General features: G+C 48.5%; 23 protein-coding genes and 4 long non-coding RNA genes across 60 annotated transcripts; 12 read left to right on the plus strand and 15 right to left on the minus strand.

The window, feature by feature from the left end:
• Positions 1-7119: 7119 nt before the first annotated feature.
• On the minus strand, positions 7120-12967 carry LOC115247883 (uncharacterized). Of its 3 annotated transcripts, none has more exons than XR_003886949.1 (4): positions 12451-12967; positions 11458-11487; positions 11264-11378; positions 7120-11178 (listed from the first exon to the last, which is right to left on the minus strand). It is a non-coding gene; the product is annotated as an uncharacterized lncRNA (long non-coding RNA). The 3 variants fall into 3 exon arrangements; XR_003886948.1 differs by having other exon boundaries at positions 7120-7513; positions 11099-11178; positions 11264-11487; XR_003886947.1 differs by having other exon boundaries at positions 11264-11487.
• A 9304-nt stretch (positions 12968-22271) lies between these two features.
• Positions 22272-27515, minus strand: LOC101072071 (WW domain-containing adapter protein with coiled-coil-like). 4 transcript variants are annotated; one of them, XM_011616678.2, is made up of 13 exons: positions 27184-27515; positions 26735-26768; positions 26281-26470; positions 25751-25842; positions 25344-25453; positions 25142-25239; positions 24785-25060; positions 24558-24674; positions 24257-24396; positions 24079-24170; positions 23820-24006; positions 23233-23360; positions 22272-23146 (listed from the first exon to the last, which is right to left on the minus strand). In XM_011616678.2, the coding sequence occupies exons 1-13, from the start codon at positions 27222-27224 to the stop codon at positions 23077-23079; spliced, it is 1575 nt and encodes a 524-aa protein (XP_011614980.1). In that variant the 5' UTR covers positions 27225-27515; the 3' UTR covers positions 22272-23076. The 4 variants fall into 4 exon arrangements, with proteins under 4 accessions (XP_011614980.1, XP_011614981.1, XP_011614982.1 ...); XM_011616679.2 differs by having other exon boundaries at positions 23820-24003; positions 27184-27514; XM_011616680.2 differs by lacking the exon at positions 24558-24674.
• A 700-nt stretch (positions 27516-28215) lies between these two features.
• LOC101072285 (MAGUK p55 subfamily member 7-like) lies at positions 28216-41131 on the plus strand. Of its 2 annotated transcripts, XM_029830766.1 has the most exons (19): positions 28216-28471; positions 28860-28902; positions 29165-29272; positions 29501-29578; positions 30402-30482; positions 31700-31834; positions 33082-33163; positions 33243-33328; positions 33443-33520; positions 34014-34210; positions 34290-34348; positions 34471-34482; positions 34788-34841; positions 36485-36658; positions 38824-38904; positions 38981-39074; positions 39141-39249; positions 39790-39933; positions 40455-41131. In XM_029830766.1, the coding sequence occupies exons 3-19, from the start codon at positions 29180-29182 to the stop codon at positions 40683-40685; spliced, it is 1788 nt and encodes a 595-aa protein (XP_029686626.1). In that variant the 5' UTR covers positions 28216-28471; positions 28860-28902; positions 29165-29179; the 3' UTR covers positions 40686-41131. The 2 variants fall into 2 exon arrangements, with proteins under 2 accessions (XP_029686626.1, XP_029686627.1); XM_029830767.1 differs by lacking the exon at positions 34471-34482 and having other exon boundaries at positions 28217-28471.
• On the minus strand, positions 35073-35773 carry LOC115247885 (uncharacterized). The gene is made up of 2 exons (XR_003886951.1): positions 35651-35773; positions 35073-35493 (listed from the first exon to the last, which is right to left on the minus strand). It is a non-coding gene; the product is annotated as an uncharacterized lncRNA (long non-coding RNA).
• A 2902-nt stretch (positions 41132-44033) lies between the features above and the next one.
• Positions 44034-49925, plus strand: LOC101072508 (homeobox protein Mohawk-like). The gene is made up of 6 exons (XM_011616717.2): positions 44034-44307; positions 44481-44640; positions 44735-44888; positions 45121-45453; positions 48949-48982; positions 49177-49925. Exons 1-6 carry the CDS (start codon positions 44111-44113, stop codon positions 49541-49543), a joined length of 1245 nt encoding a protein of 414 aa, XP_011615019.2. The 5' UTR covers positions 44034-44110; the 3' UTR covers positions 49544-49925.
• A 354-nt stretch (positions 49926-50279) lies between these two features.
• Positions 50280-53920, minus strand: LOC101072736 (ras-related protein Rab-18). The gene is made up of 7 exons (XM_003975864.3): positions 53716-53920; positions 53377-53432; positions 53217-53278; positions 52395-52467; positions 52154-52272; positions 52011-52077; positions 50280-51490 (listed from the first exon to the last, which is right to left on the minus strand). The coding sequence occupies exons 1-7, from the start codon at positions 53781-53783 to the stop codon at positions 51318-51320; spliced, it is 618 nt and encodes a 205-aa protein (XP_003975913.1). The 5' UTR covers positions 53784-53920; the 3' UTR covers positions 50280-51317.
• Positions 53921-54603: 683 nt separating this feature from the next.
• ptchd3b (patched domain containing 3b) lies at positions 54604-57325 on the plus strand. Its single transcript, XM_003975865.3, has 4 exons — positions 54604-55308; positions 55378-55499; positions 55577-55722; positions 55791-57325. Exons 1-4 carry the CDS (start codon positions 54604-54606, stop codon positions 57323-57325), a joined length of 2508 nt encoding a protein of 835 aa, XP_003975914.2.
• A 45-nt stretch (positions 57326-57370) lies between these two features.
• Positions 57371-62852, minus strand: yme1l1b (YME1-like 1b). Of its 3 annotated transcripts, none has more exons than XM_011616681.2 (18): positions 62655-62852; positions 62150-62281; positions 61898-62075; positions 61692-61811; positions 61437-61546; positions 61143-61293; positions 60982-61065; positions 60546-60698; positions 60306-60458; positions 59932-60064; positions 59665-59727; positions 59449-59561; positions 59204-59359; positions 58970-59121; positions 58756-58882; positions 58613-58686; positions 58450-58536; positions 57371-58312 (listed from the first exon to the last, which is right to left on the minus strand). In XM_011616681.2, exons 1-18 carry the CDS (start codon positions 62679-62681, stop codon positions 58169-58171), a joined length of 2157 nt encoding a protein of 718 aa, XP_011614983.2. In that variant the 5' UTR covers positions 62682-62852; the 3' UTR covers positions 57371-58168. The 3 variants fall into 3 exon arrangements, with proteins under 3 accessions (XP_011614983.2, XP_003975897.3, XP_011614984.2); XM_003975848.3 differs by having other exon boundaries at positions 60546-60719; XM_011616682.2 differs by having other exon boundaries at positions 58169-58312; positions 60546-60719; positions 61692-61787.
• Positions 62853-63051: 199 nt separating this feature from the next.
• On the minus strand, positions 63052-67768 carry LOC105418160 (acyl-CoA-binding domain-containing protein 5-B-like). 3 transcript variants are annotated; one of them, XM_011616683.2, is made up of 14 exons: positions 67608-67768; positions 67299-67417; positions 66854-66977; positions 66548-66620; positions 66101-66245; positions 65954-65992; positions 65515-65715; positions 64846-65061; positions 64673-64767; positions 64340-64526; positions 64068-64264; positions 63909-63956; positions 63704-63819; positions 63052-63616 (listed from the first exon to the last, which is right to left on the minus strand). In XM_011616683.2, exons 2-14 carry the CDS (start codon positions 67393-67395, stop codon positions 63607-63609), a joined length of 1548 nt encoding a protein of 515 aa, XP_011614985.2. In that variant the 5' UTR covers positions 67396-67417; positions 67608-67768; the 3' UTR covers positions 63052-63606. The 3 variants fall into 3 exon arrangements, with proteins under 3 accessions (XP_011614985.2, XP_029686637.1, XP_011614987.2); XM_029830777.1 differs by lacking the exon at positions 65515-65715; XM_011616685.2 differs by lacking the exons at positions 65515-65715; positions 65954-65992.
• A 793-nt stretch (positions 67769-68561) lies between these two features.
• LOC101069559 (abl interactor 1-like) lies at positions 68562-79396 on the plus strand. 5 transcript variants are annotated; one of them, XM_029830774.1, is made up of 11 exons: positions 68576-68838; positions 71616-71783; positions 73479-73655; positions 74876-74890; positions 75179-75282; positions 75368-75508; positions 75672-75772; positions 75842-76057; positions 76760-76846; positions 77688-77873; positions 77946-79396. In XM_029830774.1, exons 1-11 carry the CDS (start codon positions 68722-68724, stop codon positions 78119-78121), a joined length of 1488 nt encoding a protein of 495 aa, XP_029686634.1. In that variant the 5' UTR covers positions 68576-68721; the 3' UTR covers positions 78122-79396. The 5 variants fall into 5 exon arrangements, with proteins under 5 accessions (XP_029686633.1, XP_029686635.1, XP_011614988.1 ...); XM_029830773.1 differs by having other exon boundaries at positions 68562-68838; positions 75672-76057; XM_029830775.1 differs by lacking the exon at positions 76760-76846 and having other exon boundaries at positions 68563-68838; positions 75672-76057.
• On the minus strand, positions 78866-85439 carry LOC101073178 (amyloid beta A4 precursor protein-binding family B member 1-interacting protein-like). Its single transcript, XM_011616689.2, has 13 exons — positions 85311-85439; positions 83751-83818; positions 82912-82993; positions 82072-82250; positions 81930-82001; positions 81702-81861; positions 81289-81410; positions 81146-81220; positions 80930-81073; positions 80446-80556; positions 80020-80118; positions 79853-79937; positions 78866-79767 (listed from the first exon to the last, which is right to left on the minus strand). The coding sequence occupies exons 2-13, from the start codon at positions 83808-83810 to the stop codon at positions 79679-79681; spliced, it is 1278 nt and encodes a 425-aa protein (XP_011614991.2). The 5' UTR covers positions 83811-83818; positions 85311-85439; the 3' UTR covers positions 78866-79678.
• Positions 85440-85915: 476 nt separating this feature from the next.
• On the plus strand, positions 85916-90276 carry LOC115247881 (uncharacterized). The gene is made up of 6 exons (XM_029830748.1): positions 85916-86857; positions 86931-87136; positions 87344-87514; positions 87597-87746; positions 87823-87889; positions 87991-90276. Exons 1-6 carry the CDS (start codon positions 86209-86211, stop codon positions 89559-89561), a joined length of 2814 nt encoding a protein of 937 aa, XP_029686608.1. The 5' UTR covers positions 85916-86208; the 3' UTR covers positions 89562-90276.
• A 1131-nt stretch (positions 90277-91407) lies between these two features.
• On the minus strand, positions 91408-94950 carry LOC101070095 (annexin A13-like). Its single transcript, XM_003975852.3, has 11 exons — positions 94791-94950; positions 94344-94419; positions 93846-93940; positions 93571-93741; positions 93467-93500; positions 93310-93389; positions 92912-92980; positions 92733-92834; positions 92583-92658; positions 92351-92463; positions 91408-92194 (listed from the first exon to the last, which is right to left on the minus strand). Exons 1-11 carry the CDS (start codon positions 94803-94805, stop codon positions 92075-92077), a joined length of 951 nt encoding a protein of 316 aa, XP_003975901.2. The 5' UTR covers positions 94806-94950; the 3' UTR covers positions 91408-92074.
• Positions 94951-95507: 557 nt separating this feature from the next.
• gpr158b (G protein-coupled receptor 158b) lies at positions 95508-124989 on the minus strand. Its single transcript, XM_011616718.2, has 13 exons — positions 124136-124989; positions 120680-120785; positions 112944-113046; positions 111791-112002; positions 111154-111222; positions 108984-109093; positions 107784-108022; positions 103035-103173; positions 100321-100426; positions 99249-99395; positions 98680-98923; positions 98047-98597; positions 95508-97932 (listed from the first exon to the last, which is right to left on the minus strand). Exons 1-13 carry the CDS (start codon positions 124987-124989, stop codon positions 96988-96990), a joined length of 3825 nt encoding a protein of 1274 aa, XP_011615020.2. The 3' UTR covers positions 95508-96987.
• A 2842-nt stretch (positions 124990-127831) lies between these two features.
• dis3l2 (DIS3 like 3'-5' exoribonuclease 2) lies at positions 127832-134646 on the plus strand. 3 transcript variants are annotated; one of them, XM_011616694.2, is made up of 21 exons: positions 127832-128028; positions 128482-129223; positions 129298-129416; positions 129614-129667; positions 129771-129872; positions 129958-130135; positions 130252-130319; positions 130443-130672; positions 130745-130918; positions 131040-131119; positions 131215-131327; positions 131456-131563; positions 131641-131874; positions 131974-132053; positions 132136-132319; positions 132436-132522; positions 132619-132766; positions 132847-132977; positions 133063-133167; positions 133278-133382; positions 133494-134646. In XM_011616694.2, the coding sequence occupies exons 2-21, from the start codon at positions 128500-128502 to the stop codon at positions 133593-133595; spliced, it is 3126 nt and encodes a 1041-aa protein (XP_011614996.2). In that variant the 5' UTR covers positions 127832-128028; positions 128482-128499; the 3' UTR covers positions 133596-134646. The 3 variants fall into 3 exon arrangements, with proteins under 3 accessions (XP_011614996.2, XP_011614994.2, XP_011614995.2); XM_011616692.2 differs by having other exon boundaries at positions 127833-128028; positions 129955-130135; XM_011616693.2 differs by having other exon boundaries at positions 127833-127985; positions 129955-130135.
• A 97-nt stretch (positions 134647-134743) lies between these two features.
• On the plus strand, positions 134744-147608 carry LOC101073864 (unconventional myosin-VIIa-like). Of its 3 annotated transcripts, none has more exons than XM_029830733.1 (49): positions 134744-135415; positions 135520-135621; positions 135702-135854; positions 135922-135990; positions 136081-136196; positions 136260-136387; positions 136456-136598; positions 136737-136850; positions 136930-137080; positions 137168-137244; positions 137310-137429; positions 137607-137749; positions 137833-138043; positions 138134-138269; positions 138339-138505; positions 138676-138816; positions 139196-139354; positions 139486-139578; positions 139684-139778; positions 139871-139946; positions 140025-140126; positions 140216-140332; positions 140412-140540; positions 140612-140818; positions 140885-141040; positions 141121-141189; positions 141261-141385; positions 141476-141602; positions 141731-141850; positions 141980-142153; positions 142308-142535; positions 142823-142990; positions 143069-143174; positions 143256-143385; positions 143457-143620; positions 143695-143876; positions 144508-144617; positions 144711-144847; positions 145047-145197; positions 145424-145579; positions 145675-145780; positions 145898-146011; positions 146145-146232; positions 146305-146411; positions 146487-146672; positions 146752-146868; positions 146949-147032; positions 147117-147236; positions 147331-147608. In XM_029830733.1, the coding sequence occupies exons 1-49, from the start codon at positions 135404-135406 to the stop codon at positions 147439-147441; spliced, it is 6297 nt and encodes a 2098-aa protein (XP_029686593.1). In that variant the 5' UTR covers positions 134744-135403; the 3' UTR covers positions 147442-147608. The 3 variants fall into 3 exon arrangements, with proteins under 3 accessions (XP_029686593.1, XP_029686594.1, XP_029686595.1); XM_029830734.1 differs by having other exon boundaries at positions 143256-143379; positions 143454-143620; XM_029830735.1 differs by having other exon boundaries at positions 143256-143379.
• Positions 147609-149089: 1481 nt separating this feature from the next.
• Positions 149090-157955, plus strand: LOC101074086 (serine/threonine-protein kinase tousled-like 1-B). 3 transcript variants are annotated; one of them, XM_003975870.3, is made up of 22 exons: positions 149090-149534; positions 151008-151129; positions 151689-151757; positions 151945-151983; positions 152075-152150; positions 152235-152278; positions 152345-152434; positions 152519-152599; positions 152675-152767; positions 152859-152969; positions 153382-153518; positions 153619-153810; positions 153883-153949; positions 154057-154154; positions 154229-154310; positions 154390-154481; positions 154557-154646; positions 155222-155391; positions 155491-155626; positions 155711-155822; positions 155905-156012; positions 156354-157955. In XM_003975870.3, the coding sequence occupies exons 1-22, from the start codon at positions 149408-149410 to the stop codon at positions 156501-156503; spliced, it is 2286 nt and encodes a 761-aa protein (XP_003975919.2). In that variant the 5' UTR covers positions 149090-149407; the 3' UTR covers positions 156504-157955. The 3 variants fall into 3 exon arrangements, with proteins under 3 accessions (XP_003975919.2, XP_011614997.1, XP_029686625.1); XM_011616695.2 differs by having other exon boundaries at positions 152351-152434; XM_029830765.1 differs by having other exon boundaries at positions 149090-149326.
• A 618-nt stretch (positions 157956-158573) lies between these two features.
• LOC101074307 (Golgi reassembly-stacking protein 2-like) lies at positions 158574-162282 on the minus strand. Its single transcript, XM_011616696.2, has 10 exons — positions 162098-162282; positions 161482-161562; positions 161199-161402; positions 161022-161108; positions 160806-160936; positions 160481-160613; positions 160231-160354; positions 160059-160166; positions 159873-159977; positions 158574-159792 (listed from the first exon to the last, which is right to left on the minus strand). The coding sequence occupies exons 1-10, from the start codon at positions 162158-162160 to the stop codon at positions 159518-159520; spliced, it is 1311 nt and encodes a 436-aa protein (XP_011614998.2). The 5' UTR covers positions 162161-162282; the 3' UTR covers positions 158574-159517.
• Positions 162283-163014: 732 nt separating this feature from the next.
• On the minus strand, positions 163015-174430 carry LOC101070322 (glutamate decarboxylase 1-like). 2 transcript variants are annotated; one of them, XM_003975853.3, is made up of 17 exons: positions 174132-174429; positions 173282-173398; positions 171696-171752; positions 170629-170766; positions 169931-170173; positions 169182-169272; positions 166490-166602; positions 166271-166386; positions 166013-166092; positions 165884-165938; positions 165695-165811; positions 165560-165624; positions 165398-165476; positions 165176-165325; positions 164985-165092; positions 164810-164899; positions 163015-164719 (listed from the first exon to the last, which is right to left on the minus strand). In XM_003975853.3, the coding sequence occupies exons 2-17, from the start codon at positions 173355-173357 to the stop codon at positions 164546-164548; spliced, it is 1752 nt and encodes a 583-aa protein (XP_003975902.1). In that variant the 5' UTR covers positions 173358-173398; positions 174132-174429; the 3' UTR covers positions 163015-164545. The 2 variants fall into 2 exon arrangements, with proteins under 2 accessions (XP_003975902.1, XP_029687283.1); XM_029831423.1 differs by lacking the exon at positions 171696-171752 and having other exon boundaries at positions 174132-174430.
• Positions 174431-175492: 1062 nt separating this feature from the next.
• LOC115248029 (uncharacterized) lies at positions 175493-175824 on the minus strand. The gene is made up of 2 exons (XR_003887056.1): positions 175677-175824; positions 175493-175543 (listed from the first exon to the last, which is right to left on the minus strand). It is a non-coding gene; the product is annotated as an uncharacterized lncRNA (long non-coding RNA).
• Positions 175825-185544: 9720 nt separating this feature from the next.
• On the plus strand, positions 185545-189787 carry LOC101070555 (kidney mitochondrial carrier protein 1). Its single transcript, XM_003975854.3, has 9 exons — positions 185545-185761; positions 185866-186013; positions 186125-186219; positions 186343-186428; positions 187663-187758; positions 187847-187971; positions 188159-188282; positions 188373-188453; positions 188771-189787. Exons 1-9 carry the CDS (start codon positions 185698-185700, stop codon positions 188810-188812), a joined length of 861 nt encoding a protein of 286 aa, XP_003975903.1. The 5' UTR covers positions 185545-185697; the 3' UTR covers positions 188813-189787.
• Positions 189788-194662: 4875 nt separating this feature from the next.
• Positions 194663-203234, minus strand: LOC115247859 (uncharacterized). The gene is made up of 3 exons (XR_003886917.1): positions 203051-203234; positions 202831-202958; positions 194663-194770 (listed from the first exon to the last, which is right to left on the minus strand). It is a non-coding gene; the product is annotated as an uncharacterized lncRNA (long non-coding RNA).
• Positions 200995-208067, plus strand: LOC101070938 (endothelin receptor type B). 3 transcript variants are annotated; one of them, XM_029830554.1, is made up of 9 exons: positions 200995-201060; positions 201443-201746; positions 201988-202449; positions 203152-203264; positions 203474-203678; positions 203899-204048; positions 204151-204284; positions 204363-204471; positions 205112-205683. In XM_029830554.1, the coding sequence occupies exons 3-9, from the start codon at positions 202036-202038 to the stop codon at positions 205244-205246; spliced, it is 1260 nt and encodes a 419-aa protein (XP_029686414.1). In that variant the 5' UTR covers positions 200995-201060; positions 201443-201746; positions 201988-202035; the 3' UTR covers positions 205247-205683. The 3 variants fall into 3 exon arrangements, 2 of the variants coding, with proteins under 2 accessions (XP_029686414.1, XP_029686415.1); XR_003886916.1 differs by lacking the exon at positions 200995-201060 and adding an exon at positions 207675-208067 and having other exon boundaries at positions 201323-201746; positions 205112-205315; XM_029830555.1 differs by lacking the exon at positions 200995-201060 and having other exon boundaries at positions 201322-201746; positions 201850-202449.
• Positions 208068-208824: 757 nt separating this feature from the next.
• LOC101074529 (ETS-related transcription factor Elf-1-like) lies at positions 208825-216085 on the plus strand. Of its 10 annotated transcripts, XM_011616700.2 has the most exons (9): positions 208825-209062; positions 211121-211210; positions 211330-211422; positions 211502-211628; positions 212706-212813; positions 212992-213147; positions 213240-213314; positions 213758-213953; positions 214027-216085. In XM_011616700.2, exons 3-9 carry the CDS (start codon positions 211363-211365, stop codon positions 214607-214609), a joined length of 1305 nt encoding a protein of 434 aa, XP_011615002.1. In that variant the 5' UTR covers positions 208825-209062; positions 211121-211210; positions 211330-211362; the 3' UTR covers positions 214610-216085. The 10 variants fall into 10 exon arrangements, with proteins under 10 accessions (XP_011615002.1, XP_011615000.1, XP_011615001.1 ...); XM_011616698.2 differs by having other exon boundaries at positions 208826-209062; positions 211121-211422; XM_011616699.2 differs by lacking the exon at positions 211121-211210 and having other exon boundaries at positions 208826-209062.
• A 415-nt stretch (positions 216086-216500) lies between these two features.
• Positions 216501-230351, plus strand: sugt1 (SGT1 homolog, MIS12 kinetochore complex assembly cochaperone). Of its 2 annotated transcripts, none has more exons than XM_011616701.2 (13): positions 216501-216649; positions 216733-216781; positions 217234-217324; positions 217740-217809; positions 217987-218057; positions 218657-218710; positions 219667-219695; positions 219900-219925; positions 220114-220210; positions 221394-221501; positions 227953-228043; positions 228802-228974; positions 229783-230351. In XM_011616701.2, exons 1-13 carry the CDS (start codon positions 216636-216638, stop codon positions 229882-229884), a joined length of 975 nt encoding a protein of 324 aa, XP_011615003.1. In that variant the 5' UTR covers positions 216501-216635; the 3' UTR covers positions 229885-230351. The 2 variants fall into 2 exon arrangements, with proteins under 2 accessions (XP_011615003.1, XP_011615004.1); XM_011616702.2 differs by having other exon boundaries at positions 216502-216649; positions 219903-219925.
• Positions 230352-231277: 926 nt separating this feature from the next.
• Positions 231278-236601, minus strand: cnmd (chondromodulin). The gene is made up of 7 exons (XM_003975857.3): positions 236465-236601; positions 236244-236384; positions 235287-235427; positions 234768-234881; positions 233159-233309; positions 232705-232811; positions 231278-231923 (listed from the first exon to the last, which is right to left on the minus strand). The coding sequence occupies exons 1-7, from the start codon at positions 236537-236539 to the stop codon at positions 231699-231701; spliced, it is 954 nt and encodes a 317-aa protein (XP_003975906.1). The 5' UTR covers positions 236540-236601; the 3' UTR covers positions 231278-231698.
• Positions 236602-237661: 1060 nt separating this feature from the next.
• Positions 237662-241752, minus strand: LOC101074971 (protocadherin-8). The gene is made up of 3 exons (XM_029831513.1): positions 238929-241752; positions 238567-238792; positions 237662-238476 (listed from the first exon to the last, which is right to left on the minus strand). The coding sequence occupies exons 1-3, from the start codon at positions 241374-241376 to the stop codon at positions 238124-238126; spliced, it is 3027 nt and encodes a 1008-aa protein (XP_029687373.1). The 5' UTR covers positions 241377-241752; the 3' UTR covers positions 237662-238123.
• Positions 241753-247508: the final 5756 nt, after the last annotated feature.

The following is a 247508-nucleotide window of genomic DNA, read 5'->3' on the forward strand; positions in this document are numbered from 1 at the left end:
ACCGTTGGCATTAGCTCTCCTGCAGAGACAGAAATGTTGTTTTATAGTGCATCCATAAAATAGAGGTTTTTTTTTTGACAGTATCACAGCTGGTGGGAATGTGAACAGAACATCTGTCCACAACTGTTACGGGTCACACATGCTCGCAATAATCACACAGATTCATTTAAAGAAAATAGAAAGAAAAACAGGACGGCCAGTTTTAAATTAAGGCAGGATTATGTGGGGTTTTTTTTTTTACGTGTGTATTTTGGGTGATAAGCCGGTCAAACACAGCGTTTCTGTTAGACCCACATCAGACCAAACATCTGGAGGAGGCTTTATCTGCCGATTACACCTATTTACTGCCACCAGACTGCAGGCAGCTGAGCGTTCCCTGGTGCAGGAAACGTGCTATGAATGCCAGATCGTTCCGCCTTTGCATTACCTTGGCTGGGGGGGGGCAGACACACCTCCAGAGGTGAGCAGCAGATGGTGGTCCAGACTGTCACCGCCAACTCATCTTCATCTGATCAAATTCATCTGGTAATTTGATCATCCGGTAACATCCCACACATGCATCTCCATTGCTTTATCGTATATTATCGAGGTAGATGTTTGCAGGAGATCTCAGATTCTGTGGGAGTTCATGGAGGATGATCCCTGAGCCTGTAGAGGAAAAAGCTCCATGGGAAAACAGATGGTATTCCATTCTTCATTAATCGCTGATGGGGCTGAAGAGGCAGAGGCCCTCCTTCTGTCTCCATCCACCATCCTTTTCCCTTTTCATATCTTTTCCTTTCATACGCCTCACTCCATCTTCATCAGCCGTGCCGTTTCCTGCAGTGGTCCCGCCTCTTTCGACTTCCTTTATCCCTTTCCCACAATTCATCTTCACATTCGAGGAGAACACCTGAGCCTTGCAGAACAATGAGCTCACTGTTCCCGTCCCTCTCACACCGTCCATAACCAGCGCCACGTTTTTGACAGCTCATCAGGCGTACGCGACCAGCAGCCCATCAACTAATGAATGCTGTCAACATTTGTCACTGGAGAGTAATATCATCTACAAGGGTCACCACGGTGACCTCTGTGATCGAGTTAGGCTAATTTACGATGGATCCTTGTATGACATGATAATATGGTAATATAAATACTGATTATCAAATGCTTGGGAACTGGGATTATTGTTTATGGAGTTTTGCTATCGTTAGCTAAAAGAAGTTAGCCTTATTGCGTCATTGAACTGGATGAACTGCATGAAGGTGAGTTCAGTGCTGGTCTAACTCGGGTTTGCTGTTGCTGTTTTCCTTCCCAGTTAATAGTCTCAAAGTCTTCCTCAGCAATGACAGCATTGGATGTTGTAGGAATAATGGTGCAACCGTATTGACCATCATCAAACCACTCTTCAGTCACTCTTCCAGCAGCTCCTCTTTTGACCCTTGGCTGCAACAAAGACAGGTCTCCAGTATGCACCAGTGCCAGCTGTGTGATGGATTGAGACGGGGCTTTGAAGGGGCCTCTGAAACCGACCTCTTTCATCATCGGACATCATTAGATTTGAAGAGAGCTTGGAAACTGCTGCTCGTTGTGCGTACAAGTGGCTAACGTGGCAGTGATGGTGCCGGGGAGGGCAGAAGCTGACTTCTTCCACAGACTCAGGAGTGTCACCCTCGCATGCACATTAACCTTATTTCCGTGGACCAATCGGTCCTCAGTGGTTTGATTTGCTGATTATTTTTCATGCATGTTTTTCTATCTAAAGTTTTATTATTATAACCATTCAGCAGAAAATGAGGAAAATGTGGACCGTGGGGTCACAGATTTCCTCATGACCCCATAATGTATTCATTAGCTACTGTCATGTTCCCTGTATGCTGACACTGGGTGGCGGGAATGCGCGATGTTCCATTATTCCAAGGTCTTCCCGGGGTGACTGAGAGTTAATTAAGAAAAACAAATGGTTAATTTTATGGTCTGTTTACCCCTGAAATGTAGAAATGTTGATGAGTGAGCATTTGCACGAAATGTTTTTGATTAGTGTTTTGTTTCGGGGTCCGGTGAAAATATTGCGCAAGTTAATTTTAATAAAATCCAACAACATGCTCATAAAATTGAAATCTGGGTTGTACGCTGGTCTATCTTATTTTACTCGTCAGTCTCCTGGCGCTGATTTCAGCAGACCCAGGGGGGCTGGAGAAGATGGGAAAAGAGTCCTTCCATTGTGTCCTGGGTCATCGAACCAGCCGCTTTAACGCTTGACCATTATTAGGCATTAGATCATAGCCTGACCAGTGAACTGGGAGCGCTTTCACGTGCGCTACATCAGTGTATGAAAAAAAGGAAATTAAACTGATATTTAGTTCTCAATAATCTTCTTTGTATGATAAATTCTTTTTAACAATTTATTTCCCGTTCAGCGAACCAAATGATTGCTATTATCGCGTCAGCCCCATTATTATCAACAACCCCCCGTTGCCTTCAGGGCTCCGAAAACGAAACTTTAGATGAAGAAAAGTCTGGCAATCAGTCGAGTGCGCGCGCCGTTCTCTGATGCCATGTGTACAGATGTGTCAGACAGCCATCTGCAGGTGTCAGATTCTGAAAGGTTGAAAAGACTTTTCAAGTGAAAAGCAGCACCTTTTGTGAGCGACGTGCACTCACAACGTGGGGTGTTTTTCAGAAAAAAGTTAATTGAATGGCACAAATGCATGTTTTTGACTCTGGGAGCCATTTACAGTTCCACATAAATGTGCCTCTCCATAGTAATTCCCTCTGAATTACTGACAGGCGAATGACTACATCCTTCAGAGGAGACAGACCCATTATATACTGTATTTAATGTTGTGATTACCACTAACCACTCAAGTAAAGGCCATTTACAGAGAGACTTATCATTTCCCTCCGTCTACTGACACAAATTACACAAGTTGTTACTGGCATTTCTGTCAAAAAAAAATCTGTTTATAAATTGGCTGGATGAATTCATTGTCTCATCTTAAGTGACGTGACAGGTACCAATAAGACAGATGATTGAAGAGAATCCAAGCTTTGACAGGATCTGATCAGGCTTTTTAGAGCCAAGATGATCGATGTCAGGGGTCTGCAATCTGGGGCTTACGTGCCGTTACTGGTACGCCAAAGCGTTTATGGGTGGCCGGTGATTGGAAGGCAAAGTTGATCAATTTTCATCAGTAACTGTATAAATATGATACAAAAATAGCTGACACTTAAATATAGTATGCCATAAACCATAATGACAATTTAACTTCTTCCACATGTAAATATTTAGCACACGCCAGTGACATTTACCGGGAAGCAGAAATAAACCAGTTTAAACATCATTGTGGCGTGACTGTATGCAGATAAGGCCTCGGTAGGATGGTACCCTGTCAAACAACCTTTTCTCTGAAGTCCACAGCAGGACTGGAAAAGGACGCTGAGTGACCGGAGCACTAATGAATGAATGCTTTCACCACGTACTCGCTGTAAATAAATGGACGCACGCTCCTGTCCAGACAGAGCTACCAGATGAACTCTGCAGCTGCTCACGCATTACGAGCCCTTTATTTATTTTTTTTAACCTTTTTCTAAATAAATACAAGAAAGACATGGCTTGAGAGAGGAATACAGCAGGGAAATCAATGTACCGGCTCTGAGGGCCAGAGAAAGAGGAAGCTGAGAGCTTTGTAAGTGGGAGAGAGAACGCTTGTCATTTTCAGACATTTAATTAATTTCCCAGGTCTCCGAGGCTGGAGACATGGGTAGAGATAGAGAGAAACCAGCTGAAAGAGGGAGGGAAAAGTGCTCTGGCAAGTTTGTTTGGTGCTGCATCCCTGTTGCTCAGCTTAGAAAAATCCAAACCTTTAAATGGAGAAATAGTGAACAGGAAGCCGTGAGTGATAAATAAGCAGCTTGATTCACCTAAGGGATAATTCTGTCTTTAGTTATAACAAAAATGAAGGTAAATAGGAAGATAAAAATGCTTTGGAAAATTCTTGGGCTTGTTGAGACTCAGCTGTACCTTTTCCGGAAAAATTGAAGCGCTGATTTTTAGCGTGACTAACCATTCAAGCCATCGTGGGCTGAGAGTGGGGGACCACGAGGGTGCTGAGAGCCTTCAGGAACTCCAGTTTGACACTCCAATGTGCAAAAGAACATTCTGACACAGATGTTCCTGCGTGAGATGGGCTGATGGATAATTGGGCTCTATGCCATCACATTCTCCATATAGTCAGCTGCTGCATTATAAGAGCTATGCTAATGCCCATAGTACCACTGTTGCCTGAGACCACTTGCTCAGGGGTCAGGCTGTAGGTCTCCACCAAGAGACAGAGACAAGACATAAATAAACCTGAACTGAATCAACAAACTGGTGGGCGAAGGTCCCGGGCTGATCGCTGATGGTCCTCAGAAAGCAAGATGTTAATCAAAGTGAAGCTCGGACTCCAAAGAGCAAACACCAGGGAAGAGTTTTATTACAATCCAAGGTCAAACAAAGACTAATCAATCCTAAAGCCCAGGCAGCATAATGCAAATGGCACAGAGGGGGGTCCGAAACTCAAAAGGTCCAAAAACCCCAGAATAAGAGCAAAAATCGTTGCGTGAGTGGAGATGGGAGAGGGAAGAGACAATTAGACACAGGTGGGGTGATTAAATGTGGTCGAGAGAGGTAGGGGAGAGGAGAGCGAGCACACTGGGAGAAAGTAACAGAGAGGCGGGGGGGGGCATGAGTAAAATTTACAGATACTGACACAAGTGTGCTAATTAATAAATGTGTCGTGTGGTTGCACCTTCACAGAGATCTACATTTACGATATGGATTCATGATTTAAATGAATTCCACCTCACACATCAAAACTGCATAATCTTGTCAAGGGGAACATTGTTCTTTTACATGCGGCCTCCTTCCTCCTCCTCAAAGTCAGAGTTACGACCAAGTCTGACGTGCTGGTTTCCCTGTTCCCATCTTGCGGGGATAATCCAGTTTCATGGAGCCCCCCCTTCCCGATCCTCCTCCTCCTGCAGGCTGAATGACTTCCTTTGTTAGGAAGGCTTGGAAACGGGGCGCAAATAAAACACCGTTCCTCCATTGTGTTACCCTGCGGCGGAGGGTGAATGCCTGCGGAGATGAAATATGGAGCTGTCAGGCGGAGGCAGGAGGCGGCAGAGAGGGGACACGGTGACCCATCCAGCGGGCGCGCCACAGACGCGGATCCGGACCGCCGTTTTCATTACACGTGTCCAACCCAGTCTGAATAAATCAGCGCACCCATCACTGTAACTGGAGCGGGATCACCAGGATCCCCACTGAGAGACCTGAGGGCGGCGGCGCGTTTGAATTGTGAAGTAAACTGTGGGTAATGAAGTGCCAAACCAGTTACCGCCGATTACGAGTGAACCGGAGTTGAAACTGTCCATTATGCACTGTGAATATACTGTGGATGCGCAGTACAATGTGTCCTCGCACTCAACTTTCTCCTGTCAACCGAGATATCCCGGCATGACAGTCTTCAGGGGGTGGAGAACGCCTGAAGATGCAGGGGAGGGAATGAGTTTTCACAGCAGCGGGGGGAAGGGGGGTTATTACACATATATTTGGACTTTTGGGAACGGATCCTGCTTTGTTACAGCTGATCAAAAACTGGAGATTAGGTGTTGAGGTTCATCTGGAGATGGATATCTTTTACTTTGAATGTAACGGCCGGGGGGGGGGGATAGGGGCTCCTTTGAAAAACAAGGGAACTAAATTCTCATTACTCTAAATAAGATGAAAAAAAGCCTCTCTTGAGGGTTCCCTGTATGGGTTTCTTCCTGTTAAAAGGCAGTGGGTATTCTGTACAACGTCTGTGCGTTTTGATATTTTTCCGACATTCTTAATGAACGTGGACCCGTCGGACGGTCGTTAAAGCTCAGTTTTAACGAGACTCCGGGATTCAAACGTAGGACAGAGTCCATTTTTATTTAGGAATGAGCGGTTTAAAGCACACCTCTGTGCCCTGTAAGAGATTTAAACTGATGCTGGGGCACTTTAAGTGCGCTTAATTCATCATGCGATCACAGTAATGGCTAAATCGACGTGTGGAACCACTGACATCAGGTAATGAAAGTCTTCTCCAGTGCAGCCAACGCAGGGACTATATAATCCACATAATCTCACCCTGGACCTGCCAGTCAATGCTAACACAACTGTGTATGTGAGCGTGTGCGCCCGTGTCTGGGTGGTGGAACCGCCTATGATATAATGTGAGTATCTGCCAACAAACCCACACTCCTCTGCTGGTTGAATGAATGGCGGAGGATGCCGAATTTCCTAAATCTGAACAGTAGGAAGCGAGACAGCGGAGTTCTGCAGCGACTCATAAAGTGTTGGTGGACGGTGCGCGATTGTGTCAAACGCTCATAAAAAATGCCCGCGCGCGAGAGTGTCTGGGCGAGGGGTAGTAGGTGGAGGGGGCACGCTGCGGCCAGGCGATAACCGCGATGAATGGCCCCGCCGCGCATCTAATGAAGCATTAGTGACAGGCGGCGAGAGGCCACGGTGCGGCTGATGCGCCCACTTCACATTTTTCATCTGGCGATAAAGACAGAGTCGACGGGGCAGGGAGCCGCACGGAGGAGGGGCTTTGGCAGGCTCTCATCTTCAGGGGTCAAAATTCCCGCGGCAGCGAGAGCGCAAAAAAGCGGGCAAAATTTCGACGTCTCATTTGTTACGTTCATTAGCGCAGAGCGCTCGCTGAATATGCAACATCTACTATTTCAGTGCACCAGCAGGGCTGTTATTAATTATTATTACCCACATATTTATATAGTGCCCCCCCCCCCCCTCAACACGCAGGTTTGTAGTTCCATCTTTGTAAGGACTTTCACACACATGAAACATTCACCAACTGCTTCCCCGAACTTTAATCACAACCCAGTTCTGACCTAGAATTTGAAGCCAAAGCTAACCCTCAAACTGAGCTCTGAAGTTGTAAGAACTCATGTAAAGGTCCTCACAGTGAAGAATGTCCTCATTCTGTAGGTGAAATGCAAAGTCTTGTCCCCACGAGAATGGGTGTACCCCCCCCCCCCCCCACACACACACACACACACACACATGCCAGTAATCCAGGCCAGTAACATTTTAACATGGCTGACTTTATTTCACCGGGATCATTTACTCCTTGGCGCCGCTGTTTTCCAGGGAAGCCTGGATTTAGTAGCACATTGAAGCAGAGGACATGGACAATGTTAAAGGGAGTCGACATCTTAACGACACAACTGCACAAGTTGGGCAACATAAGAGAAACTTCTGCAACATTAGCATCCTCACTGATCAATAAGCATCTTCTGATTTTCCACCCGAGCACAACAACGGCATGAAAATCACATCGGCGTACTTACAGTCCTTCATCGAACCTCTTTCAGACTGCGGCTTTAACAGAGGACTTCCAATTCCGATGGACGCTGGAACTTTGACTTGAACATTTTGGATTCATGACCAATGGACAAGAGGGAAAATGGATTTGTGCATGTTTCCGCAATGAATTATCTTCATTATCCCAAGAGACAGAAACACAATAAAAGAGTGAATTAGTGCTTTCAGGATTTGCTTTCCTCAACTAGATCTCAAATGACCACCACCAATAATAATAATAATAATAATAATGAAGGAATACACGTTCCATCTGATAGCAGAGATGAAAGTGTGTTTGCCATTTATTCCGTTTTCGCTCTGATCAGAATTGCTCTCAGTGTGAAACACTCAACCGACTCAGTTGAATAACAATAAAAAAAAAAGTTTCTTCTTTTGTAAAAACCTCCGCCAGTTGGACCAAATTAAGGAGTCACTTCGAGTATAATTGCCGATTTTCTGAACGTGCGGGGAAATTGCTTTTCACGGGATAGAGACATGCTGGAGGACACCTGTTGCTTCCAGGTGCCCCCTGAAAGGCTCCGAACCCCCCCGCAGGGACGTGGACACTGCAGGGATCAGCAGCATGCTGATCATAAGCATTAAAGGCAGATCCGTCTCTGCTGTTTAGTGCCTGAGTGAATCATTTCCTGTTTTGTTCTTCATTATTCCGAAGCAGCGTCGTGAACAATGGGGCTGGTATTCTCCTCTAAATTATGCCATTGTAGTTCCCCCAGCTGCTGCTTTTGCCGCCTTTATTCGTTTATCCACACTGCCGTTTATTCATTATTATGGTTGTTTGCAGTCTTTTGTTTTTGTCCTTTGTCTGTGTGTTTCTTTCTTTTCATGCCGCCCCCCCAACACACACACACACACTCTTCCTTGTTTGGTATTAATTTGTCTTTGTTTGGAGAATTAGAAAGAGGCGTTGGGAATGGTTCATTCCGAATTATCCCCATCTCTGTGATCTCCCACAGTATTATTAGCGCAGCTCGCTACTAAAATCCACACAAACGCTGCAATGGTGAACTGTTACGCGTCCAGTTTTCACATGTCGTCAAAGCATTTGCAGTTTTCCTCTGTCTGGAAATCGACATGGATCCAGTGGCGCTGCACAGCGGGGTGCATCTAAGAGTCGTGCACAAGATTGACAGGCAGAGATTCAGTTGCCGTTTGCTCCCATTGCCTTTAGGAACAGCAACAACAGGCCCTTTGGGGCAGACAAATTGTTTTTGCTTTCATGTTTCCCGTTTCTGATCCAAGATATCGAAGGTTCACACGTCCTTTTACTGATCTGCACTGATGTCTGAGGGAATTTTTCTGACCCTTGTAGGTCTTTTTACCATTTAAAGTGTAGCAAAGTGGGGAACTTTTAACTCACATGCTACTCAAGCCAAAAACAATAGAAGAAAAAGCTTTTTTTTCCCAGAAAAAAGGCAAAAAGCTAATGTTGAAAAGGATATACTAAGTTCAAACTTCCACAGAAGCTTTTATGTTTTATTCAGCATCTGAAACCCCCTGGCTGGCAGTGTTGAGCGTAGTTGTAGGAATATCTGATGAGACTTTTTATAAACTAAGATTACAGAAGTGCAGCAGTGACAGTGCTGTGATTAATGGCTGTGCCAGAGGTAAACACAAGCACTGTGAGGGGAATAAGAAACCATGTGCTTCATGTTTAAGGAGAGGAAAGTATGAGAGGAAAATGAGGATCTTTATGCAGAAGATCACCTAACCTCTGTCTTCCAGTCTGGATAAACTCTGTCTCCCACTATAACCAGTCTGTTTAACCTCTCTCTCCCAGTAAAACCTGAGGTTAAACACTCTTTCTATAAGGGAAGGGAGTTTAACCCACTCCCAGTTGTCTCCCCAGCTTCTTCATAGTCTGCCTTTCACCATAACCAGTGTGATTAAATTCTCTCTCCCAGTAAAACCAGTCTGTTTAACAGCTCCCTGTTTTACATCTGACCCCCACTGTGACCAGCCTCTATGACCTCGACCTCCCACTGTCTCGCACGTTCAGCCTCTGCCTCCCAGTAGAACCAGTATGTGTGGGATCCATCAACACCATCCACTCACTGGAGTATCTCCAATCCAGGGTGGGGGTATGTGGACTGGTCACTGGACCGGTCCTCTGGAGGCGGGTTAGCAATTCAGATCACGATGCGTCATTCATCCTCTGGCTCGAGGGCTAATTTAGCCCAAGAATCACATTTTCTGCCCATGTCAAGCCGGTGCATCCTTCCGTCCTCCCCGCTCGACTCTGACGCGCTTTGAAATATGTGAGGTTGGTGCAACCATAACCGAGGGTCCTGACAGTCCGAACACCGGCAGCGCTTTAAAGTGCAGATGGGGCCGTAATCGACGTGCAGAGGGAGCTCGTTATTTTGTGTCTCTGCGGGACGCCTGCTAGGCTCAAGGTTGCTATACAAGGCAGCTCCTCCTCTCGCTCGGCTATCGTGAGCTAGTTCTGTGAGGACTGGAGTCGAAGTTGGGGGAGTGGAGGAGACGCGACCAAACAGGAAGTAAATGAGGCGCAGTGAGATGTGACAAAACACAGGGAACCGCACTACACCGAAGCCAGAACGCTAGAATAAACCTTTTGGCAAACAATACCGACAACTCAGTGGACAAAAGACAGGTGCCTATGTGTTGAAGACTACCCAACATCTGAGACTACTCACTCTCCCGTCTCAGTGTTGCCCAAGGCTGGGTGGTCCAGGGTCAGGCTCTTCGTGTCCTTTCCTTTGCCCCACGTTTACTTAGAAATTGTCTTTGCTTTAGTTTGAAGCTCAGACTATGCTCTGGGTCCTCCCGGAGGACCTTCAAACCCCACAGAGAGGTGTCAGTCCGCCCAGCGCTGCGTGAAACAAAGCGCACAGTGTGGGGGTGTCGGACAACCGTCGAGTGAAATGAAAGTTGGTTTCTGCATGCAGAGGGACGCCTCGCAGCGCCCGTAAGAATGTGCGTCCTTGGAGGATGGAAGGGGATGTTGGTGGCATCACCTGCATCCCAAACACCTCTGCGGGAGTCTGACAGGTGATGCACGAGATAAATGGCGGCCTTTTACTCTCAGAGCAAGTCACTGAAGTCCGCCGTGATTGGTGGAGAGATTCAAAGTCGCGCACTTCTTTCACTTCAAAGGTTGAGATGAAGCCGGGGGCAGAAAATCGATTCTAAACTGTTAACTTTGAACAAATGTGCTGCTCTAAAAGTGAGTTCCAGCTTTGGAACTCATTGTGATATATCTCGTTTCTACAACTCTTTCAGCTGTCGGACCCTCCAATCATCACCTCATACTACCATCATCTACAGAGACCTCCGCGTTCACGTGCTCAGGGTGCACGTTCCTTTGTTCACAATCCCCATGTGCTTCGAACCCAAAATTGCTTGTAGGTACGGACTCGGGGGTGAGCGATAGATTTGTCAGCAGGCATTAGCCCCGTGATGGACATGCGACCCGTCCGGGGAGCTCATTTTGCTTCACGCCTGCTGTGTGTTTCACCTTCACCTTTTTTTCCCCAAGGAGAAATACAGCGTTGGAGAAACGGCACCATACGGAATTCTGCTCTATAAGATATTCAGCATTATTCAACGCGGGGGATAAAGAAAGACTAAAAAAAGAAGAAGAAAATAAGAGACGAAGACTGTAAATGTGCATAAATGTCAGGTTATTGGAGCCTTTTCAAGTGCTGCCACACATTTTCTTTTGGATTGAGGTCTGACCTTTGATAGTCCCTCCAGAACAGCCGCCTTGTTCTTTTAATGGCCTCTGTCTGGTCTTCTCTGTTGGTTCAGATCACTGACTTGTTCAAAAATAGAGTCATTTCCGTCACAGACTGACTCACATTGTTCTGCCTTATTGTCAAGATGTTCTCGCGTTAATTTTACCTTTCACAAGACTTCCTGGAGCTTCTGCAGAGAGGAAACGCACGTATTGCTGGGCTCCCTAACCAGCCTCCTTGGTCCACAGTCCTTCAGGTTGCGAGGACATTCTGACCTGCACCTTTTTTGGAACAGAGCATTTTGGTGGGATTCAGGATGATGAGAGGCAGGTGGAGGAGAAAGCTTAGCCGAGAAGGTACCTGTCCTTCAAGAATCAGACAAATCCTCAGCTACAAAGACAGAAAAGTGGACCAGTTGTAAACGGCGTAAAACAACTGTGCCTCGTGGGAAAATGGAGACGTGATCTTCAAACAAGCAGCACCTGAATTTCGGGGTCTCTGAATTTACAGATGATCGATACAGTTCTTGACAGAGAAATAACATCAGGGAGTGCCCCCCCCCCCCCCCCCCCGCTCAGAATATGACGCTGAAGGAACGCTGAGAACATCCTGACTTTTCAATAAGTCCGTATAGAGAAATCACAGGCTGGTTATTTTTGAAGGATATCGGGAGGGTGAGAGAAATCACTCTCACCTTCAGGGAAAACGCACAAGGATGCTGCAGATCATTTTAAGGTCAGTTGATAGAAGGTCTTACAAATCAATGCGTGGTACTTGAATTTCCCCTGGGCCGTGTGTGGGGGGGGGGGTGCTCGTCAAATAACTAACAACCACGGGGTCCAAATGAGAGCCGCAGAACTACTGAGAGAAAATGAGAAGCTCCTGCGCGCCGGCGTCTGACAGCGAAGGCGAATGAGACGTCCACACGCCAAACGCGGGTTGAAAGGAGTTGATTTCAAACCCTCCGGCCGCCGCGGAACATTTACTTTGTGAAAATCGGTGTCCAATTTGTACGTTTGTGCTGAAAGCTGCGAGTGCCCACAGTTCAGTCCCGAGTATGTTATTCTCCATTTCCTCATCGTCCACCTGCTCCAGTTGACTGACTCCTTCATTCTCGCCCTTTGCCCCCTCTCCCCCCACCCCCACATCTTGTCCGGTCCGGACAAATGAAAGCCCATCACGGAGATATCAAGATAAACATAAAAGTAGTCTGAGGTTGACAAGAAAATAAGATTCATCCATCAAACGGTGCGCTTGCTTATCCAGCGTGTCAGAGGAAACCCAGGGGTGCTGACCGCCTCCCGCCTCCCTTTCACACTGACTCTCTGCCTCTTTTTGAGCGCACTCACTCACCCATCTTAATTTTTCATTGTATCACCATGTTGTTATCTGATTGACCCTCTCCGGGGCCAGTTCTGGCGGGGCGCAGACATTCCATGGTCAGACTTTAACATGTACGACGTGAACTCATCTGCCCGGTCGCACATTAATAACTCCATAAGTTTCCTATCATGCATCAGGATTCTGGGGAGAGAAGAGAGAAGGACATGTCGAGCAGAGGATGACCAATCTTCCATTTCCTGTTCGCAGAACTAGCTAAAAGCGTTGGTTGACAAGGGGGTGGAGTCAGTAATGCTGGGATTGAGAAGTTCCCAGAAACTGGTCCTCTCCAAAATTCCAGAAATTCCACTTCTTTCGCTCTGGATGGCAAGAAATCTGCAATTCCCCGTGCTGCCCTGCGGGACACCGCCGTTGAGCTCAGCTGCAGAATCTCAAGCCACTCGACGTGAAGTGGCAATTAGAAACGGAGCTGTATCCATGGTGATGTCACCTTGAAGTTTAATTTTAATTTTCAAGTGTCCAATCCAAGGATTTCCTGCACCTAACAGATGGATGAGACTAAAACACCATGAGCGCCCTCTACTGGCTGGCTGCACCGAAGGCTTAACCCGGAATAAGAACAATGGTTCCGAGATCCAATCAGGAGATTCGATTAGAGGCGCTGACTGATTAGTTCTGGGTCTCAGCAGCATCTCCGCTTTCATGGAGATGGCAAAGGTGAAATAGAGGAAATCTTTATTAATGCCAGCAGCAGCAACAGCAGTAAACACACATGACAAGAAGCAAATAAGCAGATAAAATATTAGTGGAGGAGGAGCCTGATTTGTTTTTGAACCTGCTCGCACGCTCGGCGCCATTAATCTGCAATCAGGAAGAAGCAGCTCTATAGGAGAAAATCATGGGGGGGCAGGGGTGTCCAGACCCGCCTGATCCTGGAAAGTCATACAATTGTATAGTAGTCCTATAATATAATATAATAATTAGACGCAACCCAGGAAGGTCATATTATTGTGACCACCCTCCCCCCCTTCAATTGCCTCACAATGGTTTGCTCTGAGCTGGTGCCGCTGGTGCCATAGAAGGGTGAACGTTCTCTGGGTTTTACACACAATAATGTCAAATGTGACAGTTATAAGAAGGGTTGGATTCAAAAACAACAGACACAACGGCTGAAACAGAAGCTGAACGGCGGCGTCACTCCCTATTCTCCTGTCACACGTTAAGAAGCGCCATCATTTGCTTTGTTGTCTTTGATGTGCCTTCAAAGGCAAACGCCTCATCCAGTCCAATCATTTTCTAACTCCTCCCTCACACATAAATGAACTACTGAGGATCCGTGAAAGAAAAGACAACAGTCCAACTTTCCACGCTTCAATACCGATCCATTATATCCATTATAAGAGCGAGTTTGCTGTTCATTAAATGAGGATGACTTCAGCCCAAACGCCTCACATTTAGTCCTTATGTCCTCAGCAGTCAATACTTCATTACGAGGAAGTGTTAGAGTCACCGGTACGATAAAGCGAACATTACACTTTCTCGAGGCTGCGCTGAGGAAGCTCCCGCGACCACAAGAGTTAGAAAAATCCTCCAATTATCTGCAAACTGCACCTTTACCCAAGTCTAACTGCTCGCTGGCGTCGGCTCGATTCTCCCTCAGCGAATTGCTTTGCTAATTAACCTCCCGCGTGAAGCAGGTGAGCATCTGTGAAGTATACTGTTTACAGTAGGCGCGCTTTGAGCTCACGTTATCATGTCGCCGTATATGCACAGGCTGCGCTAACATCATTAATGTATGTACCTTCTGTACCCACCAAAGTGACTCAGCAGATAAGCGGCTGCGCGAGGACGTTTGGCCGTCTGGAGATAAGAGCGCACCGAGGCTGAAATGCACCCTGGGTTATCAGGCGGCTGCAAGTTTCCAAACACGTGCAGATCACTGAAGTGAAAGAAAACGTACGTCCAGACCCAGTCCTCGAGGGCCAGAATCCAGCCGGGGTGTTCTGTCCTACCGGGCTGAAAATGCATTCAGTGGGATAGAAAACCCGGCTGGATTGTGGCCCTCGAGGACTGGGTTTGGACACGCCTGACCGTACACGTTCCACGAACGCGGGCGGTGCCGCAGCGGTCGGCGCCTTGACATTCGACTGAAGGTGCAAAGGAAATAACTAGTTTCCTCCGACTGGGGCTGAAGCCGCGGCGATTCCACTCTTATTTTCCAGGGATTCCTGATTTTCCTCTCTTCTGCTGACTCGGCGAAGCACGTGGGGGGGGGGGGGGGGGGGGGCGAGGGGGGGGGGGGAGGGGGGTGCAACCAAAGGTTGCTGATGTAACCGGGCAGCTTAAGGTTACAAATCCTGTGACGGATGCGTCAGGATAATGAGCCCAAATAAAGAGGGGAGAGCGATGATGCTGTTAACATTGTGACTCTTTGGCAGAGGACAAAAGGATCCTGATACCCGCAGGGGTGGGGTGGGGGGGTTTCTTGGCAGGGATTTGCCCTGACCTTTTGACCTCTTATCTGTACTCTAAAGAGCTCCTCTTGTCTGCGAACACGTGGACACGCACACCTGAACCCTCGAACACGCGCATCTGGCTCCGCAAACCCGCCCTGCTAATGAAAGTGCCTTTCAGATGAGGCTAATCCTGCTACCTGTCATGGGAGGATAACAACCTGTGTTTTTCCGGGGGGGGGGGGGGCAGGCGAGGGGCGGGGGGAATAATCCCAAAACCACAGGAAGCACCCACAGCTCCATTCATCACTGCCAGGCCGCTGCTTACCGGACATTATTAGAGGAAGCGTTCGACCTTCCGTCCAGAACCAGAACTCCTACCCGTCCCCACGTGTCATGTGATCCGAACGTACCTGTCCGTGGTTCTGTGGCGGCCAGGAAAAAGGTCGCCTGTCTGTTGTTGTCAGGAAAGCTTGTGGTTTGTTTCTGGGAGTTTTGCTGATCAAAGGAAGCAGTTTTACTCGCTTTTTTAATAAATTTCTGGATAATTGAGACAGAAGCTGCTCTTCTCCGTGAGGGAGCCGTGACACGAGCATCTTCTCACAATAATTCATTATATTCGCCTAATTAGGTGGGGGAGGTGTCGGAGGGAGCCGGTAGACAAGAAAAGCTCTCCAGAAGATGGCGGAAGACACAGAATGAGTCAGTTCTCCGGGTAACTAATCCAAGTTCATCCTGAGGGATAGTGATTAATGTAGCCGATAGACCTATTATAACAGTCATGAGCCGCTTCCCGGGTGGATCTTAGTCTTCTTAAAGTATGGACACAACTTTTGTTGACTGGGGTTGTTTTCCAGAGGCAGCACGGACAGGATTAGGGCCTAATGAGGACCTGCAGGGACACACGGGGGGACGTGCTTAATTTATTCTGCAGCACAGCCGCACAGCTGAGGGTCTCTCATCCAGGCGGCGAGTGAGGAATTTAGTGTCCGTGAGAGGATACGAGGAGCACCCGTTTGTTTCTGGCCATGAGCAGGAGGGATCTGAGGCCCGTCAGGGCTCTCCTGCTCCTTCTGACCTCCTTCATCTTCTCATGGATTTGTTCAGCTCGTCCCAGCAGTCGCCTCCGCCTGCGTGCTGCTGCTCTCCTTATTTTGAGTTGCTGACTCGAAGTCCGGCCGAAGATGCTCTTCAAGAAGAGTTCCAGGGAACCTGAAAAGGCCCGCCCCCTACCAGGTAGAGCGTTGGGGGCTGGAAAGGTTTTTCCTTGGGGATTTCTAGTAGAAAAGTATCAAAAAAGCAAAATAAAAACCCCAGATACGTCATAAAAAAGGGGCTTTTCACTGGTTCTGGCCCTTTGATCTGAGAACCACGTGCAGCCGAGGGGTCCGACACGTGTTCCCAGGGACGGACCTCCAGGACCAGACTCACAACAGCCTCCTGTCAGTGTTGGTTTTAGCTTTTCTTGCCTTCAGATTCAAATTTTGATGTGTTTTCCTCAGAAACACAGAAGGAAAGCGGGCTGTGATTGATGGCTGGCCCAGATTCACGGCGGCGCTCCGGGTCCGTGTGTCAGCGCCGCTGATGTGTTGTTCACCTTATTAAAGGCGGAAAGAAAAGTCCCGTTCAGCTGTTTCCTGACAGCTGCGTTATCCCTCTTCAGCTCTGCCGGCGAAGGTGATCTAGTGGACGACGGAGAGTAAAGGGAGAATAGGAGCAGAACGGAGGTAAACACACTCTTTATTCTCTCTTTTTTCCCTCCTCTGTGGTTCCCGGCTGCTGAGGGATCGCTAGAATTTAAATTCTGCCTCTTTAACAATACAAAACTTTATTTGTACTCCAGCACATTACTGCAACAAAGCCCTTGTGCTTTTGTGTCCAATCTTTCCGAGCAATTTCAGCCGATGAAAGCGGCCCACAACGGCGGCGTTGGCGCTGTAGAGGGCGCAGCATCATCCAGCTCCAAGGGCGTCAGCGGAGCGGCTGTTTTCAGCTGATTCCGATGGATAACAAAGCTCCCATTATAATGTCGCCTAAGAATTCCCCTTCCCGGTGGAAGGTTTAAGTGTCTCAGCTTCTTTTTTTTCTCCCGTGTTCTCACAGTTTCTGTCAATTTAAACTAATAAGTAAAATGCAAATGTCAAAATCAGCAGGGAATTTTTGCTCACGGCATCGGTTCAAAAATGGTTCAACCCTAATCTTAATTCCAATCTTGTGATTTGGTCTCTGAACTCCAGGTTTTCCTGACACGCCGTCGTCAGTCAATCAAAACACATAAAGCAGGTTTGATGAAAACGGGGCGTAAAGCGACCTTTTTTTACGTTTGGCCGTTTTTCACTTGTAAAATCCCGTTAATCACGTCAAGCTGCGCTCGGGCTAAAACACACACGGAACATTTGGGAGCGCTGGTCAGACTTAAATCACCTGGACGTTTGCTGGAAATGAAATTAGCCGACCGTCGGAGGAAATCTGACTGCTCAGCATGTTCCACAGCTGGCTGGTATTTATTTACGTCCAGACGTAAAGGCAGATAGAAAATCCATGCTCGACGTTCAGGCGTTCCTGAAAAGTCCAAACTGGAGCCTGATTACCAATAAATAGAGCTTCTAAAGATGTACTCATGTGTGTCCTCCATATTAGTATGCCTTTGACATGCCTCCTCAGAAATGACTGCAGTCTATAAATCATGTTTAAATCCCTGACCCAATGCACGTAAAGTGGTTGAGTTTTCCAGGTTCCTTTTACATGGACCTGTGAAGGGACTTCCTACCATCCTGAATTATAGTATACAACAGGATACAGGAGTCGGGAATACGAGAACTTTCACCCTGGACCTGAAGTTCCTCATTCCACGTTAGCAGAGACAGTTAGCTCTGTGGAACCATCAGAGAGGGAATTAGTCCAACAATGTTGGACTCTCCAGCTCCCAGTTTTGGTTCTGGTTCTGGAGGCAGACACCATCGTGAGTGTGAGGATCTCTTGATGTCCCATTCAGCGTTCCCTCATCCCTGACCAGTCTGGGAGTTATAATTGGTGACACAGCAAATCTACGGCCGTCACAACCATTTTCCAGCTGTTCAAACTTCTCTGAACGCATCCAAGCGACTTGAAGCCTAAATATTGCGCCGTTCCCTCCCGAAACAACAGTTTTTCCGAGCAATCATCCCCGGAGCAAAGTGGCCCGTGTTCTCAGGAGGCCAATCAGCGCCGTCTGCCTGGATTTCACAGTTGTTTTATGTTATTAAGCAGGAACATTTAAAGTCCAACAGCGGTGAGTCTCATCAGCTGAGGGCTTTTTAAAACACTTAAATCCACAGTCAGCGGGACTCTAATTTCCCCTTTTGGCCTCTGAATCTGTCAGCGGTTATTGGAAAATGATTTCCAATTCTAATCCGGCATTTGTGGCACGACGTTTGGAGGTTACATGAGAGCGAAGCTCTGGGAATTGTTTGAAACAAAACAGACAAACAAGAAATCCTTCCAAAGGTGCGTGGAGGTGCAGATAAAGGCACAGCTGATACGCAGCGTTCGTTGGTTTGGTTGTTATCTCGCTCGAGGCCTCAGAAGCAGCTGTAGCTCGTTCAACAGCCGTTGGCCCACACGCACGGCGCAGGACACGCTAAGCTAACAGGTTAATCCACTCCACAGCTGAACAGCGTGCACGGACCAGAGAGGCACGTGGATGATGAGAGCGAGCGGTGGCTTAAAGATGATCCAGAAATCTGGCTTCAGACCAGCTGGTTGACAACGACGGAGAAGCGGCGAAATAATCCGATGCTTGATTGGAGACCAGGAGGAGGAGCGAGAGTTTCTCTTTGGTGCTAAAGATGTCTTTTTGCATGACTTTAATTTGAAAAATAGGAGGTTTTAGACCACAAAAAAGTTTAGAAAAAGGTGAAGAACAACAGATCTGGAAGTGCTTGTTTGCCATAAGGAGCTAAAGTGCACTCAATTACTGTTTCCTTAAAAAAAAGAATGCCCCTCTGGTTTTGTGCACCCATAATAATAATAATAATAATAATAATAATAATAATAATAATAATAATAATGATGATGCCATGTCACGTTTCTCCACTAACCACTCAAGGTTGCAATGCATGCTGGGAGATCACTCTCCCGCACTGAGCGAGATGCTGGAACCTGTCATTCAGAAGCAGAACAACAGCTCACATCCGGCCGAGTGCATTAAAGTTTTACTGCCCTCTTCCATCCCCTGACACGGCCCGGTCCAGGCGCGGCCGGACCGAAGCAGCCCGGGAGGAGCTCATTATGGGCCCCGAACAGGGGGCCTGACCACTGACGAACAGCACTCCCCTGTGGTGGACGCGCACTGGTACAGCGTCTGACGGCCATAATGAGCCTGAACTGGCTGCAGTCTCTCCCCTTAATTATGTGTGTGTGAGTGTGTGTGTGTGTGAGTGTGTGTGTGTGTGTGTGTGTGTGTGTGTCCCCATAAACCGACAGCTTTACGTCAGGACACATTGGTTTGACTGACAGCTAAATAAATGTCATGCGCATGGACTCGGCTTCAGGTCCTAATAGAGCCATATCTATTCTGTTATTTCTTTAGTTACAGGTGGGCTGTCGGCCTGTCTGAATAACCTCCATGAGATGTGCTGCACTCACGGGAATAACCCATTTTTGTTATTTACACTGTGCGATTGGATGCATAATTGTTCACGGAGACAGTTTCCAGAAGTCCCCGGGGCTGGAAAACAGATTAGTCTGGAGAAATAAATAAATGCGAATTTTAAAAAATAAATAAATAAATAAATAAAAAGAAAAGAAAACAGGAAGCCAATTGAAGCTGAGGAAGCATTTGTTATCATTTCTGAGGTGCTTCGCTGCCACGGAGACGAGGAGAGAATAGTGGATGAGACGCGGAAAAAATGAGACTCCGAGTGGTTTATGCGTCAGGTAATGTTGGAGAAAATGTGCTCGGATGACAATGGCGCCAATTACTGCAGCTCCTGTGTAATTGTGATCTTAAGACGAACCCAGACTTCTGCTTTAATGGCTGTTAAATGTTACCGCAAATGTCAAAAACCACTGCGGGAAGTGCAGCTTCTCAGGGCCCCATCAAAGCAACAAGCGACGCCGATATTTCCCTTTATTCTTTTTAACGACTGCAGTGTTTAATGACCCTGTTTATTTATTTATTTTTGAAGGGGGGGGGGGGGGGGACAATAAAAGCTGCGTGAGGAGCTCATTTACAAGAGGCGCTGCTGAAAGTGACACAAAAACAGGCCGCTGACAGCAAAACAACAACCTAAACAGCCTTTAACGGAGAGCAGGGACGCAACACTTGGAGGACAGGTGGAACACAAGCTGGAGACAACCTGGAGACAAGCTGGGGACAAGCTGGGGACAAGCTGGGGACCCTGAGACAACAAAAGTTGTGCTGGAAAAAGGGCCGTTAGCACGGGGTTAAAGGTCAATGTAGCAGAGGCCAACTCTAAACTGGGTTGAACTGAAGTCAGAAAGCTGTCTTGGGTGTCTTCAGGTTGTCCACCTCATGGTTAAGGGGAGCTCTGCTCATCGTCCAACGGTCCAAACTGGCACCACGAGTGCTCGACAGTTAGCACTGGTGGGGGAGCGGGGACCTTGTAGAGGCACCCTTTCTCCACGCACCATCCATGGAAACGGCTTTTTAAAGGTTTGGTCGACGGCCAGAGCTGTCTTAGCAAACGCCCTTCGAGCGCTACGCGTCCCCCCCGTCCCCCCCGTCCCGCCTCTCAATAAGAGACTAAAGGACGTCTCGCTAATCCGCCAGAAGTTGCACAAAGTCAACAAGTTTCCCTCCATTTTGAGGAGAGAGCAGTCGCTTTGGGGGGACAGTGGGGAGTCAGTGGACAGGTGAGGAAGGAGACAAGGACAAAGGGGAAAGTGAGGTTGGAACAAAGACAGGGGGGGGGGGGGGGTGAGTAGAAGCTGGTTGACTCCTATTAATGGCAGCCATAAATAAACACAGACAAATACAGCAGGTGATCAACACACTTAACTGTGTCCCCCAAGGACGCGTCCTGTCCCCACAGGACACGTCTCTGGCACTGGTGACTGATGGGCAGCTACTGAGCAGACGTGACACAGGTCCCCAGTGGAGCCCGGAGCAGGCGGGAGTAGATGAAGATGACCTTTGACCTGCAGCGTATTAAGCCAACAGCCGGCGATCGAAGGCGGGACTGATGGGACGTATCGACCCGGAGCCGCGTGCAGAGATGCTGGTAAGGTGGCGGGGATCAAACCAATGCTGTAGCGTGGGAAGTCGATGGCGGCGTCTCAGGGTTCCTGGAAACGGCTCCGGGGTCACGTTTCCTGAATTCTTTTTTAGGGTGTCGAACAATCCCGTCTCCCAGAACCATCAGAAGGAAGCAGCAGATGGGAATAATATGGCTAAATGCACCAAGACTGCGTCCTCTCCCGCCTGCTCGCCGTCCCCCGGACGTCAGCGCTGATCAGGACAAATGGAGCGGCTCCAGCAGACGCTGGCGTGGCCTCTGCACGTAAAGCTGCTGATGCGTCGCCTCGGGCAGAAAACAACTGTGCTGCGACGGAATGTTGGTGAACGAGGAGGAAAATCGGAATCCACTCGGGCCCTGGTGCCAGATTAGGAGGGAGATGACCCTTTAATGATCCGGAAGGCCTTGGATTCAACAACGGTTTCAGATTTTGGGCTGATTATTCCACATTACGCACTGGAAAATTCAGATTTTAGGGCTTTTGCGGGGAGATAACAAGTTGTCCCTCCTGGATTGTTGTGGTTCTGTTTTGTTGGCTTGTTTCCTTTATTAGGGCATCATATTTAGAGGCGTGTGGCTGTTTCATGTCACATAAAACTCAGGTGTGCTTTAAAGACTTTCCAAGCGGGTGTCTTTCACCCAAGGTCCACGTCAGGCAGGTCTTTCATGTCCCAGAAGGTCCTTTATCCTTCTGGATCTATGACCCAGGCCCTCAACGACCCGTCTACTCACGCTTTCAGGTCTTTAATGGACACAAGATTTTTTTCCTTTCTGTAGAACCGCATACCTGCTCTCTGCTGCCACCGTGTGGCCAGACAAGCGTACTGCATCCGATTTGTTCCAACCCGCCACCGTGGAGCCTGGGGGGGGGGGGAGGGTGGAGACTGATCGGACATTGTCCAGAGCTGCCACCCGAACCCGAGTCCACTTGTTTTGCAGGTGCTTCATGCATTATTCACCTATTTCCCCACAAAGCCTCCAACAGACGAGCGATTAAAAGTCATGGAAAAGATGTGGTACATTTTATTTATTTTTTATATTTTGAAGGATACAAAGTCCCCGACCCCAAAGCCCACCCCACCCACCCCAAACATGAACGTGTGACGGGGAACAGCTGTGTGTGACTGACGTTGCTCTGTGGGTTCAGAAGTGTGAGATTGTGACGTTACTGTGACGTTCTTCTAAAAACAAACTAATCCGGCTCGTCGGAGCAGAAGGAAATGTTGGAATCTTGGTTTATTTTTAAAAATATATGTGTCTTTCATCTTTCTGTCAAAGTCTTTGATATTTTCTGATTGGAGGAAACAGTGATGTTCAACAATAATTTAACTTTACACGACTGTAAATTCGGTTTTTCCACCTCGCTAAGATGCACACTGGGAATGGAACGCCCCCCCATCGTGGGAGGGAACACAAACTTCACCATTATAAAAAAAGAAAGACAGCAAAACAGAAAGTCGCCTCCTGCAGCCAAACAGGGTCTGAAAATGTCGAGGTTGGTTTTTTTTTTGTCTGGAGTGTTGATGCGTCTAGCCTGAAGTCCTGCGGACCAGAGGGACCATTAACGGTGGGTGGGGGGGGGGGCAGCTTCAGAAGACAGAGGATTAAAAATAGCAACATCAACGCATCAAACTGTGGATCTGAGTCCATGTGAAAAGCCTGGAGGGGTTAAAAAAAACAAAACAACTGCTGATCTTTCGACGCCATCGTTCACAAAAGAACCACACCAGAAACGACCCCGAGGGCGGCGGCGGCGTGCCCGGTGCTGCCTCGGGTCTTTGTCCACTGCCTAAAGTGTCTAACTGTGAGAAAGTTCAATGAAAAAGCAAATTTTAATCATAAAAAGGAAGGGGGGGGGGGGGGGGGGGGGGGCAAAAGACGGGTTGTCCGGACGGAGGAGCGCCTTCGGGCTGGTGTCCGATCCTGAACGGGTCCAGTCCAGACGCTCACACCATGTAGGAGTTCTGGTTCTTCAGCTTGTCCAGCTCTTTGCTCTGCTGCCTCAGAAACAGGATTCTGGATACATATTAAAAAAAATAATGTAAAAATAGGGGGTGGGGGAGTTTTCACGGCTCTCTGAGTGGATCCGGCGCCGGCCTCACCTCTGTTCCCGCAGCGTGGCCTGGATTTCGCACACTCTGACCAGCGAGCGGAGGTTCTTCATCTCAGTGCAGATCTCAGACATGTACAAGCTGCCCATGTTGTGGAAGTCCTCGTTGGTCCGGGCCGCCTGGCGGTGAGAGAGGAGCCGCTTTAGAGCCTGACCTGACCACGCCACCGTGGACCGCCTCCTTCCGTTTGGATGCAAACCGTCCCGCTGCGGCGCTGCTTTGTTTCCACCTTAAATTATTCAACGCACCCGTGCGTACGTGGCTCTACATCTCCTGAGATGCTGTCGGCCAGCTCGACTCGGGCGGATGCGGGAAGGAGGTTATTCGAGACTTTTATGTTCAAAGCTGGAACGTTTTCCAGCACCACACCACTCACATGGAACTCCGAAAGCTTTTAGCCACAGAATACATTCCTCTAGCTAAAGGAGGAGCTATTAAAGTGTGCCGATAGAGGCCAAAACAAGCAGGAAGACGGGAAACGTCAGGAAACTGGGTGGAGACCACTTTAAAGATGTTGTTTCTCCAGTCAGGTAAAGAGCAACAGCAGAAGGGAGCAAGACAAGAGGCAGCAACCGTACCTGTTTCTCAGTGGTCTCTGAAGGCCACCCTTGGATGTGCCTGACCAGGTTCTCATCGAAGTGAGCTGCCAGTGTCGGGGTGAAGGAGCTGGGGGCGTCGGCCTGGGGTTGGCCGGAGCTACTGGAGGGCAGGTGGGGCAACACAGCCCCGGATGTGTTTGAGCCTGAGCACGGGATCTCCTGGCTGCTGGAGACAGACACCGGGGGGTTAGTAAAGACCACACGGACTGAGATTTGAGGGGTTTGGGAAGTCCTCGACCTTCTCTGCTGGATCGTTCTGGGGTCCTCTGGGTGCTTCTCTGCCGTCTGAGACACAGAAGCCGACCTCTGTTTGACTGAAGACGCGCCGCTCTGCAGAGGCGAAGACAACAACAACTGAACCATAAACACAAACGCAGACGTGACAAAACCCGGCGACGACGCTCCCGCCTCCTCACCCTTGTCTGTGCGGACGCCGCGCTGCCAGGGTGGATGGACTTCTGGCTGCTCTGCGGCGTACCGTTGCGCGGCGAGACATACGGCCGCGGCGATGATGCGTCCGACGTCAGAGAGACGGGCGACTGGTTGGAGTGCTGGGCTGAAATAGGGAGACAGCGTTAGGCTGCGATCTGCGGGGTTCCTGCTCCTGCTTTTAGTGATAACAAGCGCCAAAAATAAGCACGTGGAAGCTGGAGTCCACCGTAAAACGCACACAGGATCCTTAGAAAGGAACAGGAAGTTGAGTTTTGACCGCTGTACCTTGGTTGGAGTGCTGAGCAGCGGACAGCAGAGCAGTGATGTTGAAAGCGGGTCCGGCAGCCAGCAGCTTATGAAGCACAGACCGCAAGGAAGCTTGGGTGACAGCAGCTGCCAAGACTGGAGGGGGGGTCAGAGGAAACGTGCACACACGCGGAGGTGAGTGAGCGACAACACACGACAGGAAACGCATAATTTCTTAGCAACGGTCCACCGGCCGGAGCCCCCACCTTCGTTGAGCTTGGCCACGTCCATGGTGCCGTTGTTCATCTGCAGGGTGGCCTTTAATGCTGGGAGCAGCTGGTGCAGCAGGGCGGGGTCCTGCAGCAGGGTCGGAGAGGGCGACTGCACAGGCTGGGGCCCGTGCATCAAAGAGGAGGAGGAGGAGGAGGAGGAGGAGGACAGGGCGGAGGAGGCCGGACCTGGAGCGGCGTTCAAGCTCTGAGAGGACGAGGACGAGGCGGAATGGCTGGAGTTGGATGCTGTAGACGGATCCCCTGAAGTCTCTGCAGAGATGAAGAGGACGAGGGACGGAGGCGTTAGCGACCTTTCGGGGGGCGTCGTTCTGAGACGTGCGCCATATTTACTGGACGGGGCTTTGTCCTGCAAGGCCTCTTGTCTGTAGTCCATGTCCCGGGGGAAGCTGTTCCCCGCCACCTTGACTGAATCTTTCTGTCTTTGCTCCCTGCAGCAGATGAAGCAGAAAGCAGCCGTGACTCCGAGCCCGCCGTGATCCTGAAGCCATTAAACAAGGATGAAAAGCTCTCTTTGACATTTAAATGTGCTTGCCTCTCCAACAGGTCTTTGGGCTTCTCCCACTGGGAGACCTCGGTTCTACAGTTGTAGTAGTACTTCTTCCCAGAGGAGCTGATGTGTTCTGTCCAGTCATCAGCCGGGTCCTGGTGAGGACACACGCAACAGAGGCATCAGAGACCCTGTTTTATATCCCTCGCTGCCTCACCATAACGCCGTTTCTGCCCCATTGGCCTAAACAGCAGCACATCTTGATGCATTTTTAATCCTAATTCAACGTCAACAAGACTTTTCTCTGGACAAATGTTGGTTGTTGGTTTGCTAGTGTTGTCTGATAAATCATTCTTAAGTCGCAGCCAGTCTGATTTTATCTCAAGAACAACCCAGAAAATCTGAATGACACAAAGAAAAAGCAGCGGCTCATTAGGAGACTCTGGTCCTACCCTCTCTGCGGGCTTGCTCTGAGCGGCATGCAAGTCCGAGCCATGGTGGGAGCTGTTGTTGTGACAGTTCTCCTGAGGCGAGTCGTTGGTCCCTGCAACAAAGAAACCGTTTACACCCAAAAAATACTGACTCACTTCAGCAGCGTCTCGGGGCCCGGCTCCCTCCACTCTCTGCTTTTGCTCTGTTCCTCAAGCTCAGCCCCCCCAGTGGGCAGCAAACATTAACGGGAGATTAAACATAGTACGTTACCACCTGACGGCGGAGGACAACCGCTCGCAGGCTTACAGATGCAGGCAGATTTAGAGGAGATGCTCCTTAAAATAGATCCCACTGTGACTTTAGGTGTTTATCCCTGAATAGAATGACTCTATGCCCTCCATTTCCAGCCCTGCTTCTTCATGCAAACTATGCTGGGATTTGGAAAATAACCAAAAGTACAGAACTATAGTATGCAAAACCCTGCTGACCACAGTATGCTGTATGATTTCATCACTAACAGGAAATGGTCAAGCACGCGATCTCAGCCTACCGTTTTTCCCTCTGACGGCATGAGGGAGTTTAGCCTTGCCGTGTCCGGCGCCGTCTCCGTGTCTGCTGCCAGGACTTTCATCTGAGCGTCGCTGCATCTTGTAAGGAGGTGTGGGGTCTGATGGACCATCTCGCACCTTGTCGTAGCGGTGAAGGTTGCTAGACTGGCTCTTTGGCTGATATTTATGGGCCTAGATCAAAGTAATATAGTCAAGATCAAAGTTATATAGTCAGATTTGCTGCAGAGTACATAAAGGTTTAAGGGCACCTATTAACTTTATTTGTACCACGGAATCATCGGCTTTTCTGCAGCACATATGGAGCCTTGATATGGAACCACTGGCTTGTCAATGATTTACAGACTGACCAATAAAAGTAATAGTTTGTGTGATAGTGATGGGCGATTACACTGGTAGAATAAGGATGACAGGTCAATTCAAATAAAAATATTATACCTGATAGGACTGCGAATCCCTTCTGTCGGTACACCTGTGGAGACAAACCCAAGAGACGATTGAATTACGTTGTTTTACAAAAAATAATTCTGGTGGCTAATGGTTAATTAGCAATCGCTAGCTTAAACCAAACCTCAATCCGTATATTTTAAAAAAAAACCTCAAAGAAATGCATAGTGTAGTAATGATACCTTCATTATTCAAAACGCGTTGTTAACGAGTTGGAGGTTTGTTTTAATTTAGCCTTCTGGCGACGGAAAACGTTAAATATCTAAAAAAAAAAAAAAAAAAAAAAAAAATTAACTGGTGGCAACTGAAGTGCTAGCTAGCTAGTAGCATACAGGGGAAGCGAATTCTTCAGAAGCCATCTGTACAACCAAACGTCAAATAAAATTATTAAATGATATCTTATCGAATGTTACTGCTATTAACACATGCGGCTGGTTTACCCATCGCTGACTCTTGTTGGTTTCCTTGCATACATCACCATCAAGGCTGTGGTGATGTATGTGCGGGATGTGTGTGCGAACCGTGGCCTTCTGTCTCTGCTTTTACACTTCTCTTTTCTTCAGCTTTCGGGGAATCTAGACTTCGTCCGTCCGGCAAAATACACGCCTACACGCTGAACACAAAGTTCCAGCACTGCATAGCGGGCGGTCGTGACCAAAAACCACCCTCAGCGCATCATTTGACATGTACATTCGGTAAACGTTTGGTTAAGCCGACGTTGACTCTGCCGAGAGCACCGGGGAGGAAACGAAGGAGTCGGCTCGGTAATGTTTAGTTAGAAAATCTGCTTCCTGTTTGGCTTTTCAAAATAAACCACCGAGTTGCAAATATCAAAACTTGACAAAAAAACGAGCACTGTAACGAGCAACGATGACAAATCTTTCAATAAAAAATACTGGATATACATTGTACAGGCAGTACAAGGCAGTAGTAATACAAGACTACATAACATAGACTACATAACATAGATGGTTACTTTTTGGCCTTGATCCTATGCTCAAGGGTTCTCCAGGATCCTTCACACGACGGATTAAATCATCTGTTCCTCGGCCATTTCCTGAAAATCTTCACCATGACCATATTTCAATATTTGTGTGGTATATCTAATAAAAAGATGAAGGGACAATGTGCAAAGCGATGTCGAGCGCTAACGGAACAATGTAGTGCTTTTATTTTGAATTTTGTTTTGAATTTCCGGAGTTAGCCTAGCCGTCTGAGATAACGTGACGCAGCTGAAAAGGAAGTAAGGAACCATTAGTTCTCCAGGCCGCATCTCATTGGCTGGATATTTTTAGGACCCGCCCACGCTGCGCTGTGTATCTGGGTCGACTCGATAATCAATATTTTATTGATCATACTGATAAATTGGCCATCCTAGAGGTTAGAATGATGCCAAACGGCCACGGTGCAGGCCTATTCTGCTTTGTCAAATCCCTTTTGACCTCACGTTTTGCTATTAAAAGTGTGACCTCAGAAAAAAATGTGGTGACCCAACTTTTCAAAAACCAAAATGAAAATAGGTCCACCGATTTACCAGAAGTGGAGCTGACCAACTTTACTACATTGTATTATTGATTACCCTCATGCTTGATTTAGGTCAGACGCATTGAGCAGCTCAGAAACCCTCTGCAATCATTTGCAGTCAGGCCATTCGAGCACTGGCATAACAAGAGGACGCTGATATTCCCAAAATTTGGATATTCAGTGATACTGAATGGGCAATCTTGGGTGAGTCAAGCTTCAGTTTTGCAAGTTTGCTTATTGCTTCTAATTTAAATGTCAGGAAACATTTTAGTCTACACTGAGCTGTTTCAATTCAAAACTAAAAAACGTTTGTTACAACAAAGTGTGTTAAATTGCATCGTTTCACAGGTACTGAGGCCTATAATATGGTAAAATATTCATATTATGGGGGAAAAAACACAATTAATTGGCATGCAGTCATCTCACTTGAACGTGAGGGGGCAGTATTGGGCCGCGCGTTTTTGTGTTTCGCGTCATTTAATCCTCCATCCACCATCTGGGATGATGTAAACAAATACATGTTGGAACAGATAACCAAACATGATTTCTGGATATACCAAAGGCTTCAATGTAATTTTTTAATTATTTCCAGAGTGAGGAGAACAGAAGACGGAGTTGCGTCCAAAGCGTAGCAGGTTGGCCCGTTGTTTTTTTCCCTTCTGCACCTCTTATATCATCCCCTGATATTAAAACACTCACATCAGTGGAAAATGAAGCGCTGGTGCCATAACAGTGAAAACTTTAAAGGCTTTTCCATGCGGTATCTTTGTCATCACGCCCTCTATTTAACCTTCGAACCCTCGCTTAGAGTTCTTGACCTGTTCCTCATAACCTTTGAAGAGGGACTGTGTAACAGGTGTTGATGGAGTGTTATTAGGTGTGTCTGTGTGTGTGTAGCTGCTGTCCTCCATCATGTCGAGGAAGGAGAGTCAAATGGACAGAGAGGAGGACTACAGGTTCCTCCACAGCGTGCTGATGGAGAAGAAGCTCCATCTGCTCTTCAAGGTGACGACTCTGAGCTCCACATCTGCTCTTTTTTCTCTCCCACTAATATCAGCGTAGGAAATAATTGCGCCATCATCCGCTCGGGTTTAACTGGAAACTACTCCGACGGCAGCTACTACTCGTGTTCAAATGTTCTGGCTCGTCCCAGGCTGTTCCATAAATGATGTTTTACGATCGTGAGTTTATTAGAAGTTGCAGAAAACCTCTGTTCTGATGCTGTGCTGACAGATCCACGAGTGCCTGAGGCGTTTCGAGAAGCGGGGCCTCCTCCCGGCCCGGGAGCACGCGGCGGGCCTGGCCTCGGACGTGAGTGACCCCGTCGGAGGGCGGAGGATCCGTTGCACCGCTCCGGCCGCTTCCTCTGATAAGGAGAGGACTTCCTCGCGCCAGAGCGATGCGCATTCTTTCCGACTCTCAGAACCCTTTCGAAGCTCAGATGTTTGAAAGCAGTGAGGTCATCGAGGACGGCCCGTGTGGCCAGAACCGCTGCTAAAATCATTGTCCGCGCACCAGCCAGAGTTTCAGCATTTGTTTGTTTCCAGCGCTGTTCCTCTGCGCCTGTGGCACCACGGCGCTCCGGTCCTCGTGCCTCCTCCTGACTTTATCTTTGCATTTTCTGTGTGGTTTCCCAGTTTCCTGTTTCTGCTGTATCCCCTCCATGTTTCCATACCGTCTATCTCCCCCCCATATTCTATATTCTCTCCCACGTACTGCTCTCCTTCCCCTCACTCCCTTCGCCTCAGATTCACTTCGACAGCCTCTCCCCGCCTCCCCCCGCCTGGGTTAAATCACCAGGGCCCGCTGGTAGGGCCAAACCAGGGGCCTGTTTCCCCTCAGAGAGGCTTCTGTTTGCTCACAGTGGAAACTAATGAACCTCCACCGCGCTGCTTCGACATCTTGAAGCAGTCATTACCGCGGTTCGCTCGACGTGACGAGTGTCAGCGCTGCTCCGTTCCACAATCGCATAGTAGCCTCACACATTCAAGACCCCATTGTTAACGACAATTAAACAAAGAGAACATGGGCTAATTAGTTAGCATCGAGCTCCGTCCAAAGACAAACGCTGAATTTTCAAATATTTATTTCAACATTATACCTCTAAATGGGTCCCGTTTTCTCTCTCTCCCAGTTAGCCGAGGAGCTGACGCACCGATACTGGAGGGAGGAAGCCAGAGAACTAGCTGCCCTGATTTCTAAACCTCACTTTAAGGTGAATGATACTTCAACTTTGCACATTTTTGGACAATAAACTCAACGGATACTTTTTTTTTAACAATTCGGTTCAAGTTCTAACATCATAAGAGTCCCAAATACAGAAAATGAATGTAGACATTTGGAATTTTCTGCCCTTGACAATGATTTTGGTAGCCACCTAGCCTAGCGCCAACATTTGTAATGGAAACTTTTCGTCCAGCTTCCGGGCGCCGTTTTCCTTGATTATTCTTTGATCATCGTGAAGATTTCGAACACCTCACCTTGCACATCTGTCCTGCGGAGACGTGATGATGCTGCCGCTTATCTCATACAAAACTGATCGTGACACGCCTGTAAACATATTACACGCTGACCGTGGGTTCGATTTTTGTTCAAAAACACACACAAACACATACTTACGCAGATTAACAGCTAACATATGCACGCGTGTAGTCACCAAACGGAGCATTTCTTTCCCTCGTGTAACCACAATTTAACACGCTGATCCCGGGACAGTCGTGTTTCCTCTGTCTGGTCGCACGGACCGACAGACCGACCCACGTGTAGATGTTATTGACGTTGACTTCGGCGCGTCAGTCTGCTTAAAGCTGCTGACATCTGCGGACCGCACCTATCGACCCCCAGTTTGTGTTTATTAGCGCTCTCGTGTGTGGAGGCCCAGATTTCAATGCATGTTTCATACACACACACACACACACACGCACGCACACACACACAGAGAGAGAGCTGAAACGCCAGCAGAAAGCTACCAGCCCTGTTTGAACCGTTGTAATGACCCGTTTGTTCTTGGCTCCAGAGCAGCAGCTCACACATACTCAACACGGCCTGGCTGCAGTAACAACCTGCAAATTAGCGCTTGTGCTTTGAAAACGAACCTCCGACACGTCGGTCAGACGCTGGCGGGCTGCTAGCCGAGCAGCCGCCGAGGGACGTCTGGGCTGGCTGACGGGTGGATGAGTGGATGAGCAGACGCTCCCCCCGTCGCTTCATGAAGGAGCCGCTTGTGCGTGGGCTTGTTTATCCAGAAAACACGAACCTTCTGGGCACGACGGTCATGTCAGGTTACCGTCCAACGCTGGAAATGTGATGACATTTGCGTGTGTGAGGTCCAGCGCGCACGAGCAGAGTTCACTGGGTCATGGTGTGAGATGCAGGCTTGATACAGAGTCGTGTGTGTGGTGACCTGAACCTGACTTCCGGTCTCCATTCCAGGGTTTCCTGTCCGTGCACGACGCCGTGGCTCAGCGGGACTTTGAGCCCGCCTTACCGCCTGTGCCCGACCGCGTCCTGGAGGAGGAGGACGACTCCTTCAAACTCGTCAGCCTGGTCAAAACCAAAGAGCCGCTGGTCCGTAAACATGTGAAACGGGATTTATGTCTCTGTCGGTTTGCTGCATCAGTTCTTGGAAAGGCAGGCGGCCGCGGTTGCCAGAACTTAAGAACATTGATACCGCTTTCAAAGAATGCGATCAATCTTCTTATCTAAGCCCTGGCGAGAGAGCCAATCATCCCAATCGCCTCCCGGGGAAGGGGGTGGTGGGGAGGGGGCTCCTCTCGGGAAGAGAGACTCGAAGAGGATTTTCATGGACGCTCCCAAATTTCTCCAGTTTTCCGAATTATCGCACGTCGATCAGAGGAGCTAAGCTGTGACAGTCGAGACGGAGCCACTCTGGTGATCCGGACTGTTTTTGTTGTAAGGGTGTGGCCCCGTCCCGGCCTGGATCATCTCCCGCTCCGGATATTTGTCTTCAACTTCACTCTTTGTCTTTTTGTGCGCCTGCACGTGTTGAATCCGCCGTCCGCTCGAACAGTTCCCTAACCTCCCCTCCGGTTTTAACGCCGTTCACCTTTGATCTCTGCCGGTTTCCTTAACCCGCCGGGATAATCTGCAGAACTCCACTTTGTTCCGAGCCGTCGTTGCATCTGGAAAGTTCCTGGATTGAGTGACACTTGATCGAAAGTACAAAAGTGCACATACCTTCGCTAATGACACAAAATCCTCTAAATTTGTCCGAGGAAAGATTCATTTTATACATATACCGTAGATCAGATTCTCCATAAACATACAGATTAACGAACGCTTGTCCGGGTTCCACCTTTCCATTCTGGTCCGTAGCACCATGTTCAATATTCCCTCGCACAAAATTCCATTGAATGTTTCGGCCCTGGTTTCTTAGGAACTCTTACAAGTCAGAGAAACAGTCTGTTAAAAGACAAACTCCACACCGCGGCGTGTTTGTGTGTTTGTCCGTAATATGGAACACACTTTTGTATCCAGCCCAAAACCGGATGATCAATCCAGGACCTTACAGATTTCCAGACGGCGGGTTTCACCCACGGAGGAGCCGATAAGATTCGATTCTCTCCACGTAAAAGCATCTGTTGAACATCATGTAGATTTAGATAACCTTCTCCAGTGTGTGTGTGTGTGTGTGTGTGTGTGTGTGTGTGTGTGTGTGTGTGTGTGTGTTGCTTGAAAGCAGCTGGTCAGAAGGTCTCCTCTGAACAACCTCTGCTGGAGTAAAGCAGCTCTGGAGGAACACGATGCGTTCGCTGTCCGTGTTTGACCTCTTTATGTCCATTTGAATCCTTCAGGGGGCGACAATAAAGAGGGATAAATCCACCGGGGCCATCGTGGTGGCGAGGATCATGAGAGGAGGGCCGGCAGATAAAAGCGGTGAGCCCAGAAATGAGACTGATAGAATGACTTGATCATATTTACAGAAGCATGATGGGGGCTTTCTGACATTTGAAAGGTCTGATCCACGAAGGGGACGAGCTGAGGGAGGTGAACGGAGTCTCGCTGGAGCACAGGAAACCAAAGGAAATCCCGTCTCTTCTGGTTCGTCTCACCTCAGCTGATAACGCTCCCCGACCCCAACGAGAGTTGCAATTTAAAGGGATATCTTGAAGCTAGCGTCATCCGAATAACGAATTTGTGTTTGTTCCTGCGCAGGCTCGTTCTCAGAATGAAGTCAGGTTCACCATCGTCCCCGCCTTCTCCAAGGAGGAAATGCCGCCAAATGAGCCAAAGGTAGCGACGCCGAGCAGCCCGGTTGAGTGAAAACAGGTCACATCGGTGTCGTGTGTGTTGTATTCGCCGTTGCCGCGGTTACAGCAGCGCGTCCAGACAGTCAAGGACAGGACGCGCACCATCTTCGCAAACCTCTTCCAGATTTTTCTTGCTGTTTTAATTGGCAACGCTCGGTTTGTTGTCTCCAAGTTTACTCCCGGGCCGAACTCGGGCTTTACACAGGAAAAGCCTCATCCGCCGCAAGCCTCCACGTGAACCGTGCACGCCACTTGCATTGGATTTCAACGCTGGAAGCCGTCTGACTGAGGGAGTATTCGAAGGGGATTAAGGCAAATCGTCGTCTATGATCGTGGTCAATGCTAAAAAAATGACCCCATCACATGTGAAGAAGGACCAGATGTCCGTTGCTGGGATACGGAGAAGGCGAAGAGTGGAGCAACAGACCAAACACACGGCACTTTTTCCTTTGTTACCGGCTGTTTCCTCTCCTCAGCTGTTCGTCCGGGCGCTCTTCGACTACGACCCCGGCCAGGATCCCGCCGTCCCCTGCAAGGAAGCGGCCGTGGCCTTCAGGTGGGGCGACGTCCTCCAGATTGTCAGCGCGGAGGACGAGGCCTGGTGGCAGGCCTGTCACCAGAGAGACGGCCACAGCCGCGCGGGGCTCGTCCCCTCGACGCAGCTTCACCAGAGGTGGGCGACTCCGACCTCAACGCGGCGCCTCGGAACGTTTGCGAGGAATCACCGAGGCTTTTGTTTCTGTCTGGAACAGGAGAGTTGCGCTGCAGCGACCCAAAGCCCTCTTCAAGCCTCGCAGAGTCGAACCGCCAGGTGACGCGTCCTAACAGAAGCTTTTCACTGCTTTTCGGAGGTGGACAGGTCAGCTTTTAGGGCGGCGGCCAGCGTCCGCCGTTGCACTCATGTCTCTTTTGTTTTCTCCACATGCGCCACAGATGAGATGGAAGGTACACACACATCGTTGCACTGTCTTTGTGAGGACATTTAGAGACCCAACACACTCTCAAGCCCCTAACCCTGACTATCATGACCAAACACTTAAACCTAACCCTGACCCTGGCCCTGACCCTGGCCCTGACCCTGGCCCTGACCCTGACCCGGACCCTGACCCTGACCCGGACCCTGACCCTGACCCTGATCCAAACCCACTTCTAACCTCAACTTTAAAACCTGATCAAGCCTGATCAAGAACACTCAAACACACATTTACATTGTCAAAAGTTTCATCACGTTTTCTCTTTTTTCCATCCAGTTTGTCCAGTTGTGGAGGACGTGGACTATGGAGCTATCACTGGGATCCACATCGGTGAGACTCTTTCCACTGAAATCCCACTGATACAGGAAAAGGGATGCAGCAATGCAACAGAGTGGAATAAGCACAATCAAACAGCTTTTTTAACCCCTACCTTCCGGCCAAAGCGTCCTTTAGCAAAAGCCACAATTCAGAATTATTGATTTTACGCTGATTAGTTCTTAATTAGCTTGTTAAATCACACACAAGCTAAATTAAAAGTGAATGAACTTGACATTAGAATCATTTCCACTTTGGAAAATGTATTTAACATTAAAGTATGGAGGGAAGAAATGATCCGTTCTGTACAAACCGGTTCGGAAGACCACGCGGCTTTGTGGTTTGGAGATTTGTAGCTGTGGACCGGAGCAGCTAATGTGGTTTTTAGCTTCCGCAATTACTCCGTTTGTCCTGATCTCACTGACTGGATCTCATGCACTTGACATGTTTGTGAAATAGAGCGACACAGGATGTTATAAGCATACATGCTGACTTAAAAAAATCATCCTTTTTTTGTGCATATAAGGCAAAGTGATTAGCTCGGCCATATGCATTTAATAATCCCTCGGTTCCTTCTTATCTGGGGACGGCCTCCACCTGAGGACGTGGCTCAAGACCTGTGTTTCCTTTCTGCCTGGATTATGAATCCTCATAGATGCCGGACGACCTAATGCACAGCAATCAGAGGAGAGGGAGAGGAAATGGAAACACCGGAGGATCCGTAGTGAAAAAGGAAAAACATGGCTGCCGAGGGATTCAAGTACTAATGCGCTGATCGGTCACCGTGACGGAGACACGCAGCCAATAAAAGTGCATATTTTTACCTTAATTGACAAAACGTTGGGATGTTTCTTACTGAGACTGAAACAGAAGAAGAAAATATTAGGAGTCAACTAATAGTTACATTTTCCTGCAAAGGAAACGTACAGATGTGCTTACAGAGTGAAATTACAGCTAACGTCAAATAAATCCTGCCACCTTCGGTTTACATCACGAGAACGAGTCCAGCCCGCAGAGCCGGGCCAGACCGCAGATGTATGGCAGGCGCTGGCTGCCGGGCAGCCCACGAGCAAAGCGTGACGGACGGTGTTGTCGTCTCCCGACTGCTGTTCGGAGTCTGGGTGGCAGCTGGCAGCGCTCGTGGTTTCGCAAATTGGGTTTTGCTTTTCTGTTTTGCTTCGCTCTCTTACTGTGGCTAATTCTTTTTATGGCCACCGGTGCTAAGGGAAGCACCTTTAAATGGAACCTGGCTGTGGTTAAAACAAAAATGAAAAAGTTTAATAATAATATTCCTAAAGAACGCTCGCATAATGTCACGAAATTTCAAAGAATTAGCATCTAAAGAGCTCCAACGATTAGTGTTAAACAAAGATTGATGTGACGCTAAGCTAATACATGAAAATTCTGCCAAAAAACAAAGAAATTGATGGATCAAAAATGGTAATACCATAATAACTAAACAACTGCACACTCATTTAGAAACAAGGCTTAGTTGGGACCGACGATGGCACCTTTTGGGACTATTTGGTTTTTTTCCCCGCGCTGAACGGCGGCTAGCATGAACACAAACAGGACGCGGGGGTGACTGCAACAACTTGTTTACATTGATTTGGAGTTTTCAGCCACACACCTGACCGATCCTTCTGTCTCACACCCAGCCGGTTTACGACGGAGCTTCCGACTCGGGAGGAAGAGCAGCTGGGTCAGGGAGGCGGCGCGAGCCAAGAGGTGGAGCACGGGGGTAAATGGCTCAAATCCTCCCCCAACCTACAGAGAGGTGATCCCCTATCGGAGGGACCCCGAGGACGGGCACCGTCTGGTCGTTCTGGTCGGTGGGTATGAGCAAAAGAAACAGTGTGGGTGGAAACATCTGTGTAAAGTGTCTTGAAGACCGTCCGTCACACCCGCGGGAACGCCGGCGAGGGCCTTCTTAACACCACGTTACCCTGGATCGCCCCTCGGATTAAAGATGGAACAGGAGGGACCCAGGCAGGAGGGATGAATAATAGATGAAGGAAGAGAATCGGATCGAGCGGATCGAGAGCATGATCCTTCTCAATGTCAGCCAAGTATTTTATCATCAAACTAGAACAGCTAAGACAGCCTGGATTTAGATTTAGATGTCTTTAATTGAGTCAGAGCTTACCTTGACTCCGGTTTGCTACTTTTTTTTTCAAGCTCTCCATCGAGCAGAGATCATCATTAGGAATCTATAGCTTATTGGCAATGAGGTTTATATATGGAAAATCCTCCATCGCTAAACTGGAACCAGCTGTGTCAAATTTGGCCTCGCTGGAAATATATACAGCATTTTGTTTGTACTGTGTGTGTACTTTAAATGAAATAATAGACCTCTGTGCCTTTAGGAAAGGTTGTGGGCCCGCCAGGCCCCTCTGAGCCCTACAGATCCTGCAGTTCTTGAAAAAAATCAAAACAGGTCAGGGGAGAAAATCCGCCCAGTCTGATGAGACTCTGCTCCAGTTGTCCTGCGAAAGACATCAGCGGCGTACGAGCGCAGACTCTATAAACCTGATATTTGGTAATGTATTGAGCTCATGCAACACTGTGATGGAAAAGGCAGGTATGTCAGGAATCCGACTGTCAGGGTTCAGACGGAGCTCATTTAGCATCTGATGCAACGCCGAACCGCAGAGAGCAGCTCAGAGAATCCCAGATGCTACAGTGTGTGTGCGTGTGTGTGTGTGTGCGTGCGTGCGTGTTCATGCAGGGTCCTGACGTCTTTTACTCTCTGTGTGGGGTCAAACAATCTATTTTTTACTCATTTTCATCATATTGGGGAAACAATCCAGCTCTGCCCTCCGGTCTTGCCGTCAAGCCGCCCACCAATCAGAGGTTTCTTGGCCCAATCAGGGCCTCTCCTTTCGTCGACAACATGAAGTTAAATAAAAACATTCACGGCAACTTCCAGAGCAGCTATCGATAACTTTAAAAGCGAAGTAGGTGGAGTCCCAACGAATGGCTGTTTTTACTATTCTAGTCAGTTCAGCTTTATTCATAAAGCATCTGTTACACCAAGATTGATAGAAACTCAGAACCCGACCCCCAGAGGGAGCATGCGTGGCAGATAGAACCTCTTTGAACGGGAAGAATCCTCCAGCTGGACCAGGTGCTGCTAGGGACCCTCCCGTCATCGACTGTTCCACCGTTACGGTCCGATGATGGAAGAGTTCCCGATCGGCTGGTTCTGTTGTCAGCTACACAACAATTCCTGACCGAGCATTTCGACCACGTTTCCGCTAAATCGCAGAGTTCTGGTTCATTATGGTTTGGAACTGCGCGTGTTCCGTTTCCGCATGTGAGAGGGAGGCAGATAGCTGCGCTGCCAACATAATTACTGTGACAGCGTAGCAACGCGACAGCGTGTAGCGGTTGAGCTGGGCATTAAATTTAGTCTCTCACAAGCTGAAACCGCCTGCAACGACCAGTAAACGTTCCAAACTGGATCCAGGCGTCGCGCTCGGTGGAAACGCTCCTTTTTTTTGAGAAGTGGAAAAATAGTTAGAAGCCGAGAACTGTTGACCTCACGTGATCACAGTGATTTTTTGGGCCCCTCGACGCTAATGGCTAAGGTGAAGTTTAAGGCAACGCTTAGACATACGTTGTTAATGGAGGTCAATGCAAAGGCCTTGTGAGGGGGTGTTTCCTCTTCCGACATTAATGACACGTTTAGACTTGAATCTATGGAATTACCAGAGGGCACGGGAGCATTTACTGTCCTACAGAGAGCTACAGGGATGGAGAAAAAGAGCGGTGCCGTGTGGAGAATCATTTCCAAATCAGTATGAAATCAGAGCTCCGTCTGTCCGATTCTCTCATGCTTCCTCCCTTCTGCTCTGATGATGGAGACAGATGTGTCACCAGCTCGCTAACCTCGCTGGAGCTATTTGATCATGAGCAAAACATGAACGCACATACTGACACGGTTTGGAATGAGTTGCCCGCACGCTGAACATGGCCTATTGTACTTTATCCCAAGGGCCCGACGGCGTTGGCGTTAATGAGCTGAAGAGGAGGCTTCTAATATCCGATCCTGACCGCTATGGCGTCACCGTACCGTGTAAGACACATGTGCATTTACTTCCTGCGAGCTCGGCGGTTTCTGATCTCTTTTAAAGCCCCCTCTGTCCTTTCAGACACCACCAGAGAGAAGAGGAAGCAGGAGAGCGAAGGGGTGGATTACCATTTTTTCTCAGTGCACGCGTTTGAAGAGTACATCCTCAGTAATAGGTACGGCGCGCACCAGTATCCACCAGTTCTGCCGATTTATCATTTCATACCATCTGTTTTTAAAAGGTTTATAGAATATGGGCGATACGACGGGCACTACTACGGAACGAGCGTGGACTCCGTGCGCACGGTGATGGCCGAGGGCAAGGTGTGCCTCCTGGACGTGCACCCGAGTGTAAGCGAACAAATCGAATAAATATCTTTCGTCAAATTAATTGATCGTCCACAAGACTCTGTGAGGTTATTCTTCGCCTGCTCTTCTGAACTTTAAACCGAAGCGTTAGTGTCCGAAGACGTGCCAGCCCGACACAAACAAGCAATAAAGACCAGTCGCCATCTAGTGGTCTTGGACATACACAACGATCTTTTTCCTGTAATACCTGTTGGCTAATTTCTATGCAAAGGTCTCAATCCACGTAAAAAAAAAGAACGGAACAGCGAACAGAAGTAAGAATTTCAACTCAAGCCATTTAGTTGCGAAGCATTTACACAGACAAGCAAAAAAAAATTCTCAAACCAAGAATAGTCCAGTCCCCGCTTAACTTCTTTTCGACAAAAACCTCATTCGCTGGCAGCGTTTGTAATTTAATTTGACGTGTATTTTAAGAACGGACTCAAACTCCCCAAAAGCTTGATTGATCCAAGTTGGCTAAAATTCTTCTCAACTCTATTTTTTGCCTTTGTGAAAGTCACTCAGCCTACTCCCCTTCCGCAGAAAATAAAGCGCGTGTACTCGCTGGAGTTCATGCCGTACGTGGTGTTCGTGAAGCCGCCGCGCATCGAGGAGCTGCGGCTGACCAGACGGAGGGCAAAGTTCATCTGCGACGAGGAGGACAAGAGCGCAGTCAGGACCTTCTCAGTGAGACACTCAGAGCATGTTAGCGACACGTGTGAAGGTGTGAGGTGCTTGTTCCATGTCGTGTCCTGTCTTCCACGTGGTTGACCTGGGACTTTTTTACAAGACAAGGGGAGTTCCAGGGCTGCCGGTGGGGCGGCTGATGTTCCCAATAGAACCCACGGGTGGGACCTGTTGTCCAAAAGTTGACATTTGAGGTAATAAAAAGAAGAAAAGGGGCGGTGTGTGAGAAACAGCGGGTCGCTTTTATCACGCCCATCTGGCCTGTCCATCACTGTTTGACCTACCTGCCCATGTTGCCCTTATTAAAACCAGTGAGGTCACACATCTGCGTCCCAGTCCAGCTGCAGTGTGTTCAGCACCACAACAGGCTTACAGCACCCTTGTTGCTCCTCACTTTCTTCTTTAAGCTGCTCTTTTGTTGGGTTTCAAACAGGTTCTTGGTTTAATTCCCTACAGCAGTGAAATAAAAGAGGAACTCTATGAAAACTCATTTTAACCCTCCTGGTATGTTCTCCTGGCAGGAGGAGGACTTCGAGAACATGATCGATCTGGCTGAAACCATGGAGAACCTGTGTGGGCACCTGTTCGACAAGGTGATCGTCAATGGAGACGTCACGGCGGCGTTCAGAGAGCTGAAGGCCGACCTCCAGAGGGTCGACCAAGCCGAGGTCCAGTGGATCCCGGAAGAGTGGGTCTGTCCGCCCCCCACAAACGCCCGCAGTAGCTGCGGACAGCTGGGCGGCTGGATCTGAACCCAAGAGCTGCAGCTTTGCTTTCTGTCAGACTTTCAGTTTTCCTGTTGGCGTTTGGCAGAAATAACAACTCTCAAGACGGAGATCTGGGGGAGTGGGGGCACGCCAGAGTGCGGCCGAGTGTAATCCTCCCCTGCCAAGTTACAAACATCAGCATGGAATCGTTCTGACAGCTGCTGCATTTCAATTAACCGTAATGTACACCAGAGAAACATTATTAGGCCAAGTCAGGCAGACATCAGACTGCACAAAAACAGACCCGCCATCAAGATAACTGTCGATTTCAGCCAACATTTAGTAGCTAAGCTACCGGTTCAGTTGTCCTGGGAGCAGCTACACCTCCAGCAGTGTGATTTCTCACTCAACTAAAGTCATCATTTACGCCCAAGTTGGTGGAATCGTGCCTCCAAAGGGTGGAATATCCCATTCTGGTGAAAAGGGGGACTACCAAACACCACCACAAACCGTGGGTAGAAAACTGCCCAGACAAGAAAATCTTGTTTAAAACGATCCAATTTAGAACTTTGGTCTGTAAATTAAAAAGAAAAACAGGCGGCCCACCCCTACAGAAGTAGGAAAACCTGTTTTAACTCTCAATCCCCGACTCTTTCCTCATAGAAACCTATTTGTTGATAAGTAAAGGTTTGAATTTGTGCATTTTTTAATCCTCCTACGCGCCGACTCCCCCGTCACGCCCCATTTAACCGTGACAGGAAGTTTGTGTAGCGCAAATGTGTTGAGACAATTAAAAAACAATCGACATTAGTGACGCTCCATTAAGGAATACTCGTATTTGATCGCAGACTCCGCTCCTCTTCCTCTCTCCCCTCCTGTCCACGGCCACATTCCTTGACTTTCCCGCAGTTTCCTTCCGCCTATGCGGATGCTGTGCTCAATTTGGTGTGACGGGGTGTTAATGTGTCCATCATGTCATGTTTTGGGAGGAAGAATGTTGGGCGAGAGGGGGGCACTAATGGCTTTCTGGAGACTTTGCAGAGAGAGTTATGAGGGCATAAAAGCGTGAAGAGCCAACGAGGCTGCTGGGTAAAGCTGCGAGGATGAGGAGCACGCCATTTGCTTCATATTTAACTTTGGCAGGATCGCCTTCTGTGTCAAACACCCCCTCGTATGTCGGGCGGACGGCGGCACGGATGAGTGAGGATGCGCTCATCGGCCTGTTTACATACTTCTTGATTACCAAAACACTCAAACCACGCTGCCAGAGCGCCGTAGCACTTCTTCCAGGCCCCCAGCCAAACCCCAGCCAAAATGTGGCCGTATAATTTCATCACGCCGCTGACAGTCTGCAGGCGCCCCTCTGAGATCACCACGGTGTCATTTAAGACCCCGCAGCGATCCAATGAAAACCCGCCGCCTCGCGTTCGGCGGCGGCGCCCACTTCAAACGCCGCGCGGGGAGATGATGTCAAGTTTTCTTGGTTAATTTGTCTCAATCGTGTAAGTGACTTCTCAGACTGAGCAAAAATAAACAAAGCTGATCTCAAATAATATTCATACTTGTGTTCGAGCAGCAGAAATGGGGGGGGGGGGGGGGGGTCCTATGGTTGTAATGTAAAATACTCTAAAGCGAAGACTATTCTAGTCACACCATTAGCCATTTAGACTCATTGGGACAGGTCAGGTCCAATAAAACTTTTTAAACCTCCACTTTCATATTTTGTCTCTCCAGACATGATAATGCTCATGCAGAACTTCACAATATGTGTCTAACCTTCTAGCATACACTCAAAAAAAACCTAAAACTGAAGAAGAAAGGTGATTATAACAACGGTTTTGTCAAATTATTCAGTAGAAACAAATGAAAGAATGAATTTTTCACTTGTGAGAGCCTCACACAGATGTGTCCTGAAACTATCCAAACAGTAGAGAGATATATGTCCTTCTGCGGCGGCTTTACTGGTCTCCTGGCTAGCATGCGTAGGTGTGTTGTAGCTAATATCAACACCGGAGCCGCGGCAGCAAATGGCCTGTGGTAGCATGTAGCAATCTCCGACTGTTGTTGAGGAATGTAAAGCAGGAATTTACTGCACCTAACGGAGACGCTTCTGCTCCATGTGCTTTTCAGCTCTGTGGCTTCGGACTCCGCTGCCCTGCCAGTGCCGCCCCGTTACGAGCGGGGGCGAGAATTATGAAGTCCTTTAATACGTTTAGCACCTGAACAAGTGCAACCCGGATCAAAGCCGTGACCTTCAAAAAGATCCACGGAAGAGCAGGAAAAAAAACTGCTGAAAGGTTATTAAATGACCAGCAGGTGGTGGACTCATCACGGCGGATCGACCTTACGTAAGAAAGATTGCGGTCGACAGCTTAAAACCGAATATTGCGTATTTGCAGAGCAGGACCTCTGTTGACATGATGTTGCGTCGCGTTACCAGTGTCAAGAAACCCACAGGTCAGCATGATGAGCCATTAAGGCTAAAGCTAACGTCAGCATTAGCTGCCCACTGCAGGTCACATGACTCGGGATCTTCTGCAACCTTCAGCTCCAAACTGCCCCAGAGGCCGTCGTACGTAGAAGCTAAGCGGACCGAGAATAGACGAGGGTGGACGTGGTGCACAGAAAGATGACATTGTTTGCAACAGAATGGCAATTATCTCATTTCTGCATGTTGCTTTTAGCGTGCACCTTCAGTGGTCCCCGCAGATGGTTTCGTTTACCCTCGGCAGCACGTTTAATCGGTTCAGATTGGGTCTATTTTAGTTTTAGATGCAGTGAGGTTAAACAGACGAAAGGCTGTTTTGTATTTATAGCCGATCGGTGGTATGGACAGGCTGCAACATCTGCATAAACACAATTATTGTTGGTTTGGACTTAAAGACTTGGTGGCTCAACGCCGGGTCGTCACAGAGCAAAACATAGACCGTAACATGATTTCCATAACTTGTGCAGCGTTGTAACACTTATCCCTGCAGGATTTCTGCTTGTAGTTGAGGAAAACATCTGTAAAGAGCGGAGTTTTGTCATCTTTACGACTCTTTCCACCGTCTGAGGGTTCTGCTGGCTCATGCCACCCGTGCAATTAGCCTCATAAATTACTCTAATAAAACATAAAGGATTCGTATAGCTTCTACAAAAACACCAGGACTGGCTGTATCAACACCAGACAAAAACACGGTGGATGTAATGACCCCTCTCGCTGGTGTGGTGTTCTTGCTCTGAGTCCATCCAGACGTGCGATTGGCCGATTCAGGAGCCAATGAGCAGCGAAGGAGCAGGTTATTTGAACTCTCCTCGCAGAGAGCGGCTTAAACCAGAAAACATCCTCTGACTCCTCAAACATCTCGCTCCTAAGGCTTTTACATCTTCATCAGCAGAAGAGGAGGAGGAGGAGGAGCGCGGCACATTACTTCTGCAACATCTGGAATGGGAACCAGCTGCTTTGATTCCCATCTGGAGGGCTACTGATGCACCTGTGTTTGACTATAGACGGAGCTGCTGCCATGAGTTCTGACACGCAGATTTGTTTGGGGAACGGCGGGCGAGCCGAGCCGGACTGTGGAGATTTACCTCGGAGCGGTTTAGCGGACAGGGAGGACGCGGAGCTGCTGCGCTGCCGGGACGCGACAGAAATCAGCGCTCCTTTTAAATTCAGGAGATACGGGTATGCCTTTTTTTTAAATACTCTGAGCTCTGGATGCAGGTGCAACTTAAAAGAATATACTTACTTTCTGAAATCTGAAAGAAATAATCAGGGATCATCTGTCAAGTGTGGTAGTTTAGGAGGAAGGAGGGGGGGTCCTCATCAATCTATCAGTCACCCTTTGCTCCATCCAGGCCTCGTCTGGGTGGCGTCAAAGTCCGCCACAAGAGACAGGTGCTGCAGGACATGGCCCGGCCACTCAAACACTGGCTGTACAAACACCGGGACAACCCCTACCCCACCAAGACGGAGAAGGTCCTCCTGGCTCTGGGCTCGCACATGACGCTCGTCCAGGTAAGTGACGACCTGGACGCGCTTGGGTGGACCTCTCTGCTTGACCCGCTTGATGACGGCTCAAGTTGTCTGAGAATTCGGTGCCTCTGTGCAGGTTTCTAACTGGTTCGCCAACGCCCGGCGGCGGCTGAAGAACACGGTGAGGCAGCCGGACCTGAGCTGGGCCCTGAGGATCAAACTGTACAACAAATACATCCAGGGGAACGCCGAGCGGCTGAGCGTGTGCAGTGACGACACAGACTCAGACGGTAGGGTCTTACTGGCAATCTAACCTCTCGGGCAGTGAAGCTCGGTCGGGTGGCCCTCAAACCCCCCCCATGACCTCCGGCCAAGCAGATAACACTGATATTACCCCTCTGTTGTCACTTTTTGTGACGCACAGGCTGATGGGAACATTTTGTTACCGTCGTCGGTGCCACAAACACGTTTTTTAGTTGACTGAATCTGCCCTAAATCACGGTGCAATTTCCTGTGTGGCAGAGGAAGAGTGTCCCGTCCAGGAGGCCATCGGCCAGTCAGATTTTGCCAGGTCATCTCACAAAAGCGTCCTGCAGAAGAAGGACAGCGTTCTTGCCATGGCCGACTCGGGCAACAGCGACGACGCCGCGTCGCCGCCCTCCAAGTACAAGAGCAGCCTGCTGAACCGATACCTGAATGACACGTTGCGACACATGATAGCGGCCGAGGCCTCGCCCTCAGCCTCGGCCCGGAAGAGGAGGAGCCACTCGGAATCTTTCAGCTCCGGCGAGGACCGAGACGTCGTGTCCCCAGCGTCGTCCTACGAAACTGAGGCCAATTTTGTCTACCAGATGGGTAAGAGGTGTCTTTTTGTGGCTTGGTTTGTCCTGGATGAGGAAAAGTGACACTTTTCCAAGGCTCTTAAAGCTCAGTTAAAGAAAAGCATGGCTGACAGAATCCTCTTGGCTCCTCAGAGATCCAGAACACATTTTTATCCTTCTCCTTAAAAGTCAGGAGCTCCGAGAGACTCAGTAATAAAGTTAAAGCTAAATCGGAATAAGGCCCAACACCCTGTAGGCCGCGTCCCTCAAAGCCACTCAAGAAACGAGCCAAAGCCTTTACAATCTAATAAAGACTCTCGCAGATGCTGAAATCCCTCATTTTAAAACTGGATGCCGTTCACGCTGGCCGCCGCTCCGCGCTTTTCCACACACTTCCATGTGCCATTCATTCCGCTATGGTTTCTCACCCCTGGAAATGTCCAGCTTGGTCTCAAGGACAATTACAGAATGTCTGAGACTTTATTCTTCCCGAGGTGAGAGGTGGAAACCTCGGTCGAAGAGGCCGTCAGAGCCGCCACTCAGCCTCGACACAACGCAGAGCCCAAAAATCCTCCCGGTGGTCATCTCGCCGGGCCGTGAGACAACCCAGACCCGGGGCGCTAACATCCATTTGACTTTTCCCCGGCATCGATTGGGAGAGCTGCCTTAACTTTTGGCAGCCAGTTTTTCCCCCAAGTGACACTCAGCCGCTCAGCATCGATCTAAATCTACATCACATTCCGACAGCTCCGAGGAGTCTGTAGCAATTTCAGGCGATGGCGTTCGTCACACGTCTCGCGGTGAAATCCAAACGCGCGCTAACTTCCGTTACATCATTTCGCAGCCGCTCTCCTGGCAGCCGTCAAACCTGGTTTCTGTCTACAGCCATTAAAAGATCGGCTTTTTTTATCCTGCCAGAGAAATGTGCTTTAACTCGGCACAAGTACAATTCCTAATGTCAGTGAGGTGTGAAGCGCCAAAAGGGTGATAAAACAAAGAAGCTGACAGCAAAGTGGAACAAATATAGCGCAAGTCAACAACACAAACGACTATTTATTCAAAATAAAACATATATATTCTTCCTTCTTCTTTTTACTGTCTTAGTACTAACATGTTTTTGATTGCATATTTATTTCAATGTTTATGTAAATATCAAGATGGGTCCCCCTCCATGCTGTATGCTAGCATGTATGCTAGTCTCTACAGTAGCCCAGAATCTAAAGCTTTAATTCTTAAAATCTCTATCGCCTCCACTAAGGATTCCTTTTTTTGGATTTTATTCAAGAGTTAGACCACAGGATTGATCCCATTTCTGCATTTAGATATGAAGCTAATGTAAGCTAATGTGCACGTAGAGAGTTTGACAAAAGTGCTACTTTATAGACTCCCTCTTAACTGAAAAATCAAATAATTGAAATTGATGTTATCTTGTTTTTCCTGGTTTTGGATGAGGTTATTTTTGGCTGAATTATCTTTTTCTTCTTCTGATTCTTGTTCAGGTCATGCTAATCTAATAATCAAAGTTATTCTGAAAATGAGATATTTTTTAAATATTTGAACTGGCTGGAAACATTAGTGTGGGCTAGCGGTCATTTTAAGCGTATTTGCAACTCTGTTCACAGTTCCCGTGTGGCAGAGAAGTGGAACGTGATGGTGCCAGAATCTGGACAGGCCGTAATATCATTAACGCGTTTATACTCAACCCAGGAGATGACTAAAACTTTCACCAAATTTCAGCTAACGCACTTATAAACAACGCTACTTGAAACACATTCAACATGTCAGGCTGTAAAAACAGGACTTTTACGTTTGTGCTGTTATTATTTACAGTCGGCTTAGCTGATCTAAATTCTACAACACCTCAGTTTCACCTTAAAGAGCCAAGACAGCCGTAAATAACGTAACCAAGGCAACAAAATGTAGCTACACTTTACATTTGAAAACACACAGGAATGCTGCTCCTTTTCAAACAAATCCACACTGAGGAAATAATTCCGAGTCGACCATTTTCCAGTAAGCGGCAATCTCTGGATCATTTGTGCGGGAAAACCTCCAAGACGTGTTAGCTCACGCAGACATTATTTCATCAGACAAGTTGCATAAAACTACATCTATTATAAAAAGCTCAAATTTTTTTACACTACTTCTAGGGTTTTAAGATATTTATCTTTATTGTTAGTCACCAAATGTATGAAAAACATAAGGAAAAAGCTGTACCGAGTACCATTTCCAACGCATCCTGATTCATTATTTAAAGTATTTGAATGTTTAAAGCCCCGCCCACAAACTTCCACACTTTAGGAAAACAAAATATTTTTAGAATTTATGAGGAGGGTAGAACTAAAGAATAATCTCAAAATTTCCATAATCTCAATTCATGGGGTTTTTTTTAGAATTTTTGGGACTATAAAAATGTACCTTTAAACAGTAATTAACATGATACAGGCCATTTTTTGACAACAATTATTTGCTTAGAAACTTCCATCAAAACAAAAAAAGGCCATAAAAAGCTACTTCTAAACATGCTTGTGCCAATATAATAAATCTCTATTGCTTATGCTAAACGGAAGCTACAAGCTGATTTGTTGGTATTAACTTTAGCATTCAACAATCATGAAAATCTAACAGATTTGTGGTGTGACCTAAAAGCCGACTGCGTTGTTGCTTCCACCCAGAAGTGAAAAAATAAAAACGGCCTGTCCATCAATACAACACCCGAGGCCTTTCATTAGCTAACCGGGCTAAAGCTAAAGACAGAAATGCTCGGGGACATTCGGTAGCGAGCAAAGCGCAAAACCCAAAGATTTATTGTCGGTAAGTAGTTGCTCTTGGCGCCGCCCGCGAGCAGACGCTGGAGACGGCCCCTTAGCATTGAAAGATTTCGAGTCGTGCCTCCAATTTCCTCCGAAGAAAGATGGAGCGGCGAAAACAGGGCAATATTCTCAAACAGAGAATGGAAAATATGTTGGACAAATCATGCGCTCTCGTGCACGGGCCGCCAACAGAAGTCAAACGCGCTGTAATATCTCCCCCGGGTGGGGGTGGGGGGAGGGGGGGCTAGCGCCGGCTGCTAAGTCCATTGACATCGTGACATCACGATCAATCCTTCTCCCTTCAAGAATTAAATTCGGAGACTCTTAAACGACACATCGAGGACTAAACACCAACGGCAGTCGGTCCCAAATACATGTTGCAGATATCAGATCCAACTCCCACTCCAAAGGGGGGGAGGGGGGGGGGGTCAGGCCATTGAACTCCCACCGAGCCGAACATTTCTGGTCCTGCAAAACGCATCCAGACAAAGGCTAACATTTCTATCGGGAGGCCCAGACACCCTGGAAGCGCCCACGACCCGCAGACCCCTGTAAACCCTCACGCACACACGCTAGGAATTAATCCAAATCGCTCCCACATGCTCATAAATCCCAGCATCGGTTTATTAATATGAATATTGCGTTTGCGGCTGCGCTGCCGTCACGTAAACAGATTCCTGGCACGCCGTGGTGAGTCTTTGTCTTTTCTCTTGCAGACACAACAGACTATACTTCAATTCGATGTGACAGGTAATTCGCAGCCTTCACTCACATCAGCTGTTTGCACTTTGCAGCTTCTCCTCCCCCTCCACCTCCACTTGGAGGCTGCCGTGGAAACATTAGCTCCATCTGCTTAGTTTTGAGCCTGCGCCGAGGGGCGATGTCTGCTTTAGATTTTAAAAACGCCGCCCCGGCGCATGATGGGTCGTCTGTGTTGTCCACAGGGAGCGGCAGCAGCCGAGACGGGTCCACCAGGGCTGGAGGGAGATCCACGCTGCCGTCGCTCTGACCAACCTGGCCCAGGGGCAGAGCTGCACGCCGGAGCAGAGCGGCATGGTCCGGCCCGGCGCCGCCGCCGCCGGCCAGAGGCACACCAGGGAGCCGCTGGCGCTCAGCAGGAGGGCTTTGATCAACAGGATGTGTGTGACAGGACCTACCTGTGCTCTGAGGCAGAGCTGCACCGTGAGGCCCGCTCTGGCCAGCAGAATCATCCAGAAGTCCTCTCACATCTCCGAGGTCCAGACTGTTAACGTGGCCCTGGCCGGGGGGGTCTCGGCGCCCGGCATCCGGGCCGAGCTCATCCTTCCTTAGCCTACAGGACTTCCAGATGCCCGACAGTCTTGGAATTGTACAATTATAATTTTATTTTTTTGTTTGTTTGTTTAACCTTTATTAACCAAGAGCCTCCAAGGGCAGAGATCCAAGGACGAAGCACCACGGGGGGGGGGGGGGGGGACTCAAACCCACAACCTTCAGACTGTGACGCAACAGTAGCGAACTTTTGCATGGCATTAGCACGCGGGACCTCTGGCCCGTAGACAGTTTCTGTTTCGACGTATTATTGCCCGTTGTTGCAGTAAGTTACTCGACCTCCCCTGAGACGCGGATTATCCCCCGGGGGAAAAGTCCCACAGCAGCTATATGAATAAAACCAAATGTGAAACCAGGAGATCGATCGTTTGCTTTGACCCGAGCGGAAAGATGCGGAGCTGCGCTTGAAATTTGGGGTTGAGGGTGCCGGAAGGTCCCAGCTAAGATTGGATCAGTGCTAACAGCGCGTTCTGCTGCCCTCTACTGGCCGGAAAATGGTTTCAACAAGTCCAAGGAGGTTTCTTGACCAACTGTTTAATATAATTTAATTAAAAAAAATGGAACTGATGGCATAATGACGTGACATTTGCCTGTAGAACTAAATAAAAACAAATTTCTTTTTTTTTTAAATGTGAATATTGTCACCACCAGGCCGTTAAACAGCCTTTTTAGGTCCAGAAACATCCCGACGAGCATCTCGTTCGCTCTCGGGAACATTCAGACACTTGTTATCAGGTTACTCTGGGACAGTTTTTAATAAAACCCACATGGTTACCAGGACTTTTTCTTTTTTCCACTTTGAGTTCCCGTTCAGCCTTTTGACATTTTGAGCAAATGATGCTTTCAGCAGACGTCAGCGTCACGGAAAAGACGGCCCCTCTCCCTTTTCCACTGTGAACCTGCTTCTGATTAAGTGAACTCACACACGGGACGGACACTAAATGGAACAACGCTGTCGGACGTGCACGTCCTTTATTTCAGTATGAGATGACAGAGGCGGCGAGCGTGGCAAACGCCATGCGGCGCCGGGCTGGCGTTGGTTTATATGACTCAAACAGACGACACGAGGGAGAAGCACGGGCATCCGGAGAGGTCAGAACAGGTTTACATACAGAAAATAGGTCCGACAGTCAGACGTGACACAAGATTAATACTTTCGCTACATCAAGGTCATACAATCACATGACCGTCACGAAAACCAGTAAAAGCGCCGTTTTTTTGTAGTTTTTCTAACCTCTAAATAGCGTAAATATTGCCGTCATGGTCCAGATCTGACAGAGAAGAAAGATGGAGCCCTAAATTTAGTCTTTTTAAAGTGGAAAATAAAGGAAAGGTTTGAAGCGTCAGGAGCAGGGAGGCCTGGTGGGATGGCGTAGATGTGGTGTTCACATGATGGCGCCGGCCAACGTTCCACATGATGAGAAATGGAGCCGGTAAACATGCTCGGTTTGAGGTTTTGGATTGGAACTTTGCAGCCGCTTGTGCTGATTATAATACATGATTTGGAGTCATATCTGGCCAGAGTCATGTGACGCTATCGCCGCCTCCCTCTCTAAAACACTTCTGGGCGTTCCTCTTGTCCGAGCAGAGCGGTGGCGAGTGGCAGGTGAGTTGTGAAGGAGGTGTGCAAACAAAGCAAAGTCTGGGCGGAGCAGCAGAACCATCCCGACGGGCTCTTCTCCTCAGAGCTCCGGTCCGGTCCCGCCGCTCCCTCTTTCGCCGTGGTCCTTTCCATTCCTGGCCCGGGGTTACTTCTGTCAGGTTGCTGGGAGTCTCAGGGTATGGAGCAGTAACCGCCGCAGGCACGGCCGCCGCCCTGCTGCTGCTCGCCCAGCTGGAGCCTCTGGCCCGTGTTGTCGCTCTCCCACAGTCCCGGGGTCTGGAGGATCTTCTCCACCAGCTCCTCAAAGGCACATTGGACGCCGTCTTTGGTCTTTGCGCTGGCCTCTGAACGAAATCAGGCGGATTGGTGGATTTAAAATTTAAAAAAAAAGGGAAGGTTGAGGTGTTCACAGTTCCTCAAAGACACGAGGGGACGTCCCACAGAGCAGAGACGTCCTCACGTCTGATTAAACCCACATCTTTTTCTTGGATCCCCCGTCCCCTCTCAAAGCCGCTTAATTAAAACGGTTTTAAAATGGAAACTCCACAGGAACGTTAACCTAATTTCCCAGACGGGCAGATGTGAATCAGGAACACGTGCGGACGAGGATCCGGTAAAACGGAGCGCCGCCAGATTTTAATCATAACGCAGCTGCGTCTTCCATCGCGGCTCCAAAGCCAAAAACAGTCAACGTAAACAAGGCAACAAACCCGAACCGAGCGCCCGGTGCGCCGAGGGACGTCTCGGCTGCTTCCAGCCCCACAATTAGAGCTCCGACATCTGAAGGAAACGTGGTAGCAGCTCCGCGTTCCATTTGATGGCTGCGTGACTCTAAATGAGCATGTCTGATTCGACTATACGTACCAATAAAAAGCATCGAGTGTTTCCTGGCAAACTTCAGCCCCTCGTTTCTGTCCACTTCACGGTCATCCTGAAAGCAGAAGCAGACGTCCCGGGGTTCAGAACCTCCAAAAACACAGAGCGAGCGTCGTTCCGGGGGCTCGAACCTTGTCGATTTTGTTCCCCACGAGCATTTTCACGAGGTCCATCCGAGTGGTGTAGGTCTCCAGCTCGTTCAGCCAGTTCTCCAGCTTCACAAAAGTGTCGCGCCTGGAGACGTCGTACACTGTCGGCACAAACAGAAGCGTTCGCGCGCGCGTGTACGAGCGTGGTGAACAGAAATCGGGCTCTGCGTGTGGAGCCAAATGCGTGGTGGCGGTGTTTTCGCTGCACGGCGTCAATATTTACCCAGAATGACGCCCTGGGCGCCACGGTAGTAGCTGGGCGTCAGGGTGCGAAATCTTTCCTGCCCCGCCGTGTCCTGCGCAGGCAAATGTATTGGGATCAAGAACGATACGCAGGGAGAACGATACGCACGGAGAACGATACGCACGGTTGCCCGTATGGGCCTCGCAACAGGCCTGGCCGGGTCGTGCTTATGGACTTTGTTTGTCATCGGGATTATGCAGAAGATTAGCAGTGATGATAAGTTTTTTCCAGAGTTTCAGAGCTTGGCCCAGCGTAGGAGTTATTAAATGCTGGAGTCAAACTGGATCCCATAACTGGACCCAGGAATCTTTTATTGAGAAATGTCACTCCGTGATTTGCAATGAGACCTGACAAGCGGCAGAGCGAGCCATATCTGCGCCGCACGTCCACCCAGGCGAACGCCCCGCCAGCGTCAGATTTGTTCATATTTCTGATAGCTCACAGTCAGAAGACATTAAAAGATAAAAATGACCATTACCAGATCTCCAACCACTGTTGATATCAATATATAAAAGGATTACATTTAGACAATCAAGAGTTCAGCCTGAGGGGAAGATACTCTCCAGATACCGATACTACAAATAAGGATCATGAGGAAAGTCATTAAAAAATAAAAAGCAAGGTTGAGAGCAATAAATTCAAATAAGAATGCTGGTGTGTCTGCATTTCTTTAAATATATTAAATTATTAAAAACACGCAACAGTTTGCAACTGCGCAATGTCGCCACCATGTGGAGAAAAGCGAACAGCTCCTCGTGTTTTTCATGCGTGAAAATGGCGTGAAAATGGCTTTAGTCTTACCCAAATGGCGAGCTTGGCTCTGTTACCATCGATTGCAAGTGTCTTTACTTTGAAATCCACACCTGGAACAGAATAAAAGATGGCAGAACAGTTATTTCATCTTAAAGTTTTATTTTCAGCCTGTACTATAGTTGGATAAATAAAAATGCTTTTGTGAGACCTATTGTGGCTGCCAGCTCTGGATCGAAAGTGTCGTCTGTGAACCTCAGCAGGAGACTGGAGAAGGAAGGAAATATGATATAGAAAAAAGGAGGAGATACAGAACAAAAGGCTGTTTTAAGCCTTCAGCCATAACCGCAACAACAAGTCTAGTGGTGACAAACAAGCATTGAAACCATTCCATAACTCCAATAAAGTTTAGGTCAATAATTTTAATCCCTTTAAACATGTTGTCAGCTTTTTGACATTAATTTAGCGTCTGTTTCCACAGCTGTCGAAACAGCAAAACATGTTTACATTAACAGGCTAGCTGCGTAGCTGGCTAAAACCGAGGACAAACCTGGACTTCCCGACTCCGCTTTCACCAATTATCAACAACTTGAGAGTCGTCAGCACGTCTTCGTCCATATTCCTCCCGTGGGATGTCTGACTCGAACCCGAAGACGCTTTTATCGACAAGTCTTCCTAGTTTTTTCGGCTACAGACGGCTAGCGAGTCAATGACAGTTGGTTTCTCAGACCACTTCCGATCACGTGGCTCGTGACGTCGCCGGGCGTGAATATTTAAATAGCGGAGCTCAAGTCGGGATGGGACACAATAAAATAACATCGTAATATTAATACCATTTGGCTGCTACTTTAACCTGTTATGTATTTAATTTGAATATATACACTTTCTAGCGTATAGAAAAAAGATTGCGGATGCAAAAGGATGCATTGATTGCTGTCCAAAGGTTAATAGCCATCCATTTATTTTAAAACTCTTAGGTAGGTTTAGTTGGATATTTTATTCTTCACGTACACATTCTTTATTCTTTCCCTGTAAGACAAAGATTCTTTCTCTTCTGTAACGTTATTGGAGCTCAGAGAAAAGTGTACATAGAGCTATTGTGAGGGGGCAGGTAGAACATGTGAATGGGCCAAACATCACATTATAATGCATCTTTGTTCTGCGTCTCTGCTTCTCCTCCACCCCAGGGAAGACGCTAAATTTTAACATTAACTGAACCGTGAAGAGGAATTACCAGAGGGTGCTGAGCACCGGGCCGTGCTCCACCTTTCCTCCTTTTCACCAGAACTTTCTACGGTTCATTACACGCAGGCCGAACCCTGTTATTATGCTAAAGTCCTCAAACTGAATAAATGGAGCCGCCGGTGGCGACTCACAGCTCATTTCTGAGGAACTTCTGGCTGAAGTGAGGACTTTATGAGATTAAACTGGAGCTATCATGGTCAGATTAGGCTCAGACTGCCTGGAGAAGCGCCTACGTCTTTGCTTTGAGGTGATGGGCCATTTGGTGGGGTCTCATCCCTGGTGGTTCCTGGTCGCCCCGCTTCTCCTCTCTACAGGTCTGGGGTCCGGCTTCTATTTCCTTGAGGACAGACTGGCCAATGACATTGAGGAGCAGTTCACGCCAGTGGACGGCCAAGCCAAGGAGGAGAGAAGATACATCCGTGAGACGTTTCCAGGGAATGAGTCCCTGTTTTCCCGTCTGCGGCTCAGCACAAGTGGGACTTATGGGACCCTCATAGCTACAAGTGAGGGGGGTGTTCTGACTGCGGAGGCTCTCCAGAACATCGCTGAGTTGGACTCTGAAGTCCGGAGTATGGTGGTTCACCACGGCAACCAGTCGTTTGCATACGAGGACCTCTGCGCAGGAGCGCTGGGATCCTGCGCTCCCAACGACATCCTGGACGTCACCGTTGGCAACAGGGTCAATCTGACGTTCCCGTGGTTTCACTCTGAGAACGGGAGCTTTCCTTTACATGGAAGTCTGGGAGGTGTGGAGCTGTGCAGGAACCGCTCAGCTGTGCTGAGCTCCAGAGCCATTCAGCTTTTTTATTACCTACGTCAGGACGAGGGAGCCAAAACCGACCTGTGGCTGCAGGGTTTCCTTCACCTGGTCTCGAACGCGTCGACCGCCTCCCTTCAGGTATGAAGCACCTCGAGTTTTAAGTTTGATGATTTTCCTTTCTCCTTTTCTATCTGTCCGTCTGTCCAGGTGTCATACTCCACATCCAGGTCCATGCAGTGGGAATTTCAGAAAACTCCGGGATCTGTGATCCGCCTGTTCTCCGCTGCCTACGCCATTGCCATCACCTTTTCCATAATATCCTGCTGGAGGTTACGCAAGCATCTGCCCCACCTGTTTTTCTTTACGTGTGCCGAGATGTTTGCTGATGTGCCACCTTCCCCCCCAGGTTGGATAACGTGAGGACGAAGGTGTGGGTGGCTCTCTGTGGTGTCCTCTCCACAGCTCTGGCCGTCCTGAGCGGCTTCGGCACGCTGCTGTTGCTGGATCAACCTTTCGTGATGACAGCCGCCTCCTGCCCATTTATGATTTTAGGTAAGAACGTTCCTCCTTGCAGGTCCAGGACCTCTTCGGAAATCCTCCAAACCTCTCTCTTTGTGAAGGTGTTGGCCTGGACGACATGTTCATCCTGATCGCCTGCTGGAGGAGGACCCGTGTCCTGGACAGCGTTCCCGACCGCCTGGCCGGCACCTATGGCGACGCTGGCGTCTCCATCTCCATCACGACCCTGACCAATGCCCTGGCTCTCTTTGTGGGCTACAGCTCACCCTTCGGTTCAGTCCGGTCCTTCTGCCTCTACGCCGGGGTTTCCGTTTGCTTCTGTTATCTGTACAGCGTCACCTTCCTGGGGGCGTGCATGGCGTTGAACGGACGCAGGGAAGCTAAGGACCAGCACTGGTTCACCTGTGGGAAAGTCCCAGAAGATTTGCCCCCAAAGACAAGCAAGATCTCCAGCATCTGCTGCCTCGCGGGGCAACCCAATGGCATCATGGAGGAGGAGGAGCCCGAGGCCATGTCGCACGTCTTCGAGAAGTTCTACGGGCCATTTCTGACCCACAAATGGGTCAAAGTGTGCGTCCTCCTCGTTTATGCAGGCTATCTAGCCGTTAGCATCTACGGATGCCTCATCCTAAAGGAAGGACTTGACACCAAGCACCTGGCTCTGGATGACTCCTATATCATCGATTACTTTGAAGATCAAAGACAACACTTCAGCGATTACGGCCTTAACGTGATGGTGGCGGTAAAGCAGCCGCTGCGTTACTGGGACCAGCCCGAGCGGGAGCGTCTGCGTTCCTGCATGTCCGAATTTGAAAGTTTGACCTTCGTCAGCGGAACTCTGGCCTGGTTTCTTTCTTTCCAACGATACGCAAAGACAAATGACCTCAATCTCACTTCTCGTGCCGCTTTCCACACACACCTGTCGCGCTTCCTGGAAGTCGACTCCATCTTCAAACTGGACCTCAACCTCTCTGCGGGCGGTCAGATTCAGGCCTCGCGGTTCTTCATTCAAACGCTCCAGAAGATTCCAAAGGAGGAGGTGATGGTGAAACTCAGACAGACGGCTGCGGAGTGTCCGGTTCCGCTCCTGGTCTTCCACCCAGCCTTCATCTACTTCGACCAGTACACTGTCGTCAGGGCCAAGACGGTCCAGACGGTCCTGGTGGCTGCGGTGGCCATGTTGGTGGTCTCGCTCGCCCTCATGCCCAGTCCTCTGTGCCCCGTGTGGGTGGCCTTCTCGGTCTGTTCGGTGATAGTTGGCGTGACGGGCTTCATGGCGCTCTGGGGCGTGAACCTGGACTCCATCTCTATGATCAACCTGGTCATGTGCACCGGCTTTTCCGTAGACTTTTCAGCGCACGTTTCCTACGCCTTTGTGTCCAGCAGCAAGACCGACGTCAACAAGAAAGCCACTGACGCCTTGGCCCGCTTGGGCTACCCCATACTGCAGGGGGCGCTGTCCACCATCTTAGGGGTGGTGCTGCTCAGCCTGTCTGGGAGCTACATCTTCAGGACGTTCTTCAAGGTCATCTTCTTGGTGATTACATCGGGGCTGATCCATGGTTTAGTCTTCATCCCAGTTATTTTGACGCTACTGGCGGCTTGTTCTGCCAAAGCTAGCAGTGACGATGGTTGACGCCGCGTCGGCGTTTTAGATTTCAGTCAAAAACCACACCGGAAATAAGTCTTTGAGTTTATTGTGTCTGCCCGTGACATTTTAAAAATTGTACTGTTTTTTCCTGCACTGATTTTATGTCTGCAAGGACAACCTGACTACAACACAAGATTTTCAATAAACCACACAACATACATATACGGTGGATTTGTCACATGCTCGTTGAGGCTGCGCGTCTCTGATCTCTGTACACAGGAAATAAAATATTTTACATGGACATTTGTACACTCCCCAAAATGTTGAGACCCTTTACATAAGTTCTATCTTAGAGAGAACTTTTACATTTACAGTACATTCCCATAAAGGCCACCTTCAAATATAAGTAACGCAGATAGAAATGGCGTTTGGGGGTGGGGAGGGAATTTTGGGGGGGAATTCGGGGACATTCTAGAATTGCGTCAGGTGCAGAGAACAGACCTCAGACCTGTCATGGCGACACACAAGTGTAGCCTGGAAGATGTGAATATACACGGAGAAAATGGAATAATGTTGCGATGATGTCATGTTTGTGGAAAATAAGCTTGCCAAAATTTTACCCTTAAACAAACAAATAATAGATGATGGGTCAGGTTTGAGCTGCAAATATAACATTCAAGCTATTCTGATAAAGTGACCTGAGCAACATAAACATGGAACGTGTACTTAAATTAAAAACCAAAGGAATTACATCTCATATGTAACACAAAGAGGATGAATTGGGGAGTAAAACACGAAAGAGACACCACGACCACTGATTTCATCCCTCGTTCTATCACCCCTGAGCACGTCAACGCGGACCCTTCCCCTCGCCACCGCCGTGTGGGCTCATCTCGTCTCCAGCGACTTTCCCTCCAGGACCAGCTGGATCTCTTTGGCATCCAGAGTTTCATACAAGAGCAGCGCTTCGGCCAGTTTTTTGTGCTCTTTGGCGTGAGACTTCAGCAGCGATTTGGCACGTTCGTACGAGTCCTGGACGCAGAAAAAAACAAACAAAACCCTCAAATAAGACAAGAGGAAGAAGCTAAAAATAGAACATGGAGGAGATTCTTGTCCAAACGCTATTGATGTTCACTACAGAGTGGAAAACCCCCAATAACCTGACCCACCTTCAGCAGAACTCTGACCTCCTGCTCCACAGCTGCCTGCGTCTCCGGGCTCTGAGCCGTCAGGTCGGTATAGGTCATCACACCCAACTGGAAGACAGGAGGAGCAACACTTATGAGATCAGGTTACAGGTGCTAGAGTCAGCCTTTTATTCAGATTACCAACCTTTTCGCACATTCCAAATTGGGTTACCATCAATTTAGCGATCTTTGTGGCGCTGTCGAAGTCGCTCGACGCGCCTGGAGGGCGAGAAAATAGTCAGTCGACCGAGCGATCCACAATAAAATAAGGGATACGTTGCACTATACCAGTCGTGATGTTCTCAGGGCCAAATATGATCTCCTCCGCCACACGGCCTCCCATGCTGACGTCCATCTGAGCCAGCAGCTGAGAGCGGGTCTCGCTCCAGCGGTCGTTCTCTGGCAGCATGGACACCTGAGAGGACACAAACAGGTATTTTTTAAGAAAAAGCGCTCCAAGTTTTGCAGTGAAAGGTGAGTTTTCAGGTTTTTGTGTCCTCACATGTCCCAAACTGGGGCCTCGGGGCATGATGGTGGCCTTGTTGATGGGCATGGCGTCTTTGGTGTAGTACGCCACGATGGCATGGCCCGACTCGTGGTACGCCGTGATGCGCTTGTTCCTGATGTCTATTTCTGCGCTCCTTCTCTCAGGGCCTTCGGGCAGAGGAGTGCGGCAGATATCAGAAATATCCAAATATCAGAAATGTGACAACAGGAAAGCGTCGCCAACACTCACCCATCAGGATTTTGTCTTTGGCGAACTCCAGCTCTTTCATGGAGACCATGTCTTTCCCGTCGACTGCAGCCTTCAGGGCGGCCTGGTTGACCAGATTTTCCAGGTCAGCACCAGAGAAGCCAACGGTGCCTCGGGCGATCACGTTGGCTTCAATAGCTGCCGAGAAAAGACAAAACAGTTTGTCTCAGGCGATGATGTCATGTTGCCCAGTGTCAAGCAGCAACGAGATTCTTAGTAAAACACACCTGGATCCACTTTAATCTTCTTTAAATACCAGTTAAGGATCTCGGTGCGTCCCTTCACATCAGGTTTGGGGACAGTTACCTGCATGTCAAACCTTCCTGGGCGGATCAGAGCACTAGAAAAGACCAGCAAGGGTTTATAATGAGAACTGGCATCTGCTGTTTAATCCTGTTGACTGTTAAAAAAATATATACTTTTGAAATGTAATGGTAACATACTTATCCAAAGCCTCTGGAAAATTGGTTGCTCCAATAATGATCACACCCTCGTTTGGTTTGAACCTAAACCAAAAAGGCAAACGCAAGTCATTTTCTCATTCCAACACACCAAGTTCCAGCTGTCTGATTCTATTCTGCATTTATTCTGTAGCCCAAAGCTCCAGCTTTTTATTAATGTGGTGGGAAAAAAAGGTGATTTGTCAGACATTTAGCAGTTTAGCCAATTGTCTCAATGTAGTGATTCTTCCCTGGCTTTGAGTTAATTACCCATCCATCTCTGCAAGCAGTTGGTTGATTGTCTGTCGGGAGTAAGGGTGCATGGGAGACTCGATCCTTTTCCCGCCCACGCTGTCCAGCTCATCAATGAATATCACACAAGGGGCGTTGCCTTTGGCCTCTCCTAGAAAAAAGACAATAAGTCAGTAAAACCAATACTCTTTATAACAAATCTACTAAAACACAATAATTAAGGGGGTAAAGGAGGATTTCAAAAGAATGTATAAAGAAAGGAATAAATGTTGGAGAAGTGGGAAGTATATGGGAAGCGTGCGGTTCCACATTTTGACCACTAGAGGGCGGATTTGTCGTTGATTAAAAGAAAGAGAGAGATAAAATTTGATAAAGTTTGGAAGAAATCTCACTGAAAAGGTTCCTGATGCGGCTAGCCCCAACTCCAACAAACATTTCATCAAACTCTGACCCAGAGGCGTAGTAAAAGGGCACGTCCGCCTCTCCTGCCACAGCTCTGGCAAGAAGGGTCTTTCCGGTCCCTGGGGGGCCAACCAAGAGGACGCCTAAAGACAGAGAACAGCGGAGAGGATGAAGAAGAATGGCGACCCTAAGCGATATCCATGCAGTCTCAGAAAGCGTGGCACTTTCACCTTTTGGCAGCTTTCCTCCCAGGACTGTGAACTTCTGTGGGTTCTTCAGGAACTCCACCACCTCCTGCAGCTCATTCTTAGCCTCCTCTACACCTTTGACGTGTTCGAAGGTGACGTTTTTCATTTGCACGGGATCCACCGCCGAGTCCAGGCCTGATGTGGTTCGGAACCGCACTATTCAAAACGGTTAGATTAAAGCTCGAAATCACACTACACGGCATGATTAAAGCACGCTCATGCATGCTGCCCGTTTGACATCACTGATCACACACATTAGTGGCTTAATAGAGAGTTAGGCATTTCTTTTCTTCTCTCCGACAGATAACTGGCAGTAAGTGTGCAGGATGATGCAGATCCATAAATGCAGCAGCGTATATCGTTGGGAACATGCCAGTATGCCATCACGCAGTGACGTTTTAGACGAAAGAGCCATTACCCGATATGAATGGGGTCTTGGAGAGGCCGTAGAGCCCAACAAGAAACAGCACCAGCAGGATGAGACGAGTCCTCCTCAGAGATTCTGCACATTTGTAGAGGGATGATGTCAGTGGAAGTCAGGGGATAAAAGATCGTGTAGTGCTCAGTGCTAAACCTTGCCTTGCGTGCGCTGCCTAAAGCCTTGAGCTCTGAGGAAACCCTCGGTAAAGCCCCTTTTGAAAGCATCCTGCTCCCCATTTGGTATGTTCTTACTCTTCAGCAGGCTGTCCAGACTTTCACTGTAAAGCCCCTTGTCACGTGTCAGGAAGCCCTGTGGCACGGGGGGGGCAGTCAAATTCATCAAATCAATGCATCACGTTTCAAAGTATCTTTATTCTTCTTACTTATTTAATGCACTAATACTGTGTGCTAGATTAAATATCTGATGGAAATCTTCCTTTGCAAATAACTCACCTTCATGAAAGATGGCGTGAACCTTTCAGACTCTGGGGAACCTTCAAAGGCTGACTGCACCCGCCTGGGTTTACTCCTCAAGGTTTTAAAGCCTCTGCTCTGGACCCACACTGGAAACGTACAGTGTTGAAATTTTATTTTGAAATGTATGACAACACTGACAATTAAAGTGAATTTAAACTCTTTATTAAGGTATGATTTCAAGTTATTAAACTTGATTAGATGCTACTTTATCAGCTAAAATAATAGCTTTACCTGGTGAGTGCAGGTCTGTCTTGAATGCCTCAAGAGGTGAATGATGCTGCCCAGAGAAAAACTGGGCTGACATGGGCATTGACCCACAGAGGAAGCCTGGGAACAGGGGACGTGGCATAGCTGTGAATATACAGGGTTCACACGATGCACTCACAGAAAACTCTATTTAAGTGTTGTTAACTTCTATAATAACAGTTCTGGCTCACCATGCTTATTACAGAAAAATGAGTGTGTTGACATATGAGAGGTCCTCCACACTGTCTGTCCACCCAAAGGAAATGGAGTGTGCTGAGGACTCCAGCATGGCAACAAATGGTTCACCAACTCATCCAGCTGCCGCTCTCCCAGTTCTGACAATCCAAGGTCACGCAGGCTGAGTTTGGGCTGCACGTAATATGTTGTTATAATCACGTAACATTCAACTACTGAGGAAGTGCAATTCTACAAAGACAAAGTACCTCTGTGCGGCTCAGTTCTGATTCTGGGGCAAGGTTTTTCTGTTTTCTTGAAGAGAAGGTGGTCGTGCCGCAGCCCACTGAGCTCTTCACAGAGTGGAGAACATTGATGAGGTGGCTCAGGGGTACAGTCACCTGCAAGAACAAATAATCCCACTGGCTCAGGTGACATCGGCAATTTCAATACCAACTCACAATTATAAATGCAACCTTTGGAACAAGACCATTTTAGGTCAATATATTCCTCAAATTCAGATTTATACTGTAACTAAAAAAGGTGGGTTAAAGAGAACAACAGCTATCTGAATCTGCTCCAAACAAAAGCATTGACAATAGAAATTAAACTAATATATCCACCATGTGCAATAAACGTAGAGTTAATCTAGTAGTCGAATAATCAAACACGATGGAAAGTCACAGACATCTGCTAAACTAAGGTTAACGTTGCCCGCTATCACCAGCAATAACAACTATGCTAGTGTTAGCTTGTTTTTCCGCTTTCTTTTACCTGAGGTTGAACGGACAAAGAAAACATTTTATATTATCTCTGGATGAAAAGAAACTTGAAGACAAAACAGCTTGACGACTGCTCGCATCAGTTTGAGGTCCGCAATGAGTGTCGTTTACTTTCTATTTAGCAATCATAACGCATTAGTGCGCTAACTGCTAACGTTTACGTTAGCATGACAGGTGGAAGAAACCGGATGTGTCGGTGGACGTATTGTGTAACACACATTTGTATTCGTATCAAAATCTGAAGGTTCTGCATACGAAGGTTCCGCCTTAACCACCTTTTAATCAAACTATTCACCTATTTGTAGGAATAGAACACGTGCAGATTCATTTTTCCATATCATTTTAAAATTCATGACATTTCATAGTGTATGGACAATAAATACAGAATATTATGTTTTCTCAGTACTGTATTATGTTTATTATAAATCAACATCATTTATATAGTCAATAGCATTGACATTTGCATATTTGCAAGCATAACAGATTGAGATTGTTCTTCCCTTGTGTTTGATTGTTGGTCTTTTTCCACCCCATGCAGTAAATTGACTAAAATAATTCTATAAGTAAATTAGCACTTGTTATCTTGTCCCTTGAACCACTTGTTACAAAACAGATAGATGTGTCATCTTTATACAAGAAAATAAAGATAAATTAAACCATACACAAGAATACGATAGTAGTTGTTTCAAATATATAAATAATGTATAATTATAATAAATAATATTATTACACTTACATTCTAAATACATAAATAGTTCCATTAAGTTAAAATGCTATGTTTACTCCAGAAATTAAATTTTTCTGACTAATATTTCTAGTAATATTATTTTTTCTGACTAATATTTCTACATCTCACATATGATTTGTTACACACATCTTTCAAAAACTCATGAAGCAACAAAGAGCAACAATATCATCCTTCATTGAAGCCGCTGTCAAAACATTCATATTTTCCTGTGAGCAAAAAAGAACAAAAAGGTTTTAAAGGTTGAAAACTAAAATTAAATTACAGACAGGTTCACTTTTGATACACTTTCTCACCTACGCTTGTGTTTTAAGTAAACGTGGACACCCCAGTGGGTTATCAGTGGCCAGAGTGTATATAACACAACTGTAAGCGGGCAGAAGTCAAAAGGCCACCAGGATGGTCTTGGGAGCTGTGGAAATAGACAAAAGAGATCAGGTTTTGGATAATCCGAATCCTAAAAAAGAAATAAATCTAATTCTGTGAGGCTTGAAAAGTGACCTTTTTTTCTAAGGGTAATGAGTTCTCCTGCCTCAAAGAAGATCTTGACTGGGAAAAAATAAAGCAGTTTTTTTACTCAGCAGCCTAATGTAGATTTTAAAGTTGGAGGATGGTGCATCTCTACATGGATAAGGCAGCTATAACATGGCTGCTACTCACCCGTGATGATGTACGTGCCTCTAGAGCGTGCAACCTATGTACCACATTGGTCATGTCCCACTGCAGCCTCATCAGAGCTGCAGCTATTTGCTCATTGACATTTGCCCCAGCAGCACGGCTGCTCTGCGACACACTGCAGGGGGCATCTACGCCGGCGCACAGCCCAGAACTACAGGTCGCCCTCGATGCCTGAGAAGCTGACAAGAAATCTTGATGTCGGCATCTGCGAGATACAACTTTGGCATCAATAAGAGAGGACCGCTGCGGCTCACCTCGTCCTCGGCTTGACAGGGAGCTGTGAAGTTGACGCGCATTCATCCCATCTTTAAAGAAGGAATCTGCCACGATCACTTGACTCTCTCCTCTATTTCTGCCACTGCTGCTGTCAAACCAAAGATCCGTCTGTCTGACTGAGTCAGCTCGTGATCCAGGTGGCAGAATTTTTGATGAAGACCTCCCCTTAGGAGGACGACAGTAACTATAATTAATGAACAGCAGTTAACAAACAGTTAAAACCTTAAGTCCCCCCCCCCCAGACACACACACACACACACACACACACACACACATCTTTATATTTATGTGGTTTGCACACAGCACCATACCTCTTCTACAGCCAGATGCTCCATTGAATCGCAGAATTCCTCATTATCGGAGTCTGTGGATCGTTGATTCTTGTGAAGGATTGGGTCAAGATGTTCTGAACAGTGAAAACACAAATAAATCTTTTGCAAATAGCGTATTTACGGCCTGACTAAACTGTCATGTGCAACCTTACCACACACGTGACCGTTAAAGAGCGTATAGGTGTTGCCCTGCCTACTGCGCTCCATGGAATAAGCCAGTTCGTCTTCCTCCATCTCTGTGTTGAGAGAGCTGTGGGTCCCGTTGGTGAGGGAGGACACGCTGGCCTCCACGCTGCTGCTAGAGCCACGGGTGTCAGCCCGCCACCTGGTGTCGTCCACCATCAGCAGACTCTGGTCTGGCGTCCACACTGAGACCATATCGAAAACAGAAAACTACACACCTGTTTTTAAAGTGGCATTTCTCCAACCCTACGTGCATACAGATATAGTTTATGTACATTCGTATTAACAAAATCAGGACTTATGTTTTCCGTGGATGCTTTGTAGTCCTTTTATGTTACAAGTAGACCAGGACAAAAGGAGGGGGGATGTATTTTTAGTTGAGCACCAATTTGGCTCAAGCGTGAGTATTTATAGCAGTAGCAGAGTTGGTTGTTACTGATTCTAAATATACTACAGTGCATGTGTTTGAAGTAATTGTGTCAAAAAGAGTGGTTTTGATGTTTTTGGATGCTTCGGCGGCGCTCAGCAGGGACAGCACAAGCCAGGAGCAACACTGGAGCGCTAGCGGCAGCCTTCCTTCACTTTAAATGAAGATACTGGTTTGTGGACACCTCATATGGCCCAGATACAGATAGTACCTTTCCAATCCTCGTCCTTGTCCTCCGTATTGTCTTCTTCATCTCCCATCTCCTCTTCCTCACTTTTCCAATCACTACATTCCTCTTTCCTCACAAGTTCACTAGCCTCTTTGCTGGACTCCTCGCTACTCGAGCCATGAACACTGCCTTCTTTGTCATGCTCTTGCACGTTTTGTATATCGTCCCACAGATCCCCATAGCCTGAACAGTGAAGAGACACTCTTCATTAACTCCTCATTTAGTCGTAATCAACCAGCAATGAAATGTCAGTGAAAGAGAAAGGAAGCCACACGGTTATCTACTCACTACAACTATCACAAAAAAACTGTCTACAGCACAGACACACCAGGTTCTATAGGTCAGATTTATATACAGCACATGGTAATAAGCCATTAGCAAACATTAATCTGCCTCAAATAACAATCTCAGCTTGACTTGCCTTCCATCATCGGTTTGTGCTTTTGGTTCTCCTGCTCATCTAATGACAAAAGTCACATGACAAACAAGCTCAGTAGCAGTAACAAACGATGTCTGAGAGATCAACAGCAGCGCCGCGTCCCACACCGATACTCAAAACGTGGATTACCTCCATGTTGCTCAAAGGGCCTCGAGAAGGATCTGCTGTTCACGTCGTTTTCTTCATCATCAAAGGTGTCTACCTCCATAAAGAAGTTGTCCAGCTTCTGCACGAGATCGGACACTTCGTCGGAGATGGGGATGGTCTCCAAGATCTGACAAATAAGTGTTAAAATTTATAAAAACGCTGGCAGGAACGTCCTTGTGTCACTGCCAGACGTGTAAATTAAAGGCTTGAAAAGATTCCAGCGACAAAACCAATACAAGGGAAGGATACTTCATCTTTAACGTCACATAATAATGTCCCCACGATGTAATGAAATGTGGAATAACCAGTATTAAAAATGAACATATTCAGTTTAGTCTGTGTAAAAGGCACAAGTGTGAATTATTGATGACAGAGGCTGATTATTATTATGAATAGTGCCTCTATTCATCCTTCGTTGAAAAGACTTACCAGCTGGATATCCTGGATGTAATTGTTCATGGCTTCCACTTTTGTCATGTTTCCCAAAGAGCTCCACGCATCCCTGGCAACAAAGACTTAGTTCAACACGCAAACACTGAACAAGAACGTGGACACTGGCTAACTGACTCTCTCCATAATTAATCTATTCAGTGTGACTGCAGGACTATAAACAGTTTCACGATTTAAATGGGGATTTATTCAAATAAATCAGATATTTGGAACAGCGCACTTATGCCCTATATGTTAATTTTTCAAAACGCTTAATGTTTTTCAAAATAGAAAAAAGGAAGTTACCATTTAACTTTGCCGCGAGAGTCCCAGAAGCTGCTGGGCCTCGGGATGTTGCAGGGCCCCTGAGTGGCTTGCATGTGGTAAGCATAGAACCTCAACAACATGTCATCAGATGGCTGGAAAGGGCCTGAAATAACACAACACAACAGATTAAAATCAGAGATGGGAGTGCATACAAGCCACGTTCGGACTGCTTGCAAATGGGAGTAAAACCATGAAATAATCTCCCGCACGTAGCCTATGAAATGACTGATTCAGTTAATCATGTCTGATCCTGTACAACAGACTTATCAAGGTAGCTCTAAAACGCTCTGCATGTAGGTCAGGTCACCTGGAGCATTGATTACACACCAGCAGACACAGAATTATAACACTTGTATGATTTAACACCTCAGCCCAGTTACATCCGTTCAGAGAATAGACCGCAGCAGCAGAGATAAGTTATCACCTTCTTCAGGCAAACTCCAGATCACTTTAACTGCAGCATCAAATTTCGCCTCCAGGTTATTTTCCTCCTCTACCTGCGCCATGCTGAACCCCAACATGGATGGCAAGGTGTCCTCACGCCTTCAACATAAACATCAGATAATGCACAGTTAATTGAGATTTTAAAAAAGTGCAACCTCGGCATGCAGATTATTTCCTTTTCTAACATTTTCATAGAAATTAGCTAACACGCCCTGTTAGCTAAGGATTATCAGACATCATTATCTAACGACAATAATTTACTGCTGTACCTGGTTGATTATAAACGTACCATAAAGTTAATGATCGCCGTTCAAATAATTAATTCATTATCCCGACGTCGGTGTGCATTATGCCGCAGAAAGCCAATCTTGACTCCGGTCAACGATGAGCCTTCTTGGTTTTATAATCCTTCTGGGAAATGTAGTTCTTATTTAGAGAACCACTGGCCAGAACTCTTGCTGATTCCTTCATTTCCCACAATCCTTCTCGGAGCGGATTCTAAACATAGATGGATTGTGGGAAATGTAGTGTCCTTTTAGCTTGTAATATTCGTATCAGCGCGTACACCAAGCTAATTATTTGTTCATTTAATTTATTAAAAAGTGACACCCTCCAATTATTCTAATCTGCATTTACATCTCGAATAAATTTCAAGCATCCATATAGGTGTTATTCAAATGTAATGAATACATGATTTTTGCAAACATTTTTTAAGATGAAACATTTTCAGACGGTTTACAAAAGTAAATATTCGTAACACGGTTATCTCTCATGAAAACTATCATAAAACTGGTGTATTTCAACATCAGTGAAGCTATATTTTTTGTGCAGGTATTCCAGTTCTTCACAATCCGGGGGGGGGGGGGGGGGGGGGGGGGATTCGTACTGGTCCATATTTTATTTTTCCCAAAAAGATAATGAATCAAAAGGCCCCGGGATATCGCGGAGACAAACAACATGGGGGCTCCGATGGGTAAAAGGGAACCGTCTTGCTATAATATAATGATACGTGATATATTTAACCATAATTTGACACAAATTTGTGAAAAAAAAAGAAAAAAAAAAAAATCAAAGTAAAAGTAAAAGTAAAAGAAAAAACAATTATATTGACGAGAACTGCAGAAATAATAACGGTAAGGGGGGGGGATTCTTATCTCAACGTGGGACTCTACGTCATCCACGCTGAACGCTGATTGGTTGGCGGCTCTTCTACCCCCGCGGCTCAGCCAATCACAGGGCGCCTTTTCTTACGCAGGAGCGCCTCGTCACGGGCCGTAGTGAATCGGAGGCCTGCGGCCTGACAAAGCCAGGCGGGGGAGCCCCTCTCTCAGCGACACGGCGCAGCATCACCGCCTCGCCTCACGGAGAAGGACGGAGAGGAGAGCAATGCGAAGGGATGTAAGATGGCAGAGCTACAAATGCTACTAGAGGAGGAGATCCCTGCCGGCAAAAGAGCCCTCGTGGAGAGCTACCAGAACCTGTCCCGGGTGGCCGAATACTGTGAAAACAATTATGTCCAGGTAGGCGATGCTGGCCGCCCGTTAAAAATCCGGATTTCTGGCGTCTCTCTTCGGTGTTTTAGCAGAAGTGGGTGAAACCACGGCGACAGGAAACGCTGGTCACGAACGAAAGGCTCCCCTAACCGCCGCCTGCCCGAGCCGGTACTTTCCTTCCCCGGTATGGCGGTTTAGTGGCCGGGTTCGGAGCCCGTCTTCGTTGGCTGGATCCGGCCGCTCGGCTCGGTTTCCGCCGGGCTTTACAGGCTCTTCTCGCCGTGTGGTGATCCGCTGGGGGGGCTTTCAGAGGGTGTGTCGTGGTTGCGACCGAGAGCTTTCTCAATTTAATAGTCCACTTTTACGGCATATTTAGACATTTACGACCCGTTTTCGTGTTATTTAAGTGGAAAAGACTCCGCGCATTCGACCGATACAGCCTTTTAAATGCCATGTTTAGGTGCCTGTATAATAGGAAGCCTATTCTACTTGGCTAAATCTCTAAATTGCCTTATCTTATATGATTGTAAATAATCACAACACGCTTCTAAATCTTCAATACATGTGTTATAAGACAGCGTTTTTTCTTTTTAAAAAAAAAAATCAATCAGAAATGTTTTATTCTTATATCTGTGATATGGCATATATGTCTCAGGCTGGGATGCTGCATCTTGTTCTGCTGGGAGCAGATTATGCCCGTGCATCCTTCTCACACGCTCATTTATTCAGCTTTTTTCGCGTGTGTGAGTGCAGAGTCTGCATCCCTGTTTGCACACACGGGCTGAATTTTAAAAGGCTGCCAGGATAAGTACTCGTAAAGCCGTCACAGCGCCGTCTGCAGCCGCAAAACACCCGAGAGCTGCGGCTGGGTTCCTTCACAAGTTCTGCTTTTGTCAGATTGCTGCTAAACAAGGAGACGGATGGATGGATTTTGTGGTCGGAGCCAAGGCCCTCCGGCTCAATCTCCATGGTAACTCCAGCCATACACCTGGTCAGGGGGGTGCATTGAGATTTAAATCTATACTGCCTTTTCGCTGATTCGTTTCCTGACATTATTCCTCCGTGACAGAGATTTTAAGCCAAATGAACGCGTTAGAGGTCACTTCTTTGAGCTCCCCGTTGAAGAATGACAGGATTAAAGGCATCTGTCTGTCTGCATCATCCTGCCGCCACAGCCGTCTAACACTTCACGCAACCATGTTGCATTGTAAGGAATCAAGAGTCACACAAAGTTCGGGTGGTTCACCTCATTTTTTTAGGACTCATTTATGTTGTTTGGATCCATTTTCAGACCTTTCCATGTTCAAATAGCCCTACTTGAGATCAAAGCTGGTTTGTGGATGGTTAACGGAGCTCTCCACCACCCACCGCTCTGCAGGAATGAGTGGCGAGGTGTGAGATGAAGGAGAATTTACCTAAAAATTCCCTTATGTGGACCCCCCCTCCCTCCCACGTGCTTCCACGACCAGCTCACATGCTTCTCCTCTGACTCACGGCTGTTTCACGTATGACTCATGGAATTCCACTGTTTGACCTGGGCATTAGTACGATGAAGAAAAGGCACTTTTAGTCACCTCTGTGCCCAATGAATCATCAAAAGCATTAAAAACATAGTTTGTGAGCTTGAGCTCTGCAATAGTAACACAAGGGAAGAGTGTTTATTCGCTATAATGACACTAATATTGAGCATTATGGAAAGTGTGTGTAACGTTCACAGCTCTGTAGTGTGTGAGGTCATCTGGCGGGTGGGGGGGTGTTCTCGTGTACTGGGAACGGCGCTGGTCATGCAATCGGACAACAGCAGGAAGGAAGTATGTGTGTTAGCGCTCGCTTGCACTCCCAAGGAGAAGCAGTCTGTCGCTGCCAGAGCTGCCCGCTTCTGCCAGAGACTCGGGAGTCGCTGCCTCGCAGAGCAGGATTTATGGCTCAACTAATATCCTCCGTCCTTTCATTGTATCTTGAGTTTAAATCGCCAGTTTGATCACAGTATTAACCTGGGTTACATTTGACTGGCTCCATAATCCACCCTTTCTTTTGTACTTCCCTTTTTCCCTTCGTACTGCTTTTGATTGGCTTCAGTGTGACTTAATATTCTGTGAGGGTGTTGAATTAAAGCTGTGTCATTGGCCTGCAAGGTGATCGTCACCCATCGCACATCTGCCCATAATGGTGCTGCAGCTGTTGTGCGAGGTTCTAACAGATGGATATTTGTGTTTCTGATGGAACTGTGACCTCTTCAAATGAAGCCAGGTTTAATTGAATTGATCATTTTGTGCCGGGTATCCAGTCCATCTGGGGGGCATTCAGACACTCGTGGTGCTTTATAGCTCCCAATAATGTGTTTAATATGAAATTTGGAACTGTAATGTTCCAAGTGTTTGCCTCATGACCACAATGCCGCTGCTTCCTTTCCCAGTTAAAAATATGTCCTTCAGTCCCTTTGCTATTTACAGGCACTTAGAAGCAGATGGTTCATGCTGCCAGGAGATTTGGTATCCTGTGAAACATCTTGGCATTCCTTCATTCCTGCTCGCTGGGCTCAGCTCCCACGATGCACCTGTTCCATGTTTTCCCTTTTGAGTTGTCTTGAAGGGTTACTGTTGTCTTTCCTGGCTTCTTTGCATCCTCTCAGTTATTCCTCACGATCCCTCTGTTGAGCTGAAATGCTCGTTTCTTTCCCTCGTTTGTGACCTTTTCAAAAGAAATATTAATTCAATGAAAGAGGAAAAAGTCGCGCGCATGACTGAGGGCAACAATGAGGCTGCTGCCTTTCTCCAACTGGCCTGTCCTTCTGTTCCGTTTAGGCTCAAGACAAGAAGAAAGCCCTGGAGGAGACCAAGGCCTACACCACCCAGTCTCTGGCCAGTGTAGCCTATCAGATCAACGCCTTAGCTAACAATGTGCTGCAGCTGCTGGACATTCAGGCCTCACAGCTACGACGGATGGAGTCCTCCATCAACCACATCTCCCAGGTACCTTCCTCAGCCTTTCCTCTACTGACTTTTCCTATTAAACACGGCAGAACCATTTGGGGAGCTGACGTCCAGGCTGGAACGGACGTAGAGTGTATGGCACGGTTATATCAAACTGTCACAGCCCTTCTCTGTTCTCTCCTGCTTCATCAGCAGTCCTCTGCAATGTGGCCACCCTGCCTGTCAGCCGGCGACCGTCACCCCCGTGGCCCTCCCTCTGTGCTTCATTAAACCTGTCAGGGATGAAGTGAAATCCTGACGCCAGCTCTTTTGTCCCTTCACATTTTCCAGCGCTGGCTGTGTCGCACAGGCTGCTGGATGGAGAAGAGCTAGGTGCAGTCCAGCGAAAGAGTCCCTTTATAGATCCCTTTTATAGTCCCTGCTCGGATACAATGGTCATTTTGGCTCACAGGACCACGATGATGGGAATATCTCTATGCAAAACCAGGCAGAGCTTCAGTTTCTGTCAGATTTCTCTGGAGAATAGCTTGACTTGATGCAAATGAACTCTCCCCGCCTCATTTTTCAGTTGTAACGTGCCTGGCTATTATTAAAATAACCATATTAATTAAATATATTCCACTGAATCATTGATGAAGGAAATCAACATCACATTTGCTGGAGTCATAAAGTGTAGTGCAGACTGGGTAATTGTCCCCCTGCCTTCTCCCTTCAACCAGAGGGCTGTAAATGTGCAGAGCGTCTGCCAAAGCACAGGTTTATTAAGCCCAAACTACTGATGCGGCGGTGACATTTGTTCTCAGGAGCAGAGCAGAGGTTGACCAGGCAGCCAGATGTTTATTAGAATAAAGAGATTACATGAGACTGTGAGGCTGGCAGGAAGCGCAGGCAGAGCTCTCACCCAGGATGAAGTAAGTTATTACCACAAGAGGTTTCACAAAATTACCTCACATAGAGAACTTTGTTGTTAGCAACAGGCGGAAATACGGAAATGGCGCCCGTACCCCTCCCGGCGTTGGCGTGTTCTGCTGCTCGATGGCTTTTAAATGTCTCAATTAATGGTACATATTTAAATCCAGACAATGGAATTCTGGATTCTGGAGCCCGTCTCACTTTCTCCTCTCTGCATCCTGCTTCATCCGTATCAGTGGCAGGAAATGGGCCGGCCCCGTCTTTATTCTTCCCCTCTGAGGTTGGGTGTGTCGATTCAGTTTCCTTCTCTGTAAAAAGAATCTAAACAGACACGGAGGGAGATGAACAACGGGAAGGTTGAACTCAGAGCCCTTGTCGCAGTGTCACGGGGGTCAAAGGTCAGGACGTGTCAGTAAATAAAGAAGGAATCATTATTTCTTGTAAGAGGGGCCATGCAAACCCGCATCTCTGTGTTCTTCCTTCATCCCCTTATCTGTCATTAATAATTGCCCTCCCCGCTGAGGGACAGGGAGGGTAATGGCAGGAAGTGAAGGAGGTCACTGCCATTTCCAGTATGGTCCCGATGCGTTGGCTCACTGGGGCACCTCACCAAGCTGCCCCCAGGGTGTAGGCCAGTGGGGCAGAAATCACTGCCACTCTGATCAGCCAGTAAGAACTGGGAATCAACTGTTCAGCTGTTTCTAATCCCGTCTTTACCCGGTGACCACTGGGACAGGCTTCAACACGTCCCAGTCCTAATGCAGCATAACTGGTAATTAACGCTGAATTCCAGGTTCTTAACCCGCCTTTGTCCTCACGCAGACGGTGGATATCCATAAAGAGAAGGTGGCGCGTCGAGAGATCGGCATCCTGACCACGAACAAGAACACCTCCCGCACCCACAAGATCATCGCCCCCGGCAACATGGAGCGGCCCGTGCGCTACATCCGCAAACCCATCGACTACACGCTGTTGGATGATGTGGGCCACGGTGTCAAAGTAAGAAAGCCTTCGAGGCTTGATGACCTAAGTTTATCTATGTCACATGTTCTATTGAAGTGCAGGTGAATATTCTTCTGCCCATTTTCCTGTCCATCATCTCCTCTGCCCTCTTTTCTTCCCCCTCTCTGAGAGTCTTCTGTGTCCCACAGTTGTGTGGATCAATAGTCGCCGTCACACATTTTCAGCGTTTGCTCGCGGCAGCCTCTTCATCCCCGTCTGTCTCTGCTCAGATAGCGGACGGCCGTTGGTTTCCAAACATCCGCCGATTCATATTGAAAAGCTCGCACTTCCTTCCCTGCGAGCTGGCTCGCGCTGAGGCTGACTTGGCACGGCCCGCTATGCAAATCGGCCTAGCAGATCATTTTTTCCTCATTGCAAAAATTGTGCCGGAAACGCTGCTGTTTCATCTATCGTAGCTGCTAGCTTAAAAGATATCTATTTTTCCGACCTGCTTTTATTTAATAATGATATAGCTCATTGTTTCTGTTGTCTGGGTAAAGCCTCCCAGTTCAATCTGAACAGAACATGACAAAAACCTTTGAGGAAATTACAATATAAATATCATCTTCATCATGTTCATGCTGCTGTATTAATATTGAGCTCAGCCTGAATCAGACAGATTTGCGTATTTCAGGGTTGTGCAGGTTGACCGTTGTTTGCAGGCCTCCCAGTCTGGACTCATTCACAGAGTTTCCTGGCATTCAGGCTGTTGCCAGGGTGAAATAGCTCCAGCCACTCCAGTTGTCTCGCCGATTTACGACCTTGTTGTGCTTTATTTCGCGGCGCGGCAGTTAAAACGCCGCCTGTAGCTCAGACACATCTCATTATTTCTGCCGTGCGTCTCACCGTTCAGATGATTTTCTCTTAGATTTCAGTCTAACACACGTCGAGACGGCGATAACACACTCATAAACCCTCCCTGCTCGGTTTGCTGGAAAGGAACTGGTTGATTTTTTTTTTTATTCCACCTGAAGACGAGTTTAATAATCGAGATTAAGACTATTTAATAAGCAAACTTTTAACTTTGTTGCTGTATTATAGTGAACTTTTTTTGTGTGCTACTTCTTCCCTTTATGATGCTGCGGGCTTGATAACGTGTGTCACACTAATGATGAGCGTGTTTCATGCTATTTCACATGTTCTGTCTCCTTTTAACTGTTTTGCACCATTGAGCACATCTGGTTTTCTGTCTCTCCTCTCTGCTTGCTTGCACTCAGTGGCTTAAGGCCAAGGTAAGAGATGGATGTCTTTCTCCTTTTTCATTCACCACAAACATTTTTTTTACTAGTAGTCAAATCTGAATTTGGAGTTTTGTCTTTGATTCAGCTTTTTCAAAGTAAATATTTAGTAATGAGCTGGCCTGAACCTTCAATATGCTGTTGGTTGCTCACATGTATCAGACATTCTTTCAAATATTTATGTTTTTCCAGCCACCTGGACTATTTTAAGAGTATTTGTGGTATGGTACATAGTGCGTTATATAACAATTAATAATAATTGCATCGCTTGTGTCACACTAGCAACATGGAAACAACACAGCAGGGCGGGGAGGGACGATTTCCAGGACCAACCCACCCACACAGAAGCCCCCAAGCCCCCCCATGGCTGGACGTGGCACTCTTGGGTGAGCTATCTTTTTTAAAAATCCCTATTTTCTGTCCTGTAAGCAGAGTGTTGATAAATTGCCTCATGTTGCCTTTGGCGTGCAGGCGGAACACCCCCTACAAGACCCTGGAGCCGGTGAAACCTCCGGTGGTGCCCAACGACTACATGACCAGCCCGGGCAGACTGGGTGGCCAGCACAGCCCCGCACGCACGGCCTCGCTAAACCAGCGGCCCAGGACACACAGGTGGGACCAGTTAAACGCAGACACGCGTGGTTTTAACATTCTGCTAGCGAAGGTGTTGCCGTGGTGACGAGACCGGTGATATGTGAGAGTGCCAGACTGCCGTGTACGTGATTATCGGTCTTCCTCATCCTCTAATGACGGGTTTCTCTCCATCTCTCGACAGCGGCAGCAGCGGGGGCAGCGGTGGACGGGAGAACAGCGGGGGCAGTGCAGTCGGCGTCCCTCTGGCCGTCCCCACCCCATCCCCACCCAGCATGGGGCAAGGTGAGTCTCGGGCATGTCTCCCAATCAGGAGCCCGAGCCGAGGTGTAAGACCCTCTTCCTCCTCTGCAGTGGCGACCTCCTCAGCCTCAGTGCCTCAGGGTCCTGGCCTGGGCCCCATCCCCATGTCCCAGTTTGGCACCATATCCCGACAGATCTCCCGCCACAGCTCCTCCAGCGCCTCCTCAGCCTCCATGGTCTCGGCCACCGGCACGTACCGCCGCGCGCCCTCCGTCTCTTCCCAGCAGCCCCACATCAACGGCGGCCCTGCTTACACGCAGAATTCAGGTTTATTCATCATTAATAAATGTTTAACAAAGGCCGCGATGGTCATATTAAAGCAGACGAGGGGTGTAAATGCAATTTAGAAGTGAAATTATTGTGCATTGGTTCCCCTTTGAAAGTGGAGATCCAAACGCTACAGATCAGCTTCATCACTCTGAAGTATTGAAGCACCGAGCTGGCATTTAAACTGCAGCGTGACGTTTCCAGCCTGGCCTCCGTTACACGTGATTAAACAGTCAGACGCGTGAGATCGCGTCTGTGAGCGAAGGCGGTCGCTGAGGGCGTCACCGAGCTCCAGCCCGCCGTCGCCAGGTGGAGGCTTAACCTGCAGCTGCTTTGATCTGAGAGGGCACATCTCCGCCGTCACCGCTCTCTCCTCTCGGGTTTGTAGCGTTGCTTTGCAGCTCTTTCACTGGTGCAAATCTGCTTTCATCAGATGCTGATGAGGCGGCTTCTCAGCCCCAGTTCAGAAAAAAAAAAAAAAAGCGCCACAAAAGCGCACTGATTGCAGCGGCGTGAAAGAGTTGCTCTGCATTGCTTCCTGCAGTGGTTCGCTCACTCACAAGCTCTCTAATCCTCAATTATCTCCTCCGTTAAATCCCGTGGCCCTTCTCTGCTCATCGCCTTTCTCTTCCTGTCCACCGCCTCCGTCTTTCTCTGTCCTCCTGTCTGCTTTGTCTGCTGCTCTGGGTGTTGCCGCTCCAGTGTCTGTGGCTCCTCCGCCTCCTCCAGTGGTCCAGCTGACCCCACAGATTCCTCTGACAGGCTTTGTGGCCAGAATGCAGGAGAGCAGTAAGTACAAAACCCTGCGCTTCTACTGCAGATACACATCCTGAGCGCCACTCACGTGCGCACCTGCTGTTTCGCCACAAAACCCAGACACAAAATCTCTCCTTCAGCAGACATTTGATCACTAAATTTGATCCAATATGCCAGTTGGATATCACTCGTGAGAGGCGCACGTTTAAACTTCAAATTCCAGTGGAGCCCACACACTTCAGAGGTCCGTCTGTTACCATGGAAACAGATGGCTGCGAGCACGCGCGTCTCACGTGGTTTGTGGCAGAGAGAAAATGTGACCTGACACCCTGACCCAGCTGTCTGGAGAAATGCAGCTGTGTAGTAACACTCGCCACACAACCACACGTACAGTGATACAGTCGTTACCTGCCTCTCTCTGAGGACACGCCCTCTGGCGTGCAGGAAGTGACACATTTCACGCGTTCAGCGCTGGTATTTCGGATATTGATCAGTCATAGTGACGCATTCTAAAAAGGTCACAGCACAGAAAGCACTGATAATAAATCAAAGCTGTTTTTTTCTTGCTGTGACAACTCATAACTGCTCCAACAAGACTGATTCGTGTAAAATGTTGCGCATTTTATAGATTATTACTTTAATGGCGACTAGGAGGGTGTTTCCTTGAAGAGCATGACCCAACACTGCCCCCTAGTGCCCCGCAGCTCCATCGCAGCTTGTGTTATAAAATGATCTTTTTTCCAATATAATGGTCTTTACTTATTTACACGTTCAAGCAGGGCTGACGTGATCAACAATTAGTCCATTGGGATCTATTTTCCCTCCATACTTATCAATCTGTCGATGATTCTGAGTGCTGAATGTCTGTTTCCAGTCACAGACAGCCCTGCTCCACCTCCACCGCCTCCTCCAGAGGACCTCAGCGTGTTCGAAGAGCCCTCCCCTCCACCTCCACCGCCGCCCGTAGACTACGAGGAAGAGGAGGCCGCGGTCGTTCACTACAACGACCCCTACGCCGACGGAGACCCCCAATGGGCGCCCAAGGTTTATTTAGAGAAAGGTCGGTGTGGACGCGGTGAAACCTCCCCTTCTCTTTGTTGTCCTATCGTAACCCCGGTGCTCTTCCCTCCAGTTGTTGCCATCTACGACTACAGCAAGGACAAGGAGGACGAACTGTCCTTCATGGAAGGGGCCATCATCTACATCATCAAGAAGAACGATGACGGCTGGTTCGAAGGCGTCTGCAACGGCGTCACGGGACTCTTCCCAGGAAACTATGTTGAGTCCATCATGCACTATGCTGACTAAAAAAAAAAGTGAAACCCAAAGCAGCGCTGCAGAGGTCAAATCAGATGTACAGATTCACGCGGAGCTCCTGTTTGATTGAAGTGCCATGGTGATTTCTTTGGTTTTCCGTGGGAGGTTGAGCTTGCACAGTTTTGCTGTGTTAGAAAAACAAAACAAACGAGAGAAAAAATCGCACAAAAAACGAAGCTGGAGGTTCTGCGGGTTTATGCTGTGGACTGAAAGGACGAGGGAAGGCCTGTTTCCTGCCGCAAATAATCCGATCGGCTCAAAAGATCAAATAATCTGATTAATACAGTGTTACCAGTCAGCAGGAGAGGCTCCGCCCCCTTTGCTTTACCACAACAAACCACCACGACCTGCCATCCCCACGCCAACAAAAAAAACGTACCTTTTTAAATTAAAAGGACAAATAGACAAGTGCATTAGGACATGAGTGAATGTTCAACGCTGTTGACGTCCAGATCAGGAGTTTGCTCTGTCGGTGCAGATGCTGTTTGTACAGACACACACAAAAAAAAGTTCCCTTTCTCTTCTCTAACTTGTATATAACCTGTAAACGTGAGAAACTGCCAGTAACGTTCGGTCAGTCGTCGTGTTTCGCCTGTGCGTTCCCATCATCCGTCAGTGGAGGTGACGCCCCCCTTTTTTCTTTCATTTTTACTTGAATATTACCTTTTATGAACCGCTCACGGTGCCATTTTTAGCCCAGCGTGGACAAAAGCGGCGCCATTATTTGACTTTTTTTTTTGTGGTGTTGCTCAGTCGTGTTCGACCCCGGGTGCCCCGGAGCGCAGAAAGGACCCGCCCGCCTGTTTGAGCGTCGCTGCACTGGATCTTTACGTCGGTGCTCGTTAACCGTAATCACCAACCCAAACGACCTCAGAGCTGGAGCCCCCTGCTCCAGAACACCCCTCGGATCTGATTGTACCCGCTTCAGACTGCCTCCTCTCGCAGAGCGGTTGTCGGTGCCAGTCCCTCTGCCAGCAACAACGTCTGTAACTAAAGAACAACCTTTATTTTGAAAAGCAAAGGGCCTTCCTGGCGTTGGCAGGGAACGCGTCTGAACATCTTTACAGCGACCCGTTCGCCACCACATTCTCGATTGTACTTTTCCATCATGAAGTCACTTTTTTCTACCTAACACACGTTTCTAACTTTGTAACCGCGACTCGTTTCGTGGCGTCGGAAGCCGCTGAGGAAGCTGGCAGTTTGTGCGTGAAGGATTAATTTATGCTTTTGTTCTCATGAAATCATTAAAGGACCACTGGCGTGTGTGTGTGTCTGTGTGTGAGCGTGTGTGTGTGTGTGTGTCTTTTTAATGTTTACCACCTAATGCATTTCAGGGCATCACAGGTCAAAGCACCTTTATTCAATGTGTGTTTTCTCTTAATAATGAAATGTGGTGGGTGGGGGGGGTCTGTCGGTCCATATTTCTGTACATATGTGTTTCATTGAATTTTATGTACAGTCTTTTTGTAATAAACAGCTCGTTGAAACCTCCGAAATGTGGTTTTTATAAATGTGTTAAGGTGATAGGAGAGAACAAGAGGCTTTGTCTCAAACTGCTGCAGATCTGGGAGGAGGAGGAGGAATGAAGTCCGGCGGAGGCTCGTCCGGGAAGTCTTCGAGGTCACAGGAGGCCCTTTCTGCCAGAACAACCATTAAAATGAAAATTTTTACCCACATGTGTTTAATCTTCAGCCTCTGCGACCATTTTAGGTGCAGTCTGACCTCTGTGGGTCTCCGTTTGGGCTGTCTGCGGGGGGGACGCTCTCTTCACAGCCGCCTGGTAGCTCTTATAGAGGACAGCCTCGTACTGTCGGAGGGGACAGATGCTGGGTTTTACAGGTTTAAACACTTTTATAGGTTGAAATGAAAGTGTGGTTATGGCATCTGACCTTTGCTATCCTGATGGAGGTGGTCCAGAGCACCAGGGTGTCCTCATCATCACAGCACAGGAACTTGATGTAGTTAGACTCTTTCTGGATGCAGGGATGCTGGAAAAGCAGGGACGCACCCATCACCATTATCCGCTGTACGCGCATGCAGTACAAGGGTTCTCCAGCAGATGGCGACAAACACCCGTGATTCCATTCACAACGTTTTGGAATATTTTCAGTGTTCAGTCTGGCTGAACAGCTCTCAGTTAGCAGCACACTCTAAAAAAACTAAATCTGTACTAAAATATTAATTATTATCCTGTCATGGAGCCTGGGGTCATGAATCCCACCCCTGCCATGTTGCATGTTCAGCAGCTAACCGGTGTCAAAGAGGGAAAGGTGGGACGGGTGGGGTCAAAGGTCAGCCGCGCTTCTCAAGCATACCTTCAGGATGAAGCAGAAGTCGGTGGGCGCTCTGTACTTCTGTTTGTAGTTTTTGGCGTTGTAGACGTCCAGCTTGTCAAAGTGGACGAAGCAGGAGAGGTTAGCAGAGCACTGCAGGACAGACAGGTGGGAAAACAGGGCTGATGAGACGCCTCCCCAGAGCCGCGAGGCCTTCCCACAGCTGGTTTCCGTTCCCGTCCGCACACCAGCCGACCTGACGTCCACCGTTGCCCTTTCCTCTAAGTCTCAGGAGTCAGTCTCCCATCTCTCAGAGACGCGTTATTACATGCATGTCGACCGCTGCTGCTCTCAGCTGCAACAAATTATCCCTCGCTGACGCAAGCGGCATGAAATTCGAACCTCAACGTCATAATCTGGTGCCGACAGACGTTTCTCGTGGTTCTCGTAAATTAGCAACATTGTATTTGCGTATGCAAAGCTGTGACGCGGCGTTTACGCAGACGATGTTGTGTTTTTCACAGACCTTTGTCTTTCCTTTGGGGACGTAGTAGAGGCCTGAGGCCCGGAGCAGGAAGTAGCGAGGTCTCCACACTTTCTTGTCCTCTTGTTTTAGGTACAGGATGCCCTCGAGGTCGGGAACGATGACAGCTGGGCCCTCGAAATGCTCCTGGTTCGAAGGTTTTAAAGGTTATCGAATGTAGGAGAACGCAGGAGAGAAAAGGTCACCTGACTCTCTGACCTTGACCAGGAGTTGCTTGGCTTTCTGGTTGAATCCACACAAACACGATTTCTCCTTCTCCCACATGTAAAATGACTTCAGGAGGAGGAAAAACTCAGTTCAGGTGACCCGTCTCGCACTGATTTAAGAGAAAAGCTGCTCACCTGAGGGTTTCTGAACATCTCATACTTCTGAGGTGCGCACAGAAAATAGATGCGGTTGTTGCTATGGCGACCCCACATGGACAGCAGCTCCACTAAGCATTCGTGGTCCTCAAAGATCCTCTCTGAAACGATGAGGAACAGACCTTCTGCACATGTCCTTCAGCTCATCCAGTCCTCCAAAGATCTGCCACCTCCCCAGTAACCACTGGGACAAAATTCAGGAACCCCCCCCCCCCACACACACACACACAAACACACACACACACACACCCCACCCCTGTCTGAGCAGGACTCTGATTTTAGTCCAACAACATGGAGGAGTTGACGGCTTTCAAAACATATGCTTCATGATTTAATGTGTGTGTGTGTGTGTGTGTGTGTGTGTGTGTGTGTGTGTGTGTGTGTGACCCCACCCGTCTGCAGGTCAGAGTTGGTCTCAATCAGGCTCCAGTCGATGCTGCGGTCACAGTGCGTCTTCTCAAACAGCCTGTCCAGAACCTCCCCGACCACCTGCCTCTCGTCCACCATCAGCGCCATGTAGCTGCCGTCAGTCATCAGGACCTTTATGACCAACTGCGCGAGGAAGCAAGGTCACGACCTCCGAGCGCTGTAGCAGCAGGGGGAAATAAAACGGATCTTACCTTCCGCACTTTAGCTTCTGCTAGCTTCCGCAGGGCCAGCCTAATTTTGGCCGCTTTTATCTGGGCTTCGCTCTGGAGGCAGAAAACAGGGATGTTGGCGCCGTTGCGCAACGTTAACATGTTTTTATGGTCTGTGAATTACCATCGGCCCTTTTCCAGAGGACTTTGCCGTGTTTGACGGGCAGAGGGAGGCCGCCGCCTGACATTCCTGAGCCGCCGCCGTACTGGGTTTGTCTGCGTTGCTGCTTTTGATTGATTCTGCTCCGAGATCGGCCACCAGTGCGTCGAGATCCTGATCCTCCAGCTCATTAAGAGACTCCGCTGAGGAGATAATGGAGCGGCTGTGAGCCCGGCAGCCTTGTAAATGTCAGCGATTAAAGCCGGCTGCCGACAGGGAAGGTCTGTTTGAGCTCAACGCCGAGTTGCTCCCAGCTTCAGGGCTGGGTTGGGGGTACCAGTCAGTACGAGGTTTAACCGCCAGCTGCTGCAGGAGACCGCCAGATGTTTGTCATGGCGCTACAAGCATCAACAACGAGAGGACGAGCGAGACAAACAGCTTGTGTGGTTTGTAAATGAGAGTTTAATGGATATGCTAGCAGTTAGCGCTGATGATCATCACTGGAATATTTCTCCTCTTGTTTGCAGAAGCCCTCTGTGCCAGGTTTTATGCTAAGCTAATTGCCTGGCTAACGAATTAACAATCATCACTTCTTTTTGGAGTCGATTTAATGGCTGCTTTCTCTCCAAACTGCTTGTCTCCAGTTGGAGGTGGCGGCGACCTTCTGGCACATCATCAAAGGTTCCCTCCTCGTCAACCAGCCTCGTCTCTCTTTCATCTCCTGGAAGCCGCCCCATGTTGCCCCCAGACACGCCCACGCCCACGCCCACGCCCACGCCCACGCCCACGCCCACGCCCACGCCCACGCCACCCCCCAACCCCCTCCTCCTCCTCCACGGAGGCCGGAGGTCTGGAGGCTCTTACCGTTTAAGTCAGTGAAGCTGGCGGAGAGGCTCGTCTGCGAGCGGGGACCCTGGTTCGGTTCCTCCCCTCTTGCCATCAGGTTCTGGGACCAGGTCACATGACAACTGTTAGCAAACTGACATCAGTGTGTCTTGAGAAGATGAACGGTCTCGCTGGTGATTGGAGACGCAGACGACACAGATGTCATAACAGGGGTTGTTTGTGGTTTCGGATTCCACTTGTAATCAAAGAGCGGCGCCGTGATTTACGGCACATGTGCCCTGCAACCGCTCCGAGCTGCGTTTTAATTGGTTCACACGCCTGTTCTATAGGGTTGATTTATTCTCCGGTTTAGTCGACTCTCTCTCCAAGGCTGGACAGTAATAGATCACAGATTTCACAGGCAAAGGCAACCAATCACCTCTCAGGTCATTAAGACAAAGAAAGCAGAAAAGAAAATCATTTGTCAAAATACTGCGTCGGTCTTCGGGAGAATCTCAACTGCAACCTTTTAACCCCCTGTAATGTCTAATAAAGCACAGACCACTGGCTGATGCAAAGGTTGTTGGTTAAATCCCTGGATAAGATGCTAAAAAGCTACTTGGTAAGGGCTCATTGGTGCACACGGCCTCCTACGCTGTTACCTGTGCAATAGTTCCCCATTAATGCCACAGTAACATCAAGTAATGATGCTAATGCTAAATTTAGATTGAAGATATTCCAACATTATGCTTTCGCTCATTAAGGGTTGGGGTCAGGATGGGGTCACGCTAAGGTTTGGGCCCCGTAATCCTCATGGTCTATGGTCTGTTTGCAGTTTTCCTCATGATTCACAGGCACTGGCGTTGAGCTCCACTCACCTGGGAGAGACCGTCCATGTCTCTGACCAGCTGATTGAACATGGCCTCGATGTCGTCCATCTGAAAATCTGAAGCAACAGCAGTCAAACAGTCAGACGGCGTGATGGCGTCCAGGCGTGCCGCAGCCTACCCCGAAAAAGGTTTTGTTCGGGATTACACAAACCGTTTCTAATAGGCCGCAGCTCATTTGTCTTACTTTAACAACAAACCCCATTAAATGATGGCGTCCGACCTTGTGAGGAATCGGAGCCGGTTGCGCTTTGTTCGCTCCAATTATCCGAGATTCAAAAGCAAACAGCAAAGTTTTTCATATGGAAAAGCTGACAGACAGTCTGGGTTCGCTCACGCGGAGGAGGCCCAGCGCCAGCCTCAGCGTGGAAAACATACACCTCGCATATGGAGCGGCAAACATCGGCCTGTCGCCAGCGCTTTGAGATGGCGGCTATGAGATTAGCGGAGGAAAACCGCAGTGGCGTGCCTGGAAATCAGAGACACACTGACACAGGAGGGCGGATGCTGAGGTGTTGCTGGTGCTAAGAGGTTCAGAGTGTCTCAGATTTTATGTCTTCTCTGTGTATCTTCAAGGCTAACCATCAGAAATGCTCTGCTGCCTTTGGCAGCCAGGTGCTAATGAGCCCAAGCACGTCAACATTTAACAGAATTTTTCTAGCCGTTAATAGCGGTGGAAATGGTCCAGTTGTAAAAGTTGTAAAACTACAACGCTGAGCTGAAAGTCAATAAAGCTACGATAGGGAACATTAGCATCAGATGCTATCCCGCAAACCCGCGGTTCCCAAATGCAGCTATGAGTTCAGTGCGAAGTCCCGCCGAGACACAGCAAGAGCTGGATGTGTTACGTTAGAATAGATCCAAACATTTAGCGGCAGGCTAAATATTTGGCTAGCCTGGCCGACATCTGTTTAGCTTTGTTTAATTTCACGCTGACGGATCCCGAAAGCTGCAGCTCAGAGGCCCGTGCGTCTTCTGTGCCCTATATGGCCGCAAGCATGTGCTGTTTAAAGCCCTCAGAAGCTCTCTGTAGCATTTGGCCCACTCTCGCTAACACACACACACACACACACACACACACACGCAGGTCTGATGTACAGTTTACATGCTCGCTTGTGCTGCTCAGCCTCACTCTGTTTACCCCCCCGACAGTAAACAGAACCTTCATTAAACTGTGATGAGGTCAAACGGGAAACTGCGGCAGGCTGAGTATTGTTTCCATATGAAAGTGAAATTTCTGCACCAAGAAAGTGAACTTCACCTTTACGGTCTCACGCATGCGGAAGCTCGGCTTCTTTTTCAGCAGCTTCTTTTCACCTTGTAAATGACCCGTTTAGCAGTGGGATCCCAGCATCTGAAGCTCCCGATAGACCGGAGCGCGTGGTGGCGGACAGGGAGGGAGGGAGGTGGGCCCCAGGGGCCACAGCTCGGCCCCCTCTAATTTGGGTCTCTTTCTTTGCAACAGCTCCACAACACTTCTGATCCGACATGTGAAATCTAATCACACGCTTCTTTTAAAGAGTATTTTAGCCAGTGTAAAGGGAGTCTCACCTGTTTCGCACCCTCACACGTCAGAGGCGATCAAGACGAGCCCGTCTCCGTGTCGCAGGGCCACCGCGCGAATTCTGATGCAAAAAGGAAGTAGGTTTAGGCGTCCTGGTGCTGGGGGAAGGCTTATACGGGCATATCTTGTCTCAGGCGGCAGATTCAAAGATTCAAGACAGCACGCTAACACCTTCAAACTGTATCCTGCAGAAGTTTGATAATATATATTAATATGAAGCAGATTAAATACCTTTGATTACCTTTGAAGGGCCCTGAAAATAACAAGAGGACAAATGTTAGAGGGTTTTAAAAAAAAAAGTGGGCTAAAGATCTAATCTGGCTCTAATCTGGGCCCTGCAAGTGGAACTGAAGGCGGTTTTGTAGAGGCTTTGATGCTATTTCAATCTGTGAACGTTGTTCCGTTAAACCAACACATGATGTGATGATGTGATATGTGAACCTTAAGAACTTAAATCCGGACGTGCAGTTGCTCCACTCAGGGAATTGCGCTCAATAGAGCAGACCCCCCCCCCCAACAGCCCCACTGGAGTGAGACTAAGAACAACAGAGTTCGTCCAAATATCTACCACATGCACCGTTTGGATGAATTGGGGTGACTCGGCAGAGTGGTATGTCCGGGAAAGCTACGGGTTAATTTAAGACCGGGAGCGACGCCTGTTGCCAATTAGAAGCAGCAGCACATGTGGGCTGGATGCAGCAGGAAGGGGGCGACAGGGGCAGAGACCACTGGAGACGAGTTACACGTCTGTGGAATCACTCATTCGAGACCCACCGGGGGTTGCGCGAGGCTGTTTATGAGTCGAGGAGATGATCTAATCAGAGAGAAGGGCCGCGCGAGAAGGACCACGGCGGATAAACGCTGATTGTTTCCTTATTTACCAGGATGGAATTTGTCTTTATTTTGTTTCTACTCGGTGCGACATTTATGCAGAGCGAGGAAGCCGTGTTTGAAAACTGTCGGGGGCCGCGCTGCTTCTCCGACCCAGACTGGAGTGGACCGTGCGTCGGAGCGCACTGCCAGGGGCGCACGGAGGCGGCGGCTGCGGCGTCCAGGCTGCACTTTCCCAACCCTGCACAGCCCAGGCCGGCGCAGGTCTACCCATCATTCCAACAGGATGCTCACTTCGGTCATTACCAGGGCCAGAGCGCGCCTTTGGCACCGTACGCCGTCATCCAGACGCAGCAGGCGGTTATGGAGGGCAGGAGGACCAACCCAAGGACCATCACGGCGGATGTGGTCCATCCTGCCTGCGTTGGTGCCACCTGTCTCCCCGCCGACTCCCGCCAACAGACGGGTGATGATACAGCAACGCGGGGGTGCAAAGGGATGGGCTGCAAGCTGCCCGGCAGAATGCGCCACAAGCCGAAGCCGTGCGTCGGAGACGGCTGCGGCGCGCACGCAGAAGAGGGCGGCAGAGGAGCCGCGGCACCGGTTCACGTCAGAGACAGAGCGGCGCAGTTCTTGGATGAGTTCGCGGACTTTGGTTCCGAGCGCGGTGCGTGGATACAGCTGACATGTGACATGAAACCAGGTCAGTAGCAAATTCAAATTCAGATTCAAAAAATGGGGATTTGGGAATTCACGTCGACCGTTTTTGTCTCCAGGAGCCAACGACGTCCCGTCAGAGGACGCGCTTGTGCTACAGCTGCAGCTCTCCAAGGACCAGAAGAAGCTGGTGGAGGCCCTGAAGAGCCAGCAGGAGGAGGTCCGGGAGCTGCAGAGGCTCCTCGGCGAGCAGCAGGGGACGCTGGTCCGCCAGCAGAGCGAGATCCTGGAGCAGCAGAGGAGGATGTTTGAACAGATGGAGGAAGTAAGACGGGCGTGATTGATGATGCGATGGATGGACGAATATAGACCCACATGCTATTGGCAAATGAATAAAGGAACCCGGAATAATCACAACGCGGCGAATAAAAAACAGCTTTCTACTTTTGAGGATTGAATCTCTTGATCTTTGCGTGGACAGAGCATCCAGAAGATCCTTCCATATCCCGCCTGTTTGTTCCTCTGCTTCCAGGTTAAATCTTATTACAACATAGTGATGGAAACCGTCAAACAAACGGCGTTCCAGAACATCCAGGGGGATCTGGGCGGCCACGCGGACACGCTCAGCGTGAAGGACGGAGCCGGAAAAGCCCAGCAGGCCCTGACGCTGCACAAGGTGGACATGGAGGCCAGCGTGATGGAGGTGAGCTCCCGTTTATTTGCTTCTCCGAGGGCCAAACGCCGGAGGAATTCTGTACTCTGTTTGAATCCCCCGACGTCTCCAGGTGGGTCGCTCGACGGGCTGCGGGAGTTGCCGCGGCGACGAGTACTGCGGCTTCAGCAGCGGTCACCCTCGCTGCGAGAAGTGCACCATCTGCCCTCCGGGCTTCTTCATGGTGGCCCAGTGTTCGGCGCACGCAGACAGGATCTGTCAGGTCAGCAGCGCCACCTTTAGCGCGGAGGGAACGGTCACGGGTTCGCGACCTCCTAACCCCCGATTCCTCGTTGCAGGACAGAGATGAATGCCTGGAGATTCCTGATCTCTGCAAGGCTCCGCAGAAATGTCTCAACACTCCAGGTGGGAATCCTGCAGCAACAACGCCGGTCCGGCTTTTTCCCCTGTACGTTGTTGACCCAGTCTTGTGCACCCCCCCCCCCCCCCCCCCCCCCCCCCTCCAGGTGGATTCAGATGTCCCGGCATGACGGAGCGGGACGCCTTCTCTGGCACGTGCGGCCACGGCTACTTCTTCAACTCGGCCATGGACGAGTGTCAGGCCTGTAACGACTGTGACGGGGAGACCCTGGTCTCAGCCTGCACCTTCACCACCGACACCATCTGCTCCGGTTCCGTCGCCGCCTCCGCCGCCGGCGAGGCCGCCTTGTCTCTGTCCTGGGCCGGAGAGGTGAGCCTACCCGGCGCCAAAGGCCACAACCTGGCTCACTTCTCCCACAGCGCGCAGCTCCACGTCAACGGAAGAGGCGACGGCGGGCTGGTGGCGCTGGAGAGCGGGCGGCTGGTGCTGCGGCAGCACGGCCTGGTGTGGCTGGACGAGAACCTGTCGGTGACCCACGGCTGCCGCAGCTTCGTCCAGGTGTGCCTGCGCGTCAACAACACGGACGGCTCCGGAGGCCGCGACCTGAGCGGCGTCAGGGTGGAGCAGCAGGACGCCAGGTCGCTGCAGAGCGCCAGCGTGAGCGGGGTCGCGGAGGTCGCCCCCGGTAACACGATCGCCCTTTTAATCCGAAGCGCCAGCCAGCACTGCAACGAGAGCAGCGAGGGCGTCCAGCTGTACGACCACGCCGCCGCCTCGCTCAGCCTCCTCTGGCTCTCCCACGACACCGGGGCCGTCGCCATGACAGCGCAGGCCACGTTGTCGGCGCACTACCACACCAGCTACCGGCCGGCGTTCCGCACCACCCACACCTCCGACCCGTACGTCGTGGGGCTGACCCACGACGGCCGGGGGATCCGCTTCGCCGAGAGCGGCAGCGTTCGGTTCGTGTTCCAGCAGGCGCTGTACGCCATGGGCCACGCCTGCGTGAGCGAGGGGTTCCAGGTGCTGGCCTACCTGAACCACAACGGAACGGGCGTGGAACTGGGCCGCTCCTTCAGACCGGGCGTCCACTACCGGGACACGTCGTTGTCTCTCTCCGGAGCGGCCGCGGTCACGCCCGGGGACACGCTGGCCTTGGAGATCCTCTCGCCGCCTCAGTGCAACGTGCGCTTCTTTGGCGACGAGACGGGCATCAGCACCCTCAGCTTGGTCTGGGTCCCCGCGGCTCTTTCCTCTTCCCTCTCCGCCTCTGTTTCCAACGCCAGCCTTCCCTCCGGAGCGGTCCGAAACAAACCTCTCTTCTTCCGTCAGACCAGCGCCCGCGTGACCCAGGTGGATCTGCAAGGGAGGGGGCGGGATTTCGTGTTCAGAGAGAGCGGCACGGCCAGCGTGGCTCTGGATCTTAAACTCATCCACTCCTGCAACCTGCTCAAGGTGACTCTGCTGAGGCGGAGCGACCCGGAGAGGTCAGGAGGAGGCCGGGAGGCCGAGGGGGCGCGGCCCGTCCCCCTGGCCCAGCAGGTCGGAGGTCAGATGCCTGACGGCAGCCATTATGCCGGGGTGAGCCTGCGAGCATCCTTCCAGGTTCACAACGGGACGGCGGTGTTCTTCGCGCTGGACTGTGTCCGTGGGCGGGTCAACCAGATCAGCCATCAATCAGGAAGTGGAGTGTCGATCCTCTGGGTGGCTGCTTGATGCCACAAAGTTTATCTTACCGTTTCTTTCTGTCTTTTACGAATATACTCACAAGGATGACGGGTATGAAATAAATTTTTCAGGATGATTTGGAAACAAAACCATCTGATTCTCCACATGGCCACGATGTAAAGTGTTCATTTGACCCATATTCCATCACTCTGAGGTGGGGTCAGCGGATATGCACTACACCGCCACTAGGGGGAGTTTGCGGGGTTTTTTGCCTCTGGGGATCGAACGTTCATCTCCATAAACAATCGGTAGGTAAAAGTTGTTGGATTTTAAAAAGGTTTCAGTTTGAATTTTGTTCACCTTGGAGCATTGTTGATTTACTCCCCACGACAGCCAGAAAACGTAAGCTAACACCTTCTGTGAAAACTGACATTTTAAAAAAAATGGTGCTTTTGAGTCGTGACTACATTAAATGTAAAGTCATTAGTTCTGAAACATCAGTCACGTTTTTAATGCAACAAGTTCAGTTTACTTGATTGAACATTCTTTGCTTTTTTAATTTAAATATGTCACTTCCTGTCTCCTCTTATCAGCTGGTGCTGTTTATTATTTGTTTTAAAAGCATGTTTTATCCTATCTGCCTTGTTAAACATGATAATACAGTGCATGTTCAAAAACACTCTAAAAGTTTGAATTTTCAAGATTTACGTGCATTACTGAGGACCTGTCATATTAAACATGACGCCTAGTCTTACTTTAAAAGTAATAAAGTGAATATTTGACGTTTTCTATTGAATCAAATTAAAAGAGTCCTGATTTTCTTGCTTTGCTGGTGGGTGGGAGACCCGGTTAATTATAACGCAGATTAATTGTGTCACTTCCCTCCGACCGAGTCCCGTATGGAAGTTCGGGATTGTGCAGCCTGCAGAGACGGATCAGCTCGTGTGTGTTCATCCTCTGGTCGAACGTGGCGGCTGAATTTAACAGAAACTGCCGGGTGCTTCCAATTAACCAAGTGTCTCATCGGTTATTCTAAACATTTGAATTTAAAGTGACCTTTTGACCTTTGTTTTTACATCCTCTAAGTTTCAAACGACCTCCAGGTCTGGTTTGAGCCGCAGATTTCCCGTAGATCGCGACCTTGAGCGTTCACGCTTCAGACTCTTGTGTCACAGGCAACGTTCAGCCACCCCCCGGTCCGAACTGAACCAAAGACCAGAACCCGAGTTTTCAAACAAACAGGAAAATTGAACCCACATCCTCGCTGATAAATGTTTAGGAGGCCTGTAGGGTCCAGATCCCAACGCCACCAGTTGCCCAACATTCGCTAATAGATCGCAGATGTGGTGAAAGACAACAAAGACAGGCAGAGATGCCGTTTGTTTTACGGGGTTTTGCAACTTCTAAAACAATTTCAGCCCCGCGTAGCAAGAAAAAGAAAGAAATCTGAGTGAAATGGCACAGAATTGAATCTAATATTTAGGGAGATGTTGTGCATTAAATGAGGTTTCCTGGTTCTGTTTGGGCCACACAGATGGGCTGCATGTGGCACACAGATATCCTCTGAAGGTAGCATGAATATATGAAACGCACACACGCTGTAAAGCTCCACACTGTAACAGCTGTAACCTGCAGGCGTGGGAGGAGGACAAAGGTGAAGAATAAAGGTTGAGTCGATCGCAGCTCCGCTGCATCTGGAAGCAGTTCTCCTTTGCTTTGAACTCTCTCTCTCGCTCTGTGGTTTGCTTTAAAGTCATCCTGTGACTTCCAAGTGTCCCTGTGTGGTGAAATAAATCAACACACACGCACACACACGCATACTTTCCGCTGCTCGGTTCAGTCTCGTTAGCGGTGTAATTCTGCCCTCTATCGGCCACAATTATAACTACAAGTATTTTGATTGAAGCATTAATATTCTTTATTTTTTTGACTTGTCACATTTGAATGATTACAATACCTCCGTGATATATTTTAATACATTTATTTGTATACATAATTTGTATATTAAGGTGACTGAGATGACTCAGTTGAGATAGAGACAGTTTAATATCAGTGATCAGAGTTTTATACTTCTGTCAAGTAAGAAGGGGATTATTTACTAGATGTAAACTCAAACACTGAGTGAAAGCAGCAGCAGAGTTGTCTTTAAAAAAAAAAAAGACGATAAAAACATTAAAAATCCCGTGTGACATTTTGGGATGAGAATACAAAAACCCAAGAGAAAGTTTTGGATTTGACGCCCGTGCAGCGACATCGGAGGTCAAGCGTGATCATTCGGCACTTGCGTGTTGACTGTTTTGGACATCGGGCGGTTGCATCGCTCGATCGCCACGGAAGGCATCACAGAGGCGAGTTCGTGACTTAAGATGGTGATGATCACGGGCTCGAGAAGCCCGGTAGATAAAAACCAACCCTGTTCAGGAAACAAAAATCCCTTATTAACTGTGGTTAAAAGCATTGGTGTGATGCTCGGGTGTTTTTGGTCCTGTTAATGGTAAAATTGACAGTGAAGCTGGTTAGAAAGTTTGAAGAAGAGGAAGGACGTCTGCAGGGGGAGTCGATCAGTGCAGAATCTCAATCAGGAGGCGCTTGAAGTCTCCGCCGCACTCCGAGTCCAGCGCGTCCTTCAGGGTGACGTCGTATTTCTCCAGATACATGTCCTTTATGGTGTCCAGGTCGATCTGCGGGTTCACGGCACATTGGTTACATCACGTTGGTTACATCACAAAACTCCAAACCAAGCTGGGAGGGCACGTGATCTGCCCAAAGGTAAAGGACTACCGCCCCCTGGCGGTGGATTGGTATAAACCCCACTGCTGAGCAAAAGGTTCTCTCACCTCAGAGCGGCCAACAATGATGCGAATGAGCGTGTCCTCATCTGTGCCCGCTCCCTTCATGGCGGCATTGAGGCGTCGGGCAAAATACAGCTGAGGGTTCTTGGCACACCTGACTATAGACCCCCCCCCCACACACACACACACACACACACACACACACACACACACAGAGGTCGTTACTACAGGAACAGATGTTTCATTTCACGGGGTGTTCACCCTCCCGTCGGCCCACCCAGCGTAACGTAGCAGTCCTTCAGCGTCCCCGTGGCCTCGGCGTCGATGGTGTCCAGAATGTCTGTTCCTGAAAGCTGCGAGGACAGCAGAGCGTTAACGAAACCATGTCAGCAGACAGGGGAAGCGCCCGGCTCAGGGGTGCCCGTACCGCCTCGTAGGCTTTGAAGGTGGCCTGAAGCTGCAGGTAGTTCCTGTGAGTCAGGATGTGGGTGAAGGTCGACTCGTCCGTGCCGAATCTGCCTTCTCCAGCCTGGAGAAGGAGAAGCACGAGGTCAGAATACATCCGTGACTGAGGTGGGAGCACAGACAGGGAGCACCCGAACGCACCTCGAACAAAGAAGAGGCGTCCTGCTCAGCTAAATCATCATCCACCTCGTAGCCCTCGTCTCTGCCCGCCTGCAGCAAGAGAGGGACGAGAAGAAGGACAGGAGGCACCCGGAGGGAGCGAGGGTGACGTTTGGGAGAGGAGGAAGGGTGAAACACGTGGAATAATCTCAGGAATTCAACAGGAAATAAAGACGTCTTATTGGTTTCTTTCTGCTGGGAAGGAAGACGGAGGGGAAGCAGCAGAGGGCGGGAATGTTGGAACGAGGGGACGGAGGGGCGCCGCACAATGCCGCGGTGTGTGGCGAGCGTCTCAGTGGGACGAACAATCCGCCGAGTGTCCCTAAATTCCCTCCCTGCTTTGTGTAATTCAGATGGAGCGCAGGAGGAGGAGGGCTCACCTGCAGGAGGGCCATCAGCAGGTTCCTCACGTCCCCGCTGGTGTCGTCCTCGATGTCCGCCTCCAGGCCCCTCTCGTGCACTGCGAGGGAGCATCGGGAGTTGGAGAATTCTGCCACTTTCCCTCAGCGAAATGAATAACGACTGAGGAGGACTCACCCTGAGCGTACGCCTCCTTGTAGCTCACGACGTCCTGCCACAGAGACACAGGAGACTCAGACACACACCTCCTCTCCTGAAAACACCAGTTATCCTCATCACACCTCGTTGTTGGCCGTGCACAGGATCTCCACCAGCACGGCCTCGTCCGTGCCGGCGCCCTTCATGGCCTTCCGCAGCTCTTTGGCGAAGTAGACGTGAGGCGGGTCCAACATGGCCATGATGGCGTTCTCAAAACTACCAGTCAGCTCCTTCTTCAGGACCTCCTCCATCTCCTGAGCACACACACACACTCAATGGACGCACAATAGACACACAGGTGTGTGGAAGGCCCCGTGTGTGTGTGTGTGTGTGTGTGTGTGTGTGTGTGTGTACTCACATCGTCATACTTTTCAAAGTAGGCCTGTTTGATCTCCACCCGCTGAGCTGCGGAGCGGTTGGCCAGGATCTGGATGATGGCTTCTTCGTCCGTGCCTTCACAATAAACAAAGACAAACAAACTCCCGAAAATCAATGAAATATGTTGACAGGAACAATTAAATTCCCAACTGACCTCAAGTGACGATTAGAAAACCAGACTTTTACATGTGACTGATTTGGACCAGAACCGGCACGAGCTGGTCAGTCTGTGGCACTCCTTTGGTCCTTTCATGTTTTATTTTGAAGGTTTTTTTTTTTTTTTTATCAACTTCCTGCCTTTTTTGTTTGTTCAAGTCACCTGTTACTATGGTTATGGTTTTGTTAACTCTTATGCTTTCAGCTATTTTTTTTACCTTTCATTTTCTGGAAGATTCATGATTTCCTTTAATCCCAATAAATCCGAATGAATGAACGTGCATGTAGAAATAGAACAGATCCGGTACAATGACGCACTTACCTAAGCCTTTACAGGCTTTTCTGATCGCTTTGATATCAGCAGTGACATCAAAGTCCTCACAGGGGACGATGGTCGGCTAAAAGAATCAGAATAATAGCGTTAAAACCGCTGACATGTCGCATCGCGTGAGTAAAACTTTCCAGGCCGCGGCTGCAGCGTCCTGCAGGAAAAGGGCGCAGCTCTGCAGCCTCGCTGAGTCATGGGGCAGCATCAGATCCCATCAGATCCCATCAGATCCCTCCAGCCTCCAGGACCGTCGGCTGATCCCACCGACCAGCTTATTCTCTATTTATTCCTACACAATGACTTAACTTTTCAATGCCCTTCTCATTTTGTTACAGTTGATTCGTCACTTTGGACGTGACGTCACGCGTCAAATTCTCTTGTTTTTACCCTCGTTGAGTTTCAATAAGCGCCAGAAGTTGCAGGAAAATCTGGATTTCTTACCTGAACGTTGCCCATGATTCTTCCAAACCGCACTTTGGTACCGAGACGGGAGAGATCAGGAGCTGCGTGGTGCTGCTGCGCTGCGGTGCTCGATCTGGGGAAGCGGTCGTTGATGCGGGGACGCAGCCCTGTCCGGTGCCGCAGGGCTGACGTCACTGCCGTTATTGAGTTTTTTTATTTCCAGGATGGGGTTGGGTCCTCACTGATGCTGGGAGGAACCGGTAAACAAGTTCGCAGCATCTGTATTTGGGTTTCTGGAGGTCTGAATTTGAGGTCAAAAGAGACGCCGACCTCCTGAAAACTTTCTTCTATGTCACTTTAGCACATCTTTTTATTAATACTTTAATTATAATACATATCTGTTTATTAGCACTGCGTTTAGGATCACTCTCTTGGACATTAAAACCACTCGGACCCTTCATAACCGTCAAGCGGAATCACTGTCGCCAGTATTGATTGACATCAAAAGTTTAAAAAAAAAAAAAATCCTGATAAAGGTTATAAAATAAAAACGACTCGTTGTGACGTCACCCGTCGTGTTGGTTTAACGTCCACCAGGGGGCAGTGTTGCGCCGATAATGGAAATTCATTCATTCATTCATTCTATGGTTAACAGTTTGGTTGTATATGGTTGTAAATCGATTTCTGAATCCATCTCTTGCCTCCTGAGGGTTGAGGACGTTTTCATTGCAATTCAGAAACACACGAAAACCTCAATCTGGCTTTATAGAAAGACTTTATCCATATTTGAGAACAGGTTATTCACTGCATTTTACATGCAACACAATATGTATGTACAATATAAATACTCCAAAGTGCACGTTACAGCATTCTGTAACTCTCAGGAGGAACACGTACGTAGAATTACAGGCATAAAATACATGTGGGCAAGTCACAACATCGTATTTCAAACCGCCTAAAATCACCAGTTGTTGGACTTTAATGTGAAAGTCACAGCAGTGGGTCATTTTGAGTCATCAAACTTCCCACAATTTCTTTTTTTTTTTGGGACATTTAACTGGCGAGACAGATTGTGTAGGGTTATAGTTTAAGACGCTCCATAAACACATGACAGCACAAGTCGTCTTTTAACCTTTTTAAGCCTTCTGGTGAACGTTAGTGCATCGCTGCAGCTCTTTTTGTCGTCATGCGCGCACAACAAGACGCATGTGTGTTTGAATGGTTTCGGCCTGGACAGGAAAGAGGCCGTTGACGTCAGTGTGGTGTTAAAACGGTCATTCCTCGTTGGCTGGGAAACGTTTAGGACATGCATAGTTGTGCCTGAAGGCGTGAGAAGGTTTGGCGGGGGGAAAAAAACATTCGCGTCATCCATCGTGACCTTGGTTTTGGGTTGTTTTGTTTCCAGCATGTGTAAATATTACAGTCAACAGAAGCAATTTCCACCATCGTGTTGCACCAGTAAACACTTGAGGGATTATCGGACAATTAGCAGAACTGACAATTGGCATTTTTTATAATGTACAGATACAATTTGTCTCATATTGAATATAAGATGAGTTGGACTCATTCGCTCCCCCGTGATGCACCAGTTCAACTGGTTTTGGACAAGAGGTTTGGTCTGTTTGACATCTTTGGTCCTTGTCGCCTCCAAAAAGTCCGATATAGTTCATCTCCGTGACAAACAGGGAAACATTCATCGATAATTAAGTATTTATGTCATTTCTGGGGGGGGGGGATGATTGTCTTATCTGCTGGTAAGTGATTAGTTCTCCAATTATGTCAGTGTTGTAGCACAAACACAGCGTACGGTCACGCTTGAAGGTTTCAGTCAGACCAAAGTTTATCTTTTTATAACGTGAAAAGTTAAGTGTTTCGGAAATAGTTGTAATCTCTACTCCCACCACCAGGGGGCAGGACCTTGCGCTCATTCCTGTCGCAGCGACGGTTGGCGTCGGTGTTTTTTAGATCCCGTAACTGTTAGCATCATATACAGGGTCATTAAATGGATGTAAACGTCCAAGCGGGACCGTAACGTCAACAAACGTGAAAGCAAGTGCACCAAAAATTCATGTAAGGTGGCTTCAAGGTTGCGTTCAATCCAAGAAATAACGTCAGGATTGCATCAATGCAAAGCCAAAGTGCATTTCCTGGTCTGGCGGGGCTCGCCGCCCGGGGAAGAACCGTGGGGTCGTCTGTGCGTGGGTAGAAAACGAGAGTGCGGCGGCGGCGGCAGACATCACGCCCTCTCCCCGGAGCCCTGCTCCTGAAAGTCCCAGGGACAAACATCGGCCACCACAGCGGGTTTGTAACTGCTGCTCAGGGAGCTCTCTCTCTTCTTCTCTGGTGTTTTTCTGATCGGGGCCACGTTGCCGTGTGAGGGTTCAGCGTCTCTGGAGTAAACCTCTGACCTCCTGATCTCCGTCGCCTCAGAGTCTCTCGTGGAGCTCCTCCGCCGCTCAGAAACCAGCCCGCTGCACTCCGAAGACTGGCTGACCCGCCTCCTCTCCGACGGCGGCTTGCTGGAGGAGCTCCGCCTCTCCCGGGTCTTCTCCTTCGATTTCTCCCTCTCGGATTTGTGGTTGGAGGAGCAGGAGCCTTTCCGTTTCTTCCTGTGCGTGCTGGGGCTTTTGCAGGTCTTCTCTTGTTTGGGAGAGGGCGGGCTGGCGTAGTCCCAGGGGCAGATCTCCACCATCAGTGATGGAGGCTGTAACAGGCTGCCCGTGGACTTGGAGTGGTCCGAGTGGAGCGCCTTGGGTTTGCCATCGGTGGGCGTGACGCTCTTCTTACGCCTGATCCTGTCGGGGGAGATGGAATCGGAATCTCGTCCCAGCATGGGCTGCTCGTCAAACTCCCAGGGACAGACGTCTGGTTTAAGAGGGAGGGGCGACCTGGGCGGCCGAGATTTCCGCTCCTCCCTGTCTCCTTTGTCTCTGGAGCGCCGCCTGCTGGAAGGGGACGGGCCTGCTTTCTGCCTCATCTGGGACCGGTTGCCCTTGGAGATCCCAGAGCTGCCGCTCCCTCGCCGGCTGCTGCCGGTTTCCCCGGGAGCGATGGAGACGTGTTTCTGCGCCTTGACTTCCGTGGGAGTCTGAGGTTCCTCCAGCTCCCAGGGACAAACCTCGGACACGTCGTAGAGGTTCCTGCCCGTCTCTGAGCAAATGGACGGCTGGCTGCCGCTTACCTGATGGAGCAAACGTCAAAGTTAGCATCGAGGAGACAAAGTGACGGATCAATACTGGCTCAATTCCGTCATGTCGTCTGGACATCAGGCCTCGGTTCTCCGTTCTTCTGTTACCTGCTGCTTCATGATGCCCATCTTCAGTGGCGTCTTGGAGTACTCCACCGACTGGCTGATGCTCATCTTCGGGTAATGCTCAGGCGTCTCGTCCACCTCCGACAGCGTCTTCTCCTCCTGTCCCTTCAGACCTTTTTTACTGGCGTCCTCCACACTTTGGGTCTTGCTGGTCAGGCCGGGCATCTTCTCCTTGGCGCTCGCGATGACACTCAGGGACTTCTGCATGATGGAGGTCCGCAGCTGGACCGGCTTCTTCTCGTGCGTTAGGTTGTGAGCGCTGGCAGATTTCCAGAACAGAGGGAGGGACTCGGTGGACTCGGCGGATTCCAACCTCGGGGGGGTGGCTGCTGGTTCCGGCTGCTTTTTGGTGTGCTTCCGCCCAATCAGGGAACCCAGCAGAGATCCCTCCGCCCCGCTGACCCCAGCAACTGGAGCCGTTTTCTCTCCAATGTGGCCCCCACCTTCTTCATCTGGGTCGCAAACGTGGTCAAAACTGAGGGACTTCTTCAAGCCTGCCAGTTTGTTCTTCAGGGAATCCTCTCGGAGTTTGCCTGCATTGAGATAAAGTTCAATAAAGCCAGAAGCCTCCACAACAACACTTCCAGAACTTCCACCGGGACAGAAAGATCTCACCCTGGTGGCCCGATTCAAACGGGTTCCTCCTCAGGGTGCTGCGGTTGCTGCCGTGCTCGCTGCCGTCCTCTCGGCTGCACTGCCGGTGGATGTGCATGTTCTCCGGGATCTCCGTGATCCGTTTCATCAGGGAGCGGCCCAGGCCTTTCTTGGAGTTGCGCTTTTTGTGGAGGTGAGGGTTGTTGGCCAGCATCTTCTTGCATTTGTAGACCTCCAACTGGGCGTAGAGCTTCTTCAACTCATCCTGTGGAAACCCAGGAACAGATTTTAATATTTTACAGTCATCTTCCGGAACAAACAGCCTCGTTTTCTCTTCCTTCCTATGTTGGACATCCCACCGTCCCTCAGATTATGGGAAAAACTGGTCCGATTGCAACAACAACCGTTCAACATCATCAACAACAACAGCTTTCTGAAGCTTCTCCTTCCGGTCTATCATGTTCATTCTGCATCTCCTCCTCTGGACCATCACCTATGTCCTGCAGGTGAGCGACCGTTGCCAGAAGATCCTGTTTTCACATCAGAACCTACAGCTGTTTATTCATTTTTTTTTAAATAGAATGACGTACACGTATGTCCTCAGGATCCAAACTGTGCTCGCTCCAGGCCGAGGTGATGCTGTTGTTGAGGTAGGAGCCAGATCTTCCCATATCCAGCTCCTCCTCATAAGCCTCAGTGGCGATATCATCCCTGGCCTGTGTTCCCTTGGACAGGAACTAATAAAAAGGGAGAGAGAGACGTTAAAGATGGCATCAGAGAGGCAGCTGGGAGGGGAAAAGATGGAAAATTTCAAATATAGCTCCTTATTCTGGCCTGAAGGACGCCTGTGATTACATTCAGCCTATAACAGAACAAATATGGCGGCAGCTTGGTGGTGAATCATGCCTCCGTTTTTAGACAAATTAAATCGTTTTCTAACCCTCATCTGGATCATCGCTGCCCAGCTTAATATCTTTTTAAGGGATTTGGAGCGACATTTCCTTCAGGTGCGTGTAGCTAATTTATTCAGCTGGGTTTATAGAATTAGTGCCTCCTAAATCCTGGAATCTAATGACTCACAAATGGACGTTATATTAAAAAGATCTGAAATCATCCTGTGTTTGGCACGATGTCAGCAGTGTGTTTTCAACATCCTCCCTTTGTGTGTAATTATCTCCCGACGTGCACGTTCGGGGTGGATAATTAGGGGAGAAGTGAGGAACAGAGAGGACTGATGGTGTAGAAAACTCCTCATGGGGCAGGAGGATTACAGTAAATGTTCTCCATCAGATTTGAGGAAGCGCCTTAGGACGCCCGCGGGGCTGCTCTGCCAGATTATAATAAACATTAACGCTCAATTTTCAAAGAGGTTCAGGTGATTTAAGGCCCTGATAAATACAGGGGGGAAGGGGCGGGGCCAATTAAAAACAGGTGGAAGACATTAGGTGAGAGTTGCAGGTGAGGGAGGGGCAACTAATCACAAATTAAACACAAAAACTACATTTACATGACTAGGATCAGCTTTACCAGCATTAATTAGCTCAAAAATGTGTAATTAATGAACAATTTGTCATGTGTTAGTATCATCCAGACGATATTTGTTTTTGTACACGGAAATTTGATGAACTCTTCACACATTCCATAAACGGCCGAGGACGTCACCTTTGGGACGAGCAGCAGGCAGAGGGTCACGGTCACGGTCAGATGAGTGTGAGCGAAGAACAACACGAGCATCCAGTCGGGGTGCAGCCCCGGCACCAAGGAGAACCTGCGGAGAAGCAGCACAGAGGCGATGATCCGTCTCTGTGGATACGGAACCCGGACTGGAACTCATCGGATTCAGCCGCCGGCAGCGGGAGGTCGACAGCTCAACATCCACCCACCTCCCAGCCTGTCACCGTCCTCAGCCCGTCCAGCTCCTGGATCGTCCTCACACACCTCCACAAAGGCTGCTGCTCTTCACCCTGCCACCCTCCAACTCTTCCCAGTCTTTCATCCGCCACCATCATCCCGAGACCCCCCCCTTCCCCCCCAGTAAGCCTTTTCAAAATTACCCATTTCATCCCATTCATTAGTCAACCCAACCGATTGTTTATTTATGTAACGGCGCACAGAAAAGCTTTATTCTTACACTAAATACTTTATTGTTCGGTGTTTGATTCGTCGCTCATGGCGGATTCTGACACAGTAGCATGAAACAACACGTGTTTATGTATTCACAGTTCACTTATTAAAAAGATTTGGCTTTAATACAACGCAGGGCGGACGTTTTCTCCCTCCCTCCTCTTGTCTCCCTTCGCCTCGATTCCCCCAATGACTTTCACCTGCGTCTAATTGTCTCCTCCCTCCTGATGTATTTAAACCCCCCCTCCCCCATCCCGTCTGTACCAGCCTGTCTTGTGCGTCAGAGTTCTGCTGGTCTTCTTCCTTCTGTTCCAGATTATTGACCCATTTTTATGTTACCTGGCTTCCTTTAAACTCATAATGTTATCGTGCAGGTAAACCCTGCAGGCCTCCCTTTGTTTCCTCCCTTCTCCTTCTTTTCGGGTGCCAGCAACCTAAAAATGCCTCCATTTCAGCTGAGATCTCGCTCGGCTGCAGAGTCAAACACCATGACGGATAAATCAGTGTAATTATTAGACAGCAGGAGGCTGGGGATTATGTTTTGTATCAAGCCTGTGATGCATCCTGTCTGCCAGAGGGAGAAAGCAGACCAATAACTAACACAGAGATGCCCAGAACGAAGGTCGGCCATTTTTATGTGTGTTTTAATCGCCGCCACGCGCCGGTCCTGCTTTATCTCTGGACGGCAGCAGCTAACTGCCTCAGTCAGCTCCCCGAAAGGACAGGTTTTATTCCCCAGCTGGAGAGAGAGGCCAGATTTATAACAGTTTCACACCTGTGCACCTGCATTTTTCTGTTCAATAGATTAGTGGAACATTTCTACACAGCAGACCTGAAGATAAGTGGTGGGGAAAACTGTTTTATCACCAACAGGTTTTTCTGGTTTCATATTTTCCAACCGAAGGCTCCGGCGAGCGCAGGATATAGGTTTCCGTCCCACTTCACGAAGACGGGAAATAACCATTATTTTAGAACTGTTACAGAACTTAAAATGTACCTACGTGATTCTATTGATTCGGCGACTCGGGGATGTTTGAACCACACAAACCTGTTGTGTAACCGCCTAAAAATACCCACAGAAATGTGGAAACATTAGCACAAATTTAAGCACCGCTTTCACCCACTCCTGAGTGAAAGTGTGGAAAAGATACAAATGTCATTTCCAAAGGCTATTTCTGACAATAAGCCCATCAAATATATGAGGAAAATGAAGTGTCTTCAAATCTGATTTTAATAAGTATAATGGGGTATCATCTGCATATATACAGTATTTTCTGAATTGAACCATTAAATCTGTAACATATACATGGCAATAATTATATTTAAAAAAAATTAAATGTTGATTTAAATGTGTTTTACATGACTTGAGGTAGGGATCTACCTGATACTAAAGAGACCTTACTTTCATAAATGGAAATTTATCATTGTTAATTCTAAATTTACATCAATCGCAATCGTTTGCTTTTGAAGAGTAAAAACCGAAACTTGAAAATGTCTAAATTAACCAGAAACCGTAGGATGGAGCTGGTGTGGGCGGATATTCAGCTTTGTTTTTTATGATTTTTTTGTTTTCATTTAGAGGTGTACCACAGGGGATCTGAACCAAAAGTGACGCTAATGGGAATGCTAATTGCCAATTGTCCTTTAAGAGAGAAACGGAGCATCTCAGTCAGCCTAGCAACAACAACAACAGATAAAAAAAGCCAACCAATCTGCTGAGGATTTCTTTATATGATTGAATTGAATGCATAAATCTCCATCTGTGACAGATCCAGAGAGACAGAGACGATAACAAAGCGCAGATGGCTCATACCGAGCTCTGGTTCTGAGCTGCGTGAGTGTTCCTGCCTGTAGAAGCCATTTGTTTATTCACCTCTATTCAGACCCGCTCACCCAGGCACACAATTGACACCATTCATTTCTCAGATGGAGGCGGAAAACTCTCAGCCTTTCATCCGACACTTGTTGTGCCCACTCTCCGTGCTAAGTACCTCTGATTATTTTGGAACAACAGCTCGTACTGGAGGAAGACGTCTACAGAATAACCCCTCTTCTTCTGCTGTTTTTCTTCATTATTGTCAGAAGAGAGAAGAAGAGAAAGATACTCCGAAGCTGTACAGTTGGATCCGATTTATCTTTGTAGCAGCTTAACATCTGGTTGTTTGTCTCTGTCATTGTATAAAAATCCCCCCCACCATTTAGCCTTTTGCATCTCAGCGCTAGCTTGCACGTGTTTCTTCTGCTCCTCTCACCTGATGATGTGGAAGGTGGCCGAGATCAGCAGCTCGTTGTAGATGGCCGCGGCCATGTAACGCGGCTCGTGGAAAGCAGAGGGCACGGTGCGGACGGCGTAGCACAGGTACACCCCCCACAGCAGGAAGAGGAACTCCGCTGAGGGACACAAGAGACCAGGCAGGTTAACGGCTGCTTGTTGTGGATGTTTCTGGGATGTTGGAGGAATCCGGAGGCCGCGCAGCCTCCGCGGAGCTGGAAATGACTGGCGATGCATTCAGGGGTCAGCGAGACGCGTTTGTTGTTGATGTTTTCTCTAATTCATCAAAGGGAGTTTCCAACATTCGCCCGAGCTGAGAGCCCGATGTGTATTCGGTCCTTGCTCCAGTTGCATCTTAAATAATAGAATCATCATGGACCCGGCATCGAGTCTTCACAGCAACTCTGTCGTTTTTGAAATAAAAACAACCGGAGCGGCCGCACTCACTTCCTGTTGTCATCTAATCCAAACAGAGACACCGAGACAGAGAGAAACTGACATCTTTCTTTAGATTGAGGGCAGCCGCGGCTGCAGAGAACATCGAAAGCACAAATTAACCTTATTCCACTGAAGGCAACATGATGCACGACGTGCAACCAAAGGAAGAGATTTAGGATGTTTGCATATGGAAAAGGAGCTTCCTGGGCTATGAGGCTGTGAAGCTTGTCCCCCCTGATTACGGCCATTAATATCCACGATTAGGCCCAGTCTATAAATCACCGCTAATTACACGGTGCTCAATACCGATGCGGAGAACTGCTGGCAAAAGATAACGATTCCGGCAAATGCAGATGAATGTTTTCATGGATTGATGATAAAAAAAGGTTGAACTTTTCTCTCCGCACCAAGTGGAATCAGCAGCAATCAGGGTGAAAGATGCTTTTCACTATGGTCACAACACACATTCAACAGCAGGGATGGATCTAAACTCCCCCCCCCACCCCCCACCCCCCACTCCCCCTTCCTGCATTGTTACGCTGCTTCACACTTCGCACACTTTTCCCTCTCTTCTCCCTCCTTCATTCTCCAGCCATCCGTCTGTCCCGACACTCTCAGAGATCCATGCCCCCCCCCCCCACGGCTGTCACACTGTGTCTGAGTGACGTGCACGTCACCACCGCACACATCCAGAGTCGGTCATTACGAAGCTGCTGACACGAAGTCTGAGTACTTGGAGGGCAGCACCTGGAACTTCTTCCCAAGCCTCAGCGCTTCCTCTTACAATCTTGGGATTCACGCCGAAGGGACGACAGTATATTTAAAATATTTATATTTCTGAAGGATGCAGATATTGCAAGCACATAATGGTATTAATGCAGCCCGTCTTCGTCCTGCCGGGTCTGACATGCTGCTAAAAGTGCAACGTGACTGCGCTGCACAGAAAAATAAGAGTTTTTCTAGACTTTCCCAGTACAAAGGGCGCCAATAATGAGGTGCGGCGTCGCCCCCGGCGGGAAAAGAGCGATGTCCTGCAAACAGCAGACAAGTTCAGACAGCACGTATGATAAACAAAGCGTCTCCCGTCTGGGTGATTTACTGCAACGGTGGATTCTTTTTCACCGCAGACGCTGTCATGGGCTGAAAGGGGCCCCGAGAGACGGCTGACATTGCTCAGTGGTCAGCATAGCGATTGCAGTGCTTTAGACACTGCAACGTCGATGCATCTGGAGTCCCCCCCATAGGGCCCCTTGCTACTGTAGATGTTGCTGCCTAGTGGCTATGAAGGGGCCCCCAGAAATGGCTCGTATTGATCCAGTAACGACACAACCTGAAACCCCCACAGGCACCAATTTGACATCACATTAACAGCTTAGTTAAACAGCAGCAAACAACAATGATCTCATCTTCCTTCAATTCTCGAACCGACTGCCACCTGCTGGCCGTATACGGTATAACACGTTGAGGTGCAACGACAACATTGGAAAATGCTGCTGTTGCTAAGAGAAGAAGAAGAAGCAGCATATCTGTATAGATGGATGAGACGTACATGGCTGCGGACACACGACCACAGAAGCACTTCAGACCTGCTCCTGACACCCGGGTTCGCTCCGACCTCCAGCAAACGTGTGGCGAATTAAAAGATCTCAGAGTTCGTACTGGTCGCGGGCCGCGCTGCCATCCTCCGTTCTGAGAAAACCGTCTGAGGAAAAATCAGATAAATCTGTTTGCGTCTGTAGCCGGCGCTGCCTGAAGGCCAGAGCGCTCTGTAAACACGCATTTGACAGCACTTTAGCGTCCTCAGTGACGCAGGCTGCATCTGTCGGCGCTCTGGCCTTGTTGGAGTCCCATTACAGCATTTATCACGTTTTACTGCCCCACAGGAGGCGCCGATCTCAGCCGGACCTGCTTCCTGCTGGGTGTTTACAGGACGGCCGCACCACCCATCATCCATCCATCCATGCATCCATCCATCCATCATCCATCCATCCATCCATCATCCATCCATGCATCCATCCATCTATCCATCCATCCATCCATCCATCATCCATCTATCCATCCATCCATCCATCCATCATCCATCCATCCATCCATCCATCCATCCATCCATCCATCCATCATCCATCCATGCATCCATCCATCCATCTATCCATCCATCCATCCATCCATCATCCATCCATCCATCCATCCATCATCCATCCATCATCCATCCATGCATCCATCCATCCATCCATCATCCATCCATGCATCCATCCATCTATCCATCCATCCATCCATCATCCATCCATCCATCCATCTATCCATCCATCCATCCATCATCCATCCATCCATCTATCCATCCATCCATCCATCCATCATCCATCCACCATCCATCCATGCATCCATCATCCACCCATGCATCCATCCATCCATCATCCACCCATCCATCCATCCATCATCCATCCATCATCCATCCATGCATCCATCCATCATCCATCCATCCATCCATCCATCATCCATCCATCCATCCATCCATCTATCCATCCATCCATCCATCCATCCATCAATGCATCCATCAATGCATCCATCCATCCATCCATCCATCCATCCATCCATCTATCCATCCATCCATCCATCCATCATCCATCCATGCATCCATCCATCTATCCATCCATCCATCCATCATCCATCCATGCATCCATCCATCTATCCATCCATCCATCATCCATCCATCCATCCATCCATCATCCATCCATCATCCATCCATCTATCCATCCATCCATCCATCATCCATCCATCCATCTATCCATCCATCCATCCATCCATCCATCCATCATCCATCCATCCATCCATCCATCCATCCATCATCCATCCATGCATCCATCCATCCATGCATCATCCATCCATGCATCCATCCATCCATCCATCATCCATCCATGCATCCATCCATCCATCTATCCATCCATCCATCCATCATCCATCCATCATCCATCCATCCATCATCCATCCATGCATCCATCCATCCATGCATCATCCATCCATCATCCATCCATGCATCCATCCATCCATGCATCATCCATCCATGCATCCATCCATCCATGCATCATCCATCCATGCATCATCCATCCATCCATCCATCCATCCATCCATCCATCATCCATCCATCCATCCATCCATCCATCCATCCATCATCCATCCATGCATCCATCCATCCATGCATCATCCATCCATGCATCCATCCATCCATCCATCATCCATCCATGCATCCATCCATCCATCTATCCATCCATCCATCCATCATCCATCCATCATCCATCCATCCATCATCCATCCATGCATCCATCCATGCATCCATCCATGCATCATCCATCCATCATCCATCCATGCATCCATCCATCCATGCATCATCCATCCATGCATCATCCATCCATGCATCCATCCATCCATGCATCATCCATCCATGCATCCATCCATCCATGCATCATCCATCCATCATTGCTGGTGTGAGTCCTGCCCTTAGTGAGCGGCGCTCTGAAGTTTTGGCATCTTTTATAACAGGCATAAATGGAGGCTGACCTTTGCAAATGACACTCAATCATCTGTCAGAGTGTGTGTGTGTGTGTGTGTGTGTGTGTGCAGAGGGTTGGAACGGCGTGAAGAGCATGAAGAGGATGAGGAAGGTCTGTTGATACTTCTGGTAAAAATGGATATTTAAGTGCCGACTCTGGCTCAGCAGGACGGTGGAGTCTCTGCTATATTTTTGATACCTCGTGTTCTCTTTCATCCTATAATTTGAATCAGCAGCAGTTTATTTTTAATGCATAAAAACGCTGGTTGGGTTCTGCCGCTGGTCTGTTGAGTGCGGTTGAGATCAGCTCTCCAGGTGAAGGTGTTCAAATTGCTGTTCTCTTGTGGTTTGAGGCGGCCGCCACTTGTCAGACCTCAGCAGCGAATGCACCCGAGCGCTGGAGCTGTGCAGCAACGTAGATTTGCGTAACTCACAAGGAGAAGTTGGCGAGCTGGCAGTGACGCCGCCGTTAGCGAACGTGTAAACAGCAGTCTGGAATTAAGCAGTTTCCAATACAGTCGTTTGAAAGTTCTGAATGTAGCGGCCGAAGCAAACAGCCCGGTGCCTCTCGTGGTAAATACGGTTTTTCAACGCGCTTCTGCCCACGGCGTTTTCCCAAAATAACGCCTCTAAACTGAGCTAAATCCTTAGCTCTGCCCGAGCGCCGCAGATCGAAGCAGAAGCCAGAAAAGCTGCTTAAGGAACAGAGCGACCGGGCCCAAAACGTTGCTGTTTGTCACGTACCGACGGCCATCATGTAGTCCCATCGGTCCAGCAGGCACACGCTGAACTGCAGCCCCTCCGGCGTGAGTCCTGCTGTGATCAGGGCTCGACTCAGCTCGGGGTTCTGGCACACAGCCGAGGTCCACGCCACCAAGAACCACAAGACGACCAGCAGGATGACCAGAAGCAGCCTCAGAACCCTCCAGCTGGTCATATAAGGGGTCCTCTGTGCGGTGCGGGACAGGAACACCTTCAGCACCCTGGGGAGAGGAGACTGATTAGCATCAGGCAGCATCATCTAAACTTCTCCTCCTGTGGACTCATATCAGCATTGGTAGCAATTTGGATCAGAATCACAACAAATGAAGAGAAATGTGCCGATCCGACTGCAGGCGAGGAGAGAAAAACAGGCCGGAGGTTCGTGGAAACACATTCATTCCCCGTTTCTATCATCTCAGCGCCGTTCCGTCTCTCCTCCCGACTACACTGTGACAAATCCATCACAATGCCGTCGCATTGGCCCAGACCAGCCAATGAGAGCTCAGCCTCGGGGAGCGCTCCGCGACCGGCAGCCTCGGGGGGAAATTGAATCAGTAATTTTGCCAGAGGAACAATGTGAGAGGCCTTTGACCTCTCTCTACCATCTCAGCAGCACTTGGTGAGAGCAGGAAGTGAGAGTGAGAGAGTGTGTGTGTGTGTGTGTGTGTGTATAGATGCAATCTGATGTGAAATTCAAATGTCCAGACTCTTTGTCTCCTCACCTTCACCACATATTGCACACCAAACTACTCGTTCTACTAGCAAACAGGGGCCATGATTTTGAAATGGGGCTATTTTGCTGGGACTGTTAATACATGGTTTTAAGGGGTTAATACATGGTTTTAAGCGGGCTGTAAAGGTTAAGGTTAGAGGATTAGTTGGGATGATTAGGGTTAGGTAGGCGGCTGGTTAGTGTACATACTGTACCTGTACATTTGCAACCCCAGAAAGATAGAAATGTGAGTATGAGTGTGTGCGTGTGTGCTGAATTATTGAACGTGAGAAAGGTTAACTCATACTGGAAGTTAATATCCAGAGCAGCCGAGGGAGGCGAGGGGAGGAGGAGAGATGAGCAAATAAGAGGAAACAGGGATGTGAGGAGGCATTGGGGGAGGATGATAACTCCATAAAACCCAGGAAATGTCAGGTTTGGCTCCCGTGATGCGTTTGGTCCGACGGTACCTGTAGAGCTTGAGGACGACGGTGCCGTACATGATGGCGAAGCCCAGCAGGCGGACCCACCTCAGCAGGACACAGCGGAACACGCTGGGATGGAAGTACAGGATCACCACCTTTTTAAAAACAGACATTTATCAGATCGTCATGTTTAACGGTTTTATTTCATTTGGAAATACAAACGCGGAGTCCCAAAACAACATTTTTAGGAACTTTCAGCTGCGATTCTGGTCCATCCCAGGTTTAAATAACATGTCCCCCAGTGACTCCCAGTGGTTTTAACATGCTCTTCCATTTGCTCTCTGAAGCCGAACCCCCCGTGTGGATTGACGCTGGATCAGCTTCAGTTGCTCCACAGCGGCAAAGAGGAAACCGTGTGTGTAATTAATGGATTATTGATGAAGCGTAAACACGTCCCTCTGGAGGGCAGAGCGTAACATATCCCCACTCCGTGCACCTCCACATCACACTACAGATCCCACTAATTAAGATAAAACATCGGGGAAAAACTACAACACCTTCGCTCCTGGGGAGAGGCGGAACATCTGTAGCAACCAGCCAAGAAGGACGCGCTAAAGCTAACAGATTCGCTAACGCTAACAGTAACAAATAAAGAGTTAATACTGGATTCATCTGTTTCTTAGATGGTGTAAAGATGGGGACATGAATTAGAGCTGCAGCTCGGAATAGGAGAAATGAGTCTTCCCTGATGGTTTCTCTCTCCTTATCCCTGCCCATGTATGTTTACGTGCACGCTCATCCATTTCTTTGGCTCCGCAGATGTAAAAGTGATTTCATGGGATTAGCTCGAGCCGTCCCTCCCTCGTGCATGCCGTCCGTGCGCTCCCGTCTGCACGTAGCACATCTGATACACGTTGCTGCCCTGACGGGAGCATCCCCGCCCTGTCATCTTAATCTCCCCGTTGCTCGAGCAGCCTTCCAGCCTTCCGGCTCGAAAACAAAAGATCACCTCCACGCGTTCCATCTAGGCCACGCCGTTTCTTACACCCACGTGCACGAATGCAGAAATGCAAATCCATGCACGGGATCCGACGGCACACGTCTAAAAGCCGCCTCAAACGCAGGGCTGATCCGCCATGCGTGGACTTCAGGCAAAATAAGGAGCCGCACTTTGGCATCACCCAGAAGAGAAGGTGGTCCCTCTTGGTTAAATCGGGCCTCCCATGCCTCCTCCATCAATTAATCATCACATGTATTTTTAAAACAACTTGTGCTAGAACTTGATGGACTGTTTAAAAATGCAACGAGCGCGGCAGCTGCTCGGAGCTGGGCCGAGGACGCCCGCCATGGCGGGAGGAACCCGGGACGGAGGAAGGAAGGGGAACCGGAGGCTCGGAGAAGCGGCGCAACGGCCACAGCATAAGGAGAGGTCAAGCTCGAAGACGAGAGGATGGCGGCGTATTTCTGGGGGCACAGACTTTTACTCTGAATGTGGGCGGGGCGCGAAAGAACGAGGAAACAGAGAACTGAGCGTGGTCACCAACTCTCCTCTACTCCTTCGGATCGACACACTTTTCCTTTCTTTTCCTTCCAAAATGGCGTCCGGCCATCTCCGGCGTCCTGCTGTCGGCCAGGCTGCGCTGTGCTCAGACGGAGCGAATCCCCCCCTGTTCCTTTCTCCCCGCTCGGGTTTCTTCCATCTATTTCCCAGCGCGAGACTTCTGACGAGGCGCTCCGGGCGCACCGCGGGCCACGTGCACGTGTGTAAATACAGTCAACACTGGCCCCTGCTCACTAGAGAGAGGCTAGCAAAGGCGCGAGCACAGAGGGATCAGCTTCCCTCTAGCTATCTAATCCCCACAGATGATCGGACGGCGTCTCCAACAGGAACTAGCCGCAGAGGCAGGAAGTAGCATTGACATGCTAATCTTTTTAGGGGGATGTTTTGAGGAGTAATCATCCTTTGTAGTCTTGTTTAGGATTTCTGTTGAGGCTAATTATGACACTGTTCACCTCTTTGATTAACGCAGGGATTCACTCTGGATTCTGTCCGGATTTAAAGGGAATTGAATTTGAAATGGATGGATCGTGTGGCCAACCGCTAAATTTGATGTTCAGGTGTTGCGTAACTCTGCCCAAGGGCGGTCCGTAGACGGCGGCGGATGACTGCGGTTGTCATGGCACCTGTTGGGATTCTACGAGAGCGAAAACTTACTGGGAAGTACAGCAGCAGAGCTCCGAACAAGATGGTTTCCAGCAGAACCAGACCAGACGTGCGGACGCTCTGCAGACGAAAAGCACGAGAAGAAATTAAGAGCAAACAACGGCGGAGTTTATCGCAGGAGGCCTCAAAGCCATCGCGTTAGCAGCGCTAAAGCCAGAATTCAGTTCATCTGCCTGAAAAGTCCTGATTTATTAACTTTATTTGACTTTATTAAGCTCGGTCGGAAGTGTCTGAAGTTCCTTTTCGTGGCTCTTCACCTGGTGGAACTCACCTTCAGAGTCATATTCTCTGGCTGTGTTGAAGACAGCGGGGTAACTTAGCAACAGAGAGGTTGAAAACATGGAGATAAGAGCAGGGAGATATTAAGAATAATCACCAAACATAAGTTTTGCCTCCTCAGGTGGCTTCTCTGGGGCAGCTAATTAAAGGAGAACCCCTTTAATACTTAATATTACGGAGCTTCTTGCTGATCTTCGGCTGTGATTTAACTTATTTTCTGTGATCGACTGGAACCGGAGCGGCTAATCGCTCCAGTTCCCACAGTGAACTCCTGGAAACGGGAAAGTTCTGAAGGATCCCCGTCGGCTCTAATCTGAGATGGATGGGTTCCAGGCCCCCCCTCCCTCACCTTGTTCCTCCTGAAGTGGTACACCGCCACCATGCTGGCCAGGTCCAGCACCATGCACAGACCCTGGGAGGACGCCACGGCCATCCGCAGGGCGCTGTCTTCCTGCACCGTGCACGGCGTGTCGTCCCGGCAGAAGGGGCAGCCCTGGCGGCACGGCAGGCACTTCGTGGCCAGGTCCGAGGCTTCTTCTCTACTGGGGCCCTGCTCCTTACCTGGAGACATCACAGAGGGTTATGACAGCGAGGGGGGGGCGGAACGGCGCCATCCGTCACTCCGGGGCTGTTACTGCGATGATGTCATCAGCACGCAGCGACGCCGGGCGCTGTGGGTCACAGCTGCCCACGATGGGATGGGTGAGATGTGTCGGCAGAGGTGGGATATTCATCTTTCCGCTGCCGGTCGCCATCGGCGGCGTCCTCCTTCTCTTCCATTGTTTTAGCAGGTTGCTAGGTAACAGCGCTCGCCGCCTGAGCGGCGCTGAGGAACAGGCGGAGCCACCTGTAACCCATTCTGAGCTGGTTATTGAGTTATGAAATCTCGGCACGCCGTCCCCGCGGGGATACGGAGCGACCTCCACCGACGCCGCGTCGTTATCGCCGGCGCCGCGGCGCCATCCGTCAGGGTGTCAGAGTCTAAATCGGAGGCAGCGAGGAGGAGGAGGGGGAGGGATTAAGGCCGGATTTGAAAAATCTCAGGGGTGAAGAGAGAAATGATTAATGTTGTCGATACCGTATGTGTTCGTCTCGCGCCCGTGTAACCAAATGCACCAGCGGGGGCGCTCGTTCCCGCTCCGAGAGATGAATCCGGAATATTAAAGCACAAATCGAAAGGTCAAACCGGCAACAGAGGAGAGGAAAATATTCCCTTTCTTCACACTCAAGCATAAATATTCCCTTTTTTCCCCCAAGTTCTTTTCACCAACTTGTGTTCTTTGTTCAACTAAAGCTCTCAAGAGTCCCACGGGTCCCGCGGTACGGATGCCGTTTCCACGGAAACACCAGCCAGGAGCATCTGACTGAGGTTTCATAACCTCTGGAGCCCCGGGAAACCCATTCAAATACGCCCGGAACGTTTCAAACAAAAAGAAACGCGTCTGTCAGCTGAGAGGGAAAGAATAAAAAATCAGCTTTGACGGGATATTTCTGAAACTTACTTTTATAGCCGTTGAGCGCCACCCGGCTGGGATGGAAGAAGCCTTTCCTGCACTGGCACTTGTACTTGTCCAACACGAATCCGTGGCCGCCGATGGGGGTGCACTGGAAGGAGGAAACTACGTTTTAGTGTTCATCCAAATCTCGCCTGGCGTCAGCCGACGTGTCACAAGTGGTTTTTGTGTTTCCACCGCTGACTAATGACATTATACGGTGTCGGCTAATGAACTTGTTTAAATCGCTCCCCTCCATCCGTGCGTTTCCGCACCAGTCGGCCCACTTACAAACTGGGAAACGCCAGGGGAAATCACGGGGCTTCGCCGAGTAACAAGCAAAACTAATTAATATCTAAATAAAGACTTAAGGGTTGTTTGCAGAGTTAAAGCCTGTCTGCATAACACTGTCTTGTGCTTATGACTGTGGGAGCTCCACAGGCTTACCCACCATCTGGAGGGGGGGGGGGGGGGGACGCCAGCACTGGTGAGGATACTTGTGAATGTCCCACTGCTAAAATAAAGCCATAAATATAACATGTACGTTCATACATTGTTCAGTAGGTTGCATGCTAGCAGTACAAACAGAGTCTTTCCTCCGGGACAGAAGCTACATTTGCGCCTCACAAACCAGTGACGGTTCCTGGTGAATTCTCTGGTTTATTAGACAGGAATATTTCAAGTTTGGAGTTTTTTTTCCCCATGGGATCCATGAGAGGAGTGGTGTTAGTGTGGCGCTCTCTGAGCCAAAAGGCGGTTAGCATAGCAGCGAGAAGAAAGTAAAACAGCTTGTCTGGCTGAGTTAAAAAAAAAAAAAATCTACAATCAGCACCTCTGCGTTATTATAACTCATTATGTTTAGATATCAAAGAAACGGGTTTTGTTTTGCTGGTACAAGCATGTTTTCAACTTCCAGACATTAGGCTAAGCTGTCTCCTCAGATACCGGAGCTACTTTAATGCTTTTTAGACAAATCCCATGTTTTATTTTTATGAATAGGCAATTAGCTTAGCATCAAGAGAAAACTCTCTTCTAATCTTTGGCATTAGGCCTATTAATGCCTCTATTCCTGAACTATAACATGTTTATTATAATGATTAGAACACATTATTATTACTATTGCAAACGGCTAAATTGTATTCTCATTAACAATTAACGCAGCGTGGTTTGATTATTGTTTTAAAGATGGCAGCATCCTGCAAACTGCAGCTACATCAGCGGAGAAAAGCTCTTTGGCGTGATAAACACGGCCACACGTACGTTGTTTCTCAAAGCTGAGGAACGGCCCCAATCCTCTAAACTGAGGATTGAGCCATGGCGGGAGGAACGTCTGAGCAAATGCTTGACAGAGTAAACAGATAACGGTAAATCACGGCGCCAGCGGCGGCTCGGCAGTTAAGACGCGCCGGTCCCCGTCTTCTGAAGACGGATGTGGGCTTGGAACCGCTGAGATTTCACCCTGCTTGTTATTTTCTGAGAGTTTTTATTGACTGGCGGAGGTTTGAAGTTCCAAACGCTGCATATCAGCTGTGCATTTCCTGCTTCTTGTTCATTTTGCACGAAAAAACAAACAAAAGCGGCTTTCCCCCCCCTTTTAAAAGGAGGTTAGACGTCAAAATTCCCCCAATGACGTCAACCTCGACCAGAGAGGCGACTTTAGTGGCGCAACCATTAGCAGAAACAAAGGATAAAGGCAATATTTGCAATATTCATGCAACTCAAATATCCTCATAAACGTCCCCCCCCCCTTCCCCCCCCCCATGGAGAATCATGAATAGAGACCAGAAGAGCGAAAACAACAACTGCCGGATTTTGGCTTTTCTTTTTCTGAGGGAACCGCATTGACGCCAGGAATCAGCCAGTAAGATGAAAACCATCCGCCGCTTTCAGCTCCACCTGTTTTTTTTCTGTTCTTTTTCCATCACGCGCAAATAAACGCGGGCCAGAATGAAGGAGCAGGTGGTGCGGCCTCCCCAAAGACGCCCAAAACAGTTGGCCCCCCCACTGAAGACAGACAGACAGACAGACAGACAGACAGACAGACAGACAGACAGACAGACAGACAGACACCATTAAACGCGACCACATTTGACCTAAATGATCCAAAGAGGCTCCTTTGACAGGTGCCGTTTTAAAGCTAATGAGGGCGTCGAGTTGAGCCTCCCTCGATTCAGCTAATAAGGCTCTCGGAACCATTCGTAGGCGTAACGCTGAAAACGTTCCCCGAATGGCAAAAAACAAACAAACCCCGATGTCAAAACACACAATCAGCAAGGAAGCAGGCGCCGTTTATCCCTCCGTGGGCAGGAAAAGGGCCATTTGACACGTCCCACTTTGATGGAGCACCCTGGTGAAAGTGTGACAGAGTTTTAAAATTGGCTTAACTTTTTTTTAAGCATTGGAACCTGCTCAACCCCCCCTCTCCCCCCCCAAACACGTCCAACCAGAGTTAAACAGGCCAAGTCGATGCTGTAATGGTCTCTAAATTCGCTGAGCCTGGGAGCGAGTTTCTGGTGAAACAGCCCGTCTGTGGCGCCTGGTTCTGTTTTCTCGCTGTGCCGCTTGTTAATAAAAAAAAAACTGTGAACACGACACCGAGATGGGAGCTGGCGAGAGCAAAAGTGGGGAGGAGGGAGCATGTGTGTATGTGGGGGGGGGGACTCGGTGTCCCTCGGAGATCTATAAATACACTAAAAGCATTAAAGCCTAAAAGCATCACAATCACTTTGTCCCGTGGGCAGAAAATCTGTCTGCTGCAGTTTCATGCAGTTTTAATGGGGGGGGGGGGGTCACCCTGGACACGACCCTGAAACCCTAAAACTCACCAGCACGTCGCCCCCGGAAACGGAGACGACGGCTGTGCGAAATGAGACATTCTCCAGGACGCCAAAGGCTGCAGAGGCGCCTCCTAATTGGCTGTGGCGAAACAGGGGTCTCGCCCGGCATGGCTGAGACTTATGAGATGAACCCTCATCTTTTCCAAAACAGGCATCTGGGCGGGTGCTCCCCAGCCCCCCCCCTCACTCAATTAGGACCCCACTGCTGCCGCCGACTTGACAGGCTCTTGCGTTTCTGCGTGGCAGCCGCCGGGCTGCAGGCGGCAGATTAGGGAAGCTTTTCTTTTTCCTGTCGAGGATGAATCTTCTCTGGCGAGCGTCTCTCCTCCTCCATCACTCCTCCTCCTCCTCCTCCTGGTGTCGCTTCCTCTCTTTCCACCACGGCCTGTGCTAAGCTAGGAGGGGGGTTCTCAGGGTGGGTACGTGTCCGTACTTGCCTGCTCGCATACTTGCCCAAGTTCTGGTTCAGGCTCAATAAGCTCCAGGTGCCTGGATGCGTCCTGTACGCGCTCCGCCCATTCAATTGTGCATCAGACATGAGGTCTGGACCGCTAGGTATCCCACAATGCATTTCAGCTCGGTGAGAGACAGCAGGGAACACCTCTTCTTACCCCACATTGGACTCTTTCCTCGCGTTTTTAAAATGAAAGGAAGTCCTCAAAGGTGCTGGCTCTGCCGGCTGCAGCGCCGGTTCACCGTGTCTCAGAACATGTCACTCCATTTTTAGCTGTAGAGCTCCGAAGTCCCCGAGGACGGACGGAAAGCCTCCGGCAGAACAAAACATGGAGCGCTGAAGGGAAACAGCCTGCAGAGCAGGTTCTCTTCTGTCTCCACTGCCCCTGGACCCTTAAAAATCTCCTTAGGATGAAGAAGAATTCCCAGATCCAGCTTTTATTTTCTTAAAAATCTGCACCGGTGGGTCTGAACTGCTCTCATCTTACCGTAAAGGCACCTTAAAGTCTAAATACCTTCCAAACCAAACCAAAAATCATTCTGATTATCGTTCCTCCGTGTCAGGTTGATGCTCTCAGAAGGAATTCTGCTCAACAACCTGGAATGTTTGGGACGTGGACGCGGAAGGGCGACGCCACAAAGGTGTGAAGGGTTCATTACCCCTGCGTCTAACGTGGCCTCGTCGGCTCCAACAAGTCTTTTTTAAGGCAGGAAAGCTGCAAGCGCGAGCTCCTGCGGCGCCGCTTAAAGCCTTTTCTCTCAGTTTCAGGTTGCCAGGCGGCGTCTGGAGTGAAGATTTCAAGTGTTTGCGGGGGTGACAAAAAAAAACGGGTTTAAAAAAGAGAGCTAAAGACAGCAGGATGGAAAAAGAAAGACTTGGAGGGTTTTAAGAAAGGGAGAGAAAGTGGCCTGATTTTGGAGGAGTGTGAATAGCCATGGAAACGGTGGAAACGGGAGCAGCGGAGGCCCGTCGCCGACGGAGACGAGCGACTGCAGCCGTCTCTGGCTGTCGCAGCGCTTCACACCCGCCCTCGATCTGCTTTTGAGGCTCGTTTTTCAGGGAGGACGGGAAAAAAAAACACGGATGTGTGGATGCAAACAGGCGCCCAGGAGTTTCCAAGTCAAGATGGAAATCGCACGCAGCGTTTGTGCTTCCTCGAGTCCTTGTGTAATTATATAAGCAGCGCTTTCTTATGTAAGATGTTTCCCCCATGACTGACTGTCCATAATGCATGAAATCTTCTATTTGGCTGACAATGACACGTCCTATCTTCCTCCACAGCCTGAGCAGAGCGGGAAGAAAAAGAAAAAGAGGAAGAGGAGTAGGATGCTAAGGAGGCAGCAGCTAAATCCACTCTGGGTTGTTTGTACTCTTCATTAGAGATGTTTTTAACACAAGACCAGCAGAAAATGACTGATTTACATTCCAACTGGAAATGGGAAAACTGTAAAGACGCCGCACGTTTTCGCTTTGATCCGGTCATCAAAGCGAAAAAGCCCGCTTTGTTCTTCCATTTGACAGGATCCAGACGCTCTGGAGTCGGTTCTGCTTCTGCCGAATTGTGTCGAACCGATTTATTTGAAGGGACAGTTTAGACTGTTGGTCCTTCAAACTGCTGCTCCATCACGCAGCAGGAAGCTCCTTCACGATTACTTGAGGCGGCTACATTAATGTTAATAATTGATTATATCGATCCTGTCGTGAGCGTGCATCATCGTCTGCTGCTGCTGCTGCTGCTGCGGGTTATTAATTATCAGCAGCGTAGAACAAACGATGCGGTCTCTCTTCGTGCCACCTCCCAACATTTCCCGTCACCTCGTTTCTTAGCAGGAGAAACTCCAAATTCAGCCAGATGGTTGGCGTCTGACTCCAGCTGGTAGCGGCTCCCCTGAATATGAAAATAAATAGCATCACTAAAGGATGGATGGCAAACGGCGCCACGGTGCCAAAGCGGGGCCGGTGAAATGATCCCGGGGGGCTGCCATCTTGGAACGGTGAGATCCCCAGAGGAACTCTGCAGCCCCAGGAGGCCTCAGCCGACTCTCAACCGCTGTTTAATACTAAAATGACCGTTTAGGTGCGTTTTAAGGGCTTGAAAACACAAAAGCCCGTTTGTCGGGCTCCCTTTCGGGGGCCCTTTCTGTACGTCCGCTTTGTTGTGTCTCCGCTCGTTTGGGTCTCGTTACAATCTCCACTTTGAGGCGCGCCGCGCCCGCCGTGACCAATCGTCTGGTTTCGCCGCCTTCACATCAAACGTGAACAATCTGTTCAACATTAGGCGGAATAATGAAAGAAGGAGGAAGCTGCGGGGTGCTGACATAAAGCTCCAAACTGAATGGAGATCGGAGCGGCAGTAATAAGGGGCCGCTGCGTGAGTGCTCTGCCCGGAACCACCATCCTCCATCACATTACCGCGGGCCGGCGCTTTATTGTCATTTCTTTTGGAGACGCAGCCTCGGGCCGCGTTTGCACGAGATGGAAAAGGCAATGAGCCTCACGTTGGCTTTCCACAGTCCATTTCCCGCAAAAAATGTATTTAGCGGGATTTAGACATAAACTTTTAATGAGGACTTTGAGACGACGGCGAAGCTTTTGGCCACCGGGCCGAAAGGTTCGACAAGGAAAGGGCGGAAGGTCGGGAATAACCAGGAGAAGAAGGGAAGAAACCGCGCCTGAGGGTTTTAAAGGCGCCTTTGGCAGGAATGTTCCAAGGGATCTCGGAATTCTGACATTCCTGCTGCACCTCAACACATTCTTCCAGGTCAGAGGTCAGGAGAGCAGGTTCGGCGTTCTCCGGTGCGTAGGAATGAAACGTCTCAGCGGCCGTGGATGCCATTAAATCCTCCGCTGTTAGAAACCCGGGAGGTCGATACTTTCAACAGGGCTAAATTATAGCTGACGTTCCAGACGTTAACGTCCGCGATGTTTTCTAAATCTTAATCCGCCGCCTGCGGCCCAGACACGTCAAGAGAACGGGAGACGAATGACACCGCCGGTGGAAGACTGGCGTGATTCCTTCCCTCCTGGACAATTAAGGGAGAAAAAAACTGTGACGATTCATAATGTTCTTGGACAGACGGATCGGAGCGGCCCGGAGCGCTGAAATAATCAGCGATCAAAGAAATGAACGGGAGGCAAATGGCAGGTTAATCAGGCCTTGTGCTGATAAATGTCCAATATGGACACCTCCTGGGGGGACAAAGACAAAGAGTATTGTCAATTATTCACTCTCTCTCTCTCTCCCTCTCTCTCACCTTCTCCCCCCTCTCTCTCCCTCTCTCTCTCTCCCTCTCTCCCCCCTCCCCCCCTCTCTCTCCCTCTCTCCCCCCCTCTCCCTCTCTCTCCCCCCCCCTCTCTCTCTCCCCCCTCTCTCTCCCTCTCTCTCTCCCTCTCCCCCCCTCTCCCTCTCTCTCCCTCTCCCCCCCTCTCTCCCTCTCTCCTCCTCTCTCTCTCTCCTCTCTCTCTCCTCTCTCTCTCCCTCTCCCTCTCCCCCCTCTCTCTCTCCCTCTCTCCTCCTCTCTCTCTCTCTCTCCCTCTCTCTCTCTCTCTCCCTATCTCTCACCTTCTCCCCCCCTCTCCCCCCCCTCTCTCTCCCCCTCTCTCTCCCTCTCTCCCCCCTCCCCCTCTCTCTCCCTCTCCCTCTCCCCCCTCTCTCTCCCTCTCTCCTCCTCTCTCTCTCTCTCTCCCTCTCTCTCTCCCTCTCTCTCTCCCTATCTCTCACCTTCTCCCCCTCTCTCTCCCTCTCTCTCTCTCTCCCCCCCTCTCTTTCCCCCCTCTCTCTCTCCCTCTCCCCCCCTCTCTCCCTCTCCCCCCTCTCTCTCCCCTCTCCCCCTCTCTCTCTCCCTCTCTCCTCCTCTCTCTCTCCTCTCCTCTCTCTCTCTCTCTCCCTATCTCTCACCTTCTCCCCCCTCTCTCTCCCTCTCTCTCCCCCTCTCTCTCTCTCTCTCCCTCTCCCCCCTCTCTCCCCACCTCTCTCTCCCCCCCTCTCTCTCCCTCTCTCCCCCCCTCTCTCTCCCCCCTCTCTCTCTCCCTCCCCCCTCTCTCTCCCTCTCTCACCACAATCCATTACACTACATGTATTATACATATCATATGGCCGAGAACACGTGCGGACGCAGACTTCCTGCACAGAGATGGGTAAGAACACACGCTTTAAAACACACAGCACACACGTATGCACGGCGCCCTCCTCCCCCACAATCATCACGGCACGCCATCCTCTGCAGAGACAATCACACGCCTGTTTGATTTAGAGCAGCATTTCAGATTTCAGAACCTTTTTTTTTTTTTGGCAAAATCACAATGCGAGCGCGGACGCCAACGGCAACTTTTGCCGGGCGACCTATTTTCGTCATGGCGGCGTGATTAAAGCGCAAGCTCAGGTGTAAAAACAACTTCTGTTGCATTGTGGGAAGTCTGTCTTCCACTGAATGTGCAGAAACCCGCCGGCTCACCTCCATACTGGTGAGATTACAGCGATGAGTCCCAGCAAACCAGCCACTGGTGGAGCACTGGTCGATGTCGACGTCCTGCAGGTTCACATCCACGCGAATGACACCGCTGCAAAAGACAGAGAAGAAGACGGATTTAAATAAGCAATGGATGAGCCGAGGGGTTTAATCATTCATCTTCTGTCTAAAGCACTTAGCTCAGGGGCGGCAGGGGGGTAAAACAACGGAGGAGAATCGGTGAGAGAAGATATACATTCAGTTCAAATAATACATCAAATACGCTGTCGCAAATCAGACGGTGCAGGAAAGTGCGGAGGAGAGGGGCAAAGGTTGGAGAAGAAAATCGAAATGGAACAGAGGGAGCGATGCTCTGAGTAACTAAGGTCAAGGGAAAAGCAGAAATCGGGCGGAGGAACAGATGAAAAGCAGAGTGAAGGGAGATAACTGGCAAGAGAAACAGGGTCAGTTTCGAAAGCACATCTACAACTATCGGATGTAATTATCATTACTTCAAGCATCTTTTATTGCTTCACCATTACTTTATGCGCACATGGACCGTATATGTACTGTACATTTAATAATGTGGTAAAATCCTCAGCAGAATAAACTGTGACGTGAACTGTGGGGCAAAACTTCAATTGTTGGGTAATAATCTATAAAAATCTCCATTGGGGGGGGGGGGGGCTCAGATTTGCTGCAACAAGGACCCTCACTCTTGGAAGGAAGTCTGCTTTTAAGTCCTTGAACTGTAGCCAGGCAGCCATTATCCAGTTAGTTCAGTTAGCTGACTGGATGAGGCTGTAGAGGCAATTACAAGGAGGAGCTTTCAAGCCTGGAGGACCCATGAGGACCCACCAGAACCATCCGAGCGCCAGTCCATCACACGCCACACACCTCAAGGTCATTTAGTCTCAAATCAACCGCATGTGCATGTTGGGGGGGGGGGGGGGGGGGGGGGAGACCTGTTCAGGGTGTGGGGGAGACTCTAAAGAGGAATTAGCAACAGAAAAAATGTCTAGAAAGAAAAGTTGTGGATGGAATATTAGAATATAAATGGATTTCCAGTAGGTGGTGGAGGGTTGGGCTCCTGAGCGCCTCTCTGGTCTTATGAACCTTTGATTATTGAGTTGTTGCTCTGAATAAATTGGACAGCTCTAACGTTAAAGTTCTAACGTTGCCATGTGTGCTGCTGTCTAATGAAGCAACGGCGCAGAACAAGGAAATAACCTTTAAGGGTTCCTACAGACAACACAACGTGAAATTTAAATGCAAAAACTGGGGGGATAAAAGGTAAGAAGTGTGTGTTGTCAGCTCCTAGCCAGAAACCTGCCTGCAGGACCGGGTTGGAGGTGGAAGTGAAGCAGAGAGCTGCTGGTCTGAGCAGCTGGTAGCCATCAGAGTGTGTGGTCAAACACTGTTCGCCGACGTGACGGCAATACAGAAGAAACAGCTGGAGACTCTAAATAGTGGAGTGGCTGTGAGGTCCGAGGACTTCGGGCGGTGTCAGTGGCGGCTTGTCTGAGGCCAGAGTAGATCACCTCCCCCCCAGCATCGGCGTGTATGCAACACTGTCCTGAGCTAAAGGCTCTTTTCGAAATGAGCTACAAGGAAGCTGTAATAGACTCATCTGCAGATGCAGCTTTGATTGTTTTCCGCCCCGCCGGGAGGCAGCTCCCACTCCTCCCCTGCTTTGATCCGCAAGTAAGCAGTGAAATCCGCAAGTTAAATATTTTCACATCTGGTCTAAACTGACAGGAAGAAGGCAAACAGAGCCGAGGACCGTTGGAGACAGACGAAGGCGCGGTGCGGCTGACTCCATCATCCATACTAGATTATGCATTTCTGACCAGAGTCAAGCAACTTTCTATTTTTAGACTCATCTCTGCGACGGAACGAAGGAACCATAAAAGTTGCAGAGTGCAAGTCATGTTAGAAGAAGCAGAGCGAGCAAGAAAATGGCATGCCAACACTACTGGTCTCTGGGCACCTGTCTGAATGACTCCGGTTACAGAAGAGGAAGGACTGGAGCTGGAATATCCCAGCATGTATGGAGCCTAAGGTCTGCTCATCCATACACACCTGCTCTGTCAGCAGGAGACACAACCAGCTCTGGTTTAAACACACTTTTACAATCAGGACAGATTCCGAACGCTGATCCCTGATACTCAAATCCTTGGTTCCTGGAACCACAACTGCGATAATAAGATACTCTTGATGACCTTTTCCACCTCCATCACAGCAACAAAGCAAAGAAAAAGATCTGAGACACTGAGAAAGAGCTGATAAAGACACAGATGTGGACACGTCTGTGTCCCTATTTCCGGTAAAGAATGAATTCCTCTACTGAAACTTTACGTGCACAGATATTTTAAGGGACAGGCACGAGCGGGTCCACCTTCCCTTCCTGTCGATGGTTCTCAATGGGTGCTGCCTTATGCATTTCTTAGTTTGGGACACAAACAGAGAGTCCAAGAGACGCTGCAGCATTGAAACTGCAACTCAAACGTGTCTGTGGAGTTAAAATCACGCAAGGAAATATTGTAGCGAGGTCGGATGCAGAAGGATCCGCGACCTCCTGCCGAAGCTTCAATCTTAAGCACGACTCCCACGTTCAGTGAGCAGCGTGAATTCTTCCAGGCGGTCGTATGTAAATGGGAGCGTGTGGATGCCAGTCGGGGTCGAGGGCGTGACACCGAGGCGCTCTTTCGGTTTGTTCCGAATGAGTTAAGTGGGTGAAACACGGATGGATGGGAAGGCTTAGTGCACCTGTGAGTGGTTTTTCATCCCGCTTTGTGCGGTTTCATTGTTTATTTATGATTTAATTGATCTGTTCCAGGCACTCTTGGATGGCCGCCTTGAAATATGAGATGCTTTGGCAATTCTCTGCACCTCTGTGCCTGCATCCACAAGCCACAGTCGTCACACACGCACATAAATGCGAACATTAGACGTTGCGGCACAGCTGTGCTGTGACAGGTGAGCATAGGAAATGAGCGAGAGCAGCCTTCAGTGTGTCTGTGAGCTCCTCTGCCATCTGCCTCCTGCATCAAGGCTGCGGTTGTTTAGGGATTAACATTGCAGTTTCAAAGCCTTCCGTCAGAAGGTTGTCTGGTTGTTCTCCTTGACTGTGGTTTAATAAGATTGTTTCACTCAGACCCGTTTCCCACCACAGGATTTGTGCATTTCCTTCACCTTTATCTCCTTGAGTTGCAGAGCTTTGTATGCACCTCCAGACAAAACCCACCACGCTTACATTCAACACATGCTTTATGATTTTTGTCCACTAAATTCTTTATTTTTGGCGCTTTAACCCCTGACTGGCTATTTTACCTTTAAATCTTTAACCTCATTTTTCTCTCGGACTTTACATTTTTCTCTCGTGAGTGTTATTTGAATTTGTCTCTCCATGTCCAGGAATACATTTCCATCAAACTAAACATGCAGTTGGTTTCATCTCACCGGAACTTTGGTGCCGAGTTGCTCGTCAGTCCGTAGAATCCCGCCGACAGCGTGAGCAGCCAGTGGGGCACAAACGCGCCGTTCTCGCACTCCAAATACGGCGCCGACCACTTGATCTGGGTTTTGTCGAGCAGGTACCCTCCGAGCTTGGCGCCGTCTCCATCGGGGACTTTTCTGTGCACGTGTGGTCTCCTTCCGTCCCTAAAGTCATTAAACCAGTCGGACTCCGGGCTTCTGTTCTTCAGGTGCTGCTGCGCAGATCTGGACAGGTCCTGCAACACGACCTCTTCCTCGTTTCTGGTCGCCTGCAGGAAGATGTGCGGGCCGGGCGTCGTCGCATCGGTGTGAAAAGTCACCACCGCCCTGTGGATCTTAGGATCCCCCTCCAGAATACTCTGGACCAAGGCGTAGTACCAGTGGATGTCCCTCTGCAGGCTGTGCTCCCGCGACCTGTTGGCCTGCAGAATGGTGTTCAGGAAGTTTGTGGCGTGCGCTAAAGTGTCCAGGATGCTGTGTAAGGAGTAGTGCGAGGCGACGTGCAGGCCGCCGCGGAGGCTCCTCAGCTCGTACCTGCGCGAACAGTTCACCTGGCTGAGCGCCGATGAGTCCCCGGTGTGCAAGAAAGCGGTCACCACCCTCGGCAGATCCTCCTCGATCTTGTGCGCCACCACGGTGCGCTCGGTGGCCGCTCCCGGGTAATAAGTCGGGTGGTGATGTGGGTCCCTGTTGATATTCTGGGTGCTGAAAACTGGATTCTTCTCGTCACGATCGCTATCCGACCACTCCACGTAACCATAATTGGATCCCCAAACAAGCGCCGTTTGTAAGAGCAGCGGGACGACCAGCAGAGCCATGCTGTTCCTCGTCACGAACGCGAAGAAGAAACCGTGGACGCCTGGTGAAGAGTGGTGAGCATAACTAAACCCCGTCTGGGATTAGGATCACTTCAGAATATCCCCATTTCACGGAGACGATCCACGCTGCTCCTCCTCTGCATCTTCTCAGCATCCTCATCTGCAGAGACGCCGAACTCAGTCAGCAAACACCCAGAATCCTCGGGCTGGGAGCCATCCACGTGAAGTGACGTTCACTGGGTGGAACCGACTTGAGAAGAAAAACCAAATGTCTCTGAAGTTCCGGTAAAATCCTGGCAGACCACCTGAGGTGTCGCCCACCGGTGTGTGGCTGTTTCTCTCCGCTGGCGGTGGGCGGAGCGTGGGAAAGACCGGAGCTGTCCGGTGCTGAAAGTGGAGCCGGAGGAGGAGAGGCGACAGCGATGATGGTGATGGTGATGATGAGGAGGACGATCAGTGACGATGGTGGAGAAGCAGCAGACGGCCAATTAGAATCGATCTAAAATTAGACCAGAATGGAACAATGTCAACGAGGCCAACTGTCTACTACATGTGTCTGCAATGTTGCGCTTTTACAAACCAGTTGCAAAGTTTCACTGCTTAGATATATTTTGGGATTAGATTTTAAGTCTAGGATTCAAAACTGTGCATTTAGTTGTTTTTTTTATCCAGTCTTTAGAAATATTAAGAAGAAGATTTAGCTCCATCCACCTATCCAGGTCTACTCTCCACACTCTGACCTGCTGATGTCACTCCAGAAACCCCGGGTAGCCCTGAAAACACCACAGTATACAAACACCACACAGGCAGTCAGAACTGGGATTCGAACCCAACACCTTTTCATGGCCAAAGCAGCAACGACTGCACAAATATCAATAACATCCATATGGTTCCAGCCTGATTTTGAGAACCATGAACAATGTTCAGAGTTTCTCTGCAGAAAATAAATTGCTCTGTTATTAGAGAGGATGCTGCATAACAAAACAGGTCGCTTAGTTTATATCAAATGTAAAAAGGTGATTTTTAGGTGACTCTAAACCTGGAAAAGGCATAAAAAGCAGCATAGGTCAGTTCAAACTTTAACCAAACTAGATTCCAGAGATCATCTGGAGGCTGCTCTGGACTCTCTGGTGTTGCAGCACTGTACAGCCTGTCCAGGGTGACTTGCAGGTTGTTGCCATGGCAGTGGAAGGTGACAAGATTTTCCCCCGCACTGCCCTGCATGTCAGTAATGGGGAAGGTGCGTGCAGCTGCAGTGCGCGCTCACACACATCTCGCATCATCAACACACTCGTCAGGACCAGCCCAACACGCTCAATTTTAGCAACGCAAATGAACTTAGACAGGATGCACTTTCTTTTTCTTTTTTTTTTACATCCTACGAGCTTGATCAGCGTCGGAAGAGACAGCACCAGCGGTGAGACTGAAAGTAGTGAGCCATGGTGCAAAGTGATTGCTTCTACCCCCTCTATTTCATCTTCTCTTACAAGCGGCGCTGCCTTCCCTGGCCTGATGAATATTTGATGGGCATTTGCTGCTTCATCTGCATGCTTTACAACATGGGTTTGTGCGACCACAACAGCGGTAGAGAGGCTGCGGTATCAGTCATAGTTTCATCCAGGACTTCCTGCTCTCCCAGAGAAAGGCCAGGGCCATCATGCAAGTGTTTTCATCATTTTTCCTCTCTCTATTAATGTAACCAGAGGCCCATTCTGCCACAGCACCAGTGCACAAATCTCTGTGCATCAGAATGTTTTGACCATTCAGTTCTGAACTGTGCTGAGCTTTTCATAAACAAGCCCCACAGATCTCGGGCTGTGCCAATGTCACGGCTGATTTCACATTCCAGGCTGGATAAATGTTCAGGGTTTAATGCCCTATAGATTTTTATGCTTTATCATTGCGTACTCAACGTCGATATCAATTCATTCCACCTTTCAGCAGCAGGGAAGAGCAAAAGAGCAAAAGTGAGAAGAAATATTCACTTGAGCAAGACTTGGTTTATTATCAACTTTGTTGCATGCGAAAAGGAAAAATCAATTGTGTGAAACCATAAAATAAAGACCAATTAGGGGAAAAGGTCAAGCTGAATTGAAGACTAATCAATGCTAAACAAATTAGCATTTGAGCAAAGCCTTGAAATAAAGCAGAGTTTACTTTAATTATAACACAATTATTAACATTAAGATAGTTAAAACAAAATCAAGTTGTCATATTAAATATGGATGGGGTTTTTTTCGCCTGGGGACGTTTTGGGACATGAAAAGGTGTGAATTTGGGCATCATTTTAAGAGATATGTGCGAAGTAAGATTAGATAAATTGGTCGGTGTCTGTTTCTTACTAGTACTATTCCCTACCATGCAACACTGGGAAACAGTGTAGGAAGAAATATCACTGTTCCTTATGGCATTGTGGTCAACAGCGGTTTTTGAAAATCAGATTTAAGTCAGTTCTAACCATCTATCTGGATGACGTTTTAATGCATGGCTCTGCAATGGATTTAGCAGTCTATTTTAGCTGAGAAAACAGTAATTGTAACAGACGCTATATAAATAAAGATTGATTGATTGTCCAGCGACACTTGCTGGACATATGTTGTAATTACACCCAATTCCTTGAATGTTGAGTCTGCTCTAGAAGTCTTGGAAGGTTTTTTTTTCATTCTTTCCAATGAATATCTGTTGTATTATTGTACCAAAATAATAAATAAACTAAATAAAATCAAGGACTCTTACATGTGCAATGTATTTATGTAATTTATACCATTTTGTACTCCAGTGCGGTAGATGGCGCTACACACTTACATCTTTCAAATTGTTCTGTTTGCCCTTATGTAACACACGAAGAAGAAAACAAAACGGAAGTTTATTTGTTTTGTGAGGGAATTTATTAAAACGACGTCGTTCGTCCTTTGTCTTCAGTTTTTCCAGACAAACATTCCGCTGCACCCGTGTTTTGTTAACTTTAAAGTTACGTGACACTCCAAGGACGGCTTGTAAGTGTCGCCGAGCATCATTAGCATTAGCTCTGACTGGCAGGTAAGGTTGTTTTTAAAATGCTGCTGTAGCGAACCCACATGGGTTCCCACCGGTGTGTTGCAGGTCCTTTAATTGGCTAGTCTGCCTATTTGGGTCACTGCTTTTAACTTGAAAATATTTAACTTGAATATATAAATAATACTTGTAACGTCAACGAAAATTAAGATCTCTGATATTTGAAGATCAAAGCGTTTAAAGGGCGTTGAAGTTGCCCGTGATCCAAATGCACCCACGTACGCAAATGTCTGCGGTGTTTTTGAGGTCACGTCTTTATACATCATTAATAACGCCATCGTTCGTTGGGCTTGCGCCTCTTTTAGTTCTACAATGAGATGAGAAGTTACGAGAGCTTAAGCTAATGTTCATTTTTATACCTCTATCGTTTCAAATGTTACATGAATGTGTGCGTTGCGTGGTTGAATACTCAAGGGGATATCTGTTTTTCTGTCGCAGCATATTCAGAAATTTGTCATGGATTCTCTCTCCAACCCCAAGAAGCCTACGAATCAAGAACCAATTCAAAACCAGAACCAATCAAGTACTACTCCTCAGAAAAATGCTTATGCCAGGCTTCTCAGTCAGCATAACAGCAGCAAATTTAGTCTTTATCTTAAGCAACACATGGCGGATACAATGTCCCAAATCGAAGAGCTCATGCCAAGCCCACAGATCAAAGTCCAAAACGACGTTCAAAACGTGAGCTTGAAAAAGGGAGACCCGGTGCTTAGCAGCTTTTCTGACTCTGCTGATGATTCCTCATATCCCCAGAAGAGCAACGGAGAGGCGAGTTCACTGTCGCTGTACCTGCAGAAGCTTGTCACCCAGAACAGTCAGCAGGACCGTGAAAGAAAGCAGGGCGTGCCTGGCAGGCAGCAGCGTGGACAGAGACGAGACACCACCACCAGCTATGACGGGGACGTCGAGTCTGGGGAAGAACTGCATCTGTTAAAGTGCAATCAGTCCAAGAAGCAGCAGAAGAAAAACAAGGACTCTCAAGAGACAGGCACATTGTTTGGGCCCCCTCAGAGCCCAAAGACAGCTGTTGCAACTGGACAGGAGCAGAAGATGGCAAAGTCAAAGAAAAAAACCCAAAAGAACTCAGAAGATGCCACAAGCAGACAAGGACTATCAAAATCCGGTGCTGACACTCAGATGTTGAGGCAGGGTAAAGACGACAAACTCCAGCAAACCCGAGGTAAACTCAGTGGCAGATATACGCCTTGTATTTCTTTTCACCCTTTTTCTGACTTTGATCAAATTGTTTCCCAGCTCCGAATTCTCCCGCTCACAAGAACAAAGATGGCAAAGGAAAAAAGAAGCAAGTGTTTGAATCCTACTTGACGCTCGAGGAGGTTTCTCATGGCCTTAAAAGAGGAGAACTCATTCAGGTGCGAGAGGCCCCACAACATGTTTGATAGTTGGATGGGTGATCAGACCTAAAATATGAAGCAGAATCCATGAATAGCTTTAAACAGCAATGTTTCTTTCACTCTAGATTATGTATTTCAATCTTTAACAGTGATCAAGAAGGAAATGTTTTGATGTTTAAAGTGAAGTGGTTTTTAACTGAACCTTTTTCTTGCAGGGACAATTAAGGATCAACCCAAAGAATTATCAGATCGCTTATATCCCGTCACCAGTGAGTTCAGCTAAGGCTGGTGTAGACTCGTATCTTCTTGGTAACTTGTTGCACTCTTGAATGCACGTGGCAGAAGATGAATGATTCGATTTTATCTCCGCAGGATGATACAAGAGACATATTTCTGGATGGCATCGTAGCTCGTAACAGAGCGCTAGATGGAGACATTGTGGTGGTGCAGGTCCTCCCCCAGGACCAGTGGAAGGTAGATAAACACAGTCTGGTTCAGTTATCGGTCTCGGTGATATTAAGGTATTCTGGGGCTCAAGGATTCTTTTGTTTTCAAGCAGGTGAAGTCAGATTCTGACTGTCAGTGCTCCAGCGAATCGGACAGCCAGAGGGAAAATGTAGTTCCGGCCGCGGAGAAGAGCGCATCGCCCTCCTCCAGGTCCGACCTGGCTGTGGCGGAGTCCAGCGACAAAGATGACATCACGCAAAATGTTCAGGATCTCAGTCTTGGTTGTCCAGGTAACCAGGAATGCATCAATCCACGATTTATTTCTGAACTTTGCTCTTTATTTATATGAATTTAGAAAAGAAGTGTTCGTTTGAGGATCTCACACCCGTCAATATGTGGTTTACAGCAGGGAAATCGCCTGAGCAGCCGTCGGTGTCGGGGTTGAACAGAGAAGTACTTCAAAGGACTGCTAAGGTGAGTTCAGCCAGAACTTTACCCATCCTGGCATCTTCTCGCATCCTAACTACACTGCAAGACCAGACATGTCTGAAGCTGGGGTGAGTCAGCGCGTGGCTTCTCTTTTCTCTGGTGTTCTAGGTCGTCTATATCGTTGAGAAGAAACACTCGAGAGCTGCCACAGGCTTCCTGAAATTCGTGCCCAATAAGCCTTTTGCCATGTTCTCCCCCGTGGACCACCGAGTCCCGCGGATTAACGTTCCTCTTGCCGACTGTCCGGAAGACTTCAGGTGCCGTGCGGGCGATTACGCCAGCACCTTGTACATATGTCGGATCACCAACTGGGAGGCCAACAGCAACTTTGCAGAGGGGTGAGTGTTGCATTTTCAGTCTTGATGCACAAAGTCCAACAGGTGCTAAATGCTTCCCTTTGCTTCCTCCAGTCGTCTCATGAAGACTCTGGGTCAGGCTGGAGAAATCGAGCCAGAGACGGAGGGCATCCTTCTGGAGTATGAGGTGGATTTTTCCGAGTTTTCAGATGAGGTGTTGGAGTGCCTCCCCAAGAACCTGCCCTGGAGCATCCCGCCTGAGGAGATCAGAAAGAGGAAAGACCTGAGGTAGGATACGGTTTTAGAACAATTGGGAACAATCTACATCCTGGTTGGAACCAAAATTAGGTGACGTGTTCTGAATGAAGCCTGAATAATGGTCACACACAACAATGTTGTTCACCTGTAGGGAAGAATGTATCTTCACAATCGATCCTGCGACAGCCAGAGATCTAGATGACGCTCTTTCCTGCAAACGGCTCCCTGACGGTAAACGCTCACAACATCTCCTTTACCCTCACAGACACGTGGAAAACTGGTTTCAGATGCATGTTTGTTGTTTTTGTTTTGTTTTTCAAACACAGGTAACTTTGAGGTGGGGGTCCATATCGCTGATGTGAGTTATTTTGTGGAGGAGGGCGGCGCCCTGGATATCATCGCCAGTCAACGAGCGACTAGCGTGTACCTGGTACAGAAGGTTAGTGCCCCTCAGTGCATGTTTATTAATGATGCACTGAAACGCTTGTTTGTTTATTTGTGTTGATTGTTGATTTTCGTACCTTTACTCTGGCTTGAGACGCCTTACCCTGACCTCCTCTCGTGCAGGTGATCCCCATGTTGCCGCGGCTGCTGTGCGAGGAGCTGTGCAGCTTAAACCCACTCAGCGACAGACTCACGTTGTCTGTCATTTGGAAAGTCACACCGGAGGGGAAGGTAGAACGAATAAAGATCCCACGTAGCCGTTTTTCCACTCCCGCGTCATTCATTGCGCTTCACCTGCCCCCTTTTAGATACTGAGCGAGTGGTTCGGCCGGACCATCATCCGCTCCTGCGTCAAGTTGAGTTACGATCACGCTCAGAGCATGATCGAGGCCCCCGAGAAAATGTTTTCAGCCGGGGAACTGCCGCCAATGGACCCCGAACACCCCATCGACGAGATCCACCAGGCCGTGCTCGACCTGCACGCCATTGCCAAAAACCTGCGAGCTCAGCGTTTCACGGGAGGGGCCCTCAGACTAGACCAGGTCTTGATTTCAGCATCTGCACTTAAGAATTCACCAGTGGATCATTTATTTACACATGGAGGTTGAGTTTGTTCATGCTGTGTTTTTGTGTTATTTTAGCTCAAGTTGGCTTTCACCCTGGATAAAGAGAGCATGATGCCTCAGGGCTGCTTCGTGTACCAGTACAGAGACAGCAACAAGTGAGTAGCAGAGCATCCAGGGATGCACAACAGGGTCTTTCCTCCTTCCCCTCTTTAACATCTGTGACTGTGTGTGCTCTAGGTTGGTGGAGGAGTTTATGTTACTGGCCAACATCGCCACAGCCAACCACATCTACGCCAGATTCCCTGAGGTGGCCCTGCTCCGCCGCCACCCTCCACCCAAAATCAAAATGGTGGACGAGCTGCAGGAGTTCTGTGACCAGTTGGGTATCGACATCGACCTGTCGTCTGCAGGAGCGTTACACGTCAGTATCCACCTCTTATCACAGACACACAGATATTCCTCTATGTGATTTTTAAAGGTTTTAATGCTGTTGAGCCATGTTTTATGTATCCTTGATTCTATATTTTGGACCTGCAGAGGAGCATTCACGCAACTTTTGGTGATGACAAGTATTCCAGCGCCAGAAAAGAAGTCCTCACGCACATGTGTTCCAGACCCATGCAGGTAAGAGCTCAGAACCGGCCGCAGAAGTTTGGTCACCGTTAGATTGGAGTATTTGAGCCGTGTTTTTTTTTTCTTCTTTTTTCTCCCGTATCCCAGATGGCACTCTATTTCTGTACCGGTGCTTTCAACAAGGAAACCAATTTTAAGCACTACGCCCTCAACGTTCCGCTTTACACTCACTTCACTTCACCCATCAGACGCTACGCTGATGTCATCGTCCATCGGCTGCTGGTTGCGTCCCTGAGTGGGTGCCATTTCAGCAGAACTGATGTTCCCTTCTGTTTCACGCCAACTTTCATCATTTACCTGCTTGTTTGCCCACAGAATGCGGCCCTAACTTCAGCCTGGCGACAGACCAGGTCCAGAAACAAGCCTCGCACTGCAATGACAAAAAGAAGGTTTCCAAGAGAGTCCAGGAGCTCAGCAGTGAGCTCTTTTTCGGAGTGTTTGTTAAGGTGTGTTAGCAGATCACATCAGCTCTTGGCTCTTTGCCGAACGCTGTATTTGCAGCATAGTCAGGTGTTTGTTTTTGCTCCGCAGGAGTGTGGTCCTCTGGACTCTGAGGCCATGGTGATGGGGGTGCTGGATCAGTCCTTCGATGTGCTGGTTCTCAGATACGGAGTCCAGAAACGCATCTATTGCAAGGTTGGTTTGTGTTTGAGTTCATTTTAGACTCTGTCAGGATCATTTTTGTGTTTTCTGCTGGCTGTACTTGGACAGAGACAAGCAAGACCAACCATTTCTTTCCATTTCAGTTGATCCCAGGCCTGGTCTCATTCCGCCATCATAAGGTGGGAAAGAAGTCTGAGCTGGTTCTGCTCTGGGCAGCTGAGGACCTAGAAGAACCTCCAGTGGAGCAGGTGGGAACGCCTGGATTGTTGGCACATTATATTTAATAGATATAATATAATCGATGGCTTGGAGAGCCGAGTTCAGATGGCAATAATTACAATTCTTCTTTGCTCTCCCAGGTAATCGCACTCTTCACATTGGTGGAGGTGCAGCTCAAAGTGGACGGCACGGCCATGAAGTACGGCGCCGTGCTGAAGAGACCTGAGGAGAGCAAGTGCTAAACATAAACGCGCCACGCAGAGCACTTTAGATGTTTAAATTTGCACATTTAACCATCAGAACTGTTCCGAGTCCATGTGAACTAACGCAGCAGCGGCTTTTCCTCAAGCTGTGGTGTAACAGCTGTTACCGGCCTAATGTGTAGAAGCTAAAACGTATTTCAGTTCAACGCCAGCGTCTGTTGTGGAGAGAGAAGGGAGCCGTAAAGGACACCAGACCGGTATATTAGAGCCTTTTACTTCCCAGCAGGAAACACAAATAATGGCGTTTTATTTAAGCGATTCATTCGTGTTCTGTTAAATAACAGTGCAGTTTATCACCTTAAATTATTGTTTTAATACGCGACATGGAGATGACTTGAATGTGAATTGCTGCTGGAATTGGTCGGTGGTCTTAAAACAAAGACGCCTTTACTTTGGCTCATTTGCTTCCAGCTGTTTTGTGCTTTTTTGTTTATTATTATGTTTCCTCTCAGATGTGACGGAAGCATTAAGATTTTCTGCCTTAATTTAGTCAACTGCAACAGTGTGGACCTGCCTTTTTGCTTTAAAGGGATCATTTTGGTGGTTTGAACACTTGGTTTGATTGAATTTTGAGCCTATGTGGTGCCAGGCAGCCATGGGGAGCCAAATCTATCAAAGTTTGGGGAATTTTCTTTAGTTTTTCTTTAGATGGGGCTCATCTGGTATCATGGTTGGAGTCCTGCTGAGCTGAACTCTAACGAGCTATCTTCATCTGCGGTTTACACACTATTAAATCTTCATCTCTCAGATTTTACGAGTGAAATGTAAATGTTTTAAGACTATTTTTACTTTGTGGCAAATGATTTGAATGTATTTTAAGGCAAGGTCGGGGGCCACAATCTGAATTTCTGTCGAGTTTGAAGGACATAATTTGAATCATGGTTGCAGTTGAGGGTCAAAAATGTGCTTCAATAGGATAAAAAAATAAAATAAAATAAAATCCTTAATTTTTTGGTCAGTATTGAAATTGTGTATGTGCTGTACTGAACATCACCGCCACCTGTAAACAAAATAAAAAGCTACCAATGACTAGGAATGTTGAAGAATGTTTTTGGAAAGCTTTAGAGGACACTGTTTTGATCTGTGCTGCCATAGTAACAAAGACCAAATCAAACTCACCCTGGTGAACAACGCAGGGTAAACAAAAAAGAAAATATCCAGACTTGCAATAAATAAAATCCCACTTTCAGGTCTTCTCAGTCTTCTCATAGCCTTAAATAATCTTGAGCAGGGATTCCTCTGAAGTACCACCAGATAAACGACAGGTTCTTTGCATTAGATCTACCACTACGATGCCATCTCCCTTTGATAAAATCATTCGGGTGCAGCAATAATCTTTATCTCATCATCAACAACGCAGCTTTTCCAGAAACCAGAGTCCAAAGGCTGCACATAAATTCATCACAGCAGCGTGTTAAACCATGTTCACATTCAAACGAGGCCCTTTCGGGTCTTTTGGGGCCAATTAAACACTGATAAATTCATTTTTTAAGAGTTGAACATTGCCCTGTTATTCCAATGCCCCTATGATCGGAACTATTTACTCTTTAACTGGTCCTGAAAAGTTTTCCCATCGGTCATCTCAGATAAACACCCCCGCCCAGGGTTGTTTTCCCTGATGGTTCAAAGTCAAAGTGCCATAAAGCCTTTCTGAGAATGGTTCCTTCCTCCTCGGGCTGTCGCAGACCAACAGAGTGCAGCTCAGAGAAGGGAATGAATTAATGAAGATCCCACACGGAATGCCTTTCAGACATTTCTTCAGGGAGTAGAGAAGCAGTAAATCGGTGATGCTGGAAAAGGTAAGTTCTGCCTGGACGTGACTGATGGACAGACCCTCTGTTCCTGAGCGAAGCCTCATTCTGCTGTAACGGCACCATTCCGTGATTGTCGCTGTAAACCTCAGGGAGAGTGGGTTTGGGTGGACTCGACCGCCGGGGTAGCCATAGGAGCCAGGGTCAAAGTCACATCATCTGGCCAGCGTCTACTGTTGGACGATGAGGGGAAGGTAAACATGGGCGCAGCGCAACATTAACGCCCTTGTTGCCTAACGAGACGTCTCAGAAACACAGTCTGACCCCCTTCCAGGAGCACAGTCTGTCCCAGGAGCTGGAGGCGTCCCTCAGGGTCATGCACCCGACACTGGCGGAGGGCGTGGACGACATGATCGACCTGGGAGAGATGAGCGAGGCCGGCCTCCTCAGGAACCTGATGCTTCGACACAAGCGAGGCATCATCTACGTAAGACGAAAAAAGAAATTTTGTCCGTGCATTCAAAACATACCTCAAACCATTTTCTTTACCGTAGACCTATATAGGTTCTGTGCTGGTTGCCATGAATCCATACCAGGATTTTCCCATATACACCAGTGAGCAGGTGAGGCTGGTTTAGCTTTTAAATTCACGCTTTTTTCGGTTGCGTATTGTCCTTCACGTGCCAGGTAACCGGTCTGTGTGCGTCGTTCAGGTGAGGTTGTATCACGGCCGAAACTTGGGGGAGCTCCCACCGCACATCTACGCTCTGGCTGAAGCCTGCTACAGTCACATGATCCGCCATCTTCAGAACCAGTGCTGCATCATCAGGTGAGGAGAACTGTTCAGCAGTGTGGCGCGTAAAGACAGTACGAATGCATCATTTTTCTCCAGTGGGGAATCGGGGGCTGGAAAGACGGAGAGCACCAAGCTGATCCTGCGGTACCTGGCGTCCGTCAGCAGCGAGATGTCCGAGCAGCGGACTGAGCGGCTGATCCTGGAGTCGAACCCCATACTGGAAGGTACGCCTGTACATCCATCACAGCAAGTGAACTTAAACACACCAGAATCCTCGTCTCATCCCGCGCAGCGTTCGGGAACGCCAAAACGATCCGCAATGACAACTCCAGCCGCTTCGGCAAGTATTTGGAGATCTTCTTCAACAGGGACGGAGTGATCGAAGGCGCCCGTATGGAGCAGTATCTGCTGGAGAAGTCTCGCGTCTGCCATCAGGTGAGGAAGCCGCGCTACCAATAATGACACCTGCAGACTGCTGGGACAGAGTCCAGCACCTCCGCCACCCCTGATGTGGACGGAACACAATGATGGAATCACGAGGTGGATAATGACATGCATTTGACAATTTTCAAGGCCCCGGAGGAGAGAAACTACCACATATTCTACTGCATGCTGGCAGGAACCACAGCTGAGGAGAAGGAGACGTTGGGCCTCGGTGACGCCCGGGAATACGCGTTCCTCACAAAGGTACCGCAGTAACCTTCAGCAGTGTCACACCCAACCACAATGCGGCGGCGATCACCACGGTAACCCCAACCTGCTGCAGGGGGCGTGCGTCGAGTGCGAGGGCAGAGACGATGGTGAGATTTACCAGGACGTCTGTTCGGCCTTGGAATTGTTCTTCTCGGACAACCAGCGTCAGGACATTCTCAAGCTGCTGGCGGCCATATTGCACCTGGGGAACGTCAACTTTCAGGGTGAGCGTTAACAAACCCATTCTGGCGGTTTTGTATTTGATTGCAAATTGTCGTTGTCTTGATTGTCGCCGTCTCACGCGGCACCAGGCAACACACAGAACAACCTGGAAACCTGTCACGTCAACAAATCGGGACACTTCCGCGTCGCCGCCTCACTGCTGGGGGTGAGCGCTTTTTATTCCCCGCGATGGTCTTTTCTGGTATTTAACGCGTTTTTGTTTTCCTGAAGGTCAGGAAAACCTTGCTGGCCTCCAGTTTGACCAGTCGCTCCATCATGACCATGAGGGAGAGCGTGACCAAACCCCTCAGCTCCAAGCAGGCCTCCGACTGCCGAGATGCCTTGGTCAAGGTAAAGAAGCTGATTGACTCCCATAAACCAACATACATTCTGTTCCATGTGTCAACAAAGACCCTGGTCCTGCTCAGGGTTTCTCCCTGTTCAATGGGAGTCTTTCCTGCCACTGCTCAGGGATCCGGGTCTCTGCGATTGTAATAGATAAATTGATTAAATGTGTTGAAATTCTAGGCAATCTACAATAAACTCTTCATATGGATTGTTGGGAAAATCAACAGCGTCATCTACAGCAACCTGGCCGAATCCCCCAAATCCTCCTTCCTGTCCGTCGGACTCCTCGACATATTCGGATTCGAGAACTTCGACAGAAACAGGTCAGGATAATCCTCCGCAAACACTTTGGGGGAAAGGCGATGACGGCATTTTTAAACTGAGCAGAGGTCACTCCGCCGTGCAGCTTCGAGCAGCTCTTCATCAACTTCGCTAACGAGAAGCTGCAGAAGTTCTTCGTGGACCACATCTTCAGGCAGGAACAGGAGGAGTACCAGAGGGAAGAGATCGCCTGGACCAACATCCGATTTAACGACAATCAGGAAATTGTGGACCTCCTGGCTGTGAAACCCTGCAACCTGCTGGCTCTGATTGACGAGGAGAGCCAGTTTCCAAGGGTCGGTGCTCTCGCTGCCTTTCCGCGAATTCCAGTGAAACCACGTTGCCTGTACGGGGGAAAAAAATCAGGTCTGTTTGTGGCGCGGCAGGGTTCTGACTTCAGCATGCTGCAGAAGATGAACCAGCACCACACGGGAAACAGGAACTACGTCGCCTCCAGCCGGGAAGGAGACACGGACTTTGGGATTCGTCACTTTGCAGGAGTGGTCTACTATGAATCCAGAGGTACAAACGCAGATCAAACATCTGCGCTGAGGGCTGTTATTCACTGAATGTTTGAATTCTCAAATTAAGGCTTTCTCGAGAAGAACAGGGATGCCGTCAGTTTGGACTTAATCAAAATGGTCGACGTATCCACCAATCAGCTCCTCCGTGAGATGTTTCAGTCTCAGCTCCCAAAGACAGAAAGAAAAATTAGCATCAACAACAGGGTCACCATGACACCCAGGAACTCTGTACGGGTACGAGAATTCTGATTTCCCTCTATTTATCATGCTACAACACACGTGCGCGCGTCTGTAAGTGGAAACAACATAATTTTCATCTCAAAGAGATCTCATGGCCCTTGTTGCAACTGGACCTTCGTTTTCCTAAATCCTCAGTTAACGTGATGATCTTTTCCATCTCGCAGGGCCCAGCTGACAACTCCAAGCAGGTGCCGACGCTGAGCGGTCAGTTCCGCCAGTCTCTGGACTCGCTCATGAAAGCTCTGTCGGACTGCCAGCCCTTTTTCGTCCGCTGCATCAAGCCCAACGATAAAAGGCAGCCAAAGGTAAACGACGCAGCATCAGAATCTCCCACCCGAGCGTCCCAAAACTATCGTCAAGATTGGAGAACTCTCGATAACTGGCAGGTCCAAAATAGGTCCATTTTGCTCAATTTTCACTTCTGTTCTGCTGTTTCTGAAATAGAGAAGTTACGTTTCTTTTCCTTCATGCTAAGCAGTGACCTTTCAGCTTTGTTATGACTGGCAACTCCCTTTTGGACCTCGTGCCTGACAGGAAGGTGTCATAAACAGATGCCAGCACTACCTTGTACAAAGAGTTTATATCAACCTTAACTACCCGCAGTTTTATGATCTTAATCTGCATCTTCGTCCGTTTGAGCTGTTGAGCAGTGCAGTGTTTTTACATGAACATGTTCCCCTCCAGGTGTTTGACAGGAACCTGTGCATGCACCAGCTGAAATGCTTTGGCATGATGGACACCATCCACATCAGGAAGCTGGGATACCCCATCCGGCACAGCCACAAGGACTTCCTGAACCGATACAGGATGCTGCTGGACAGGACCGTCTGCGACCCCAAAACAGTTCGTTGTGTTTTTATCGTCTCTTAACGAACACCTTTTGACATTTTACCTGTTTATTGTCTCTTCCTCTGAAGACTCTGCAGCTATTAGCATCTCGTCACTGTTGAATCCGTCTTTTATCGTCTCTCCAGAATACAGCGGCTGCCTGCTGTGAAGCCATCTGCCGCTCTGTGATTCAAGACAAAAACAAGTGGAAAATAGGCAAGACCAAGATTTTCCTGAAGGTGAAGAAAAATGAACACAAAAAAAAACTGCATTAGCATTCAGGCTGTCTCCAGCTATGTGTTGCACAAAAGGATGTTTTTAAGGTGATTTTGTTGTTCCTCAAGGATTCCCGTGATATTATTCTGGAACAAACGAGGGACCGAACGCGCAACAGAGCAGCTCTGGTGATCCAGACCTTCATGAAGGGATGCAAAGACAGGTGCAGGACATCAGAGAGGACACAACACCGCGCATGTACTCTCAGGCTGAAACCTGCCTCTTCTTGAACACACTTTACCTCTTTTCCTGCAGAATATCTTTCCTGAGGAAGAGGAGGGCGGCAGTGATGCTGCAGAATTACTGGAGGTCCTGCAGGAGACGACGCAAGGTCTGATGTTCGCCTGCCATTCATGGCGTTGACTAAACAAAGCTTATCTCAGAGCTTTGACCTTTCGTGCCCTCACAGATTCACAGTGGCTTCGAACGGCTGATATCGAAGATCCGTAGTAGGAAGCTGCGATCGCAGTACTTAAGGCAGCAGGCAGCAGCCGTCACCATTCAACGGCATGTGCGTACCGCTGTGTAAAAACATCCCGGGCTGCAGATGCCTTCGTTGGAAAGTGGAAAGAATCTTGAAGCTTTGTCATGTGTCTGTAGCTGCGGGGCTACTTTGTTCGGAAGGATCTGAAGCAGAAGAGCAACGCCGCTGTACGGCTGCAGGCTTTCACCAGGGGAATGTTGGCCAGGAGAAGGACCGAAAAGATTCGGGATGATGTACGTAGCAGTCAAGAGTCTACGAAGGTAGCACAGGAAGGGAATCACGCCTCCGACGCTTAAACTCTGTTTCACGTAGAACCACGAGCTAATCGCCTCAGAGCTTCAGCAACGACTCTTGGCCATTGCTCGGGAGCTGGAGGACCCCGAGTCATTCGCTCAACAAGATGACCTCCAGGTGAAGTCGTCAGAATCTCCTCATGTCAAGGTTAGCCCACGTTCCTGCTATGCTAACTGTTGTCAACAGATTTACCAAGTGGGCTTGTCTTGTCTTTAAAGGAGAATGGAATCACGCCGTTCTCCTCTCCAGCCTCGTCGACGTCCACGCCACCACCGGAAGAGGACGAGGAGTTTGAGGACAACAGCGGCGAGTTTTCATTCCATAGGTTCAGCGTCCTTCACTTCCAGGGCGGCGCCACACACACGCACATCATCCAGAGACTTACAGAGCCCCTCTTACACCATGACGACGAGGGCGACGCACTGGTGAGACAAAGAAGATTTCGAAGGAGTTTTGGGGGTTAGAAATGTTGATTTCTTCTTCTTTTCCAGGCCTGTCTTACTGTTTGGTGGGTCATACTGCGTTTTATGGAAGACCTGCCGGAACCGACCTCTCCGCAAACGGCGACTAAGGATTCGAGGCCCGTTTCTCGTAACTTACCTATGAGGCAAGGCATTAAGCTGAACGACATAGTGGAACTAGAACAGGTTAGGTGTTGAACCAAACCCCGAATTTCCATTTTTTTTTTGTTTTTTGGCTTTTACATGGTTCATATTTTTCGACACAGGAAGCCTTTGGGAAAAACAAGATTAAGCACAGAGGTGGAAACAGGAGGCCCACCGTGATACCCGCAGAGGCGAGTGCCGATGTTCGTTCTATCTGATTCGTCGTTAGTCATCCGCTGATTGTCATTCTGGTCTTTACCAGTTGGAGGATTTTAGAGAGGAAGAGAACGTGTTGATCGGAGAGGGCCCCAACCCGGATCGTCCACTTTCCTCCCTGGAGAAGCTCCACCTTATTGCTGGATACGCGCTATCAAGAAAAGACATAAGGCACGACCAAAAACAGCTCCTGGATATCCTGAATTATTCTCTGTTGGTGGCTGATGGTTGTTGTTTTTTCATGTTTTCCTTCTGCTGCAGGGATGAAATTTATTGTCAGATCTGCAAGCAGTTGGTGAAGAACCAGAACAAGAGGAGCCAGATGAAAGGTTGGACCCTTCTTTCCATCTGTCTTGGGATCTTTCCTCCAACCGACCTCTTCATGAAGGTCAGTGTGCAGCGAGGCAGTTCTGCCTGTGTCTGTGCTTCACCTTTCTCATTCCCAGTTCTGATGACACGTTTAAAACAATTAGATACGATCATCACTAGTAAACTACTGTAATTCTGTCCCCACAGTATTTGGAGAGATTTCTCCTACAGGGGCCAGAAGGTTATGGATCATATTGTTCTGAACTCCTGAGTCGCATAAAAGTCAACGGCGAACGGAAGGAGCCTCCCTGTTGGATAGAGCTGCAGGTAGAAAAGCTCAGTCACGTCTTCCTTATCGTCTCACAGGAAGCGAAGGCGTGAATTCGCTCGCTGGTTTCATTGCAGTTCTCTGATTTTCTTTGTCGAAACCCACCCTCTTCCCCGCCCCACTGACAGGCTGCAAAATCAAAGGAGCCCATAAATGTGTCTGTAGCTCTGCTGGACGGACGTTCGGTCGACCTGCATCTGGATTCAGCCTCGATTGCTGCTGAAGTCTGTCGAGCTTTGGCGGACAAAATTAACCTGCAAGACAAATATGGATTCTCCCTCTACATCAGCCTCTTTGACAAGGTTGGGATTTAGCACCTTTAACCAGTTCTGTTCCAGCTCATATTGACATTTTGCATCCAGTTGTGTCACAGCTACAGAGAATCGAAACGTCGAGGTTGTGAATCCTGAATTTAGAGCCGAGGTGTCACGGAGAAATGCTCTGCTGTGTTGGCAGATGTGGTCTCTGGGCAGCTGTGGGGATCATGTGCTGGATGCGATCTCTCAGTGTGAGCAGGAGATGAGAAGGCAGGGTAAAGAGGGACGCGACGCCCCCTGGACGCTCTGCTTTCGCAAGGAGCTGTTTGCGCCCTGGCACGACTGCTCCATGGACCCGATTAGCACAGATCTCATTTACAGACAAGTCATCAAAGGCATCAAGTCGAACGAGTACACGTGTGAGAAGGTGAGACCATAGGAAGTGTGTGCAGTATCTCGGAGACATCTTGGCTTTGAGAACCTGTTGCATGTAATTACACCTACTGACCAGCCGGTGGCAGTATTAGGGACGATGCAAACGTCCAACTGTGGCAATGAAACCTACACTTACTTCAAGGTTAAAGAAAGTATAAAAAAGCTTGACTTTGGTCTTCACTCTGTTGTCATAGATAATTCCAGTGCAGCCCCAAAGTTCCAGAAACTTAAAAATGCTCACTCCAAATGTTTGCTCTGGATTTGTGTTGCATTCCTCAGGAGGATGAACACATCAGCCTGGCAGCGATGCACTATCACATCCAGTTTGGCCCTGCGTACAACAGAGACAACATGCAGAAGGTGGTGGAGGAGTGCATCGCCGACGAGCTCATTGAGAGCAGAGGGACGGCAAAGTGGATCGACCTCATCAGCTCGGCACATCTACAGGTACGTTGGAGGTTCCTCACTTAGGCTGCAGCTTCAGGTCAGAGCAGTTCAGGTGACCCCTGTGTGACCATCACGCAGGCTCCAAAAGGGAAATCAGAAGATGTGAAGGTAGAGCTGGTCAACAGTGCCCGACAGAAGTGGCCCCTGAACTTCTCCAGGTTTTATGAAGTAACGATGGTGTCCGGTGAGTCGACACACCATTTATTATGATTATTTCCATTACGTTAGACCAACAATGGTGGCTTTCGAAACATCTGTTTTGCAGGACCACCGTTGAAAACAGGTACATTTACTGTGGCTGTTAACTGGAGCGGCATTCTCTTCATGGATGGAAAAGACAAGAAGCTCCTTGAGATGTCTTACCTCGAGATACAACGAGTTCACACAAGGTATCGGTGAGTTCCGGCTGAAATCGTCACCCTCAAGATTTTCTAATATCACCAAAAGTGTTACGCTTTTCTAGCAGCAGTGAATCCGGCCCCCCGTCGGTGGGTTTGACCACCGTCAGAGGAGAGTTTGTCCTGAAGGGCGAGAAAGCTGCAGACATGGCGGCACTCATAGAGGAGCATCTGGAGGGGCTGAGAGGACGCTCGGTGTACACGCTGGCTCAGCAGGACATCAGTAGAACCGGTACGACCCGACGGCCCGCACGTGCTGACGCTAGACCAAAACAGCTGTCTTCACCGCTCTGACTGGTTCTTTAGAAGATCCCACGTTCCTGGTTTGTAAACGTGGCGACCTGCTGCTGGTGGAGAGGGAGGACCAGCCGTCTGCTGACGCCACCTGGATCAGAGCCACCAACCAGAGGACCCGCAGCAGCGGCACCGTCTACAGGGATTTGCTGCTGTTCCTTCCAACTCTCAGCAGACCCTCCGAAGACGTGCTGGTACAGTTTGTCCTTTTCCCAAACTACCAGGACAAAGCGCTTTAAGGCGATAATTGGTCCAAACTCATAAAAGTCGAAGACAGCAAAGGGTTGTTTGAGGCCACCCTTTGTTTCTCAAATATGATCTGACTGTCTACACAAATTTCAATGCGATCAGATCAGATTTAGCTTTGTTTCGACTGGCTGCCCAAATCGGAGACGTTGTCCACCCGTCTGCATCGGTTACAGTTGATATGGACGCCGGCGGCGTGTGTCGGCTGTTGCACGTGTGTCGGGTGACTTTAATGATGGCCAGTTACAACAACAGACAGATTCAGGCCAAACACACGCACGCACACGCACACACACACACACACCCTCTACATCACGACTGTCTATTCTGCGTCCAGGACGACGGTCTCCTCAAACACTCACACGGTCCAGTGGGATCATGTATTTGGGATAAGATGACTCCCTGATTACATCCTGCATCCAGATTGTGACCCTGATTCTATTCATCAGATCTTCAAAAGATGTGTAGTAACATTAGAACCCTGCACGTGGCGCGTTCAGAACCGCACCCGGATCCAGGAGTTCGTTAGATGTTTCGATGAGTTTCCCCTCCTGCTCTAATTAAGTGTTCCTGACCCAGGAGCTGCTCAGTCCAGGACAGAAGAAAATGCCAGTGGTGCAGAACTCCGCGGAGGGAGAGGAAACGGTGGCTCCTGTTTCTTTAAAAGACTTTGCACTTGAGAACTTCAGGTACTAACAATCATAGGAACTTTTCCCATCATTCTTTAATAGTATATACAGTGATGGGAAAAGTTACTGGGTTTTTGGACTTTCTTGTGACAGGCCTGCAGGGAGCAGACATGGTGCCCATAAAAGCGAGAGACTGTGGGCTTGTTCTGGAGAACTACTCAGACAGCCGCTGCTGAAGAACCTGATGCACAGCGCTGAGCTCAGCAACCTGGCCTGCAACGCCTTCACCGATATCCGTGAACTATCTCCCGTTATTCTTCATAAAACTTACAGTGAGATCCACCATCTGACACCTTTTTGGTCTGTGGATTTTTAGCCTTTTCTTTCTTTTAGCCTCTTTCCCAACATTCACGCGTGCGCTGTGATGAAAGCTCCTGTTTGAAAATGTCATTCAATATTCCGGAGAATTCCTTAACCTTCTCCTGCCACCTATCCTGAGGTACATGGGCGACTACCCCCATCACGCTCGCAACCCTATAGAGCTGACTGACCAGATCTTTGGCCCGGCTACCCAACACGACGCCCTGAAGGATGAAATCTACTGCCAGATCATGAGGCAGATGACCGGCAACAGCAACAGGTGGATCCCTAGAAAACACACGCAGTTTTGCATGAAGATTTGCATCCCAGTCCCCCACAACTCTTGTTTTCCCACGCCGAGAGTGACACAAACACTCGCAAAAGGCTGCGTAATTGTGTAATTGTGTGGGAGGGGATGTACACTGCGCATAATCTCTGGATTAGTTTGTCTGGCAATCAAGCACCAACATGTCCAGTCATCTTTGAATCCTCCTGAACCCTCTCAGGTCGAGCATGGAGCGTGGGTGGCAGCTGATGTGGCTCTGCACAGGCTTGTTCCCGCCCAGTCCCGCGTTGAGGAGCCACGCTCGGCGCTTCCTGGAGTCCCGCGCCAGAGATCAGCTGGCCGCCGACTGCCTGCAGAGGCTGCAGGAGATGCTGAGGTCGGGCCGAGAGTGAAATAAACAGCCGCGCGCTTCCTTGAAGAGATTTCGGGAGAGATTTTGAATATTTCGCTTGCATGTGTTTCAAACGTCAGTAAGGAGCCCAGGAGGTTTCCTCCCGATCCGGTAGAGCTCGAAGCCATCCAGCAGAACAGCACCCGCATCTTTCATAAAGTTCACTTCCCAAATGAAACAAATGAGGTAATACACAGAAAAAGCTAAGTGGCATGGTTTTTTTTTCCAGTTAAACCATAAGAAATATGACTTTTCTCACTTTGTAAGAGAGCGAGGGCCCATTTTCTGGTTGCTGTGTTGCAGATATTTGAGGTGACATCAACAACCACGATCAGAGAGCTCTGCGACAGCGTCGCCTCCCAGCTCAAACTCAGCTCAGTCAATGGATACGGCCTCTACCTGAAAACACGGAAAAAGGTGAGGCTGCGGCTTTTACCCCAATGTCACGTGACATTACAGGCTGCTGACATGTTGGGATTTATGAGCGTGTTGGAGGGGAGACTCTGGCAACCTAATGAGATTTTAATAGGGTGACGTTGTGTTTCTTCAGGTGACAAGCTTGGAGGAGAACCAGTATTTCTTTGACAGCACACGACAGGCCTCCCACTCTTTGAAGAAGGCAAAAAAGGCCAAAGAAGGTCACCTTTCACGCTGGCATCTTCCGTTTGTGGAACACGGCTGTGTTTACCAGTTTCATCTTGCTTTTTCAGCCAGTGCAGCCGCTCACCTCTACCTGGTGATGTTCAAGAGGAAGCTCTGGCTAAACGTGATCCCGGGCAAAGATCCAGTCGCAGACCTCATGTTTCATTTCCCCCAGGTATTCAGTCAAACTCGGACTTTTAAACCTCCCAGAGTCGCCTCGATGCGTGACGTCTGTGGTGCATCCGTGCAGGAGGTGCCCAAGTACCTGAAGGGGCGTCACAACTGCACGAGAGAGGACATGATCCACCTGGGCGGGCTGCTCTTCAGAATCCAGGTTGATTCAGACAAATCCCAGTTTGTCGCAATCCCCGAAATGCTGAAGGATCTCGTTCCGGCCGACCAGATAAACCTCATGACCCCGGAGGACTGGAAGAAGGTAAAATGAGTCACGTGGTGGAGACGGGGATCTTCTGAGGTGTCTGTAATTCTTCTTTTATTGGATCTTCCGCGTGCAGCACATCTTCTCCTCCTACAAGGATCAGAGCGGCATCACGGTGCAGGAGGCCAAAATCCGCTTTTTGAAAGTGGCGTCGACCTGGCGGACGTTCGGCTGCAGCTTCTTCGAGGCAAAAGTGAGAGATGTGGTCAAAGTGGGAGCGGCGAGACAAAGATGCCCCATTTCACCGCTGTGCTCTGATCTATCCCACCACAGCAAACGTGCGAGGAGAGCTTCCCCAACGCCATCGTGGTCGTGATCAGCAAAAAAGGTGTCGGCTTCATGGCCCCGGAGACGAAGGTAGGCCCGGTAATGGTCCCGGAAGGTTACTTTTAAGTGTGGTGTTGTGTGGAAGCACCCTGACTGGAGCTGTTGGCGGTTCAGGAGGAGCTGGTCGCGTATCCCTTCAGCCGCATCACGCACTACCACGCCAGGAACGAGCACTTCCACATGAGCATCAAAACCGTGATGAAGTGCAGCAAGTTCGTCTGTGAAACGGCGAAGGTGAGTGACTGTTCCCACCAGGGTGGCAAAAAAAAGAAGAAGCGATTTTATTCGTGAATATCACAACATTACGGTCACTGTTCTCCGTTTGTAGGCGGAGATTATAGAGGACCTCCTTCGCTCTTACATCAGCATGTACGAGAGGCAGAGACTTCCTCCAGAGACGACCTCCTCCCCCGAAGTTTATTATGATGAATTCTTTTAAGTCTAATTCCCCAAAATCGCTGATGAAAAACAAATGTATTAATTAGTCGCTAAATGTATTTAATGTATCACTGGTTTGGAGCCTCGTTAATCTCAACACGAAGCTTCGTCTCAGATTGATTGATTGTCTTTTTCTGCTGATCGGGCCAATAAATATGTTCAACAAGTCCTGCCCCAGGATGTATATTTTTACCATATATTGCCTGCTCAAACACAAGCCAAGATTATTTACAGTCGCATCTGTTGTTATTTATCATAGGTTTTGCTTAAAGGGAACGATAATTAGAAATAGATAAGGTTTGCATCCTCAGTGTTTTAAAAGGGGGATTATTTATAATCAAAGAATCAATTTATAGTTCTGTATATTTTTCCACATGCCTTTATAATTAACATCATTATGGTGTGTGTGTGTGTGGGGGGGGGGGGGGGGGGGGGGGGGTGTTTGTACATGAATTAAACGTTTTTTTAAATGTCAGCCAACATTCTTAATTTTCCATCGGACATCTGATGCTCCTGGAACGTCCTCGATGCTGCAGTCACCGTCCCCCTTTCTCCAATTTCACCGATCAAATGGCATCACAAACCCCAACTTGTGTGTGTGTGTGTGTGTGTCTTGTAGTGGAATATAATACCGCTTATACAACACCCCCCACTGCCTGTCAAGACTATTGGGCTGTTACCATGGAAACCATGTGACTAAAAAAAAAAAAGGAAATCAGGTTACTGCTGGCAGGTGCATTTGAGGTGCATGATGTTTGTGCCTCACTTGGTTTCCTGATGCAATCTGACTGCAAGGAGAGCAGCTCCACTTCCAGGGCTGGAACTTTAAATGTTGGAAACAACTCGAATTGCACTAGAATTGACTTTTGTGATGTTAGAGGTCCCATAATGTTTCCTCAGGCAAAAATAAATTAGGTAAAAATATTTGAATGTGTGTTTTCGTTCCCTCTTATTTCACCAATTACGGTCTGAGTGTTTAAATGCGTAGACTCATACAAATTAATAGAAACTATGAAGGCCCCTACTAAGACAGTGTTCGTGTGTGTTTGCGGTGTGTGGTGTGTGTGTGTGTGTATGCCCTACACGGATGCAAAAGCATTTTGATGCACTGCACCAAATATGGAACAAAAGACCTTATAGCCTAGGCCACATTACTATCTCTTTTAACATGCACGCACGCACACGCACGCACAAACACACACACACACACACATTCCTATAATGCTACTAAGCTTAGGAAGTTAATTTATTTGTAATTCTTTCTATCTATCTATCTATCTATCTATCTATCTATCTATCTATCTATGCGTGTGTGTGTGTGTGTGTGTTACATACAGTAGTTACATTCCTGGCACATGCAGTTATTTTATGTGTATTTCTCTCCATCTATATGTTTATCTATGTGTCTCTCATATATCTATATCTATATAGATATATATAAAATGTGTGTGTGTGTGTGTGTGTTACGTACAGTAGTTACATTCCTGGCACATGCAGTTAATTTATTTGTATTTCTCTCCATCTATATGTTTATCTATGTGTCTCTCATATATCTATATCTATATCTATATAGATATATATATAAAATGTGTGTGTGTGCGTGCGTGTGTGTGTGTGTGTGTCGGCAGTAAGGGAGTAAGGTGCGCGCGAGCCTCTCTCCAGCCTCGCGATAGCCTCGCCTACCAGAAACATCGCTCGCCCGCTCGTGAACTGGATGCTGACAGGCACGCGGCGCGGTCATCATGCAAAGGTTACGCTGGATCCGCTTCAGCTCCTGTCTGAAGAAGCCGCTCCTCCGCACGACGCGCACGGCTCCCAGCGTGCGGGGCGTCTAGCAGCACCGCCCGGCTACCGCGCAAGCTAACTCGCCTGTTTGGCTACGGCAGGTGTGAAAGGATGGTCGCAAGTTGGGGATTTCCGCGAACGGCGGCGTGCGCGCTGGCTCCTCTCGGCGGCAAAGTGGCTTCATGAGTGTCCAAAGTAACAGTGGAAGTGGTGGTGGAAGTTTGGAGGCGACGCCATCTTGGTCGCAGCTCTCCTCGTCCCCAACGATTTCTCAACAACATATAACGGCGACCGCTAAGAGCAAGGAAGGTATATTAGCTCCCCGAGTGCACGGACGCCTCGGATTCTCCTCAAAGTCTGTTCCGGGGAGGGAAGCGGATCGTTTTGGCCGTGTCGAGCGGCCGAACGTTGAAGTAAAAACGGATATCAAGTTAACTGATGCCGTGAATTGGAAGCCAAACGTCAGCTGTCAGTTCAGTTGATGGCCAGCCTAAGTAGCAGCGAGCTATCATGTTTGCACAAAGGCAGCGCTAGCTTGTTGTTTTGCTAATAAGACTGTCAGCTCACTCGAAATCGAGTTATGCGGCGCTTTCGGTGCGGGAACAGTTTTAGCAGCTGCGCATGACATCAGAAACATCTAGTTTGTGTATTACACAACCTAGCCGTGCGTGCACGCACCAGTGCATTGCGGTGCATGCATCTGCTGCTGTAAACTTGAGCACGGGCCTCTGACTTCACCTTTCTGGCCTGTCTAGGGGCATCTGCTCACCGTCGACGGTTCGTTTTCAGCGACGTCGCTAAATGGCAGCGTGTAAAAAGTAGTTTTTGCGGTGAAATCAAGCATCTGTGGGAAATACACGGCGATCTTATCTCTGCAGCCCAGGAGGAATGCCAGCAAAAAAAGCTGATTAGCTTTTGCCCTCATACGTTAACATGCACAATAGTTATGGGTTAGAAAGCTGTAAATGTGTGTGATTGTCAGCTTTGTCCTTAAATAACCTGACGGGGGCCTTGCGGGGTGCTTGCTGTTTCATAATATCCATTAGGCGTTTTAAGGCTTACCCCTGAGCCCGAAGCTACGTACAGAAGATATGCAGGAAATGTCTAATAAGGAAACAAACCCGCACGGCAGCAGGGAGCAGAGGGCTTGTGCGTGTGCATGCATTTCTTCACCTGGAGGCTGGGAGATAAAGCCAGGCATTTGTTATGTCGCATTGTTGAATTGCTTGCTGATTTGGACTGGAATTAGTGCAGGTTTGAATGTAAATGTGAGCCTAAAATGCTGGAGGGTCGTGCCCTGTTTCAGCAGTTTTGGCAGCGTTGTGCGTGTGTGGCACAAACGCAGAAAGGCCAACGTCAGTTCCTTGTGGAAAATGCAGCACACAGGAAAAAAAAAAAAATCCGCCTCTGGGATGAAGAGATAAAACTCCGGTATCATTATCTCTGGGGCGCTGAGAGCCTTTAATGTGACTGTTGATGAAGTTCGCCGACTTTAAAAACCGCAGCATCACCCATTTTCTTCCATTCATGGCATCGAAGCGCCATGAGCTGCCCACTGGAACCGCGTGCTTGTTTTTCTTGCTGTTTCTTTGATGTGCCTTCGCCAAAAGAGGTCACGTGACCACTGGCGTTTGCCGGATCTTGATGACCCTTTCAGGAAACGTTGATTAATTAACAGATGATGCTAGTGGAGGGACTTTCACCCTCGGCCAAACGTTCGGGACTGTTTCCTGTTGCTGGATGCGCGTATGTGTCTAACTCTGGTTTGCTATTTGACGCCAGCCCCCATGGAGGAGCTGCACAGCCTGGACCCCAGGAGACAGGAGCTGCTGGAGGCCAGGTTCACAGGGGCCGTCACTGGCAACACTGTCGGCAGCACTGGGAGCACCAGTGGAGGTGCTAAGGTAACTGCAGCACACAGACAACAAAGGCTTGTACTCCGAGCGCACCAGGCCCAAACGCAGCTCTCCCAGGGGCTGCTCCTGTCGTCTAACTGATAAACAGACTGAGACGCTCTGAACAGATCAGTTTAAGTGTAGGATTCCCCCCCCGGCGCGTTGTATATGTCAACAATAAATTATAAATCCGTCTGCCGGGAGCTCGCGGGAGGGAATATGCACCACAGTAGCTTCTAGAAATGTCCTTAAAGCTTCGGAAAATGCTGCCGGCGGGGATCCTGTTAGGTCACGTGGCCTAAAGGTCGCCATTTTGATAAAGATTTTTCCCGTTTTCTAAGAAGGGTTTCTTAGGAATGAGCACATGTTGGAAGACTGACAAATACACGCCTAATAATTCGAGATCCGGACTCCTTTTGGCAGGCATCAGACCGAAGAACTGCCTGCCTTTATTGAACTGATGTTTACGTAACAGAAAGCATTCCGACTTGCATCATTCTGCACGTATAGTGCTCTGTGCTCATTTGTGTGGGCTTCTTTTTCTTCTTTTCTTTTTAAATGTACGTAGGGTCTGGCCAACGAGTCCTCCAACCACAGCTATGGCAGCCTGGGCTCGTCGAGTGACAAGGAGTCAGAGGTAAGACACATTTCAGCATCGTTTTCTATCTATTTTAGGTACAACAGGACAACAGCTCAAATTTAATAAGGTATAGTGAGTTATGCAGATGCGGTAAAGCCTGCTTAGACGCCGTCCCATTTTTTTTCCTGCTGCCCACTCATCACTCCATCTCTCCCACTACCTCCACCTCGCCTTCTCTTTGTAGAACTCCGATTTGAAAAGAGGAAGCTCCCCTGCCTACTCGGTATGTACTCTTTCTTCCTGATCTTTTAGCTTTGTGAGCCAAAACACATGGGATTTATTCCTCCTTTCATCCCGTCTCTCCCATTTCACAGACCCCAGAGAAGAAGCCTTCTGAATCATCCCGAGGCAGGAAAAGGAAAGCTGACACCTATTCGGAGAGTAGTCAAGGTATCGCCGGTGCTCGTAAGATGAACTCCACGTGGGCATCTGTGGGTTTCTCGAATTAAATCTCTGAATCCATCTTCCATACAGGGAAGACCTCCACACGGGGGCCGAAGATCAGCGACTATTTTGACGTGAGTATTTTTGGTTTCTCATCATTCTGATAAAGGTTTTTGCTTGAATTTTCTTCTTCTGCAAAGTTCCAGGGTGGGAATGGTTCCAGTCCAGTCAGAGGCCTCCCACCCATTCGCCGTTCTCCACAGAACTCTCACTCCGCTCCGGGCTCCATCGTGAGTTTCCCCAACAGCAGAATGCTCCACGTTCAGGGAGGTGAAACGAGACGCTGGAGCTTTTTTTTTTCTTTCTTTTTCTAGATCCGGCAGAACAGCTCGTCGCCCACCAGTCTGTGTTTCGCCGACCACAACCCAAAGGCCTCCTCGAGCAAGTGTGTTCAGGTAAATTGGAGGCAGGAATGAAGCAAAAACCTCTGGGACTTTTGCGATGTGTCCTGACTGGTGCGTCTCTCTTAGACGGAGTTAACGGGCCTGAAACTCGCGGCCCTGGAGAGCAACAAGAGCCTGGACCTGGAGAAGAAAGAGGGCCGGATAGATGATCTGCTCAGGGTCAGTGAAGGGGGCAGAACGGCACCATTGTCTTTGTGTTGCTTCTGAGCAGGCAGGTCAGTTTGACAGAGCCCATCCTTTTTCTCACCAGGCCAACTGTGACCTGCGGCGACAGATCGACGAGCAACAGAAACTCCTGGAGAAATACAAGGAGAGGCTCAATAAGTGCATCACCATGAGCAAGAAACTGCTGATAGAGAAGGTATCTGTGTTCAGAGTTGTTCAAATGATGCAGCGCTGCATTAAGCCAGAAAACTGTAGCTCATGTAAGCCTAGTGTACGTCTTCCATCCATGGTTACGCACGTGTTGGGGCAGTAAAGGAATAGAACATGGGGTATTTGCCAGTATGAGCTCCTCCTCTGTCCTGTTTGTCTGTGCTGGACGTTCGTTTCCATTAGGACTCCACACACAAAGCACCGTGAATAATGCACAGAGTGGTGTGTTATGTGTGGGTTTAGTGCACACGTGTCATGTGACTTGTCTGAATGCAAATGCCATTGCTGACCACACCTTTAGGGCAGCGCTGTAATCACGGGGCCAAACAGCAGAGGGCGGCTTTTTGGTTTTTACTTCTATTTAATTTTATTTTTTTAACGTTTTTCATTATTTTCAGAGCACTCAGGAGAAACAGTCGTGTCGGGAAAAGAGCATGCAGGACCGTCTCCGCCTGGGTCACTTCACCACTGTCAGGCACGGAGCGTCCTACACGGAGCAGTGGACCGATGGATACGCATTCCAGAATCTGATCAAGTGAGAAACCCGCGCAGAGTTTTCGGTTGAATCGAGTCATCGAGGCACCGCGGCAAGAGCAAAGTCCTGAAATGTCAACCGTGTGGTCCTGTCTGCACAGGCAGCAGGAGGGCATCAACCAGCAGCGGGAGGACATTGAACGGCAGAGGAAGCTGCTAGCCAAAAGGAAACCTCCAAACCCTGCGTCCCCCTCCCTCTCAGTGGTGTCCACGTCCGAGCCCAAGCAGCGCAAAACCAAGGTGGTCAACGGCAACGACTCGGACCCCTTCCTGAAACCCACCTTACCTCAGCTGTGAGTTTTTAGAGTCCTCAGGTTTGTTAAAATCGCGTATTTTGAGACTTAATTCCTTTACTTCACTGTCAGACTGACCCTCGCTGAGTACCACGAGCAGGAAGAGATCTTCAAGCTCCGCCTTGGACATCTGAAAAAGGTCAAACACAGATTAAGAGAGCCGCTGCCGTCTTTGCTTGATACGGACGTAGTCTGAATGTGCTGTGATCGTCAAAAGGGAACTGAGTCCAATCTCTGCCAATACAGGAAGAAGCAGAAATCCAAGCAGAGCTGGAACGGTTGGAGAGGGTGAGGAACCTACACATCAGGGAGCTGAAGAGGATAAACAATGAAGACAGTTCGGCGTAAGGAAACACTTTCCTCAAAGAAACATGATAGGAAGCCGAGTCTAGAGCTTAAAAACATGTTTAACTCTCAGATTCAAAGACCACCCTACCCTGAATGAGCGCTACCTGTTGCTGCACCTGTTGGGAAGAGGAGGTTTCAGTGAGGTCTATAAGGTAATTCCTCTCCAGGTTATGTTCTGTCCCTTTGGTAACCCGAGCAGTGATGTAATTCTTATTTTCTGTTCTCCCACAGGCTTTTGACCTGTTTGAGCAGCGTTACGCAGCTGTAAAAATCCACCAGCTCAACAAGAACTGGAGAGAGGAGAAGAAGGAGAACTACCATAAGTAGGTCCGACATATGCCGACACATTTTTAGGGTTTCATCCCCGTTAACACACATGCACTGACGTTTGCTTCCAGGCACGCATGCAGGGAGTACCGGATACACAAGCAGCTGGACCATCCTAGAATAGTCAAACTGTACGACTATTTCTCCCTGGACACTGACACGTGAGTGACCTTTGACCTCAGGCAGCTGCAGTTCTGCTGGGTCGGCATGTTCAGACAATTTTTGGCATCCGCTTTCGGCTTTAGAGCTTTTTCCAGACCACTTGAAAACACTTGTGTCAACGACCGCTCTCAGTGTTTGATACAACTTCAAGCAGATTGCATGAAGGTCTTATCAGATTGGCAAAGAGTAAAAAGTAAAAGCAGAAATAACAGAAATAGTAATTGAGCATGGGAACACCGCTAGTTATTTTGAAAGGCTTTTGAGTGTGACTTTGTCAGAATAGACGTTTCCCCTCCAGCAGCTGCCTTTTCTTTAAGAAACAGATTAAACTAGCCTGTGTGAAGCGCAGCGGTTGATTGTCGGGTCCATCCCCGGTGCTTCTGGGTGAAATGGCAGATCGGATGTGAGGCTGGATACTTAAGCCAGGTCTGGACGCTGACCTTTGACCTCCACACAGGAGAAAGGGAATGAAATGTATCCTCTTAGTCTGTAGCGGTTGAGGAGACTTGCAGTTGGGGGTCAATAACAGTCTTGATACCTCCAGGGTCATATGATTGTGCGGGTCCATCTCTAGGTTCTGCACTGTTCTGGAGTTCTGTGAAGGCAACGACCTGGACTTCTACCTGAAGCAAAACAAGCTGATGTCGGAGAAGGAGGCGCGCTCCATTGTCATGCAGATCGTCAGCGCTCTGCGTTACCTCAACGAAATCAAACCCCCCATCATCCACTACGACCTCAAACCCGGTAAGGTCACGTGGCCGTGGTCGCGTGGTCGTGGTCGCGTGAACTGGCTCCTCGCGTTCATCTCAAATTGAACCGTCTCCCCGTGCGTTCGCTGTGCAGGTAACATCCTATTGGTGGATGGCACCGCATGTGGAGAAATCAAAATCACAGACTTCGGCCTGTCAAAGATTATGGACGACGACAACTACGGGGTGGACGGGATGGACCTCACGTCGCAGGGAGCCGGGACCTACTGGTAACACGGAGAGCCGGTGCTGTTGTCACGGTAATGAGCAGTGAAATATTAGCTTATTCTTCTGTGGGTGTTTCTGTGTTTTAGGTATCTTCCTCCAGAGTGTTTTGTGGTGGGGAAAGAACCTCCAAAAATCTCCAACAAGGTGGATGTGTGGTCAGTGGGAGTTATCTTCTTCCAGTGCCTCTACGGACGCAAGGTACGATCATTCCTCTATTTACGCCATCACACGTTTTAGAAATTACACGCCGGAATAATTGACTTGACTTGATTTCCTTCAGCCGTTTGGTCACAACCAGTCACAGCAGGACATCCTCCAGGAAAACACCATCCTCAAAGCCACAGAGGTCCAGTTTCCGGCGAAACCCCAAGCTAGCACGGAGGCTAAGGTAACGCCCAAATGTGCTTATTCAGCGCAAGTTATTAAGGCGCAGATTTAAGTTTCAATCAACTTAAACAAAATAGTCCTTGTAAATCCAGTGTAGCTATTTGTAACATGGTTTGCCCGGCTTAAATTTAATGAGTTGGGATATTTGACGTGTTGCAACACTGAGGTATTTTTTTACATGTACATGCAGTCGTTTAAGTGTGATTGTCTCTGTTGACACTTGCCCGAACACCTGCAGGCGTACCTATAAAACCAGTTCAAAGATCAGTTGCACCCCGATGGCCTTTTATGCTGCCTCGGCTGGAATTTGCAGCCTCTTGAATCCCGTTCTCCCCTCTGCAGGCATTTATCAGGCGATGCCTGGCCTACCGCAAAGAGGACCGCTTCGACGTTCACCAGCTGTGCTCGGACTCCTACCTGCTGCCTCACATGAGACGTTCGAACTCGTCCGGCTCCCTGCAGCCCTCCGCCTCGTCTCTGCCCACCTACTGACTGACTGGCGCTTAAGATGGCCGACGGTTCCCAATGTCAGGATTGTTCGGGGTTCGGTGGATCATAGATGTGGCAATTATTATTGTTTTTTAATGTTTTTACCTGAGGTGTTCCGTGTTGGAATAACTAGCAATGGAGCTGAAGGACTGGAAGAGGGACGCTCCCTTTGATAGTCCCCTTAAACTCCAGCGTGGCCGTAGAGATGGAGAACAGAAGGTTTCCAGTTGTAGCAGGAAGTGGAAATGTTGTAGCTAGTTGTTTTCTTTATGGAATTTATTAATCAGCAGCTGTAGGGTTCCTAGATGCCCTGTTTAAGCTCACCTGTATCAGCTCTGCACCACCCTTCACCTCACAGGACGGCTTATAATTTCTGTCGCTGTGTATTTGTCCCTCTTCTCCGAGGAGCGCCGTGTAACTTGTAACCCTGGTGTGTTTAGACTAACAGGATCACGGCCCAGGTGAAACGTCTGGGGCCGATTTTGCACTTCCGTTCCAGATTGCGCAGATCTGGTCCCGCACGCGGCATGAAGTAGAGCGGCGCAGGCTTCTTCTGGACTGTGCTGAAGCCGGCGTGCGGCTTCACATTACCGTCTCGTTGTTGGGGTGTTCGGATCTACCGCCGGGTTCGTGGAACCCGGATCTGTGTGCTGAAGAGTCGGACTCAAGGCCCGGATCAGTTGTTGCTGTGCTGTGACAGTTAAATGTACATTTAATGTGCAGGCGACCTTAACTGACTAGCAAATGCACAACGAGGCTCGTGTTCGCTTCCCACCGTCTCCCTTCGCTCCGTTTGTTTTGCGCTTTCTCCCGAAAGCTGTCGAGTCTGCTGCTATAAATGTCGCTTTTAACCGTGCGTGAATGGTCTCTGCCTGGCTTACGCGGATACTTGAACTTTCCCCTTGAGAAACTCTTCCAGGACCCTTTTTAAGCAAACAGCCGCCACGGCGACCGCATTATTTTCACGTACGCCCAAAAGACAATACACGGAAGGTCGGGCGACATCTGACACCCGTGGATACCCAAAAGGACGGGAAAAACGAAGCCAGAGCGCTTCCATCTTTCTTCCACCTCAGAGACGACATCCCAGTCCTAAAAGGCAGAGAACCCAGCCAGCCCAGCTTTCTGCGCTACCATGGCAACAGCTTTGGGATTCCAGGTGAAAACACCCAGTTGGACAGAAAACCTGTCTGGATTACAGGCCTTGTCGGACTGGATTGATGACCAAGAATGATCAACCAAAAACATTTAAATGGCGGTGAACCCAGAGGCGGAGGTGTAGAATGACACCGACTGTACGGATACTGTTGCGATTCAGTTAAAATAGGTTCTGTTATCGGGAGAATTGGATTTGCTCTGCAGTGCTCCCCCCCCTGTCGCAGCATGATGTACTGCAGTTAGAACTCATGGATGTATCCAAGTGTTGTCCTCCTGTAAATAAAAGGCTTCCCTGTCGCTTGTGGTTTCAGAGTCAGACAGACATGGATGCTGGACTCATCTCCTCTCAAAATTCTCACTTTATTTGGGCTACAGATGAGCTAAATCAGATTAAATGTTGGGAAACACCCGATCACAGCTGGCTGCCCTTTAAAGAGATGAAGTGATGTGAAAGTTCTGTGAAACGGGTAACATCTGTCGGCTTTGACAAACTGTAATTTGATCCGCATGGGTGCGGTAAAGCGTAAAACAAACACATCTGTCCTCTCTGGATTCTGGCTACCGCCACAAAATGGCTGGGCGCTACCATCACATGGATGGAGCAGATCATTAATGAGGACCGCGCGTGGACAGATGTCAGTACGGAGCTCGGCCAGATAAGTCGGATCACGTTAGTGGCGGGGGTGTGGATCCAGGCTGTCATTCACATGCAGAGAAAGGTCTCCTTTCTTCCTGCTGTGGGACCCATAGTTCTCTTTACGCAACATCAGAGGAATCTCCGATACCGAAGCAGAAGGATTAACTTCATCATTTCTGAATCTCAAACTGTTTTCTCCACATTGTCGTAACATGTACAACCCCCCCCCCCCCCCCAAAAAAAGAAAGAGGAACAGTTGCAACAGGACAGACAGAAGGTCATTGTGTAAAATTAATTTGGCTTTATTGCTCACTGTGCATGTTTTTAAAATGCTTGTTACAGCGACGCCTTGTGGCCGCGCTGCAACACTGCCCAAGAGTCTCGAAAGCGATGCCAGGAGGAGACTTCCGGTCTATTTTATAACCCTGCACCCATAATTAACCTGAACTATTGATCCTCCAACAGCAGGCACAGACACTGGATTCAGCAGCTCATGTAACCCCCCCACAGCCCACCACCCTCCCCCCCGCCCTGGCATGACCTTCAGCCTGCGACCCTCTGTGACAGACGGTTACTGAGTAGTTGTGGATATACATGAAGAAATACGAAGAAAGAGACTATTCTTTTCAAAACACAAAAAAGGTGCAAATTAATGCAGGTTCGTTCACTGGAATGAGACTTTAACCGCAATTTCATCAGAAATGGAGTCAAATTAATCTATAGATTGGAGGATCTAATAACTAATGGGTTACATGTTGGGGCTGGACCATAATTCTTTATTAATGCTCCTAATGAAGGCGCCTGGTATTTGTTATCGCTGTCCCAGTAGGACCAGTTACAGGGTGATTGAAATGGTTGATTTACTGTCCGACCCCACTAAAAACCAAAATAAATGGCGTTAATAGAAAAATGTTAAGGACACGGAGGATTGCCAGATCAGAAAGCTGGAAAAAAAAAAAAAAAAAAAAAAAGGTCTCTGATGTAACTGCAGGGGTGCAAAGCAAGCTGGACCACAGAGCGGGCCTGGTCTTCCTCGTGCAGTAGTTTAGGCTCAGTTACGACCGTCCTCTCCCCCTCCTGGAGCTCGCCGACCTCTGTGTGAACTGGAGCAGCCCCCTGCGTCCCCCCATGGCCAAATAAATAGAGAGAAACAGAAAGACAAGACGGGGAAAAGAGAATCCAGGCGTGCGTTTTGGTCTGACGATGCGGCCCATTTCCTCGGTTACGATGTTTGCGTCGTTTCCGTGGGCACTGGCGATTCCCCGGCGTTTGCGGAGGCGGCCTCCGTGGGGGGGGTGGGGCCGACGGCCGCAGCCTCCCTTGGCGTGACTGTAACCGAGGCCGTGGGCGCGGCGCTGGACATGGGTAGGAGCGGGGGCATGCCCTGAGGGAGGACGGGAGGCAGCTGGGAGGGAAGCATGGTGGGTAGGGTGGGTAGAGAGGGTAAGGGGGCCAGGCCTGGGATGTTGAGAGGAGGGAGAGACGCTAGAGAGGGGACTGAGGGAGGTAGAAGGGGGGGGGGGGCGGTTAGTAAAAGTGAGTTATGTTGTGCAGGATGAGCAAATAAATACATTTACCTGTTGATCCTACTGGTAGTGACACTGAGCTGAGGTCTGGTAGTGGCAGGTTGAGATTGGGCAGGTTGGGGAGGGGAGGTAAGCCCCCTGCTAGAGGCATCAAACCTGTCGTCACACGCACAAACAACGCAAGATGAAGGGTCGCCATCGGTTTAATCACTGCTACCTCATGGCAAGGTCGCTCACCTGGTAGCGTGGTGGCGGGGTTGAAGCCGGTGGCGGCAGAATTCAGCGGGGCGAGAGGGCTGAAGGAGGGGCTGGTGGAGGAGGGGAGCAGGGGTACTGTGGGCAAACCTGGGGGAAGAGGGACACGCGTCAACGTGGGATTGAAAAGTAAATCAGGAAAGTGTTGACACACCTGTCTGCAGTTCACTGGGCATGGTGGGAGGGGCTGCAGTGATGGACAGGCCTGACAGCGAGTCCTCCAGGCTGGTGGGGATGACGGGGGCTGTCGGGGGAGGGGTCACTGCTGACAGCTGGACCTGAACGAGGTGGAAGAAATACAGCGTGTTATCAAGCTCACTAATGCAGTTTGGCTTGAATGCAAAACCACTGAGGGAAGCACGGGGGGGGAAGGGAATAACGGATAGCATGGTGCGTGCTCTGACCTCAGTGAATCCATCCTTCAGTGGACTGATGGGATCACTGGCAGAGTTTCCAGGAAAGCTGATCTTCTTCCCCTCTCCAAAAGGCTTGGTGGGAATCCTGTGCAGGTATCCGTAGCCAATCCCGCATCCGAGACTAAAAAGATAGAACAGAAGAGATTAATGGTGGTGGCCTCAGCTCCATTAGTTTCCTGCAGCTAAACTGCCAGGTGGTAACATGAAACGTTATTTTACGCTGCCAGACTCGGAAAAACGGCTCATTTCCGAAGGTTTAAGTTGAAATTTGCCACAAGAGGGTTGAGACACGCAAGCATGGATCCGGCTTTACCTGCCATCTCCTCCCCAGGCACTGTTGGGTGTGATGACCACCTCTCTACAGTTATCGGTGTCGGTGTTGTACACGTAGAGCTTCAGGCCTTTCCCCTCATGACTCTCGATCAGAGAGAAAAGGTCCTCTGACTGCAGAGGACGAGAAGAGAACATAGGACATTATTAAAACAGAGGACAAAGTAGTGAAAGTGACTGTGATGGAGAGGTAACTGACCTCATTCATGACCGTATCTGCTCCAATGATGTAGTCGGTATGTGGCCGTAAGCCTGCAAGTGCTGCTGGGGAGTTGGGCTCCACTTCCTGTTGGAAACAGGATGAAACGTTGGGAAAGAAGCTAAAGCAGAACCATTTAAAAAAAATGGAAATATAAAGAAGACCGGGTGCTCTTACTAGCACATGCCAAACATTCTCATTGGCTCCTTCAAAGCTGCAGAACCGGATGGAGACCCCGAGCAACCCCTGACCTCCCCACAGGTTGCTGGGCGTGACTGTTGCCTCCCGCAGCTCCAAGGTTTTGGAGGAATAAACCAGCATCTTCACTGGTTTTTCCACACTAGCTTTAAGCAAATCCTTCAACGTGTCATTGTCTTTGTTCTGTGAAGGAGGAGGAGGAAACATCAAGAAAATATGAAACTATCTCCCAGGTTTTTGCACAGCTGAGGGGTTTCCTTACCAGCCTGGTGTTGTTGATGGAGACAATAAAGTCAAAGAAGGGCTCCAATCCTGCACGGTGTCCAGGCGAATTCTCCTGAACCTTTAATTAAAAATCGCACGATTTTAACAAATCTCCATATTCACTGTAGACAAAGAAAAATCACGTCTCCATTAAATCTGATTGCATGTTGCAGGCTGTAACCTGGTCCCAAATGCTACACGGCTATCATGCTGCTACCGCTAATCACAACCGCTAATTCCAGATGGACAGGTTCCCGTGGCATTCGCGGGTCTTTCGTACTTTGTCCATTTAGTAGATTCCTGCTGCAAGTTTGTAAGATCTCATTCTTTTGTTGGCGCACCTTCCTCAGCTGTCATCCCGTTCCTTTACGTAGCTAACAAACACTGTCGCTAGCTTTTGACCGAAATATTTAGGTACAGCACCCGCCGGCACAAACACATAGCACATTCTTAGACCACCCGATTTTAGCATAAACATTGCGTTTTATATATATATTTTTCCCCACGGAGGCCGCAGCACTTATCCACAGCCTTTGATTTCTCTGTACAGCCGAAAAACACCTTCTCTGACTGGATGCTAAGCTAACAGCATAATGTAGATGGTTGCAACTCACCCGCAGGACATGATATCCCTCTGTTCCTCCACCTGGTATCTCCACACTCTGCGATCCTCCCATACCTGCGCTGTTTTAAGGCTTTTTCTGGTTTTATGGCAGCTTTTTACCAAGCCGAAATGAGATGCCAAAACACTCTCTCACACCGGGTACACGTCGCCAACCGATTAGCCGAGCAGTGCGCATGCGCCATTACGTGGCAGGAAGTAGCGTCATTGTCGTTTTTTTAGCGTTTAGCGTCTAAATGAAATTTTGACGAAATATGTCATATTTTACACCATAGATTTATTTGTTACCCAGTTATACGTTCTAGTCTATATTTATTCTCAATTTCACTGACACTGAGTTTAGTAGTGTTCTATATTTCTTGTGATACCACACATTTAGCAGGACATACCGGATAAACCCTTGAAGTTTACATTCGAGTTCCACCGCACATATACTGTCGCATCAGGTCTGAAAATCCACGTTTGGCTGTTTTCCACTAAAAATGAAAGATGCTACCACATCTTAATGATCTAAATCTGACCTTGAAATGATTGCAGATGCAACGCGGCCACCAGGGGGCGCTGCTAGCCCACGTCTCAGAACTGCAACATCATTTATGATCAGGTAAAGCCTTCAGCATCTTTTATTTATCTATCAAATCATTCATTTCATCATACGTATCTGTGCGACAAGTGGTGATGGGAGGACACACACTTGGAATAATGAGGGAAATGGTGGTGTGATAAAGAAAAGGGCAAGTGAAAAATTGATATATGAAGATAAAGAATAAATGATTAAACAAAGAGACCATCCTGCGTGGTTTGTGTGTGTGTGTGTGTGTGTGTGTGAAATGGAGGGCTGTCATGGTATTTCATTCCGGGCAAAAGACACAGCGGTGCATATTTGAATTTTTCAATAATCCACAGTAATTTTTCCTTAATAGTCTTTATTAAAGGTATTTTTAAGATGATTCTGTTAAAGTGCCTACTAAAACCTGCACGGGAAACGTTCCCTTACAAATTGGTCACATACAGGATTCATTGGACACATACAAGGTAACACAGATTACGTTAAGATGCATTTGTGTCATTTACATATGGTCCCTATTTACCATAAATACTTTGTATATATCATACTGCCATAGTACACGTCCATTTACAATGGAAGAAAGAAAGGTGAACATTGTGCAAAGACACACATGGGAACTCTTTATGGCAGATACTGTATTCCATTAAGCCCCCATAACACAGAAAATACAGGTAATATGTATCACAATATATTTATATCACGTTAAATAATTTGGATTGAGAGAGATACAATGGTCGTTTCTTCCCAGTCTCTGACAGAGATTACATTCTCACATCCTTGTGCTTTTCTCTCACATAAAAAGATCACGTAGATTCATTCTGTAGCTCATTAGAAGGCCAGTCGAAGTCATCTCAAAACATTCGGTCAAAAAAGACAATCACAGGAACAAACACGCCATAGAAATTTGCATCGCGGTCTGGGGTCAATAGGTCACATCTTACAAACATCTATAATGTATAGAAGTTTTATATGCAGGAAAATGGATTGCTCCGTCATCAATTCCCATTCTTTGGCTGACAAAGTCACTCTAAATAAAGATGGCTAAAATATCTCTCGTTACATTTACAAATGTCTTATCGTGAAATACACATAAAGATACATTTACAATAAAATACCTGAATCTGAACAGTGGAAATGCAATATATATATTTTCTTATAGCATCAAATATTCATGTTTTACCAGGATTATAAACATTTAGGGGTGCCACAGGGATTGCATGGTGCAGACAACGAGCCAGCGTTCTATTTCAGCTGTCTGACATTTGAAATCTCCAACTTTAAACATCTTTAGGGGGAAACACGACAGACTACGGACCTGCTGCTGGAGGTCGACATCTAAAAACACCTACGTCAGGTCAGATAAGCTTATTTTTCTCTCTAGCACACGTGCGCGCGCTCACGCGCTGCTGCGGGGACTCGGACACTGGCTTAGATATACGTGTGCACCTGAAAGCACCAGTGATTCAGCAAATGTGAGATAAAGCAGAACAATTGTATAATCGTTGATTTTGATTGTGTTTTTCTCTTTTAATTTCATTTTTACTGTCTGAACACACACACACACGCATACACACACACGTACCGACATTAAAACACAAAGTACATGAAACAATAATCTAGATTAGAAACACACACAGGATTACACGAGCACACACATACTGTACGTTTTGAGTTTGTATGCAGTACCTGGAACCTTCTGGTTCTTCTAACTTTAATCTGGAGGAGAAACTACTGTACGCGCATTAAAATAGTCTCGAGGGGAAAGAGTCAGGATGCTCCAGGCAGAGCTCCACCGTTCATGGATTATTCTGTCTGCAGCACGGGGCTGTTTCGCCTCATCGTCAGTCGAGCTCTGACTCCGACCACGTGCACCTACAGGTCGTGGCCGATCCTCTCTATCTCGTCGATGAGGAAGTCGATGTCGGACTGGGTGGCTGCCGGGTTGGAGACGACCATACGGAAGAAGTTGACCTTATTGGCCTGTGGCTGGTAGCCCACCATGGTGGTCCCTGATTCCATCATCATGGCCTTGATCTTTGGTGCCACCTAGTGGACGGAAATGATGAGTCTGGGTCCTTCTAATTCTTTGTTGAACATGGAAACCGGTGAAATGGGTCAACAGTAACAGGTTCTCACCCTGTGGAGTTTTTCCCGCCGCTCATCGCCGTCAGGCATGCCTCTCAGGCCGGGTGGGATGTACCAGAAACAGACGTTGGTGTGCTGAGGCTGCACAAATCAATCCACCAAATTAAAACGCAAACAAATCATTCGGGATGTGATTTATTTTCCCCCCGGCCAGCGAGAGACTCACCACTCCGTCAAACACCATCTCATATCCCTCCCTGTTCTTGATCTTGTTATAGAGGTACTGAGAGAGATCCAAACACTTGTCGATGTGCTGCTCAAACCCGATGGTGCCCTGCGGGGAGAAGATGAGCAACCGTTGTATAAGTACCAACCTGTAACTACTGTTGATGGGCCATTATACCTCCCACATCTCACCTTGGCCTTCCACATGAGCCAGAACTTAAAGATGTCGACGTGTCGGCCGCACTGGATGGCCTTGTCGCCGGTGTCATAGGTGACGTCGTACTGTTTGTCTTGTTGGAAGAGGTAACCAGCGCACATGGAGTTACAGCCTGCCAGGATGCCCTACACACAGCAGAGCACAGAGATGAAATAACGCTGGCTTTTAAGGCCCCCCCCCCTTTGGCTCCGGCGTACCTTCTCTCTGACCAGGATGGCGGAACACTGCAGAGGAACACCCATCATCTTGTGGGGGTTCCATGTGACCGAGTTGGCCCTGGAAGGTTTCATCCGTGTCTTAATAAAGGACGTTTTACGATATCACGATGCTCTGAAACTCATCTGCTCTCACGTCCTCACCTTTCCACGCCGTTCAGCTTATGGCGATGCTTCCTGGACATCAGAAGTCCGCCGCCCCACGCTCCCTAGGAGATAAAGTGCTTTTAGAGGGACGGGCCAGGCAGAGATGGTGCTGCTGCTGCTCTAAATACTCACATCCACATGCAGCCACAGGTTGTATTTCTCGCAGATGTCGGCAATCTCGTTGATGGGGTCGAACGCGCCGTAGACCGTGGAACCGGCGGTGGCGTTCACAAAGAGGGGCACGTAACCCTGCAGAACAAACGTGGTGAAAGAGGGCGAGCGAATAATGAGCAGGCAGAAAAGGGAGGAAACATCACTCACTTTTTGCTTGGCGTCAATGATTTTGGCCTCCAGGTCTGCAGGGATGACCCTCCCTCTGAAGGAGCACAGTGCCTCAGATTATCACACAAACTAACGCCACGCTATTTGTTGACTGCGTCAATATTTCACCTCTCGTCTGTGCTCAGCAGGATCACGTTCTCAGTACCGAAGCCCAGAGCAGCTCCGGCCTTCTTTATGGAATAGTGGCTCTGTGGGGACACAGACGGTGGCTCTATCGTTGAAACAGTTGCTGCTTCCTTTATCTTTGGTCTTATTCATCAGCCAAAACTCTACAGACAGTAAAGTGTAACCACTGCTTTGTGTGTGTGTGTGTGTGTGTGTGTGTGTGTGTGTGTGTGTGTGAGTGTGTGTAAGAGAGAGACGTACATGTTCAGACGTGAAGAGGACGAGGCGAGGAGCTGCAGACATGCCCTTGGTCTTGACCTCTGGGAAATACTTGTAACGCGCAATCATCACGCTGTACATGTTGGAAATAGCGCCCCCTGTTGACGAGAGGCACATCAGCACCCTGGACAGCACTCAGGCCTCTGTGACGTCATTGCAGTGACTCGATTAAGCTTTTCACACTGGTCCCTTCAGTTTCACCTGGTGAGAAGAGTCCATCTCCCTCTCCGTTGGGCCAACCAATCATCTCTCTCATTTTCTTCAGAGTCAGTTGTTCCATCAGCACGAAGACGGGGGCGATTTCATAGGTGAACCTGAGAAGAGCGCAACAAAAATGACGAATACATGATATCGACAGTAACTACTGCAGCGAGGGAGAGCAGAGGCACAAAGAGTCCAAGAATGATGAAATAAATCATCTACAAACAAATCCCTAATGTGTTAAATTTGCTGCCTTAAAAGGATTAACCCGTGAAAGAAAAATCCGATTTTGCACACACTAACAAAACAGTTTCTCTCTCCCTCAGACGCACGTGCAAGTTTTTTCATTAGCTTGGCAATAATCTCAAACTGGAGCTTGTGCTGAGCGTGCTAATTAAAAAGTGTCTGATAAAAGTCTGGCAGCAGCAAATATTCATATTCAAATGCTCTCTAAAATCACTCAGTGGTTTAATTAAAGCACACAAAGCTCTGATGGCTATCTGTCACTGCTGCCACTCTCAGCGGCGAGGCTGAATGCGGCCGTTTTGATGGCTGGGGGCCCGTGAATGAGTGTCTATGTGGAAGAGGGACAGAGCGTGTTCCAAGGAGATAAGAGCCCATAATGACCCCAAAATTCAGGAAGGAGCTGAAGGCACCAATTGGTATATTGTGTTTTCAAAAACACAAATAATGCTCCCAGCACGTAACTCTGGAAGATGACATTAGGTTTACTGGCCTGATACATACAGAGAGGCGCTGCTTACGCAGAGACCTGTGCTTCTGCTCTCTGCTAAGTGGCATCTCATCACCTCCCACACACCCTCAGGACTGGTCCCAGTTTGCCCTGCTTTTAATGAGGCCAGTTACACAACCCTCCTCCGCTACCATCGCCGCCACCGCACTGTCATCGAAAAACAACATTAACTCCCCTCATCGTCCCGCTTTTTCCACGAGCGGGTAGCTAAAGGACGGAGGCACGTTGTGATGGGGGAAAAAAAGAGACAAAGGACGGGGGGGGGGGGGGACAATGCTGTGGAGGGAGCTGTGACAGGGGACAACAAAGGGAGAGGAGGAGACGATGAGGAAGCAGAGGCAGGGGAGCGTGCGGCGCAGAATGAGGACAAAAAAGCAAAAAACAAAAGAAAACCGCGATGAAAGCTGTTTTAAGACAGGCAGAAACTACTGCCCTGGCTGGGTCTGGTGGAGGATGCTTTTTATTTTAGACTGAAAACACCATTTTCTAATCCGACCAACCAGGCCGTGGCAACGTTGTAGACAAAAAAGACTTGTCTAAAATAGTCATTGTTGGACAGGAGCAAGGCATATCACTTTCATTTCAACTTAAAATGCAGCCTAAGAGGAGGAGAAGGGGGATAAACAGGGCTTCTTTTTAAAACATGTCCTCTCTGTGAGTCATTTCACGCTTTAATGGCAATAATAGTGATCATTATCACAATCAGAGCCAATCATTGGTCTTTTCAGGGTGAAAATTACCCCTGACACCTGCCTGTCTCCAGGGAAAGTCCCTAAATGCCCTTATTATCATCATCAAGGGCACTGAATGTGCCCGCGACTCAGAGTGCGTATGTACGTGTGAGTGCGCGTGAGACTGACCCCGTGACCTCCTGCTACGTTCTCCTCTCAGCCTCTCAAAGGAGCACCGAGTTGTCCTCCATCCGCAGGGACAAAAGAGCCGGAATGAAGACTCCGCAGGGAGCCGCGGCAGTCAGTTTCCAGGGAGCGACGGGGTTTTTCGTGCAGCCGGGGGACATTGTGTGTCAGTGAGGGGCCCAGCTGGCCTATCTGCTAAGACCAGCCCTGAATGAGCCTCCGCTCAATGGACTGGAAACCTTAGCTGCTGAATCTGGGACAGCAATAGCTGGTGTGTGGTTTTTTGTGTGTCATTACAAAAGTGTGCGAGATGGGTGCGGATGCTGTCTCCGAGCCATCCGGGAGATGATGGGGGAGTTCATGAGAGGCCAGATGAAGCAAACATTGCTGCTTTCCTTTCGCTTTTGGATCGTTATCCTCACATTGATCTTTTTTTAGCAGCCGTTCTGGGACGAACAAAACAGCCCGTGAAATTGAGAGCGTTGCTGGTTGCCTGCTGTCATCTGTGGCCATTTTAAACTCTTGTTAGCTCAGCTCAGGAGGGCGTTTCCGTCCAAAGAAACTCAAAGATGCTCTTCCACAACCACCACAGACGCCCACACAACCAGTCCTCAGTCAGACGCAGTCAGAAATCACACGTACAAGCACATTATTGACCTTTATACTGTGATTAAGCTATTAAATGTACCTCCTGTAGGTGTGTGATATTTCAGGCTTTGCACATTATTTACAATGTGTGTGTGCACGCGTGTGTGCTCACGTATGTTGTGAGTGTGTGATGTGAAAAAGGGTCATGCCCTCTATCAGAGTGGGCCACCATGTTACTGTGACCTGGGATCAATATGCAATCTAACCACCCCCGAGGCCTCTATGGACATACAGTAGAGCAGGGTGGCGCCCTGCCATCCGTCGATACGCGCCCCCTGCAGGGCAAAGCAAACACTTTACGTAACTGTCCTCACACTCCCTGGCGACCAGTTGTGGAGACGCCTGAGCGACCGGGAGCAGTTTTCCAGGAAATGCCGGCTGTCCCGTTGTGACCCACAGAGGTGTTTCCCACCAGAAAACAGACGTGACTCACATGTTGGTGTTAGCTGTGGATGTTAGCCACTCTCCAGCCAGGCCGATGATGTCCAGGCCAGAAGACAGCTGGTTGAAGAACCGCGGGTGACCTAAACATTAAATAGAATATACGTTTGTCTCAGATAAGAAGCCAAAGACCTGGCGTATCGGTATTTCCATAATTACATTGCTAACAAGGTTATATTCCAGTCAGTTAATCTTTAAGGTTCTCCCATACCCGGAGCCTAAAGGCGGTTACGGATAAAAGCGCATTATATTGGAGGCACTGTATGGCTCGCATAGTATATTAGTCATTTAAACTAGGGGGGGGGCGCTGCTGGAGTGGGCCAGAGCTGTGCAGAAGTCTCCAGGTGAAATATGGGGCTGAACTGTAGACACAGTGTTCCCTGCTTGATGGAGTAAACCCAGGGGACAGTTTGACTTGTGTCATTTTAACAGCCCGGACTGGCCCGTGTTAGGATCCCCTCAGGCAACGTTCCATTTAATAAGGAAGGGAAGGAAGGGGGACGTCAACAGAATTACCAAGGGGACCATATATCAAGACGGCAGTGTAATAGGCCTTGGAATCGCTGGCAAATCACCCTTTCTAACGGCTTGGATAAAATTCAGCTCCATAATAAAACTATATTGTTTATCAATTACCAGGAACAGATAAAATCAGAGTTGTACGAGCGCTTCAATGTTTCATTTATATGACGCTGTAATTTTTTTAAACAATAAAACCTGTTTATCCGAGCTCTGACCCACCTGTCCGGACGCCGTACTTGAGCGTGTCCCTGCAGTCCACCAGGATCTGCTCCAGGGACTCAGGCTGGTCAGACAGCTCCAGGTTGAAGCCCTCCATGCCCTCCAGGAGCTGATGAGGGTGGTGGAAATCCAGGACTTTGGTGGAACGGTCGAAAGTCTTCTTGATGTAGTTGGTGAGGATGTCGACCATCTCCAGTAAAAACTGGATGGTGGGCTCCTCTCCGTTTTTGGCTGGCAGCAGGTCTGAGACGTGGGGGAGGATGGAAGTTTAGTGGGACCACTCAATGTTCTCACTGAATGGGATTTCCTTCTAAATAATAATTCTTCAGTATGCATTCATCTGTGGATTCCCCATAATTTAACCTCAACGTGTCCATCATAATATTAATTTTAGTGTGGAGCTTTATGTCCACTTGGCATGTTAATGTCTCCACTTGTGCCTGTACAGACAATTTAGTTATTGTCAACCGTAACAAGAAACCTCAATAATGCAACAATTTCAGAGGCGACCTTATATGAGTGTAAGTTTAATGCGTCACTCTGGCAAAAATACGATCATTTACTGTTGCATTTATTTTAAAATAAACATTGGTCTTTAAAAATAGGCAATAAAAATGTCCCTGAAATGCGTAAAGTGTTTATTTTCATGCGCTATTTACGCTGTTTCTGTATTTCTTTATTGTCCGAGCAGTCCTCACCTCTGGCGAACAGGTTGGAGAAGTCGGTCTCGGTGCGCCGGAAGCGCGCGTCCCGCTCGCTGTTGTTGCACGCCAGCATGTTTTTCTGGCCCGCCAGCCTCCCCTTGTCATCCAGGCTGTTATTCTTCTGCAGGAACCCTAAAGTGTTACACGAGTTGTCACCAAAAACCTCCATTCTGACAAAAACAGGCGCGTGCGGGACCAAAATAAAGCAGACGAGGATCGAATGGACGCGCGGATGTTGTCGGGCCTCGATGCGGATCTCAGGCTTCGGAACTGGCCTCTGTTCATGCAGCTCCTAAGTGAGTTTTCCCATCAGACGTGCTCTTATGCCGTCCTTCAAACAAAACAACACACGCACGCACGCACGCGCGAGTGGGAGTCTCCACCGGCACCCACCGTGTGTGGTAAAGTGCACGCCCCCTCTGACACCACCATTACATTCTGCAGGAAAGGGGTAAATAGTCACGGTGACACCCTGACGCGCACAAAAAACCTAAAAATTAAAATTGAAAAATTTTGAATAAATTCCCACGCGACAAAGGCCTGGAAAAAAAATGTCACATTCAGTAACGCAGTTTTCAAATTCAAATCGGTAAGGTGCACATCGAGTATTTATTTGTGTAAAATTTATTTTGTGTAATTTTATTGGCTCGTGTGTTAACAGGGAGACGCCAGGCAGAGGGCGTGGAAATGTTTGAAATAAATATCCTCATTGGTTTCGGCACCCCTGCACGTCTGTCTGCAGGGTTTCTTCTCGGTGCTGAAATGGGGGAGACATGGGGGCTCAGGGGGCGCTCTGGGGGGTGTTTGGGGCTGTCATCTTCAGACCTGCAGGCTAATGCCCGCTGACCTTTAATGGACGGAAACACGCTCTGACAATCGCGGTGCAGTCGCCTTTGCTGGCCTATTTTTAAGGCCTTTCCGGTTTGATGATATTTAGATTTAACATTATGTGACTCGTTCGCTTTGGAATGTCATAAACACACAAAATATGTGTTCCTCCTGGCGTGTAACGTACAGAAAACTGCATGCCGAAGACGTTAAGGCGGCCCAAAACTACTTACCACAGATCTTCATTCCCAGTTTTCGTGTGCATCCGTGCATCCACGCGTATTCGTAAGCTAAAACAGAACGAACGTTTGAGTTTCAGGTTGCGGAGACAGCGTAGATGGGCGGAGGATGGACAGAAAGTGAGCGTGAGGAGGCGTGGTGTGGCTTGGCCAGGTGCGTAGTGCGGCTTTTGGAACCCCCCCTTACCGCTTTGTTTGCGTATTTACGCACACATATTGTTTTATTTACCGCGGCGCCAACTGAGCGTAAGAGGATGTTCCTCGCCACATTTCCGATTTAGGTTCGATCAATAGGCGCCGACAGTGGCCCGCACGGCACACTCACGCACCCAGCCAAGGGGCGGACTGGAATTAACGCCCGTGAAATGAGCTCACGGAGGAGGGCAGAAATTAATTGAGTGAAACACAGAATGTGACTGGAGCGAGCTGGTGATGTCTGTGGTCGGCGGCTGGATGCAGAAACTAGCGCGTCTCAAACGTAGGCTGCGTGTCATGCAACGCACACGCACGCTTAAAACAAGGCACACATGAAGCAGAAGCCGGAGTGGATTAAACCAAAAAAAGCAGCGTCCTCTCCTCCACCGTGATGAAAACTCCAAACCAAAATAAGCAATTTTACTCATTTCCATCCTTAGAAAAGCCCAAAAAACAGCCCGAAGTGGTCTGGCCAAAGCACACACACTCACTGACAAAAGCACGCACGGGCGGACACACACGCACAGACACAAGCCGCCAGGCGTGAGATGGAGCGTAGCGGAGAGATAATGGCAACATCCAGCAGCAATATGCCACAATGTCAGGCCAACAAACATCTTCCCTTTGTCCGGAGTAAATAAACATTTCATTTCTTAATACATAGAAAAGAAAACCTTTAAAATCTAAATAAATCGGCTCGCATTTACATTCGGATGCAAAACAAAAGCGTAATTATTTGTTGCGCCTCGTGGAGGGTCGCTCACAAGAATGAGGTCGACTTTGCTGCAAATATTCAAATCCTCAATTAACCTACAGGTTAATGTATAGCTCTGGGACATATACAGAGAGAGCAAAATATTTGACCAAGAGCAGTAAAACGCATCTGCAGTGGAAGGGGCCTCAGCACAGGCCGTGATAAATGAAAAATATTAAAGCCCAGAATAAACGCAAAATAGATTTAAATTGTTGAAGTTTGAAATATGAGCGTGTATCCTAACGGAGGCTTCTTTGTTTGTTGGTTGGTTTGTTTTTAAAGAGAAACAAATGCTCCTGGATTGCCGTCATTCGTGGCGGCTCCAGCGGCGGTGCGCGCCGACAGGCAGCTGTGATGGCTCTGTTTTTAACCGGGATGATTAACGACGGAGCCCTCGCAGCAAATGGCCCCGGCGAGACGCGCTGTTATCGGAGACACAGAGGGAAAGGGAGCGGGGGAGGTGGGGGAGAGGGTCTGCGCTCGGGGTTGGTACCAGATCTCTGTGCCTAAGTGTCTTTGGGCAAGGCACTGAAAGACTTTGAGCCGTTTCTGCAAACACAGGACGACTTTAACGGGAATTTCCCCACGGGGACGTAAAGGCTTATAAAGAGAGAGGACTGGGAGGACCTACTTGAGGACGGAGGTCTTAAAGTGTCGGAGTTGGGGTCCTGCTCCGCGTCGGTGGCTCTGGGCTCAGAGGTGGCCATCAGTCCTCCGGGAATGGATCTCTGTCTGGGAAATAATTCAGCTGCAAACAAAACTGGGCGTCAGCGCGGCTCATGAAAAATATCAATTTAGTCAGTTTACAGCCATTTCTTTAAGATTTCGTGGCCTACACAGGAGGATTTACCCCCCAAGGATCGGCGTGTGCTTTATGGCTCCAAACGTGCAATTTGGAGACAATTGTGCATGAGGCACACGCACGTCAGGACAAGGCAATGCCAACACGACCTTTATTTATTTAGAAGATCAATTTAATGATAAAGTCAATTATTCTCAGGCCTAAGAAAAAGCTGACACAATTTAAGTGGGTGTAACAAATTTGTAACACACCATCGGTAAAAAAAAATAATGACAGAAAAGCGCCGATTTATCGAAATTTGCGCGTCATTTCCAAAAAATCCGACCAGAGACAGCAGCGCATTAGTCTAATATGAGAATAAATAAGAACTGGATCTGGCTTATTTGAGATGGGCCGATTTATTCAAGTAAATCTGATTTTTAAAACGCCACAAACGGCCACAGAAATAACCCTTCTTTCACCTGTCGCCTCGTTAATCGACGTTTCAATTAAGCTGCGCTGCACAGCCTTTTCCCAGAGTAACGTCGTTGAACGCCACCGAAAACTACAGGCAGAAACAATGAATTCATCATGCAAATACGGCGAATTCCAAAGAATCCCGGCACCAGGATCGGCGAGTCTGCCGAAACTGCCAGACCATGACGGACGCGGCTGGTCTGGAAAGGCGGAGGCGTCTTACCGGCTCAGGAGCGCACAGGTTGTCGAACCCAGGGAAACTACAGCCGGATGTCACAATTAGCCCCCAAAGTCAAGCAGAGGAATACTCCAGTGGCATCGATGAAGGAATGCCAGCAGAGCGCAGTGTAAAAATCCCACAGAGCGGCGCGCCAAGTGACCCTTCCTCCCTCAAGATGATTTTTTTTATCCGTTATTTATACGTGAGGCTGCGGCTGCCCATTGGTCTCTTCACGCAGGCATGAGTCACAGTCTTTCCTCCCTCTCACGACTAATGAAGCCTCCCCGATTGCGCCTGACAGCCAGATCCACATTAAGAAGGCTAAACCAGCAGAAGGAAAAACACCAGTGACGTGCGCAGCCCCCCCCCCGCGTGCGCGCCTTCAGGTGTGGGTGGGTGGGCGCGTGGATGGATGGATTCTGGTTATTGACCTTGAACTGAAGACGTCAAACAGGGATTTAGATGAAGCCAATAAAAGAAGCATTAGTAAACACGCAGCTGCTGTGATGTTCACCTTCACCATCATCATCGTTTTTGACCCCACGGCTTTGTGTAACCTTGATATGGACAACAAGCGTCCCCGCCGCCTTCATCAGACCTGCTCCCCGGTCCACTGACTGGCCGGAGACCAGCTATTATGTCCCATCAATCACAGCAAATTATCAGACGGCTGCCACGCTGCTCGTGCACAGATATGGCTAATAAAGATAAGCGCTGGCCGTGATAATAATTCACTCTATAGAGGCTGATGGCTTCACAAGAGAATTATCGCTGTGGGTCTGTGAAGCGTCCTGAACCCAGGAGGTACGACAGGGTCTCCACCGCTCGTCATCAGCATTTTAACATCATGGAGCAATAATTTGTCTGGGAGTTTGCTTTTAAAAGCGCAGATTTATTGTTCGCGTGTTCTTTAGACGGATGCAGAACATTTAGAAGTAAATACAAGGAGGGAGCCAACCCCCCTGTGGCTGTTCCTCTCCTTTATCCTCCTGCTCATCATCAAGAGCACAATGGAATGGAGCACCTCGACCTTTCAGGGGATTCCAGAGTCATCCTCCTTTTCCCTCTGTTTTGGGATTTAATCAGGAAAAACTGGGTTTTGGGCAGCGAATAGTGAGGCTGACTTGAGGGGAAAAATCCTTTGAGAGATGTCTTCCATGAGAGCTGAATTTGTCAGTTTTTGGAGCAAGAACTGTCAAACTTTTGCATAAGCAACTTCTTAATTTCTGTCAATTTGTGGTTGTTGGAGGTTGTTCCAGAAGATGGTGCACAGCTTGTTTTTCCTCTGTCAGACCATGGCGGAGAAGCGTGTAAAGATTGTGAAACAAACTGTATTTGCGTGAAAAAATGTTTTGTTTTTTTTGGGTGAAATAGTGGTTAAAAAAAGTTGATTCAGACGCGAAGAAGCCTCTGAGCTAAGAAGATAAAAACATAAAAACATAAATCCAGTTGAATTCTCTATTAGCAGGCCGGCTAGTGAATTAGCATGAAGCTAATGAGCTAATTCATCAGCTGGGTTTGATGAGCCAAGAGCTAATCGCTACGCACCTTTTATCGGACTCGAGTCGGAAACAGCTTCACATCGGTCTTCTTACTCTATGTCTTTATACGCCAAGAAATTAAATAATCACGTTATTCCCTGTAATTAAAAGTTAGAGAACCAAATTTGGTGTGACGCAACAAGGGAATGACGATCGCCGTTGCCATAGCAACGGGCAAACGTTAATCCAATGGTGCCTTCACAAGCGAGTAGGAAATTTGTCCAGTGACGTAGAAACTAGTGTCTGCCTCGCACATTTTAATTAATTTGTCTGATTTAAAAAAAAAAAAAAAACGGATTCACAACTATCTGGATTTGGGAATAATAAAATATAAGATCGCATTGGGGTGATGAAGAGCTAACAGGAAGGCTATGTTTATCTGCCTGTGTACTAGAACAGGAGGCAACTTTCAGCCTGCTCGTCTTGGTCGTCTTTTCCACCAACCGAGGGGAGAAGGAGCGACAGTCGACATCATCTTGTGATCAATTCGTTTATGAGTCGTTTATGAAACCAGCCACCGGATGTCCAAGAATTTCCCAGAGCTCGGAAATGAGAGTTCCCCCCCTTTGCAGGACCTTCTCGAACAAAGCCAAGCTCTCCGTGTTCACCCACCGTGTCAGCCATAATTCATCCAATAAATGGCTGTAACTGCTACATTAGCTGCGCATTCATCACAAGAGCTGCCTTTAGTGTTGAATCCATAGAGCCGATGCTTAAGCACGGCGTTACTTTGTGTCGGCAATGGGGTCGGATCTCCTCCCCCTGCACCCGACTCTGAGGTTTTATGTTTTATTCCATCCAAAAGAGGATACAGTATCAACAGTCAGGTGCAGGAATGAGGCTCCCCAAATTAGCACATGACTGACAAGCTGGTTTAGCAGCTGGCAGAGTATGAAGCACCGTGCAGAGAAAAGTGAGGTGATAGGGGCCAGGTTCACGTCAATTAGGCTGTGCAGTGAGCTCACCCTGGGGGGGGCAAGGTTTCATGCAACCGGGCTCTCCACTGAACCGGGGGCACCTCCGAATGTGGGTGTTGCGTCTGTCAACGTCAGCTGTCAACAGTTCGTTAATATCCAATCAGATCAAGTGCGAATTTATAGTATTTCAGCGCCACCAAGGTGAAATGTAAGCCACACAAAAAGGCACCGAAACCGTCACCTTGCTGTTTAGAGAGAACTACACGCGCGTGCACGCACCCACACCCGCGCACAGATCCACAGAGTCCATGAGACACACCAGCCAGAGAAGGTTGATGGGAAAATATATTCCATCCAGGCCACATGATAACAGAATCATTTCACAGCTCAGTGCTCCCCCGCACACCCTCTCCGCGCGCGCGTCTGTGCGAGCACCTGCGTGCGTGTCTATTAGCGCCACGGTGGGTTGTGTGTCCTCGACGCGCCTTGAGAGACTCTGCAACTCGCAAATTTCCATATGATGAGCCCGGGGGCCCGGGTGGAGGGGGGGGCATTTACACACCGGGGAAGAGGGACACGGACACGCCGCGCGCTTGTCACAGGATGGATTGTGAAGCGCGTGCGTCTGTAATGGGACGCTGCAGAACACACTTTACCCGTCGGAGCGTCATTAACAGGAATCAGTGTTAGCAAAACGAATCAAATTCAAACGACTTCATCTGTCATGCAAGAATATGCACGCGCGGCGCTCGCAGGCCCCACGCGTGCGCGTGCGTGTGTACAATATGTCGCGCTGATGTTATCGCGTCCTCGGGTGCGTGGATCATCATTGCACGTCTGTCCGTGTGCCGCCATGCACGACCATCCCTGTGCCTCGCAGCCTCTGGCAGGCTGAAGGCTAATAATAAATGCAAATTACAATCAGAGGTGCAGATCGGAACTGGAGAGGATAATTGCTCCATTATGGTGGTGCGTGCGTGTGTGTGCGTGTATGTGTGTGTGTGTGTGTGTGTGTGTGTGTGCGTGCGTGTAACATGGTAAGAGAGAGAGAGAGAGATTTATCCATTATCGATTTAGTTGTTGGCCAAAATTCTACTTTTCCAGAGTGAGGGCCAAGTAAGGCTAATTAACTCGTGTGACGTAACTGCTCGTCACCAAACCACGGAGACAAAGATCTAATGAACTAGCTGCCACGCGTAGCTTCTGAAAGACAAACGGACCGGAATTCCATTTGTCTCTCTGTCATTCTCCCTGATTTTTCCATTCCATTAGCTTTATTTTCACCCCATTAACATTTTCAAAATATACTTCACAGTGTCAACTAATGAGTACATTTTCCAGCAAAATAATTAAAACAGCTGGAGACGCTAAGCGTGGTGTTTTTGGGGTAACTGCTCTGACGCCCGCTGTCTTCGTGAGTGACACCGTGCTAATTCCTGCAACGCAGGTTAGCTTAGCATAGCTTGAGGAATGCAAAGGCTATCCGCTGTACACAGACACACATGCACATGAATGAAATGTGTGTGATTTGTATTTATAACACAATACTGGAATTACTTGAAGCTTCTGGGTGCCACAGGTCCCTGAGCACTGCTCACGAGTTCATCAGGAAGAGCCCCGATCATCACCACGAGCCGGTGGTCGGCGCCAGCCGCTGGTTCAGTTCTTCCTCAACACCCTCTTTACCATATTTGGTCTGATTCCTCTCAGACGTCCCCCAAGGAGTCAGGACCTCCCAACAATTTCAGCAATATGGAAAAACCCAATACACACAAAGAACTCTCTCAAAACGACTACATCAAAATAGGAAATTTAAAATAACAGGATTGATTTCACATCTCAACAGTCTTTCGGGGTTGCCCGCCGCGGCCCATCTGCGTCTGTTTCCGCCCATTCATCATTTCCTCCGTCATCAACTCTGTGTTTCTTCCTTTTCCCTCCTCGCTCCATCTCTGTCTCCAACTCCCTCTGCAGATATTCCAGGCTTTGTCTTCCTCTCCTCCACTGGAAGATTATTTTAAGGGGAGACAGGCGGCGGGAGACATTTTTTATTTGACCCTATTGAGGTTCATTTAGAGGATCGTTAGACAAGAGAAATTATTCCACAGCGATTTGCGACGAGGTCAAAGGTCAAACCTCAAAGAGCAATTTGAGCGTCAGGTAGCCTCAGCAGCTACCGAAGCTTTTCCCCCTCAAACTTACACGCGACGTTTTGATTTCAACCAATCAGATTCTCGGAAGTAGCTGTTTTGCTGCCGTCCCACGGCGTTCCGCAGGGCCCCGCGCCCCCCCGCCTCTTCTCCGGCCGATGATGTCATCGGAGTGACAGCCGCAGCAGCCGTACGTGAACGGCGTGAAGGCGACAGAGACGCCCGAGCGGCGGGCGCGGCGCGGCTGCATCACGCGGTGGCGGCGGGAGTCGGGGGGGGCGGGGAGGTGGAGGATTATGAAGATTTATTCCTCGGGGGCTCCGGCGGCGCTGGCGTGATAATGATACCATAACACAAGGTGCCATAAAGAAAACGCTGTCAGCTAAATGAAGAGCGGAGCGGCGGAATGTCCTCGCCGTCGTGTGATCAATCACAGCTGCCACGTCGGGAGCTGCTGATCAACAGAGCTGTCACTGTCAGCTCCTCCTGCTTTCTCCCCTTTTGCTGGTCATCGGCGTGCACGTGACTGCGAGTCTGGGTCAGTTCGCCGCTCTTCTCCCCCCCTCGCCCCCCTCGCCCGCCTGCCTACAGTACCTCATGTGAGTCCTGATAAGGAGCGCGGCGCCATCAAACATGTTGGCCACATACTGGCTCAGATCGCACACGTGCACGGACGCCCCGCGCCTCTAATGTTTCACCGTGAGGGAGAAAAGGCCGCATTCATCATCCCGACAGAGGCAGAATGGAGAGAGACGTCCCTCCGTTATCTCCACACACACGCTCTGTCACAGATTTATAGTACACGGCTTTAATGGCGCCCTCACACACACCTCTCTCCGCGCACCTCTCCCCTCACACGCAAAAACACACATCCATCCATCACCCGCCTTCCTCTTCCTGTTTTCACCCGCCTCTCCATCTTTCCTCTATCTGCTGTCCATCTCCTCTCCCTCTCCTCCATTTTCTTCCTTGTCTCCCCCCCTAAAGTCCTACAGGTATAAAGAGGACTTTGTGTCACCCCAAGATGGCTCAGGCATTAAACACCTCCTGCTGGTGGTTGTAAGCGGCGCCGGCGTCCTGATGGCCCTGGCTAACGCTTTTAGCGGCGCTAATTAAAGTCCTTTTAAAGCCAAATAGAGTCAAGGGCCTCTTAAAAGATAGAAAGACTCCATCTGCAAATCAGAGCCCGTTGTGCAGTTTGCAGGCTGCTGTAAATGTCCTGCAGTGGAACAATGTCCCCGACCTACTTTTATGGGGTTTACGTGTGAACCAGGATGGCGAGGACGCCGCGCAACCTCCAACATCTCCACACGGAGGTTATGTCATCCGCTCGCCGCTCGACCGTGTTGTGTCGGCCCCGCCCATTATTCCGACCGCCCAGGGGCGACGACCATTCACAAGACATCAGGGTCTGTAAGCTGATGTCCACGGCTGTGCTCGTGCTTGCGTGCGTGCGTGCGCGAGCGCGTGCACCCAAACATCATCCATCGCATGATTGTGTGCTGATTTTTCATTTTCACCTGAGCAGAAGAGGATTTTTTTTTTGTATGCAGAAGTTCCCCCTCGCCTACAATTACACACACTTTACACTGCCGTGCACGCACGTGCACACCCTTTCACCCTTCCATACAGACCTATAATTTGCCAGATGCGGTGAATTGCTAGTTACTATGGCAACTGCAGTAGGGTGAGGGTTTCTACCCCCCCCTCCTTTTTTTTTTGCTCATTTTTGGAAACAGGGCCGCACAAAGATCCATGGTGACGGTGACCACAGAGCTGAATGAAGCAGCAAGACCCCCGAATGTGGGCGGAAAAACCCGGAGTTTGGGAACGAAGAGAGGGAACGTCACGAATATGGACGAGGACAGTGATGTCAAAGCTAATGAGCTGAAACTGGGGCTAACAACTGACACGTGCCTGCAAATACAAACGGTTTCCCTTTTCTGAATCAGCTCCGGGAAGAGCCTGAGCCAATGAAAGCAAGGCATGGGGGATTATCCACGCACACGCACACACACACACACACACACACACACAACCCAGAAAAGCACTGCATCTGGGTTGAACTGATAAGAGGAAATTTCCTCCCTTCAGGGAATCAAGCAAATGGAAAACACAAGGAGATGTGAGACGAGGTGTCGGCTCAGGAGGGAAGAGGAGCTGGAGGTGAGCGCCGGAGGCTGCAGCCCTCGTGTAAACAGCATCGCAGTCGCACCTCGCAGAGACGGGGAGAAATCGGGAATTTTGGAATTAAAATCGCCCAGAAGAATTTCAAATAAACGTGTGCGCGCAGCACAGATGCTGCTTTACAAACAGATTCAAAGAAATGGCAGATAATCAATAAACAGCATGTAGACAAGCTCTCTCTCTCTCTCTCTCTCTCACACACACACACACACACACACACACACACACACACACTCTCACTATGAATACAGCTGAAGACAAACGTGCAGGTTTTCAGAGCAAAAATAGGAACATCCAACATTGAAGTGAATTCTTTTAAATGTCTTGCATGGAACTTTAAAGTGGACTCGTCCTTCATTTGCCCTCTGGAGGGGGCTCGTGACGCCGCCTGACGCCACGTCCACTTTTTATCCGAGCCACTGGCGGGTGTCTCGAACGCGGCTGACGACTGCCGCAGCGCCCACGTCATCCGACGGGAAAGCCGTCTCTTCCCTTCCTCCCCTTTAATCGTCATGCGATGCAAATTGGGTCCCAAGCTCTGCCTCATCGGGCCGCGGAGCGCCGGCCAATCAGAGGAGAGGGAAAAATCGGAGAGGAATTTGCATAAATCTGCATGGCTAATGCCTCGCAAATTCACCTTTTTCCTCAGCGACGGAATAACACATCCGACCTTAAAGTAAATCCAAAGCTGTCGGCCAAATCCATTCATTATTCGTCCCCTAAAAGGCGGCCGAGAGGGAAACAAACTGCATTGGTTTGTGTAATTGCCCATGAGCAGAGAGAGAGATAGAAGGAGGAAGAGGAAAGTGTGTGAGAGGAAAACTAGTGAATAAACAAAGGAGATGGATGAGTCTATTAAAGAGGCAGCTAATCCAGGCTATTAGAGGCCTGGTGAAGGAGGGTGGGAGGGGAGCAGACACATGTTGGGTTAATGGCTCTAAATAGAGACCTAAAGCAGAGGAGAACTGAAGATAATTATGATGGGAACAATCTTCTTCATCCTCTTTGGGCCTTTAAACACGTTTGGGCATCAAAACCTCGCGGTTTGGTTTTTATTGTTAAAAGGCCCAAATTTGTCAAATTTGTGTGGAAAATGTGATTAAACCAAGTGTTAGTGTGTAAAAAAAAAAGTGTTTTCATGGGTTTTCTTCAGATGAGGCCTGAGTCAGCAAAACTAGATTAGATTAAATCTTCCTTTTGAATGAAGTAAAACCAAAAAAAAGTATTATATTGGTTATTTTTACCCATTTTCAGTCATATCCTTTTGGAATAACCAGCATCGACAGAAAAGGGTTCTTCAGGGTCGGGGAAAAGGCCTTGGAACGTCCTCTTTTCTCCACCTTGCAAACTGAAAATCCTGCTGACAGGACAACAACCCTGAGGAGGTGCTGAGGAGACATCGGGACGCTGGGACGCTGGGACGCTGGGACGCTGGGACGCTGGGACGCTGGGACGCTGGGACGCTGGGACGCTGTCCTTCAGGGTTCCAGCAGGAGGATTAACAGGTGGAGGAAGCGCGAGTCTTTCGGATTTACGATGACGCTTATTGAGAATTCCTTATATGGACCCAGAGACATGAAGTGAGGGGATTTGTGGAAATGAATGCAACAGAGAGAGAGGGGGGGGGGGGGAGGGGGGAGGACTGGAAAGTCACTTTTGCGTCATGGTGATGTGTAAGTGTGTATCTGAGACTCACAACTCCCATCCAGTCTGGCTGCAGAATGATGGAGCGCCGCACGCGTCCGGCCAATGGGAGCGCGACGCGTCGCAGGCGTCACTGTAGCGGAGAGTCCACGCTGTCTCCAGAAGCTGAGTGAGAAGGGGCAGGGTAAACAAGTGGGACACACACACACACACACACACACACACACTAACCACAGTGGACAAGCCTTCACTCCTCATTAAGTTCAGCGCTGCCCTGAGGGGGGTACGAATACATCACCACAAAGGGAGGAACCAAAACAACACAAGCACCCACGATGGTGGTTGGTTGGACGAGGAACCTCCTGCCGAGGCATCTTGGCTGCCCCCCGGTGGCGGGCTGCAGTAAGGGATTGGTAAACTGCTGGTGGGTGAAGAAGAAGCCGCCCATTTGAATGTGAACGTTGTGGCCTCCAAAGCCTCCAGCCGATGGAGGCACTTTAAAATTCTTTATTTTACTGTCAATGTGCACTTATTATTTACATTTAAAGAATCTGTTGACATTGTCTGTTCATCTCTTGAACTCCAAAAGTTTTTCGGGGGGGCACAGAATGAGATATTAAATCTGATTATAATGATTATAGTGAATATAATCTATTAATACAACACTGAGTTAAAATAGAGTTCATGGATTATTCCAATAACTGGATCTCTAGATGTGCTAAAACAGCACATTTCCCCTGAGAAAAAGGAAAAAAGGGAATGTTCTCTTCTTGTTTATAGGACATGTGTGGGTGTTTAAACCCCCCAGAACAAAGTGTAAATGTCATGTTATCTACGCCTCGTGAGCTGAACATGTTATTACATTAAATAATAATAATTTGTGTGAGTGTGTGTGGGGGGAAGGGGGGGGGGGGGATTTGCTACGCTACACGGGTGCCTCGCTGTTATTTTGCCTTCCGTAACCACAAACTGGCATCCTCTGTCACATCCGCCATGTGATGTCTTCGATTATCTCCTATCTTACAGTAACACCCACACAACCGTTTGCTTATCAATTAGCATTTGCCACAACCATAAGCTAGCTGAGCGCCTCACGCCGCGGTTAGCTTTGGTAAAGCGGCGGCCTGGTGATGCTTAGTGACATTATTGCGACGTTCCTGGAGTCTCACACGATGAGTCCAGACAAGCGTCCCCATTTAATGAAAGCAGTGAGAGCACAGTGGACTTCAGGCCTGATTTGGGGGGGGGTCATGCATAAAAGGCTGGGCAGCCTGGCCTTTCTTTGACACAGATGCTTCCCAGCAATAATTTCTTTAAAAAGTCTGTAAATGGGATTTGAGGACGAAATGTTTCAAGACGGTGACTGGTCATTTGGTTCAAACAAATAGAAAATACAGCTCTGGGCTGCCTCCCTCTCAGGACAACTGTATCCTTCCTTTTGTATGCCACCAAACACAGATATATCCTCCTCCTTTATCCTGGATCTGCTCTCTGCTTCCACGTGACGGATCACCCACATTAAATGCGGCCATTTCGGGCGCAACACGCTTCCTTCTACTTATTGGTTTCAGATAAAACGGCGATATTTCCATTCATCTATTTCCGTACGTCGATTCGGTGTTATTCAGCCACGCAAACACTCAGGAGAAGTGCAGCCTTATACACACACCTCCTCTCTTCTCCTTGGTCATTAATAATGTACTGATGGCAATGCTGCGTTCACTGACCCATAGCCTAGCCATTCATCAAACAATACAACTAGCATATGACCATTATAAATATGCTCGAGATGAATGTTCAGCTGGCGGCAGAAATGATCCAGGGCTTTGAGATCATAAGGACAGATGTGATCAGGAACTCAAACATTTAAAGAAGCAATATTTTCATCCTGTAAAGAATCTCTTGTGATAAGGAGAGTCATCAACCATGTAAAATCACACGGTCTTCAACTGTTATGCAGGCCCATTATTACTTTGACCTACTGGATAATGTGTTTTCTAATTAGTCCTCGTTTTAATGACTGATGCACTGGGGCGGTGGTGGTGAAGCTTTAGCTGCGAGAAGCTGCCGGAGTCCTGCAGGAAACGTTGCAGCGGTGCGTTGGCGCCCTCTAGTGGACAACACTCGACTCCACGGGATATTTTAACCACTGCTCACGGAAAAAAAAAGAATATTGTTCCTTCTTTTTCACAGTATCACGACGACCAGAATTACAGTCTCGATTCTATTTAAAATATCCTGATGGAGGCACAAATATAAATAAAGCATTTTTCTGGAGGAGGTTGGAGATGCGACGAATGTGTCCCTGCTGCAATTGACATTACTCTTTAGAATCAATCAAAAGCTTGTGTCCTGATGGGAAATCTGGTGAAAACAAAAGTCTGAAATCCATATTTGATTTAATCTCTACGTGAGTCACAGACTTTTGCCTTAGAATATCATTAAATAAAGTAAAATGTGCTGCAGAAATGCTAATAAATGCTGATCATGTGCATGCTCGTAGAGACATATTAGCAAATTGAAATTGAAATATTCTTGTGCATTGTAACATTGATTAATGTAATAATTGATTGAAAGATATTTGCTGGTTTAGTAACTTATTGGTAATGCTGGCAGCATTGTTGGGATGTATGATACTGTGGGTATGAGGAGAAATGAGATTTCTATCTCAAAAAGAAATTATAAATATGCTGGGCAGCATATTACTAGAGAATTATAGTGTGATAAAACCACAGTAGGAATCAAATATGAGCCGTTCTGTGACTTCTCCAAATATAATAACTAAAATTCCCTGTTCAATATTTTCTTCATATTTAATTCTGCTTTTTATTTTTTTTAAATTCTTATTAAATGAAGATTAAAATCTAAAAGAAGCTCTTGGCTCTTTTGGACTGTCTGGCACGGTTGCGAGGCAACAGGATGTGGGCGGGGCGAGCGACTTGATTAGCCATTCAAACCTCGCGGTGGGCGGAGCCTCTGGCAGCAGTTAAGGGGCGCAGGCGCTGCAAGACCGGATCCGAAGTGAACCGCAGCTGCGCTTTTAATCTTCCTAAAGTGCCACCTTTGCGCCTGCCTTTCCCCCGGCCCGGGTAAGTTTTCGCCGTGACTCGGTACGGGACTGGAGGAGGACATGTCCAGCCTCAACTGGAAGCCTTTTGTCTTCGGCGGGCTCGCTTCCGTGACGGCGGAATGCGGTGAGTGATGGGCGCAGACACCGGCGGAGGCCACGCACGCTGCGATCGGTGCGATCTGCTGTCGGCTTCGGTCCTGGAAAACAACCTCTTTGTTTCTGTTCCAGGGACGTTCCCCATCGACTTAGCCAAGACTCGGCTCCAGGTCCAAGGCCAGGTGGGCGACAGCAAGTACCGAGAGATCCGGTACAGAGGCATGCTCCACGCTATGATGAGGATAGGAAGAGAGGAGGGGCCCCGGGCTCTGTATTCAGGGTCAGTCTGGGCCATTGACTCAGTTGTCTCCTAAACTCCCCTAAACCAAGTTTCTGGGGTTCTGTCTGATTGCCTGGTGCTGAAACTTCTAATAATCTCTGACCTTTACAGGATCGCCCCTGCAATGCTGCGCCAGGCCTCCTACGGGACCATTAAAATCGGCACATACCAGAGCTTCAAGCGACTGCTGGTTGAGCGACCCGAGGGTGAGCTTTTCTGGTGTCTCTCGCCCCCCTCCCGACATGTGCCTTCCATTAGAGGCAGTTGCAGATGTGCATTTTGCCATTTGGGCCTGCTTGTGTCAGACGAAATGCTCTCCTGTCTTTCAGATGAGACTTTGCTAACCAACGTGATCTGTGGTATCCTCTCTGGAGTCATATCCTCGACCATCGCCAACCCCACTGATGTGCTGAAGGTAGCAGTCAAAGTTGGTTTTAACTTGGGAGTTTTTAGGAGCTCCGTGAGCTCAGAGCTGTGGAGCAGGTTAGGCAGGATCAGGCTCTGCGTTTATGTGGAACTGCTCTATCTCTGGGCCTCAGACGGGCCTATAGGGTGATCACAGGGTGAGGAACTGTCACAACCCCAGGCTGGAGGTGTTGGAGCGTGCCGAGTGGAGGAAAGGGCATGTTGATGCAACACAGACTCCCGCTTGAGCTTTATTTAGAGATGGAAACTGAGACTTAACATGGTGCTCTATATAAATAATTGATTTAAAAATGTGAAGGGTCTGTACCTTTATGTATGCTTAGCTGTAATGGACTAGTTAAGAATGTAGGAAATGAAGGTGCTGTTGCAGGAGACACGCGTCTTGGCAACATGCTAATTGGCTAAGATCGGATCGTCCTTGAAGTAACGCACATTTTTTCGCGTGAGGACGCTCTGCTTGTGTCCGTTGTGCTCCGTCCTGTCCTAAAAGGTCAACTTTTCTGTGTGGACAGATGCTGAGTGTTATTGCAGGAGAGAGGGGCTTAGATTGGCTGTTGTGGCGCTAAAAGGATCGTGGGGGCACTTTATGTTAACAGAGGGCGACCGAGCGGAAAAGTTAAACGTAGAGCTGATTGTTGAGGGTCGGACAAACCTTCAGGTGCATTAGTACCTTTACAGCGTCGCTTAGAAACACATGTTGCATCTGTCTTGGACACGTTTGCACAGTCATGCTGCCAGTTACCACATAAAAATCTTTGTATAATGTATAATTCAACTTTGTTTTTTTAGAATAGAAAGCTTCTGTTTTTAATTAAATGCTCTTCAACACGATAAAGTCTAGTGGTTAAAAATAAAGAGCAGAAGAGACTCGCGCTAACGTGCTAATATTAGTTTTGAGGTAATGTAATCATCTCATGTAGCGTTAGCATTAGCCACTGTGGCTCATCTGGAGCAGGATGTGTTTTACGAGCTGGGGGCAGATCAGCTCCGAGCCAACTTTAAGCAGCAGCCCCGACAAACACGACCAAGTTAAGCACGCTCTTGAGAATTCCTGGAAACGAGGACGGAAGACGTTGCCAAAATTCCCTATATTGGGCTCTGGCGCCCAAATATAGCCAGCTTAACGACTGAGCGTGGAGTGTTGAAACGTCAAGATTCTGCGCTGGTTTTGCTTGTAGCGCCTCGGGTTTTGACCGTTGTGGCGTCTCTGTCTCTCTTCCCAGATCCGAATGCAGGCTCAGGGAAATTTAATCCAGGGCAGTATGATGGGGAACTTCATCAACATCTACCAGCAGGAGGGGACACGGGGGCTGTGGAAGGTACGGAAGAACAAATCCGCACCACATCTGTCGCCAGAGGCGCCCAGGTGCCCGAAACGCCTCTCTACATTTGCTCTTTCTGCCTCAGGGCGTCTCGCTAACGGCTCAGCGCGCGGCCATCGTTGTCGGAGTGGAGCTGCCAGCCTATGACATCACCAAGAAGCACCTGATCCTGTCGGGTTACATGGGGGACACGGTGTACACACACTTCTTGTAAGAGTCCTGTTTTCAGTCTGATGGTGTTTACGAAGGGGCACATGCTTCTCCAGGATAACTTTACAAGCAGCTGGCGCTTTTCATCTTGTGAAAGTTGTTAGAAACTTGTTTTTGCATATTCGGATGCAACGATTAAAGTCAGACCAGCTGCCAAGCTTGTTGGTTGCTTATCATCCCTCCCCAGGTCCAGTTTTGTCTGCGGCCTGGCGGGAGCTTTGGCCTCCAACCCGGTGGACGTAGTCCGGACGAGGCTGATGAACCAGAGAGGCGGAGCGCTGTACCAGGGAACCCTGGACTGCATCCTGCAGGTCAGTACCACACCTGTGGGTCTGGGGGCGCTTTTGAGCCCCCCCCCCTCCACCAACCACTCAGCTTTCAACATGTTTGTCTTTCTCTAGACGTGGCGCCACGAGGGCTTCATGGCGCTCTACAAGGGTTTTTTCCCAAACTGGCTCCGCCTGGGACCCTGGAACATCATCGTATCCTTTAATTGTGTCGTTAGAGCCGGTGTGTTTGTACACACTCTGTTTAATGCCTCGGTCCCTGCTCACCCCCTCACGTAACCTTCTGAGAGCACTTCCTCATTAGCGCTGCCACTGCCTGTGCTTGGGGAGGGGACCAGGAGAGAGAGGGAAGCGCTGGCAGGTCATCACGGATCTCCAGCCGGGCTGAAAAAAAAAAGATGTAACGAGTTTATCGACTCGCGGCGGCAGCGTAGATTGAGACGGGTTGTTTTTGAGCCGCGGTCATTGTTAGCATCCACTCCTCCGTCCGTGCTCCTTCACTCCGTCTCCAGTTCTTTCTCACGTATGAGCAGCTAAGGAAGATCAACGTGTGAGCGATGGGGTGTCAAATGGAAAGAAAAAGTGCCACCTCCCCTCCCCGTGATCTTTACCGACCAAAACTAGGACTGGATGGATGGTGAGAGGATCCTTGCTGGAACCACCGGAGCGGTTGAAGAGTCGGTGTCGACCCCAAATGCGTGGACGACGCTCCTTCCCGATGTCGGCTCGTCCGAATCGGCTCCTTGTTTCTTTTCCCTGTTTGTTTACTGCTTCGTGTGGGAGGAAAAAAGACAAAAACAGCCACAGTTCAGTTATAAGCTATCATGGCTGCGGCTAATCTGCCGAGATAAAAACGAGGTTTTCCCGAGTTTTTTTTGTTTTTGTTTTGTTTGTTTTGTTTTTGCCAAAAAGTGACCTGAAATTGTGTGCCTTAGTTTTACGACGCTGACTGTGTGTGTGTCTGAGCTGCAAGCGGATGTTGGAGAGGCAGCAGCTGGCTCCTTCGGTTATTTCGGGCAAATGTTGGTGTGTATGAAAACCAAGAACAGGCGTGTGTTTTTCTTTTATTGTTATTTTTTTATAGATGTGTATATATCTGTCTTGCTTTGGGATGTGGGTGTTTCGGTGCGCATCTTCCTGGAGGGACCCAGAAAGATGCCATGACTTTAATATTTACTTTAATAAATACTAGTTGTATAATCACCACTATGGGACTCCACATGGAACGCTTCACACGCGGCAGAAATAGCGCTTGGCAGCCGCGATCGACCCTCTGTGTGTTACTTAAATCCACATATAGGGCTTTCTGCTTAAGGAACGGAGCCTGATTAGTGTATTGAAATCTTATATAATGCACTTAAAAGCGGCACGGGCACAGTGAACTCATACCTCCAACTGTATTTGTTTCATTTGCGAGCTTTGACTCCAAATATGCGGCTGGTTGTTGCCAGCATTATTTTATCTTCTGTATTGGAAATGCTGCTGTCGCCTCAGGATATTTGAAACGAAATAAAGAATCCCGCATGCGAGCCTCGTGTCTGGTTGTGGCCACTGGGTGGCGCTGTGGAGCCGCGGATCCCAGCGGCTGCGAGTTGGATTCCCAGCACTCGTCTTCGGGGCCACGAATGTAGCACAGTTGTGTTGTTTCTAAGGGAATGCCCAGCATCCCTCAAACAATGGCTGATGAATAATTCAAGGGGACCTAAGATGTAATTGCTTCGCTTCTGTCGGTAAATTCCCAGATTTCCCTCATCAGAGCTGCTTTTGAGGAGACGTGGGAGCGCAAAGAGGGAAACTTTGCGGTGAACTCGCCGCCGCGTTCCTCCTGTTATTTATGGAGCGTCTCTGCGGGCTTTGGTGCTCGGGCGAGAACTGTCGTATCTGCTTCATCTGTCACGCAGCCTCGTTGCCTTGGTGACGAGCATGGGTGCCCTGAAAACTTTATTTCCCGCCCTCCCGAGGGCGATGGAGATGGCGCTCAGCACACTGGCGTTTTTGGTTTTCCAAGGTCAGCTGACATTTGCATTGAAATCACGGCTCCAGAGCGACGCAGCTTTGAACAAAGCGGGCGTCAAAATAATGTGTGTGTCAAGGATTTGGCGTATACTGTATAACATCCCTGGCAGCATCCTCTCCGAGCTGGATGAGGGTGGCCCTGCGGGATTCCAGCAGTCAGACATGCTGCATTATGGGTATTATTCTGTGGCCCGGCCCAAAGGTGCAGGGGAGGAGGGCTTTATTATGTTCCAGGGATCAGGGGCAGCGTTTTTTCTGTGTGAGGAGGATAAGGCCTGTCTCCGTTCCCAACACCCTGCCCCTTCCCTTCCCTTCTCTCCCCCTTTGTCCCGTCCGTGGAAGCGCTGTCCCTCGTACCGGACGGATAAGTGGACGAGCAGATGGACGCGCCGGTCGATCCGCGTGAATGTGACCGTGCAGCGTCTGAGCTGCACAATGCTGACACGGATAAAACAAAATCCCCGACTCCTCTTCTTCCTCCCTCAATATCGGAGCTGGAAAAACGGGCTGAAGGAAGATGGAACAATGCAGTTTGCCTTTCCCGACTCTTCACACAAGCGCGTGCGTGCGCGCGCGGTTTGAGTAAAATAGATGCCACCCTCAAATAACCACAGATTCTGCATAACATCAGGTTCCCTTGCTGCTGGAAGCTGTCCGACGCGTCCTTCCCACAGGGAACTGCCTGCTCCTGCAGCTTGAAACCGTGCCTGTAGTGATTACTGTGATGAATTGAAGAGCTCGGTGTGCGTGCGTGCGTGTGTGTGTGTGTGTGTGTGTGTGTGTGTGTGTGTGTGTGTGTGTGTGTGTGTGTGTGAGAGAGAGGATTTAAAACAAGAAGAGACGATGAATCCGCCACTAAAGAAAACAATTCTTGTGTGATGCTTCGGGGAGCTGTTGTCCCAGACAAACACTGGCGACAGTTTGATAAATCACGGGGGGGGCGCGCAAGGGAGGGTTATTCTTGGTATTTGCCACATGCAGTGATGTTAATCTGAGGTGTGTCGTGGCTTCTCTGAGGACGCAGCGTCTTGAGGAGTGGCGCCCAGAAGGCCTCCTCCCTCACACGTGGTTTCGACCATCAGGCCTGGTTGGGGTCTGCACCTCCCTCAACTGTTCTCATGTCTGCTGGACGTCCCGCACATGCTGCTGGGGTATAAGCCCAGTTTGGGGCGCAGTCATCACTAATGAGGCGGTTTGATGAAGGCACACCCCGAACACTGACACGCTCCAGCACCCGAGTCAGTAATTCCTCTTTAGCTGAATTAAAGAAGCGGGAGGGGGCTGGATCGTGGTGCAGCTGACCTACATTCACACAGCACTGGAAAGGGGGGACCGACACCCCGGGGAGCCGATGGTGATGCCGCCCCATTGATCCATGAAAACGGGAACGGGGGGAGAGTGTGACGGATCTGTTCCGCCGCGTCGACTCCTTTGACTCCCGCAGTCAGAAGTTAAGTCGTCTCACGAGAAGGTGAGACAACTGTGAATCGTTTTAAGGTGATTATCATCACCAAGCTCTTCAGATGTGACACGTGGCTTCATGGTTCAATTAATAAAACATGGATTTGGCAGGTTAGAGAATCTACTCCTGTGGATTTTGGGATCATCCAACTTCAGGTCAAGATTTCTTCCCATTTAAAAGTACCTTCTTCCCACCGTTGTGGCCTGAAACTGCTCGTCAATGGGCTCAGGCTCTGGTGAGTAACTCAAAATATCTTCTGAGTTGCTCCATTTAAGGACTAGATCCCACTAAACTTTATTTTAAAGCCGCACTGATGCTTTCATTTTCACAAAATGCACAATTAGACCATCTGCATTTGGTTTTCCCTTAAATTTTCAGCCTTGACCGCCTCTTCCTCGGCTCGATCTCATTACTTCGGAAGACTAAGAGCAGATGAGAACCGACCACCGGATCCTTCTCATCTTCAGTGTTCTGCGATTCCAGATGCTAAACACTAGGCTGAGCTCATGTGCTTTCCTGCGGCTATTAAACCGGAGCAGATGAGTAAGAATTCCCTCTGAAAACTTTACTGGTACTCAACCAGCTACCTGAAGAAAGAGAATAGTCTATGAGAAGAAGGAAAGACACATGTCCTGATTCCCTGCTGCTCTCCAATTAGCTCTCAAACGCAGTCTCAGCAACTGTGAGGAAGATTCACTAAAGGGTCGCTAGAAATGTCCAGGCTGTCCACGAGCTGCCAGCTCCTATAACTCCAACTCAAAGCTACAGTCAGGTGTGCGTTGGTGTTGGGAGACAGCCAGAAATGCTGCGTCTGCACAGTAGGTTGTTAAGCTTGGAGATCGTAATTTGGCAGAGGAGGCTAACCTGACGGCGCGGTAGCATTTAGGACGGCGCCATCTCCACAGAGAATTGTATACGCCAACTTATATACGCTTGCTGAGCCGGGTCAAGGCTGGAAAACCATCATGGGAATTCTTTTCCCCAGCAGACCTCTGGAACCAGCAGTAACGCTGGTGTATGCGCTGGCGACTCCGTGACCCCCCCCCCCCCACACACACACACATGCACGATTGACCCGATATGACTACCCAGAGGAATAAATGAATCCACCAAAATGCAGGGCTGATTAGGAGCTCTGATCACAAGACAGAGGCCCTGTAGTTCAGCCAAAACTCAAATCTAATTGCCGAATGTCTAATAATTTGCAGACGAAGTGCTTGAAAGTCTCAGTTTTGGCAGTTTTGAGCTCTTTGATCTTTCGCCGACCACGTGAATCAGATATTTTGGAGATGTTGCTTAACCCCCCGGCCGTCCTCGGTCACCCGAACCCAACATTCATCCTGAAAGTTAGGAAAGTTTAGCTCCAACCGGCAGTGTATGGGGAGATTTGACCTATGACCTCTGCGGAAGCCCCCTTGTCAAACAGGCGCCAGCTCCTCCTGAGAGGGTTGAAAAAAGCAAACCCTCCAACATAGACTAAAGACGGAGGACTTTGAGAACGCAGGCGCCGCCATCCTGCCCCGGCAGCATCATCCATGTCCAGAGTCTCCATGGAAACGCCCTGGAAGCTGCTGCCCATCTGTAGATCAGCTCATGTGTTGCAGGCACGGGGAAAACGCTTTTCTCGGGGTCTTTTCCTGTCACAGGAGACGTCTGTGGGGTGGGTGTCCCTCAGTGGGGGCACGTGACCTCCTATCGTGCACAGTCCTTTCAAAGGAGCAACCTCCGGCGTCCTCCAGGAACCAGACGTGACTTAAGGCCTTGACCTCACTGAGAGGACAGTGGACCTTTTCCTTTCGCCTTCAGATCCAGATGTTCAGCGTTTCTGCTTGCGCAGATGTGCGGCCGCTCCTGTGGGCTGCATTTTTCTATTTGATTTATTGGAAAAATTGGAATGGGAAAATGCAAGCAAGCAATAGAACATTGCTAGAGCCCTCATAAGGAAAAGAAAACCCTTAAGGCGCATCCTAGTTTAATTTGTCTGTCAAAATCCAGAGTATTTCTGTGCCACGTTAACAATTTACACGCAGCCAAGCCAAATTCAGCCAGCTGAGCTCACTGAGGCTAATTAGCCAAATAGGCCGATTATTTAATGGATTGAGAGATCAATAATAATAACACAGCGCAGCAGAGGCAGTGAGGGCGGAAAAGAGGACACACTGTTACAGTCTCCAGGAAACAGGAGTCACATGTCCTGCCGAGGCACGAGGCTTCATGTCACACCGGAATCTGCTGAGGGAACAACCGCAGCACTGTTGCTGGGAACCGTCGGAGGTGAGAAACGCTCGCTTCCAAACTAAAGCAGCAACGGGACAAAATCGCTGGCACGGCCAAAAAAGCAGCCCAAACAACCAAAAGAGCTCCAGGGTTAAAGGAAAAGTGTGGCGGTGCTCAGTTCTGATCGTGTTCCCGGATAATCGCTTCATTCCAGCTACACTTTGCTGGAGGTCATGGAGAGCCAGAGCAAATGACATTATTTAGAACACGGTAATACAAGGCCACATATGTATTAAGGATTTAAGAGGACTCGATGAGTCAAGATTTATTTAACTGTGTTGTGTGATTTGGCTACTGGGAGATTATGGGAATGTGGATGAGCTGGTTGTGGGACATCAGACTGGACCTTTTCCCTCTGGGTCGTGCCAGGTGATGGAGAATGTTTGACACTCTTATCCCGTCCCGTCGGAATTCCCCTACATTTATGTGAGAGATTAGAAATGAAATGATTAGAATTTTTTTTTTTTTGATGGAATGTAGCATGTGATTTACTTTGATCAAAGGATAACATTAACTCATTAGATTTGTCTTTGGATCAGTTAGCCCTGATTTGGGGGGGAAGTCAGCCTGGCTCGGGCATAAAGGAGGAAATGAACATTTCTGATCAGTTCAGGTCCCCACGAAAGTCCAAAGCGAATGGGTGCATTTTCCCATAGTCTCGTGAGAGGAACGCGCTTTGAAAGCCAGTGAAGGTCGAGCATCCTGAGGAGCTCGTCTCCGAGCGCTCGCCGTCCTCCTCCCCCCGAGGCTTCTCTCTCTGAAACAACGCAGGGGACACCAACAGTGACAGCAATGTGTGTGTGTGTGTGTGTGTGTGTGTGTGTGTGTGTGTGTGTGTGTGTGTTCCTCCAGTGAGTGTTCACATCTGTTAAGTGTATAACTCCAGTGGTCCTGTTTGCCATTCGGTCGCGCTCCAGTTGTTCAGCTCCATGTGTCTCCGTAAACTCGGTGCAGATGGCTGTTGTTGTTCTTGTCTTCACTTCACTTGCGTTGCTTCAAACGCGCGACCAAATCGGCCACTACAGAGTCTCTGGAGGGGTGATAAACCCGGAGATGGGCCATAAAACTGCCAGGAATGGGGAGCAGCGCTCCCTCCCGTGACAATGAATGGTTATGCTCACTTCAGTTTGGCTTTCCCATATTCATCCATTAGCATCAACATTTTAGTCCATATTTGCGTCCCTTGTGATATAATACACTGTTCCTATGCAACAGGCTGCCATGTTCATATTCTGTGGACCTTATTGTCCCTGCAGAGGCATCGGTAACTTCCTCAGCAGGTTTGTGGAGCTTCATTAAAATAAAACCCTCTGATTTATTCACCAGGTGGACGTCCAGCAGAGGAAACGGACCCGATCTTGCACCGGCAGCGAGTCCGCAGTGGTACTGAGCCTCTTTCAGTCGCCTTCCGGTCGGAGAGGAGGCAGTTTGTGACTGGAGCAACGAGAAAAATCCAGTCTGGATTGAAAAAAACAGGTAAATCTGTTCTTCATCTCGACATTGTGGGAGTTTCTGAAATATTTTGGTGTTTCACAACATGAAAAAAGTAGCTCTAGTACTTTATTATTCCTTCAGGAGAATTTGTGAAATATTGTGTATTACAGCATTAATGTTGCCGCGTCTCCCCTGTGGCTAATCTAGTATGGAGCTACACCCTCTTCTGCACAGGCATGTTTCTCCATCCATCACTGCAGTCTATAGCAGAACCAATGTGCTCCTCTAGAATTATGACTCCCTTGTTATGACTCCCACTGCCCCCCCCACCCCCATACTTTCAGTGTTTGGTCCTTCCCTCAATGGTTCCAGCACACATACAGTGCAAAATCATGATTCATCCCACTCGTTCCAGAAATTGTTACTCCCCGTTTGAAGCCGGACTCCTTCCTCTGCCCCCGCCTGACTCTAATAACAACGTCATCGGCGCAGAGATGAGCTCGCTGCGATGTGCATGTGGCTCAGCTTGTCCTCTGAGTGTTCCTTCTTCCTTTAAGGTTGTGTTTTCATGTGATTAGACACTGTTTATCACATTTGAAAACCACAAATGCCAACCTCATGCTGGGGAAAGTTCAGCTTCTATGCACTGTCCTGAAGCTGCTGAAAGCAAAACAGGACTAATAGGCCAGAATATGGAGCAGGAGGGATCAGGCCGTTTCTTAGACATGTTCCGCTTTCATTTCCACACGCAGTCAGCCCGTTCAGCTCAAATCTGATTAGATCGACAGGCATCCGCGGCGGCCTCGGCCCTAAAGGGGATGTTAATCCAAAGAAAAGAGGTGCAGAAAATGAGAACCATCCTGGGGAGGACCCTCATTGCAACTGAAACCCAGCTGGTTTTGACAGGAGGAGATCAGAATCTGAATCGGATGTTTTTCCAGACCTTTCTGGACATGTGTTAATGGGACAGACACCGTCTGCCGCTCTGAGAGTGTCCATCCGTCCGTTTTCTGGCACCGTCCCAGCACTCAAACTGGGCAGGTTCTTCGAGGAGTACCAAGAGAAATCATGGAAGCTGTACATGAACGCACCGCGGAAAGGCCGACGAGTTGACTGTAGTTTGCTGATTGTGTACTGTACTGTCAGTACCTGGTTCCCCCTGCATGGTGGAAACATGGTTTCAAAAGCATCGGTGCTAACCAGCTCCACCCCAGTAGGCTCCCAGTGTTATAAATTCCTTTATTTTTGCAGCCCAGTTTTCTGGATTATCAGATCGGCGCGGTGCTCTCGTTCAAAGACCTATCCTCCGTCACGACGCCACCCAAAACATCCCGCAACAAAAAGGGGAAACTGCCTGTTCAGGCACTCCCAGTTGCCCTCACTGGCGGTATTGGTTCAGCATGACCAAAGGCATCATGCACGACCACCGCTGTTTTCGATTATGCTGCATTATGTCTAATTCCCTGCATCCTCCTTCCTTTGGCTTTGATCAGAGATCATTCGTGCATCTTCAGAAGAGAAGCTCAGAAAAATTTAAGCATGCCGGGTTAAAAAACGATCCACAGATAAATGAATAAGACTCAAGAACTTATCACTTTGGCTCATCTATTCTCACAGAACGTTCTCTTAGCTCAAGATGGCAGCTTAAAAACCCTCTAGAGGTAACTCACAAGGAACTATTTTAGTTGTATGTAGCATCAAAGTCCAAATAATATCTTCAGTGGACATGAATGGCAGCGTGAAATCATGTCTGTCGGCCAGACGCCTTCCTCTGGATATACAGCTGATTATTATTTCAGCTTTATATCGGCAGAGCACGCTGCAGCTGATCGGGACTTCATTTAAATTAAACTTCCCTGCTCAGGCCTCCCCCTGCTCGCTCTTGTCACATTTCTGCATTTTCCTGTTAAAAAACCATCGATACTCAGGGGTCGAAGTCCGTCGCGGAACGTGGCCGTGATCCATTTGTTGATCAGACTGTGAGAACGACTGAGTCCATATGTGCAGTCAAATTTGAAAAGAGCACTTCAAATAAGTGGAGAAATGGGTGAGATGTGATGTATTAAGTAAGAAAAGGAACTCAAACCAGTGCAGAGAGAGACAGAGAGAAGTTCGCTGCTCCATCTCTGCAGCCATACGAAGGAGACGTCCGTGTTTAATGATATAATAAAGCCATAAAGAGGGGGAATTTGAGAGATTCTCCCCAGCTGCTTTACAATCATGCTCATAAAGACATCATAAAGCACCGAGAAAAGTGGAAATAAAGTCAGCATCTGTTAAAAATCCTAGTTTTTTTAACTGAGACATTAAAGATATACATTCATTTATGTGCCATTATTGCTTCATCATTGCTACTTTATTGGCTGCAATAATCAGTTCATTATGTTTAGGGGAAAATAATTTATTTAGTAAAAAAACTGCTGCGTTGCTTTTTTCCTCGCAGCTTTGGGGGACCTGAAAACACTGAAATGGCTTTAAATAAATTCATTGTAAATATTGAATGAATCCGATCATTCTAGATGTGCTTTAAAACTAGATGAAGGGCGGATGATGAGGCCCCTTCCTTCATCCCCTCTGGTCTCCTCCTCCTCTTGAATGTAAAGAAATGATAAGAGTTCAACTCTCCCTCCAGAGGAAGCGAATGTTTAGGATGGAGGAGACATTTGTCATGACCGACAGGTTCTGCCTGCCCCCCCCCCCACACGCACACGTTCATACACCCAAAACACGGTCCTCTCACATGGCTGCATCTTAGACAAGAAAACACTTGTGTCCACACAGCACCTCAGACCCCAGTTAAATCCGCAGCCGTTTTGAAATAAAAAGTGTGTACAGGGGCGACATAAAAGTTTATTGTGCTGATGTTCAGAGGGGCCCAGTGTTAAAGGGCCACTATGACCCCAGGACAGCCACAGATGGACAGAGAGGAGGTGGCCTGGGGAGGGATTGACACAGACCCCTCTCTCTTTTGCTCACACATAGAAGAAGCTACCAAAAACACACGCGGCGCCGCAGCAGCGCCCACGGCGTGGAAAGAAAACAACCGGACCGCTTGCCGGAGCTCAAACGTATTTGATGTCTTTTAATGTTTTAATACCAGTGCTTGAAGAATGTGACGCAGCATGTGACCTCACGACACATGTCAGGCCCGTGTGTTCGTGTGACATGTGATGATGGCGTTTGTGAGGAAAACTGGCAATCATTGACAACAGCCTACCCCCCCCCCCAGAAGCGTATCTTCGCTACTTGTTACTGGGATGTGTGGTCGGATAGTTCCCATAGCACTGTTCGTCACCTAATATACAATATTTCCTTCAAATTTGTTGGTTTATTGAAATGAGCTTTCTGATAAAATCTTATTAGGATTTGATTTAAACTCTGTCCAGAACAAGGCTTCTTATATTTCCCTCATATTCCAACAGTTTTAAATCAATGTCACAGCATTCATTCCTATTATTCATTTATTTTTCAAACAACCCCAGAAGCTGACCAAGAGCTATCAAATCCTGAAAGATCCATGACTACAGCTGACTCTTCAATAACAGCTTATACAATGTTTTTGCACAACGCCGTGTTCCCGCTGCCTGTTTTTTTCTTTATTTCCCACACTAAGATTCTCTGTTCCCTTTGGAAAGTTCATGGTTGTTCAGTTGTGCTGAATGGATTAGTTTAAACTGCTGCAAGGTTTGAATGAAGCAGGGCGATTTGTCTCTTTGTAGGACCAAGTGGCAGCTCCCAGATGTTCCCTTCCTCCTACCAGGCTGATCCGGCCCCAGGTCCACCTCACCTCACTGCCGACGACCCTGCACGGTGTGGATTATTTCCCACCTGCAGACTGACACATTCCGCTCAGGTCGGAATTCCGGACGACCTCCTGACTCTCAGGAGAACCAGGAGTTTCTGCACATTTGGGTGGTGTGTGTGCAGCAAACACAACAGCTCCACGCAGGCGTAGCTAAAACAGCAAATATTCCCACCAACGTGGAATGAGAATATAGCAGGAAATCAAATATTGGATTTAGGGCTGGTTTTGCATGAAATGGGCACGTTTGATCTCTTCCTTTCCCCCTTTCTTATTATATTTTCATGGATGCAGTGATCCATGGTTATGATTTATCTTGAAAAATGTTTGGTTGAATAATAGGATCTAACAGCAGCAGCTGAATTCCTAAAGCCAATCTGCCCATAATCAAGAGATCATAACAGCAGCAGTAATGAGAACAATTCCGCAGCTGTAATGAGCCCCACAATCCTCTTAGATTTAGTTGTGAAGCCGACAGGTCCGTTTGGACGAGGAGAGCGTTGCTATCCCGAAGATAAGCGTGTATTCCTCTGGTGAGGAGCGCACGCAACAGGCAACCAGCGGGAAAATTCACAGGGAGCCAAATTGGAGTTCCTACGGTTCCAGCAAGGCAGTAGATCAGTCAACAGAGGAACACATCTGGTTCTGATGGCTGCCGGCCCGGGTGAAACTCCTCAGAGTCAAAACAGCGGGCTTCACAGAGAAGAACCAGGCTGAGCTGATGCAGATGTGGTCTAGACAGAGCAACAGGAGAGGTCCCGGAGATTCACCGGAGAGCCGCACACATTCACTGGGATCCCGGCATCACGAAAATTCTATTTACCAATTATGTAGGTTTCTCTAGTTTTGATTTGGGTTTGTAGAACTTGGATGACCTCCTAACCTAATTGACCTAATTGATGAACCCATGAGTTCTGCTCTCTGCGAGAACATTCCAGTCAACATCCACCCTTCGGTTGCTGATCTAAAGCCCTAAAAACACAAGGATCATTCCGCAGGACGCTGATCCAAAGAACACAGAGAAAATCCACATCTCCAAGGTTTCGTATTTAGGGTGGCCGAGCCAGAGCGCTGATCGGAATCTGATGGAAACGCCGTGGCGAGCCCCGAAACAGGCAGTTCGTGCTTGAAAACCCTCCAGTGTTGCTGGAATTAAAGCAATTTTGCCGAGCAGAGATCGCCAAATTCCTGAAAACATTTGCGAAATAATTGCCAAGGGGATCAGATTTAGAGGGGTTATACCTCATTCCACGCTGAAGATATTGTTTTTCATAAACCCTCATAAAATAGTCATAAAATTATTTTTTTTAAATTTCCGCCTCCACTTAGAATTTCCTGGTGATTTGATTTGTCTGAAATGTTCCTGATGAGAATCCTCGCACACAGCTTAATGTGTGACCAGATATTTGATTTAACACAGAGTGAGGAAGCATAATAGGAATTTAATGTGTTTATCTGTGTCGTTTATGTCCAAGAAAGCAGAGAAACGCGTGGACTTGCACGCGGATGTGCGTTATCTTCATCGTTTAGGTGACATCAAAGGCACGCTTTGATTTCTAAACCGCTTTGATAGTGCAGGCTCTTTGATCTACGTGAAATATTAACATATGAAGGGAAAACGTCTCATGCAGCATATCGGCAGCTTGGTCCCAGATGTTGTTCTCAAAGTCAGTCCAACACCTGGATCAAGCTGAATCTGTTGGCTTTAGATCAAAGATGGCACAGAAATAATGAATACGGTGTCCCCTGAACCCAAATCCTGAAATTAAGTTTTTAAGGAAATGTTCCCCAGGAAGTCCAGAGCAAAAAATGTAGGTGTCTTTTATTCGATTAAATAAATAGGTAAATAAATAAACCCTGTATGGGGAATAAACGTTCCAAAATAAGTACCCCTGCTAACATTAGCATTTAGATTCAACTCTGCACGTCATATTGACTTTTGAAGTCACATGACAGTGACTTTGAAAGTATTTGCATGCGTATAAATTTAGGATGATAATAAGCTGTGACAGCAAAAGCACAATTGTTTTAGTTTTAAGATCGTTATTGGCTGATGAAGGTCCAATATACACAAAGACTCCCATAAAAACACACCTCAACAGTCAGTCTAACCCACTTGAATGTGAGGTCAGTCTCGTAGCTGACTGGTGGACATTCTGTCTGTCTTCCTCCGCCCCCTCCTCCACGTTACAGGAGGAGGGATTGAAGGGCAGGGATCGAGCCAGCACCCTCTGGAGACTTTGTACATATCGAGGACCGACTGCAGGAGGGGAGAGCGAGCGTCTCCGGATCACAGATCAGGATTCCGCTTTTACCCACCCCACTTGTGGAGGAGAGGCTGTTTTTGGTGGAGATGACTGGACCGTCACTGCGGGGACAGCCATCGTTTACTCCGGGAGCTTTCCTCCATCCTACAAGGCTCAGAGTGTCTGGAGATCAAGACGGGCCTGTTTAACACCCACAGATACTGGTGGATTTTTACAATACCTGGAGAGAGGTAAGTAAAACTGCAGATTAAAAGTGTTCCAAGCCCTGTGTGGGGCTGTGAGACGAGGGGAGAGGTCACTCTGCTTACTATGGCTGTTCTAAATTAATTACAGAGAAGATATAAGGGACGGTGTGTCTGGCAGAGCTGTATAGCTCCAGCCTAATCTCTGCATCAGCACCGACTGGTGTCAGACTGTATAGAATCATCCGTAGTGATAGATCCCAGCCCCCCAAACCTCTTTGTGCTTAAGGACCGCAGCCAGCAGGATAAAAGCCGTGTTTACGACCAAAACGGCAGGATGAAGGTTCATCTCCTCTGCCTCATCGTACCTCTCCTGGTGGGTCACATCCCTGCCGCCAGCGGGCAGCAGGAGGCGAGGGAGAAGTCCTCCCAGGGCGCTCTGGTGGTCACGCAGAGACCCGGGCTCGTAGAGAGAGACATGCAGGCTCCCGTGAGGCCCAACATCACCATGCCGCGCCGGCGGCTACCTCCCATGTGCACCGGACCCACGGAGATCCGGGACACCTTCAAGTACATCAACACGGTGGTGTCGTGCCTGGTGTTCGTCGTGGGTATCATCGGAAACTCCACCCTTCTCAGGATCATCAACAAGAACAAGTGCATGCGTAACGGGCCCAACATCCTCATCGCCAGCCTGGCACTCGGGGACCTGCTGCACATCATCATCGCCATTCCCATCAACGTTTACAAGGTGAGCTCACGTTGAGCTTCCAGCTGAGAACTCCAGACAGTGACCCACACCATCCCCTGCTACCAATAATAGATGATGAATGAAGTTGATGGTTTTCATTACTGCGCTGCATATTGGCTTTTAAAGCCTGGCACCCCCACCCACACACACACACACACACACACACACACACACACACACAGAGGAAGGGGCTTACCACAGTTTTCACATGTTATTACGGTTTGAGCCTTCTTCATCCCCCTACCTCTCTGGTATTTCATTATCTGTTGGCTTCCGCGTGCACGTGTGAGCGCGCACTGGGGGGAGGGGGCCGGTATATTTGGGTAAAGGGGCAGGCGTGTTAAAACAACTGGACGCGGTTGCATACCAGAGTGCACTCACCAAAGGCGTACTCTGTGTTTACTGGGAGATACGGGAGCACATATGATCCCAATTGATCTAAACTTGCATTCCGTTCGTTCAAAGCGGAGATCAAAGGTCCCGTTCTGTCGAGGTTTAGCGGGGTAATGCTGCGTTTCCAAATACATAAAAGGGAGAAAACACTGAACATGAGGAGAGGGAACGAGCTTGGAATGCTCTCGGGGACTGGAATTATGCTCACACATGGTGCTCGTCGGATTCCTGCAGAGAGAGGGAGCAGCAAAGGGGAAGAGTCTCATCTGAAACGGCCTAAACTCCCAATAAATGTGTCTTTCCCTCCAGCTGCTAGCAGAGGATTGGCCCTTCGGTGTGACGCTGTGCAAGCTGGTGCCGTTTGTGCAAAAGGCCTCCGTGGGGATCACGGTGCTGAGCTTGTGCGCTCTGAGCATTGACAGGTAAGCACCCGCAGATGCTGATTGGCTTTGATGAATGACCTTTGACCCAACTTTATATGGCACACGTCACTGCCAGTGCATTCAGGGTACTCAGACGATGGATCAAGGGTACTGAAGTGGATATTAAAGTGTTTAATCAGTCCAGATCTTTATGGAAATGTCCGCTTCTTTGATGAATGTCCTTTCATTACGTAACCCAACTCTTCCAGGTACCGAGCCGTGGCCTCGTGGAGCCGCATCAAAGGGATCGGCGTTCCGAAATGGATGGCGATCGAGATAGCCTTGATCTGGATACTGTCCATTATCTTAGCCGTCCCAGAGGCCATTGCTTTCGACATGATCACCATGGACTACAAAGGAGAGTACTTGAGGATCTGCTTGCTGCACCCCATGCAGAAATCTGGATTCATGAGCGTGAGTTATAGATCTTCTGAGGCGTATGAATGAGCGCGGAGCAAAACGCTCCGTATTGACACAGCTGCGAACACTGGAAGTCGGCTTAAAAACAGGCGCAACGGAAGGTTTTCTGGCCACAGCCGATGGTACCAGATAAATAAATATATAGAAATAACAGAGTCTACCTGGTGGGTGTGGAATGCATCTTTAGCTCACGGAAAAACACCTTTTATTCCAGTTTTATAAGTCCGCAAAGGACTGGTGGCTGTTCAGCGTGTACTTCTGCCTGCCGTTAGCCTGCACTGCTATCTTCTACACCCTGATGACCTGTGAGATGCTCAGGAAGAAAAATGGCGTTCAGATCGCCCTCAGCGACCACCTGAAGCAGGTCAGATGGCATTTCATTCGCCCTACTTTTATAATAAGACTTTAGAATATAGAATTCATTGAGCTGATTGATCACCCCACATGGTTTGATGTGCATGTGCAGCGAAGGGAGGTTGCTAAGACAGTGTTCTGCCTGGTCCTGGTCTTCGCTCTGTGCTGGCTGCCTCTCCACCTCAGCCGCATCCTGAAGCTCACCATTTACGACGAGAAGGATCCAAACCGCTGTGAGCTGCTCAGGTACGAGGGGATGTGATGTGAATGTCCCACAATGCAACACCAGTCGATACCCATACTGATGAAGGGGCATTCTTTTAGTTTCTTCTTGGTGCTGGACTACATTGGCATCAACATGGCCTCCGTCAACTCCTGCATCAATCCAATCGCCCTCTACATGGTCAGCAAGCGCTTCAAGAGCTGCTTCAGGGTGAGATGTATCTTTTAAGCTAAGCTAAGGAAGTGTGCGTGATAACGGATCCACCATACGCGGGCTGGTATAAAGATTGCAGCAACAAGTTGTGATCTGACTGTGGAAGTAGCTGATTCATTCCTTTGACTTCACACAGCGGTGGTAGATTAGATAAGCTGCAGCAGTGTTGTAAACTACATGATGTGTTTGAAGAAGTATAAATCGGCCTTCAGACAACAACCTAAAAGGAAGGAATTCAGGCATCAGCTGTTTTTGAACAAAAACGTTGGATTTAAATGCTAAATGTGGTATTAGCCAAAACAGAGACGTTCGGAGCTAATGGAAGAAGGACCCGGCTTTTCCCAGTCGCGGCCTATCACTTGATGATTTGTCAGGCTGCTATCGTGTGACCCACCTCCAGATGAAAACAAACCTACTCTGTTTGTAACTTGATTTCCACTTGCTAACTCCATGTGGATAATGAATTGCAGGCGATGCTGTTACCCCTGTTAGCTGCAGTTGCACATTAACCATTAGCCAATAACGGCTTCAGCTCCAGTAAATTTTCCTTCTTAATGTTCCTAATAATCCCATTATTTATGCCCTTTATATTCCTTTTTTTCCCCTTTCTTCTCTCATCGGCCCCTCCTCTTTTCAGTCCTGCCTGTGTTGCTGGTGCCTGCCAGCCGAGATGCTGATGGATGAGAAGCAGTCGTGCATGAAGCTGAAGGTCACCGACCGAGCCTCTGAGCAGAGCAACTCCCGCATGACCAACAAGTCCACAACAGCTTGACGAGGAGTCGGGTTATCGGCAAAGGAGATACGTGAACAAAAATGCTGACGTGTGGGTGTCCGAACGAGGGTGAGTGCCTGCCATTGGCCTGTCGGCGCCATCTTACCAGGCCTTCTTCCACATTCAACCATCACGGCCTCCTAAACATTCTCCTTATCAAGAACCACAAAAGAATCGCTGCTTGTCGAACAGTCCATTCTTGGGTGCCAGAGGCGTAAAGCGGGGGGGTGGGGGGGCTGTATTGAACATAAAAGCAGGGTCGACAGCTCATCAGGCTTGCGGCCTGGATACTGAATGTTACTTTGATGCTATGAACCTTGCAGTATTTCCTGCAGCATATGGACAGACTGTGACGCATGAGTATTAGCAATTATCCTTTGGGATTATTTGTATATTTTATTACATATTCTTGTATGCATGTTACTGGGCGTGCTCCTCACGTGTGTCGCCGTAAACATCTTTTCCTGCCAGTTACTGAACTACTGATCCGACCAGTCGTCTTTTCTGTCGCGCTTTTCCGGGTTTTCCCGACTGAGGCTTCTCGTGCTGTACAGGTGTATTTCCCAAATTTAACTCCTTACCTGCGGGGGGGGGGGGGGGGGTTCACAGCGGGGTTGGTTTTGCAATAAACCCAGTTATGAAAGCAACAAAGGAGAATACGTTCATGTGTGTTTTTAAAGGAATTTATAAATTTTTTAAAAGCCCTTATCTGTTGAAACACATGGTAATAATCAATTCTGTGAATGGTGAAGCGTCGCTTGTTATTGTGGCCTGTACGAGTCTGTGTGTGTTTTGTGTTGGCGAGCGCGGGTTTGATTAAGTGTGACCTGGGGGGGGGTCGTCATGTGATAGAGATACGGAACACAGGAGGTTACTGTGATCGCTTTATTTTTCCTCCTCGCTTCTTCACTCTTCACTGTAAACACACACACACAGACACACACACACACACAGGCTTTGACCTGGGAATGTTCCCTTGGGCTAAAACAGTGTCACGCATGTCATATTAGCTCTAAAAGGAGCCCTCTGTCCTGTGATCCCTCACCACCCATCCCGGATTTCTCTCCCCATCTGCATCTGCTCGCTCTTATTCTCCCCCATTCAAAGAGATGCTCACGGTGGTTTCACCACTTCTGTGCCATCTTTTTTTTTTTTTTGCCCTCCTCCAACTCCTTTGCCTCCTCTTACCAAACAATCCAGTGTGGTTTCAGATGCACCCGCAGTCTCCAGTGAGAGAAATGGCGGCACATTCCGCTTTGATTATCTCTCGATGGGCAGCAGGAGTCGGACAGCTGTGTGCTTGCAGATGTAACCTTCCACAAATGTGAGGCACCGTCCTCTGACAAAGGTTCTTTGATAACTATTGATATCAGAGCTGTATACTTGTAACATGAGCACCAAACATGATACTTTAAGGAAATATGTGGAAATAAATCAAAGTCTGGCAGCTTAGAAACACCATTAAACTTCTCCGTCACCCAGAGGTTTGAGTGCCTAATGAAGGGCCCGGTTTGGTTGGACCTTTAAGGTAAATTAGCCCGGAAAGTCAGGCATCAATGGAGGCCTTTGTGCGATTTGTTGTCTCGTGATCCGTATCGCCGTTTGGCTGTTTTGTGACGGTTGCGCAATGTGTTTTTGCGTTTGCCTTGTCTGAAGCAGGTTTGCCGTGTGGATGGAGCCCGGGTGGGTTCTGCCCGCTGTGATCGCAGTTTAAGTACAACCAGAAGGAAATGCTTCCAGCCCGACATGGGGGGGGGGGTGATTGGCAGAGTCTTACCAGGAAAGTTTTCTTTCTGAGTGCTTCCAATAACGGCGCTTTTCATAGAAATGCATGTGTGTTTGATAACGCTCCTATTTTGAGACTATCAAACAGATTCTTGCGATGCTTTGATGTAACTTATCCAAGGCCCTTTTCCTGCTTTCATGCCCGTCGTGTAACTCGTCTGAATCCACAGACTCAAATGCAACACGAGTGAATCTTTAATTCTGAGTCATCACTGAGTTCAAATCTGTCGCGGTTTCGCATCTGAGGAGACGCTCAAGCGTATAATTACTTCAAAGGGGAAAAGAACAGGCAAAGTTGAAAATAAGGCCTTCGAGGGGTAGCGCAGGGTGCGGGAGCAGCAACCAGAGGTACACAGAGTGTTCCTGGGTTGATGTTTTCCACACGTGTTCCAATGCCTTCAGATGCTTCTCCTCTGGTTTGCTCGCGTGCAGTTTCACACTGTAAAAAAAGAAGTTTGACTTCATGAAACATACTTTTCCAGATGTCCAATTATCACATACTTAACGGGATGCCCATACACACACACACACACACACACACCCTTGCTGCATTAGGTGCACAGAAAAGGTCAGTAGGACTTAATTAGCCCCATGCAGAGTGGATATTTGATCATGTGTTGTTTTTTCCTGCTACTTTTCTCAGTGTGATGACCTTTTCAGTCACAAAGCATCCAGAAGACACCAAACATCTGTGTAAGATCTGCAAAGAAATACAGAAAAATCTCCTTCCTTGTGGGTATTTATGCAGAGGTCTACAGGTTACACCTGAGGTTCCAACTACATTTTTTTTTTTAAATGAGCTACTTTTAATAGGTGTTAAACTCAGCGCTAAAGGTTTACAGCAGTGCTGTTGTGTAATTACCTCTTTTGTGAGCTTCTACTATTAATAAAGTGCAAAACACAATATATATATATTGGATTTTATGCTGTTTTTATGTATGTGATGAAGGAAAACATTTTTTGTAACTGTACCTCCCACTGTTACTCGTGTGTGCACACATATTGTAATAATAAAATTGAACTTACTTTGTGGAAACATCGTGAAGTTACCTGTTTCCATGTTGCCTGTGGCCTCATCAGGCCAACTCCAGCTAGATGTAGCGGTGCAGATCAGAGGAGGATTTCTAAATGTTAAGACTTTTTAAAGAAAATGTCAATTGGATATGTTATGATTGTCTGTAAAGAGGCCATAGAGAGGAGCTCTGCACTCTCCAAGTGTCAGTAAACAGCAACAGTATTTGGCTGCAGCCTCATTCATAAAACCATCTGCAGGCCTTTGGGTATGGCAGAGACAGATGTTTGAGTATCTTGGTACCTTTAATTGTTAAATTCAATGCAGGACCAGAGAAGGGAAGCACGTTACTCATTAAGTGTGTCGGTGCGGATTGCTGCCACTAGAGGGCGATGGCGTTTGAGTTAAAAACACATTCAATTTAGTCGTCATATTTTTTGGCATATTTTGCAATTTCCCAAGAGATAAAGCGGCCAAATCATAACATTTCTTATTATTTTAACCATTCAGCACATTTATTTATTTATTTATCATCTAGTTGAAACCTATTTTATAATATTGATGCAATGGGGTCATTTCCAACACTGTGGCGGTTCGCCTGCATCCAAACCACTCCGCTGTTTGCATATCAGTTGCTTAACTCTGCTGCTTTACATTGCAAATACGCCCGTGTTTACATTTGCTCCTCACCGACAATAGTCACCATGGGTTACCTTGAGTCATAACACAGGTGACCAATCAGACCTCACGGTGGCTGACAGTTTAAAAAAAAAAGAGGAAGTGACAACTGAGAAGGGCTGAAGGGAAGGAGAGACGAATCAACAGGATCAACACTGAGTTTAAATCTCTGTGTGGCACCTTTCTTTGCTGAAGGACGGTCACAGAGGCAGGTTGAACCCGGTTCTGCTCAACGATGACTCCTCTTTGCCAGAAGAGATGAGCTCAACATCCATGTGTCTTCTGTAGCTCCTCCAGGCAGCTGTTCCTCTGCCACATGTGGACTTAAGCCACAAACAAAGGTGAGCCTTTTATTCTAACATTTATACAGCACTTTCCGCCATGATTGAAAACTTTACAGCAGCTCTCGGGAGACTGGAAGCCCATGCGCCATGTGAGGGGAAAGTGAAAGCACGTTCCTGCGTGTTTGTTTGACGGAGTTTTAACTTCCTGTCACAAATGTTCCACTATGACGTAATAATCTCTGACTTTCCAGAAACGCCAAACGCACGTACACGTTCAAAGAAAGGTTGTAAAACCACATTTCTGTCGTGACACCCCGCCCCCCCGCTCCCTCCTCCATTCCCAGTCTCCTCCGCACGCGTGCGCACGTACACGCTCCGCGCTCATTTAACAAGGCACGGTTACCCCAAGCAACTAGAGCAGCTTATCTGCTGCTCCCCCGCTTTGCCTCGCTGTTATCAGCCCGGCCTTGTTCACACATACACACTCTCTGCCACTTTCTGTCAAACACACTCGCGCTGTCTCTGAGCCACTGCACACAAACTGGGGAATGAATGTTATGGGGGCTTATCGGTGTCCTTAGGGGCCTGGCAGCCACTTCACAGGCTCACATCCCCCGTTCGGAGGCCACAGAGACAAATCTATGTGACCAGAGTGCTGATGAACACAGGCTCTGTGCTGCTGGAGATGATCTCTGCAACACTGGCGGGCGGAGGGCCACGCCGACAATGAGCACATACACGGGGCCCGATGGCCCGCAGCGGCAACAGCCACGGGAAGAAAGGGGAGCCAGTCCACGCCGGCTCTCGGGGGCCACGGCGCACAGGCGCAAGGATGCCAGCTGTGTTTGTCACGTTTTGTTCAAGTCTCACTAAGTCAGAGGGCCAACTGGCCGTCGTGCACGTTGCTGAACATCAGCGCAACAACAGAAACACATACAAAAAAGAGTCGATAGCGATGATGAGGAGGAGGTCATGGCTTCCCTGGGTTATGCTGCCCCCTATTTTTGTGATATTTAGTAGGTTCTGAAAGTTCTACACTACGTCACGCCCTTGCTGTGTATTATTGTGTGTATTATGTTGTCAGTATTTATTCATAATATAACGGTTTTGCTCCACGAGAGTCGCGCCACACGTGTGCGAAATGACTGCTCGTGTGGGGGGAAGTTTCGGCTGCTTCTGGCAGCGTTGCTGTCAGGGCTTTGGTTCAGGAACTCAGGAAGTGGTGCCTCCTAACTGAGCCGTGCTTCCTGTGTGATAACTGACCCGAACATGTTGTGTCTCTATCACAAGCACACAAAGACAGACAGACAGACAGACAATGTAGCGGCCTCACTTTCTCGCTCCGTTTGGAAGATGAGGCGTAAATGTCTGCACGGCTTCACCCCGACTAGGATGCACTGCACATTAAAAAGAAGTCGTTGATCAGTAAAGAGTCACTTAAAGTGAAAATGTTGAGGAAATGTTGCGAAATCCATCACTAATCCGGCCAAGAGTTGAAAGTCATGCCGACATTTCTCTCTTTACTCTTGTTTTGTTCGTTTGCTCATACAGAAGAAGTCTTTGCCAGCGGATGTTGAAGGTTATTAAACAAGAGACTCACTTTTTGAGCACATCTCAGTATATTTAGGTCAGTTATTCAACATTTTCAGGTGTGATTTTGGTGTACAAATTGAGTTTTACCAGGAGAAAGCGAGTCTTTCTTCTGTAGCTTTGCTCTAAATGTCACTTAACACCCCTGCAACCTTGAACATTGTGTAACATGACGTGATGCTGAAGTCTAAGTCAAGTCCAACTGACCTATTCACTTCATCCCTACACGCATGAGAGACACACACGCTAACACTCTGACCACGTTGCACTTCAAACTCTTCCTTCCTGTTGCTGGTTTTAGCTTCTGTTCGAAACAAGATAAGAGGTAAAAAAAAAACAAGATAGTCAAATGATAGAAGCAAACTGTATTATTTTTGTGTGGCTCTTGATTTAGCTGGTTGGATGCTTTATTGAAAATAAATCCACCTGCATGGAGGAAGATGGAGTCTGCAGGTGCGACTGGTTCTGATGACTTTCGTAGCGTTCCATCCCCCACTGACGTTCGGCCTTGTTTCACTCTTGCAGGTTTTGGTCAGACCACAGGACATTTTAGCATCCCCCACTTCCTCATCGAGAGTTCGAAAGCATGTTTCCTGTGACGCCTCTCAGTCTTTGGTCTGCTAGTATAGTCACATAACTCCTGCTGAAGTAGTCTGACATTCAGTGGGTTCAGAGGGAAGATCACTCTTGTTCAAAAGGCTCCATCTGTGTGATGCTATTTTCTCTCCATTAAGACTCCGTGTGTGTGTTTTGTGGGACAACCAGCCATGCTTCAGCAGACAGAGCTCATCTTTGACTTCGCCAGCGACCACCATTGCATGTCTCAGGTGAGTAAATGTCAAGCTCCACATTACCTGTGAGCGTTCTGACAAGCTGACCACCTGTCTGAATCTGTGTGTCCTGCAGTTGGGAAGTTACCTGGACTACCCCGCGCTGGGCATGGAGCAGGTTCCCCATTCACAACTGCTCTTTTATACAGGTCTAGCGTGCGAACAGTCCGATGAAGCGGGAGATCACCAGCAGCTGCTCAAAGGTCAGGCGACACACATGCTGCAGCCCCTCCTGACACATTTATGTCTGTGAGGATAACTGAGTGTGTCGTAGTCTGGACATTCTTTTAACCATTGGAAACGTGAGCGCTAAGTGTTGACAGTTTAGTGGAGCTCAACTTAAGAGCAGCGTGTCAGAGGCAACGGAGTAAACTAAACTGGTTTGCGCATGCGCAGTAGCGCACCGAGCAGCCCCAGGAAAAATGCAGGAAGTGAAACAAAACATTCCTAGATTGTAGCTGGGAAACACGCGTCAAGAGTCATTTAAGGATGTAGACGCAGTTAACCCGGGCTACAGCACACATGCTATAGCTTGTTCCACTCCGGGCCTGGGAGTTAAAAGTAAGTTTTGTCACAGCACCGCGCTGTTTTATCCCAGCGTGCTTCTGCGAACTGTTGATGCATCGAGGCTCGGGTAACTAGCTAACGATAGCTGCAACGATAGTAGCACCGTTGGCAGCCAACTCGGAAAGTTGTAATTCCAAACCCGCATCGGTTCTGGATAAAGTTATCGAAGACTAAGTTTCTGCATCCAGCGCGTCTCCTTTTGACGGGTCGGTCGCTGTTTGCAAAGTTGACAAGTAAAACAGCTGCTAGCTAGCAGATGTCTGTTTTAGCTCACCTTTTCACAACGAAGCACTTTTATTGTGATGTTTTGCCACTTGGCACCAGTTTAGCAGGTGAAGTTAAAAGGCTTTATAAGTCGAGTGCTCTAATATGGAAATGAAAAAGTTGTTTAAAGTGACTATGGACTATCTGTTGATGCGAGAATGAATAAACCTGCAGCAAACTGCGCAGAACCACCAAAAACATTTATCAGAAAGCAGCAAAGTCGAGTGGAGAATGCGGAATGAAAGTGTTGCACAGTTCCCTCACACAGGTGACTTCACAACAAACTCATCTGGAAATATACACTTTAAAAACGCGAAGCATAACCAGTTAATTGTGCAATGCTATGCCGATGCTAAGGTCACCATTGTTAATTCCACGCTGGAAATGAAAGATCTGATCCATCTCATCTGCCTGAACTTGTTGTTGTAACTGTCCTCTGTGGGTTGCAGTGGAACCATGTGACGATGAAGAGAAGGAAACCATGGAGACACTTGTTGCTGCTGACTCACTCCTCAACATGGAGTGCTCCGACACGTTGTCCCTGGAACAACACTACAGTAAGCCTACACGCAGCTCTGCAACTAAGTTAACGTGACTCGTGTGCACACCAACGGGGTAAAGATGCCCCAGCAGCGCCTTTACGTTTTGAGCTGTCTGGCAGCAGAATGTTATTTTTAGACGCGGTGAACACGTTGCTGCTCTTTTTGATTAAGTCTGTTTGTGCCCCCCCTCCAGCCCAGACCTTATTACCACCTCTGGGTGATGTCATCACTACTTCTGCTACTCAGGTGACTGTGTCAGCAGAGGGAATAATGGGAACTGTTGATCACCTGCAGTGGCCCTCCCTGCACACAGAGCAGCCTTCTGCACAGCTTCAGTCAAAGAAAAGAGGTCCGTCTCTGAGCATCTGCTCCTCTCACATCAGGTCATGTTTTGTCATTATATTCCAAGTATTGAAAAAGTGGTGTTTTCAAACATTTCAGGGAGAAAACCAAGACATCGGAGGCCAGAGTCTCCCACTCCAGATATCACAGTGAAGAAGGACAAGTACAATAAAGGTAATGTGACGGCGTGCTTCTCATTAGGTGTAATAAAACAAGTGCTGTTAAACAAGTGGCTGAGCATCGTCCAAGACATGAAACTAGGGGAAGCGCTTCAATTAAAACTCAATAAATCCAGAAAGGAATACATTACAATGCTAAAGTGTTTGTAAACCTTATTTCAACAGGAATATTGTTTGATCTGGCTCCACCTCTAAATGCTTTCGCCATTCTAGTTTTACAGGAGAATTAAATAAACAGATTTATTTGAGATTTATTTGAGGCTGTCACATAAAATCTTCAAATCTATGCTAAAACCTCCCAGACGTTCTGCTTTGAAATCCAAAATCGCATTTAGCAGGCAGCAAACTAGAGGCTTCAGTTCTGAAAAGGGCCCAGAGATCAGTTATTTTTACACCATATTTTATAAAAGGTTGTTCCTTCCTGTCTTTTTGTTCCAGGAGGAAACACGCTGTACCTGTGGCAATTCCTGATGGAGCTGCTGCAGGACCGGAAAGTCTGTCCTCGCTACATTAAATGGACAAATCCCCACGAAGGAATCTTCAAATTGGTCAACTCAAAGGCTGTCGCCAGACTTTGGGGCAGACACAAAAACAAACCAGACATGAACTACGAGACAATGGGTAGAGCACTCAGGTAAACGACAAAAACAGACACAAGTTTTAACGTAGTGGAAATATTCACAGGGTTTGTTTTTTTTGTGATTTAGGTACTATTACCAAAGAGGAATCCTGAATAAGGTTGAAGGTCAGCGTCTCGTGTACCAGTTCACCACTCTGCCAAAGGACATGGTTTACATCACAGACGGGGATGGAACCAAAGAGGAAGACTATGAAGACAACAGTGGTAACGATGAAGGTGTGAGTGATGAGTCTGACGAGAGCACAATACCATCTGGTGACCCGTCAGCTGAGGAGGAAGATTCGCCGCCACCTCACAAGAAGACAGTGACCGGCTCCGCGCGGGGGGCGGCCTCCAAACCCGTCGGCCAGCGTGACACCGTGCTGCGGTCGGGCAGCAACAGCCTGATCCAGGAGCAGCATTTGCCCATCGTGTCTGCCGAGATGCTGCGGACCCTCCAGAACCTGCCCAAGGTGCAGTCGCTGCAGCCGGCAGGTCACGCCTCGGTCTTCAAAACCGCTCAGCTCCTGGGGAGTCTGTGCGAGCGTCAGGCCGCCGTTGAGGGGGGCGTCCACGGTCACTGTGAGCAGGAGACGTCTGCTGAGAAGCTGCATCTGGGACAGAGAAGCTCACAGATGGAGGCTCCGCAGCTGGTGTCACTCACCAAATAACACACAGGTTCACACACTCCACCCACTCAGGACGTTGCGCTGTGGCATCGTTGGTGTCTTGAGGGCGAGGTTTAGACCCTATATTACCTCTGCATCGACCAAATATGGTAAGAATCGGCAGAGAAGGTAACGACGGAGCGCTGCCTCCTCTCCTGATGTCAGAATCAATCAGAACCAAAGTATGACAGCACACTGCTGATTGGGCTCAAAGAAAAGCCAGACTTCAGAAGCTCTTATCCGTTATCTCAGCCTTCTGTCAGTTCCTGTAGCCACTATGTATTAAAGACCAAACACAGACATGCACTGGAATCTGTAGCCTCACTGCACCTTTTTTGCAGACACTCCGTTCGCTTGCACTTAAGCCTCTGCCTTCATCAGTTGTGCCTTTCTCTTCTGTTTTAAATTTTGTAACGTCACACTGTGGGGTTTTTTTGTTTTTTTTAAATATTTTTTATTACTATCTGAATCATTCCTCTGACTTTACTGGCTTTGCACTAATATTTACCTCTGCTATTTCTTTCTCAAGTGCCTGTTGATCTCAGTCCATCCGTTCAGTTTCTCCTGCTGGCTGTGAGATTTTGGAGTAAAACATTCCCGCTATATATATATATATATTTTTTTTCTTAAGTAAAAGATTTGTTTGTATTGTGAAATGTTGAAAACAAGGGAACACTGTTATTTGTAGAGTTTTTTTCTGCTGTTTTGCTTGAGTTTCTGGACAGTGAGCCTTCCTTTATCTTGACAATCACCAGTGAAACTGTCTTTTTGTTTCAACCTCCAGAGTCACATTATAACTGTTTAGTCCTCTCTATGCACACGTAAATGTTACACACATATAAATGTCTGCAGTATAAGGACCTCTAAAGCCTTGATATCTGTGTGTTGTGTGTTATATTGTATCTTATATATCTGTGAACATGCTTGACATTGTGCCTTGTTGCCATCTTCTCCCTCAGGTTAAATTTGACTGTAGACTGCACACCCTATGTAAGGAGTCAGAATGTTGACCCATTGTACAAAAAAAAGGTGATTATTTTTTTTCTCCGCTTGATCTTAGTTTAGCTTCACAAAGCCAGTCCATAAAGCTCCCCCATTCCAAATTAAAGCTGAGCTTATGGGATTTATGGTGGCTTCCCTTAGGCTAAACCTGGTTCAAGAGATGCTTATAACTGTGCCTTTGTCCCCAGGGAACCTTATGCAGAACTGTTTTCACTTTATTAAGAAGAAAATGGTTAATTTGTAATGCCCAGGCTTTGCTTTATCTTAATGTCTCCTTACCCTGTGGATTTCACTGATGTGGATTTGTAACTTTGTAGCAGAGGGAGAATTGGAGTTTTCTGTTGCTTTTATTTTATTTTATTTTATTTGCAGTGCAGTTTTGTAGGTCATGACAAAAATAATTGTCTATGGGAAAAAAAATGGAATTTTATTGCTGTTTGTGATGCTCCTAAAGAATAAACCTTTTACTGCACTGTATCTTTTTTGTGCTCCACACTTGCAGATTCAAACGAACATCTTGATCCATGATATAATTTCTATGATATACTGTAATCTATAATGAGAATTCATAAGTAGTCGTGACTAAAATGCACAGTTTTTTTAAATATTTATTTTAAAATGGGGATATTAAATATTCTGTTAATGGAAAAAAAATCACAAATATATTACTGAGTCTCTGCACATGTACTTTAATACGCAATTTATTTAGACTGTTGTAGTTTCAACGATAAGATACAGAATTTATTTAAAAACGTAACATGTCAACAGTTGAATGACAGCATTCTGGAACTTTTTGAAATTAAAGCCCGATTTCAACGAAGAATTCCTGAATAACCCGTGTTAAACGCGTGCTTGAGTTCCCCTGTCGTGAGTCCTCCTGGCCAGCAGGTGGAGCGGTGGCGCTGTGAGCGATGAGCCACCGGATGTTGACAGGCCTGCTGCTGGGCTGCGGCTGCTATCACGTTTCCTTGTCTTGCTAGAACTTTCCTGCCACTCTAGAAACGCCGCGCTCATTCCCTGAAGACCCATGGCAAGCGAAAGGCACGTTAATTTCACCTTGTTTAATGTTCATAGATGTTATTGAGATACAGCTGTGTAACGCTTACTTTCTTCTTTCGTTTTAGCAATTTTCCGGATAGCCTTATTGACGAGGACCCCCAGAAAGCTCTGGAGGTAAACATTAGCATTTGCTTGTACAATTAGCCTATTACAACATTAGCAAGATTAAAAAACAACTGTTATTTATTCTGGAGTGGTATAAATTATTATTTTGATGATAATATATATGTATGGGGGCATTCACCCGGTTGCCAATATTGACACTTATGTGACCATTGATAGACATTTCAGCATCCTTATAATGTTGTATGTGTCCCAATAAGCAGCATTAGTAACCGGTCTCTCGTTTTTTTTTGTCATAGCCACAGCCAGACCTTCGTTGATTTACCGTTACATTTATTTAATATATTCCTGAGCTGCAAGTTCTTACTTTATGGCGGATCCAATAATCATTCATTCTGTTCAATCATTAAGCTGTCCTATAATTTAAAACTTAACTGAAAATATCGATTGTTTTACTTTCACTTTTATTGCCTGTGATTAGTGACCCAACTTGTTCCCTGTAGGCACTAAATGAAGCTTTGAAGGGAGATTCCACCAATGCTGAATGGTTTTGCCAGCGTGCCTACGCACACACCCTCCTCAAAAATTACAAATGTAAGGTTTGATACATAGTCCACAACAAGTTTATTAGATTGTCTCTCTTAAAACCATGTAAACACAACTACCTAAGTGTGTTCACAGGAATAATTGTAGATTGGCATCTCAATTACAAAATAATGATCTCCTTTGCTGCTTTTTCCCTGCTTTTTTGTAAAATGCCAAGATACAGAAATGAATGGTTTTTGCAACATAAATTATATTTTAGCATGAAAAAACCATGCAGTTGCTGTATTTTTTCCCAGGTATCTGGGTTGTAGCAGCCCTTTATGAAAATGATTTGTGACCTTTTACCTGGTGTAATTTCTGGATGATAGTTGAAAAGCACCCTTGCAGTTATGCATGAATTGCTCATTCATTCCCATTCACTCATCTATTCTCCTGGATTGATGTGTTTGTTTGATCCCTGCAGGTGCTGTTGATGATGCCAAAAAAGCACAGCAGCTCCAACCCAACCTTCCTCTTGCTTTCATGAGAACAGGGTAGGTTGTATGATAATGAAGAATAAAGGAGACGAGACACAATCAATTGCATCTAAATGTTTCGTGCATTCCCATTTATTCAGTGATTACGAAACATTTTGGCTGCCACACTGTTCAAATTGTCCTTATCGAAGACTTTTTTTGGTCGGTTTGATGAATTCTTTCCCCCAATTTCAGAATAGCAGAATACCACCTGAATCAGTACAAGTCAGCACATGCAGCATTCACTCAGGGGCAGCAGCTGGATGGTGAGTGGGGCTTATTTTTAGTTCCAGAACCAAGTTTCCTTTATCATACTCCTTTAAAACTGGAAGGCCAAGATAGTGTCAACTTTTATAAGTGTCACACTCTAACAGAATAGAACATTTCCAGCCATATTGCAGTTTTTTCCTCTTTAGATGTCTTGTATGCATAAACCATAACGAGAAAATTACTTTTGTCTTCAAATCCAAGGTAGTTTTCTCTGTCAACTGGACTGGGTTTCTTCTCTTGAAGACGTTTCGCCTTCTATCCAGAAGGCTTCTTCAGTTCTGAAATCTCTCCCCAGCGATTTCAGAACTGAAGAAGCCTTCTGGATAGAAGGCGAAACGTCTTCAAGAGAAGAAACCCAGTCCAGTTGACAGAGAAAACTACCTTGGATACAATGACCTGGATGACTGAGAATTTACACAGACATTTTGTCTTCAAACTTTAAAATCTATCTGTCTGTCTGTCTGTCTGTCTGTCTGTCTGTCTGTCTGTCTGTCTATCTATCTATTTCCGTCATATGAAAATATCTGAACGCATACATATACTGTGTGTGTGTGTGTGTGTTTTATGGTAAATATTTTTTTCCTGATCTCCACAGATTCTGACAAGTCTTTTGAAGTCTGGATAAAACGGTGTGATGAGGTTATGGGAGGTAAGTGGCTGAGGTTTTCATTGTGCGGCCGGATGGCATTTTCACCTTATTGGTGTTTTTTTTTGGTTTGGTTTTATTTAATTCCGTTTTGTGGCGATGACTACATGTTATCAAATACGTTCCGAGAGACGATTGGCCCCCTGGATCAAACAAATGGTGCGACACATCCAAAAATGTGTGTGCAGTGGCGGAGCTGGCACAACTGCCTCTTCCAATAAAAAATGCATGCCGTGTCTGGGTAGAGTGTGTCTGTTTCTGGTGACGGCTGGGCCCTCTGGATCATCCCAAGTAAACACAAGCATGAGTTTTGACAAACATGCTTCACACCCGCGTGCGCACACACTCCCAGGAGCGGTGTGATTCACCAGAGCCACCGTTCCTGGCGTGCACGCGCATTACCCGCCCACTCCAGAATAACTTGAAAGTACCTACGTGCACTTGCTCCGACTCATGTTGGGAGTCATGGGGCTGGTGGTGAAATTCTCATCTTTACCAAATGACTCACACTCAACATCTGGTTTCTTCACTTGTGGCATCCTGTGTGCCTCTTTTTTTTTAAGACATTCTGTTCTGTCAGCCCCTCCTCCTCGCTGTCTCCATTGTGACCTCATTAAGACAACATTTACACACTCGCTATCATCTCATGTCTGTTCCCTCTCCATGTTCTCTCTGTAATGAAGTCAGTGAATAATGCATGATAGCTTGCTGGTAAGTGGTGATCAGACTTGCATGGTTTCACGGGGATTTTCATGGGCGTGGATGCCACCAGTAAACAAACTGGTGGCAAGGAGTGTAGGCTGGAAAGGGGTGGTTTATATTATCATACCTTATAGTCGTGGGAAGGTGTGTGTTACATTAGCAACTTAGCCTGAGGATATGGAAGCACTGAGTGTTGTGCTGAGCTCTATGATGCCTCGCTGGTCACAAATCTAAATTTTGCTTTATGTTTTTTCCAGCACAGACGCAGGACAGCAGCACGAACAGGGTGAGTGTCTCTGTGGGGCCACGTGGGGGCGCTGTTGCTCTCAGCATCAGCGGAGGGCTCTCAGCTGTGCACATGTCCCTGATTCAGACCCTTGCAAATATATTTTGTTGATGTGTTTTTCCTCGTTCTGCGCTTGTTGCCGGTGCTTCATCAACACATCTTGCCCACTAATCGCCGACTCATCCCGGGGATTGAATGACTCAGCAGACATCTGCAGTCCCATCAGTGAAGTGAGTCCATAAAATGAGTTTTATGTTTTGGAGGTTTTTTTTTGGTATGTTGTGGAGTAGAACAAACTGCACTGAAACTGCTGCTTGTAGCTGTTTGAGCAGACTTTCGACTTTGATTTATCTTTTGTGTTTGCTAAAATTGTGGTGCGCACTGAAAAATGGATTGTTTTTTCTTGCGGTTGCTCCAGACACGACTGGTACCAAACTGAATCAAATGTCGTCATCACAGTCATGGCAAAAAACGTATCCAAGGACGGCGTGTGTGTCAGTTTCACGGATAAAGAGGTATAAACACTTAAATGCTACATTAAAATGGAAAGAGTCTGTGTTGTCTCTGTATTTGTGCAGAGATGGGTTAGCTCTTGGGTTTTTCCTCAAGGGGCCCCATTAGATGGGTGTCATACACACGTACGCAACCACACTCACGCAGACACACACACTCCCCATGGAGCCAACTATGCCTCCAGTGGAGCCTTGTTAACATTGCTCCCAAAATACAGATCTAAGAACAATTTACCCTCCCCAGTTTCTGAAACCTCCTAATTGTCTGTAGATAGAAGGCATAGCTGATCTAAGATCAGCTGTTAAGCCCTCGAGGGGCAATTGTCTTTCTTTCTCTTTTTCTCTCCCTTTTTTTTTGTCTCTTCCGACTTCTTTCTTCTCTCTGAGGGGTAACTGCAGGGCACTCCAGGGAACAGCTTTGTCTTTCCTAATAGAATAACAAACTGAGTTTACCCTGTTTCAAAAGAAATAGTTTGCTTGTTCAGTGTGGCACAGTCACTTGTTAAGCCTTCTTTGTGGTGTGAAGTACAGATGAGCTCATGTATTTTTCATAGGGTCATTCTATAAGAGAAATTAAAGATGAAAGGAGTGTGTATGCTTACACACAGTGCAGGAATTCTGCTAGAAATGAATAATAATATAGTTTTGTTGAATTGCCCAAAAGCTACCTCAGCTTACTTTCTAAGGTCTCTTAAGAACTTCTAACATAAAAAACATGAAGCAACGCTTTCAAACTAATTTAGCATTGCAAAAGTAACAAGTAGGTCTAAAATAGTAAATGGAAATAGTCCAACTGTGAATTGGACCCGAGTGTAAAGGTGCTAAATGACATTCGTGTCTGTGGTGACAAACGTGTTAAGTGTGTGCCGACTTTGGCCACAGCCGAGGCCGTGTCACTCCAAAACAGCAGGCACGCTCATCATTAAGTGACAGGCTGTTAGGAGCTGTCGGAGCCCCTCCTCATCACTGGTCACTGGGAGGCTGAAGGGGGCGAGGCCAGAATACTCCCGGCCATCACACCAGCCACATCCAATGACTCTTCTCCTGGACAAGCGTGACACCTCCAGCCTCCCACCCTTTACCTACATCCAAACTCTTCTGGAATGCTTTAGGATTCTGTATTTGTCCTTCTGTCCAATTTGTGCCCTCTGATATTCTTGATGTTTGCTTTGTGTGATTGTTTCAGCTCTCGGCTGAAGTCCATCTGCCATCAGGGGAGAACTTCCAGCTGCACCTCCACCTACTGCACCCCATCATCCCCGAGCAGAGCAGCTTCAAGATCCTCAGCACGAAGGTATCGGAGGTTCAGATTCTTCGTGCTTTCAAACGCAAAATTTAATTCACTCCTAGAAAGTTTCATAAAGTTGTGTCAAATCCAGAGAGTCACACGGCATCAAATAAAACTGCCTCCGCACTCCCGATAGAGAGGAGACTCTGCGGATACAGAGATGATCTCAGATAGAAGTGGGGCCTCAAACTGGTGCTCCATTATTAAACAGCTGGCGGCTCGTGACACCAACTGTTGAGGGACACAGTAACTCCACACTCGTGCTCCTTCGCTCCAGCTTCAGCTTCCTTCAACGTTTAAGCTGCAGGAATTCAGGCAAAAGTTCTCCAGTGGTGAAAACAATGGGTTTTCTTATCAGTCATGAAGAGCAGTTAATTATCAGTTAGTGGTATTGACTGAAAACAGATCAATGATGATGATGGTGATGGTGGTGGTGGTGGTGGTGGTGTCTTCTCTACTGGGAGCCATGAAACAATGCAGCGAGTCGTGGGAAATATATAATAGTGGCGTTTTTCTCCACATAATGGTGAAAAAAGCCTGTTTACCACAGAGAATTTTGAGGTGATGGGAAATGCTCGACCGCCCGCCGATGTTTTATAAAGTCAATGAACGCAGCTCAGAATTAGCAGGAACACAGCGTGCATCCCTGTCATGAATGCTTAAGGAGCAGACTGTGAATCACGTTGGGGGTTCTTACGTGTTTCTGTAGGAGAAAATGTCTAAATATGTGGTGACGCCGCAGGGAGCGTTAAAATAGAAAAGCCTAAACTTTGCATTAATAGAATAACCTATGGGCCACGACAATATGTATAAATGATTTGTTCAGTCTTGAGGGAGTTGTTGTTCTCATCGCTGACCCCCGATTGTATTTGTGTCCAAATCTTAATGAATTCATCTAATAATTAGCAAAAGGGCTGCTAGTAAAGCTGCGCCCCCCTCCCCTCCCCTCCCATTCCTTTCCTTACCTTTCTGAGATTAACATCGTAATCCCCCCCGTAATTTAAAGCGATGTAAATGAGCCTGTGGCTGCTATAATTCCTTAATGCTGGTAAAGCTCGCCGTGGCTCCGGTAGGAAATCCCCCCCTCGGCTGATGTGCCGACAGACGGAGCAGTTCATCTGGAGATTCACACATGCACCAATCCTCACTCCCACACTCACACGTGCACACACCCTTGTTTATCAGGCCTCGCTGAGAGTTCCTCCGCAGTATTTAAGGTGATTATGGGCCTAATGAGTAGGAAGGGCAGGTTTTACCGTACACTAATTAGTGTGTATTCTTGAGGATGTAGCTAATGAGTGCGCTGGCAGCATGTGTGCTGATGTAGGGGTTAGACTACTCTGGTTTGAGTCGGGGGATCTTGATTCAGGTTTTCTGTGTTGGCTTTTTTATTTTTCATTTACAGATTAAGTTTTTCTTTAATGGTATTGATCGTTCTTCTCTGCCAATACGGTACAAAACAAGTCACTGGTTAAACTGTAGACATCCGCCAGAGCATCTTTTTCTGTTCTGGAAAGAAGAACACAGCAGTATATGTCATTAATGCAGTGATTTTTATTTAAATAAACGCATGGGTACATTAATTAAGCTTTAATTCTCCTATCTAGAATGACGCAACAAATCAGTGAAGGGAATATTTGTGATGTTGATCATATTTGCTGACACGTTTAGTCATGTGACACACATGCAAACCTCTCTTTTAAAGGAATATGTTTGCATGCGTTTATCCCTCCTTACTTAACGACCGCTGCTCATTATGCATTCACTTCCTGAACTAATCAAGGGATTGGCTTGCGCACGCAGCTCGGCCACGGGATTTCAATTACTGCTTTTTTCGTCACCACTTATGAGTATGCAGAGTCGGAGCCTGCCAGGTCATTTACATTAACATTCGGCTTAAATGTGCCAAGTTGTTCTGTGCTTCACCGAAGACAGACCAGCAACTTTAAAGCCGTGGACACTGAGCGCTCTGCACTCCTGCCCGGGATGCACAATTCATTTAAATTAGCTCAAAAAAAAAAAGCTTTCGACGTTAACTTTGGTGCAGCTTGAAACAACATGAAAGTCTAATATAAACATGTCGATGTTAAAGAGCTCCCAAGTTTGTTGTAGACAGACAGTCATGAGCGTGGATCAATAAAGCTAAGCCGTTTATGTAACCACGGAGACGGTGATCATGCCAGGCAACAGGAGCGCACGTCCCATTATCTTATTACACACGGATGAAATAATTCCCGTTGTTTTTTTTATTCATTATCATTTACTGTGACCTTATTTGCTGTCATTTAAAAAGAAGAATATAGGTCTGTTTAGCATTGTTATTAGTATGTTGCCAGAAAGATTGGTGAAATAAATGAGGCCAGACAAAGACGCTGTAAAGCTGAGACAGAAAATCCCCCAAGAATCCCAACCACCGAGCCTCTGAAAGCTGTGATCATATTTTCCTAGTTTATTTCACATTAAGGCCACAGGAGGAATCAAAAGGGAGGGTGTGATCACAGGTGCTGGAATTACATTCTTTGTGGTGCCACAGTGGCAGAACAGTGTTCTGGAAATGTGATTATCAGCATTATATAACCTGACATCTATATTGTGTGCAGTATATCCACCGGCTACACTGCACCAAGTGTAGGCTGACCTGTACAGAATCTGCCCCCTCTCTCTCTCTCTCACTCTCTCTCTCTCAAAAAAAAGAAAACCCTCTCTTACTTTCTCACTTTTCCATGGCAACAGCAGACACTGCATACCAGAGGTGCACGTGGGCTGCAGCTTAAACAAGAGCCCAGTCTTAGAAAGATGGACCTTAACTCCCAATCTCTACAGTTTGTCTTCTGTTTCATGTCATTTACCTTTATCTTTCTGCTTTGTTGGTCTTTCTGTGTCACACACGCACACACTCGCATGCGTGCGTGCGCACTCTCACACACACACACACCCGCCTGTCTTTCTGTCTTGCACAGACACACATACCAAACGCTGGGATAGCAGGATAGAGTGTACAAACCACCCTACTCTTCCACAAAGACCTGACTGTTCACTGGTCCACTGGGTTCCACTGGTACATGTGGCCCCTGCACACACACACACACACACACACACACATACACACAGCCCATAGAGCCTATACAGCCTATAAATCCTGTCACCTCCTCTCGAACCTGTGTGTGACACACTCACGTATGGAGCTCCGAGATGCAGAGTTGCCTTCTCATGCATGCCTCATTTAAATATTTTGGAGCAGTTTCATTTTTCTGAAGCCAAATAGCCACTGGGGTGAAAACATTAAAATGAACAACAGCATCAGCAAATCAAGTTTCTTCGGATTGGCATGCATCCCCAATGAGCATTTAAAAAAAAAAAGAAAGAAAAGCCATCGCCCTCGGAGCCGTTGATTCCCAACCAATGTCGGTCTGTCTGTCTCTGTAATAGGCTGCCCTGCTCTCGCCGCGCCGCGCTGTTTACGCTCCATCTCCTCGCTGTCTTTAAAGACAACTTAGCAGGGGCAGGCTAAGCCGGGCGTTAGTGTGAAAGCGCGCACACACACACGCGCACGCAGACTAAAGCTAGCCACACACTTGCGTAGTTTACACAAAGTATTTCTGGTGTGTGTGTGTGTGTCGTCTGTAGCGCATTATCATCAGTGCGACCTCTTCCTGTCCTCCACCACGGCAGACATTCAACCGCAGGGGTCACCGTGACAACAGGGAGCCAATTACACACCAGTGTGTTTGATCAGAACAGACGGCTGACACGCACACGCACGGTTCAACGCGTGCGCGCCAGCACACTCCGCTTCCAATTTGAAATCCACGCTCATTTGTTCATTTACTTTCCAAACCCATCTCTTCTGAGAAAAAAAGCTAAAGTGCCGTCTCCGCTCTTTAATTTGCACGCCTGTCAGTGTCTGAGAATGTTTATATTTATCTCATTTATTCGTCTCTCTAGCCAAGTTTGTTTTCAAATCCGACGGGATCTCAGGGAAAAAAGATGAGAAGATGCTGGGGGGGGGGTGACAAGACCTCCGTGCCCCTCTGTAAATAGCATGTCTGCTGCCATGTGTGTAGTGTGCTATTCTATAGTCCACCCCTGGGGTCCTGGGGGGTGGTGGCCTCTGTATGTGGCTCCGCTGTCACATTCCTTTACGAGCCGCTCCCTCGCCTGTCACACACTTCCTGTTGATACACACACGGGGAGACACTCACACGGCGCCTGGCATGCCGTATCCCTTAAAAGGCAGGAAACGCAGATGTGGCAGCCGATTAATTTTGTATGGCCCAGGAGCACGCGGGGAAGCGCGTGCACAAAGCTCTGCCGCACGTCACTCGGCTTTGGTGGCACCCGCAAACTCTGGGGGGTAGTTTCAAGACGGTCACGGCTCTTTCGTTTACTGTTTTTATGGGTTTCAAGGTTGTTGTTTGTTTTTTTAGCATCTCCAGGATCGTTAGCAAATCGGTTAAAAGATGAAGAGGAGGAGTCGTTTCTCCCTTGTTAAACCTGGAATCGGGCTCAGCAGACAGCTCCGCTAAGGTTCCTTTGCTGTTAATGTCAGAAGATGCAACTGCGTTCCCACAGGGGTAAACAAAAGTTCAAAAAATAGAAGAAATGTAACCTAACTCCTCAAATTACAAGCGTTGCGGAGGAGGCAAGGTGATTTTGATGCCTATTAAAAGCGTTTCTGGAAACAGACGAGAGCAGGTGTGTGAAATCATCTTCAAGGTGCACACAGAAGCCGCGAGACTCCCTGATTAATTCCGGAACGCAGACACATCCAGTCAAAAATAGCAATTACCACCTGTAGAGAGATTATAAAGATTCGTATAATGAGGCTCTTTCCAAATATTGTCTTTCACACTGAGCACTGGAACCTGCAGTTTTCCTAAACACTATTAACTTTCTAATGACCTTTTCTGCCTCTATTAACGTTAAACTTGCTGCTAATTGTGCAGCTCCAGCAAAATATGGGTGTATTGATCAGAGGGGTAGCGCCAGGCGGCGCCATTAAACAGGCAGTCTGCCCTGGAAGCCATTTATTTAGTTTTCACATTTTCAGCGCTAAGTGGGCGTGAATTAGTTCCTGATCCGTCGCTGATGGCTGGAATCAGCCAATCCCAGTTCAAAGGCCGTTTCAGGATTTTTACGACCTCCCATCGGTCACAACGGTAACGGCCTGAGAACTTGCTTGAGTTTTTCACTGCTGGAGTCAATGCCACCCGACCTCTGCAGAATTCTCTCATTTTTTGGGGGGGGGGAGATAAAAAAAAAGTATCGCCTGCAGGGCAGCTCCAAACTTAATTTCGGACGCTGCACAGATGTCTGAGCACGGGGCTCTTTGTGGTGCTGAAAGTTGCTGACACATACCAAAGTGATACATCAGCAGACATGCAGTAGCTCATCACCTCGGAGGAGGCGGCGGCGGCGGCGATCATCCTTCCTTATTTCCCTCAGTCTGCTGTCTTCAGTCACGCTCCGCCAGCCGCTCTCCCCTCCTCGTCTCTAACCTCGTCTACCTATCGGTTCTCTTTCCTCCACTGGCGTGCTCATAAATGAATCATCACGCAGCCCAGCAGAGCAGAAATGTTCCCTAATTGCATCGACATAACCAGAGCCGTCTTTCATGTGCCCGCACATCAAACACGTTTCGTTAGAGGAGGGTCGGCGTTTTAGGTCCGCGGCTCGCGTGTCTGGCTGGTGCGCGTCCTGTCAATGCAGCTCGGCCTGGAACGCGCGCGCCCACGCCCTCTCGTTCGCTTCCTCTCCTGCGTTTCTCCCCTTGTAATGATCTGGATCAGATGCTGCTGTGTGGAATTAGGAGCCGTCCTCCCCCCCCCCCCCCCCGTTCACCCTGTGCCTCACACTGGCCCTCTGGCTGACAGGCATCTCGTTAGTGCAGTATGTCTGTCAGTGGGATTCGAGATTGAACTGTGCCCACGCGTATCCCCGATGTCTCCAACACACACACACACACACACACACACACACACACGGTTTCTGTGGCCCCAGTAATGTCCTGTACTTTTAAAATGTCAGTCCTAATGTAATCATTGTTTTCAATTCTCTTACTCAAAGAATAAGGAAAAGTCTTGTTTTAGTCTTTTTGTGTGTGTTAATATCCTTCAACTTTCATGGATTAAGGAGAAAAGGAGCCATTTGAAGACATGCGCATATAAAATTGTCATTTGTTCTTCAGCTCATCTTTGTTGTCATGTGAATATTCATTCTTAATTCGCACCATTACACTTTAATCACCAGATCAAGTGATTCCGATTCATTGACAGTAGCAGGAACTCTGCTGCAGAAATGAACGCAGTGCTGATATGGATTTGTCGGTGTTCCTGACAGAGCTACAGAAGTTATTTTTATCCCAAACCGCAGACGCACGTTTGACTAAACGCTGTTGTCTCCCTTGTTTCCCCCCCCCATCTTCTCCCCATCACTTCCTCCTTTTCTCTTCTGTCAGGTGGAGTTCAAAATGAAGAAAACAGAAGCCACCAGATGGGAGAAGCTGGAGGGAGAGGGACAGGAGTCCAACATCAAGCACTTCAACCCCAGTCAGTCCACACACTACTGCTCCAGTCTGCACTGGCCATCTTCGTATTTTTCTCCCAGCAAAGATCAATATGGGCTCCCGTGGTTGTCTGCTCACGCTAAAGCGAGAGTGGGCAGTGGAGCCCCGCTAGAGCCTTTCATTAGTCTGACAGTGAAGGTGGGCAGCAAGGATGAAGGGGATGACGGCAAAATATGACTCAGTACTTTAGCCCACATGTTGCTATTACCAACACAATTAATTACTTATATAAGCGTGCTTAAGTTAGCTGTTCGCGTCCCGTCCGTGCAACCAGCTCAGCCCCCATGAGTCTGATTTTACAGCCGCCCTCTCGCAGCTCGGACGTTTAAACATGATCGCTGACATCTGATTTCATGTGATGGCGCCGCTGTGTGTCCAGACGTGACCTGAATACGTCTGCCCCGCATCTGCTGCCGTATTTATGCAAATTGACGCCTGGATTACATTTCCCCCCCCCCAGCTCTCCGTCTCTTTCTGGGATTACAGCCGGCAGATTTCATCCAACAGTACGCAAATCAAATTACAATACGATCTGTCGGCGTCTGAGTCGGGTGATTTAGTTGCAAATGGAGCAAAATGAGTCGAGTTAATGCACGTTGGTGTAATTAGATGATGCGAAAGGGAGGATATTAAACTGCACTCGATGAAAATCTCGTAAAAAAATGCACAAACACGAGCCGTGTTTGGGCCATAAATCAAACCATCTTTTTTAACACGTCTTCTTCACGCCGTCTCCACCAGATCAGTACCCCACATCGTCCCACTACACCCGCAAGTGGGACAAGATGGTGGTGGACATCAGCGAGGAGGAGAAAAAGGAGAAGCTGGAGGGAGACGCGGCCCTCAACCAACTCTTCCAGCAGATCTACAGCGACGGCTCCGACGAAGTCAGGAGAGCCATGAACAAGTCTTTCGTGAGTATCGGAGTTTAACGAAGACGGCGTTGCTTCTGTTGTGTCCCGGCTGTTCGTTTAGTGCGTGGAAAATGCTCAACATCTCACATTCAAGAGAATTCAGCCGTCATAGTGGGTTTTTATCGCTCAAAGCGAAGCTGCTGACATGTGGCTGTGATGCTTTGTGCTGCCACGGTCAGTTAAACTCACGGGAACTCGCCAAGATTATTACAGCCAAGCTTCTCAGCGCTGTGATCGCTGATTCCTGGATGGAATATATGGAGGCTAAAAATACGCATAATGTTCCTCAGTCTCTTCACAGTGAAATGTTGTTTATCTCATAAACTGACTGTCGTGCTCCTCACTGCTGTCAAGATGATTCAGGAAGCTCCAAAGCAATATTGTCTTTAAGCTTCACAAATTATTCTGACAGACGGCTAGTTAATAAGCTTCTGTCAGCTTGTTTATATGAGCGGGTGGATGAGTGTAGGATTTCAGCTCGGCCTAAAATTTGACTGATAATTAGGATGAATCAGCATTCTCTGTTAATAACAAAGAAAAAGCGGCGGAAGACGACCCCCCCCCAGATGATCCGCTGTCATTTTCGGCAGACCAACCGATGGCGAGAAGGCAGTTTTGACACGCCTGAAGAGCGCCGGGCTCATCTGATGGAACGGAACGTTCCGTTTCTCGGCACTTGCAGCCGTGGACTTTTCAAAGCTCCCAAAGCAAAGAGAATGGCGAATCAGGAGTTGCGTAACTGCGGCGCTAATTAAACGAGGGATCGTTCCACTGAAGTGATTTCCACCTCTGTGTGTTCCCGCTGCAGATGGAGTCGGGCGGCACCGTCCTGAGCACCAACTGGAAGGATGTAGGCAAGAGAAAAGTGGAGATGAGCCCCCCCGACGACGTGGAGTTCAAGAAGTACTGAGCACCTTCCTCCCGTCCCTGCGTCCCCCCGCATCTGTAAACGGCTTCCATCAGAAGCTCTGCGCCATCGCCAAGTCCTTCCTCCGGCTCCGCCTGTCCTCGCCGTCGGCGCCATCACCGTTTATTGTTTGCGATAATTCACACCCAGACGATGGCTTGATTGGAGGAGTCTGCCGGGCTGATTGTCCGTGCACTCAACAGGGATGAAATCTGTCAGCTCGCCCTCCCCATCCCAAACTCACGCCGCCTTTCTTTGGAGAGCCTTTTATGATTCCCTCTTCTCAGCAGTGTGTAAAATTAGAAAGTTAAAGAGTTAATTTCGATGTTTAAAGAGCAGCTGTCTGTACACCCGGTGAAAGCTCGGCCGTCTTTGAGCGTCACGCCTCGCGTGCAGCAGCTTCACTCCGGGTTCTTTCTCACTTTATTTCAAGCCCTGGTGTAAATAAATCAATTAATGTTTGGCTTGCACTCCTGGCGTTTTTGTACAGGTTTAAAAGTCTCGGCGATGCCAAAATAATGGCAGTTATTCCGAGCCAGACGGACGGCTGCAGCTTTAGCTAACGTCTGGAGGATGTGGTGCTGTTGTGGTTTGACCGGTGCGTATCTGTAGCGTAGCAGGCACCTCGAGTTAGCCCTGATTTACAGCGGGAGAGCGGGCGCCACCCCTCTTCCTCAGCCGCATACCCTACGTGCGGCGGCTGCGAGGAGGCACCCTGCTGCAGATAGAGAGCATTAATATGGATCAGGCTCCTAACCGCATCATCAAGCCTCTCACGCTGAGTTAAGTGTTAAATTCATCACGCGTCGTTTCATCTCCTGGCGATCAAACGCCTGTTCGTGGCCCTGGCTGGGACTCTTGGCAACGTAACACTTGAACGCCCGCACCAGCGCGCACCCCTGCACCATCCCTGACGCACACTCCACAAACACACCGCCCCCATCCTTACCCCCTACCCCTGCCCGAGGCGGCTGTGTGACATCAAAAGGAGCTAAGCGCTTTGCATCGTGGGTAAGATCTCTGAGCGTGACGGCTACAGAGTCTTTAGCCTCATTAAAGAGTTCTAGAGCTCCAACTCCCGACATTAAAGAACTCTGGAAACTTGATTCGGCTCATCCCTCCAGAGCAGCGACCAGACGTGACACTTCTTTAAACTGAAAGGCGTCGGTGGACGTGCGTGACGGCGCCAGGCCTTCACAAACGGGCCGGTTAAAAAGCAACGTGGAGGAGGGGGGGGGGGGGATCCGTCTTTTCAAAAGAGAGTTGGGACACATTAAAAACACCCGAGGAGGAAAAAAAACAACTTTATTTGACATTGTGCTTTGCACTTCAAAGCAGGAAATACACCGAACGAAAGGAAGTAAAGAAGGAAGATTTAATAACGGGAGGGACGTAAAGTCGAGCAATTTCTGTTTATTTACACCTGAAGCGGCACAAATTGCAAGTACAGATGCGATTACGGGCTCTATAGATACAAGTTTACGTCCATAGATAAACAAGCCGGCATTAGACACGGGTGCAATCAAGGCAGCGGAAAATGCTTTAAATTAAATATAGCACCGTTGAATGTTTGATGCCACACCTCCTTTTGGCATCGTGCTGTAGCCCAGGAGGATCTACATCCATGTCAGGTATGTATTTTTAATAAGACAAGCTGTGCGGAGTGCAGTTACTGTCTACTTATCAGCTCACGTGCGCTCTAGATTCTGTTTCATGCATTTGTAATGTGTGAACGGCGCCTGATGCCGTCCGGCTACACAACAGCAAACTTCCATCTCTAGGGTGGAGGTGGGGGTGGGGGTGGGGGTGGAGCGGGGCTACACCAGGCCCAGAATGCGAGCTACCCACCAGTTGCAGGGCATGATGACCCTGCAGACCACCCTGCAGCCTCGGTAGTGGTAGGGCCACACGTTGGCCCCCCGGAGTGGTTCGCAGATCCTTTGGCAGTGGGTGTAGCTGCGGCGGCACTCGGCGCAGCACACGCCCTGGTGGTCCAGCATGGGGTCGATGTTCATGCTGCCCCCCTCGCCCTCCAGGCCTCTCTGAGAAGGGACGGAGAGAGCTTCGGTCAGAGCGTTAGCGCGGCGCTAGCGCGGCGAGGAGACAACTTCTCAAAGCAATTAAAAGAGAATTCCTGACAGACGGGATGGGGGGAGGGGATGTTGTCAGATGTGGGGTTTTTGTTGTCAAATGTTCTTTTCTTCAGTGCTGCGCTTGCTGTTTACTCCCGTCTCGGGTTGGCAGGAGAGCGTAGCAGCGAACGGGGGATTAGAAAAGCACAAGGATGAATGAGACCGGGATAATCTGGGCCAAACTGGGATAATCTGGGCCACCCCTGGAGGGCTAAAGGGCAAATGTTCTTTTGGGCCCCGGTTGAAGAAGAGTTTTTAAACTTTATGTCATTTTTTTTTTATTTTTCTATTTTGAAATTCACAGCACGCGTTGGAAAAACACCGGATCTTGGAATTGCGTCCCTTTCCGTGGGCGGAGCCTCTCTGTTTGCTCAGGAGCGACCAGGGGCCACAGCAGATGGGGAGAGGGGGCTGTGGAATTATTCATACCTTCTGAATTTTAAAAGTAAAGCTTTGGACGGCTTCAAATAGAAAATGCACGCGTGGAAAACCCATTCGTGCGTGCGGTCAGATTTGCGGCGACAATCCGGGCCCCGGCGCCGTGACCCCGGCATCTGTTGCTGCTCGCAGTGCTGTGAGAAACCGCCCTTCGCCAACTCCTCCTCAGGTATCTCTCAGATGTGAGTGGACAGGCGGCGACGCCCGGACGACAACAGGGGGAGGAAAAACATGTTTGTTTGGTGTGACTCACCTGGTAGGGGTTCTCGGGGTTGAACTCGGCCTCCACGTCCTCTTCTTCCTCGGGCGCAGCTGCCTGGCGGCGCTGGCGGGGGGCGGCCCTTCCCTTCCTCTGCGCGCCTGCACACATCACGACAGCCTCAACATCCCACAGCAGACCAAACCCGGGAGCGGAGCGGCGCTAATGTGGCTCCGCTCCTGTTCGCACGGCCATTTTCTCCAGCGGTAGTTTGAAGAATTAAATTGTGTTCTGGCAACTTTTGACCTCTTATCGTGCTTGGAAACAGTCGTCCGGAGCTGGAAACATCAAAAAGACTCCTGCTTCTCCTTTAAGATTGTTATTCAGAATGTATCTAAGTGGAAATTACTTGGATGGTTTGACCCGGATCGTCCTTGTTTTTCTGTTTTGCTCGGAAAGCTCCAACAGCCCGGAAACGTTTGATGTTTCCTCATCTTTGATTACTCACTTCTCGAGTAAGCGGGGCGCAGCCAGAAGATTGGCAGGTCTCCACACAAGTCCTTTATCTTGGTGCTGAGGAAGGCCGGGTCCGAGAGGGGCGCGTCGGCCGCCACCCAGATCAGATCGTCCTCGAGTTTGGCCGGCATCACTTCGTCCGCCTGCGGAGGAAGAGACCAGCCGACCGTCACGACGAGAACATCTGAGGAGGAGGCCGGCTGCCCGAGCGTGACGCCGCACTTGTTTTTATAGCCCTCGTTACTAGCGCCGCGCTTGTTTATGCAGCTCACAGGCGGCGGCGTGTCCGAGTGGAATCTGCATTAATGCTGCCTTGTTAATGCGCCTTCCAAAACATAAAAACAAGCAGCGTAATAAAAAGGAAAGGCCCGGAGGCTGGAGCGCGGATTCCCTCAGCGCTGTTTTCAACTGTACACACTGTGTCAGCACTCATCAAGATCAGTGGGGAAGGGGAGGTTGGATGGCCTAAATTTGCAGGTTTCTGCAGATAAATTAATGAGGTTTGGAGAGGGGAGACGGTGTAAACATACGCTCTCTGTATCCACAGCCTGCAGGTAGAGGTGCAGCTCAGCGAGAAAGATTTTTGCCCCGGGGCCTTTTGCTCCTGAAGGGCCGCGCTGCACTAGCCACAGCCGTGGTTAGAGAATGTTATCCTCTAACCTTTTGGATTATTAGCTCGGGGGGGGGGGGGGGGGGGTCCTGTGCCATCGCTCCGCTGATAAGGGTTTATCTGGCACACTCTGCTTGGCTCGGAATGCCTGTATGTGCGCTTATCTAACCCATATTTGCTATCACTCTAAATTATAGCAAATGACCAGCCTGCAGCAACTATTACAACAGCATCACCCCCCCCCACACACACACACACACACAGACAAACATGAGCCAGGCCATCATTTACGAAGGCAGAAAAAAGCAATAACACAGACAGAAGAGCGCAAACGTGAAATAAATGATCTTTTTACGAGGCTGAGAGGCAATAAGAGCAGCCCCGCGTGATAATTAATTGTGTGTTTGTGTGTTCACGAGGGCAATTGCGCTGATGTAAATTTATGAAGATGTGAGAGTTTTGCGGCGCTAAATGATCGTAATTATCAGACAGGCTCAATTGAGGAGAGGCAGGCGGCAGCGTTGGTGTGAGGCAACAACAAACCCACACATTTCAGCAGAGCCATTGTTTAATAAAGTCGGGGCCACTGAGCTGCTCCATGAACTCGGACAGAAAAGGTCACCCCAGTGTTCATGGTCAGTTATTGCCCCAACTTTCATATCTTTAGAGACACTGGGCAAAGAATACAAACTGCGGACACTCAGTTGAGCTACACGTCAATAGCATAAATGCTCTAACATCCTCAGGCTGAGCGTGTTAGCGTGTTAGCGATCAGATACGTGATGTGAGGTGACGTGAACATAGCTGAGAAAAGAAATGGTTCTATTGGAGCGGCTAACGTATACGCTCATCTAACTACTAATGACTAGCATGACGCTAATATCTTAGTATTATTCCTGTATCGCTTCTTTGCGTGCCTGCAGGCTAAACTGTTTGTATGTTGAGAACGAAGGGATCAACCAGGACACGTGAGTAAAACAGGACAACCCACCAGTTCAAAAGTCATGGACTCCTTGTTGAGAGTGGCCACATCGGGCAGGCGAGCCTTCACTTGGGTCTTGATGTAGCACTTCTCTCCTCCAGCGAAGCGGATCCCTGTGATCCCCTGGAGCGACCAGGAGAGGAACAGACGTCAGATCTTCCCATCATCGGTCCGCACCCCAGCTCTAATCTGCCTTTTGGTGGCAGGGCTGCAGTTCGGTTTATTCCGGATTAAGAATTTACACTGGGGGGACGCTGTGCTTAAAGGTCAGGATTTTAATAGTTGAAAGGCCACCCTGACTGCTTCACTGGTCTGACTGGCCTGATTGGGCTGCTTTAATTAAAGGTCAATAACCACCAGTCAGATTTTAATGAAATCTGCAAAGACAATGTGCGGTGACACTGATTGGCCTAAAGGGGGATTATATCTTAACGTTGGCACGATGATCGGCTTCCCCGCTGTTCCAAATTGCTTAGAAATGTCAACGGCGGGTCGGGTTTTTCCTTCTTTTTCCTGGGCTGAACTCACGATCTGGAAGTCGTGGACCTCCACGGCCTCGTCGCTGCCGCTGCCGGTGCTGGACCGCTCCACGTTGTTGGCCGTGTCGATCTCCATCGTGCCCTCTTCCACCTTGCCATTGATGCTCATGCTGTAGTGCACGTTGTACACCTACACACACACACACACACACACAGGTCTCAGGCTGGCATGTAAGGTATGAGGGTCCCCTGACTTTTCCTGACACATGCACTCCATATTTTCTGGAGTTCTCTCCTAGATGACACAGGCGTCCAGACTTAGTCAGAAGAACACAATCTGCACAGCTCTGGGAGCTGGTGACCCCCCCACCCCCACCCCACCCCACACAGAGTCTAGTCATAATGTCTTTATAGCATTTTCTAGCGCCCTAATGGGGGGGGGGGGGGACAGAGACAGCTATGTTTTCCTCCTCATCTCTTCCACCTCTCGCCCCTGGAGCATCAGACGGACCACTCTACCCCCCCCCCCCCCCCACACACACACACACACACACACCCTGCACACACGGACACAACGTCTCTATTCATACCAGTGTTTTCATTTGCTTTTTACTGAAAAAAGTCTGCAAGTCCATTTTTTCCCCTTTAAATTCCTAAAGCTTAGAATGAGCTTACAACTGATAAATTATTTTCCAATTTAAAAAAAAAAACAGCGACTTTAAACGTTTTGTTGTTTAATCAAGTAAAATTAATTTAAAGTTGTGGGAGACTTTTTTATATGACCTCGACACTTATTTCAGAAAACTGTTTTAGAAGTGGAGTGGAACAAAAGCCATGTTCGATCAGATCCGAGCATTATCGGAGTCTGTTTCAGAAGTTATTAAAATGGTAAAACGGCATTAAACCGAAGACCTGAGTATCACAGCGGAGCTCCTGATGTGCAACAGTGATTAAAACAAATCGAACTTCTTTTTTTTACTATAAACATGGGGAACAATGCTCTTACGTGTTTTTCATTGTTTTTCCAGAAGTAGAAAGCCCCCGCGGCGCCGAGCAGCAGCAGGAGGGCCCCTGCGATCAGCACCGCGATCCCGGCCTTCAGGAGGCGGCCGGTGGCGGAGGGCTTGACCGGCCCGGCGGAGTAGGCCTACGGGAACAGCATCACGGGTAACGCGATCACGTGCGCGCCTCGGAGTTACCTGCACTCTGGGTTTGACCTAAACTTACCGGAGGCAAGAACTGCTGCAGGTCCTCCGGTCCCGCGGAGGCGATCGGTACTTTCTCTGAGTTGTTCCCGGCCATGACTGGAGCCCAACACCTGAGGACAGTCCAGTCCACCAACACCTCCCCCGACACCCCCCCCTCTCTCTCTCTCTCTCGCTCTCTCTCCCTCCCTCTCACCCAACTCTTTCACGCCACCGGTTACGTTTTACGCAGCACAACCCCAAGACTTGTCACCACAAATCTATTTATTTTTGTATTTTTAAAAGCCCTTCGGTGCGCAAAACTTTCTGATTTTTCTTTTAGTTTCTCCTCTGAGATCTCAACATATCTCCTTTAAGGATTCTGCCCCGTCAGCGGCAGCATGCCTGCTTTCCAAACTTTAATGAAAGATCTGTTCACGAGGATACGGAGCGAGGGTGAAGGTGTCTCCTCACATCACTTCGCCCCCCTCCTCCCCGCGGTGCCTCCGCAAACGGCTGCGGGTCAGAGGTGACTCCGGCGGAATGTTGCACGTCGTCTCCAGTTTGGAGAGGTTGCGCGTACGTGGGATGTTGGATAAACGACTTGTTGTCGCGCCGGCTTGGAGCTCCTTCCGCTGTACATTTTGCCGTCTGGACGAGAGCTGATCTGCTGATATGAGATGTCCGGGACCTTGAATAATAATTGAGGGGATTGCGTCAGCGCATACGCTCATTTGGCACACAAAATGCAAAATCCTCCAGACAGGATAACAGCACGGGGGTTTTCACGGTTATACTTTATCCCGCGGAGGAAAGAAAACTCGTCTTTTGGTGCTCGGTGACAGCTATCAGCAGCCACGTTTCCTCTATTACCTTTAAAATGGGAACAAATGCGCCTTTACGCCTGGTTAATCTCTCCGCATCTCTGTGCGCACATGTCAGGTGCGCTGTGGGATTTGAGCTGCTCGGCAAAGGCAAAGGCAGCTTTAAAGGAGGTTCATCTCTCCGGCGCTGCAGCTGTTTGTCTGACTGATGTGGCAGAGTGGTTTACTAGAGAGCCTTGGCGTCATTTTGGGCTCCTCGCCAGCAGAATCGCGCTCCCGAGAGAAGAAGAAGCACTAAACTGACCTTCGGTGGGCTGAAGGACGGAGACTCACTGCTGCAATAACAGCGACGCCTGTTGGCTCCTAACAGTGACTATTACTCCTGCAAGGCACGTGATTATTCACACATCTGCTCATCGGTATTTCAAGCTTTATTTTTCTCGTGATGGTTAAGAAACAAAAGACAAATCCTCTGTACACCCCTTATTGCATTCAAATAGTTTACATTTTCATCATACATCGTGGGCCAGTAGTCCTCCAACAAGTCTCTGTGTCTTCTTTAAATAACCAGCATCTTTAAATCCATATTCACCCCCCCACCCCCCAACTGTTACTTTTATAAAAAATAAAATCTCTTTATGTACAAGACTTGCATATGATACAGTTCATGTCCGGCGACATTTCTCAAAGTGATTCCATGGACATTGAAAGTGATTTACAGTAAAGCACAAATATTAAGATAGAAACTTAGATACGCACGCTCTCCACGGCAACAGCTAACTTCAAAAACATTATTGTCATTTCAACGGATCATAAATTAAAAGTCAGACGACACGATAAAGTTCTTGGAGCGTGAGCTGCACAAAGCAATGTCTCTCTTATGCGTCAGAGGTGGGGCGGTGTGTCGGGGTGGGGGTGTACACGGGGAGGGTGATGTCACTGATCTCCTGCACCCTCACGGGCCTCGGCGGGGTGACCACCATGTAGTCGTACTCCCTGTGCAGCACCTTCTCGTACACGCTCTGAAGCCCCACCGTTTTGGGGATATGCGCCTGGTAGTAGTTGTCCCTGCGGTTGGGGTCCCGGGGGAGGGAGGCCGTCTTGGAGACGTTGGTGAAGGAAGAGAGCGTGGGGGCAGGGGAGGGGGCTGCGTTGGCTCTGACTGCTGAGGGACTCCAGCAGCGGTCTGAGTGGCCCAGGACCTTGCATTCGCTGGTGCAAGCCCACAGAGCTGGGAAAAAACAAAAGGGGCAGAGTTAGCTCTCTGAAAAATGAAAACCACAGGCTAATCAGCTAATTTCATGCTAGTTCCTGCCCTTACCATTTTGGCCAGCCATGGGTGGAGCCCCTGCACCATCTTTCTTCAGGCCAGTGTCTCCACTCACATCACTGTCACTGTCATTAAAGTCACTGTCCCCCTTGCCACTGTCTTTACCACTGAAAGCGGGATCCCGGGCAGAGATGGTGGTGTAGGAGTTCCCCTTCCAGATGGTGATCGGCCTCACGGCCTCTTTGCCGTTGCCATAGCCGGGCAAGGTGGAGTACCCCTGCAGGAGGAGAGAAGAAAACAGGTTAGCGTTTGCTGGGTGAACAGATTGCAGATTCCTCTTTGTTCTTCTGCCCCTCCCCCTCCCCTCCCCTCCCCTCCCGCCCTCTCCCCGGTGTCCCAAAGGTGCATCTAACCTCGTGTTTATTCCCTCGTAGTTTGCTGTTCGTGTCTGAGTCATACACGCAGGGCACTTCGCTGCCATCCTCAGAGGCCGAGCACATGTCACTGCCCCCGGGATGAGCCGTGGGGAACCCGGGCTGGCTGCTGTACGAGTGCCCATCGAAGCCCGCCCCGGCCCCCGTTCCGTGAAGCGGCAGCAGCGGGTTGTCCGCCACGTGGTTCCTGCCCCTCTCCAGCGTGCCCTTCTCCCCGTATGAGTCGCTGTCCTCCCCGCTCTTGTCCCGCTTGCGCCGGTTGCAGGTGGTGGCGATGAGGATGATGGCCAGGAGCAGGAGCGTGCAGCTCCCCGCGAGCACGACGATAATCACCACCGACAGGTCCCACTGGGCCAGCACGTCGTCTTCGGTGCCCGGCTGGTGGTACACCGTCCGGTCGCTCGGCGGGGAGCCCTCGATGATGAGGAAGTGGAGCGTGGCGCTGGAGGTGAGCGCCGGCCTGCCGCTGTCACTCACGGTCACGGTCACGCTCAGGGTTTCGTCCACGTCGTGGGTGAGCACCTGGCTGAGGTAGATCTCCCCGGTGTCTTTGTTGACAGAGAAGACGGAGGGATCCCCCGTGGCCAGAGCGTAGGACACCACCGCGTTCGTGCCCTCATCCGCGTCCTGCGCCTCCACCCTGGTGATGACGTAGCCGCTCGGCGCGTCCCGCGGCAGCAGGACCTCCGCGGAGCCGTTGTTGAGAGGCGGCTGAGTGATGAGCGGCGCGTTGTCATTCTGGTCCACGATCTTCACGTAGACGTTGGCGGTGCCGGACAGCGGAGGGGAGCCCCCGTCGCTGGCCGTGATTCGGAGCTCCAGCTGTTTCATCACCTCATAGTTGAAGCTCCGGAGCGCGTAAAGCGAGCCGCTCGCTGGGTCCAGCGACACGAAGGTGGAAATAGGCGAGCCCATGACATATGAGTCTGCCAGTTTGTAGCTGACCTTCCCGTTTGACCCCATGTCCAGGTCCCGCGCCACCACCGTGGTGATGTATGCGCCTGGCGCGTTGTTCTCCACCACGGCCACTTCGTACACCTGCTTACTGAACACCGGAGCGTTGTCGTTCTCATCCGTCAGCCTGATTGTGTACTGAGTAATGGTCCTGAAAGGCGGGGAGCCGAGATCCTCGGCCACCACGGTGAGGTTATATTCGGGGATTTTCTCCCGGTCTAACGGGCTGGTGCTCACGATCATGAAGCTGTCTTCGTACGCCTGCTGCAGTCTGAAGTGGTCGTGCCCGTACAGGGTGCAGTGCACCTGTCCGTTTGCGCCCGAGTCTCTGTCTGAGGTGCTGACGAGAGCCACGAAACTCTCTCTGGCCGCCGCCTCGGTGATGTACGCTATTCCCGCCGTGATGGAAGTCATGGGGGTGATTGAGATCTCCGGCGCGTTGTCGTTCACGTCCTGGACCTGCACTACAATTTTGCAGATGGCCGGGCTCGGATTGGGACCCAGGTCGGTGGCCTGGACGTCGAATTCGTAGGTGTTCTTACTTTCAAAGTCAATCTGGCTCTCCAGCGTGAGCCGCCCGGTCTTTCTGTCCACTCTGAAGAGTTGTCTGATCTCTGTGGGCACCTGATGGCCGAACCCGTACACCACTTCTCCGTTCAGCCCCTCGTCCGGGTCTTCTGCGTTCAGATCCAGCAGCAGGGTGCCCACCGGGGCGTCCTCGGGCAGGTCCACGGAAAAGCTGTTTCTGTCGAACACTGGGCTGTTATCATTGTAGTCTTTCACCTTGATGTTGATGCGCGTTGTTCCGGTGCGGGACGGGTTGCCGCCGTCCATGGCGACCAGCTCCAGCGCGTATGACGCCTGCGTCTCTCGGTCCAGCTCCTTCATGAGCACCAGCTCCGCATATTTAACCCCGTCAGCCCTGCTGAGCACATCGATTGAAAAGTGGCTGTTGACGGAGATCTGGTAGCTTTGGATGTAGTTTACTCCAACATCGTCATCCACGGCGAAGTCCAGGGGGATGCGCGTTCCGACTGCGGTGTTCTCGGAAATCTCCAGACTTGACTCTTTCCGGGGGAACTCGGGGGTGTTGTCGTTGATGTCCTTGACCTCCACCTCGACGTGGATGAGTTTGAACTGCTCTTTGGAGAAGCTGACCACGTCGAAAGCGATGAGGCAGTGCGAGATGTGTTTGCAGATCCGCTCCCTGTCGATCCTCTCTCCGATGGCCAGCTGGCCGTCGCTCTCCCTCAGACGGATGTAAGAGGAGTTGAACTGTTTCATCATCCTGAAATTGCTCCTGGAGATGCCCGACGAGGGGGACGCGGATATATCTCTGGCCAAGTTTCCAATCACGGTTCCCGGTGCGTCCTCTTCAAACGTCTGATATTTCATCGTCTTTCCTTGCGTGGCAAACGCCAGGTTTGTCAACCAGGCGCACACCAGCAGTCCTTTCCACCCCTGTCCTCCCATTTTGACACCTTCCCTCCAAATGAATACGGGGGGAAAAGTCCAACTTAATCTCTTTTAAAGTTTAAAGAAAGCGCGCGCGGACACTGCTGCTCATTCCCTGCTCTCTCCGGCGTTTATGGCTCGTTTATTGTCTGCGATAAATATTCCATATGTCTTTGGATGCGCACTCTGGATGCGCTCTCCTTTTCTCTCCCTCTGTTGTGGAGGTGTGCTGCTCACTCAGCGCAAGAGGGCTGCAGTGTCTGCAGGAGGGTTTATACGGCGAGGCATGCAAATGAGCCGCACTGTGACCAATCCCAGCTTTGAGAGGGGAAAGAGGGGCTACTTCTGAAAGCCCTCTAAAACCTATTTAGAGATTCCTGGGCTGTGTGGAGAAACTTGGCAACTGAATTGTGCGCTAAACGCGGGGTTCGATTCAATTTATACTTCCCGTTGCTTGTTTACGTTCCCCCGGATGATAACGAGCCTGCGCAACGACGCACGGGGGAGCACCAATGCGCAGTGTCCCTGAGCTAGAGGACAAAGCATTTGAATATGAGTATCTGCTCAGGATGCTTTGCCTCAGGGGCGCACTTTGACTGTGAAGAGATTTACGCGCGAACACAGTAGGACTAGGATCCCCACGCGTGTCCTGTCTGTCCCAGTGGAGTGAAAGTCATCACCGGGGACCTCATCGCCCCAAAAGCAATCATTTCTGACTCGGTCCAACCCCAGAATGCTCTCATCCAGACGCGAAATCAATTAAATATCATATCAGACTCGATGCTGACGCACTATCAGATCGAGTGGGTAAAAAGTCACGTCACCCGCGTTAATAGCTGTATTTAGTGCCCATTTTGCGCCCATTTATAAATTGCGTAAAGATTGCTGCGCCTTGTGTGACTCCTCGCCATTTAATATGCCATAATCCAGTAATTGTTTTCCCGTCTGATGATATCTGGAGCTATAGACATCCCCTCACACATTGATTTTCTTTTAATTCGGTCTCAGCTAGACCGAATCACGAGATGTCTTGTGCAGAAAAGGGATCTTCCCCCATTAAAGCCAGTGTAACGGCCCGGTTTAACATGCACTCTCCTTGGCCTCGCCTGCCAGAACAACGAGGCGCAGGTGAGCATGGACACACACAGGCACGCACACACACACACACACGGCGACGGTGCACGCACTCACACAGGCCTCAATGAAGCCGTTACAAATGGGATTTGGCTGCAAACGCAGGGGGGATTTATCAGGATTTCAATAGTGAGATTATATCAAAGGCGCATGAAGCTCTCGTTAGTAGCTGCGGGATAATGGCGCGTCAGGGCCTCCCTTTGCAGCCATCCATGCCGGCTATTGTGGCCCCTGAGCTGGTCTGTGGGGACCCTCACCCCTGCTGCCTTCATACACCCCACCACCTAAATGCAGCATAATGGGGCAAAGCCACATGCAGTTTTTGTGGAGCCCTTCACCCCCTCACACACCCCCTAAACCCCTACTAAGACCTGGCCCAGTCCAGACCAAGGCTCCTTTCACGATAGAAATTGGAGAAGAATTGGCCTGGACACTAGGGTTTCTCCTATTAAAATACATTTAGAGGACGGCTGGAGTCTTGTCACGGCTCTTTAAGCGATTTTCTCATTCTTCCCATTGCTCTCTTTCTCTCAGTTTCCCTCCACTCCCTCTTGGACACCCCCCACCCCCCACCCCACTCAAACACACACACAGAATGCTTTTTTCCAGGGGCAACACTTGCCTTGCATTAGAAGCTAATATCAGTTGGCATTTTCTATAAAGACCCATCTGCCACCAAAAGTCAGACAGGAGAAACCTTGAATGGACAACATCTAGTCAAGCAGCTTGCAAACTTAGACACAGTCAGGGCTGTCCTGAACGATAAGGACACACATTATATGATTAATTAATGACATCTCATTGAATATTGTAAGAGAAATTGACTGGCGGCAACCCCTTCCAGTCAGACTCCTTTATGAATATTTTAGCTAAACCTACTTGGGCTATTAATGATGTATAAATCATTTATCCAGGTTTATAGATCAGTTATGAAGTCCTTAATGAGGATTTTGGGTTGGTCAGCTTGTGGGGAAACCTGATTAATTAACTTTTTCTTCGAGTTTGACGAGTTTGTCGTTATTTACAGCTGCACAATATCAACTCTGGGGTTTGATTTATTTCCTCAAACATTACAGTCAATTCATTATTCAAAGAGCATCTGGCCGGAAGTGAATTGTTTCTTCATTAAATGCAACAGATGGGCATCATCTTGTTATTTGTGACCGATTTTTTTTTTTAAAACAAAACCAAAAAATGGCCTGTAATGGGTGGAAAGTAGCAGGGAAGAACTCCAAGTGATGTATTAGTTGCAGTGGAAACATTGAACCTGTTCCAGGAGATCCGTCATTCACTCCGCAGCCTTTTCTGCCCATTGAAGCGGGGTGATAATGTGCTCCGAGTGGGGCCGCGTGAGAATCCTCCTGTTTATTCTCATTTTCTTTATGTGTCTGGACTACAAGACACTCTGACGGCATTCTATAATGCCGCTCAGCATTCTCTCACACACGCTCACAGACGGGGCAATCACAAGCAAATTACACTATATGTGTCTAGTCGCGCCTGGTGGATTAAACTCCCTTGGCGTGCGCGTGCGTGCGCGCGCAGCGAGGCGACAAGGGAGCCTGTTTGATGGGCTTTTGCAACCCCCTCGGCAGAGAAAGCCTGCATCTGAAGGACCCCCACCTCAACACTCTCCCTCTCACGTGATCTCCGTGTCACTCTCCCGTCTGCACGCGAGTTCAACAAAGGCAGAATTAGACAGTCTCCTAAATCCCCTCCATTCTTCCAGCACCCTATTAGCATTTTCTTTACCATATATAAATACATCTTCACTGCTCCCCCCTCTCCCCCTTTTCTTCTGCATTGTGGGCCCATTTGCTTTAGTGATCGGCGGGTATTTGGGGGTCTGAAGCCGGTCGCCCGATCCCTGCCTCTTGTGGGGGCTTAACTCATTGAGATGGAAATGGCCGATTTGGTCTCTTTTGTTGGGCAGATCCGCGATAGAAGGAGGACGTGGGGTGAAAAGGGAACAGGAGGGTGAGAAAGGAGGGATGCTAGTGCGAGGGGTGTCTAAGATCATCGATCAGCTCCGCCATCCTCTCACCCCCACCTCTCCAGCTCTCCCCTAACCTTTGCTTAACTCGCGTGCCATCATTCGAGCACGGGCCTAATTGGTTCCCCGGACTAATTATCCAATTATCGCCTCTCCAGCGGGGAACTGCACTCAAGAGCTCGTCTGATGGTCTCCTCCGCCAGACTATTGATGAAAATGATTAGGAATGAATGCGCGCGGCGGCTCCAAAGTGCAGCACTTGAAAAACCTGCGTCACGGCCCCTGATTGCGTTCGGCACTTCACTGATGTGCGGGTTCGTGCAGCCATTCCATCTGCCTCATCCCTAAACTCTTATCTAAGATGGAAAACACGGAGTTGTTTGCAGGTTAATTGGCTGCTTTGTGTTGCGTTCATGGGGTAAATTAGGGTGAGCCTGCGGGTCCCGCACCCGCGTTATTAGGTCGTGACCTTTCCCACTGATCCATACCAAACACCATTAACTGTGCGGGTTGAAAAATGTTGTGCTTTAGTTTTTCCTGTCCAGGCGTGAGTGTAATTTGTAAAATGGCTAAAAGTAACAATTTATTTAAAAGTGTTTAATTTAATTTAGCCTATGAATGTTTCATTCCCCGAAGCTCTCTCAAAAGTCACAGTCAGCCAAAAGTAAGACGGCCAAACTTTCCCCATAATCATTTTCTTGCCGGCTCTAATTTAGTGACATGGAATTTTTTAAATTATTAATAAAGTTAATTAGAGATTTTCCCATTAAACCGCGCCAAACTGCGATGTAAATATCCCCTCTTTAACGGAGACAACGTAACTGATCCGGGCAGAAATGTGGGCAGGCTGTTTCGCGTTGTGATTGCGCCAGCAGGGGAGCAATAATCTGAAATGTGCGTGGCAGCGGCGCGCCAGCTCCGAGAGGGACAAAAGGCAAAATAGCTGACACAGACTGGCTCCGGAGCGCCTCCATATTGCTAACGTCCACTCATATTAAACTTTTATTCTCCTTCCTCTCTCTCTTCTCTTATAGTTAACTTCTGCTCCCATCCATCACCCTCCGTCCCATCTGTCGCTGATTGCGGCAACACTTTGAATAAATTCCACGCCGACAAACAAAGCGGTTAACATCTCATGAATGCTGCTTTTTTTACACCCCGTACACAGATTGTGGGGAAACTTTAGGGCCAGAGGAGTAACTAGTGTAAAGAAATCTGTGCCGGGACACTCCCTCTGCGCTTCCACTTCATTACCGTTATTGTGCTCGGGAGCGCGCAATCTGTGCGGCCGTCTCCGCCCGGCCCCGCCAGCTTTCTAATGAGTTTTCAATGATGATTTAAAGTCTCGCACAAGCGTTTTCCTCTAAAAACTCCTCCCACCTCCCCTCTCATTCCTTCCTTTCACTGCTTTTTGGGGGAGTCTGGCCCCGCTTTTGTGCGGAGCTGTTTCCATCACTGCCACGCCGATTCAGGGGAGGTCAGGGAGATTCACACCGCAGTTTCAAAGAACGCAGCCATATATCTGGGGAGGGACACGGGGCCGAGCCGGGCCTCTGCCTCCAGCAGCCGGAGTAGGAAAGTTCGGCTCTCACTCCGTCAAAGTTACACCGGTAAATGTGAGCGCAGGGGTTTGATTAATGAGAAGCTCCGGGCTGTGTTAAGTCCGTGTTTTTGCGCGCGCACCTGATGGCTGCGGTGCGCCAGATTGTGCCGCGCCTTGGATGAACAGATGGTTGAGGATGAGTTGAGAGAATCGTCGGCAGACGTCCGCGTATCATGTGAAGTTATGTCTCCTCTTCTTCTCCCCCCCTGTGAAACAAACCTGCATGTGAATGAGCCGCGTTTAATATTCGACGCTGACGCAGCCAAATAAATAAATAAAGAGGTCTGTAGTGATATGTAGAGCCGTGTTAACTCATCGATCATCCGGGGAATCTGGAGGGAAGATTTCAAATGGTTCAGTTAACATAGTTATGATGAGAAATGAGTAATCCTGACAGCAATAACAGAGGCATGATGTACTGTCCTGCTGGATGAAAGATGGATGGTGGGCAAAACTCCGACTATTAGATCAATGTTTGTTCAACAAAATTAAAGGATCCCTGTTTTTCCCTCTACCAGCTGCTCCAGAGACAGATCGGTGCTATCACGCACAGTTAGGAAGGATGTGGTCACTGAAAAATGTCCCAAGGACAGAAAAGTTGTGCTCATTTAGGTGTGCAGCCCGTGAAAGCAACATCAATCTCTGTGCTCCAGAGTGATCCGAGATATCCGGGAAACATCTGGATGGATTGCAATAAAAATCTGGCACAGATATAGAATGTTAATGGATCTGGCCATATTTACTGGAAAACCTGGGGGACGACGCTTTAGTTTAACGCTATTGTTGGTCTTAGCGTCGGAGACTTTAACGTTAAAGCTTCTGTCTCTGACTTGATGTCATACATGAGCTGCTACACCCGTGAGAGTGGGGGTTAAATATGGACCGTTTGAATGATCAAACCCATTAAAATTAATGTTTGTTCATAATGTTGGAGGTTGTTTTCAGCTCAGGACTCTGGAGCTTCCCTCCCCTGTTACTGTCTCCGTTTCCTACACATGCTATGCTAACACAACAGAAGGCAGCTTCTTCCATTTGGCACATGAACAAGGACAAATACGGGATTTTTACCACTTTCTATACATGTTTCCAGCAGACACTGATGTCTGTTATCGTTTAACTCCCCCGCGCAGCTTTATTGCCTCGGTGGCTCTGGGATCCCTTTTAAGCGACTCTCCTGCTCTCTCAATAAACATTAAAGCTCGCAGGTTTATTCTTGATTATTGGCAGCGGCAGCCAAAGAAATCACACCTTAACTGTGAAGCCTCGCAGGCCGTTAGCCACTTCTCACTGTCTCAACTCAACCAGATGATAAAAATGACGCCCGTGCGTGTTAAATGTCAAACTGTTCTGGTGTCAGATCTTCCATTTTAAAAGGCCGTTGGTGATCTGGGAGCTTGTTTTTTTTTTTTTGTTTTAACTG

Source organism: Takifugu rubripes, chromosome 22 (genome assembly GCF_901000725.2).
Source record: "Takifugu rubripes chromosome 22, fTakRub1.2, whole genome shotgun sequence".
Lineage (NCBI taxonomy): Eukaryota > Metazoa > Chordata > Actinopteri > Tetraodontiformes > Tetraodontidae > Takifugu > Takifugu rubripes.

Coding starts and splice junctions, on each gene's coding strand:
- LOC101072071 (XM_029830772.1), bottom strand. CDS start 27,224: ATGGTGATGTATGCAAGGAAACCAACAAGAGTCAGCGATGG. Junction 24,397..24,557: donor TGCTCAGCACTCCAACCAAG/GTACAGCGGTCA, acceptor TCCCTATTTCAG/CCCAGCACTCCAACCAGTCG. Junction 24,171..24,256: donor CGGCGTCCGCACAGACAAGG/GTGAGGAGGCGG, acceptor TCGCCTCTGCAG/AGCGGCGCGTCTTCAGTCAA.
- LOC101072285 (XM_029830766.1), top strand. CDS start 29,180: ATGTCGAGGAAGGAGAGTCAAATGGACAGAGAGGAGGACTACAGGTTC. Junction 29,579..30,401: donor CGGCGGGCCTGGCCTCGGAC/GTGAGTGACCCC, acceptor TCTCTCTCCCAG/TTAGCCGAGGAGCTGACGCA. Junction 36,659..38,823: donor CCGTCTGGTCGTTCTGGTCG/GTGGGTATGAGC, acceptor CTTTATCCCAAG/GGCCCGACGGCGTTGGCGTT.
- LOC101072508 (XM_011616717.2), top strand. CDS start 44,111: ATGCACCTGTGTTTGACTATAGACGGAGCTGCTGCCATGAGTTCTGAC. Junction 44,641..44,734: donor CGCACATGACGCTCGTCCAG/GTAAGTGACGAC, acceptor GCCTCTGTGCAG/GTTTCTAACTGGTTCGCCAA. Junction 44,889..45,120: donor TGACGACACAGACTCAGACG/GTAGGGTCTTAC, acceptor CCTGTGTGGCAG/AGGAAGAGTGTCCCGTCCAG.
- LOC101072736 (XM_003975864.3), bottom strand. CDS start 53,783: ATGGACGAAGACGTGCTGACGACTCTCAAGTTGTTGATAATTGGTGAA. Junction 52,273..52,394: donor CGCCCAGGGCGTCATTCTGG/GTAAATATTGAC, acceptor TTGTGCCGACAG/TGTACGACGTCTCCAGGCGC. Junction 52,078..52,153: donor TGGGGAACAAAATCGACAAG/GTTCGAGCCCCC, acceptor TTCTGCTTTCAG/GATGACCGTGAAGTGGACAG.
- ptchd3b (XM_003975865.3), top strand. CDS start 54,604: ATGGTCAGATTAGGCTCAGACTGCCTGGAGAAGCGCCTACGTCTTTGC. Junction 55,309..55,377: donor CGTCGACCGCCTCCCTTCAG/GTATGAAGCACC, acceptor CCGTCTGTCCAG/GTGTCATACTCCACATCCAG. Junction 55,723..55,790: donor CTGCCCATTTATGATTTTAG/GTAAGAACGTTC, acceptor CTCTTTGTGAAG/GTGTTGGCCTGGACGACATG.
- yme1l1b (XM_003975848.3), bottom strand. CDS start 62,681: ATGTTTTCTTTGTCCGTTCAACCTCAG. Junction 59,122..59,203: donor CAAAGACAAAATCCTGATGG/GTGAGTGTTGGC, acceptor CTCTGCCCGAAG/GCCCTGAGAGAAGGAGCGCA. Junction 58,687..58,755: donor CCCTGAGAACATCACGACTG/GTATAGTGCAAC, acceptor CTCGCCCTCCAG/GCGCGTCGAGCGACTTCGAC.
- LOC105418160 (XM_011616683.2), bottom strand. CDS start 67,395: ATGTTGGGGTTCAGCATGGCGCAGGTAGAGGAGGAAAATAACCTGGAG. Junction 66,621..66,853: donor TCTCGCGGCAAAGTTAAATG/GTAACTTCCTTT, acceptor CTTTGTTGCCAG/GGATGCGTGGAGCTCTTTGG. Junction 65,062..65,514: donor CAAGGACGAGGATTGGAAAG/GTACTATCTGTA, acceptor ATATGGTCTCAG/TGTGGACGCCAGACCAGAGT.
- LOC101069559 (XM_029830773.1), top strand. CDS start 68,722: ATGGCAGAGCTACAAATGCTACTAGAGGAGGAGATCCCTGCCGGCAAA. Junction 76,058..76,759: donor TGCTTACACGCAGAATTCAG/GTTTATTCATCA, acceptor TTGCCGCTCCAG/TGTCTGTGGCTCCTCCGCCT. Junction 76,847..77,687: donor GGCCAGAATGCAGGAGAGCA/GTAAGTACAAAA, acceptor GTCTGTTTCCAG/TCACAGACAGCCCTGCTCCA.
- LOC101073178 (XM_011616689.2), bottom strand. CDS start 83,810: ATGGACGACATCGAGGCCATGTTCAATCAGCTGGTCAGAGACATGGAC. Junction 82,994..83,750: donor ACATGGACGGTCTCTCCCAG/GTGAGTGGAGCT, acceptor ACCTGGTCCCAG/AACCTGATGGCAAGAGGGGA. Junction 79,938..80,019: donor CCTCCATCAGGATAGCAAAG/GTCAGATGCCAT, acceptor CCCCTCCGACAG/TACGAGGCTGTCCTCTATAA.
- LOC115247881 (XM_029830748.1), top strand. CDS start 86,209: ATGGAATTTGTCTTTATTTTGTTTCTACTCGGTGCGACATTTATGCAG. Junction 87,515..87,596: donor TGGAGGCCAGCGTGATGGAG/GTGAGCTCCCGT, acceptor CGACGTCTCCAG/GTGGGTCGCTCGACGGGCTG. Junction 87,747..87,822: donor ACGCAGACAGGATCTGTCAG/GTCAGCAGCGCC, acceptor TCCTCGTTGCAG/GACAGAGATGAATGCCTGGA.
- LOC101070095 (XM_003975852.3), bottom strand. Junction 93,390..93,466: donor CAAGGAGGCGTACGCTCAGG/GTGAGTCCTCCT, acceptor GCTCCCTCGCAG/TGCACGAGAGGGGCCTGGAG. Junction 92,981..93,309: donor TGCTGATGGCCCTCCTGCAG/GTGAGCCCTCCT, acceptor CTCTTGCTGCAG/GCGGGCAGAGACGAGGGCTA.
- gpr158b (XM_011616718.2), bottom strand. CDS start 124,989: ATGGCTCTGCTGGTCGTCCCGCTGCTCTTACAAACGGCGCTTGTTTGG. Junction 111,223..111,790: donor ACCACTTCAGGAGGAACAAG/GTGAGGGAGGGG, acceptor TTTCGTCTGCAG/AGCGTCCGCACGTCTGGTCT. Junction 98,598..98,679: donor GTTTGAATCGGGCCACCAGG/GTGAGATCTTTC, acceptor ATCTCAATGCAG/GCAAACTCCGAGAGGATTCC.
- dis3l2 (XM_011616692.2), top strand. CDS start 128,500: ATGGATTCTCTCTCCAACCCCAAGAAGCCTACGAATCAAGAACCAATT. Junction 129,873..129,954: donor TCCCCCAGGACCAGTGGAAG/GTAGATAAACAC, acceptor TTTGTTTTCAAG/CAGGTGAAGTCAGATTCTGA. Junction 131,328..131,455: donor GCGTGTACCTGGTACAGAAG/GTTAGTGCCCCT, acceptor CCTCTCGTGCAG/GTGATCCCCATGTTGCCGCG.
- LOC101073864 (XM_029830733.1), top strand. Junction 140,333..140,411: donor CCGAAAAGATTCGGGATGAT/GTACGTAGCAGT, acceptor TGTTTCACGTAG/AACCACGAGCTAATCGCCTC. Junction 143,175..143,255: donor TGAAGTAACGATGGTGTCCG/GTGAGTCGACAC, acceptor TCTGTTTTGCAG/GACCACCGTTGAAAACAGGT.
- LOC101074086 (XM_003975870.3), top strand. CDS start 149,408: ATGAGTGTCCAAAGTAACAGTGGAAGTGGTGGTGGAAGTTTGGAGGCG. Junction 155,823..155,904: donor AGTGCCTCTACGGACGCAAG/GTACGATCATTC, acceptor GATTTCCTTCAG/CCGTTTGGTCACAACCAGTC. Junction 156,013..156,353: donor AAGCTAGCACGGAGGCTAAG/GTAACGCCCAAA, acceptor TCCCCTCTGCAG/GCATTTATCAGGCGATGCCT.
- LOC101074307 (XM_011616696.2), bottom strand. CDS start 162,160: ATGGGAGGATCGCAGAGTGTGGAGATACCAGGTGGAGGAACAGAGGGA. Junction 161,563..162,097: donor AGGGATATCATGTCCTGCGG/GTGAGTTGCAAC, acceptor TTTTAATTAAAG/GTTCAGGAGAATTCGCCTGG. Junction 160,355..160,480: donor TGAAGGATGGATTCACTGAG/GTCAGAGCACGC, acceptor CACCTCGTTCAG/GTCCAGCTGTCAGCAGTGAC.
- LOC101070322 (XM_003975853.3), bottom strand. CDS start 173,357: ATGGCCACCTCTGAGCCCAGAGCCACCGACGCGGAGCAGGACCCCAAC. Junction 170,174..170,628: donor CTCCAACCTGTTCGCCAGAG/GTGAGGACTGCT, acceptor CCCACGTCTCAG/ACCTGCTGCCAGCCAAAAAC. Junction 164,720..164,809: donor GGCGGGAAAAACTCCACAGG/GTGAGAACCTGT, acceptor TCCGTCCACTAG/GTGGCACCAAAGATCAAGGC.
- LOC101070555 (XM_003975854.3), top strand. CDS start 185,698: ATGTCCAGCCTCAACTGGAAGCCTTTTGTCTTCGGCGGGCTCGCTTCC. Junction 185,762..185,865: donor TTCCGTGACGGCGGAATGCG/GTGAGTGATGGG, acceptor TTTCTGTTCCAG/GGACGTTCCCCATCGACTTA. Junction 188,454..188,770: donor TGGGACCCTGGAACATCATC/GTATCCTTTAAT, acceptor CTCCGTCTCCAG/TTCTTTCTCACGTATGAGCA.
- LOC101070938 (XM_029830554.1), top strand. CDS start 202,036: ATGAAGGTTCATCTCCTCTGCCTCATCGTACCTCTCCTGGTGGGTCAC. Junction 202,450..203,151: donor TTCCCATCAACGTTTACAAG/GTGAGCTCACGT, acceptor CTTTCCCTCCAG/CTGCTAGCAGAGGATTGGCC. Junction 203,679..203,898: donor AGAAATCTGGATTCATGAGC/GTGAGTTATAGA, acceptor CTTTTATTCCAG/TTTTATAAGTCCGCAAAGGA.
- LOC101074529 (XM_029830546.1), top strand. CDS start 211,064: ATGACTTTCGTAGCGTTCCATCCCCCACTGACGTTCGGCCTTGTTTCA. Junction 213,148..213,239: donor GCTTCAGTCAAAGAAAAGAG/GTCCGTCTCTGA, acceptor CAAACATTTCAG/GGAGAAAACCAAGACATCGG. Junction 213,954..214,026: donor ACAATGGGTAGAGCACTCAG/GTAAACGACAAA, acceptor TTTGTGATTTAG/GTACTATTACCAAAGAGGAA.
- sugt1 (XM_011616701.2), top strand. Junction 217,810..217,986: donor CTTGCTTTCATGAGAACAGG/GTAGGTTGTATG, acceptor CCCCAATTTCAG/AATAGCAGAATACCACCTGA. Junction 228,975..229,782: donor GAGCCATGAACAAGTCTTTC/GTGAGTATCGGA, acceptor TTCCCGCTGCAG/ATGGAGTCGGGCGGCACCGT.
- cnmd (XM_003975857.3), bottom strand. CDS start 236,539: ATGGCCGGGAACAACTCAGAGAAAGTACCGATCGCCTCCGCGGGACCG. Junction 236,385..236,464: donor TGCAGCAGTTCTTGCCTCCG/GTAAGTTTAGGT, acceptor CTGTTCCCGTAG/GCCTACTCCGCCGGGCCGGT. Junction 235,428..236,243: donor GGAAAAACAATGAAAAACAC/GTAAGAGCATTG, acceptor GTGTGTGTGTAG/GTGTACAACGTGCACTACAG.
- LOC101074971 (XM_029831513.1), bottom strand. CDS start 241,376: ATGGGAGGACAGGGGTGGAAAGGACTGCTGGTGTGCGCCTGGTTGACA. Junction 238,793..238,928: donor TACGAGGGAATAAACACGAG/GTTAGATGCACC, acceptor CTCCTCCTGCAG/GGGTACTCCACCTTGCCCGG. Junction 238,477..238,566: donor ACCCATGGCTGGCCAAAATG/GTAAGGGCAGGA, acceptor GTTTTTTCCCAG/CTCTGTGGGCTTGCACCAGC.